The 257408-nt window shown below is 38.3% G+C and overlaps 2 protein-coding genes across 3 annotated transcripts; one reads left to right on the top strand and one right to left on the bottom strand.

Moving 5' to 3' along the window:
* Positions 1-28516: 28516 nt before the first annotated feature.
* Positions 28517-183926, bottom strand: MEGF10 (multiple EGF like domains 10; the record flags this gene model as incomplete). Of its 2 annotated transcripts, none has more annotated exons than XM_084252922.1 (25): positions 28517-28704; positions 30521-30727; positions 31505-31549; positions 36472-36613; positions 37960-38087; positions 39683-39919; positions 42144-42272; positions 45042-45170; positions 48241-48369; positions 49717-49845; positions 50344-50478; positions 51661-51807; positions 62550-62652; positions 65223-65386; positions 66168-66288; positions 67581-67755; positions 75529-75741; positions 82314-82450; positions 84780-84900; positions 86395-86641; positions 104959-105051; positions 134284-134384; positions 136051-136152; positions 143803-143940; positions 183836-183926. In XM_084252922.1, 24 exons carry the CDS (start codon positions 143916-143918, stop codon positions 28517-28519), a joined length of 3438 nt encoding a protein of 1145 aa, XP_084109048.1. The 2 variants fall into 2 exon arrangements, with proteins under 2 accessions (XP_084109048.1, XP_084109047.1); XM_084252921.1 differs by lacking the exon at positions 183836-183926 and adding an exon at positions 144079-144206 and having other exon boundaries at positions 36490-36613; positions 143803-143928.
* Positions 160082-167012, top strand: LOC311182888 (ATP synthase subunit epsilon, mitochondrial-like; the record flags this gene model as incomplete). The annotated part of the gene is made up of 3 exons (XM_084252010.1): positions 160082-160101; positions 162513-162595; positions 166831-167012. 3 exons carry the CDS (start codon positions 160082-160084, stop codon positions 167010-167012), a joined length of 285 nt encoding a protein of 94 aa, XP_084108136.1.
* Positions 183927-257408: the final 73482 nt, after the last annotated feature.

Below are 257408 nucleotides of genomic sequence, written 5' to 3'. Positions count from 1 at the left end.
TCCCAAGTACTTACAAGGTGCTCAACCAACATTTGTTAAATGGATATGTAAAGAAATTAATGCACTGAGGGTCATAAAACAGATGCAAGCGAAAGAACACTCATTCACTGTTGGTAGGAATGTAAGCTGGTTCATGCTCTCTGGAAAATGGTATGGAGATATATCAAAAAAAAAAAAAAGAAAGAAAATAACATGATCCTGCAATCCCACTGCTAGGTATTTACCCATAGAATATGAAACAATCTAATAGGAAAAGACCTATGTACTCTTACATTCATAGCAGCATTATCCACAGCAGCCAAGTTGTGGAACCTTCCTCAGGGCCCAATGACTGGATAAAGAAACTATGGAATGTATTCTTAATGGAATAGCTATTTTGAAAAAGGCTGAAATAAAACCTTTTGGGACAAAATGGGTAGATCTTGAGGTCATCATGCTAAGTGAAATAAGTCAAAGTGAAAGACAATTCCAGATGGTTCCACTTATTTGTGAAATATGAAGTAGCAAAGAAAACTGCAAAGCACAGCAGAAACAATTCTTAGACTCTGCAAGGCATATTGACTATCAAAGTAGGGGGGAAGGCAGGGGGAGAGGTGAGGGAAGTGATAGGACATCAGCAGAGTTTTGATGAAGGGTGACTGAGGCCAGCACATGTGGAGGTTATGAAGATGGGCCCAAGAGTACATGGCTAAGTATACTCACAAATTAATAAAATTTGAGAATATTTAAAAGAAGATTTCCGGTCCCACTTGTACATTCTCTACATAGAGAAAAAAGAATCTACCCTTAGAGGCTCTTAGAAAGCCTCAATTCTGTAATCTTTCTCCAAAACTTTAGTTTCAGTTTAACTCCTAGAAAGCACACCGTCTTCTCATATTCATTCAGGTAAGAAACAAATTCATCATTATTCAGGTTTTTCGTTTTCAATTTCATCAATACTATAATTTTCTTTCTTTCTTTTTTTAAAGATTTCTTTATTTATACAAGCACTGGTACAGTCAGAAGCGCGGGAGGGTGAGAGAATTCACCAGAGCCAAAGAGGGGAACAGAACAGGCAGACTGGCGAAATACACTGCTGAGGGGAGCAGCGGGCACGGCAGGAGAGGTCTGCACGCCATGTGGGACTCTCTCCAGTGGCCAGGGATCGAACTAGCGCTGCAGAGGCTGTGGGCAGTTTCTCAGTCCAGTGCTCAACCGCTGTGCCACCAGAAGAGGCCCTATACTATCATTTTCATTCAATAATCATTCCGTGCTATGTGTTGTAAATTCTACGATTGATTGAAGTTCTTCATTTGAAAATACCTTTGTGTCATTTTTGTCAATATCCAGTAGGGGGCGGAGACTGTCTCTTGGTAGTGTGGATGAAAAGGATAGGCTAGCCCAAGAGCAACATTTGGGTACATGTTGACTCTTCACCACCATGGATGCTCCACTTATAGTGAAGCAGCAATTTGAATACTTCCAAGAATTTTTAAACATCTTTACTTGAGACTTAGTACCTAATTCAAATTGTCTTATTGTTTCTGGGAATTTTCTCTTTGAGCCAGTAGAGGGCGCGCAAAGCTTATTTTTTTCTTTGCTTTCAACATGGCCATTGCTGACTCCTGATTTTCCTAGGTTTTTTGAAAAGACCAATTAAGCACGCAGGAAATTTGCCCTCATATACCTGGTAGGAAAAAACACATTCATTTTAAAGAACTACTTATTGCAGTAATGTGAAAATAAATCAGTATCACAGTATTTAGAGAATAATTTGTTTCCTTTTAACTATGTGAAGTGTAAGTTACTTTACAGATCCTCAAAAATTAAAATTAGGGCCTCCCTGGTGGCACAGGTGGTTGAGCACCGCACTGTGAAGCTGTCTGCAGCCTCTGCAATGCTGGTTCAATCCCGGCTGGCCTGCAAGTGTCCCACATGGCACAGCAGACCTCTCCTGTCTTGCCCACTGCTCTCCTCAGCTGTGTATTTCGTCAGTCTGTCTGTTCTGCTCCCCACTCTGTCTCTGGTGAATCCTCTCACCCTCCTGCACATCTGGCCTGTACCCAGGTTCTTGTATAAAAATAAATAAATCTTTAAAAAAAATTAAAAATAAGAATGAATTTTTCTCAAAAAAAGGAGCAAGGGGTATACATGACCCAATACAATAAAATATATAAGCAACATCCTACTGGCATTCAGTAAACAGTAAAACCCTTACTTTATACTGGGTCATTTTTTCCATGTCTGTACATGTAAATTTACCCTTTTTCATCTTAGAGGCAGAAGTTTTGATATGTGGTAATTTTCTTTGCAATTGTTTTCTAGTTATTTTCTAATTTCATTATTCTTTGACTTCCGACTCAGACAGTTTCCATTTTTCCAGTAGATGAAGATTTTATCTTTTTATCGATTCTAACTTTTGGTGTGTTAAGAATCAAGAATGTGGACTGTATCTTGTAGCATGTCAGTTAGTTGATAAATATTGAGACTTAGATTGCATTTTATTTAAGGGTTTAACTTGTGGATGCAGTGTGTGTGTGTGTGTGTGTGTGTGTAACAACTTTGTCATCTCTGTGTTTCAGCACATGTCATGTAGTTTGTCTATACATCTTTGCTGGGTATTCTAAGAGAATGTGAGATGGGTTTTATATTCCTCCTGTTATCACTCACTTGAAAATTGCGGGAGACCAGGCTAAAGGACAGGTTGTGCTCTGACAAAGAGATCAGAAAGGAAATATGCCTGTGGAGAGAATTGGAGACCCTGGCATTTCTCCTCTCTGTCAAGCTGTGGTGTTAATGCTACTCTCATTTTCGAAAGAAGAACTCAGAGGCATAGACAAGCACTATCTAGAATTTGGGGACACAGTAATTGGTCACTGATCATGAATAAATATCCTAAAGGTAATAATCTAGCTACAGTGGTCTGTCTGGATGGAATCAAGCTGCACTTTCAGAGTCTGTTAGGACGAAGCCATAGTTCTTTCAAGATTTTATGAATGCTTTGGAGGAAGACACCCCCAAGAGCATGACTTGGGAGAGCTAGGGATTTACAAGTGGCCAATAATAACGATTCAACTATCTTTTCCTCTCCCCAGCTCCTTCCTTTGATAACTACCTTATTTTTTCACAGAATCTGAGTAATTTTTGTTGTGTTTTGCCAGTTTGCTTTCTTTGGTTATTTATATTCCACAAATGAATGAAATCATCCAGTAACTGCCTTCACTTTCTGGATAATTTTGCTTAGCATAATCACCTCAAGATCCATTCATATTGTCACAAAAGGCAAGCTTTCATCTTACTTAATCGCTGTTTTGATATAAACATAATTATTTTGTTTTCTCCTTCAGATTGCTTTATCATCTCAAATTCTCAGAGGTGTTACTTTTCTGTTTGTTTGCTGATTTTCACCTATGGAGGATCATTTCCTCATATGTTTTACAGTGTTTGTTGTGAGCTCATCTTTAGTAAGAATTATTTTATCTTTATAGTCCTCTGTGGCCTGGGTTGTGGAAGTGACACTCAAAATAGTATTGATTTTACAATTTCTGGTATGCTAGGGCTATCATTAGCCTTTAAGTTATCTTTATGTCAGATTTTCATCTTGATGATTGTTTTACCAAGTGAATTACATACATTTTCTTGTCTGGGCATTCTTTTCCTACATATCATTCTCTGCATTTGTTACCATCCTTGTCCTAAAAATGTAGTTTTTCTAGTTGTCTTTCATGAAGTGCGCAGTCTTTTCTATCTTTCTGCTCAACTCCAGCTTATATTTTCTTGGGAGACAAAAGCTTTGACTCCTGTTTCTATTTGGGCAGTAAGTCTCAACATCTGGGCTATGAGACTTCACTGTGCATCTGATTGCTCTGACACCAGCAATATTAGTGTCAACTTCTCCTCTGGCTTAAGGAGCAGGTGGTATGTCCTACTGCACCTCCTTTTTTTTCCTTCTCTCTTGAAAATCAGTCACAAGAGGATTGTCAGGAATTTGTAACAGCAAAGGCCCTATAAACTAATTCTACCTCAGTGAAGATCCAAATAAGCAGTAGATTATTCCTTCTACCTGAAATAGATTTATACACCTTTTTTTATAAGCCCAAATTCCACTCAACCTTCAAGACCCATCTTGGAAGATGTTGCTCATGCTTCTCACATCCTATACTTTGAACCTAAAATAATCACTCCCTTTGCCACTTTGTTTAATACCTGCCTTAGGGCATGGCAGGGTTCCAATTCCTAACAGCAAGTGGATTGCTTAAAATTCTGAGGAAAAAAGATGTGTAGGCCACTGCCAAACACAGTGTTATCGATAAAGACACAATACAGTGGGGAAAAATACACTGCATGAAGTGTTACACACCTTAGTACCTTGACTTCTTTTCACTTTATTTAGCTATAAAATGAATTATCATGCCCATTCTATTCACTTTGCAGAATTGTAGGAGACTAAACTACAAACTGTTTAGGGAAGAGTTTCATTAATCAGTGAGTTATACTTAATCTGTTTCTAGGCCATATTCCATCAAACTATGTTGAATCAAAAAAAGATTTGACAGTATAGTCTTCTATGATTTCATAGAAGTACAGTAAAAGAACACTTGAAGAGAATGTGACATGCATGTTTGAATGAATCTTTCATTTAAAGGGAAATAAACTTAATGACCAAAATAGCAAAGATCAATTGCACATGATCTTCTAGGAGAACTTACAAACAGTCGTTCAAACATACATCAAAATAAAACATTGTCTTGGTGTTTAATTTAAATGGCAATGAAAAATTAGAAGATGGGTGAGATCTCACTAAGTTTTCAGATGTCCCTAGGCAAACAAGTTTCCTCTTTCCTTTTTGGAGTTTTGGTCATTGTATCTGTGAAAGTGCAGTTAGTTCTGTGAAATTAACAGTGCTGGAGTATGGATAGCTTCCTGGTTATGAACACAGGATCTGGAAACAGACTGGTTGGTTGGATTTAAAAGCTGACTCCTCCACTTTCTAGCCATATGACCTTGGACAACAACCTCTGTTTTGTTATTTGTAAAATAGCATTAATAATACAATTAAGGGCCTCCCTGGTGGTGCAAGGGGTTAAGCATGACACTATGAAGCAATCCACAGCCTCTGTAGCATGAGTTCGAACTCCGGCTGGCCAGGGAGCAACCCACATAGCAAAGCAGACCTTTCCTGTCTCGCCTGCAGCATCCCTCAGCAGTGTACTTTAGTCAGTCTGCCTGTTCTGTTCCCCACTCTGTCTCTGGTGAATCCTCTCACCCCCCCCCCCAGCATCTCTGGCCTGTACCCCAGCTCTTGTATGCATAAATAAATAAAATTTAAAAAAATAAAATAAAATTGTATACTGTTTAATAAATAATAATAATACAATCAATACTTACTCCTTGTTGTGAATATTAAGCAAGTTAATACATGTAGAGCTTGTAACAATCTCAGGCATATATGTAGGCAGCTAAGAAGAGAAATAACTGCTGCCGGCCAGGCACTGGGTTAAGTACTGGAAAGATAAAGCGGAACAGGGTTCTTAAAATAGGAAACTGATTTTGAACCCATTTGTCAGGGAAAATAGAATAATGGTTGGGTTAGGAACGGAATGCAAAGAAATTTGGCAAGAATCTTGATGTCAGTCATCAAATTAACTTTGATGCATTTTGGGGAAAGTACATTTAGCTCTTATTACTTGCAGTAATGTCCAGAGCACTGGTGCTAATAATTGGAAACAGAAGGTGATCTAAATTCATTTCCAAAAGGGTGGATCAACATGGTGGCGAGGAGACGCTACGAGTAAGATCTCCCATTAAAAAAAAGTTAATAGGGAGGAAAAGCAGCAGGTCCCAGTGAGAACTGGGACAGGGAAGATAAAGAAAGTTGCCATAAAAGAGGACTAGAAGGGAGGAAAGCTCAGAACCCTGCTAACCTCCCCCACCCACAAAGTCGGCACTTTCTGACCAACAGAAAGGAGGAAAAAACAAAACTAAAACATCCAACAAGAACAGACTACGCATCAAGTGGGACTGTGAGTGGAAAGGAACTATTTCAGCCACCACACCCCGTGAACTGGAACTGTGGAGAACCCTGCAGGATTCACTGCGGAGGTGAGCAACTGGCTCCAGGTGCCATTAGAGAAAAATAAAGACTCCCAGGAGACCTATGAACAGCCCAAGGCCAGCCGGTAAGCTTGTGCGGAAAAGTGGAGCGCTTGAAAAGCATATGCGGATTGGGGCTGCCCAGGTCCCCACGCCTGCGACCTAGGCTTGCGGGGAGACACACGGGGCCCTCACTGAGGTGAATGTCTCTCACTGAGTAATCAGAAACCAGGCGCCCGGACACAGGAGTGGGGTGCAAAAGGCGCCATTTCTGCAGACACAGAACTGGGCTACAGTCCGTGTCCTAGACCTGAGGGCTTTGGAACTGAGACCTGGGGCACAAAATTCGGGGTGTGGGATCCCCACGACAGTGGGGCACAAGGCAGACACAGCACCCCAAAGCCATTGAGGCTTTCCCCACCACTCCCACTCTGTTCCCATGTCCCACGGGGTAAAAAAAAAAACAGCTACCCAAGGATACTAGGAGAGATCTCTGGCACCACCTAGCGACCAGAAAAAAAAATCACCAACACCTCATAGAATAGGGACCTTTCTTCAGTAAAGACTGCTTGAAACCAGGAAATATAGGCGAAACACTACGTGATATTCACATCAAAGACATCTTTACAGACACATCACCCAAAGCAGTGATAGTGAAGGCAAAGATAAACAGCTGGGACTACATCAAATTAAGGAGCTTCTGCACAGCAAAAGAGACAATAACCAAAACAAAGAGAAACCTCACCAACTGGGAGAACATTTTTGCACACAACACTAATGATAAAGGACTGATCACAAAAATCTGCAAAGAGCTGATGAGACTCAACAACAACAAAGAAAATAATCCAGTCAAAAAATGGGCAGAAGAGCTAAAAAGAAACTTCTCTGAAGAGGAAATGCAAATGGCCAACAGGCATATGAAAAAATGTTCAACATCACTTGTAATCAGGGAAATGCAAATCAAAACTACCATGAGATACCATCTTACACCAGTGAGAATGGCACATATGAAAAAAAACTAGCAACAACAAATGTTGGCGAGGGTGTGGAGAAAAAGGAACTCCTCTGCACTGTTGGTGGGAGTGCAAACTGGTCCAACCACTATGGAGAGCTGTGTGGAGATTTCTTTACCTACTAAACATAGAGCTTCCATATGATCCAGCAATTCCACTCCTAGGTATTTACCCAAAGGACACAGAAACATCAATTCCAAAGAGCACCTGCACCCCTGTTTATAGCAGCACTATTTACAATAGCTAAGCTTTGGAAACAACCCAAATGCCCCAAAATAGATGACTGGATCAAGAAGATGTGGTACATATACACCATGGAATATTACTCAGCATTCAAAAAAGATAAACACATGCAATTTGCAGCAACATGGATGGAGCTGGAAGGGATCATGCTCAGTGAAATAAGCCAGAAAGAAAAAGAAAAAATACCGGATGGTCTCACTCATAGCAGGAATCTAGAAAACCTAAATAAGGGACCAGGAAAAAAGAATAACTATAAGAAAGAAAAAATCAAAAATCAACAAACAACTATGAACCAGAGACAATCTATGGGGTGTGGGGGGCGGGGAAAGGAGGGATTGGGGTCAAAATAAAGGGGTTGTAATTATATGGGGAATATAATAATAAAATTTAAATTAAAAAAAATTCATTTCCATTTGGCCTGAGAAAACATGATGTTATCATTTGGGGCCCAGTTTGTTTTAATGAGTCTTACTGAAGTTAGTTTTTCATTTTATGAATACAACAGTTCATCACAGAAGGAATCAGCACATAGCATGGCTAAGCCAATCAAAATCATGAATCAAGTGCAGAGAAATCAAAGCAGGCAACATGTGAAACAGTATATAGCAAGTGAAACAGTAATTCCACATCCATGCAAAAGCATTTTTATAGAGGGTGGGGCTAAAATTTAAGGGCTTGCTCTATTGTATTAAACTAAATTTTAAATGAAGTTAAAATGAATGTATCTTTATGTAACATGGTTTAGGTTACTTTCTTTGTACTACTGAAATAAACAATGTTATATTATAACATAATTATAATTAACATTATAACATAATAACATTATAATATTATAACATAACACCACACAACTTGGTTTTTTGAACAGGGAACTACATGCTATGGAATACAGAAAGAGTTATAGTTTCATCTTGAAATGGAAGTTTTCTAATATCATGGTAGCATAAAAGATAAACAACAGACTAATGTGTAGAATAAGGATAATTCTAAGTTGTGTTTAATGATCATTTTTGAGCTACATTTTAAATTAAAATTCTTTTTGGAAATGTAGACTGTAATTTTAATCTTCATTCAAAAAACTTTAAATCCTTATTTGCTTTATTTCCTTTGTCCTTAGGCTTCCATTGCAAAATGACTGTTTAATAATAGCAAAAGAGCATTTGAATTGCTTTCTAGGGATATTTCCTACATTCACCAACTAGAAAACTTAAAAGGATCACAGGAGAACTCATCTAAATATTTGAATATGGTTGGATTTTTTTTCTATTCATTTTCTCTATATTAGCATCTGGCATTATTTTTCCTAATAATAATTCAAATGAAATCTCAACATAAAACTAAATTTATTTGCCAATATATTTCTGTGATGCTAAATTATAAACTACAGGGGGAAAAGAGCAAAGAGACTGGTAGAGACACAAAAACCAACCAAGCATCATTTTTTGACACTGCAAAAATGCAATGACATCAGAGCTATATACGTGTTAGAATTAATGGCACCAAAGCACATCACGAGATCTCTGAAATTTTCAAGAAATATCTGACAACTTGGGAGGAAGCCTAAAAAGTTCTTTCTTCCTAACAAGCTATTATGTTTCACACATTTTTTTTAATGTTTTACACATTTAAACACTGCATTTTTTTTTTTGCCACAACCATGGAATTCTGAGCTCTTGGAGAAAGTGGAAGAGAAACTCAAAGGTGGACTTATTTCTAAAGGGTATTGTTGCCAGTGCTTCCCAAGAGTTTTTAATGGTGAGAAAGTTAACTCCTTTCAGCTTCTCAGTATTTTACTGCTTTTATCCACATCACGGTGACGTGGCCCCTTGTTTCTAACAATATATCACATCATCAACGCCCCTGTAAGTGCACAATTCAAGGAGGCATGTCATACCATGCAAATGTCACAAGTCAGCAGAGACAGTGCCACAGGATAGAGAGACATCCAGCCAGGCCTGGCCTTGATGGGCAAATTCACTAAATATGCAAACATAATTCATGACTAAACTCCTGGGACATTCTTTCCTTATTGACAGTAGCAAACTATGAACATGATTCTCAACCCTGCCAAAATGATGACTAAAAAAAACACAAGGACAGAGTGAGGCAAAACCAACAGAGAACATGGCATGAAAGAATGATTCTTTCCCACAAAGAGCATGGTGTATTCTATTTAGAAACAATAGCTCGGAGAGTTTTTTTGCCTTTGCTTCCTTTGTTCATGAGTGCCTGCCAGTCTTAGACACAAAAGAAGGTCACTATAGAATATATGGTCTGTGAAATTATTATAAAGAGTATTATCTCTTAAGGGGGAAAAAAATAAAGAAATCCTAAGAGGGAACAAAAAGTATGAGCAGGCATACCCATCAAAAAGGTCTGTGAGAGCCTGAGAATCCATAACAGTTGGGATTTCTTTCCTAAAGTTGGTCTGTAAAAACTGAAAGAAGTAATAGCCACTTCAAATGTGAGGATAACAACACAAGACCTCAGGGGATGTGAAAAATCAAGGAGATACAATACCTTCAAAGGAACACAGTGATTTCTGATAACTAACGACAAAGATAAGGCAAGTTGCCTGATTAAAAAAAAAACAAACTTAAAATAGTTGTTTTAGGAAAGCTGAGTGAGATACTCCCTGGTGGCACAGGGGTTAAGTCTTAGCACCATGAAGCTATCCTCAGCCACTGCAGCACTTCAATCCCTGGCCAGGAAGCTAACCCACATGGTGCGGCAGACCTCTCCTGTCTCACCAGCTGCTCCCCTCAGCAGTGTATTTCAGTCAATCCATCTGTTCTGTTCCCCACTCGGTCTCTGGTGAATCCTCTCAGCCCCTGCACCTCTGGCCTGTACCCCAGTTCTTGTATGCATAAATAAATAAATCTTAAAAAAAAAAAAGAAAGCTCAGTGAGCTATAAGAAAAAATAGACAATTCAGCACACTATACATCTGACAAGGGACTAACGCTTCTCCAAAGAAGACATAGAGAGGTCAAATAGGCACATGAAAAACTGTCATCATCTCTTATCACCAGAAAAATGCAAAATAAGACTACAATGAACTACCATCACACAATTTTGAGAATGCCCCCTATCAAAAAAAGAAGAGAAATGACAAGTGCTGATGAGAATGTGGAGAAAAGGAAGCCCTTCTATATATATATATATATATATATATATATGTTTAGTAATACAGGTTGACCTAGCCCTTATGGAAATCAGTATGGAGGTGTCAAAAGATTAAAAATGAATCTGCCATAATACCCAGTAACTCTACTTCCAGGCATCTACTCAAAAATTTCAAAAATAATATTTTTAAGAGACTTGCTTATTGCAGTGTTATTAACAATAGCCAAATCATGGAAATAAACCTAAATGCCCAAAAGCAGAAGAGTGGATCCAGAGATGTGGTATACATACGTAATGGAATATTACTTAGTGATCAAAAAAGATAAATTCATACCATTTGCAGCAACATGGATGGAGATGGAAGGGATAAAAATTAGTGGAAATAGGAGGAGAAATATAAATGCCTGATTGTTTCACAAATATGTGGCTTGTGGAGATACCAAACTAAGGATCAGATAAAGACAAGCTTAAAAACTAACCCTTGACAGCTGATTATATCAATAGAACTGAAGCATCCAGAGGGGAGAATGAGAACCAAGGAAAGCACAATGGACTATGCTGGTGAACTATGGTTGATTTGGTGGTAGGTGCACTAAGGTGGTAAGAGGGGCAGGGAGAATCCTGATGTTACCTCAAGTTAAAAAAAAAGTAATATTTTTAAAGAGTCAATAAAAAGAAAAAATAGACAATTTACTAAAATCAGGAAAACAATACATGAAAAAAACTTTACAGAGACATAATCTCTGGTAAAAAAAACAAAGTCATAAAAAAAAAGCAAATGGTTTTTCCATTTATTTAGCTCCCTAACTTTTTAACAATGTTTTGTAGCTTTAAGTGCATAAGTTTTACACTTTTTAAAAAATTATTCATTCTTTTTGAGGCTTTGCAAATGTAATTATCAATTTCATTTCGAATTGTCATTGCTGTATTTAAAAATATAATTGATTTTTGTGTAATAAAAAAAGAATTCCATATTTCAATTTGGTAAATGTGGCCTATTTTCAAAAAATGTGGCATTCTTATAGTCTAAGAAGCCATTACGAGACTTTTCCCCAATAGCTTTTATTTTTTAATATTTATTTATTTATTTATACAAGCACTGGGTACAGTCAGAAGCACGGGAGGGTGAGAGAATTCACCAGAGCCAGAGCAGGGAGCAGAGCAGGCAGAAGGACCGAAGTACACTGCTGAGGGGAGCAGCCATGTCAAGAGAGGTCTGTGGTGCCATGTGGGCCCCTCGCCTGCGGCCAGGGATCTAACCGGTGCTGCAGAGGCTGCAGGCAGCTCACAGCCCAGCGCTCAACTGCTGCGCCCCCAGGGGAGGTCCTCCCCAATAGATTTTATCACGTTTAACTGTGATCAAATAGAGAAATCAAAAGTAAGGAAGCAAGCTCCTTCTAAGCTGCTGTGTACAAGCAAAGGGTTTGTATGAGATCTTGCCTTATGTATCTGTCTTTCTAATGGAAGTTTTGCTCGTTTTGAGAAATAAGTGGGGAGAGAGACTGGAGCTTTGGTATAGTGTACTGTCTACGGTTTGACATCTCTCAACATATATCAAATATCTAAATTCTACTAAGTCAATTATTAACCTCTGAAATTTTTAAATAAGAAAGCTGGCCATTTACTCATTTACAGAATGAGAATCTACTAGCCACCTAAAAAAATTAAAAAATATGTGTGTATTGATAATAAACCCTCCCAGAGCATAATGGGACAGCAAACATCTGATGTTTCAGACTCCAAACTTACACTTTTCAACATTTTCCTTCAAATTAATGATATGGCTCAAGGGATATGTTACAGTGCTATACTAGAATACTAAAAAGTTAGGAATTAAATTATTTGGTGAATAGAAGAGACGAATGCTCAATGAAAAAGATTTCAAAAGAGTACATACAGGATGACTCTGTGCATTGTTTGGTTAAGGAGATCAAGATGTTATTAGTGGCTGCCTCTGGAGGGTGACTATTTTTTTTTTCCTTGGATTAAAGCAATTCACACTGAGCTAGTACAGAATTTGTAAATAAAACTAAAAGAACTATAAAGTCAGAAATAATTAACAAATAACAGGAAAGAGTTTGGGTTTATAACATATCCTGAGTCCAAAGTAATAATTTCCCTTGAATTTTTTTTTTAGTCATTTTATCATCTCCAAAAAATGTTTACATGTCTTACAATAAGTGATCTGAGGGTGTATATGCTAAGTGTTAACTTCTGTGAGACATCCTCAGTCATAATACTATGGGAATACAAAATCAGCTTCACACTAGCTTTTGGGGGTTATTAGCTCTCTTTCAATGAACTTAGGACTCCCTTTTCATTCTTGACCCTATGATTGCCTCCCTGAGAATTGAATTAAATTCTTTGTCAAGTCCATGAAAAGAGATTTTTCTGAAACCCTTTCAGAGAATCTCCATTCAGGCTTACTGAGTTATTTCCCTCATGATGAAAAAATATAAGTGAGTTTAAACATGAACCCTCAACTCCTTTCCCCCAACAATCTCCATTTATCTATTTATTCTCCTCCCCTACCATCCCTACGCGATTTTGACCATTTCTCTCTCCCCCTCTTAGTCTCAGAAGACTCCATTTATTCATGTCTGCTAGTTTTTATATGTATTTTGCTTTGTCAAATTGTCTGGTATATAAATATGCAATATCTCTCTTTGCCATTCTGATTTGTTTTACTGTATAAAATTTCCTCAAACTCCTCAAAAATGTTGCTGTAAATGACATTTCCACTTTCCTTATGGCTAAATAATATTCTAATGTGTGGGGTATCTACATCAAATAATGCTGCAATAAATATTACAAAGCATATAATTTTTTGAGTTGATGGTTTCATATTCTTTGAATAGATGCCCAAGAGTGGGATTGCTGGGTCATATGTTATTTCCATTTTTTAGTTTTATAAGGTAAATCCAGATAGATTTCCAAATAACTTTACCAGTTTACATCTCAGCAACAGGATAATAGCATTCCTCATTCTCCATAACCTCTGTAGCACTTCTTGCTGGGGTGCTTTTTAATATGTGCTATTCTGATGCGTGTGATATGATATCCCATTGCGGTTTTGACCTGCATCTCCCTTATTAAATGTAATAATAAACATTTTTCCATACATCTGTTGTCCTTCTGAATATACTCTTTGATGAATGATCTGTCCAGATCTGTTGCCTGTTTATTAATTGGGTTCTTTTATTTGTTAAATGGAGTATATTTTTTAATATCTCATGAATGTTAACCCACTGTCAGATGGGTCATATCTTGAATACTAACCCCTTGCTATTGTGATATTGTCTCTCATTCAGTAGGATGTCTTTTTAGTCTACTTATATTTCCTTTCACTGTATAAAAAGTTTTTATTTTGGGGCACTCCCACGATTGTTTATTTTTGCTTTATTTCCCTTGCCATAGGAGTGGAGTCTCCAAAATCATCTTTATCATGGCTGTCCTAAAGATGAACGTTAACTTCTATTCTAAAACAATTGGACAGTTGCAACAAAACTCCAACTCCAACTTTGCGTCTATCAAGTGAGTATTAGAAACTTTCAAACCAACTTCTCTTTATTAAAAACGTGTAAGTATCATAAACCAGACATCTCCAAAACTCTTCAGATCCAAGCACATCTTTATAATCCAGTCCAGTTAAACCTACATGATCATAGCTAAGGCAGAAATGAACTCAATTTAGGTTCAAGTCAAACTGTTCCTGATCTCCCTAAGGCTGTCTGGGCCTAAACACCCCCATGCAGGAATATCTGAGGGCTTAAAACACTCTTCGACTCTCCTGGGATACCTTTGCAAACTGGATTATTAATCACTGCTAAATTTCTCCTCTGCTTGGATACAGATTTTTAAGGTTATGGCAGGAGCTTAGGGTCTTCTTTCAAAACTTGGAAGGATTTCTTTCTGAGTTTTTACTGAAGCAAAATTCTACTTCTTGCATAACTCATTTGGTTTTTAACTGAAGTTTTGATCTAGCAGAATCTAAAGTCCTACAGTGGGAACTGCCAATTTATCATGAATTTGAATTTTCTGCATTTAATATTGATTGCCTCCCAGAAACTTCATTATGCTAGGAAAATACAAAGAGCAAAGCCACAAGGTGTTATATCTGTATGGACATGATAATGCATTGCATTCCTATGTAAGTTTTGAGCTCGAGCTCAGACTAGTCATGAAAAACCCTAGTCCCCTCTCATTGATGTGCTGAAGGACTGTGAATAAATTTTTAGCTTTCAAAGGTGATAAATGATCATACTGCACTGCATTTTCATTTAAGCAATGAAAATGCTCCTAAAAAAAAAAAAAAAAAACTTAGGTCACATAGGATGCTGAATATGGGCAAGACATGCACTAATAGCAAAAGCAGAGATAACAGCAAGTATTGAGAAGTAAGTATTTGAAAATAACAGCAAATAAAAAAAAAGGTTAACAGCAGCATCCAATTCCTATTTTTCTTGGGTTTGACTTACAAATTCATGCAACTATTTGGGTGCCTTGATCGGAGATAAATGAAATCACTCATTGCTTAAAAATGGAAGGTGATTTATTGCCCAGAGGTGTCTTGAGAGGAAAGGGTTCAGCCATTATTCCATACATGTTTGGATGAAAAAACAGAAGGGAAATAAAGTGTAGAATTGGGCAGTTTGAAAAAATTTTGCATTCTTTGAAGTGAATAAGGAGCAGTCTGACTTGAGCAAAGAAAGAATTTCTGCCTACATTTATTTTAATGACTGGTTAAATAAATACTGTGAACTGTATTCTTGGAATGCATAGTCGAACTTCACTATTTTAGAACTTTCAATGGACTCTGAAACTAACTAGGTATTGAGTAAAGGCCTGAATACTTTTTCTCCGGCTTTTACCATCCTACATCCAAAAGAATGAACACTGAATAAAGGGAAAAGAATTCAATTTCAGCTAGAAGTTGCAAAGAGTAAGGATAATTTTTTAAACATACACGATTCCACACTGCACCCCATGGAAAAGTAGTACATGAAATGAAAAGAAACAAGTTTCAAAATGCACACTTCGTCTATTTTTTAAAAGATGGATACAATTAAAATGTTAATTACTGAATATTTCCAGTAATACAAATGATGTCCTATGTGTGGTAATGAATCAAGGGTCTTCTGCATATTTAGGAAGAAAGAATAAAGCACTTTTTTTCTGCAACACAGTTTCACACTCACAATTTTAGCAAGTCATTGTTTATTTAACATGAAATTGTTATTTCAGACCTCCAGTTTCCAGACCTGCATGTGAATTGCTTAGAAGTCACTGCTCAGTCCTACCAACCAATAAAAAGCTGAACAAACTGAAAAAGTCAACAAATGTTCTTAAATCTGCCAGAGAAGTGACAACAAAGAGCAAACCACTACTCCTCAAGTTAAAGAAACAGGACAGGTGGATGAAAAGAATCATCACTTACCAGAGCAGAAGCCTCTGTGGGGGCCAGAACCCAGGTAGGAAAACCTGAACTGCCATTAACCATTTGCTGGACTCAGCATGGAGAAGGCTGGGTCCAAGGCAACTGTAGCAGCAGGATGGCACTGTGCAGGATCTTTTATGATTGGAGCAGACAGGTGAAGGAGAAGAGTCCTGGAGCCCTTGGTGGCTTTTCAGGCTTTTATTGCGTTTACCAGGTACACGGCAAGCGGGGTACCTGGGGGCCTAGGAGGCTGGCAGGCCTCCTAGGCCCCGGCCATTCTTCACTCTTCTGGGCTCTCTGGCATTATCTCGTGGTCTTGTTCTTGTTCTCTCACTGGTTTTCTTACTGCTGGTCTTGTTCTCCTGCTCCACTCCCTCTGACGCCACCCTTATAAGTCCAGTCTCAGCCCAGGTGTACTCACCTACGTAGGCCCACGCCCCACTCCAGGTGCCCGTCATCAGGCATGCATGCAGGAGCGCAGGGATCCATCATCAACGCTAATGGTGGGAGGGCAGAAAAGCCTGACAATCATTTACCCTACAATCTGTGACTTAAGTTATATTTGTGAAGGGTGTAAGATCTTTGTCTAGATTCATTTTTTTTTATGTGAGTCTCTAGATGTTCCATCACCATTTGTTGAAAAGATGATCTTTGCTCATACCCCTTTGTCCAAGATCAAGTAACTATATTTCCGTTTGTCCATTATTTTACCAACTTTTTTCATTTCACCTGTGATTTAGCTTTGCCGTTAATTTTGGGGAAATTCTCAGTCATTATTGCCAAGTATTTTCTTTTTCTCTCTTTTCTTTCCACTCTTCTCATCATGTATACACTACATCTTTTGTAACTGTTCCACAGTTCTCATATATTCAGCTTTTTCTGTCCTCTTTGCTTTTCAGTTGTAGAAGTTTGCTTTTCAGTTGTAGACGTTTTTATTGTCATATCATCAGGCTCAGAGTCTTCCTCAGTTTTGTCCTGTCCAGGAGCTTATCAGTTGCATTTTTCTTTGTTACATTGTTATTGATCTCCAGCATTTCCTTTAAATTCTTTCTTGGATTACATAACTCACTGTTGACTACTTTTCTAGTAAGTCCCTTAGCATAATAATCATAATCTTTTAAAATTCTTGGTTTGATAATTGTAACATTTGTGCTATATCTGACTCTGGTTGTGATGTTAGCTCTGTCTCATCAAACTGTGATTTTACCTTTGATAGTGACTTATATTTTTGTTGAAAGATGGACACGATGTTAGGTAAAATGAATTGTGGCAAAGAGACCTTCAGTATTGTAGTGGCAAGGTATCGGGGAGAAGGAAATGTTCTACAGTCCTGAGATTAGTCCTTTTGTGAACCTATGTCTCTGGGCTGTGAATGTCACATGTGCTTCTTCTTTCATCCCTCTTCTTTTTAGATGATGTTGTGCAATCACCCCAGGACAGGTAGGCTCAGCATTGGTTCTAACAGTTTAAAAGAAAATTTTGGAGCCCTTGTGTAGGGTAAATAATTGTCAGGCTTTTCTGCCCTCCTGCCATTAGTGTTGATGATGGAGCCCTGTGGTCCTGAATGCATGCCTGATGGTGGGCACTTGGAATGGGGTGTAAACATATGTAGGTGGGTACACCTGGGCTGAGACTGGGCCTATAAGGGTGGTATGATGGAGTTGCCAGAAGGAGAACAAGAGAGCAGAATGGAATCAGAAAAAGAACGAGACCACGAGAGAATGCCAGAGAGCCCAGGAAGAATGAAGATGCATTGGGGGCTAGGAGGCCTGCCAGCCTCCTAGACCCCCGGTATCCCTGTCTGCCATGTACCTGGAAAACTCAGTAAAATCCTGAAAAAGCCACCACGGGCTCCAGGACTACTCCTTCACCTGTCTGCTGGGATCATAGATATCCTGCTCTGGGTCATCCTGCTGCTACACAGATATAACTGTAAAAAGAAAAACTATAAATTACAATATAACCAGAAAAAACCTCAACAATCTTAGAGATGATGACTTTTTAGATAGATCAAGGTTCAGTCTGTGAAGGAAATAATTGATAAGCTTGATTTTCATTAAAAGGGAAAAACAGTTTTATTTTTTTAAAACATATATATATATTTTTAAAGATTTTTTTTTTATTTATACAATAGCTGGGGTACAGGCCAGAGGTGTGGGAGGGTGAGAGGATTCATCAGAGACAGAGTGGGGAACAGAACAGGCAGACAGACCGAAAGCACTGCTGAGGAGAGCAGCGGGCGAGACAGGAGAGGTCTGCAGCGCCATGTGGGAATCTCCCTGGCTGGCTGAGAATTGAACCTGCGCTGCACAGGCTGCAGAGAGCTTCACAGCACTGCGCTCAACCTGCTGCACCGCCGGGAGGCCCTTGATTTTCATTAAATAGAAAACTTCTGCTTTGCAAAAGACAGTGTCAAGAAGAAATGGAAAGTCGTGGAAAAGACACCTCCTGAAAAGACATGGAAGAACCTGAAATGCATATTACCAAGCCAAAGAAGTCAATCTAAAAGGTTACAAACCATATGATTCCAACTATTGACATTCTGAAAAGACAAAACTAAGGAGGAGCTAAAAACTTCAGTGGTTACCAGAAGTTAGTAGCGAGGGAAAGTATACAAAAGTAGAGCACAGAGGATCTGGGGGGCAGTGAAGCTATTCCGTAACATCCTACAATGATGGGAACATGTCACACATTCGACAGAACCCATGCCATGTTCAAAACCAAAGTGTACGCTGATATAAACTGTGGACTTTGGGTCATACATGTGTATCAGTGTATCAATGTAGGTTCATCGACTATAATAAAGGTACCACTTTGGTTGAGGGTGTAGATACTGGAGATGCTGCACATGTGGGGAGCAGGGAGTATATGGGAATTCTCCATACTTTCTGTTCCATTTTGTTATTGATCTAAAACTGTTCTAGAAAATAATGTTCATTAATTTATTAAAATATTGTATTTTATTTACATGAAATAATGCCTATATTAAAAATAATATAGGCAACTTTTATAGCATTATACAAAAAAGGTTAGGACTTCTCCAGTGGCAGTTTAATGCCACTTTGCTAATTCTAGAAAGTTGCATTTATGTTTCTTCCTTCTTAATCCTTCTGCTATGATAATTTTGGCCAAATATTTCAGTAACAAAGTTATATTATTTTCTAGTGGGTAGCACATTCATTTGGGGTTTCCAAATATCACACACTTTACAAATTATGCCAATTCTATGAGGAAGAACAGTGTCACTATCTTTTCTTTTCAAGTGAATAGAGTTGAGTGAAATGAATTACCTTGATTGAGATCATACAAGGTTTCAAAACTGGAAAGCTGCACCACTCTTTCCAACTCCAAATCCCCTCTTGTTTCTATCATTATCAAACAATTTCCATTCAGTGTATACTCCACTCAATCCTAGAACACATTGAAGTAGTCACAATAAAGGCCACTTCCACAGCACTGTAAAAATAGACAATGAGGATAGTAATTTCTTAAATATAATAGCAAAATCTGCTTTGAACTGCAAAACAATGTTATTTGGAAGAGAGAGTGTGGTTTGTCATTGGTGGAATGGGAGAAAGTGGGGAAGGAGTTCAAGGAAGGGTGAGATGATCCTCCACAGACTATTAGAGAGAAATGAAATCAACATTTTCAGTTCCTCTTTGGAATGCTACAGGCTTTTATTCTATTCAACAAAGTAATGGCTATCTATAAGCAACAGTCTCCATTTTTGCATGCTTTAAGTAACAAGATGCTGAGAACAGCTGCAAGTAAAAATTTCAAGAACACCATGACCAGGGGATTTGGGTGCTGGATGATCACACCCCTAAGAGCTGAGTTCACCAGCGAGCTCTGTCATTGGGCAAAGGGCCATTCCATTCAACGCCTACAATGTCTCGCAGAGCAGTTGCTGGTTTTCTCAGATTCTTCTGAGTTTTCCTTGGAGAATTTGTTTTCCCTGAGCCTCTGAACCAATTTCTAAAAATGTAAGGGTTCTGACTATGAAAAGGAGAGCATGGTCTTGAAAAAAATGAATATTTCAGAATAACATGCAAGCAATTGTTTTTCTTCAAGTCGTTACCTTGGATGGTGATATGATTATTCTGAGACATGCTTTCTTGGTTTGAGTAACTTTTTAGAATTGATAATAGTAAAAAATAGAAATTTGTAAAATATTATGTAATAAATACAGTTGAGTGACAATGTTTAAAAGATTATGCTTTGTCTTTACATTTTTGTTTAATGGTACTATAACTTCTTACTATTCATGCTAATATTGACTTTGCTCTAAAAGCATCCAAAGTATTTAATGTAGTACAGATGTTCTAATATTGTTCATTCAAATAAAATAATCTAATGGAAACCTATTTTATGCTTACAGATATACACATGTAGATGGCGCTCTTCTTTTAATAACACAAAAGCATTTTTCATTTTCATTTTTTCAAAATATGCTCATTACCCAATAATGATAATAATTATAAAATACTTTGTACACAAGCATTTTTTAGTAATTAATTTGTAGACATGTTTTGTCAATCCAGGTTGAAAGGTATTCACTGCAACCACCTTGTGCATTTCTCTACCAGGAAAAATAGCAATATTTTGAGCCTCGGCATCTTTTTTTCCTAGCTTTTTCACATCCTTTCCTTGACTTTTTAAAAATAATATATTCTTTCTGGGGATCAACATTTCAGGTGAGCCTATCAACTTTCTCTTTCAACATTCAGGCAGGTAAGAAAAATCGTTCCTTTTCATTCTGGTGTTTGAAAATTACCTTTGTTAAGTGATTCAATTTCAGTTTATTTTCTGCAAATACCAAAATCTACTTCCAATACAAATAAATAGTCTATGCTTTTTTTTTTTTACTTAATAAGCTTACAACCACAATTCAAACAAAAAGGATAGCAATGGATATTTATAAGTGCCCAGCTATTTATTGAGAAGAAATATTAGTCTTTTGAAAGCTAGTACATTATGAAGAAAACAGTCAATGTAATCCTTATGACATTAGTCATTCATTTTTAATGGTCTCTGCTAATTGGGCATCAGTTCTGGAAAAAGCCTCAAGTGGGTCCTTTGCAAAGTTAAGGAATTCAGAACACAATAGTTTTAAACAATGGTATGATTCAACAATGCAGAAGTATATATTTTTTCTGAATGGCAATTCATAAATAAAACCTTATGCTAAACATTTATATATTAGATAAAGTCTAGGATATTTGTAAAGTGACATTTCAATCAATTGCTTCACAGGAAACTCACTCATAAGGAAGGTCCCTTCATGGCTAAATTACTGAGGCTCTATTAAGAAAGAAAGAATAAACAAAAAAGAAGAGTGGTAGTATCATACTCCCAAACTTCATGGTAGCTGGCAAATTTATAGTAATCAAAGTAGTTTGGTACTGGAACAAAAACAGACACACAGACCAATGGAACAGAACTGAGAGTCCAGAAATTAACCCTCACTTCTAAAGACAATCTATAACAAAGTTGCATAAACTGGCAAAAGGAGAGTTTCTTCAACAAATGGTGCTGGAAAAACTTTACAGCCACATGCAAAAGAACGGAACTAGATCACCACCTCACATCTTGGATAAAATTAACTCAAAATGGATTAAAGACATGGATATAAGACCGAAAACTGTAAAATACATTGAAGTAAAAAAATAGACAAAACATTCCAAGACTTTGGCTTCAGTGATGTCATTGGGGATTTGTTTCCAATGACAAGTGAAGTAATAGCAAATATAAATGAATGGGATTATATCAAACTAAAAAGCTTCTGCATATCAAACACACACACACACACACACACACACAGAGAGAGAGACACACACACAAACCCTATCATGTTTCTTTTAAACAAAAAGACATCTTACTAAATGGGAGAAAATATTTGCATATCATACATCTGATAAAGGCTGACATCCAAAATATTTAAAGAACTCATGCAACTCAAAAAAAAAAAAAAACCAAAAACAGTAAACCCAATCATAAAGTGCACAGAAGAGCTAAATAGACACTTTTTCTAAGAAGACATAGAGATGGCCAATAAGCACATGAAAAAGAAATGTTTATCACAGACAAAACCAAACCAATAACAAAAAATTGACATCTGACTGCAAAACTGAGGTAACCAGGGGGAAGGGTGGCTGAGTAAGATTGGGGAAGAGAGAGAAGGCAATGGAGCATGGTGGAAGATTATTGAGGTTTGGGTGGTGAGTATGGTGTGAAAACATACATTTGTCACATTTGAACCTAAAATCCCTAAAATAAATACAGTAATGTAAACTACTTCCCTCAATAAATATAATTAGAGGGAAAACAACAGAGGGTATCTAGTGCCCATCATCTTTTCTGTAAATAAGTGCTTACTTAAATGTATACACTTTCTGAAGCTCAGTTTTTCTAGATATAAAATGAAAAGGGTAGCAGAAAAAATGCAGAGATCCCTTCCAGCTCCTACATCACATTGAGTCCATGTCAATGTTTTGGGTGGTGATCACAGGCCCCACCTCACCTTGAGCAATTAGAAATAAGGGTTGTGGTAACCTAACAACATGCTGAAGCAGTTCATTCAAGCTTGAGATAGCCAATTATTAAATTTTCAGGAATTTTGTGAGCCAGTTGTTAAGCACAGGCATTATTAAAATTAAAAATGTAAACTTATTAAATAAATTATATTTTCAAGAGTAATAAGTAGTCAAAACATCCATTTAAATTATTTTATGACCTTTTACCATTGGTTATAGCCTTGAGGTCATTTACATTTATTGTCCCTGCATTGCAGAAACACTGATGATGGCAGGCTAGTGAGCATCTCTTCTTAACTCTTTATTGAGTGATGTCATGCTGGTAATTGACCATGGTGGGAGTATTTATGTCATGGAGTGACTTTTAAGTAAGACCTGGTTGTTAAACACTCACACAACACTTAGATCACCAGGCCAAGACCAAAAAAAAAGGAGGCATAGATTTATGTAGAGAATCAGAGTGCCACCATAAAACAGACCACACAGATGTTCCATAGAGTAGATTCCACAAAGCATATTTTTACCTAGATGCACTTGGGTTAGATAGTCTCTTTAGCTTGATAAAAGTATGATCCCATGAGGAAGAGAAAACAGGAAGTATCTTCCACTGTTAGCACCATTCTATGAAAGTTTAGGTTAGGCCAATGGGAATCTTTGAACCAAAGCCACCTGTCAAAAGAATCTCATTTCACAGAAAAAGGCCTTTCTTGTCCCCACAACCCTCACACTTCTCTCATTCCTTCTCCATCATGGAAACTGCCACACACACAAACACCCTCTGATAAGCCATTATCTAGGGATAGTACACCTCTCTCAAAGCTGCATAATGCAAACAGCATAAGCTTTCTTTCCTTACTTTGTCTTAATCTATCCCCAGGTCAACTGGCTCGCCCCAAGCAACATCTCCAAAGTCCTCAGCTAACAACTCCCATTTACTTTTTGTCTTTCCCACTCTCCCAGCCCCATCTGCATCTTCTTTTAAGGGTCTCATGCCTCAAGGGCTTGAAGTATTACTGTATGTGAAACCTCTTCGGGCTGCCAAATTCAGTTCCTGATTTTTTTCTGGATGGCTATACTGGGGAATGTGAGACTAGACCACCTTCTTCCCAGGAATCTATATGCAAGCATTCTATACAAAAGCATTCTCAATTGTTACTAAGATAATCTACTGGAAGATGAAATCATATTGTTGTTGCTTTCCTAAATTGCTACTGTAGAAATAAAATATGTATGGAATTTTGTGATAGTACAAAAATCAGGATAGAGATCAGGATATGCTGACACTAACATATAGCTTTTATAATATTTATTAAATGCTCACTTCTGATTTACCAGCCTCATCATTCATCTGATTATTGCAAACTGGCTTGTGTTACTAGCTAATTTTTCATAATAATAATAATGATAGCTAACATTTGATGGTCATCTTCTGTGTGCTATATACTGAAGTGTTTTGTATATAGAAAGTTATTAAATTCCCACAAAACATTATGAAATAGGTACCATTATTTCCAACACATTATAATATAGAGACCAAGGTTCTGAGAAATTAAGTGACTTACAAAGTCAAACAGAGACTTTACTTCCCTACCTAAATAACCTCCTACTTCAAAATAGCTCCTGCCTTATATTTTTTTGTATTCCCTACTGTGCTTGGCACTGAGCCCTCAGTAAATAAGCAGTTATTAAAAGAAGAAGCAATGTTTTATTCATATTTGATCCCTAGAATACAGTGCTATAAAGTGAATACTTCAAAATGTTTTAATTATATAAGAAAGCTTTAATAGACTACTGAGATTTAAAAAGCAAATCACATAAGATATCCTAAAACTTTTTCCAGAGGACCTGACTCTGAGTTACTAACCTGGGTTCTGGGATCCAAATATGGAAAAATGTTGCCTCTATCCTTCGGAACAAGTAGTCTGAAGGGAAAGCAGACACATGTGCTATTACGTATAATAAAATATAATCTTTTTAAATGTATATATAAAGTGCTATGGGGCCACATATGAAAAAATACTGTTTTTCCAGTAGGATTATGTTTTTTTTCTTGTTAATTAACAATAGAAAGAGATATAGAAATAAACACTAAAGTATTTTATTATAAAGTTTATTGCATTAATCATTAGATTTGTTTGGTGATATAAATGACAATGTAGGTTAATACTAATGAAATTTCATCATCTTTGGAAAATAGATATTTTAGTGCTGAAAGCATTTTTCTTTGCTACAATCAGCAATGTTTTATCTTTTTGTTTGCTACTTTGAGCCTTTAAAAAATATATATATTGCAATTTGTTCATATCAAAATGAAGCCTATATTAAATATTGAACTAGATAAGCATACCCAGGGTTAGGATAACAATATTAAGAACACACTAAAGAGCAGTTTCCTGTACATTTTTACTTAATAAATGAACATCCATTCTTGAATCACCATGTGATTCACCCTTACTTATCTATATACATTTTCATAACAAAAAACCTCTAAAACCAAAATATCTCTTGAGTACTTAGTTTGAGCAATGAAGACATGTTAGCCACAGACAGAATATTTGTTATTTAGAAAAATGTAAACTTAATTCTCACTTTTCATGATTTCATCTTAAGTGTTAAGTGGACTTCTAATATTAACAAGAATTCTAAATAATATAGTGATATTCTTGTGTAACTTTTGCAATATTTATTATTTAAAAATCTTGATAATTAATAACTGCTATTGTGGCTATTTGGAGTCAAAATAACCACCTTTCATTTCTCAAAATTCATAGTACTTGTGCTAATGGATTTGGCTGTGACAGGTTACAATGGTCCAATTATAAACCTCTACATTACATTAGCGAATATAATTTTCCATGGAGATAATGCTAAATTAAACACAGTAAACTCTATTTAACACAACCATGTTAGCATAGAAGGGGAATTTATGTCATGTTCTGTAAGTAATTGTACATACTACTTATATAATTAACTACAAATAGCATTTTCTGTATTAAAGCAAGTGTATGACCTATATTTTGGGCCAATTTTAATTTATTTCTATATAACTACAACTAGAAGATTTTCTAATATAATAGGTAAAGAACAGTAGTTTTGATGATATTCTCACCTGAATGTCTTTTGCTAGGTTTTCATGAACTTTGACCACTACGGGATATAGGGAAGAAATAATTTTTAGGGGACAAATATTAATATAGGCTCAAAGGTCATGCAAATAGATCCACATGTATAAAGAGTGATATCAGAGCCTCCCCTGGTGGTGCAGGCAGCTGAGCGTAGCACCGTGGGGCTGTCCGCAGCGTCTGCAGCAAGGGTTCCATCCCAACCTGCCAAAGAGCTGCCCACATGGTGCAGTAGACCTCTTCTGACTCATCCGCTGCTCCCCTCAGCAGTGTATTTTAATCACTCTGCCTATTCTGTTCCCTGCTCTGTCTCTGGTGAATCCTCTCACCCTCTCGAACATCTGGCTTGTGCCCCAGTTCTTGTATGCATGAATAAATAAATCTTTAAAAAAAAAAAGTGATATCACCATCAAATTAAATTGGACATATCTGGAAAATTTCCACCTGAAAAATACCTCTTCCTTAATTTTCATTTGACAAAAGTATTTCTCTCTTTACCCAAGTCTGTATCCAAATACCAAGAAAATTTTAACTTCTCGATGACTCCTCCACAAATACATGTAGTTCTAACAATACCCAAGATAATATGTGTGTCCCAATGTTTAAAACGTCCTGAGTGAATACTGATTAAGTTAGAGTCACCTCAGATACAAATGTTTCAGGACTACAGTTAGTCTGAGCAATGCTTTTGTCAGAAAGAATTCACAGGAAGAAGAGCACTGTTCTTGGGATTTCAATCTGTTGCGTGGGTGTTTTGCTAAAAGTTGTGTTGCCTCGACATGAGGCTTTCTTTTTTAAAATAGTGAAATTAGAAAAGAAGCAGTCTTTCTGTTTGTTTGTTTGTTTTTTTTTTTTTAATCTCCAGGAAGTAAAGAGAAAACGCAAACTTACCACAGAGCTCTGCAGAGATAATCCTTAGAAAAGGAGGAAATGTCTTATTTTTTTCTTACCGAAAAAGGACTCATTGTGGTTACTGACCCACTGGTGCCTCAATTAGATCCTATGTCCTAGAGTCAAGGGTCAGGCAGTGGATAATTGTTGAAATAAATCAATTGTTGCTAACTTGTGTTCCAGGCACTCCATATTTCCTTGAATTAATTTGGGGTTCCCTAAAAGAAACAGCCATGGAAGGAGTGAATGCTCTAAGTTGTATCATCTACGTGACAAAACCACCACCCCAGGCCCAGGTGTGTGACACAAGATCACTGTATATCCCAACGTAATAAGAGGCTGGGTCAATACCTTATATGTATATTGCATGCTCCCTCATTCAGTCATTGCTAAGGTGGGTCCAAGGAGTAGAAACTGGCTTTCTTGCATCCTATCAGCCTTCTTATGAGACAACTATCTTGGAGTAAAAATGTTAATGTGTGAGTACACACAAGATGACCATCTGTTCTTGTTTGCTGGAAACCACAGCAGATAAATTATTAACAAAGCCCTCATTTACATTCAAACATACCCCAATTTGAATAGTCAATTACATGAGCACCCTAATGAAGGTCTTCAGTAAGATTAATCTGTGGTACTTGTATGGTAACAGTTGCTCTCAACACGCCTTTGCTCTGATTTAACACAGGCTCAGGGAACCCACAGATCAAAAGGAACCCCACTTTGGAATATTAAAAAGCTTCTCCATTTCAACTTTAAGTTATCATCTAGAGTTATTGTACTATTTTAGTAATAACCAATTTCAGTTGATTTGAATGATATATTTTTCATCTCCTTGCAAAAGAAAAAAGAACAATGCATTTTTATCAAGCAAAAAGTGTCAATGATACAAGAAACAATGAACATATATTTTTTCATTAACAATTCAAGCACTACAAAACATAGGATATACAACTTAAAAATGGAAATACAAATTAATGAAAAATGGGGTACATGTCATATTAGCAATGCAAAAGACCAGCTTAAGCATAGTTTCTCTAAACCAACAATTAATAAAAGGAAAGTGCCCTCTTCTCAAATATGCACAAAAATATTTCAGTTACTTCTAGAAAAAAATTAATCAAAACTTCTGCTAATTCTATATTACAGCATGTATTACTAAAGGCTTACAAAACTTAAGCATTTTCTTACACTTAAAATTTACATTTTCCTATCATTATACACTCATTCAATCCAGTCTGTCAAAAATAAAATTATCCATTTTTCTACTGATGAAATAAAAATTGATATGTTATGGATCTCAAGTGGAGAATGTATATGATGGAGACAGTGATCAGAATGATGGCATAGATCTAAAGTGGGCCTAGGGTCAAACAGAGAGAAGAATCACCTCTGCTTGGCACATCTGTATACTCACTCCTATAATAATTCTAGTATTCCTAAAGTAATTCTAATTATACATTTCTTTATTTAAAAAAAATCTAAAGTTTTCATATTTAAATTTGCTACCACTTCTAGATTTTATTCAAAGTCTGTCCAACTGTGCCACTTGGCAGAATGTTTCCTCCTGGTTTTGTATTATCCCTATACTTTTGAGTCTAGCTGAAAAAAAAATGAAAGGACTAATGTTCTCCTTTCCTTCTACGTGTTTAGTGATTCACACTGTCACGAAGTAGATTTTATGGTAAACTGCACAATCCTAGGTACAGCTCTGCAAAGCAAATGAGCAAGAAAATATTTGAATTTTAATTTTTCAAGCAATAACACCAATATCAACCACAACCCGTTTCTCCGAAGGAGTTCTGCAAGGTCATGCTTTTAGTCAAGATTTTACAATAAGTCATGCTTCACGGGTACAGTTCTAAAACTATCAGGAATGAGAAATCACATTGATATCTCCTTCCATACCAACTGCACAAATAGGACCTACAGTCAGTGAGCTTTGAGCCTTCTGGTTCACATCCAACAACTGCCTACCAAGTAGATTAACATTCGTGTAAGGTGGCAAACTTGAGGATGGAAAAGAACTGAAGTGCAGTTCTAAAAGGGGTTCCAGTGGCTACCCAGTGGTCCTTTGGTGTCATTCACTGCTGCTGCTACTGGTACTGCTGCCACCACCATCCTCTTGCTTGGGGGAGGATGAACTGTCTCGAACTGGCAGCAGGTCATAATGGCAAGGGATGTGACTGTTCTTTGGGAGGTCATATGGATCCTGGGTGAGATGTCCATTATTGCTGAATATTCCTTGGACAACACTGACTGTAGGTTCTGTGACAACCAGGGACACAATGCATTAGCAATGGAAATGTCTTAAAAATAGAATATAGCATTTTTTTGCAAATACCAAACACACAGAAGAACTTTTTTTTTTTCAAGATTTATTTATTTATTTATACAAGCACTGGGTACAGTCAGAAGCACCGGAGGGTGAGAGAATTCACCAGAGCCAGAGCAGGGAGCAGAACAGGCAGACTGACAAAGTACACTGCTGAGGGAGCAGCCAGCGGCAGGAGAGGTCTGCGCGCCATGTGGGACCCTTGCCTGGCGGCCGGGGACAGAACCGGAGCTGCAGAGTCTATGGGCAGCTTCGCAACCCAGGGCTCAACCACTGCGCCACCGGGGAGGCCCCAGAAGAACTTTTATATAAATGTAAGGAAGAATTATTTTTCAAAACAAATGCTCTCTTGGGCTTCCCTTGTGGCTCAGGGGTTAAGTCTCGGCGCTATCAAGCTATTGCCAGGCACTGAGGCATGAATTCGATCCCCGGCCAGGGAGCTAACCCACATGGTGCAGCAGAACTCTCCTGTCTCGCCCACTGCTCCCCTCAGCAGTATATTCCAGCAGCTCTGCCTGTTCTGCTCCCCACTCTGTCTCTGGTAAATCCTCTCATCACCCCGTAGCTCTGGCCTACATCCAGTTCTTGCATGCATAAATAAATAAAACAAATTTGAAACACACAAGAATAAATAAATATAAAGTATATAAATATATATTTATAAATACAAAGTATATAAATATAAAATACAAGTATAAAATAAATCTTTAAAAACACAGACACAAATGATCTCTATTTAGTAACATAAAAGTTACTAACACACACAAATGGTGGTCAAAATGAATGTCTGTGTGGTTGGGATGAAGACATCAAGGGGCATTCAGAAACCCCGATGTAAATTATTATCTGAAAAATCCTTGCAGATAATCAACCCCTTACTCTAAAGGTGAAGAGACTGAGGTTCTCTCAGGTTAATGCAACTCATGGAAACATGTAACATGTCGTGAAACTTTAGGACTCAGGATGTAGGCTCTCAGATGTGTTTCCATCTTGGGATTATAGGATCACTCAAAGGGGAATCGTTAACAACTTTTCAAAACCTGTCTTAATATTTTAAAAATCATTATAGATTTCTCTTTCCAGTTATATTGCTATGGCATACAAAGAATTACTAATAACCAGTTACTTCATTTATAAGTCTTACAGAATTTTTTAGTTTAAATTATGACTAATGAAATAGACAAAATGATTAAAATATGTAGCTCTAATATCTAGCCAATGACAGCTCTGATATGTTTTAACTTCCCCAAATGATAGCTGCAAATATCATTTGCTACAAAGTAACTTTACTTTTAAATTAAATTATCATTAATTTATGTATGTTAATTTGTATCAGGCTCACATCTGAGGACATCACTAATATGTGAGATAAATTTAAAAGTAAACTGCTTTAATCCTGCTAAAAGCAGCTGTTTAATCCACTTGAGCCATTTATTTTGACTAACTTGACACATTAGCTAATAGGACATATATGCAATTCCACAGGCACGCCAAAATACTACAGTTACAAACAAAAGATGATTGGGTGGGAGATAAGGAAAATTACTTTAAATTTTCTAAATGTCATTTTCCCTGAAAAATTCATTTGACATCAATTAATATGATCACTAAAAAGATGGGTTTCATTTAAAAATTGGCCACAATTTTTAATAAGGTTTATATGAACTGCTATTGTATTCTCAAAGACATTAAAATTGTTTTTAAAAAATTCCTATCTATTAGGTTCTTTTGTGCATCAGGAGAACTCACCAACTTCATAAACATTTTTGTTGGCTGAAGTTGAGTTGTTGATCTCTGCATATGGGGAATCTCTCCGTGCTGGCGACTTCATTTCCACATAGCCACACTCTGAGTTTTTGGGGATGAGTACAGGTGGGTCTTTAATTGTGGCATAGGGGTTTTCAGAACTGCTTAGGGAGCAGTTACTTGAGTTATATTCAGAATTCTTTCCCAGGTCTGTGAAGAGAGATGAACAACATAATTTTTTTCTTGGCGATAATTTATCTGGGAAGATTGCTTCTTTTTCTTTGCAGCTAGTTATAATTATATGTACTGAAAATAACACTAAACATTTTCCACTCATTTTGAAGAGAATTTGCTATAAAATTGTTCCTCTCTAAAATAATTTTAGATCCTCTCTAAGGTAAGTGATTATGAACTTGAATTTCATTTTGAGTATCATATCCAAATACAATTAATTCCATTCTATTTTTACTGTTCACTTTTAAATTTTCAAAGGCTTCAGTCAAGAAACCAGCTGTTGCTAGAAGCACAAAAAGACTGATTATCAAGGTAAGGAAGGTACTTGTGCTGTGAGGTTTTCTTGTAAAACCTCAGTACCAGCATGTGAGGTTATTACTCAAATTCCTCCTAAGAGCAGGCCTCAGTTAACAGGTAACATTGCTGATATCTTCCTATTTCCTCTGCTATTTTTTTTTTCATATCTCTCTCTTCATATCAGCCATACTTCTTTCAAAGAAAATATGATTGCTTCCCCAGTAAACTAAAGTTTTGTTCTCCAAGACTTAGGCTTTAACAACATTCACTACAGTCACTCTCTTGATGTCAGTCGAACCAGTTTGTGCATTTGTTGAAATAATTTACTATTTTAACAATTGTGTATTTTCTTGCAGTGCCACTCTTGTTCATTTAACAAATTATTTCTGTTTTTGGAATAAATTTTTAAAGTTGTAATTCTGATAAATGTATTTCTTTGTTGAATTTATGCCATACCTTTCAAGGATTTTCCCATGTAACTTCTGTCAAGTCCAAAAGCACCTGTGATAAAGGAAGAAAAAAAGGTGCCCAGTGAGAACGGACAGCAAGAGAAAATTCATCAAATATCCCAAGGTTAAGGACTAAGATGGTTTGAGTATCTACTATCTCCCCATTGAAAGAAGTACTCAAGGAACTAATTTTCAAGCCTTTACAGTACCAGGTCCATTGTGCCAGATGTCCCCAGTGCTTAGAATTAAAAAATCCATCTATATTATTCTGATCATTCTCCTACTCATTTATAGTGACTGAGAAAAGTGATCAGTTCTGTATAGAAACTGAGACACACATGAATTAGTACACTTGATTCAAGGTTGCTCAGTGGAAGGGACCCATTCAGGATCAGAACTTAAATAAAAGAAGTAAATTTCAAAGCATATTAGCCATATAACTTTGGGCAAGATAGTTGATTTTCTGAATTCTAAAATGAGAAAAACAAAACCTGCCTTTCAAGGCTTCACAGTGGTTAAGTTAACTATATATAGTAAACTATGTAAGTTAATAGTTTATATAGTTTGTAAACTCCAAAGTGCCAAAGATTTGAAAGATGTCCCAATGACTGCAACACTTAAGGTATTATGGTATCTTCAGCTTTAGTCTATCATCTGTAAGCATTCTAAGGCATTTTCAGTGATATTTTAAAGGAATATTATGGACTTAGGTAAAAAAAAAAAAGTAATGACTGATGATGAACATTCAAGTAATATGATAATGGCAAGGGCGTGAACTCCCTGAAACTCTGTATTTTTCTTTGTGATGTTAAATTCAATTTCCGATGGTGATATCCCATCGAGACACACTTTTATGGAGAAAAGAGGGAGAATACCCTAAAGGGAGCAGGCGTGTCTAATTTCAATCATTGTGGGGACAGGAAATAGGAACATTTTCCTTTGTTAGGCACCAGCTTGCGGGCCTGGGTTGTCAAGCTTAGCCAAGATCCCAGCTGATGAGAAAGGCAGAGAGTTTCGCAGGCAGGCAGACTAAAAGGGTGTGTGGTAAAGAATTACTTTGCCAAAGCAAGACCCTTTGTTCCTGGGAGGCGATGCCTAAGTCCTGGGAATGTCCTGCCTGATCAGAGTGTTTTTATTTTCCAGGGAAGCCTAGGACTAACAAAGTGATATAAGGGAGGGAGTTTGGTCAGTTGGTATCAATTCCATCTCCAGACAGGCTGGAGAGTAACAGTCAATCACATAGGCGATCAACTACATCCATGTAACCAAGTCTGAGGTGAGTTTCCCTGGTTGGCAGTATTCTATATTTTTGTTACCATTTTTTGCCAGAAAAAGTTAGCACTTCCCATGATTACTCTGGAAAGGACAACTAGAAGTTTTGTTTTTGAATTTTCCTGGACTCTGCCCCTGTGTGTCTTCTCCTGACTGGTTGTAATGTGAACCCCTTTGTTGAGATAAATTGTTACCATGATTTTAACAGTTTTTCAGTGAGTTCTGTATATTTGTCTAGCAAATTATTAATCCTGAACATCATCTTTGTGATCTTAACTTGTAGATAGTATCCGAACCAAGGGTCTTCTTGGGGATTTTCCCACTCTTAAAGGGACCCGTAAAAGTGGACAGGGCCTCTAGCCTCTGAGAGCTGCCTTACTAAAGAACTCTATGTTATTGTTTGTCAAAGTCCACTGAATATCTCCATATTATAGCAATCTTTTGTTAAAAACCCAATGTGGGGTCTCCCTGGTGGCACAGGTGGTTGAGCATAGCACTGTGAAGCTGTCTGCAGCCTCTGCAGTGCAGGTTCCATCCCAGCTGGCCATGGAGATACCACATGGTGTGGCAGACCTCTCCTGTCTCACCTGCTACTCCCCTCAGCAGTGTATTTCAGTCTGCCTGTTCCCCCTCCATCTCTGGTGAATCCTCTCACTCTCCCACACATCTAGCCTGTACCCCGGTTCTCCTGTGCATGAATAAATAAAATCTTAAAAAAAAAAAAACAATAAGAAAAACCCAATGTGGTTTTAGCTATGTTAAGCCAAAGCCTTATAGAAAAGAAAAGCATGGGGTGGATAGTACATTAGGGACCAAGAGTTGGGACTATGAGACCAGCCACCTTGCAAATTCTCTTTTTATTGCCTTGGAGGATCAGAGCTCTGTTTTAAAAAGGGTGTGTACAGGTAGGTTTCCTCATTAACATCCATATGTCCTAAATCCCTGGACAGGTGTTTTTAAGTGCTCGGTTTAATCTAATTTACACAATGAGCCAGAAGAGAATCATTTTCCCTATTTTACAAATGAACAAATCAGGGCTCACAGGGAAATGATTGGCCCAGAGTCATGTAACAGAAGCAGGAATTGATCTCAGGCCTTTTGTATCAAGTTCAGAGTTCTTTCTGCCAACATCACAACAATTTTTCCATCATTTAAGAGCCCTACACACCTCATCATCCATAATGGGCTTCACTCTGCTCTTTGTAAGGAAGGACTTTTTCTGGGCAACAATTTTAAAGGCTCATTAAATTCAGAATTTCTTTTGAATGGGAATTAACCAAGGAGATCCAGAATTTCCAGCCAAGATTCTATATTCCCCTGGGTATAATTGAGGCAGAAAATAGAGGAGTTCATGTGACCACTGTGGGGAGCTATGTGTTCTGGAGTTCGAACAAATTACAGGAGATGAAGGTTGAATGAGAAACTTTTCCTGTATTTATGCCAAGTAGTAGTGTACAGAGTATCATTCATGTACTTTTAGAACTAAATTATTAATGTAATTTGGTCTTTAAAAGATTTCCCAATGTTAAATGGCTTTATTAAGATTATGATGAATCTGATATAGTGATACACAATTTTACTATGTTTAGATATACACATCCTATGGATAGATTAATGTAGATAAGTTAAGAATTTGTACCCATTTTCTTACTTAGACATTTGCATTTCTATAGTAAGAGGGGCTGCCAGAGCCTACAAGGATTGGTTCCTATATCTAATTCAGGTGAATTGACATATAAGGTGTTCACAGAAGGATCAGAGGGTAACAGTCAAAAGACAACCTTTGAGACCTGGCTTTACTCTCTTCCTTGCATAACTCTTAGACAAGAAAGCTCACCTCTCTGTGTTTCCCAGTTTACTCCTATATAAAACAAGATTCATGGAAAAGTCTGCCCAGCAGGATGACCAGATTTAACAAATGAAAACACAGGAAGACCAGTTAAATTTGAATTTCAGATAAACTACAATTTTTAATTTAAATTATGGTTCAGGTAGTAAAAAAAAAATTGTTTGCTTATCCAAATATCAACTTTTGAGCTTCCTGGCAATTTCCCTCCATCCAAATAAATACGTATGAAAGGGTTTGATGCCCCAAGGCATCTCACACCTTGCTTATCTCCAAGCTCCTGCCTGAAAATAAGGTGCGCATGCTTACAGATGGGGTTCACAGCAGTACTTTAACTGAGGTGTAGGAATCCCCATCAACTTCACACAAGGGCCAAGAGACCAAAACTATTCTCATAGTAACACAACAATATTGTCTTCGTCTTTCACTTTCATTGTCTTTCAAGTGTTTTCCAGGAGCTCTACCAAGCGTGACTCATTACTGAATGAATGTAGAAGCAGATATGACAATTCACTATGCTCTATTAAGCCAGATGTTACAGAGATTTTATAAACTTTTTTTTTAAAGATTTATTTATTTGTTTATACAAGCACTGGGTACAGTCAGAAGCACGGGAGGATGAGAGAATTCACCAGAGCCAGAGGGGAGAGCAGAACAGGCAGACTGACGAAATACACTGCTGAGGGGAGCAGCGGGCAGCAGGAGAAGTCTGCGCGCCATGTGGGACCCTAGCCCAGTGGCCGGGGATCGAACCAGCGCTGTAGAGGCTGCGGGCAGCTTTGCAACCCTGTGCTCAACCGCTGCGCCACCAGGGAGGCCCTATTTTATAAATGTATAAGACATGACTACTCTTCTTATGATTTATTTGTGAAGAAAATGTACTTGTTTTTCATAAAAATGCATTTTATGTTCTCATGAAATGAGATTTTTGTTATGATAAATACATTTTTGTTATTATAAGTACATTTAAAACAATGATTTTAAATGCTCTTAGTTTTAATTTGTAATATGGTAAAGATCCATAGGTATAATTCATAAGGCTCTCTGGGACCCTTGATAACTTTAAAGAATGTGAAAGGGGTCCTGATTCCAAAACCTCTGTGAGACACTGACCTGTTATATTGCTGTTGATCTCTCACTTCCTCACCTAAAATAGGAAATGGGCCTCAAATGCAAGTACCTCATATTAAAAGAGAACCAAAGATGAGTGCAAGATAACTAGGCCCAAATCCCAGCTCTACCACTTGGTAGAGCTGGAGACCTTGCCAAAGTGACAACTCTTTTTATGATTTAGTCTCTCAAGTGTAACATGGAGATGATGATAATGATGATGATGATAATGATGATGATGATGATGGTGATAGATTTAGGTCATTATATGTAGAGTTAGAAAATAAGTTAGGGCCTCCCTGGTGGCGCAAGGGGTTAAGATGTAACCTATGAAGCTGTCTGCAGCCTCTGCAGCACGAGTTCAATCCCCCAGCTGGCCGGGAGCTACCAACATGGCGCAGCAGACCTCTCCTGACTTGCCCACTGCTCCTCTCAGCAGTGTATTTCAGTAGATCTGCCTGTTCTGCTCCCCACTCTGTCTCTGGTGAATCCTCTCACCCCCCCACATAAACCTTAAAAAAAAAAAGAAAATAAGTTACAAGCAGGCAGAGATTCCTGTCACTTTTTATCCATTCCTGACACATACTAAGATCTCAATAAGTGTTTGTTGAGTAAATTAAACTTTAGAAATGTAATCAGCCTTATATAGGTATTAAGTATAATTCTCTTGTTTTAGTTTTGATGCATATTTTCCTTAGATTGCTTTGGCACAGACAAATCTAGGATAGCAGTGCCCTGTTGATGACAGAGAACGAAGAACTTGCCGAGCTCGTTGAGGTAGCCGCCATGTTTCCAGTCTGCGGGCAGAGTACCCGTGCAGTCCACCAGAGGACCCCTCTTTCCTGGATTCACATTTTTCAGATTCACAAATAGTTGATTGTTTTTTGACTGTTAAATAATATAAATAATAAAAGATTAAAAAGGAGAACATAATATGGAGGAGCGCAGTGTAACTGATCTGGGGAAAGCAAGTTCATGGCATGCGTCTAGGGCTGGTCCTTACGGGAAAGTGAGTCCAGTTAAGGGGCAAGGGTGACAGTTTCTGACTTGGTGGAATGAGGAGGCAGCAGGAGTACTTGTCAAACACAGTCTGATTTGTATGAGTCACTAGCAACTTTGTGCAGTTTCTTAACTGCAAAATGAGATAAGATGATCTACTTTGCTTCCCGCCCTGAATGTGTATGAGAACAAATGCAATGATGAATATGACAGTCTCCTGAGGATGTGAAGTGCTATTTAACTATGAGGCACTATAATTAAAATCCAGCTGCATTAATTTAATTGCAACTGCATTGATTTAATTAGCTTGGTTTTCTTCTAATTGAGAGCTAGAATTAGACAATAGGGATTGGACATATAACTTGGGGTGCAATTGAAAAGGAGAAATGTTTGGGATGTCAGAGCATGGGATGAGTTGGGGTTATGGCAGGAGTAGCCCCAGATCCAAACAGCCCTGGATCTCCAACCTCTTCAAGATAATGATTACTCTTGATTCACAGGACTGCTGTGGGTTTATATTTGTAAAATAATTACAATTGCTGGGCATACAGTATCCATTTGATTATTTTTGACCTACAAAATTCAACTGCAAGTGGTTCAACCTAAACAAATGCATGTTACTGTTGTTGCTATGAAACAAGGGCCAGGAAAGAGCACTAGAAGACAGGTACCTAGAAAAGATAAACTTGGCAAGTTTACCCAGGACTGGATCTTCTATAGGTCAACTATGAGACATTATTTTAAAACTTCATGCAATGTTAAAAACATTTTCCTAAAGAGGTATAATGGAAATAGTCCTAGGTAAAGCAATGGGGAGACTGACTCACGTTGCAGCTGCCTCACTCACTAGCTGCCTGGCTGTGTTTAGAAAAGACTTAAACTCCCCATTACTCAGGGTGTGTTTTGTTTTTGTCAGTAAGCTTGAGATGCTAATATACAAGACTGTGTAGAATAAATGAGATGACATATATAGAGAACAACTAGGACAAGAATGATGATGCCTGCAATGGCCCCGATCTGGTAGGAATCAGCAGGCAGAGCCGTACTGGTTCGGCTTAAGCTGTTCAGATTTCCAACTATTATTACACCAGCTAGAAAAAGGAGAAAAAGGGATGTGAATAAGGATGACAGTGTAGAGTACCAAGAGCAGCATCTGGCACACAGCAGCCCTCAAAACATGCTTGTTTCTTCCTCTGCCCCTACCAACCTTCAAAGACTTGAGCATTTTCTCTCACCTTTGCAATGGTGATCCTGTCCCTGTTGTTGACATGTGGGGAAGTGGCACACTGGGTGAGTGTGTGGTAACTGGGATTAGTGAAGTAATGGCTGTTAGCATTTCCACCATTGCTGTGAGGCAGGGTTTCTGCAAGATGAGAGGCAATGGTTAAGATGGTAGGCTCCCCTAATAGGTGTGGAAAAAGGGAAGCAAAACAGTAAGAACAAATGTTTGGACGAGTTCCATATCACAAGCTGGGCAGAATGCCTGCTGCCTGGAATACTCAGCAAAGCATCTAGAAGCAGCAGGCATCTGCTTTCCCACTTGCCTCCTTGAAAAGTATGATAATATCCACAAATAACTGCTCTTTGCTTTGGGGCTTGTACAAGCTGGGAAGACATGGTTTCAAAGCAACTTCTACTATAAATTTCCTTTCATTTTAAAAAACACTTGTGTTCTTGATGCGATATTCTGTAGTAAAAATGTAAATGCTAGTAAAAACTAAGTAAATCAGCTACTATACATTTTTCCCCAGAATCACTTTTCATCAACATGTAGCCCACCTGAACACCTTCAATATTATCCCCAAATTAGTTTTTTAAGTTTCCAAATTCCCCAGCTTAGGTGGTTACTTCTGATAATTGAGTGTGTTACTTATAAAATTTACTTTTACAGGGACTTGTATCAGAAAGGCTCAGGGGCCTCCCCGGTGGTGCAGTGGTGGAGCGCTGGGCTGCGAAGCCTCTGCAGCGCCAGTCGATCCCTGGCCACCGGGTGAGGGTCCCACATGGCGCGCAGACCTCTCCTGCTGCCCCCTGCTCCCCTCAGCAGTGTGCTTCATCACTCTGCCTGCTCTGCTCTCCGCTCTGGCTCTGGTGAATTCTCTCACCCTCCCGCGCTCTGACTGTACCCAGAGCTTGTATAAATAAATAATAAATAAATCTTAAAAAAAAAAAAAAAAAAGGAAGACTCAGAAGAAGAGTTTTCTTTAAAAAACTGCTTCTGTTTAGGTTTTCTAAACTATAATAAAGAAAAAATCAAAATCAACAAGGAACTATAAACCAGAGACACACTGCAGGGGGTGGGGAGAGGTGGGGAGAGGAGGGATTGGGGTCAAAATTAAGGGGGTGCAATTGTATGGGGACTATAACCAAGATGAAAATGCATACATTGTGCAAAAATGAAGAATGATGTAAGAAATATATAAAAAATTAAAAAAAAAAACCAACCAAACAAAAAACTGCCTTTGTTCTTGTTAAGACCAAAAAGCCGTTTCTAATAATCTTTGGTTGCTATTTAGTTAATAACTCATGTGGGCCCAGGGAACTGCTGGAAGGCACTATGGAAAGAACCCAAGGGCAGAGACAGAAGACCAGGTCCTGGTCTCTCATCTGCTCCATAACTTTGGTAAAGTGATCACCACTGTCTCCCCTCTCCACTGCCCCCCATGTATGACAAAGGCTTGGGACTGGGTGCCCAGCAAAGCTTCTTCCTGGTTAAAACCCACAAAGTCCAAAGCAACCACCCAATGTAAGCAGTTTTAAAAGCCTCACAGAATCCAACAGTAATGAGTTTTATTACTGTGAGCATAGGAAAGACATCTTTAAAAACACTTTTTCAAAGAACATTTTCTTAAGGCTAATTGACAGTAACAGCAGCAGCACAGGCAAACACCTGGTTTCAAAGAACCAGGAAACCTTACTTTTCAAGGAGTGAAATATCTCTAATGACTCTAGTCTCACCTGAAATGGCATAGTCTGCATTCATGACCCTCATAGCAGGGGTATAGGTAACTGCTGGCATGCTCGATTCCTTTCCCTTCTGCTTGTGTCTATAAATAATGAACAACGCCAGGAGGAAGAGAACAACTAGGACAAGAATGATGATGCCTGCAATGGCCCCGATCTGGTAGGAATCAGCAGGCAGAGCCGTACTGGTTCGGCTTAAGCTGTTCAGATTTCCAACTATTATTACACCAGCTAGAAAAAGGAGAAAAAGGGATGTGAATAAGGATGACAATGTACTGGATAAATGTTTGATCTCTATTTACAAGAATCTCCTACTGTGCTAATGCCTGGATATTTTCAGTTCATGAAATGTTAACTTTTGGAAATAGCAGGAAGGGAAAAAAAAATCCTCATTTTCAGATGTTGACTTGTTTGTACCCAGAAAAAGTCGGTTCTAAACCTCAAAAAAGAGATAAGATTTTCTGAATCCAGAGGTAGCAGGGTTTGGGTGCTTCTGATATATTTCAGATTAAACACTTAGATGAGAAATTAATTGAGGGTAATAATTTACCTAACTTTTGTTGTAACCTATTTATTATCCACTATTAAGCCCATCAAGGGCTAACTCCTAAATATCTCAACTGCCTAACTTAATTAATGTCTATCTTTAGCATTTCTAATAATAATTTTCCTTTCAAGCAAAAATAACCCCATTATATATCTAGCCCAAGATCAAGATCTACACTACACTAATTTCAACAGGTGTTTTACCTCAGAAGATATTGTTATATACCTGATAACATCATCCTAAAACTATACCCATTAAATTAAAAATTCAGCTTTATATAGTTCTTCCTCATGTTCCCTTCAGTGAGAAAGCTAAAGATATGGATTGAGTTAAGAAACCTGACATCAAAAAAAAAAAAAAAAAAACCCAAACAAAAAACAAACCTGATACAGGTATTTGAACTTTCTCTTAAGTTCTTAGGCTACAGTTTCACTATCTATAAATGAGGAAACTGACCTCAAAGAAGGTAATTCAGTTCAAATGTCCCTATGACTTTGTGATTCTGAATGCTAGACCTGAAAAGTGGAACACTGTGAGTGTAATGCCATTTCAAAGCATTTGTAATAGTGACGTGATTGTGGAATTTATCCTAGTGTTATGACAGCCAAATATTAATTGTGAGCATATAAAAGTTTTGTTACAAAAGAAAATAAGAATGCCTACGTGGCCTACAGTTTAACTCGCCTAGAACACTATAAATTTTCTAAAGCTCTTTGTCCATATGCTTTTTACCAATGAAAAGCATCGCATACAGTAGTAGCTCTCTGAGGCCATGTTTCAGAACCACTTGAATAACTTTCTCAAACGGTCCAGTGACCCCAGAATCAGACTCGGCGAAGTGGACACACACTTTAGTTAAAAACCACAGGCACAATGGGCCTCCCCTGGTGGCACAAAAAACACAGGCACAAGCTTATTAAGAAGGTAAACATATCCCTTCTCTATGACCCCATTATTTACTCCTATGAATTGACCCTACAGAAATAAAAGCATATGCCTAATAAAAAACTTGATACGCTATGGTTCATAGCAGTTTTATCTTCAATACCCCAAACAGGAAACAATCCAAATGTCCATCACCAGGTGAATGGGTAAATGAATGTGATATATTCACACAGTGGATTACTCTGCAGCAACAAACAGAACAGGACAACTGATATATACAACATGGTTCAATCTCAAAATAATTATGGTGAGCAAACAAAATTAGACAAGAGTACAGTATGATTCCATTTATTTGAAATTTAAAAAATGCATACTAATTTATAGTGACAGAAAGTAGAACAGTGATGGTCTGGGGCTTAAAGGGCAATAATGGCAAACAGTAAACTTTTGGGGGTGATGAATGTATTTATTATCTTTATCGTGGTGATGACTTCATGTCATAAACATATGTCAGATTTTATCAAATTGTATACTTTGTGTTGTATATATGTGCTATGTATATTTTATTATATACATATGTTTACACATAACTGCATAGTACATAATATATAACAGTATAATTAGAGCATATAATTATATTTAAAGAATAATAATTTATACATATAAATCATATAAATCATATAAATTTATATACATATAAATCATTATTTTTTATCCCAATAAAGTTGTAGTCACATTGGAAAGCTCATGCATTTTGGAACCAGAAAAGCTTGGCATCAAAACCCAGACATATTCTGCATATTAGCTATATGACTTTGGGAAAAGTACTCAGCCTCTCTGAACTTGAATTTCCTCTTCATCTGTAAGATGGCAACAATAAGGCAGTCATCTGACAACTAAATAAATAAGCAGCTACACTTTGCAAAGTCATGATGAGGATTATATGTCATGACGGCAGAGAACATAATGTTGAGAGGTAGGCAGTCACACAACACAAGGAAATTCTATTTACTAGGCCCTTACCTTGATCACATCGTGCCCCCTTCCATCCTGGGCTGCAATAACAGGTCCCAGTGATGTGGTCACAAGTAGAGTTGTTCAGACAGTCACATATCTGGCGACAGCCATAGCCATATGTACCTGCAGGGCACTCTGAGAGGAGAGGAGAGTTCAATAGGGCTCTCCAGTTTTGGAAATGTGGGGCCAGGTTGTCTCTTTCAGTATGTGCTGTATCTGGAGGGGTTTAGTCCTGTTCAGGCAGATTTGTACCACCCAGCATTTCCTGAACCAAGATGGGACTCAGAGGTCAGGTATCACAGGCTCGAAGACTAAGCTCTTCATTATGGCTTCTGACACTTTTGGATTTTGGAATTTTGCACACCCTCCCTGATGGGTGTACCCAGTCAGGGAGTACCCACAGGTTTATCCTGTGGGATCCTAAAACAACTGATGATGGGGAATTTGAGATGACTCCACCAGACAGAACTGTGGAATGGGAGGGGAGTAGAACAAAAAGTACAAGCTAGAAATGTTTCCTTAAGAACATGTATATTGGGCCTCCCTGGTGGCGCAGGAGGTTGAGCACAGTGCTGGGAAGTTGTCCACAGCCTCTGCAGCATGGATTCGATTCTGGCCAGGGAGATATCCACATGACGCGGCAGACCTCAGCAATGTATTTCAGCCAGTCTGCCTGTTCTGTTCCCTGCTCTGTCTCTGGTGAATCCTCTCAACTTCCCACACATCTGGCCTGTACCTGGTTCTTGTATGCATGAATAAATAAATCTTAAAAATAAAAGAACATGTATATCTTACTGTTGGCCCAGAAATCCTTCCACAGGGACATTTTGACCCGCATTAGCTAGGGATAGGAGAAAAGGGAGGGGAGCATGTTTTGGAATTTCTAGATCAGAACTTCAATTACAACAGAACGGTTCATAATTTAGATTTGCAGGTTGTAGGTGGAGAGAAAATAGTGGAACTTTAATGAGGTCATCTTAGTAAAAGTTGGGCATGAATTTTAAATAGTTCAGGCATGTTGAGCCTAAAATCAAGAAAAAATACAGATGTTTTTTGAAAAGTGAGCAGCAGGGGGCGATGTGCCATTATTAGAATTCTCTGTCAAACCCAGAGTTTCTGTTTACAAAGGAGCATTGGAAGAATTCTCCAATAATCGGGACACTTTAAATTTGATGTTCAGAGTAGTGATGGAAGCACTTTTATTTGGGGGAGGGGTAAGAACACAGAGGGGAGGAAGCATAATGGTCTATGATGGTGGAATATGGGGGAATTGGTGGTAGGCACACTATGATGGTAATACCTGATGGGGGTATCTCAATATTACCTCAATTTAAAATTAAGCAAATAGGGGTCTTCCTGGTGGTGCAAGAGGTTAAGCGTCAGCACTATCAAGCTAACGGCAGCCACTGCAGCAGGAGTTTGATCCCTGGCCAGGGAGGTGACTCACATGGCACAGCAGACCTCTCCTGACTTGCCTGCTGTTCCCCTCAGCAGTGTATTTCAGTCAATCCGCCTGTTCTGTTCCCCATTCTGACTCTGGTGAATCCTCTCACCCCCCTGCACCTCTGGCCTGTACCCCAGTTCTTGTATGCATGAATTAATAAATCTTTAAAAAATAAATAAAATTAAGCAAATGAATGAATGAATAAATGAATGAATGAGTCTATTACTTAATAAGACCATAACTAGCTGACATTTAAGCTAAAAACAGCTTACAGCCTATTCTGGTTTCTATGTATACACACATACTTTTTAGACATTTTACCCACCTACACACATATTATTTACACAAAGAGACAATGTACAAATGGGCAGATGTGTGACTTGGTATATGTTTCAAGATTAAGTGAACTTGCAGTGCGGATCTAAAATTGGGCTGTCTCTGTCCAAGCTGGTTGTCACTCTTGGTTATATTTGTTAGACAGGAGGATATAAAAATATTTTAATGTTTAACTTTCAAGAGTGGGACAACCTGGCTGTCCAGGGGTGATGTGAAGGTGCCTGTGCGTGAAGGGAGTGTGATGCTTTATTACTAGTGTACTGGAGGCTGATCAACCTTGCTCTTCCAGCCATGCGTCCTTCCCCACAGTGCAGCCTCTGGTGAGTGGGAAATGTCCTGCACACTTTCTTGCCATTTACAATAAGAAGTGAGTACCTCATAGAGCTCTAAGACCTTGCTTATTCACCTTAAATACTGACTGAAAAGTTGTAGAGGAAAAGGACAATGAACCAATTTGAAATACTCAGTCTAGGACTAATGTTCTTATAGCCCTTTTCTTATAGCTAATAGGGTAGAAATGGAAAAACAGGATGGGTCATTTTCCAAGAGTGGAATTTTTACAAAGCAAAGTTTTAAAGCAATATGCTGTCTTGAAAGTTGGTAAAACTAAAATAGGAGTTGTTAGTGGAAACGGTATAAACATATTCTGTAGTGTAGCCTGTTGAAAGTCTACGTGGATTTGTTTCCTCACCTACAGTGGGGCAGGTCCTGGGTTCGGAGCCCTCTCCCCACCACTGAGACCCTGGAGGCCTCTGCCCAGGAAGAGAGTTTGGCTGGTTCCTTTAAAACCCTGAGCAAACCTTGTTCCAAAAATAAGAAAGAGGAAGAATGAGCCAGGATGAACAGATGGAAAACTTGAATTCTGTCTTCATCCTTATAGCCATGCCCCCTCCACCCAGAGCTCTGAGTAATTACTCAGAAGAATTTCGAGGGTAAAACCGCCAGCAAGGATCCCCAAGCGGCCAGGTCTCTGGGAGGGAAAGTCAACAGAGCTGACGAGTGATTAGCCATCAACTCAAACAACTTAAAAGTTGTGGGTTCTGCCATCGTGTGTTCAGGTATCTAGGAAAATTGATTCTAGGTGAACATGTAGTGTTCTAGAGATAGCATGTCTTCATACTTACTCTGCTCACAGTGCTTCCCCATGAACCCGGTGCGGCAAGTACACTGTCCGGAGATGTGGTCACAGTCAGCTCCGTTTTGGCACTGGCATATCAAGGCACAGTCCTTCCCATAAAACCCCAGAGGACATCCTGTGTGAGGAGAAAGGACAGCAGGAGTCAAGAGGCTGCTGAGGAGAGACAGCTCGTGTCTCCGACACATTTGTCTTTAAACTTGAAGGACTGTTAGAAAGTGACCAAGACAAGAGTACATGGCTTAGCTCAAGTCACAAATATTTCTCAGATCCCAAGACAGGCTTCTTGCAAGGAGGTTGTGATTCATAAGCAGGAGGCAGAACAGTTGCATACCTTCCAGTTGAACTATGACTGTAATAGTAACTCTGTAGCCCTGGAAACAAGACTAAAGTCTTCTAACAAAGCATCCCTTCAAATCCTCAGAGTATGAGGTACTTCCTTTCATTCTTTCCCTCAACTCTTAGAATCCAGGATTCAGATTCCATGGATTGAAAACAGTGAGTTATGTTAAAATTACCTTGATGTTCTTACTCAGTACAGAAAGTCTGCTGTATCCATTACTTACTAAGCTAATATTATCTCCTTCACCAAAGGTGTGTGGTAGAATGCTGAATTTCAAAAAACCCTGCACTTTACAGGTGCTTTAAAAATAAAATTAACAAGTCTTACAAAAATTAACAAGTCTTACAAAAAAAAATTAACAAGTCTTGCAATAGCTAAGCTTTGGAAACAACCCAAATGCCCAAAACTAGATGACTGGATCAAGAAGATGTGGTCCATATACACCATGGAATATTACTCAGCATTCAAAAAAGATAAACACATGCAATTTGCAGCAACATGGATGGAGCTGGAAGGGATCATGCTCAGCAAAATATGCCAGAAAGAAAAAGAAAAACACTGGATGGTCTCATTCATAGCAGGAATCTAGAAAACTTAAATAAGGGAAAAGAATAACTATAAGAAAGAAAATGTCAAAATCAACAAACAACTATGAACCAGAGACACTCTATGGGGGGTGGGGGGCGGGGAAAGGAGGGGTTGGGGTCAAAATAAGGGGGTTGTAATTTTATGGGGAATATAAAAATAAAATTTAAATAAATAAATAAAAATTAAAAAAATTAACAAGTCTTCTCACTGCTGCACAATTTTCAAGACCCAGATGCCTGGATCCTTGGACCAAAGATGTTTACAAGCTCTATTGGTTTTCTTGGGCCAGCAGCTGCCCTACAAGGGTATTCAGGGCTCATTGGCATTATGAAAGTTTCAATAGTTGGGGACTGTTCCCCAGAATCACAGGTGTCTTTTATTTTTCCTTTTTATAGTGAGGTTTGAAGGAATGCTCAAGTTTCAATAAACAGAGGCTTAACAAAGACACCAGCCCCCAAACACCCACCATTGTCATATGTTTATTTAGTACCTCCTCTATGCCAGGTTCTTTTCATACATACTCTGATTGACTCTTTACAGTAGCCTGGAAATGCAGGGAGAATATTCTTGTCCTCTAGATGGGAAGTGAGCCCTGAGTGCTCTAAGTCACACACTTGCAAATGGCAGTGGCAGGGCCACTATGCAAATGCAGGGAGGTCTGGTTCCAGTACCCAGGTGTTTCTTCCCACTGTATATATTATGCTACTTCTACTGAAAATGTTCCCCTGTTTAAAACAGGCCCTAATTTGGGATTTTTTAAAGATTTATTTATTTATGCATACAAGAACTGGGGTACAGGCCAGAGATGTGGGGGGTGGGGATTCACCAGAGACAGAGTGGAGAACAGAACAGGCAGACTGAAATACACTGCTGAGGGGAGCAGTGGGAGAGACAGGAGAGGTCTGCTGCGCCATGTGGGTAGCTCCCTGGTTGGCTGGGGATTGAACTCGTGCTGCAGAGGCTGCGGCTAGCTGCACAGTACTGTGCTTAACCTCTTGCACCCCCAGGGAGGCCCTAATTTTGGAATTTAAGGAGTTTAGAAACTCCTCTATATACAGGCATACCTTGTTTTATTATGCTTTGCTATATTGGGCTTTGCAAATTTTGGGGGGTTTTTTTGTATAAAAGTGAAACTACACTTTGAAGGTTTCTGGCAATATGTCTATTTTTTAAAAGAAATAATGTTATTTCACACTTAATAAACTACATTATAATGTAAATATAAATTTTAATGCTCCCAGATACCAAAAACTTGTCTCGCTTTTTTGTGATGTTTTCTTGTGTATAATCTCTGCAGAATATGGTTAGAAAAAAACCTCTTTCCTTGCCAATTTCCACCTTTATGCCACAGTTTAGGGTATATACTGCCTTCTAGAAATTCTAAAAGATTGGTTCAGGCTTTTCCCTAATTACATTTTCTAATTAGTATGAAACACGATTACCTAATTTCTGACCTTATCTTTCTTCTTCAGCTCATTTCTTTGATTTAAAAGTATATATTATTAATAAGGATAACCAGAATACATGTTTTCCTGTCTTATCTCCTCTATCCAGTCAAAGGCAAGAGGGCAGAGAACAATCCTTTTTTCCAATGGTGCTGAGCTGTGGAGTACTTTGCAATTTATAGCCTATGATGTTCAAAACCTCATGGAAAAAAAAGCTGTTAGGAAATTGTGGGGGAAGAAAGGAAAACAAGCAGTAGTTCTTAAAACACAGTCCTATACTGGCATCAGCATGCACAAAGTTGTCAGAAATGTGAATTCTCAAACCCTAGCCCCAGTTCTATGAAATCAGACACTGCGGGAGTGGGTCCAGCAGTTTTTCAAGCCCTCCAGGTGACTTCAAAATTCTCTAAAGTTTGAGAACCACTGAATTCTGTTCTCCAAGATCATATACTAAGTTAGACTGTAAAGCGTCACCCCCTTCTAACTGCTGTCACTTATCCTAACCTTTGTGTTGTTAAAATAAATGAGGGCATTTGATCCATATAAATAGGGTCTGGTGAAAGGAGAGAGGAGAAAGAACAGTGCACCCCCACCTATAGAGCATTGCTCCACCTCAGTGTCCTGACATCATGCAGAGACAGAAACCTTGGAGTGTGGAAGCTGTTAGCCACCTGGATGCCTACAGGTCTCTGGGAAGATGCAACATTAATGTCAGGGACCCTTGGTGAGCTCATCTCTTGCGTGAAAAACATGAGGTTGTTTCTTCTTGGGGTGTGCCCCCCTGGGGGAGCCTCAGCAGGCCAGTAGCTTACTCTGTGTGCAGTAGAGACCTGTCCAGCCAGGAGTGCATTTACATTCCCCGTCATAGGCACTGCAGAAGGCTCCATTGTGGCAGTTGCACGTGTGGATGCAGTTCGGGCCCCAGTGGGCAGGTGGACAAGCTGAAAGCACAACACGAATGGAGAGGTCCGTCAGACTCTGAGAGCAGCACCCAGCAGAGAGAATTCCAACCACCCTTCTCGTCTCTTTTTCGTGAGAAGTTAGTGGTGTGTGCATGAGGACAAGGAAAGCACAGTTCTCCAAACCCAACTAAAATCCAAATGGCAATGCTAACTACACTACCAAGCAGCCTTACTGATTATTCACTCACACTGACGCAAGTTGAACAAAAATCACCTCAAAGTTACAGGTTTAGTTATTTGACAAATGCCGGTTCAGCACCTATGTGCCTAGCACTGTTAAAGGGGCAGTGGAGAAGCAGGGAACAAAATGAAGCCCATACAATCCTCTGTAAGCTTATATTTCAGCAGGGGAGGCAGGCGCACCAACCAACCAAACAAACAACCAATGAAACTATCAACCAAAACTCCGATGGCAATAAATACTATGAAAAAAAAAATTTTTTAAATAAAATATATAACAGGATAAAGGGAACACAATGGAAGATCTCTCTGAAAAGACATTTGCGCAGAGATCTGATGGGCAAAGTGATGTGACTCAAGAGAGAAGGGATCTTCACATTCATGTCTATAATCTCTAGCGCCTAGACTCTGCTCTGGCATTGTTACGACGGTTTGTTTTAAAGCTTGTTGTATATAAGAATTGGTTCACTTATAAAAATTCTTAATTGGAAGAAGCAGAAAATAATAAAATGAAATCATTAGAGGTTACTGCCCATTGAAGAGCAATCAGAACTTTAGATAAGGTATTTGGGAAATAATGTAAGATTATGGGTAAAATGATTTGATTTACCAAAAGAAATACTTTTTATTTATACTAATGCTTCAAGAGCATAATTGCTTAAAAGCAGGACCACTTATAATTTCTATATGGTTGCCAAGTAGGGAGTATAACCTAATAAAGACAAATCAATGTGATATAAATTTTTAAATGAAAAAATTCTCTTTTATAATCGTGTGAACCATTTTTGTCCAAGAGCAAAGGAATAATAAATAGCTGACATGATGTCTGACGTGAAGCAGAGAATGAATTTTCTAAGTACAATACTATCATTTTAAGGATGAAGAATCCTTGAAAAGTGAATAAGCAAAATGCCACCTGTTTAGGTTCTTTAAAATCATTATTTGGAATTCAATTTAAATCCAGATTTATTATTTGGATTTGCATAGAGCTCTTAATGTGGGGAAAAGCCATTTAAAAATTAAAATAAGTTGTCTTACAATTATTCACATATTATTTTTGGATTACATAAACTCTAATATTTCAATCCTAAAGAATCTGAAATAAATAAGTAAAAATATTTGATCTTGTTCTAAAAAAAGACTTACGCTGAGAGCAGTCACTGCCGATCCAACCAGGGTAACATTGACAAGATCTGTCAATGGGGTTACAAGTTCCGTTGTTGGTACAGGTACAAATTCCTGCACAATTTTTCCCAAATCTGCCACTGGGACACACTGTGAATAAGTTATAAGTCAGTAACACAATTGCATCTCATATCACAGAACACTAGACGAGAAATGATTTTAAATAGCTGCCCATTTGAGTAGCTGTCTCTCCTCTCCAGCACCTCTCCTCTTGTGTAGGCCTGTTTTTACAAAGACATGAAGCCAGAAGTCCTCAGGAAGGCATCACAAATCAGTAGCCATCATCATTTCTAGAAATCTGACTTCCTGACTTCTCATTCAGGGAGTCAAAATCCTTCCTCATACTGACTTTTCATGGGAGGCTGTTTCCAATTAAAACTGAATTGCAGCATAGCTCAGAGAATAAAGAGATTTTGCTGGGGGTGACAAGCCAGTTTTCCCAAAGCTCAGAGTCATGTTTAGAGAAGTGTAAACACAGCATACGGGAAGCCTGGTAACTGAAAATCTGTCCTTTGAGAAGCCTGAGGACAGGTTCCATGTGGCTTGTTCATCATCACGTATCTCTCCAAAAATTCAGGTGACCCTTACCTTCATTGCAGAGGGCGCCTGTGAAGCCAGGCAAGCAGTCACACAGGCCAGTGATGTGGTGGCAGGGCCCGCTGCTGTGCACACATTGTGGACAGGTCTGGCTGCAGCGATGTCCATAAAAACCAGGCGAGCAGACTGAAAATAGAATGGAAATGAACAGTTATCTTTCTGAGATAATTATCTCTCATATTCAACATCAGAATCTAGTTTAAGTTCTGGGTGACAAACATTTTTTTAATGATACTGAGAATTTTCCAAGTGTAAAATAACAATGAAAGCAACAAGGGCACTCTTTAATAATGAAAACTCTGATATGCTTGCGGGCAGGCACATGTTTTAGCTCTCTTAATTTTCCCATTTATGGTCCCAATTAACTTGAGGTTTGGCATAGAACAGAGGCTTGAAGAATTTTCATTGAAGAAATAAATGAAGTAAATAAAATCACAAATGCTAACAAGCCCCAAATAAATACTCTCAAACCATGTGTTGATCCTTTATTCTTTAGGAGTCATTACTGCAAGAAATAGATCTATAGTCAGAGTTAAAACACTGTTCCTCCTCGAAGTGGCCTTGCTAAATGATTGTGATTAAAAAGTGAAGAAGTAAAGTGCAATATAATTAGGTTCTTCCTGAGACATTATTTGGATTTAAATATAGAATGATTGCATAGAGCTCTTAATGAAAAAAAAAAGCAATTTAAAAATTAGAATGATGTATTTTATAATTAGTCATATGTTCCTTTCTTGATTACCTTTACTAAAAGATTGAGTAAAACCTCATAGATCATTTCCTAATTCAAATATTCTATTGACTAATGTCAACCACCCCACTTTTAATTCTGCAGCTCTGTTTCCCCTTAGCACCAACTTTAAGACTACTAGCAAGAGGTATGATTTGCCTGAAGGTCTGGCTAATGTTGACTTCTGGTAATTGAGGTAAGGCTAAAGCCAAAATTGCTAAATAAAATATTTACAGGTCAATGGATTTCTGGAACACCATTTGCAAGATTTAAGGCAGGATCAAAAAACATATTTTGGTAATGATGCCAATGAGGCAATGAAATCATTACTGAGGAGAAATGGCAAAATCCCCATCTGTTAGGTGAGGCCTGAAGGGTGGAAAGAATAAATCTTTTGGGGAAGTGCTATTGAGGACAGTCCTGCAAAGGACAGAGTGACACACGAAGTAAAACACATCTCTCAGCCTGGACTATGACAGAATATCACTACAAACTGAGGGTTGTGGCAGAAAATAATTCTGTACCAGTGGCCCTGAGAAGAGCAGATTGGAAACTGCCACCTAATGAAAAACACTTACTTCTCTGACAAGTGGTGCCGCGGAACCCTGGTGCACACTCACAGATGCCATCATCAGGGGAGCACGAAGCTCCATTTTTACAGTAGCAGGGCAAGGAGCAGTTGGGACCCCAGCGTCCCTCAGCACACACGCTGTCACAGTGGACACCTGAAACAATGCACAGGGGTAAGCGGGATGAGGACTAAGGTCACAGTATCACAACAGTGAACAGGGGTGAATGAGGGGTAAAATTCACTTATCGTTTACATCATCATATCACATATGATCATATGTCATAACATTAAAATAATTGCAGAAATATTTCTGGAAAAAATATTCCAGGGTAAAGGAGGAACAAATATCTTTGTTATACTTTCATATGCTGATTTTTCTCCTTTGGGAGGAAGAAGCAAAGGAAAAGCCCAACGACTTTATTTAAAATTTATCAACAAAGCATGGCAGAAAGAAATCAAAGACTTAAAAAAATGGAGAATTATCGTGTGTTAAGAATAAAATAAAATAAAATTTATCAAAATAAAAATGTATTTCTTAGTCCTCAGCAATTCCCTACCTCCTTCTTTTCTTTGATTTTACACAGAAATGAGCAAAGTGTAAAGATAAGGTGAACCAAAAAGTAGTAAAATTGTTTTACAAAAACAAAATCTTCCTCCTGAGCAGGGAAACAAACACAGTCTAATGATATTTTATTGATACACTGTGCAGGACAGAATGGATAAACAGATAAATGAAGGCAGAATATCACAATGGATGCTATATATAGCCGTGGTCCAAGCTATTGATTGTCATGAAATTATACGTAGGTGTTTAACTCTCACTCTAGAAAAAGAGAAACTTTAGAGTCAGCCATGTGTGAACAAATGCTTAAGGGAAATATAAAGATAACCCAAAATTGCAAAAAATAAAAATATAATCAGTTTTCATTTGAGATAAGTGGAAGTTTCTTATGCAAGCTCGTATGTGAAATACAACAGGGGCCTCTTTCTTTTAAGTCAGAATTCTTCACATCTCAAAGAAATGCTCTTTGCATTGAGAAGCAATAAGAGTGAATTATAATTAGTAATGAACTAGCAACTGCTGGCCTCAGACCAACTGAAAACATGGTAAGAACAAGAGCACACACACTCAAGGATTCCAGAACATTAACACCACCCAGCACTGAGGAGAGGCTGAGAAGGCTGAGTTTTGTATTACAGTTTAATTATAAATTGATTAGGAGAAAAGTTACCATGGCCTGAACTTTAAGATATAAGGACCCCCCAAACTATAATGTGAACATTGCTAATTGGCATGCAGTCGTTTCTGCCAAACCATAATTCCACTTTTCGACTGTTCTGTTTTTTTCCTTCTGAAAGTCTCCCACATGGTAAAGGCTGCTAAGCAGGCATGAAAGCGCACAGACCTCATTGTGTCTAGCTTGAATCCACAATAGGGTATTATTTTAGCTTGGCTGCTTGGCTGAAGGAGGGAGATTAGTCCTGTTATAAAGCTGATTGGAGTTTAAGTGTTCTACATAGTATTAAGCAGGGAATTTGGATCCATTATGATTTTCTTATTCATGAGTTCACAAATCTATGATTTTTTTTTCCGATAACTTTTGAAATACAGAGATGGAATTGCAAACTCTGTAAATCTCCAAGTGTGATGTACCATCCAGATTCTTATCTGGTGTTTTTACTCACACCTATACAGATGGTTTCCACTACAGTGGTTTGACTTAAGGACTTTTTTGACTCTATGATGGTGTGAAAGTGAAACACATTCATTAGAAATTATACTTTGAATTAGGAATTGGGACATTCCATTCTCAATTGCAGTATAATATTCAATAAATGAAATGAGTTATTCAACACTTTATTATAAAATATGCTTTGTGTTAGATGATTTTGCCCAACTGTAGGTTAATGTAAGTGAGCGCATTTAAGGTAGGTTAGGCTAGCTGTGATGTTCACAAAGTAGGGTATGTTTGAATACATTATGATAATTTCAATTTATGATGGATTTATTAAGATGTAACCCATTGTAAGTTGAGGGAGAGCTGCATTAGGCAGAAGGAATGAACTGCTTTGGAAGGAGGCTGCAATCGTGAACATTGTTTTGTAGTTTCGGAAGAAGTATCAACAAGCTAATCTACCACAGGTTTTACTCTCTCTATAAATTAAGGGTGATGAAAATGGAAACAGTCTGCTACATAAAGATTCTGACACTACTGGTCATTTTGGCCTGAAGCCATTCAGGCAAATCCCACTTAGGACTTTAGAGAAGTTGAGTTATTATTTTGTTGATCTGAAAATCACACTGGAATCTAATGCTGATTTTGACACCTTTTTGTGGAGTGGGAGTCATTTTTGATGATTTTTTTTTTATGAGCCACTTGCCAAATCTCTACTGCACATTACACTTAATAAAATGTAGTTAAGATGAATGGCGTACACTTTAGGCCAAAAAGTATATAATGCTTTTTAACATTACAGGTTATCGTGATGTATGAATGACTTAGCACACTGTCGGTGAGAGTATGTTCAGCAAATGACCGCAGGCCAGACTGGCAAATGTGGATAAAGTGATCTTTTATTTCATATGGGTTTCCTAATAGGTTTGCCCAGCTGGTTAGTACACCTATCAGTCATAATCAATTTTGTCCAGGTAATTTTCATAGAAGTAACAAGGGCCACGACATAGCAAGGAAATCTATTGCAACATAAGCTTGTTTCACATGATTTACCTATCATTTCATTTCCAGAGACTCACAGGAATTCTAAAGATCATCCATCAAACTTAGTCTCCAATCACATAAGCATGTTTCAACAGAACAAATTCAGTTTTAAGTAACTTTTAAGATTGCAGAGATGTCTTTTCTTGGGAAGTAAATTATAACAATTCTATTATAACTCTTGCCACAAAATGAGCCCTCTTTTATATTCTCTATCATCAATAAAAATGAGTCATTTTGAAGATATTACTGTCTAATCCATTTGAAGACAAAGTATGTCTCAGTCAGGGAGATTCCAGGGAAAAGCGTGAAGCTCTTTTTTCTTCCGGCTAAACCATTTTCTCCCATTTTTCTCTTTTCCTTCAGACCTCTGTATCTTCTTATTATCATTAGAAGATCTTATTATCATCCCCTTTATCTTATGATCAGGAAAGAATAAGATAAATTTATTATTACAGACGTGTTACTTTCCTTAGAGAATATTTCAATTTTAAGAGAATATTCATGTTGAGTCTAAGCGGGCCTCCCTGGTGGTGCAGGGGTTAAGGCAATGCACTATGAAGCAATCTGCAGCCTCTGCAGCGCAAGTTTGATCCCCGGCTGGCCATGAAGGAATCCACATGGTGTAGCAGACCTCTCCTGTCTCGCCTGCTGCTCCCCTCAGCAGTGTATTTCACTCAGTCTGCCTGTTCTGTTCCCCACTCTGTCTCTGGTGAATCCTCTCACCCCCCACATTTCTGGCCTGTACCCCAGCTCTTGTATGCATAAATAAGTAAATCTTTTTAAAAAAGAGTCTAAAAAATAAATCTCTAATTGTGTAACTTCAAACAGTAAGACTCATGGAGGGGGAGTCTGGGTAAATGCCCCTCAAGATCACACTAGCTATATGGCTTCTGATCACACTAGCTATATGGCTTCTTTATGCAAGGCCAATATGGCAGTGCAACTAAGTTTGCCTTAACCATTTTTGGTAGGGGGTGGGGGGCTATATGTTTTTGTATATGTGTGTGATATTCCTCAATTATTTTCATTGATCTCATTCTGCTATTTGTCAACTTTGCAAGAGTCCATAACACATATTTTTATTTATTGCTTTGCTAAAGACAGAAAAGAGAATGCAACTAAATAAATGTTCAAAGGTCTATCAATTGCTGGCTGGTGGGTGAGAAGTTCTCTAAGAAAAACCTTGAACAACAGAGTGACAATGGCCCCAGAATAGGCACATCAAACTGTGTCTGGGGGTCATGGTCAGGACAGGAGGTAGCTTGAGAAGTTGGTGGGGGATTCTGGACCAATGAATGATGAGTGCAAGGCTCAGAGACTCAAAGAGGTATTGATCCTTCAGGAATTTGAAGTATTGGAGGCAGCTGAAATTGGGACTGAAAAGAGTGGGAAAGGTATCTGGGTAGCCAAGCAGTAGACATGTAAAGAAGATCCAGGATGCTCAGGCTATGGAGTGTGAGCGTCTTTCTGGTGTTAAAGGGATCAAATATACAATGAAGAGAGGCATCATTAAATTTGTTTGCAGGAGGCTGGGAGGTGATTTGAAGAGCCTGGAAAAAAGAAAACCTGTTAGTGATGTTTTGGATTACCCTGGGAAAAAATGATCAAAATGGCAAGTTCTTGAACTAAATCACTTGCAGTTGGGATGCAGGGGAAGATGAATTCCAGAGAGAAATAGGAAAGAACACAGATGGTAGATATGTCACCCATACTACACCCAGGCAACTCCACGAGGATACGACGGTGCCTGATTTTCCTCTACAGCATCAGGTACATGGAGGATGTCAAAAAAATTAGTTGTTGAATAAATCAATAAGCACAGGCCTTCTTTCCTACATGATATTTGGGACCATTTTCCAACTGGATGGATCAACCTTGCCATTTTTTATTTCCCTGATGAAGTGACAAGAAGTGCCCTCAAACCAGGAATCACAACATATATGTTATGCACCTACCATGGTAATCCTTCTCAGCTATGGGGATGGAGATGTCTGTCTGGCTTATTTTGCAGAAATAGGCTTTCACGAGTTTAGGTCTGCTTTTTTAATATGCTGTCCCAGATTACCGAGCAATGGAAGAATTACAAGACATCTTGGGGAAATTCTTTTGGCACGTTTATCAAAGAGTAGACCAAAGCTTTAATATGAGTTACTTCAGGAAACAACTTCCTCAAAGGGGATATCTTTAATTTTGCAGGAATCCTCTGCTTCAATGGAAGCATTTTTTCCCTGATAAATGTTCTAAGGCTGATAAGGAGATCTGTGAGGGGCTGTTTTTGCCAGGACTGAGGACAAAGGGCTCTTTGATAGCCTCTACAAGTTGCTAGGCAATGGCTGAATGATCGTGATAAACTTCAGCTAAGCAGCTCTAAAGAAATGTTCATGCATTTAATGCCTGATGCATTATGCCAGTGGCCTCAATGTGAAATCAGCATTCACTGGGCATTTGTGATTGCATGAATGTGGTAACTAACTCATCTGGTGTGTCATTACTCCCCTTCTCAGAGATATGACCCAAACTCCTTATTGTGCTTAATTGTTTATATCTCTTATGCCAGTATTGCAGTACTTGGGGTATTAGTGAATGAAAGAAATGGTTTTGATTCCATGTCTTGTTCCTTAGTGACAAGTTATTAAATATGTATTGAGACAAAGAGAGAGATTTGTTAATAATAATTGGGCTTGGAGATTGTAGGTGAGAAGAACCACAGTATTAAATCATAATACTTCTTTAAATCTCTGGCTAAGGAAGTGGTTAGTGGTTTTCTGTTCATAAGGAGGTTATCACTGATGGATCTATCTCTGTGCCTGTCCCGAGAGAACCTGAGTTTCTGAAGGCCGAGAGTTGGTGCCACTTCATCTTCATGTTTTCAGCACCCAAGCACTATGGCTGCAAAACAACTTGGAGACACTCAACAAGTTGTTGTTAAATCCTATTTTGATTTTTAAAGGCCAATTAAAAAGAATCCTTTTCCAAATTATATTTATTTGCCCATAATTTACAGGCGCCTCACTCACCCTCCATCAGTGCTCTAGGGGCAATGCCCAATCATTTCTCCTTCCCCATCCCTGGCTCCCTTCCCCCCATTCCCTCTGGTAACCAATATATTTTTCATACTCTAAGAATTATTTTTATTCTATGTGCCAGTTTGTTTTATCTGATTATTTATATCCTGCAAATGAATGAAACCAAGGATCTTGACTTTATATAAATAACTAAGTTGAAGAAAAACATTTTGCTACATCAGAAGAATCAGAGATATTTGCATTTGTAGCTGCAAGACAAACACACAAGACAGCATGGTCTGCCTTAGTCCCGATCAGATAAAAGCAAACAGAACAGACTGCTAGGCAGATTGGGAGATCTGGGAAATTTGGCTTTTTCTGCAGCCCTTCTTTTGGGAAAAGGAGGCCCTCTCTCCACCCACACTGCAGGGATCCCACATTCTGCTTTTAATGAGTCCCTCCCCCAAGACTACACACACACACAGACATACACACGCGCAAACACCCTCTCCACCCCTTAATTCTCTAAAGGGTCAGAGAGCAAGCACTTGTATTTGTGAGAGTTTGGGAGCCTACACATTAATGAAAACTCATTTGCACTTGAATTTGCACTCATTTGTTGCTAGACAAAAAAAAAGGTAGGCATCCCCTTTTGTATGAACTCTGGCATCACTAAGTTGCATGAGAGATAACTTAGAGACAGATCAGTATGTGAAGTAGTAGTTCACTTACTCAGCTGGTCAGTGTTGGTGTGTTTGGGGAAATTCAGGAAGGGAGGCTGTACTGGAGATGGCTAGGTCACCCAGAGCCATAGAAGCCTCTTTCTGCTTGCTGAGAAGAGCAGATAGGTCCGGCTTCTTTCACAAACTCGTCTATTTTCCTCCTCCTCATGCCCCTTCCTGGATGGACTTAGATGAGCACCTCAGCTTTCATCCCAACCTCCTGATCCTCCTTACCATAATAACAGGCCTGACTAGTCCTTCTTTCCCAAGACTCTTCGATGTTGATTTGGCATCCTCATTGCTTTTCTATCAGTCCAGCACATAAATTTTTAATACCGGTATCAAAGCATCTTTAGGTGTCCTCTGGTCTTTTGCCACTGGTTGTGAGGGTTCAGTTACAGAAATGCTCCCCTGGACTCCCCCACCTCTTCAACCACAAGAGTAGGAAGGCATAGTGCAGCCGGTTTACAGACTGCTAACTGCCACTGCATATGCCACAGGGTCACTAAGTAAGGTTGCGCAGGTCGTACACTATACAAGAGTCTCTATACAAGGCTAAGTGGGGGCAGAAATCCAGCTCATACTCCATCTGCCCAGAAGTACACCCTAAGGGATTTCTAAATGTTTTCCAGATTTGTAAAAAGAAAAAAAAAAAACCACAAAACTTGCTTTATGAGCTGGCATTATCTTCATTCTCCTCCTAGCCTACCTTCCACATTGTTAAATCAGTAAATGTGAGGTGGGGGACTGGGTATAAGAGCCTTAAAATAATTCTCATGTGACAGTGATCTTAGCCAGCTTTAAGAACCAGGATGGGGACTGCACATGTTCCCAGATGGCTGGAATGAAATCTTGATTGGCCGTGATACTCAGTGAAAAGGGGGGAAGTCAGCATCTTTCTACTTTTGTTTTTTTTTGTGTTTTTTTTTTAAATACTTTACAAAGCATATCACTCCACTACTATGGAAATACACACACACACACACACACACACACACCCCTGGTTATACTTCATTCACAACTGGAACTACATAATAATAATTTTGAAAGGCACTTTCATTATATAATTGTGTGTGTATGTGTGCGTGTGTGTTTGCATGTGTTGTAGCAGAGGCATGAGAGAAGCAGCCCAGGACACAACCTATATTCTAGGTGCTGTTTCATTTTCTCACCCCCCCCTTTTTTTTTCACTGCAATCTGTCTTTTGTTGATAAATTTGTCTGCAGTTTTAAAATATCAATAAATTAATATTTTAAATAACCACATACAATGAAAGCATATACCTTTCCTTTTGAAAAACAGTATATTTCTTTTGAAAATAATATCTAGGAAGCAAAGTAAAATGCAACATTTGTTTTGGTTAATCTGTACGGTATATTTTAAAGATTTATTTTTGACTAGGTAAAATGGGACTACCAATTAGAGTAGAAATAACAGAGTTTACCTTCTTGTTAGTGAAGACAGTTAAACACTAGAAAAGAGAGGAAGTTGTCAGGAGTGGCACATGAATGACATGAAAGAAAGCAAGTCGATTTCCTGGTATTATCAGGTTAGCATATGACTTCCTCAATTTCGATGTGTGTCGATTTCTACGTAAAGATTGATAAAGCTCTCTGGATCTTTATCTCAGGCTCCAAACCAGAGGCTTACTCTGCCTCTTCCCATAATAGGTCCTCAGTGACCAGACCTTGGTGCTGCTCTGTATCTTCCTGCTGATTTGGTTAAAGGAAGATCCCAGGACTTTGTGTTATAGTCCATGAATTTCTCAGAAAAACCTCAGTGTTACCTGCAAATGACTACTCTATCCAGCAACACTTAACACAATTTCAGAAATCTCAGCAACAGGGAGGAAAAGACAAGAATAACTTGGTACCCAGGGCTTATATTATTTATTTGCCCCCAAATCTACTAGTAAATGAAAAGCAAAAATTCCCTCACATTGAGAAAGGCCCTTATGAGGTACTTACTCAAAACAAGCTTTCCTTTTAGAAAAACAGACCAATTCTTCATCCAATTATAGGGTGTTCTTTGGGACTTTAGTAACTTTCTTTTCCTCTACGTATGTTTTCTTATACCAAGTGTGTTCTGTGGGAGATGACTGCTCTAAAAAAACAGTTCACAGCAGCCTCAGATGCCTACAGACCATCAGCTCACACAGAAGACCCAGAGAAATAAGATGCTGGAGTCATGAAGCAAAGACATGAGGGCAACAAGCTACAGAGCAACATGAAGTAGCAAAACTCCTTCCCCTTTGTAGAACCACAGATGGACAGAGGATTACAAGATATGTTGTGTGACAAAGCCATTGCATTCCCACAAGAGCTCCATAGGTCCAAGGCCAGATGGGATAATTTGTCTTTACCCCATGACCCAGACTGTGGAATGCAACTAACACATTTTCTAGCTGGCTCCAGGCCAAATCATATCTCCTGCTTTTCTTATGTATACTAGACTGTGTTTTCAAGGGCTGGTTCTAAATCATCCAAGCAGGTGGATGCTTGAACAATGACTGGTATACTCAGGAACACCTCACATTTCCTCGATATTCATAAGACAAAATGATTTGGTGGAATATGGTTCAAACAAATGTGGCTTCTCTTACTAGGAAAGGGCTAAATTTTCCAGGGAGTTGAAAATGCTATTTCACTTCACTGTGGTCTCTGAGTACGTAGTATTGGTCACTCCATTTGAGACCTTCAAAAACCCTAGAGAAGTAACTAAGAGTCAAAGAGAAACATGGAAACGTTAATATATTGTGAAGTGAGTGATCCCAACTTTTGCAAGTCAAAGAAGGAACTAGACTCCAAGGGGGTCCTTGGAGTCTGTGGAAAAGTTTTTGTTTTGAAAAAAAAATAGTTTTTGTTATGAGCAAGTACCTCATATGGATCTTTCTCAATATGAAGGAATTTTTGCTTTTCATTTACTACTGGATTTGGGGGCAAATAAATAACATAAGCCCCTTGAAAAAAATAGTTTTTTATACTAGTCTTGACCTGTTTTTTAAGATAGTTCCTAGATACTATAAATCAAGTACATGACAGTTTGAGCTCACCAAAGAAGCTCTCAAATTAAAAACAAAACAAACCTTATAGTCACTACCAAAGAATTTATTCATGACATTTTATGTTCAAGGATCTAAAAACTTACTATTCTAAATAGGCAAAATTCCACACATTGATCTACAGATTTCATACTCATTTCTTTACGAGAATTGACAAGCAGATCATAAAAGTCCAGAAATAAATGCTCTCAAATTTATTTTTAATTGACTTTGATAAAGCTGTTAAAAAACAACAATGGAGGAAAGAATGGTGTTCTCAAAAAATGGTGGTAGGACAATTGGATATTGACCAGCAAAAGAATGAAGTTGGACACTTACTTCAGGGCCTATATAAAAAACAAACTTCAAAGGGACCACAGACATAAATGTAAAAGCCAAAACTATAAAAATTCTTCAAAGAATACAGAGGCAGAAATCTTTGTGAACTTGGGTTAGAAAATGGTTTCCTAGATTTGACACTAACAGCACCAGCAACAAATGAAAAAAATAACACAAACAGAACTTCATCAAAATAAAATCATTTTGCAATTAAGGACACCATGAAGAAAATGAAAAACTGATTCACAGAATGAGAGAAGTTATTTGCAAATCATATATCTGATAAGGGTCACATAATCTAGAAAACATAAAAAACTTATAACTCAATAATAAAAAATGATCCAATTAAAAATAAGCACAGTATCTGATAGACATTTCTATAAAGAAGATACACAGATAGCCAATAAATACATGAAAAGATGCTCAACATCATTATTTACTAAGGAAATGGAAATAAAAACACAAAGCAATAACATTTCTTCTTCTAAGAAATGTTAGTTTGATAAAATCCCTAGCTGACGCCATGAAACCCTATCAATAAGGAGAAACTTCCAGCTGTGGTTAGAAAATTGGTAATCATATTATGAATTTTTATGAACACTATTATGAGAAAAAGGAAGTTTAAAAACCTTTATGATGAGTAATAAAAATTTTAATGTGTATATTAACCATATTAACATTTAATATTTGCCTCACTATAGTAAACATAGTTATATTCATAAAGGTTTATTTCAATAACTTTTCAATCCCTCAGAAGTACCACAGAGGTCTAGCTAATTTTTCACAGCAATTTACATTTTTGCCCTCTTGTCTATCTGAATTCTGACAGGTGGGCCTTACACAAAGGTTCAAGAAAACTACCAAGCAAATCAACAAAAAAGTTACCCTTGGATCACAAATTCAGTAGGTCTAGCAGTACTACTTATTGGGTAAAAATGAGCCATCTTACTGGAGACTTTACTGTTATTTTCATTTTTTTTCTGCCAGTTGACCTGTTGCATGTTTCTCTGAAATAGCAAGGAATAGTACTGGGTGTGTTTTCCATTTCATTGTTGGTCCTAGGCTCTCACCTGACCATCCGGGGAGACAGCGACAATGGCCTGTGGTGGGGTGGCAGCCATCTGCATGGCTGCAGTCACAGCGCTCGGCACAGCTGAGTCCATATGTACCATCCTGCATGGAAGACAACAATGAGTGGGAAATCCTGGGATGGGAGACAAAGAGCCACAGCTAGCCATTTCAGACACAGTTGCTTCCTATAAACACTGCTCAGAAATTCATGTGCTATAATCACTTCTGTCTGTGTCTGCTTGGGCCCCCCCAGTGTAGGTTCCAGGAGGTCAGTGTTTTAAAATTGCTCAAAACTTAGTAATGTCTAACACAATGGTCAGCACATGTAAATGGTGAGGCCAATATGCTGATATGCTTATATGCAAATATATGTAAAAAGGCCCATTAGTGAAAAGAATCTTTTTCTTATTGTAAGCCACAACTCATAAAAAATTACTTTGTTGGATCTTGGGGCCATCTCTCCATTTTTTTGCAGCCATCACCACTCTCTAAATGCCAGCGCTTCTCCAGCCAATGGAGAAGAGAGGTGAGAGATCTCTGTAACATGCGTTGTGCAAAACGGACATACTGCAAATCCACTGGTGGTAATGACTGAGGAAGCAGCTGGCTACAAAGCTACTCACTAGAGTGTGCCCTCTACTGGAAGGGTAAAGAAACCTTATTTGTATAAGCCCTGTACTTTGGCACTCAGTGAAATTACTTTATCAGAACTCCACTGAACTTCTGATTCACAAACTTCCCTTCCAGTTCAGGACTTCAAAACAGATCTGCGCTTTCTGAGCACAGCTATTGGTGCTTTGCAGGAAGCAAGGAGCCCTATCTGACTGTCCTTTTTGAAGACACCAACCTGTGTGCTAGCCATGTCAAATGTCTAATAATTATGCCTAATATGGTGTAATTAACCTGCCACATGTGTGGAGAATGTGCTTAAGAATCTACTATGATGATGGGCCTCCCCTGGTGGCGCAGCGGTTGAATGCTGGGCTGCGAGGCTGCCCGCAGCCTCTGCAGCACCGGTTCGATCCCCCACCACCAGTTTGAGTCCCACATGGCACGCAGACCTCTCCTGCTGTGCCCGCTGCTCCCCTCAGCAATGTATTTCGTCTGTTTGCCTGTTCTGTTCCCTGCTCTAGCTCTGGTGAATTCTCTCACCCTTCCGTGCTTCTGACTGTACCCAGTGCTTATATAAATAAATAAATAAATAAATCTTTAAAAAAAAAAAAAGAATCTACTATGATGGAAAATATTTTATTCTCAAAAAAAAAGCCTTTATCTCTACTTCCTGTGACTGGTAATTCTTAATGTTAGTTTTTTGTCCCATTGGAAAAATAAGGGACAGCAATCAGGTATTGGTAGTTTCCATCTGCATTTCATACCACCCAACCACGAACAACATGTCAATCATCAGAGGGACGGACCTGAGGACTACAATAAAACAGGTAGTGGATGTTTGATGGCATTGTCATTTGTCTAGGACTTTTTAGAATTAAAAACAATGTTTTAGGCCCCATTGATTTTTGGCAGGGCTGCATGGAATTACTTTGCCACAATATGAGCCACTAAACCACCAACTTTTATTATGGCTTTTAATATATAAAACAGGACCAGATTGCACCAGGGGCTTTGCTTTGTCCACAATCAGATTGGGAGTGAAAGGTGACCTTTAAGCCCCTCTCAGAGCTCTGATAATTTGTTCACTGGGGCATGAGGAGCAGCATAGCTAACTTAACTTTGTTCTGCGGGGTTGGAAAGTGACCCAGGGTAGGAGCTTCTCTGTGTTGGGAAATGGGTTGTACTTAATAAAAAGAAAACCCAGGAACAAAATGTCTCCATGGGGGGTTGTTCTTAAGGGGTCCAGGTCAGGGGTCAGTCAGACTGTATCACCCCGTTGAATGGTCTCCCTGAGGCAGAGAAGGCACACCACTGAGACAATGCTTAATGGCTCAGGAGAAAGGATGGTGATAAGAAGAAAGAGTGATGGGAAAGAGGGAAAGAAATAGGCCAGTTGCTTCAGGTAGATTACTACAGAATGCACCTCCCAACTTGCCCTCTATCAGCGTGTGGTGGACACAGGCTGGGATTTCTAATGCTGTGTATCTTCCAAGCAGTTCAAGGAAGCGGAGTCAGCACTGAACTAGGGAAATGTTTGGAGATTCTTGTGACCTCAGAGATATTTATGTTAAAAGATGGCTGCTTCCAGACCTTACTTCACCACCTCCATCAGCATTCTGTGACACCAGTCACACCCCCTTTCAATTCCTGCCACTTTCCACCCTAAAGCCTGAGGGATTTCCATTATAATGGAAACACAATACCTAGAGAGTTGACAGGCTTATTTATACAGGATGTTTGACAAATGCTGTTGACTGGCTGCCACGAATAGATGGGTGTGTAAGAACAGAGAAAATAGAGGGGAGCTGTGGGGAAACGAAATAGAGATGGAAGAAAAGAAGAAAGTCTTTCTCACAAAGCTGCCTAACCAATTTCCATGTTTGTCCCTTTTTGAAACCTATATCCAATCTGAGTTTAAACACCTCAATTCTTTGAATAGTCACTACGGTTTGGTTCATACCAAGTCAAGAAAAGTTCTTTAAGTCAAGAAAAGTGCAAAAGTAAGCTAAGCCTTGGACACCAGCTTCTCCCAGACCTTCCCAGCTGGGGCACTGGCGTACCTGGCAGGGAAGTTCACATTTCTCCCCACGCCATCCAGGTGCACATGTGCAGGTCCCATCCAGGGTGTTGCAGGCTCCCCCGTTGAGGCACTGGCAGGTTAAGTTACAGCTGAAGCCCCAGGTGCCACTGGGACAGCTGATGGAGCAGTCCACCCCGTGCCAGCCTGCAGTGACAAGAACGCCAGAGCACATGAGGAAACAGAGAGCAGGGAGTTTGCCCAGCCTTTCCAAACCACATTTCCCTTTGGAAACATCCTGGAGATGCACAGCAGTGCCCCAAGCCCCAGCACAGAGAGCGCTGGTTCTGCCATGTAAATAAAGCCTCCATCAGAAGTGAACAAAAGCCCCTAGTAGCCATGTGTGCTGTGTGATCTTTCAAGAACAGAGAGAAGCACTTCTAGGCTACTGGGGGGGAGAGAGATGTAGTGGGAGCACCTCTGATACAAAGTGACATGCACCATGGAATGCTGACTTTAGTTCAGGTCAGAAAAGTGGAACATTCTATGGGAGGGAGAGAAGGTTTATATTGAAAGAGGAACCCTGTCTTGACAGCATGATCCCCTTAACCATGAACAGTGAGTATTCAAGATTCTAGCTGTGGCACCAACTATTGACAGACACATGAAATCAGTGCTTGGCTATATTTCTTGTCACTATTTCGGGTTAGTCAATTTAGGAGCCTGGACACATGTCATCTTGCCTATTCTGCCCCAAAGAGACTTATAGACTTTAGACCTGGGGACAATGCCACAGACTAGAGCAGCCTATGTGATCTTCTTCCCATGACTTATGAAATCAAGAGAGCCCACCCTGGAGAAGGGGCTGGCTGAGTTCAGGCCCCCAAGTTTGGTGCAGCTGGAGCTACAACCCTGGAAAATTTTTCTTTCCTCTGCCTTTAGAAAACACAGGTCAAGGGGTAGATAGAAGACTCATTCACCCACTTACCTGCCTTGCAAGTACAAGACCCATCCACAGGAGAACAGAGAGCATCGTTTTTGCAGCCACAGAGAGAGGAACAGTTTATCCCATAGCTTCCCAGAGGGCATGGGGTAGAGCAATCAATTCCCTAGACAGGCACAAATAGAAAAATGCATGCAATTTTACCAATTGAAACAAGGTCAATGCAAATAAACAAAAATATATCTTGGAGATGCTAATTTTATTCCCTTTCTAATTTTAACACATTGTATTTTTTGAAAGTAGCTATACCGTCACCACTACACAATTTTTTGAGATTTAAGTGTAACGCTAGCTGGCCTATGGTTAGGATAAAAGATTAAATGGGATCCAAAAAAAATTCTGCTGCCTTCATTAGTTTTCTTTCCTAGCAAAAACAAAATTTGTCCTTGCTCAGACAACTAGATATATAACAATAAACTGTAGCTGTAAAATTACTGTCAATAAATAAAGATAAATATGAACTATATATTACATTGTAATGCATTCCAGACAACCTGGTATAATATGTAATATGATTAGTGGGTAAAGCAATACAACAGAATACACACACTCAATCAGTAGCCTGATTCAATTTATTATCTGACAGTGAGCGTTAAACTTAGAAGTAGGTTACCAACGGTGGCTGGAAACGTCCAGTCATGGATGGAGGGCATCTTTAAAAAACAGAAAAGTCTCCTAAGACAAGGTGAATTCAAGAGCTCAACCAAAGAATTGTGACATGGATTAGAAAACCCTATAGAGTTCTGAGACTCAATAATCCACTTGTTCCACACTATTCTATCTGGAATAATCACCAGTATTCTTCATGGTTTAGTGTTTTCTTCTATAAAATGGGAGAAATCAATTCAAGAACCACCCATTTTCCTTTAAAACAAAGATTCCTACCTAGGAAATGCTACAAACTGGGCAAAATTCTGCTCTACTAGTTTATAGACATATTTGTGAGGTCCAGATTCTCAAGGAAACCAAAAACTTTTCAAAACTATTAACCATTGAATAGAAATGTATAATGTATGCTAACTTGATATATGTCATCAAGTTGCATGAGACTGAAACAAAAGTTGTTTACGATAATACATATCCAACTTGGAAAGCAATGTATTTGTTGGCTATAAAACACAGCAGAACAATCATGAAAGGAATAATTGAAATACCTCATACTTCATGATATATATTAATTGGATAACTAAATATTAGTGCCACACTTGTAGTTTTACCAGCTTTCCCAGTCATTCTAAGGTTTAACTTATATGTTCCATGGCTACTTTTTTCTTATTGTTTTTCTTATTAATGATGTGAGTGATTTTAGCACACTCCTTGTACTTCAAAAAAGGTCCTATAAATCATGGTATCAATATGCTCCACAGTGTACCCCTTGTCTCCTTCCAGGTCACTCACTTTGAATCCTGGGGCACAGGTGCACTTTCCAGTCCCACTGTCACAATCAGCCCCATTCTGGCAGCTGCATATCTGTTGGCAAGCTTCCCCGTAGAATCCAGGAGAACATGTCTCATTACAGTAGAGTCCCGACCAGCCCGGTCTGCAGGCACACTCTCCAGACATGGGGTGACAGCTGAGAGACATGGATGAAAGAAACAAATCACTCTTGGGTAAACATGACACCCAAGGCCCGTACAAATGTTTATTTAGCCATGATCACTGAATGTGCGATAATTCCATGCACAATAATTTAAACTTCATTTCCAGGGTTGGTATGATTTAATTAATGGAATGAAACTTGACTGGTACTACAGGAGTGTTGCATGTAATCAGCATCCTCTAACAGGATGACTATCACAACCTTGTGCTTTTGTCCAAAAGTACATTTTTTTTGTAAATCAAAAGTATTAATTCAATAATTAGTCAACTTAATGAAAAGGTCTAAAGAATGTCATCCAATGAACAATACAAATCAGTTAATCAGGGCCTCCCCTGGTGGCACAGGTGGTTAAGCGCAGTGCTGAGAAGCTGTCCGCAGCCTCTACAGCGCCGGTTCGATTCCCAGCCACCGGCAAGGGTCCCACATGGCAAGACAGACCTCTCCTGCCTCACCCGCTGCTCCCTTCAGCAGTGTATTTCGTCAGTCTGACTGTTCCGTTCCCTGCTCTGTCATGGTGAATCCTCTCACCATCCCGCATCTGGCCTGTACCCCGATTCTTGTATGCATAAATAAATCTTAAAAAAAAAATCACTTAATCAGGGATGTCTAAGGAACTCTAAATGCAGAGACCTTGCTTCTTCTCTTGGCCTCATGTACCTGGCAGAGGAACAGCTGCCTCTACCTGAAAGAGCTGCCACCTTGGCAGGTCAAGCAGCCAGCTGTCACTCCACAGCAAATGGACATATCAGCTGTGCGAAGATGCATGTGTTAGTGAGGCTGACACAATAGGACACCCTGTGGCACTCAAAACACATGTGCTCCTCACTACAGAGAAAATCAACAATCAAACTAATTCTGCACACAATTGGAAGACTGTTTAATCTTCCCCACTGATGGAGATAAATCCTCCCTTAAACAAGGACCAAGAACAAAATCACTGTTGCAACTAGGTATTTGCTAAGTGATGTCTCAGTGGACTGTTCATAAATTTATCACTCTTGGAAATGGTTATATATTGGGAAGGATGAAGACTGAGGATGAAATTCTAGTTTTTCTGCTACCTGGGTAATCTTAGCAAAAGCACATAATTTTCTTGGACCTAACATTCTAGTCTGCACAGTGATGCCTTCAACCCATACCCTAAAATCCCATTTCCTATCTTTTTTTTTTTTTGCAGAAAAAACAACCTATGAGTTGGACAGTTTTCTTTCTTATTTTCAGAAATTTATTTAAATACACTCTGAGGTCCCTGCAGCAACTAAGTGCTCACAAAGGGTAGGCATCTGTCACAAGCATTGCTCAGAAAACATGGTATGAAGAGATATACTAATAGAAGTCTACATTTAAAATAATTTCTTGCACTGAGAATCTGTCTGGATTCAGAAAAGGGAATCTTGAATCTCACATCTACTTGAATCTGTTCAGATCTACCTATTTTTAGGTGAATCACTTATGCTTAAACAAACATCTGGCATCTCTGTGCTATCTATGTTTTGATGTATCACAAACAGAGCCATACCCTTTCTTCACTCCTCATTCACTGTCTGCTCCCAATTGTCTCAAATGGTACCACCATTTACTTGGTTGTTCAAACTGGAAATCAAATAGTTATTCCTCCTCTCTCATCTCCTATATGCATTCAATCACTTAGGACTTAACCAGTCTAAGTCCACAACATTTCTTGAATCCATCCACATCTCTTCATTGTCACTGGTAACATTCTAGTCTGAGCCAAACTCCTGAACAGACTTCAACTTTTCTCCCTGCATATACTCATGCTTCATCAACTAAAAAGTCATATCATTCTCTGTAAAAGGTCATATCATATCATTCTCTGTAAAACTCTTCAAAGGCTTCCACCTGCATTTAGAATAAAATCCATACTACTTAATATAGTTACTGATTATAGAATTGTCTAAACCAGTACATTTTTAAGAATGAAGGGAGAGTTACTAATAACTATATTATTAAGACAAAGGCCTAAACCAGATGCTTTTTGAGGACACCAGAAATATGACCACCCTATATATATATATATATATATATATATATATATATATATATATATATATGATCCACAGGCCTTCATTATCTGGCTACTGCCTACTGTCCAATCTCTTTTTTCATCATTATTATCTCTTTATTATTATTCTCAACACATTGAATTTCTTTCAGTTTCTACAAGTATTGAGTTTTTTTAAAGATTTATTTATTCTTTCATACAAGAACCAGGGTACAGGCCAGATGTGTGGAAGGGTGAGAGGATTCACCAGAGACAGAACAGGGAACAGAACAGGCAGACTGACTGAAAGACACTGCTGAGGGGGGCAGCGGGGGAGACAGGATATGTCTGCCCTGCCATATGGGTATCTCCCCGGCTGGCTGGGATCAAATCCATGCTGCAGAGGTTGCAGACAGGTTCACAGTGCAGCATTCAACCACCTGTGCCACCAGGGAGGCCCCCAAGTATTGAGATTTTTCAACCTAAAGACTTCTGATGCTTTTCCCACATAACTAGAATGCTATTGCCCATTCTGCCTACCTCTCCATCTTATCCTTTCAGTTCAGTTAAATAGCTCTTTCTTAGAGGATTTTTCACATTACTTATTTTTACATTAGGTTGATAATTTTTTAAGATTTATTTTATTTATAAAAGAACCGGGGTACAGGCCAGATGCGTGGGAGGGTGAGAGGATTCACCAGAGACAGAGCGGGGATCAGAACAGGCAGAATGACTGAAATACACTGCTGAGGAAGCAGCGGGTGAGACAGGAGAGGTCTGCTGTGCCATGTGGGTTGCTCCAGAGTTGGCTGGGATCAAACTGTCACTGCAGAGGCTGCGGACAGCTTCACAGCACTGTGCTCAACAGCCTGTGCCATCTGGGAAACCCCATTAGGCCTATTTTCTTATTCTTTTTCTTAACACCCTGCTCTTTTCCCTCATCCCACTTATCACTATCTATAAGCTTTCATTTATTTTTACAGTCATTTAATGTCTCCATTCCCTTCTGTACTTCAAGTTTCATAAGGGCAAGAATTAAGTCTGTTTTATTACCTGTCCCTGGCACACTACAGGCCTATAGTTAATACCAGTTGAGTGAATAGTAAAATGTCACATTTGGTTGACCAGGGATCTTGCTTTCGTACATTAATCTACTCCCACCCCCCCAATATCTCAGCAAGCAATATTAAATTACAATCTGTATATCTGCAACACAAAGGCGAAGGCAAGATCTCCCTTAAAATTAGTTCTTAAAATGTCAAAGTCATAGCTTAAAGGGGACTCACAATTATGTATGGAACACTTACTTATGTGATGTTTATGATAATATTGTAAGTGGCACTGAATGTGTGCCAACACCATGCTAAGCAATCCACGTGCTTTATTTCACTTAATCCTCACAACCATTCGAGGTGTTAGGTATGATCCCATTTTATTTTTTTATTTATTTTTTTTTTATAGAGGCATGCTTTTATTTATTTGTTTGCTGGTTTGTTTGTTTGTTTTGTTTATACAAGCACTGGGTACAGTCAGAAGCGCGGGAGGGTGAGAGAATTCACCAGAGCCAGAGCGGGGAGCAGAGCAGGCAGAAGGACCGAAGTACACTGCTGAGGGGAGCAGCGGGCGGCAGGAGAGGTCTGCACGCCATGTGGGACCCTCCTCTGGTGGCCGGGGGGCAGCCGGGGATCGAACCGGCGCCGCAGAGGCCGCGCGCAGTTTCGCAACCCAGCGCTCAACCGCTGCGCCACCGGGGAGGCCCTATGATCCCATTTTATAAATGAGGGAACACAGTCTAGAAAGAGCAAGTAATTTATTCAGAATCTGACACAGACAGTGGCAGACTCAAATTTGAATCCAGATTTATTTGTTTTTACACCAAAGAAAAAAGAAACGTTACAGTAGCCTTTGAGGAGGGCTAGATATGAAACAGAATTGCTAAAATTTGGGATGAGTACAAATAAAAAGGGTCAACTGGACCAATAAAAGCCTGTATTGTGCAAAAACAGAACAAATTAAAATTTATTTCAGTAAGTTGCTACATTTGAAAAAAGGAAAAGAAATATTTCAAGTGATGAATTGGTTAAATTAGTGTACCTAACTTACTACAAAAAGGGACAGTAGAAAATACTACTTTTTAAAGATTTATTTATTTATGCATACAAGAACTAGGGTACAGGCCAGAGGTGTGGGGGTTGAGAGGATTCACCAGAGACAGAGTAGGGAACTGACCAGGCAGACCGAACTATACTGCCGAGGGGAGCAGCGGATGAGTCAGGAGAGGTCTGCTCCACCATGTGGGTACCTCCCTGGGTGGGGATCAAACTCATGTTGCAATGGCTGCAGATTGCTTCATAGGTTGCGTCTTAACCCCTTGCGCCACCAGTGAGGCCCAGAAAATATTATTTTATATTAAAAAGCAGAAGGTAGTATTTTTGGTTTAGACATAAATGTTAAACAAAGTAGACAGTTTGGGGATGGAGAATTGAACTAAGCAAGAGGCAGATAGAGAAATTGATATTCAAGGCCCCCCAGTGAGTATTAGTGCAGCACACTGCTTCTCAGATTGATTGACACCAAAATTAGTATTCTGCAATTTGTAATTAGATGTAGGAAGCCAGAGCACTTTGGAGGCATTTGATGGGTTCTCAGGCAGGCAGCTTAATTGGTAATGAGATTTACGTGTTGATGTTAGAGCAGCAGATTCAAAGTTGAAGGGTGATATACTCCTACCTGTTCTCTTTCTAAAGAACAGACTACTTTGTGTATATGAAAATAGGATTAGACACATTAGGAGTATCTCTCGCTCTATACACACATATAACTAGATACAAATATTCTAGTAAATTTTTTAAGAGTTAAATTAGTATAGAGTTCAATACAATATTGATTAAAATAGAATGAGTCATTGAATTCCCTTTTATGTATTTCCTTAGCTGTTATTAATACTCAAACGCAATGACAATTAGGTGGCATTTGCAAATAGGCATACCCTACTTGCTGACAGCTATTAATTGTCCTTGTTAACAAGATCTAATATATTTATCTCATGCAAAATCTTACTAAATCCCAAATTTCATTTTCCTGCTCAAAATAATTTTTAGCATAAAAATTCACTTACAGTTGAAAATTCCAGGTCACAGTGAATGTCTTTAGGTGCTGTAACTGTGCAATTTTGATTTAAAATAATAACATTACTTATAAATATAATTAAATTCCTCTCAATCTTATGAGAGATGGAAAAATAAGAATAGCTACAAATTCTTTGCAACTCCTCCTATCAGGAGGTGGAGTATATTGAATCTGGACTTGGTTGGTTGACCTGCTTTGCTAAAAGAACATTAGTGAACATCAAATAGCCAAAGATTTAAAAAGCATTTGCATGATGGGGCCTACCCTGTCCCTTGCTACTTTTGGTAGTCAGTGACCGTATAAAGAAGCTCAAGCTAACCTACTGGACAAATATGTTTCAGCCACTCCCATCATACAGCCAAATGCTAGATGTGTGAGTGAGGAATTCCAGGATCCATCAGCCTCTGAGAACTGAATACAGGGACATCAGTGGCAGAACTACCAAGCAGAGCTGAGCCCAAATAGTCAAGTAAAAAAATAATTAGTTAATAACTAATTATGTGTTTTTTAATAACACCTAGTTTTGGAATAGATTTTTTTTTTTTAATGCAGCAAAAGCTAACAAATATATACTCCTGCTCAAATGTATATATGTATATATACACACACACACACACACACACACATAGCTGCATTGTATGTCACAGAACTAATGTATGTCCACAGAACTAATGGTTTGCATTGTTTTTGTTATCTCAGTTATAATGAAAAGGTTTTAGGATAATGTTCATTGCGAATGATGTAATAACAAGCTCCATTTGCATGATTAAATGGCAAAGTGAACAAGATACACTTTCAATTAATATAAAGATTCTATACCTTTTAGTTCAAAGGAATTTTTTTTCAGGAATTTTACACAGTAGTAAAAGACATAAAAATCAGATATATAGTTCACTGTGAATTCAATAAGACAGTCATAAAATCAAGATTCTTCTGGTTTTAATAAAATTTTTAAAAGCTAATTTTAAAAATTAGCTTTCATTATTTAGGGAAGCATTTAATAGGCTGTTTTATAATCTGATTATTTGATACATCTTCATGAAATGTATCAATTTCATGAAAAGTATCAGATTTTTAAATTCTTTCCATTTATGTGATTGTCACATACATGTTAATTCCATGTACCCTTTGGTTAAAACATACTTAGGTACATGTGACCTATGTCAAAACTATTACAGTGTTCATGTCAATAAAATAACTGTCTGCTTTCACCTCAGACAGTTCACAGTCCACCACCAACACATTACCCAGTTCTAACAAAATCAACATATTCTCTACTTCTCCAATTACTCTCAGCACACAAATCTCTTGTAAAGGTTTATCAATCTATTTGATTTCAGCCTGCATCTACCTACAGTGAAACAGCATGCTGGGATTAAAAAGTTTATAGCTATCACTACATGAGGTTTACCATTCTGCTGTGACAAGCCTTATACAATAGGAAAGGCCCCCAAACACATGACTTGTCCATAATCTTGCTAGAGAATTGAAAGGCAAAATCCTGCAGAGATTAGTCATCTTTTACCCAAATGTTTATCTAACCTTGTCACTTAAAGAATGGCAATATATTCCAATGAAGGAAACTGAAAGTTGCCTAAAGTAGCTTACAAAGTTGCATGTGACATATTAAGAATGCATTTCTTTGAAATGTTCCATTAAAAAGTCTTCTAGCATATGCACAGTCACAGTGCAAAGTTGTTTTTTTTTTTTGTTATTGTTGTTGTTCATTTTTTGCTTCAACAATAGTTTAAAGAGACCAACCACAGGCTTTTGTTTACATTTAACTTTTGTGAATTTAAGATTTGATGTGGTTATAAGTTATCTTTCAGAAGCATAAATGAACTAACAGCTGTGCTGAATGAAAATAAAAGCAATTCTGCTAATACCGAACTGCTATATAATGCGCGACATTTTTGTCAAACTCAACTTTTCCAGCAGTTTACAAATGAGGCCCAGAATTCTAAGTGATATGTATCTGGTCCTTAGGGGACAGAGAGGAAGAAAGGGGGTGGAAAGATATTTTTGGGGGCAGACAAGGTATAGTAGGGTGGGTGGGATCATGGTTTCCTGTTCTGAAATTCTTTGAGAAATTTCTAAGCTAAAAGACCCCTGTGAGTTCCATGTCAGAATAATCAATTCTGAAAACATACTTCACATGTGACAGCCACATGTGAAACACTTTCACAAACTCCCCCCATACACTTCCTCTCCACACAGATGTGCTGTTAAGTAAAAGACATTGCAGGGAGAATCATTGTGCATTTTATGTACTAAGCTGGGCTTAACCCATTTTTCTCATTGCATCCTTGCTACCAAGGGAATTATCACAGAATCCCTCTCTTAGGAAAAGTTCTACTAACCTCAGCAAATTTTGTTTTTGGGAGTGGCCATTCATAACGAACAGAATTTAACATCCATCCACAATCAGTTAACAATTTGAGCACTTCTGACGTGGCCCATCACTCACTAAGTAACTGGCGGTTCCTGCCCAGGATGACCCAGAGGCAGGAAGCATCTCAGGGTGGGAATCTTTCTCCCAACTCTTCCTTCCAATGGTAGACAATGAGGGTAAAAATTTAATAAGGTACATCCTTCTAGGGGCAACTGAACCTCACCTAAGAGTGTTGTCCAGGTGGCAGGGGCACCGCTTGTCACACTTGATGCCATAGAGTCCTTCAGGACACAGACGGGCCTCACAGTGCTCGCCAGCAAAGCCTGCTTCACAGAGGCATGAGCCGCTCACATGGTAGCACTTCCCTCCATTGACACACCGGCAGGTCTCAGCACAGTGAACTCCATACATGCCAACGGGACACTGGTCCTGGCATCTGTAACAGGAAGCAGAAATGAAGATAGATCAGTTTGTGCCAAGTGTAAAGAAACCATTCAGATAGGCTTTGCTGTGTATAAATGGAAATGGCATTTTGGATTTTATATTTATTTAGCAATTGTCCCTTTACAAAAAAAGCATTATGATGAATTACTCTGGCAACAGACAGTAGTAACAGCAGGCTGACCTGGTCAAAGTAGGAACAAGACCAAAAAATTTATGAGTTTGGGACATATTTTACACCTTGAACTTACTAAAGGACGGCATAACAATTTAGTAAGTGCCAGGAAAGGGAGAAAATAATTTGCCCAAATGTTAGTGTCAGCCCATAATTAGGAAATATGAAATTTTTCATTTCCTACCCATTGCAAAGGGAAATTTTTGTAGTGAAATTGAAACTAATTTAAAATTCTCTCAGCTTGGGCCTCCCCGGTGGCGCAGCGGGTTGAGCACAGCGCTGTGAAGCTGTCTGCAGCCTCTGCAGCTCGGGTTCTATTCCCGGCAGGCCAGGGAGATAGCAACATGGTGCGACAGACCACTCCTGTCTTGCCCGCTGCTCCCCTCAGCAGTGTATTTTGTCAGTCTGCCTGTTCTGTTCCCCGCTCTGTCTCTGGTGAATCCTCTCACCCTCCTGCACCTCTGGCCTGTACCCCAGCTCTTGTATAAATAAATAAAATCTTAAAAAAAAGAGAAAGTTTCAATGTTTAAAAACAAAATAAAACTCTCTCAGCTTTAGTGTTGACAATTTTCAATCTCAGTAATATGTCTGCTCTTTTCAAAGCTGAATGGTAATCATTGGTCCCTTATTTAGAAAATTATGTAACTAATATAGTCTCCCTTAGAATTGGAGAAGTCTGAGCTATTGAAATCTAGTGTCCCTGGTTCCAAACTGAGGAGTTCTTGATAGGATGTTTTGGGGAAGGCTTGTATTTCTCTAAAGTAAAAATTTTGTGAAGTGTGGTAATGTCCTCTGTTGGGAAGTAGGAGTGCTAAATACAAGAAAAAAATCGGAGCTCAAAATTTAACTTACTATTTAAAAGAAATGATATTATTCCCAGAGCAAGGATATGTTCTAGATAAGTTGGAACAGGTGGGAAGCCAGGTTGCTGGAGGGAATCATAATAGAAAAAAATTATCATCACTCCATGGAAAACATGGAAAAAGCTCCATGGAAAGTTTTCAGGCCAGCCTAGTTTCGCTTTAACTAGGAAAGGTGGCTGGATGGGGCGCTCTGCGGCAGGAGTGCTTTCCCCAAGGGAGGGGCAGACAGAATCTCATCTGGTCAAGTATTTGGCACAAGTAGGGTGTCCTTTGTGAATCTCAGCAGCCACTTCCCGAGTGACTATCAAGTCATGCCACACCCAGAGTCAGTGATGTAGACCAACACTGCACTTTTCATATCAGAATAATGCAAAGAGCAAGGGCATGACAACTTAGCCAAGCCTGCTTCAAAGCAACAGCAAAGAGGCTGAAAAGCAAACATTTTCCACAAGGCTTTGCTTATTTTTAATGACAGGGTATGATCACCAACAATACCAGGCTTAGGCCGGATTCTATTTAAGCGTAGAGGATAAATCTTGAGAAGTCTTTGATATTTTTCTGGTTCACTCTGGCTCTAGCATACATATAATATAACAAAGACAAGGAAAGGGATCTCCTGCATATTTAGTTTCTTAGACTCTAGACATCTTTAGGAGTGGTTGTCAATAGGTAATGTCTTCAAATCAGCTGCTCAACAAACCATTAGAAAAATTCTGGAGTAACTGAACTAATATGTAGCTTGAAATCAGATGTGTGCTTTAAAGTTACCTATTGAGTACACCTATTTTAGGCTATAGTAGTTTTATTTTTTTTAAGATTTATTCATTTATTTATTTACTTATATATGCATACAAGAATTGGAGTGCAGGCCAGAGGTGTGAAAGGTGAAAGGATTCACTAGAGACAGAGTGGGGAGCAGAACAGACAGATCAACTGAAATACACTGTTGAGGGGAGCAGTGGGCGAAACAGGAGAGGTCTGCTGTGCCATGTGGGTTAGCTCTCAGGCCGTGGATTGAACTCATGTTGCAGTGGCTGCTGATAGCTTCATAGTGCTAAGACTTAACCCCTTGCACCACCAGAGGTCCCCTATAGTGGTTTAAAAGGTACTCTATTTTTCACTTGTAAGCAAATTTCATAAGCCAAGTCACTTAGTCTATCTCTTAAAGGTGTAAACTTTAGAGAAACAAATGCTAAGGTACAAAATTGGGTCTTATTGTGGGCTCTGCTGAAGGCTGGCAAGACAGCTTTGCAAGCTGTTCATATTATCTTGCACATCAGTGCCAAAAAGAAAAAGATAAATAAGGTAAAATAATAGTGCTTTCTTTCTCTTACATGGACTTGAAAACAAACCCAAATGCTAAGTTTTGGATACCATGATTTCAATTTAGTGAGTGAGCAGGGTAGAGATCGAAGGCCTGGGAAACTGTCTGTCACCAAATGACAGGGAACCGTGGTGTATATTTTGTTTTATCTTGGCTGAGACTCCCCTTTCTCTGGGAAAACAAAATCCATAATAGCTGGTCCTGACCCATATTTACCTTTCCAGCTTATAATTAAACATAGTACTAGTTTGTAGCATAAATGGCAAAAAGCCATTTGTCTTTTTCTTTACTAAAGTAGCTATTATACAAAGCATGGTTAATGCTCCCACTGTTCTTGGTCTGTGTTGCACTTGTAAGAGAATCCTATTAATAAGTATATCTGTCTCCATCTACTAAATCCAAATGGTAGGACATTTTCCTAGAAGTACATATTTTCCTTCTCAAAAATAAATACAATCATAGAGTAACCTGAACCTTTTTTGATGCATTTAATTAAAAGCCTTTGTCAAGTAGGCTTATTTCTCTTTTTGGCCCCTTAATTGAAAAAAAAAATCATCATTTCCCAGTGAATTAACATAGCTTTTATTATACCAACTAAGAGAAGAAAAACTATCTTAGGAACCAGTAAAGGAGGAAATCTATTTTCTCAGGCAGAGTGCAGAAAGGTTGATAAAGATACAGCAGTAACCACAGCAGAAATGTGAGAATTTGGAGGTTTTTTTTTCCAGATTTCATATCATGCTCTGGAATTGGAAAATGTGGATAAACATAAATAAAAATAAACTCAAAAAACATGACACTAATTCCCAAACCAGTGAGGAGCACAGGCTTGTTTTAATACCATTTTTTAAAAAATATTTATTTTTTTAAATCCTGTACAAAAACTGGGGTATAGGCCAGAGGCGTGAGAGGGTGAGAAGATTCACCAGAGACAATGGGGAGCAGAACAGGCAGACAGACCAAAGACACTGCTGAGGGTAGCAGCGGGTGAGGCAGGAGAGGTCTGCCGCACCATGTGGGTATCTCCCTGGCTGGCCGGGAATTGAACCCACACTGCAGAGGCTGTGGACAGCTTCACAGCACTGCACTCAACCTGCTGCACCACCAGGGAGGCCCTGTTTTAATACCATTTGAGTTATCATCTTGTCTCTCATTTCAAACTTAAAAAAAAAAGGAAGCAAGTCGCATATATGGGGTGGCAGCTACCTCTTTCTCCCTTGTCCTTTTGAGCATGTCCTTCCCTAGAGTGACCGGAATAACTGGCTAAAACATGACTCAGTGTGAAAAAAAATCACATTCCTCATTAAAGTTGGATCAATGGATCACTTGCCTGCCTTCCTAACATCTGGATTGCTGCTCTGGAGGAAATATAAAAAGAGCTGGGAAAAAGTCAACTTTTCCACAGACGTGGATGCAGGAAAAGTGTTCCTCATTTGAAGAACAAGCTGCATCTTATGAATTCCTGTCTATAATTTTGAACCTACCTCCTTTAAACCACATTCTTCTTCAGTTTCAGGGTAATATGGAACACAGGCAGGGAAGGACAGTCTTGGGTTAACAGAGTCCATAATTAATCAATAGATCTCTCCATCTAGCTAACAGTTAAGGAAAACCAATTAGGTGCATGGACCCACGCTAGGCCATCAAAGGCCCCAAAGAGGTTCCTTGACAACCCATTAGCATTAAGAACACCCTGTTTTTCACAGAGTCTAAATACCCTGGTTACCAGAGGGAACAGAGGGGAGAGAAGAGAGAAGGAAGAGGAAGAGAGAAGGGAAAGGAAAGGAAAAGAATAGGGCATTGGATGGGCGGTTTGGTGGAGGACGCATAAGGCATATGCACACATGGAGGAGTAAATATTTAATGCCAAAGATATATGGATATGGAAAGTACTTACAAATAAATAAAGAAAATGAAATATCAAAAAAGAGAGAACATTCTGTTAACCCCTTCAGAAGACTTTTTGTGAGGATTGTAAACTTGACTATGTTAAATTACATTTCCTCCCACAATGTCCTCTCAATCTTTCCACAAACCCTAAAGCCTATTATTTGGACATCCCATTGCTGCTTTGTCTGCCTACAAGGTGCCTGTTTTGTTTTTTCTGTTGGCTCTCTGGCTGGGAAGGCAGTCGCCACATCCTGTGGATGCTTTCCTGGCAGCTGCCTGCGGTGGTACCTGCGCCTACAGGCAGCAGCCTACTGGCCTAAGCTGTCTGATCAAATTACACTGACTTCTTTCTCAAAACAGGGCAAGTGACAAATGAAGACCCCTCCCTCACACTGCCTTCCCTACACCTCCCACCACAAATTACCCCATAACCATTCTTTATATTTCTTTTCATAGTGACAAATGTCCTGTGTGTGTGTGTGTGTGTGTGTCTACTCTAGAATCCAGATGGGGTTAGCATAATTGAAAACAGGAATCAAGTCATCAGTTCATCATAAAAACAATAGTTATAAGAACAACTAAAGAAGCAAGTTCACCTTCAATGTCCTTCTCTTTAGCTTTCTGCCCTATCCTTATTTAATACGACTGCATAACTGAATAACTTTAGTGTGTGCTGAAAGGAATGCTATAACTAACTAATAAGTCACAAAATTAGACCAGAATTTTAGAAAGGTAAAAGTTAGAGAAGAAGGTTTAAAGAATTCCCTAGTTCAGAGGTATTACCCAAAAATAATGATAGCTGATATTGTAGTTTCTCAACATGACCTAAATTGCTAAGCACTAATATTTATACAGTTCATATCAGTCACTTAACTACAGTAATAGATAATAGTTGTGTGTTTCAGCATTGTTCTAAATGCTTTAATGTACTAATTTATTTAATTCTTGTAACAACCCTGGAGGAAAGTACTATTATTTGAGCATTATAGATGAGGCTATTTCTAAGTACACAGGATCCAAAAACTTTATTTTGGACAGTTTATTTTCTGCCTTCAAGTCTCTTTCCTCTAACATTATACCCACATCTAGTGAGCTTCATTATCTAGTCTTCCACAGCATAACACATTAAAGAGCAAATTAGAAGATTAGGGTGAACAAAGTTCTTTCTGGTAACACTTCACCATTCTAATAATAAAACAAAAAGTCAAGCGGTGGATGTAAGAAGCACACGAGCACAACCATTTGCTCTTATTTCATATAAAAACAAAGAACCTTATAAGTTCCACAGGAAATTTCTCCATCACTACCACACAATAAAAAGACTGATATTTTTAACAGAATACTGAAGATTTTTTTTAAAGATTTATTTATTTATGCATACAAGAACTGGAGTACAGGCCAGAAGTGTGGGGGGTGAGAGGATTCACCAGAGACAGAGTGGGGAGCAGAACAGGCAGACTGACTGAAATACACTGCTGAGGGGAGCAGCGGGTGAGTCAGGAGAGGTCTGCTGCACCATGTGGGTAGCTCCCTGGCTTGGGATAGAACTCATGCTGCAGTGGCTTCAGATAGCTTCATAGGTTGTGTCTTAACTCCTGTGACACCAGGGAGGCCCTTTAAAGTTATTTTAAGAAGCTAACTTTAGCTATCGTTATACCCAACATATTTTTAAAAGATACCTAAATATACATCCCATTTTAAGTTAAATCTACAATTTTTTTAAAAGATTTATTTATTTATGTATATAAGGAATGGGTGAAGGCTGGAGATATAGGGGTGGTGGGTGAGAGGACTCACCAGAGACAGAGTAGGGAGCAGAACAGGCAGATCTCCTGAAATGCACTGCTAAGGGGAGCAGTGGGCAAAACAGGAGAGGTCTACTGCACCATGTGGGTGAGCTCCCTGGCCAGCAGGGGATCAAAGTCATGCTGCAGTGGCTGGCCATAGTTTGATAGCACTGTGTCTTTAACCCCTGTGCCACCAGGCCCTATCCACAAATGCTTAAAATATAACTGTTCTAGACACTCAACTGTTTAGAATGATATCATCCTGGGTTCTGAATGTTATTATTATTATTATTATTATTATTATTACTATTTTAATGTTTTTTTCCTAGTATCTTCAATTCATTATATCTATGATTCAGATTCTATGCACTGAGTAGGGCTAGAATCTGTCAAATACATTTATAACTTACAGATGTTTCTGGAATATTATAGTCACAGACACATGACATCCCAGGTGCCCCATGGAAAATCCCAGCTTTCCTTTCATGCCATTACAAATGGTCAAAGAAATACCAGACTGTCTCTTACCGTTCTCCTATGTATCCTGGACCGCAGTGACATTGGCCTGTGATGGCATCACATGTCCCTCCATTATGGCACTGACATTCTTGAGAACAGTTCTTTCCAAAGCGACCCTCAGGGCAAGGCTGACCACACACTGTGCCCTGCATTGAAAAAGACTTGGAAAATTAGATGGGCCTCCAGCCAGGGAAGGGCTGAAGGACAGAAGACAAAAAGTGAGGAAACGGAAAAGTAGGGAAGAGGATATGGGAACAGGGCTGCAAGAAAATTAAATGAAGGGGATTTTAGAACACACAAGCTCTGCTCACCATCTTTAAAAATTTAGAAATTTTAAATTGATTTACTTATTTGATAAGCCTAAAACTCAAAAGAGACATTCAAATATGGCAGCATAGTAATCTTAAGAAATAGCCATATTAAAAAACTGAAGCTTAAGATAAAATTGCATCCAATTATTATGGTAACCTAAGGAATTTATAAATCCTCCTAAGTATTCTTCCTTGTGTCTTACACGTACAATAAGTCAACAAAACTTATTGAGCATCCGCTACATAAACAGCAACATCTGGTGCAAATGGAATATCCAAATGCTTTACCATATGTTCCTTAGAAAATACACATTACATTGGCTTTGCTTCTTATATTCAATAAGATTGAAATTCTGTGTACCCGAATTAACACCAACATTGCCTAAGAAATACTTCTATAGGAATGAACCTAGACAGTTTATTTTAGAAGAAAAACACTTTTATTTTCAGCAAAGTGAACAAATATTGTTGAGCCAAGATAAATAAATAGGAAAGCTTATTTCCTGGGAAGAAAAATCAAAAAACAACTTAGACATCTCTCTTCACCCTGGGGGCTGTACATCTTGTCAGGAACCATTATTATATTTATTCCAAGCCTATGTGGATACAAATGAGACACTATACCAATAAGTCAATGAAATACTCTACTATTTTCTACTTCACTTGACTCCATTAACTCAGGCTAGTAGCTTCTGCACTATTTATTCAAGTTATTGTTAGGCAAACAATATACCCAAATAACAGGGATTTCTTAACATCTTTTTTAGTTGGAAGCAGTTGCTTTGTCCTCCTTGCTAAAAAAAAATGCAGACTGTGGGCACTCTGAAATTGGAGGCTAGCAAATACCAGATGGTTTTGTAAATGTTTATTCTGGATAGCATAAGAAAATACATTTCCTCTAACTCCTGGCTACCCACAAAAGGCAGTTGGTGTGCTAATTAAGTCTCCTCTGGTGGCTTCTAGCAATCTATAAACCGGGAATGTTCTTCCACAGACTCTTGGAACTGAAAAAGCCTTTGAGAGATGATACAAATCAACATTGAATGGAGAATCATCTATATGCCAGGCCCAGTGCTAAGTGCTGAGAATCAAAAGTAAGGTCACAACCCTCAATTAGCTCACAAAGTGGTTAGGGGGACATATGTTCTAGCACAACTCCTAGACCACCTGACACTTAACAATCCAGCTTGAGCATAGTCCAGAGAGACAATGCCTTTGTAATTTATAAGTAATTTAGATTGGGCTGTCCAACAGGATATTGACAAATATCTGACACATGTGAGGTACGGTCAAGTTTTGGGGAAAATCAGGGATGGTAGTTAAAGGCATGGGTCTGTAGGGGATTACCAGAGATGATTTATAGGGCGGAAAGAGAAAGACAAGACTGAAACCTAGGAATACTGTAATAAAGTGGGAGGAAGACGAGAGCGCTATCAGAGTAGCAGAGGGCAAAGAGATTTAGGAAGGAAGGTGGATGAGCAACAGTGTCAAAAGCTTTGGAGAAGTGAAGTAGCATGAAAACAGAGAAGTAATTACTGGATTTGGCAATTAAGAAGTAAGTCACTTATAAGCCTCAAAAGCAACTTCAGTACAGCTCAGAGATGGAACGTGATCATGATGCAAATCCTTTAGTTTCTAATGAAAGAGACACTGATCATTCACCATTCACTCTCTGTCCCTAAGCAGACTTATACACAAACCAACCCCAAAAGATAAAAAGCATTATTTTTTACTAATTTCAGAGAAATTAGTAACACATAACACAGTCTGTGAATACTACATAGTAAAGTCTGTCATGGTCAAAATTTGGGAAGAGTAATAAGTTAGAGTTTTCTCTCGGATTACCATATTAAAGGCGCTGAGAAGTTCTGCACTGCTTTGAAACCTTGCTTTGCCTCAATGTGTCTCTGGATTTATATGATCAGGTAACTTTTTCACATAACACATATCCTTAGCATACTTCAAGTTCAAGGTTTAAATGCCTTCTGATTTCTCTGGACTAAAGAGGTTCACTTGTGAAACAGTTCAATAATTTCAATTTGGGGTCTTTAACCACCAACATAATTTCTAGTGGATGCTAGAGTCTTCCATATACATTTTCACTTGAGTTTCCTAGAACAGGATGACTGTTTAAGTGACTTTGGGAGGCAGAATGGGAGCTTACCAGCCAGCCAGAAGGACAGGAGCATTCTCCAGTGACATGATGACATACTCCTCCATTTTGGCAGGGGCATCTCTGCTCACACTGTGGACCATGTTTGCCAGGGGGACAAAGATCCTCACAGCTAAGGGATTAAGGTCACAAAGGACATTGTTATTTACCCAACCACATGAATCTCAGATTCACAGACACAATAGCACCCAGGGCCCTAAAACAGACAAGCTTTCTCTGTCCAATATTGTTGATTTCATCAATATCATGAGCATTAACCAAATTGTGTGGAATAGTCTCTGAGGGTCACCTAGCTCTTCCCTTTGTTTGTGGGGGGGGTGGTGGTATTTTCTAATGGAACAGTTTTAGGTCGAGGAGAAACTGTCTAATCTGAGAGTACCAAGAGCAAATCTCATTGGAGAAACACTCCTTGGTGACAGGAACTTTCTATGCAATTTTAATAAAGTCCATGTGTGTTGTATTTTACATTCTACTTCTGTTTGTGGATTTGTTCTAACTTCAAAAGAGACTGAACATTTGCATATTACCTGTCTGTGCACATATACTACATCAATTTTCAGCATTCTCCTGATTGAATAGTCTCCATTCTTTTAACTCCTGACCGCCCTTACGGCATGAAACTTTTCTAAGTCCTTAATTATCTTTTTTGCTCTTCTGTGAAATCTCTCCACGTTTCCTAGCCCATTCAATGGTGGCCTTGACATACCCCATAAAAGCAATATTAACAACTAAATAGTTTGAGATGATCATTCTTCTGAAAATTCAGGGCTTTCTAGGCTAATGAGATTTTCTTCTTTAGCTGTACTTTATAGCAGTTAACACTGTCGGCAGGAAGTATTTACCTAATCAACTACATTTTTTCAAGTTTTAGTTCTGTGATTTACAAATGTAATTTTCTCAGTAAAGGAAAAAGATTTTTCTATCCCTTAATTTTTTTTTTATTTTATAAATTCCACCTCTTATTCTGCTTGCAAACACAAACAAATGGAAGAACATCCTTAACAAAAGATAAAGCACTGGTGTTGTTTCAAGTTCTCCAGAAAAAAATTAAACTGTGTGCACATATCTACACAGATGTGACATGTATACTTTTATATCCACAAAGCAACAAACACATCCATAAGCACTAAATAACCCAGTTAGTCTTTTATCATGGAACATTGTGCCCCTTTCCTCTCTTCTAGGGCACTGAACTACCAACATCACCCAGCGAACTTGTTGCTTCACAGAGCAGAGCAACATGGACCATCAACAGCCAGCGCTGTAAAATGAATGCAGTTTTGGAAGAATCAAAGGGAAACCTCAAATCTATCCCAAAGGTCCCAAACACTGCCATTCAATACAACATGCTGACCCTCTCTGTCATTGCCCTGCGGAAAGGAAACATGGAAGTTGGTCTTTAGACTTCCTGGGGAGTGATGTTTAGGGTTCAAGCAGGAGCACCCAGTGGTCACCCCTGCTGATCTCTGTCTCTGCACCTGGAGACCCAGCCCATCAGTAACTCTTCAGCAGTGATGGGAACAGACACAGTAATACAGAGGCAGTGGCAGCATGAATGGACAGTGCGGGTGGGCTCTGCCACACTGCAATGCAGCAGGTTACTTACAAGGCTCCGGTGTATCCTGGTGGGCAGCGGCACTCCCCCGTGACATGGTCGCAGGTGGCTCCATTCTGGCATTGGCATCTCTGATGACAGTCGTTACCGTAGGTGCCCTGCTCACAGCGATCCTCACAACGCCAACCCCGGAAGCCTGCAGCACAGTGGCAAGCTCCCGTAATGGGGTTGCACAGAGCCCTGTTTTTGCACTGGCATCGGCTGCTGCAGTGAGGCCCCCAGTGATCACCGTCACAGGCTGAGGTGGGGAAAGAAACAGGGGAGGGCATCAGCATGTGGGTGTGGGTAGCGGCAATCTCCTCAGAGCCAACTGTTCTCTCTCTTTGGAAAGAATGACTTGATGACACCCTTCATGGCCATTCTTGACCTGGGCATTGGGGCTCCAGCAACAACTTGTCACAATGCTTCACAAACTGGTGGTGTTCAGCACTAATGGGTCACTTCTTATCACTCTGTTGCTTAAGCATTACTCCATTTTTCAACTCCATGCATTAGCTCAACCTGTTCTCTGCACCTCAGTTTCAAGTGCTAAGAGTACCTGGCTAGGGGATGGTGAGAACAGTTGTAGGGGAAGAGACTGCAACTTAGGTGGTTGGTCATGTCATGGATGGGTTTTTATGCACACTAAGGACTTTGGATTTTATCTTGTGGACAAGGGATTAATAGTAAAGGGTTTTTAACAATTGAAACAATATAGATTTGCCTCCTGGTAGGTTAGCTGGCTACAGTGTAAGGAGACAGAAAAGAAGGAGGCCACAAAAGAGCAGGAGTAGATAAGAAGTTCAGTGACACAGGCAGAGATCACAAAAACAAAGACAGAGAGGAAGCCCACAGCAGAGCTACTGAGGAGTGGACTAACCCCGCTTCAAGTCTGAGCTAGGACACTCTAAAACGAAACTGAAGATCTGCTTTCAAGATTTTAGTTAAAATATGTGTAACTGGTAGGAAATCAGAAAAAGCAGGAAAAATTAACAAACATGTTTAGATTCATGGACTTTAAGAAATAAGACAAACATAAGACTGAAAATTAACAGCAAATAAAAAGATAAGGCACATGAAACCTGGTAAGACAAAGACAGAAAACAGCATTTGAAAGAATTTGAAGTGCAGTTTCAAGGAAAGGAAGAGGATCTGCAATTCAAATCGATGAGTAGGAAAAGGAGAGCAGTGGAAAAGGAAAAATACCTCAAAGCAAATACTCTCAAAATTATAAAGGATGACAATAAGCAAAAACTCCTCTCAATATGCATTGCCTACCCAGCCATGCACTTATTTATTAATTAGATGCTATAAAAATCACTGGGGAAGATGCACCCTGCCTAGAGCTCTTTAGGATAAATTGCTTTTATGATAAAAAAAGTTTCATTTCATAAAATTTTCTAACTTCAACAGATCTGAAATAAACCATTAAAATAAGTACACAGCAAACGCCTTATTAGAAGTGCAGGATTCATCTTCCAATACCAGAAGTTACCTTTTATTTGATAATATCAAAAGGTTTAAATGAATAATTCTGGTTTTAATCAGTATGACTTGGGTCTCATTAGTACTTTAATAAACATGCTTTAACACAATTAAAAACAATGAGAGAGAATTATTGAACCAAAAGCAGACCAAGAAAGCAATTACTTAAGAACTTACAATCTTCTTTCACAAAATAAGATTCGGTGGCATTTCCAAGAGGAGATTGAAGCCTAATTGCTATTCATGTGAGTTGTTTCTTTTATTGCCTATGTATATGGGCAACGATTTTTTTTTCAATTATAACTCTTTCAATATAGGATCTATTCTTAAAAGCAAATGATGTGGTGTGTGTCTTTAAATCCTCTCAGCTATCTATTCCAGGTAGAGATGACTGTTCTGCTCTTAGAATCCACCAAAGTAAATTAAACAGTCTTTTGTAACTTCTTCCCTAGTTTATCAACTTACATAAGCCAACTCTATTATTTTATAATTTGACCTTTTTTTCCCTCATATTCTTCTTATAGTATAGTCAATCCAATTCATCACTGTTCTCTAATTATAGATTATTTTATTCCTGAACCAGGAGTACAGCCTTGATTCTGCTCTTTGCTAGACAAAATATTACAACCCCAATACTTTTACTTATTTTTTAAAACCTTATTCAATTTTGCTCATCTTTTTTTGCTGAAACCTCTCCAAAGTTTCCATATTCCTCTCAACTTCTGGGAATTCAGATATTAGGTTAAATCGGGTTTTTTATTTTCCCTTATGTATAGTGGAGGATTTAATTGAGTCACACAAAAAGCTATTTTAGTTAATAGTTACCTTGATAAAGACATCAACATTATGTCAAAAGCATTTTTTTAAAAATTCATCATGGGTTGGAGTTCTTTTTCCCCAGAGTGACACTATGGGCCCCAAAGTATATGCTCTACAGATTATGTTTATAACATCAGGAGAGTGGTAGGAAGTACAAAGTAGGCAGGACTGGTCGTTCTTCCCCAGTCATGACCCATTTCCATCCTATTCTAAAACTTCTCTCCCAGCATAACAGTTAGCAGAGCACAGTTCTATTTTCTTGAGATCAGACAAATAAAACCAACCCCCCCCAAAAAAAAGACACTAAAGATTTCTTCTCATGACAGAAAAAAATTTATAGCAGAAATCAATAACTATTAGCATCAAAGGCAAGGCTTTAGGCTGTTAAAGATATATTGTCATGTGGACATGGTTAATTTCCCGGCTGTAGTTGAGCATTGTGGCATGCTTTGAAGTGACAGCTTCCCTCTTTGGGGCTGTATTTTCCTAAAAGACCACTGATACAGGGGCCTCACAATGTGAATACTGAGTACCCACATGGACTATGCTGAGGGAAAAGCCACATACAGAAGCTCACAGACAAAGAGTCAGGAAGCAGAACAAGTATGTCACAGAAGCTGAGCTTGAATTTAGACATCATTGTGACTTCCTTTCCTTTCTTCATATGTTATATTTAACTCCTTCAACACATTCATTAGATGAGTCCCAGTGAGTTACACACTTTATTGCACAAAAGCCACTTTCTTTCCTGGTTACTACAAATGCAAGGGTGTGTTGACTGTCTAGTAACAGGCAACTATAAACCAGTGTGTCACACTACAGAGGGGAAGAAAGAAGTAGGATCAAAACAAGGGTGGTGGGAATTTTATGGGGACTGTAAACAATGCATATATTGTACAAAAATGGAAAATGCATATATTGTACAAAAATGGAAAATGATATAAAAAGTATAAAAATTAAAAATTAAAAAATAGATAAGAGACAACCTTCATTTCTTATGTTTAGTGCCAAGTTTGGACAATTATCCTGAACACCAGTGCTGGATTTGGAGACATGGTTTGGAGACAGTCTAAATGCAAATCATCTGATGATTTTACTTGTTGCTTCACTCAAATCTCAAGTGGCAAGTGTTTTACCCCTCATGAAAAAGTGCCCAGGTTGGTTATTCCAACCGACAATTTCTTCTAAAATATAGTTAACATGGAAATAGATAAAGCACAAAATTTGGCTCCAAGTTAAATTGAAAAGAACCCAAAGGCTAGTGAGAGAGTGAAGACTCATATTCAGTTTCTGGTTTCAGCTCTTACTGTACTAACAGCTAGAAATGGGTCATCAGATGCAACATGCCCAGTTTCATGCAGATGCTTCAGGAAACAAGACTAAAGAGAGTATCAGAATGGCATGGAGAGCTTGCTCTAAGAAGCCCTAATAATCAGTTGGAAATAAAAGGAATTTCAACCTACTGTGTATAATATCAGAAGTATACAACTCATACTCGACCCTTAGTGACAACTGGATCTTCTTATGAGAAGGGACTCAGCCCTGGAGCCTTTGTGGCAATAACTTCCAATGACTTCAGTAACCATAAGCTATATTCAACTGGGTACTTTAATTCACTCAATTGATAGCTCTCGGTATTGGCCATGTACCAGCCATGGTGCTAGGCCAAGAGTTCAAAGGAGAACAATAGGATGCACACTCTAGAAGCTCACAGTTTAAGTGCAGAGGCATCAGGTTATTAGACAATAAAATATCCTACTAAGGTAAGGAAATGCACTAGGTATAGTGAAAACACAGGGATGATATTTAATCAGGATTGATGAGTCTGGAAAAGCTTCTCTGCTAAAATGTCTAAATTGAGACTCAAAGGAAGAGCATGCCATATAAAGGGCCCATTACCATATTGGGCCCATTTTACCATTTTCATTCAAGAACTCCATTAGCCCAGGGGGTGGGGGGAGCGAAAGGGAGGAAAAGATGAAATAATTTTTCCCTAAGAGAAAGGAATGATGTTTACCATTAAGTTCACCTTGTTACAAAATTCATCAATCACTGCCTGATGCAAGAAGAGGGTATAAAGATTTAGAATTAGAGCTGAATTCTTGCTGGGCCACAGTCATGTCACAGCTGTGGTGCTGAGCAAGTCCCCAACCCTTGTTAAATGTAATTTTATTTATGTAAAATGGGAATGGTGGAATGTACCAATTATTAAAAAAAAGCACTTGTTACATGTGATAAAGCACAAATCTAATAGCAGCAGAAATTTTATTCTATCGTTAACGCAAGAATATCCTACCCCAAGAGAAAGAACACTCTAGAAAAATATCCTCCAGTTGTACATGAAGCTGGAATAACATCCATTGACTTGCATTTTTTGTTTGTCTTTCATGAAATAATTACGTCAAAAAGGACAACTTGATTCTCACAATGTGAATTTAAAAAAAACAAATTGCCCATAACTCTTCAAAAACAAATAAAAAGAGCTCTGGTATCACACCTTTCATCCACTTTTATAAAGCCAATTGGAAAAAGTTCAGACTTGCAGTGAAACCCAGTGTTACCTTACAAGCTAGTCTTAATTCCCAATTAAAAACTGGGTTTAGAAACATCGTACTTGCTGAAGATTTATGTATCTAGACACATAGACTCATACATGAAGTCCAGAAGTGTAGAAAGAGTAACTTAGAAGCAAACACATGAACTTTTTAGTAATCTTAGCATAAAGAAATAGATGATTATAAATAAAACCTGAGGAATCTTGCCTTACTAGTGCCTTACTATTTATCTATACCTACTGAAGTTACAGAAGCAGCTTTGAAGTATAAGATGCTTTCTTTATGGATGCTCTGGTGGTGAGCATGTATGAAAATATACATGTGAAGAAGTGTGAACCCAAACCTCTAAATCTTATACAGTGTTGTAAACCAACATGACCTAATTAAAAAATATAATTTAAAAAAATAATAAAGCAACTGGTCTGAATTGAGCACAACAAAAGAATACAGTTCTGTATATTGTGTTAGTTCCATACAAATCCTAAATGAACTGATCAGCCAGGTTTTTGATCTTGTATTTTTGTTTTTGTTTATTATCTTGATTTAACATCTCTGGGAAACTAAGAAGTCAACTTGTACAGCTATGTGTAGTTCAAGAATCTTATGGATGCATCACTATCCGACACGTATAACAAGAAAGCACACTGTAATCTTGGAACTCAAGTTTATCATGGGGAAATTGTGTCAATTTATAATGCATAACTACCCTTGCCAGGGTTGCTGTTTGAAGTACTAAGACTATAAGCGCCCTTATTATAAGCATCAATTCTCTCTTAGGATACATTCTTGAGTATATTAACTTGAAAATATATTTCTATATGGAGTTTTGCTGTAAAGTTCTCCATTGACTTCAAATATAGGAAAATATAAAAGAAATTAACAGAGAAGAAAATTCAGCCCTTCATATTCTAATGTAAAGGCAAAGCACAAATAAGTGACTTTCAGGGAAATCTTTCTACAAAGTGTCTTTTAGAAGTGACCAAAATAATTTTCCACTATCTCAAAGGATGGAAAAACATGGTTCTTCCCAAAACATATACCCTTTCTTCTTCAGCCTTGGTTCCCTCAGCACCTTTCAACTCCCTGTGATTTCATTCCTTCTGCTTCAGGCTAACAAGGCTATGGTGTGTCATTCCTTTTGTTAATGGAGAAGAAAAGATGCTCATTGAAAACATCAAGTACTTTAAAAATAAAACAACTTTGTAAAGCTTCTCCATCCATGAAGAAGAACAATAAAAATGTATTTTCCAGATCCTCTGAAAGCACTAAAACCCCATGTCCTTCACATGTCAAAAAACCTGCTGGAGAGCTGACAAAGTGCCAGCAATCACTGTGGACAACCGCCCAGTGCTGTTCATATTCATTTTATTCATTGGCTGAGAGAGAACCTTCATTCTTATTAAAAATATGTTTGTTAACGGAATTTTCAAAGCATGAACTGTCATTTTATAATTTCAGTGTATGCTTATCTCAAATGAAGAGCCAGAAAATGGGTGTGAAATGTTTATTCTTAAAGTGTCTAAATATAAATATTGATGTCTCTCTATGATAGCATGTTGATGACCCTATTCACAGTGCAAGAAAAATCTCAAGGATATCAACTGTAGGCTAGGATTAAGTGAGGGATTTGGGAGGATTACATTTCTTCACTGAAGTCAAAAGACGAATAACCTCGGGAGCCATTATAGGATATCCTGCTTTATAAAATCTTGCCATATTGTTGGGGTGTTTTGATCATTTGTTCTTTTATTTAAAATGTATTAAGCATCAGGCCTCCCCTGGCACAGTGGTTGAGTGCTGGGCTGCGATGCTGCCTGCAGCCTCTGCAGCGCCGGTTCGATCCCTGGCCACCGGCGAGGGTCCCACATGGCACGCAGACCTCTCCTGCTGTGCCCGCTGCTCCCCTCAGCAGTGTACTTCGGTCCTTCTGCCTGCTCTGCTCCCCGCTCTGGCTCTGGTGAATTCTCTTACCCTCCTGCGCTTCTGACTGTACCGAGTGCTTGTATAAATAAATAAATAAATCTTAAAAAAAATGTATTAAGCATCTTCTATGGCTATTACATTCTATTTATTGAGCATTTACTACTTGTTTTGGCCTAAGATAAGTTCTATAGCTAAGATAATAAGATTTCTTTATCTATTGGAGGAGACAGGCCCACACTAATATTTATCACAGCAGAATGTGCTAAGTATTGCACAGGATGCTTGAGTAACACAGAGGACCTATGTCCACCATACCTGTGGGTACAAGATAAAATGGGAGGTGGGGCAGAAGGGTTCAGAAGACATGGAACCTGAAGTAAGCTCTGAGAGATAAGTACTTAGGACCACCACTGTGTAAATACAATTATCTTATTCTGGGTGTGAGAGGCCAAAGGGCAGAGGATTTAAAGGATTTGCTTAAAAGCCCACGTAAGGAAACCAGGCCTAGACCCCTCCATGCTAACCAGATGGTTTGAAAGCTTTAATATAGCATTCCTGAGGGGAAATTTTTTAACTACAAAAGACTATAAAATCTACTATAAGAAAGGTCCATCTACCCATAATCTAGAATTAACTGTCTCCTTCACTTCATAATTTAATGTAAGAAACAGAACATTACAGACAAAGTATAACTTCCCTTAGACTCCTCTGTCCTGGGTTCCCAGTTTATTCCCCACCTGTATCCCAGAAAGAAGCACTGTCATGAGTTAAATGTCTGTCCTGCTTGTGTGCGTGTGACCAGAAATGACACATCATATTATTTTATGTATTTATTAGTTTTATATAGAATGTATGTATCACTGTATATCTTGCTTTTTTCACCCCATATTATGACTAATATTGATAGATGTGCTAATATAGTAGAATACAGCAGTTTATAGGAGTGAACATCTATATCACACAGTCTCAAATAAATTTGTCTTTTTCCATATTCATGCTCATTTTTTGTTTCCAAGTTTTCACTGTTACAAACTTGCAAAGAAAGTATCTCCTAGTACATGCAGGCAAGGGTTTTTCAAGGCATCTAGATGAATTATAAAGTAGAAATAAAATGGCTGATCATATACATACACAAATTAAAATTTTACTCTAGAGACCACCAAATTTCTCTCGAGTTACTCTGACAATTTGCCACCAGGAGGAAAGTGTATAGAAGTTTTCTTCCACAAACATACATTGAACAATATTGTGTGCCCAGCACTGTGCAAGACATAGGATAAATAAATCAGACAAAAGTGAATAAAACAAAACAAAGCCCATGGTTTTATGGATTTCCTTAAAGGGGAAGACCAGAAACAAGCAAACAAGGTTTTTTTTAGTGACATTAAAAAAAAGTTACAGGGCCTCCCCTGGTGGCGCAGCGGTTGAGCACTGGGCTGTGAAGCTGCCCGCAGCCTCTGCAGCGCTGGTTTGATCCCTGGCCGCCGCCGGGGAGGGTCCCACATGGCGCGCAGACCTCTCCTGCCGCCTGCTGCTCCCCTCAGCAGTGTATTTCGTCAGTCTGCCTGTTCTGTTCTCCGCTCTGGCTCTGGTAAATTCTCTCACCCTCCCGCACTTCTGACTGTACCCAGTGCTTGTATAAATAAATAAATAAATCTTCCAAAAAAAAAAATCTTTAAAAAAAAATAATAAAAAAGTTACAAAGGAGATGAGAGAGAAATGGGGAAATACTCTTTGTATATGGAGGTCAGGCAAAGCCTTTCATGGTGGTGGCGGCACTTAGACTGAAAGTTAATTTGCCTAAAGAAGAAAGACAGGTAAAGACAGGGAGAAGAATATTCAAAGCAGAGGAAATATCAAGTGCAAAGGAAAAAATTGCAACTAATGTGTTCCAAGAAAGGGAGGCAGTGTTTGAGAAGTCCAACACCCCAAGCCGAAGTGGAACAAGAAGGGGTCAGGGAGATAGGGGGATAGATCATACTGGGCTTTGTGGATCATGGTCAGAGTTTTGGAATTTGAGAAGAGGAACAGTTTTTTCTCAAGTACAGTTTTAGAAGATCACTCTGCTCTCAATATAGAGAACAGAGCCTAGTGGGGTCTCAGTCATGCAGTAACAAGGGGATTACTGTGATCACCGATTCAAAGAGGATGGTGGCTTGGATTTGAGTGACAGCAGAGTAGAGATAGTAAGAAAAGGTTAGATTTTATTATATTTTGAAGTTGAACCAAGATTTTCTGATAAATGGATGTGGAGGGATATTATACCAAATAAGAAAGACAGAAAATCAATACGTGATATGGAGTAGAGTTTAATAACGTGATAGCACAGCCTTGTCTTTACAACCCCCGCATGTGAGCTGACTAGCATGAGTAACATAGCCGTACAGTATTGTCACTGTGCCAGAAGCAATACAAACCAGACATAAATTCATCTGGTAAATACATCTATGCTCAGAGGTTGGAAATAATGTGAATGTACTAGGGCTTTGCCTGAGAAGCTTCTTGGCAAACAACTATGGCCAGAGAGGTTCCTGCTAAATAGAAGGTCAAGGCCCCAGGACCAAATGAAGGCCCATGTGGAGTCACTCCATTCACATCCTGTTCAAAGCCTGGACTGATGCAAAGAAGTGATGTTGGTCACCCAAGGAATTGCAAGTACCACTTATTGGGCCAGTATTACACTGCCAGGAATGGTGCTGAGCACTTAACAGGTACTGTGTCATTTAATCCTCACAAGAGTATGAAGTAGATACTCTTATCCTTATTTTAAGCATGAGGAAAGTGAAGCACATTAACAGCACAGAAAAGAGAACAGCTATTGCAATTCAATTCCAACATAGGGAGTGGATCAGAGGGGTGGGTCTCTAGAGGTTCTCGGCCCCTCCAAATAGTAACCAAGAAAAACCCAGATTTCAGACTGTCAAAAAAGCAAAATCAGCAGTTTCTGTGTGTGACTATCAAAATATTTGGACAGTTCATCAGGGAAATTGCCTTCAAGGCAGTTCCAATGAACCATTCTGAGCTCATTTGTCCCTACCTATTATCAGCGTCCTGCCCCCATGCCAGTGAACCCAAATGACTGACACTCTTGCTGCTCCATCAAGCTGATTTCTAAAGTAATTCTGACAGTGTGCTGGGTATGTTAATGACTTGCCATGAGGACTAGGCTCCAAGGGTCTTCTCTCCCCAGACAACATCGATCTGACTATTGTGTCCAGTCAATAGACGTTTACAGCAGGCCTTGCTGGGGAATAAGTCAGCTTTTTCTTTCTTATGATTTCTGGCTTGTAATACCTTTCAAATGGATTCCCTCAATTGTATATCCTGCAGGCAAAGTCTCATTACTGACTTCCTTCTGTACAGTATACCTGCTTCATATAAAAGGTTATCAGTGTTCCTTACGTTGTACCTAAAATGAGCTAATCTTGCCTTCTAGGCATATTGTCATTACTTCCAAGTACATTTATCCAAAAATGCTATTGCTGACTAAATAAAAATCCAGTTTGGATTTTCTAGACCAAAATTAATTTCCATTTTTGCCTCTATTTGGTACTCATGTCAAAAGCAAAGAGCCTTAGGAACAAGCATTTAAAAAACTATTTGCTGGCTGCTGGCTGATTTAGGACTCTCCTGTGTGTTTTGGATGTGCCTGAAAGCCAGAGGAGAAATAAATTTCTCTACAGACATTTAGAAAATCATAAAAAGGATTATATAAGTTAAGAGAACAAATATATTATTGCTATTCATATAAAAGGTTTAAAGGGTTTCCGACACAAAAAATTGTGGGATTGCACATATGTATTTATGAAATTAAGTCACACATGGAATCACAGACTTAAAAGGGATCACAACTATAATCTAGATCAATGTTCTTAATATACAAGTGAGGAGATTATATTTTATAAATGAATCCAACCAAATTGGTTGGATTTTTATTGGTTGTCATTTTATTTATTTATTTATTTTCAAAGATTTATTTATTTATTTATTTGTTTGTTTGTTTGTTTGTTTGTAAAAGCACTGGGTACAGTCAGAAGCACTGGAGGGTGAGAGAATTCACCAGAGCCAGAGCGGGGACCAGAATAGACAGACCGATGAAATACACTGCTGAGGGGAGCAGTGGGCAGCAGGAGAGGTCTGCGCGCCATGTGGGACCCTCGCCGGTGGCTGGGGATCGAACGGGCGCTGCAGAGGCTGCAGGCAGCTTCGCAGCCTAGCGCTCAACCGCTGCTCCACCAGGGGAGGCCCAAATTGGTGTCATTTTAAATTCAGTACCTCTAATGTCAATGTGCTCTCAACATTGCTCAGGAATTTTAATATTTGTCTGTTATTGCCAGGCCCTGCCTCCCGCTCTCCATCCCCTCAGTGTCTCCCACCCTTCTCTTCACTAACCCTCCTTTCCAACTTTAGGAGGCACCAAATCCTGTGGTTAAAATCACTGGCTCTGCATAAGATGAAAATCTGGCTCCACTATCTTCTATCTGTATAAACTTGGGTAAGTCATTTAATTTTTCTGCACCTCCATTGCCTCATCTATAAAATAGGAACAAGCATTGTAACCATCTTATTAGTGAGAGCAGGAAATGAAGTGATTCCTGTAACATTCTTACAATGAAGCTTGACTCATAAGTGCTCCATAAAAGAGAAATACTGCCCTCATCATCATTCGTGTAACAGAACTTCTACTTCCCCTACTATTGGCAGGTTAAGTCACCTCCCATTTTACCAAAAGAAGAAAGTCATCAGATATAAATTCTCTCATATTCACTTCCTCTTGCCCCCTAGAACCCTAGATGCTCATAAACATGTCACTATCCCTGCCAGTCACTCTTTCTTCCTCGTGCTGTTGGAAATGAGAAGGACTTTCTGCTATTCCCTCCATGGGTGCCAGGGATCTACTCCCATTCCCCAGTGTCTCCTCAGGAACCTCATTCTCTCAATTAAACAATCCCCTCTCTCAGATGAGTTTCCAACCTCTCCTTTTCCCTCCCTGTCTCAGTCTCTAAGTCTTTGCCACCTTAAACCACAAACAAAAGCAAATAAAACAACACAGGATTTACTCTTGAGGCTAAATTTGCCTTCTACAAACTTTCTCTTTTCTCTTTCTCCAGCTATGTTTCTGGAAGAAAGAGTTTCATCTTTATAGCCCCCATTACACAGCAATCTGCTTGCTGCTTCCAGCATTATATTAAGCCCTTCCTGCCCTAGTCCACCCAGAAAACCTTTCACTCCCTTACACAACTCCATTTTTAGCTTCCTTAATTCACCTCTTCTGCTGAGATTGTTCTCTTCCTCAGGATGAGGCATTTACACTTCTGTCTGCTTTTCTTTTCTTTTTTTAAAGATTTCTTTATTTATGCATACAAGAACTGGGGTAGAGGCCAGAGGTGTTGGGGGTAAGAGGATTCACCAGAGACAGAGTGGGGAACAGAACAGGCAGACTGAAATACACTGTTGAGGGGAGCAGGGTGAGACCTGAGAGGTCTGCCGTGCCATGTGGATCACCTCCCTGGCTAGGGATCGAACTCTGCTGCAGTGGCTATGGATTGCTTCATAGTGCTGCATTTTAACCCCTTGTGCCACCAGGGAGCCCCACTGCCTGCTTTTCTTGAAGCTGTAAATTGTGAGACCGGCAACCATTCCTCATTCAATACAGCTCTTTGTATACAGTAATCACTCGTGAATGTTTGCATCTCGAAAACACCAATGATCTTCCCAGACTCATACAGAATCATAGTTCCTTCAATCTAATTAAATGGAACAAACATTTATTGTGCTCCAACCATAGCCCAGGCCCAGTGGAGGCTCAAGAGATTAAAAAAAAACACAGCTCCTGCCCTCCAGGAGTTGTTTATCATGCAGTGAGAGAGGAAGAGAAATTGAGAGGACTGATGAACGAACAGAGAGATTGATGTGGGGGAGGGACAGAAAGAGCAGGAAAGAGAGGAGGGAAGAGAAAGTTGTAAGGATAGATTAATGTCCTATAGGCTAGGGTATACATTAGGATGCCAATAAAAGTAAAATATGTGTGCTTTCTAAAAAAAAATAATTTAATCAAATTTAAAAAAAAGCAATAAGTCTGAGTCTAGTCAAATAAATCATGATTTCACTCCAGGGGAACAAACTTCGTATAGTTCTCCAACACACCTGCTCTTTTATACAGAGAACAAAGACATTAAGATCCAGAAACACTCACATGCAGAATCCATCCCTCCCCTCTCAAAGTAAACAGCCACATTCAATCTCTAAGGGAAGTCTTGTAAACCTGCTCATGGGGGGCCTCCCTGGTGGTGCAAGGGCTTAAGCACCGCACTATGAAACAGTCCGTGGGCTCTGCAGCATGAGTTCGATCTCCGGCCAGCCAGGGCACAACCCACATGGTGCAGCAGACCTATCCTGTCTCGCCTGCTGCTCCCCTCAGCAGTGTAGTTCAGTCAGTCTGCTGTTCTGTTCCCCACTCTATCTCTGGTGAATCCTCTCACCCCCCTGCATCTCTAGCCTATACCCCAGCTCTTGTATGCATAAATAAATCTTAAAAAAAAAATCCACCTGCTCAGGGGAAGTTATCTCCTATGTATATTAGGAAGGATACAAATAGAGAGCGGTGGGTGTTGCTTTTTAAATTATTATTAGGGCCTCCTTGGTGGCACAAGGAGTTAAGCACAGCTCTATGAAGCTGTCTGCAGCCTCTGTAGCATGAGTTCAATCCCCGGCCAGCCAGGGAGCTACCCACATAGTGCAGCAGACCTCTCCTGTCTCACCTGTTGCTTCTCTCAGCAGTGTGTTTTGGTCAGTCTGCCTGTTCTGTTCCCCACTCTGTCTCTGGTGAGTCCTCTTGCATCCCCTCTGACCTGTACCCCCAGTTCCTGTATGCATAAATAAATAAATCTTTAAAAAAAATAAATTATCGTTATCTGGTTATTTTAGGCTCCTAACATAAACAAAGGTTCCAGAGAGACTGATCCTGATTGTCAAGAGGAAACTGGGTTGCTGCTACGCAGTAGGAAAAAGGAAAGCAGAGATTCTAGGGGCACCACTTAGTACTTTCATGTGCAGTGGTAAAGCTAAATACAAACTGCCAACAGGCAAAAAAAGACAGGAACTGAGAAATGAGACCCTTCAGGAATTAAAATTTAAATAAATCCACTAGGTTAGGAACCACAAACAGATGGGGTTTGGGCTGAGGAGGGGGAGAAATAAAAACTGGGGAAGGGGAAGAAGGAAGTCATATGTACAGTTACAGCCTTATGACTACTTATGGAAAAGAGATCTATAGCAGTTTTCAATATTTTCTATTCGCTTGTTACACGCACACACACACACACACACATATTACTTTATGGGTGCTATTTTTCTCCCTTCTCTTTTTCCATTTTTATTTTCTTTTATATACAAGTTGTTGGAAGTTAACCTTAGTGTCTAACTAACAGACTAGTCAGCGGAACTGTGACTAAATTTAAATTTGAGGAAAAGCTAATATAACCAGCAGTGGATACAATGACTGTTAGGACTTGCATTTCTTCATTTCAGGAACAGAGTGAAAACGTTTTTATTTGCCAGATAAATGGCTGGATCTTATCAGGCAGAAATATAAAGCTGTTTTGCTGATAAACAAGATTTCAAATTTATGTAGAAAGTTACCAACAGGAACAAAATGAGTGCCTGCAACAGTGATTACGTTATTGCCTTTCAGCACTGAATTTATCTCCTTCATTGTCTACAAAAATGAATGTGGGTCCCTTAGATATTTTTCTTTTGCAAGGTGGTAAAAAGTTAAGCATTTACTACAATGGACACTGGAGAAATAGTGCAAGAGGACAGAGTTTTCCAACCTGGTTCTGCTGGGCTAGCTCAACTGACTCTCCAGTGTACTGGCCTGTCTTGTACTAGCTCTTGCCAAGTCGACACATAGGTACAGTGGGAGTGGCTTCTCCAGGTTCCTATAGCATGTACAGCTCCTCTAGCACACAGCTTCTGCACTGCACTGTGGCTAGCAGCCTCCATCAGTCAGAACTTCCCCTAGCACCCATCTGGGGCTTTTTGTAGCAATGTGTTTCTCTGAGACACTTCTCCATGAACAGTTTTCCCAAGCATCCTATTAAGGCAGATTTCTAGGAAGTTCCAAAATGCAGATTTCTAGCAAATTCTGCTAGCATAGTACTACAGCAGCCTCTCTGCCACTCAGTGAGCTGTGACTAAGCCCTCTCAAAAGGATCTGGATCAAACCGCCAATGGGCTGCCTCTTTAGCATTCTAGTACAGCCCAAAGGGATGGCTGCCTCTTGTATATGCTAGTGCTATATGCTGTTCAGTACTATCTACTTATTGCTAACCAATTCCTCACTACTGACTGTTAGTTAATAATTCTTTTCAGTAAATTTTCCTTGTTCAAATTACTGTGTGTCCAAGTAGCAATGTGCATATCTTTCATGCAGATCTAGGTTTCTAAATGCTGGTCTCCAGGGGGTCATTCCAGGACTGAAGCAGGAAAAAAACACAAAATGAGTTTAGACTATAGAAAGTAAGCAAGTGAACAAAGAAAAAAAACAAAAACAAAAAACCAGAAGCGTGAGGGCATGTCAAAAAGAGACAGGAACTCCTTAAAACCCCCAATCACCAAAGGTGAAACAATTTGAACAAAATAATGTTATTGGCTTATAACCCAAAATGTCACATAAATATACAGGAGTACATAAAATTATAAACGAATGATTGAAAATATAGGGGAGAAGAAATACATCTTCCTTACAGAAAAGTTTCAGTAACATATATACATACTTCTCCCACAAATACATGGAGCTTAATTCCTAGCCTTTACTCTTGAGGGAAGGGTAGACTTAAAGACTCACTTCCAAACGGTAGAGCAGGGAAAGAAAAAAATAGTAACTTAATGTGGAGGAACCTGGCAGGCACTACACATCATCAACTGATAAAGGTTAACCAAATGATGACATCATCACTGATGTCATGTAACTATCAGGATGTCTCTGATATGATGTGCTGAGAAGGGTACTTCAATTCAATGGTACTCTTTTGAAAACCCACAACTCTACTCTAATCATGAGAAAAGCACCAGACAACTACAGACTGGGGGCAGTTTACAGGAGATTGTCCAGCACTCCTCCAGACTGTTAAAGTTGTGAAAGACAAAGAAAGACTGGAAACACAGACCAGAGGAGCCTGGGGAGGCTTGACAATGAAATGCACTGTGTTTTGTTGCCCTGGATTAGACCTTGGAACAGAAAGAAGAGATTAATGGAAAAAAAAATGTACAAAAACCAAATAAATTGCAGTGTTTGTTTAATGTTAATGTACTAGTATTAGTGTCTCAGTTTTCAGAAACTGAAAGTAATTGGACATGTTACAAGGGGAAAGACAAGATGGTGGCACCTGATAACTGTTGGCTCTCTTAGCAATTTTTCTGTAAATCTAAATTTGTTCCAAAAAGATAAAGGTTTACTCAAAAAAAATTAGTGTGGTTTATGTCTCCTATTGGGGCCCTGATTAATAAAAGAAACTAATCTAACCACCAAACTTACATTTCCAAGCCTATGTATAACAATAACCAGAGAGGAGGGGACACAGAAATAAAACACTTGGAAATCAGACCATTGTTACTCTGCCACTGAGTAGATTACCAGAGCATGCATTTTGTTTCAAGAGTTATCTGCCCAAGAGTAATTAAATTATATGTCACCTAATGGGTAAAAGGGAAACGTCTACAGATAAAAACTAGTGCTCCAGCTCAGAATCACATTTTCTTAAGTACTTAAAAAAAGTGTCAAATGTTTTTCTCAGATATCTTGAAAAATTTTAGATATTTGTCCACATTTATTTATGCTTTTGTTCATTATAAAACATGAATTGTAGAGATCAAACTAAAAATGTCTCAATATCTATCTCCCAGGACTGAAAGAACATGGGTTCTCAGAATTCTAGAAGCTTCATTCAAAAATCAGAACTTATTAGATTTTTTTTTAAAAAGCAAGTTACAGAGTACCATGCATAACAGAAATATCTTTAAAAATAAAACAAAAAATTCTACACATGAAAAAAAAAATCAGAAAACTCCAAAATGAAGCAACAGTTTATTTTCTAGGTCTAAATCAGTTCTAGAGATAGAGAACTTGAATCTGAAGCCCCTGTAGGAATCTGTTTTCTTTACACAAACACCCTTCAGTCTGCTCTCTTAGCTTAAGGTAGACTGCAGCTTATATGAGAAAATGTGTGAATACAACTTGAAGTTATTTCATAGTATTCTTGCCTGGGATTAGCAACAAATCTCATTTTTTAAATGAAGAATACATTCACTCTTTTCTATTCCACTAGTTTATATAATAATGTTATTTTTCTTCAAAATGTGTAGGCACAATTGATTTTTGAGCCGGAAAAGTTAATGAAAGCAACATCGTATTTGAGGTCAGTAGGCCAGAAAAATGGACATGAGCCAAATCCCACATCCCAAACATTCTGCCTCAACAGCATGTGAACAAAAATGCCCACTCTCCTCCTGAACTCCAACAGAAACAAAACAAAACCCTGCAAGACAGCCATCCATTGGAATTAGAAGCCTGTCAGAGGCAGAAAGACACACACACACACACACACACACACACACTTGCTGTTTAAGATACAATAAAAAGGCTCTTTCACACAGAATGTTCTGTCCACAGACAGCACAAGACTCCCCCTGGAGATGCTGTTTCAGGGAGAGCCAAGAGATCACAAGTCTGAAACAAGAAGTTCTAAGAATATAAAGAGTAATCTGCCCAATTTAAAATGTGAGCAAGTGGAAATTCTTAAAATCATGTTTTCTGGACAACTTAAAGTGCTTTCAGACCAGTTTCAAAAAACTATTTGGTAGCAATGAGGACTAATTTGTGCTGTCATAGCAGCCTGCTATTTTTTTTAAACTATTATTTGCTTTCTCTAAATATAATCCTTTATGCATTATAATTTAGTTGCACTCCAGTTCCCTTTAACATTTTTCAAAGCAAAAAGAAGTATAAAGGAACAGGAAGTGCACACAATTACATGCCCAACAACATCTTAGCCAGAAAACTGAAGTTTTAACTGTGAAATTTCAAAAAGCAACTGTATTACATGACATTCCATCATTTAATCCTCCTTAGAATGGATAAGGTATTTAAAGTACAACATGCTTGTAGTCCAAGATGTTATCATTTTAGAATTACGATTCTAACATAATAGACACAAATTACATATTATTATTTTATTTAATACCAAAATGTTTGTGATTTTCATTTATTACCAATATGTCTGCCTAAAGCTATTTGAACAAGTACTCATTATTTACATTTCAGAATTCAGTGATAAATAAAAATGTTAAATATCCAAATTATCTATTTTACTTCTGAGTTGATACTAACAGGTGGTAAATTTTAATGGGCAGAAAAGTATCTTAGATAAATTGATAAATAAAACAGAAGTTACAATACAATAGCTATGTTACGAACACAACTGCCTTTCTGAAGAAAGAAATTTAAATTCTGGAGACTACTTTGGAAAAGACATCAATAGGCACAGAAGAATCAGCATCAAATTCTTGAAATCTTCCTTCCTAGTAAGTACCTTTCTTTACACACAGTTAACAACAGGACTGCATAGTGTGTCAATAGTTTTAAAAGAAATTTTATTCATGTGTTGGATTTGGAATCTTCATCGTGTTCTGCATAGAAATGAAGAAGGAAACCCATGGCTCAGGGAAAACTGCAGACAAGGAGGCCCATAGAGCAAACACATCCAGAGACAGACAACAGCAGGTGGAAACTTACCACTGGAGCAGTTGGTCCCACCCCAGCCAGGCTCACACTGACAGGTGTTTGGAGCAATGCAGCGACCATGGACACATTTATCAGCACAGTGGGCTGTCAGAGAGAAAATCAATCAAATAAGGAAAGTTGGCACGAGGAAAAAAAAACACCCAACAACACAGCTGTTTCACATCCCAGTCTCAAGTATCACTTAAAAACAACATGCATGCTTGATAATTTTCTTCAATCCATTCCTCAGCCCTCTTACAGTCTGCTGTGTAACCAAACAATTCCTCTTCTTACTTTTCTATCTCCAAATACATTTATTCATTTCTACTATTTAATTCTACTTCACGCTAAATTAGAAGTTTCAAGGAAAATTGCCTAATTCACCTTTTTAAAAAAATTATCTATGACTAACAAATAGATCCTCTTTGGATGTGGATGTAGAAACCAACCACAGTGCAAGCTAGCAGGACTCCAGAGCAATGGAGCAGACAGAGAGGTACTCCCTTTACATAATATCTTTGCTAGAAAAACTAAGTTTCTTTGTGAATGTGCTATTCACACCCGTGACATGGCAGAATTGCACATCTTTTTCTTCTGAAAAGAATGTAAAAGAACAATGTCACTTAGGCCTGGAAAGTGCTAAATCTCAACTTTTCTTTCAGCAGTGAGTATCTTAGGTGGAAAGAACTATCTCTGTAGGGGCCTCCCTGGTGGTGTGGGGTTAAGTCTCAGCACTATCACCACAGCCTGAGTTCCATCCTAGGCCAGGATGCTAACCCACATATGGTGCTGCAGACCTCTCTGCTCTCCTTAGCAGTTTATTTCAGTAAATCTGCCTGTTCTGTGCCTACTCTGTCTCTGGTAATTCCTCTCATCCCTCCTGCACTTCTGGCCTACACCCCAGTTCTTCTACTAAATAAATAAATAAATAAACAAATAAATAATTCTTAAAAAAAAAAAGAAATATCGCTGTAAATATGACTAGATGGGTAGTCTGATGATCTCCAAAACAAAGTTCAGAGGTCTGACAGAAGTTGACATCAAAAACATGCTGAGTTGATCATTAGGTTTACCTTCAATCTCAGTGCCACTCACATTGGTTAAATACTCTTTAAAATACCTAGATAGGGCCTCCCTGGTGGCACAGTGGGTTGAGCGCAGCACTGTGAAGCTTTCCGCAGCCTCTGCAGCATGGGTTCGATTCCCAGCTGGCCAGGGAGCTACCCACATGGCGTGGCAGACCTCTCCTGTCTCTCCCGCTGCTCCCCTCAGCAGTGTATTTCGGTCTGTCTGCCTGTTCTGTTCCCCACTCTGTCTCTGGTGAATCCTCTCACCCTCCCACACCTCTGACCTATACCCCAGTTCTTGTATAAACATAAATAAATCTTTAAAAAATAATAAATAAATAAAATAAAATACCCAGATATTAGTGGTAATTGTAAAAACAACTTGGATAAGTTTTAGGTTCAGATATTCCAGGTTTTTTTTAAAGGATGGGATAAAGTATCCTACAATTTAAAGATAAGCTTTATTAACTCATGTCTTATTACAAAAGTTAAGCAGGTACACTATACATGCATAAATGCCAGTAAGCAAAAATCTCAGTTCCTTCAAACAGTACATTTTTGAGTATGAACATTTCAGGAATTTTTTCTATGTTCTATATATTTTTCTCTTGAAGGAAAAAAAATCCCAGAATCATAATATTTTCCAATTTGCCTTTCCACTTGACATAAAGGGAAAAAAATCTGTCCATGTCATTAAATACCCTCTTATGTGATTTATATATTGTTGTGTGCTCATTATATGGTATACATTGTGTACATATTGTATGTATTTTGTATATATTGTTTGAGATATATATGATGTGTATACATACATATACACACATACATACACACATCAAAAATTATGACTTCTGAGATCTTTATCATAAAGATTTTGATAAGAAGAGTTATTAAGGAGAGATATTTTAAATTTTAAACATTGGGTACACTGTTTGGATCAATAGTTTAGGAAAGAACCAAACCAAGGCATTAGGACTTTATTCTGAGAACAAGTTGGGAGTATTCTAGTGAAACACATAAATTTGTTACAAGAAACCGTCAGACAGAGGACCTCACAAAAATGAAAATCACCATCAATTTCAGGAAATGCAAGTTCAATTCCTAGCCCCGGAATAATTCCTTAGCACCCAGGCAATTTGATGAGGGATGCCAGGCCAGGTGAAATTGGGACCTTGGTCCAGGAGATTTTGACACTAGAATTCTAAAGAAATGCTTATCACCCCAAATATTTGATTCAGACATATTTAAAGTAACTAAATGCAAAATCTGACCATAACAGAAGAATAGACTGTCCCTACAACATGTTCACTGATGTTGCCAAGTTAAGTTTTTAGGTGCTGACCTCAGGGTTCAATGTCTCCTGCTATCCTACACATGTAGGAAAAGGCAGAGGCAGCATTCATTTGTGAAAACATAGTTCTGTGTTCTTTAAATTTTAGGTATACACTTACAAGCCAAAAAACTACCATAACTGGAATATGGAAATTTAAGTTCAATGCCAGAGAAGGCTCAGGTAAACCATGCAGGGCCTGTTCTGGGCACTGAATCACATTGTTGTATATGGCAACAGGTACACACGAAGCATTCCCATCTTAGAGTGCAGACAGCCACTGTGAGTGTGTAAAATATGAGAGTGCTCTGTCTCACTTGTCTTAATACTGATGACATCTATGTTTGCAATATATTCTGATGATCAGTCTTCAGGCTCAAATTTACCAATTTCTCCACTTTGAGATATTAAAACTATTTAAAATTCTATTTGTATAGCTCAAGAAGTTTTAAAAAATCAGACACTACTTGCCTCTAATGTGAAACAAGGCTCTTCAGAAAATGCACAATGAAAATAAGGAAATTGGATGTGGTGGTTGATGAAAAGAAGTCTCATCTATATCTTTGAATTTCAAATTTTCGTGTTTATTTAAAGTAGCCTTGTTTTCACCAATTAATTTTATACTAAAGAAATGGTGTAATGTATCTTACAAGGCAAATTTGTATTGGAAAAATACTACAGTCTTTGTTTTTATATCTTGGGCATCTTGTTTTTATATCTTGATAAAGGAATCAACTTCAATATTTAAAAATATGAAAATCTCTGGGTTCCCAGGAAACTGGATTGGATCAGAACAACCTGGGGTTTCATATTTACCTGGGAGTGGGTGGATGGCCATGAGAGAATACCTGTGTGCAGGTGCCTGTTTGCTCTGTGTGCAGGTCTTAGCCTGCTGCTGTTTTTTTCTTTTCTCTGCTTTCATTCCTTACCTTTTTTTTTTTTAAAGATTTATTCATTTATACAAGAGCTGGTGGTACAGGCCAGAGGCACGGGAGAGTGAGAGGATTCACAAGAGACAGAACAGGCAGATTGACTGAAATACACTGCTGAGGGGAGCAGCAGGCAAGATAGGAGAGGTCTGCCGTGCTATGTCAGTATCTCCCTGGTCGGCTGGGAATCGAACCCGCATGGCAGAGTCTGCAAACAGCTTCGCAGCATGGCGCTCAAACCCGTGCACCACCAGGGAGGCCTTCTTACCTTCTTTTTAACTTTGCTTTACCACTCATCTTTCTCTCCCCACAAACTGATTCTTAGACATGCCTACTAGTGACCATAAAGGCTGCAGTTAAAGTTTGGTTTTATTGTAGTTGTGTAGGTTCTTAACTCCAGGGTGACCTGAAATGATATCCATGTGTCCACATGAATCAATCAGGAAGAAAGGTAAGACTGACAAAGCTAGATTCATCACACTTCCTGATTTCACTCATATCTTTTTCTTTTTATTTAAAGATTTATTTAGGGCCTCCCTGGTAGCGCAAGGTGTTAAGATGCAACCTATGAAGCTGTCTGCAGCCTCTGCAGCACGAATTCAATCCCCTGGCCAGCCAGAGAGCAACCCACATGGTGCAGCAGACCTCTCCTGACTCACCCGCTGCTCCCCTCAGCAATGTACTTCGGTCCGTCTGCCTGTTCTGTTCCCCCACTCCGTCTCTGGTGAATCTTCTAACCCCCACACCTCTGGCCTGTACCCCAGCTTTTGTATGCATAAATAAATAAATCTTTAACAAAAGGATTTATTTATACAAGAACTGCGGTACAGGTCAGAGACATGGGAGGGTGAGAGAATTCACCAGAGACAGAGCAGGAAATAGAACAGCAGACGGACCGAAAACACTGCTGAGGGGAACAGCGGGCAAGACAGGAGAGGTCTGCCGCACCATGTGAGTATCTCCCCAGCCGGCCGGGAATCGAACCATGCTGCAAAGGCTGCGGACAGCTTCACAGTGCTGTGCTCAACCTGCTGTACCACCGGGGAGGCCCTTTAACTCTATCTTTTGACTGGGGGGTTATATTTCCTCTGATAGCAAGACAATCTTTATTAAAACAGATAAAGAAATACTGAATAGGGCCTCCCCTTGTGGTGCAGGCAGTTGAGCACAGTGCTGCGAAGCTGTCTGCAGCCTTTGCAGAGCTGGTTCACTTCCCGGCAGGCGAGAGAGAGTCCCACATAGCATGGCAGACCTCTCCTATCTTGCCCACTGCTCCCCTCAGCAGTGTATTTTGGTCAATCTGCCTGTTCTGTTTCCGCTCTGTCTCTGGTGAATCCTCTCACCCTCCAACACATCTGGCCTGTACCCCGGTTCTTGAATGCATGAATAAATAAATATTTTTTTTTTAAAAAAAGAATGGTTGCTCTTAAAAAAATACTGAATAAATAAAATATGTGTTCCAGAGGGTTAAGAATCAGAATTACACTGGCTTGGATACCAACAGATTGGAGGTTTTGTTGCTTTTGTTTTGCTAATCCCCCAAAAAAGGATAATAAGTGAATTTCTATGCAGAATGTCAAATATCTTCTTCAGCTGAATAATCATATAAATGCTCTCACATTTGATTACTGATGGTACAAACTTTGTGTTTTAAGAAATGAATGTTAAGGGTCCAGTCAATTATAATAGATGAAAGAAAATCCTATGATGTCAATTAAAAATCTAGATTCTTTTCATGAACACCTTGAGCTAACATTTGACCAAAATCTGAAGCAAAACATGAGTGGATCATGAGCAGAAAACACATTTGCCTGCAAGTGAATTAGGAATTGCAAAGGGAAATCTGCTTTCCTAATGATTTTTTTCTTAATTAAAGCTAAAACCATTAGCATCACCTCTAAGCACTAGAGCCAGAAGTCCAATACTGACATAAATAATGGAAACTATTGTTGGGATGGTTCTAAAAGAAGGGACACAAATTTTGGCTGCCACAGTACAAGATTGTCACACAGCACTGGACTCTGTGCTATCTCTTCTCCATGCCCGACCCCACCCGCTCTGGATATCTAACAACAGCCACATCTAACAATAGCCTTCATAGGCTACCAGCAACAACAACAGGAAAGGGGGCTGGCAAAGAACAGAGTAATCCAGAGACTGTTTGCTAACTCACCAAGTTGCAGGAACACTAACTATGGCATATGCGGTGGCAAACACAGTTGCTCCTTCTAGGAGATGATTTCAGCAAGACCTAGAACCCCAGGCTTATCTTTCCTCTTTCACCTTTGGCTGCCACCTACCCAGATGCCCAGCATCCACATTTAACATAGGCCACATGAGAAACCAAAGTTAGTTTAAGACATGAATTTTTCATCTAGAAAATCCCAGTGTGACCTAGAAAAGAAGAAAAGGAATAGAGGTTCCCTCTGAGCAAATGTTCAATAGCTTGGATTTCAGGAACAGGTATAGAAGACCAATTCTAAGTGTGTAACCCATCTCTCATCAGTGGAAAAGATCATCATTTTATTTTGTGTTCAGGTCCTTTTTTCTTATTTTTAATAGGGGAAGTAATACAAGGAAAAGGCTAATAAAGACAATCTAACTGATATGATTTTTTATTTACATCTCTCATTAAAAAATCATTAACTATCATACTCAGCATTTTTTTAGTACTCTTTTTTTTTAGAGACCAAATGCAAGCCAAATCTTCGGACCCACATTCAGCTCTCTGCTACAGATACATCAAGTTGCGAGGGACAGTTAAGGCATCTGCTCCCTCAAGAACAGGGAGGCAAAAGACATGAATGAGAAGTACATGCCATGACTTTGAAGTAAAACTGTGGATAGCCTGTCGGTCTGATGGACAGGTGAGGGCTGACATGATGACCCTGAAATCTTCTTTAATTAGGCTTCTGTTTCAACCTTAGTTCCTAAATCCATTTAAATCCCATTATCAGTGCTACAGCCCTCATTCTTTTCACTTACAAATACTTGGCTTTAATACCAAGAGCTACTCAATATGCCAAGTAGTTTTCTCTTCTGCAACATATATTTCCTTTTGGGTTTACACCTAGGGTATAGCAAAAAGGTGACAGTAAGAGTGAGTAGACTTTACGACTTTTATAAACCAGTTATAGCTCTGACCACAGATGCAACTGTAGCTCTAAAGAATAAGGTATGATTAATTTATTTAAATTAACTTGAAAAGTGTTTCCAGGGTCAAAGAATCTTTTGAAAATAATTGACCAATAGAAACACAAACCCTCCAGCTACTCCATCTCTCCTCAGAAGTTTCTTTAATTCTGCTGAAGAAAAAGAAAAAGCATAAGTCACAAATCTTGTGCTTGCTCAGGGAGGAGTTTAAAGTGCCTTTAAGTTAAAAGTCTACTGAGCATCAGTCTGCATTTATTAGACAAGGAAATTTAGGAAAATGGAATGATTTCCCCAATATTTGTAGCTGATGTTAGAAGTTAAGCAGTCAAAAGCAAAGTGTCTGACTCCCTATGGACCAAAACTTATGCAGGATTTTAACCAGAGGGTGGGAGGAGGTAAAAAGGATGGTAAAGATTATGCTGCGGAGGAGTTAGAACTTAGATGATTCAAATGAGAGAGAGAGAAAAAGAGAGAGAGAGAGAGAATATTTTGTCATATTTTTATCTAAGTCAATTATGTGAGAAGTCTTTACAACATTCAATTGCTATTACAATGTCTGATACAGACATTGTATGTTTTCATATTTCATATGTTTTCATATTTCTAAGCATTGCATTGCAGTCTACCTTGCTGTGTTTGTTTATAAAAGGGAAGGGAATTGTCTTCTTCAATTTAGTATTTACTGAGGTAGTGAACACATAGCTAGGCACCACTACGTATACAAAGATGGCAGACGAGGAACTCTGAGTCTACAGAAGTCAAAACCAATAAACAGAGAGCAGAATGCATATGTATGCGCACAAACACTGTGACAGCATATTCAATGACTGCATTGTATGAAACGTCCAAGCAAGCAAATCTATAAAGACACAAATTATACTAGTATTTGTCTGGGTCTGGGGTGGGTGGAGCTAGAAATGAATGTGGGATGATGACTATGGAGACAAGGCGTTTTTTTATAGGTGACAAAAATGCTTGAATATTATGTAATGGTTGTGTTACTTTTTTTTAATCTTTATTTTTTTTCAAAGATTTATTTATTTTTATACAAGGGCTGGGATAAAGGTCAGAGGCACAGGAGGGTGAGAGGATTTACCAGAGACAGAGCAGGGAGCAAAACAGGCAGACAACCAAAAACACTGCTGATGGGGAGCAGCGGGCAACACAGGAGAGGTCTGTCATGCTATGTGGGACTCTTCCTGGCTGGCCGGGAATTGAACCGGCGCTGCAAAGGTAGCAGACAGCTTCACAGTGCTACACTCAACCCACTGCGCCACCAGGGAGGCTCCGGTTGTGTTACTTTGTAAAGATACTAACAACCATTAAACTAGACACTTTAAATAACTGAATTATATAGCACATGAATTATAGCTCAATAAAGTTGTCATAAAGAATACTGAGAAAAGAAACAGTTAATTCCAGGTGAGATCAAGTGGGTCTTACCATAGAGAGAATATCTGAACATAGGAAGTGAATACCTCTGAGATACAGTCTCAGGAAAGTGTGGCCAACAACAGTTTGCCTCACACTCCATTCTCCTTCCATCCCATCCCTAAAGTGACATGACTCACTGCTTGGGGTCAAGGGTCTTGCCTCACAGTCACTATTGGTCCATATATGTAATTTGCATAGATGACTGATCAGTCGTGGAGTCCCGAAGAACACCGGGTGTCTAGAAATTCGCATTTAATAATGTTATAAAAAAAATCCATAACTAAAATTCCTTTCTCTTATTTCTGAGGGCCTTTTGGGCTTTTAGGGATAAATAAAAAAAGTCATTACAAATAATGCAATGTCTTTGTAGACACTATTACTTGCATATATACCTCATGTTTATTCTTCTGCCCACCTTCACTAATAGAGCCCCAAAGTTGTATATCCATATGCAAACAAATATATATGAATATATAATCTCATACCAGTACAAAAATTAACTCAAAATGAATCACAGACCTAAAGGTAAAATCTAAAAGTATAAAACTTCCAGAAGAAAATCGTTGTGACCTTGAGTTGTGCAAAGTGTTCTCAGAGAAAGCAGCAAAATTGATCCACAAAAGAAAAAATTATTTTTTCATCAAAACTTAATAACTTCTACTTCCCCAACAGTACTATTAATAGAATGAGAAAATAAGTTACAGAATGGAAGAAATATTTTCCAAAAAAATTATCTGATAAAGAACTTGATTACATAAAATTTAGAATTGACTATATTATATTTGTCTGAGGGCAATTATGTGAGACCAACTTATATAAATTTAAATTTGTATAAAATTCTTAATGCAAAGAATCCTCAATAAGAAAATAAACAATTCAGTTACAAATAAAAAGAAAAATGGGCAAAATATTTGAACACTTCACCAAAGAATATTGTACTAATGGCAAACAAACTCAGGAAAAGATGCTCAGTATCATTAGAATAGAGCAAATTAGTCACTACAACTATCAGTTACTAGAATAAAGCAAATTAAAACTACATGCTATTCAAATGAAATTAAATAGACTGTCTCTAAAGTTTTGGCAAAGGTATAGAGGAATTGGAACGCTCATACACTGCTAGAGGGAATGTAAAACTCACAATCACTTTGAAAGTTTGGCAGTTTCTTAAAATGTTTGAGTACATTTGGATCATTTCCAGTCTTTTGACTACCACAAATAAAGCAGTTCTAAACATTTGTGTACAAGTAGCAAATGTTTCAGCCATTTTACTCCTAAGCATTATCCAAGAGAAATAAAAGCAGATGTCCATTTAAGACTTGTACATCAGTTCACATGGCAGTTTTATTTGTAATGGCCCAAAACTGGAAACAATCCAAATAACCTTTACACATGAAAGGATAAATATATCTTTATCCATAGAATACAATACTACTCAGCAATAAAAAGGCATGAACTAATGATACACACTATCATACGGATGAATCCCAAAATAACAATGCTGAATAAAAGAGACCAGACATAAAAGAAAACATTCTGACTGATTCTATTCATATAAATTTGTAGCTAACACTAATCTAGAGTGAAAGAAAAGCAAACAGTGGTTATCTGCGGCAGTGGGGTGGGGGAGGGAGTAGGTAGGAGTGAATGGGAGGAATTACAAAAGGTATGAGGATAAGTTTGTAAGCAATGAATAGGTTCATCACCATAACTGTTGGTGATTACATGTTACATATGTATGTCAATAACTAACAAAATGTACATTTAAAATTGTGCAGCTGCTTTACATTATTTTTTTCTTTAATCAGGCTGCTTAAAAAAAAAAAACACAAACACTAGCGTATTTGGAGAACTTCCCGGGAGGGGCAAAGAGACATCTCTCTACACAAAAGAAAGCAAACAAACAAACAAATATATGAGCTAACACTAAAACATGGTATGCACTGTAATTTCAGTAAGAGTCTGTGGTCATTGGTGGATTGGGCCTCCAAAAGTTTATGAAAGTATTACCTTCAGATCCTCCCAGGAAATATTTACTTTAGGAAATGCTAATACAATGCAATGTTCTACTAAGTTTTTCCTCTACAAAGTAAATGACTTACACAGAAGGGAAAAAAATATTGTGTTGAAATATGCTATTGTAATGGATCCCACACAAGGGACTGAAATACCATCTGTGGAGCACATAATCCTATTCATTTATTTGAAAATGGAAAGAGTTTTTAGCTTAATTCCACACATCCATAGGCATTATCTATTTTGGCCACAACTCTGGCTTTGTGTCTCTTTAGGATAAATCAGATTTCAGTAAAATAAGTAACATGATAATAAACGACCATAGTCTCAAAAAGTTAACAAGCACTGGAATAAACTAATTTTCTTAAATACAAAATATCTAACAGCTCAACATACAACTGGTCCAATGATATAATTGCAAACTGACTTAATTTGAGAAAGATTTCAAAATTGTCAACATACAGTTTAGAGAAGAAACCAGAAGGAAGGTACCTGCATTTGGTATAAATTATTTCTCTCCTGGTTCTGTCATGTTTATGTCTGCAAGCAAAGCATGATGATTCTACAGGAAGTGTCACACCAGGCTCTTCTGTTTTTAGAATGACATTCCTCTTGGTTTGACCACTCTCTATGGAGCCATGGAATTCTTTCACAAATATTCTTTCCCACAGCATAGCATGTTTTCCACCACATGGCATTTCCCTCTGTCTGCCCTATTTCATCGTGTTGACACTCATTTCTAGACACTTTGCTTCCCATTATCCAATACATTTGAATCCTATGTTAACAATAAAGGCCAGCCCAAGAGAAAGTAAAGAGGGCAAAGGCAGTCAGAATTAATGCTACCACTTCTCCTTTTGGTGTCCGAGCTCTTCCTCCCTATTTAGTGGTGGCTTCTGGACCTTTCCTTTTGGACTCTGGTGACCTCAGTTCTTTCTACTCTCCTTCCATGAAAACACTAACTAGAGAATAAACAGAATCTTCTTTCCCAAGGGTCAATGACTAATAATAACAGTTAAGGTAATGTCCCTTGTCATTAAGGGTTTCCACAGCAAACCCTTAAGCAAATGCATAAATTAAATGGTAGAATTTCTTCAATAAGGAAAAGATCAGGAACATAAGCAAAAGCTGGCAGCAGGGCCATTGCTACTAGAAAGCCCTGCAAAAACCAGGGAACACAAATTCAAAAGCTTCCAGGAGCCAGGTGGAACAACCATGGGAGTAAGCAGGTCAGGTGAATCCTGGGAAAAATCAGAGGTAATTTTTTTATCACCAAGTGGCCGCTCCCCAGTACTATCTTCTGTCGACTGTCACCTAAGAATGTCCAGGCAAGGTCAAGTCAGTTGTCTGGTTTTTCCCAAAGAAGAGCTAAGTTTTATGATTTCTGTTACATATTTTTAATGTAAATTACTGTGTAGACCAAACGAAACATGATTATGCGTAGACCATGCAACCGAGTACTTTACCACCTCTGACATAAACTGTTGACCTGCTTTATGAAAACATCAGTGAAAGTACTAAAAATTTCAGAATAAAGAGCTTTAAAGTTTTTTTTTTTAAGATATGTTTTATTTATGCATGCATACAAGAACTGGGGTGTAGGCAAGAGGTGTATGGGGGGTAAGAGGATTCACCAAAGACAGAGTGGGGAGCAATATGGGGGTATTGACTGAAATATACTGCTGAGGGAAGCAGCAGGTGAGACAGGAGAGATGTGCTTGGCCATGTGGGTTAGCTCCCTGGCTAGGATCAAACTCATGCCACAGTGGCTAGTGATAACTTGATAGTACTGAGACTTAACCCCTGTGCCACCAGGGAGGCCCCTTTAAAGTTTTTTTTTGAACAGATTGCATCTTAAACTTAACACTACTTTCTTCTTCTTTCTTTCTCAAAACTTTTATTGAATGTTGCATTATAACACTATAAAGGTCTCATTATTATAAATCAACATCTGTATACACTATACTGTATTCACCTCCAATAGTTCATTCCCATACTTCACTAAACAACTGACCCCTTTTATGGGAATTTTTCACTCTCCTTGCCTCTGCCCTTCTGGTAACCACTAATTTGGTCTTGGAGTATAGAAGTTTATTTTTGTTTTATTTAGTTCATTCACTTGTTTTGTTCTGTATGTACTGTAGATTAATGAAATCATAATGTGTTTGTTTTCCTCTGCCAGACTTATTTCAATAACCATAATATGTTTCCGGGTCCTATACCTTTTTCTTAATTATAGTTTCTGCTCCTGTATCAACTGCAAATCTACTATTTATACAGCTGTTTTGAATTTAATATTAAGGTCTGCTTTATGTGCATACTCACTGTCAACTGCACTTTTGGTGAAGAACTGTTCACCGTGAAAGACCCCTATTGAAGATAGTTCAAAACTTGGGGGAGAGATCCAGTCAATGTTGTCCTCATTGGTGAAGGGAGTAAAGTAGGTACAACGTTTATGTCATGGTGAAAGGAAGTGTCTGCTATATTCTGTAAGACTTAACTAAAAATTGCTCTTTCTTGAGCTGTGAAATTAAAGAGGAGTGTCATCAGCAACAAGACTGAAAAAAGATAACCCTCATAATATCTCTCCTCTCAATAACAATTTGGCATCCATCTACAGATAAAAGGGATCCAGAACCATACCTCCAAAGCACCTTATTACACATGCATGAGGTAATAGGCAGACAGACCTCAGTCCTAGCTATAGACCCTAGAGTGACCCATGAACCAACTATAGCACCTCTTGGCCATAGTCTGGTACCCTGTGAGAAACAATGTCTTAGACAATTACCCAAGAATGAGAGAAACTTTGTACCAGTCCAGGTTTTCAATGAAGAAAGTCTAAGACATTGGAAGCAAAAAATACAAGTTTGGATACATTGGGGAGGGTAGGAGAAACAGTTGGATTTTGCTCATGTCACCCCTCTCCCAAGGTGGCACAGCTTAGTACCAAAAGAGTCTTTATAAGACTGTGATCGCTCATGGCCAGAGAAAGTGAGGTGTGAGTGCAAGTCTTCCCCAGGAATGTAGGATATTGCCAAAGATGCCCATTTCTCTCCTGCCACAGCCAGAGTAAGGACATGTTAGCTAATGCCTGGCAAGAAAGAAGAGGCTGGGAAGGCAACAGAAAGCACTCTCAGAGGGCATTAAAGTAATGTGGATTCTACAATCTGTGTCACACACTTCACCAAGAAACCCACCCACAAACAATTACAGATGGCTAGCCTGTGATAGCCCCAGCTAGCCCACGATCACTTTCAGTCCTCCCATAGATTTTCACTGTGCCCAGCTCTCTGTGGCTACTCCCAGGGGTAGTGAAAGTGAGTTTTGGCAGATGGCTAGTGAGCAGGCACAGAGAGCTGGACTATATCTGTGGGCTGCAATAGACCACAAACTTGAGCTTTAGCTTCATCCTTGGAAGTCAAAGAGGAGACACCTGACCTGCAGTTGACCTGGCACTCACAGATAGAAAGAAGGCAAGAAGCCACATCTTCTTGATCCAGTCATATAGTTTTGGGCACTTGGGTTGTTTCCAAAAAAGATAAACTCATGCCATTTGCAGTAACATGGATGGAACTAGAAGGAATTATGCTCAGTGAAATAAGCCAGCAGGAAAAAGAAAAATATCAGATGGTTTCACTTACAGCAGGAATATAGGGGAACCAAATAAGACATCAGTGTAAAAAACTAATAACAGTACAAAACACAACAAAGCAAAAATGGACAATTATAAATCAGAGACATACTGCAGGGGGGAGGAGGGAGAGGGATCAGAAGGAGGGAGGGAGGAGCACAGGGGACTGAGGTGATGGTGCACAGATGCATTGGTGAAGGAAATTCTGTGGGGACTACACCTGAGTGGGTAGGGGGAAAACATTTAAAAATGAACAATGGTGTAAAAATTTTAAAAAAGAATATAAAAAAAATATACAAAGCTAATTTATGGTAAAAATAAAATAGAATAGAAATGTATTTCTCAGTCAGTTAGTAAAGACTAGAAGAGATAACTAGTACTGAAAATGTAAAGACAACAACATAACACTTCAAGAAAAACTGAAAATCAAGGAAATATGACACCATCAAAGGACCACACTAATCTTCCAGTAACCAATCTCAAAGTCATAAGTAATTCAAAATAGCTCTTTTAAGGAAACTCAATGAGCCACAAAAAACAACACAGAAAGACTAACAAAATCAGGAAAAGAATATACAAACAAAATTGGAGTTTCACAGATATGAATCATTCAAATACAAATTATGAATCAGAAAAATACAATAAATGAAATGAAAATGCAGTAAAGAATATCAACAGAATAAACAAACAAGCAGGAAAAAGGATCTACGCGGTAGAAAACATATTTTGATATTATCCAGTCAAAAGAAAACAGGGTAAAATAAACCTACATAATCTATAGGAGACCATTAACAGAAGCAATCTCTGAACGACTGGAACCACAGATGAAAAGAGGAGATGACAGAAATCTTATTTAAAACATATTTTAATATTTAAAACATATTAAAAATCTTATAGAAAACATATTTTGATATTATCCAGTCAAAAGAAAACAGGGTAAAATAAACCTATATAATCTACAGGAGACCATTAACAGAAGCAATCTCTGAACGACTGGAACCACAGATGAAAAGAGGAGATGACAGAAATCTTATTTAAAGAAATAACTGATGAGAACTTCCAAATATGGAGAGAGAGTTGACACCCTTGTTCACGAAGAACATAAAAAGATAAAGAAAATCACCACAGAAAACATCAATTTACAAAACAGGGCAGCAACAGAGAAAGAAAGAAAAAAAGAACTACAAAACAGCAGGAAAACAATCAGATGGCATTATTAAGTCCTCACCTATTAATATTTACTGACTGAATTCTATAATCAAAAGGTATCGAGAGACTGGATAGACACGAAAAATAAGACCCAGCTACAGGCTGCCTAAGAGACTCACTTTAGCTTTAAGGATATACACGGTTCCAAATGAAGGAACCCAAGTGGAAAACAAAAAAGCAGGGAAAGCTAAACTTAGATCAGGCAAAACTGACTTTAAGCTAAACGGCAGCAAGAGACAAAGAGGGTCACCATAAAATGAAAAAGGGGTAAATTCATCACAAGATATAAGAATTGTAAATATACATATGTATCCAACAGTGGGCTACCAAATATAGTAAACAAATATTAACATATCTGATGGGAGAAATAGACAATAATAAAATAAGAGTAGATGACTTCAACACCCCATCTCAACAAAGGACAGACCATCCAGACAGACAATCAAAAAGGAAACACTGGAATGAAACTATACTTCAGACCAAATGGACCTAACAGACATATACAGAATAATTCCTCCAACAGCAGCACAATACATGTTCTTTTCAAGTGCATGCAAAACATTCTCCAGGACTCATCATATGATAAGTCACCAAACAGGTCTCGGAAAATTTAAGAAGATTAAAAACATACTTAGTATCTTTCCTGAATAGAATGGTACAAAACTAGAAGTGAATAAATGAGGAAAACTGGAAAATTCAAAAACACGTGGAAATTTAGCAACACTCTTGAACAATAAGTAAGTCAAAGAAGATATCAAAAAGGAAATAAAAATACTTGACTTGTTTGTAGTTTGACATAAAAATGGAAACAAAATATACCAAAATTTATGGAATATAACAAAAACCTGTCTATGAGGAAAGCTTATAGTGATGAATGCCTACATTAATAAAGAGAAAGATCTCAAACAATCTTACTCCAAAGGAAAGAAGAACATAATAAGTCAACAGTTAGGTGAAGGAAGGAAATGAGAAATGTCAGAGTATAAATAGATAAAATAGAAACAAGAAAAATAATAGTAACATAAATGAAGCTAAAAACTGGTTTTGTGAAAATATTCACAAAACTGACAAACCTTCAGCTAGACTAACATAAAAAAAGAGCAGACTCACATAAATAAAAATTGATATGAAAGAAGAGACATTACAATTGATACCACAAAAATACCAAAAGGTCAGAAGAAACTACTATGAACACTTCCATGCCAACAAATTGGACAATCTAAAAGAGAAGGATAAAATCCATTCCATATAACTCTGCCAGAATAAATCAAGAAGAACAGACCAATAATAAGTAAAGAAATAAAAAAGTTCCTACTAAAGAAAAGTCCAGCAACAGATGATTTCCTTAGTGAATTTACTAAATATTTAAAAACAATTCATGTCAATCTTTCTCAACTTTCCAAGAAATTGAAGACAACAATCCAAAACTCATTTTATGAGGCCAGCATTATCCTAACAAAGACAGTTAAAGACACTACAAGAAAGTACATTATAAAATCAGTTTCTCTGATAAATACATAAAAATCTCAGCAAAATTTTTACAAATTTAATTTAGTAGCATATCCAAAAGATTACATACACTATGAGCAAGTGGGAATTACCCCTTGGATAGAAGGGTGATTCAACATACACAAATTAATAATTATGATACACCATATTAATAAAATGTAAGATTAAAAAAATCTATGATCAAAAAAAATATATGATCAATTCAATAGATACAAAAGATTGTTTTAAACATAAAGTATCCATTCATGACAAAAATATCCTCTCAAATAGGAGGAATGTACCTCAATATAATAAAGACCAGATTGGATAATTCCACAAATAATTTCAGAGTCATTGGTGAAAGGTTAAAACATTTCTTTTAAGATCAGAGACAAGACAAAGATGCCCATTTTCACCATTGCTAGTCAATATTGGAGGTCCTAACCACAGCAGTGGGCAAGAAAAAGAAATAAAAGCCATCAAAATTGGAAAGAAAGAAGTAAACTAACTCTTTTTTAAGATGATGTAAGTTTTTATATATAGGAAATATTAAAGAATACACCAAAAGTTGCAGGCTACAAAATCAATAGAGAAATCGGTTGCATTTCTCTATACTAAAAACAAATATTTGAAAACCAAATAAAACGATTCCATCCATAATAGCATCAAAAATAGTAAAATACTTAGAAATAAATTTAACCAAGGAGGCAAAAGATAAATACCAAGAGCATTATAAAATTTTGGTGAAAGAAAATGATAAAGATACAAATAAATGGACACTACTATAGTCATTAATTTCCCACATTAATATTATAAAAATGTCCATACTGTTCAAAGCAATCTACAGATTCAATGCAATCCCTATCAAAATTCCAATTTTTTTCCACAGAAATAAAACAAATAATCCTAAAATTTGTACATAATCACAAAAAAACCTTATAGGTAGAGGATTCCTGACTGCCATATCTTTACTCTTGCTTTGCTTCTTCAATGTGTCCTGCTCTCAGAGAGCCAGAGGCACCTTTATAGCATGCTGCTTTTTGTGACCTAACAGAAAATATTGATTTTCTATGTGGTGGTTCTCTTGGAGCAATACTTTATTTCTCTCCAACATTTTTTAGAATTATTTGTCATGAAAAATAATATATTTGGTGGGCCTCCCCGGTGGTGCAGTGGGTTAAGCACAGCACTGTGAAGCTGTCCGCAGCCTCTGCAGTGCCAGTTCAATTCCCAGCCGGCCCAGGAGATACCCACATGGCGCAGCAGACCTCTCCTGTCTCACCCGCTGCTTCCCTCAGCAGTGTCTTCAGTCTGTCTGCCTGTTCTAATCCCCGCTCTGTCTCTGGTGAATCCTTTCACCCTCCTGAGCCTCTGGCCTGTATCCCAGTTCTTGTATAAATAAAAATAAATCTTAAAAAATAATAATACATTTGGAACTTGGAATATGAGTGCAGCTCAAGGAAAAAAGAGTGTCAATGTAACATCACTTTTATCAGTGCATAGTCTCCCTCTCCCCTCAGCATCTCTGTGTGTGGCCCAGAGGGATGTACTAGGTTACCACTGGATTGTCTGTAAAAGTGCTGACAGTCACTATCCCAGACTCAAAAATATGCAAGTTCTGTCACCACCTGGTCATGTCAATGTTTTGTGGTTGGTCACTTAGATCAAAATGTGTTTTTCCCATTACTTTTAAATCACTTTGTTCTAAAGATTTGAATCAAATCAAATAAAAATTACTTCTCAGTTCTGAGCTTTTATATTAGTTACTATCTGTCCCTGTAAGAAGAATGCATAAATTATTAGACCTATAAAAATTCTGCCTGTCCTGCAAAGACTGCAATTGCAGGAATTCATTTTCTAGAGATAAGGCAAGGATTTTTCACTGTTTCCCTTTGCCGTGTCTCCATGGGATTCTTAAGGCAGACAGCAGACATGATTTCCATCTGTTCAGACTGAGGCCATCTTGAATTCATAGTGGGTTTTTTAATTATCAAAATAATAGTTTCTATTTATAAAATCTTAAGTAGTAAACAGGTATTGACAATCATTAAGGTTTCCTGCATTGTTAATCAAATTTCCTATCTTCACTACTACCAGAATCTAATGATCAAACCTGGAAAACAGATGTTTGAAAAAGGTGTGTGGGAAAATTGGAATTTCTGCTGGTGCAGTATGTGGACAAAAGACTTTCCCCAGTATTTACTAGTAGGTTCCTCTGAACCAAGTCGGGCTCCATAGCAACAGAATACAGGGTCCCTATGGAAACAGGAAAAAATCCACTGCCAGTGGAAGAAAGGGCATCATGGGTAGGTAGACTTAGGAACATGTACCATCTGATTGCTGTCAGTTCGGGGTTTCTTTGGCTAGCCTGACAGGATTGTCTTACTTTTATCTGTACTGAAAGTAATCTGCTTAAGAGTCTACACACTAAGTGTGTTTGAAAATATTTGACAAGATCACAACTTTATTATTAAACAAACCTGTGAGAGTCAAACAAATCCAGACCAAAAGCTTTGACTGCCTATAACTTCACAGTTCAGCAACTCCTCCCCTAAGCTCTCACTGAGCTCCCCTAAATACCCCAGAGAAGTCTAGTTTGTCCATAAACAGCTCTCCATTAAAGGCTGGATTTTCTTAATAGCCCAAAATAAGGCATCTTGCCCTGCACTCCAGCTCTTCTTAACCTGAAAAATCCAAGCCTACAACATTTCAGCAGCACAAGACCAAAATGCAATGAAACCTAGATTAAAATAAATGTGGGGCCTCCCCCGGTGGCGCAGGTGGTTGAGCGCCACGCTGTGAACCCGTCCGCAGCCTCTGCAGCGCCAGTTCGATCCCAGCCGGCTGGGGAGGGTCCCACCTGGTGCAGCAGACCTCTCCTGTCTCACCCGGTGCAGGGTCCCACATGGCGAGCAGACCTCTCCTGTCTCGCCTGCTGCTCCCCTCAGCAGTGTATTTCAGTCAATCTGCCTGTTCTGTTCCCCGCTCTGTCTCTGGTGAATCCTCTCACCCGCCGGCGCATCTGGCCTATACCACGGTTCTTATATAAATAAATAATCTTTAAAAAATAATAAAATAAAATAAATGTATCCTTCCATAATCACGTGGTAGGAGGAATGAGCATGTTCATGCAACTCTTCCCAAAAGTCTTGCCCGTTTGGTCAATTTGCACCCTTCCATCAGACCCTCCAATGATTTGAAACATTTCAATAACAAAAGGTGGCCATTGGAAATTTTTTCCCAGCCCTTACACAAAATTACTGGCTATATAATCCGGAGTTAGGTTGGTCAACATTCCAGTTGACAAAGTGGAAGCTCACTTTCCCTGGGGACAACAGTAGAAACATATGACTGCTCAGTTAAATGGGGACAGCAGGTATAACAGTAGTCTATGACCAGGTGCATGACTCAGGAAACTCAACTGATAGCTATATGACTTCAGAAGTACAAAATGCCACAGGATGCCAGAGAGAGTCTAACATAGGAATGGCAGATGTGGGGCAGTCGGCTACCCAACAAGCAAAGCAGAATCACTAATGAATCACTCTGCTCTCTCAGTACCGATATGCCCTCAGAATCCTTTAAACACAAAATTACAGGTAATTGCTTCCAAGAGATGGTATCCTTCTCTCTCCCAAAAGGGAAGCTTTTGTTAGTTTCAGTCTAATTTAACATTCTAATACAAAAGGAAATTAGTGAGAAGAGATGTATAGGTGATATGACAAATAGCCTAATGTAGCCCCCGAAAGTGTTACCTGTGTGGCACATTTGTCTCCTGAAAGGAAAAGTGTCCTGGGTAAGTGAGCTGTAAATATCTTTAAGCCCTTAACCCAAACTTTGAGTTTTAAACTCAGTGCTAACTGAAGAATGACATTCAAACAAGAGTAAATTTCATCTGCAGGAATTATTTTTTCTTTTTAAAGATTTATTTATTTTTATACAAGAGCTGGATTACAGGCCAGAGACACAGGAGGGTGAGAGAATTCACCAGAGACAGAGCGGGGAGCAGAACAGGCAGAGAGACGGAACACTGCTGAGGGGAGCAGCAGGCAAGACAGGAGAGGTCTGCTGCACCATGTGGGAATCTCCCTGGCTGGCTGGGAATCGAACCCGCGCTGCAGAGGCTGCAGACAGTTTCACAGTGCTGCGCTGAACCCTCTGTGCCACTGGGGAGGTCCTGAGGGAATTATTTTTTAATATAAACGCCAACCACAGTTCTAGCTCCTTATTTGTCTATGGTCAGCTCAGTTTTACATAAAACAGGCCAAGTTCAAAATCAGCTGTGAATATTCATTCACTGCTATGGTAATCAATTGTCACACTTCCCTCTGCTAATAACAGGAAATCAGATGCAGCTCATTGTAGGGGAGTTAAGTCTTCTTACTGATGATTCCAAAGCTCTCTAATAAATGCCAAAGATAGGCAGGGCACATCCATGGGAACTGATTTTTTACCATCAGAGCTGGCCTACAAGACATAGAGCAAGGGACTCAGTGCCCAAATTTCTTCCTAGTATCCTTTGCAGGGCAAACTGAGTGCATTGCCCCCATATAGCTTTAATTGGGAGCTAGTGGGCCTCCCTGGTGAAATAGGGTTTAAGTCTCAACGCTATCACCACTAGCCAGAGTTCAATCCCTGGCTAGGGAGCTAACGTATATGGCATAGCAGACCTTGCCTGTTGTGCCTGCTGCTTCCCTTAGCAGTCTATTTCAGTGGATCCATCTGTTCCGCTCCCCACTCTGTCTCTGGTGAATTTTCTCACCCCCTGCACCTCTGGCCTATACCCCAGTTCTTCTCTGTGTAAATAAATAAATCTTTAAAAATAAATAAATGAATCTTTAAAAATAAATATTTGGAGCAAGCATTTGAACTCCTCCATCCAAAAAAAAAAAAAAAAAAAAAAGATAACACAGTTACCTCTATCACAAAGGTAACATTCATTAAGATCATCCCTTCCTTGCAGTAGCCTCCAGAAGAAGAACTGGGGCAAAAGAATAGAAGCCCATGGAGAAGGGAACTCCAGGCCACCCCCTTTGCCCATTCATGATTCTGCTACAAGTATCCTTGTTTTACAATGGTTTGCTTTCTCTACCTTCACCCAACATGAAACCAAAGACACTGGAATGAGAAAGTATGGCTTGTCTTGTCTTTGGAACAACCAGTCTTTGCCACAAAGGAAGAATGACCAACTTTCCACTCTGTTGCTTCTTTTCCTGTGAGTTTTTGCTGCCCCCATGAAATGAAATCTACAGGCAGTCTCCATTCAAAAAGGGTTCCAAAGATGTGCTTGCAAGTCAGCTGTGTGTACCTCCAAATATCTCCCTGGAGCTCTAAAGTTGTAAGTAATGGTTAGGTGGTTAGGGCATCCTCAAAAGACATTGACTCTAAAGCTATGGGACTGTGGTGATCATGAATCTGGACCTCAACATTCTTTTACACATCAGCACAGTCACACTTCAGTATGGGTTACCAACCGCTGGCCTCACTGCCATAGGGTGAGAAATTATACCTCTCTCCATGATGCTCACAATGGTGGGCTCCGACTCCAAACCATTCCTAGAGCTGCAAACAATTAAAGGCTTTGGAGAGGGAAGACCTATGGAACTTTGGGATTCAAAGAGAATGGATGTTGATGAGGGCCAGAGATTCTGAAGGCCCTGGGCATTCTGCTGATTTGACCAGGCTTTGCTTTCAAGTCTCAGGTCCAACTGTCTCCTTTACTAACCACAAAATCAGCCACCTGTTGTTTCTAATCAGCATGTCTGTGGCTCTCTGAAAAACAACGCAGTTTCACTTTATCCCCCAGCCTGTTCCTGTCCTTGAAACCCAAACACAAATGGCTAATAAACATATATTTGTGAAGAGAACATCATTACTACTAATGAAGGAAATGCAAAGTAAAACAAGGGATCATTTTTTAAGCAAACAGGTTGAAAGCAATAGCCATATATAGCATAGGTGAGGAAGTAGGCACATTCATGTGCTATAGGAGGACATGAAAGTTATTATGACCTGCCTGGATAGGAATTTTGCAATTTGTATCCATAAGCCTTAAAATGTTGTTCAGATTATTTCTGTCTCCCAATATCCATTATCCTCTATATTTTTACTGGGCCTCTTGAAGCTTGGTGAGACCATGAGACTAAGTTCTGGCCAAAGGAAATAAGTAGAAATAGAATGTGCTCACTTCTGGAAACTATACTTAAAGACAGCTGGCATTGTCATTTGCCTCTGTCTCCTGCCTCTTCCATCCACTGCTTGAGCCCTACCCTGATCTGTAGAGATTAATAATGGTACATGAAGATGAAGGTGATACCCTAGAAATGGAAGTCTGTAATAATCAAAAGAATGTAGCCTATTAAAAGAAGGCAGTCTCTAGTTTCATTTAAATATGTGGTAGAGGGCCTCCCTGGCGGCACAAGGGGTTAAGCACCACACTATGAAGAAATCCACATCCTCTGCAGCATGAGTTCGATCCTCGGCCAGCCAGGGAGAAACCCACATGGCACAGCAGACCTCTCCTGTCTCACCCACTGCTCCCCTCGGCAGTGTATTTCAGTCAATCTGCCTGTTCTGTTCCCCACTCTGTCTCTGGTGGATCCTCTCACACCCCCAACCCCCGCATCTCCGGCCTGTACCCGAGCTCTTGTATGCATAAATAAGGCTTTAAAAATATATAAAAAAATAAATATGTGGTAGAATAATTGACTTAAATGCTAATTAAAGTTAAAATCTTACAATATTAGAACACTTAAGTATGAAGTGAACACTATTAATAAGATGAACTTATTAGATTGACAAAAATTATTTAAGCGTGTGAGGTGGTATGCCAGCCTGAGAGTTGGATTAGCCATAATGGAAATAAAAATAAACATACAAATTGCCTTTTATAAACTTTATAGTTTTAACTTTATAAAACACTAGTCAAAGGACCTTTGCTGTACTTGTTAAAATTTGTTAGATTGACAAGTGAAACATCTATAAACTGGATATAGTTTAAGAGATAAGGGCCTCCCCTGGTGGTGCAGGCAGTTGAGCGCCATGCTGTGAAGCTGTCCGCAGCCTCTGCAGCACCGGTTCAATCCCGGCTGGCCTGTGAGGGTCCCACATGGTGTGACAGACCTTTCCTGTCTCACCCGCTGCTCCCCTCAGCAGTGTATGTCATCAATCTGCCTGTTCCGTTCCCCGTTCTGTATCTGGTGAATCCTCTCACCCTCCTGCGCCTCTGGCCTGTACCCTGATTCCAGTATAAATACATAAATAAATAAATAAATAAATAAATAAATAAATAAATAAATAAGCACTTTAAAACTACTATTAGGGCCTCTCTGGTGGTGCAAGGGGTTAAGACGCAACCTATAAAGCTGACTGCAGCCTCTGCAGCACAAGTTTGATCCCCAGCATGCCAGGGAGTAAACCCCATGGCGTAGTAGACCTCTCCTGACAAGTCCGCTGCTCCCCTCAGCAGTGTACTTCGATCAATCTGCTTGTTTTGTTCCCCACTCTGTCTCTGGTGAATCCTCTCACCCCCCACACCTCTGGCCTGTACCCCCACACCCCACAGCTCTTGAATGCATAAATAAATAAATCTTTAAAAAAAAAAAACACTATTAAAGCTATTTTATTCCTCTGGGCATTTCTTCATTAATATTTATTTTCTCTAAATCAAAAATATGAAACAAAATTGGGCAAGAATAGTAACCCTGAAAGAAGAACAAACTTAAAAGTTAAATTAATTTTATGAACAAGTTAAAACTTCATCAAGGAGAACTCTTGCTAGAACTCTTGCTTTGTGACATGGGAAACTAGAGGGGATAATGCCAAAGGAAGTCCAAAGGAAAATGACAAATACTAGATGGTTTCACTTGTATGTGGAATATAGGGATAAAAAAAAAAAAAACAACTAAGGATAAGATAAAACCAAACCAATAACAAACCACAGGAAACTGACTGTGGAGTTGAGCTACAAGAAGGGGGAAATTAAAGGGGATGGGCCACAGTGGGTTACAGTGGAAGACTACGGGTACCTTGGTGGTGAGTATGGTGTGAGAACATGCACCTGAGGCAGTATGACCCTGTGCTTCTAAATCACATACAATGTAAACCAATGTTACTACAATTAAAAAAAAAACATAAAAATAACTTCATCAAGGAATCAGAGACATCTTCCTATCCTAGTAATAATTTCTATATGATAAATTTTCCAATCCATTTCTTTTTGTTTCCAACCAGATTCTTAAGAAAGGATTCTAACTCCCTTATTCCCTATATTCTTCATTATCGTTCTTCCTGCCAGATGATACACATCTGTCTTTTGGTCACAGGATCTTTTTACTCAAAGTATGCTCTGTGGACCAGTAGCTTCTGCATAACTTGAGAGTTTAGTAGAAATGCCTACTTTTCACAGGATGAAGCAGGGATAGGGAGGGATGGGAGGCCGGGCTTGCTCTCCAGAAAGAAAGCTATCTAAAATAAAATTGCTCCGGTGATTGGCATACAACCTTCCATTTTTGCTTTCTTAGGTGAAATGACTACCAAAAATTTTAAATTGTGACTGATTCTGATAGTCAATTCCTTTTAGTAACTGGAAACAGTTAAACGGTTAAACAATAGTTTGTGCCTAGGAGTATAACCTCATTCAAGAAGAGATTATGAAAGCAGAGCCAAGAATCATGTGTTCTCTCTTCCTCCTGTATCCACAAGGGTGCCTCACTAGTGCCAGCTGTCGAGAGCACAGAACATTTTCTTGAGGCAGTCCCAAGAACAAGGAAGTAAGGAGAGTGTGATTGTCCTCTGGGGCTAAGCTATGAAATCAAGACATCAGAGTGGAAAGATACAAAATACTCTTAAAGAGACCCAACAGCTTCAGGACCATGATACTAGACAGTAAGCTGATAAAATATATTAAAATATCTAAAAGAAAAATATTTTTGTCTCCAGGGGTGACTAAAGTCAAGGAGGCTTACACAAGGAGGATTTTAGGGCCAAATGCTAGGGGTGTCCATCCAAGTGGCCCAGGCAACACCTTGGATCTGTCTGTTGTGAGATAAAAGAAAGTCTATTTTTATGATTGTAGCTCTCAGTCATAAAAGTGCTAATAAAATTGTCCAGCTTTCTGAGGGGGGCTGTGCTACTGAATAAAATGACAAAAGGATTGGATTAAGGAAGGAAGGCTGGGGCCACAGAATTCTCTAAGTGACCTCGTTTGGATCCATGTTCTCCACATCAGCTTGCCAGTAAAATCTACCTTCCCACATTCCAGTCCTTCAAGGAGATGTAACAGGGTAATCCCCAGAAAAGGGGAGATTCCAGGTTCTCTGTTTCACCCAAGGAAGGGTAGAACTGAACAAAGAAGGAAAAGATTGGGAGAAGGAAGGAAGGAGATCAGGAAGAAGACCTGGAGGAGGCACATGGGCAGAGAGACACGTGAAGAAGCTGTGCTTGCTTCTCGGCCTTGGACTTGTACCAGGGACTTGGGGGACAAGGAAGGAGACGCTTGAAACAGACATGATGAGAGACCCGAGGGAAGGGTGACAGTGGCAGACTTTATCTTGACTCTTTTCATTACAGACTGCCTGGCCCTTTCTGGCCCTTTCTTAGGGGTCTCCACCAGAGGGTGCCTTAGATTTGTGGCAGCTTTTGGACCTCAGTGGCCCTGATTTGGGCCAATCCTGTTTGTCTGGGCATTTACCCATGGAGAGATGGGTAACTTTGAGTGTTTATTTAAGAAAGGAAACTCTATTTTTTCTCTTTCTCTTCTCTTTTCTTTATCGCACAATAATTGTATTAAAGCTATTTTTTATTGAAAGTCTTATACACTAGAGTATGTTTTATCTTGATGTGGCAGATGGCAGAACCCATTAAGAGCCAGCAGGTTTGGGGGTTCCAGGGTGCCCTTCACACTTCCTATAACATTGGGATGGCTCTCACCCTGCCCTGTAATAGAGAGGAGGCACCTTCTCCTAGCTCTGTATAAATTAGTGAATTGGCATCTTTTGCTTTATTTAATTTCTATGATTTAATTTAACAGGAATGAATCTTAGGAGATAGAACTATTATCTCAGTGTAATAAAAATTGTTTGATCAGGTTGACTCTTGGCAAGATCACTAAAATAAAGTCACCCAGAAGCCTCTGGGAGGGGGCCAGGAGGGCCAACTACGCTTACCCACTCTTCACTCTATATGTATTCAGTGCTTTCTTTTGAAAATTTCCCACCAACCTGAGCTAGTTCATGATTGTTCTCTAAGATGTTTGAATATAAACATGTAATTTTTCTTATTCAGAATCATTATTAATCAAGGACATGCAAATTATAAAAAATTAGCAAAGGGGAAAATAGGCATAGGGTCTAACAGAAAAGGCAGTCTCCATAGTGATGGTGAGGTATAATAAACTAGAAACACCGAATGTCTTGCAGGTACATGTGTATTTCTGAACCAGCAATTCTACTTCTAAGAATTTATCCTTGCCTATAAATAAAGGATATGAATAAAGATTTAACTATACTGTTATCTTCTGAGCAGCTCACAATAGATAAAACTTGGAATCATGTAAATATTCAGGGGATGAGATTGATCAAATAAATATCTATACTGACATTTGCAATATGTTACATAAATGCATTTACTGGCCAGGAAATATATAAACAGTGTATTTTTATTTTCTTCTTTTCACTGGGTTGCATTTTCTAATTTTTCTTTGAGATTTATTTATTTATTTTTGCATAGATAAACTGGGGTGTAGGCCAGAGGTGTGGGGATGGAGGTGAGAAGATTCACCAGAGACAGAATGGGGAGTAGCGCAGGTGGATTTACTGAAATACACTGATGAGGGGAGCAGGAGAGGTCTGCTGTGCCTTATATGGGTTAGTTCCCTGGCCAGGGATCAAATTCGGGCCGTAGTTGTGATAGCCTAAGATTTAACCCCTAGGCCACCAGGGAGGCCCCTTCTAATTATTTTTCATTTTTTTCCATTTTTTTTTTTTAAGACTTATTTATTTATACAAGCACTGGGTACAGTCAGAAGAGCAGGAGGGTGAGAGAATTTACCAGAGCCAGAGCGGGGAGCAGAACAGGCAGAAGGACCAAAGTACACTGCTGAGGGGAGCAGCAGGCATGGCAGGAGAGGTCTTCGTGCCATGTGGGACCCTCGCTGGTGGCTGGGGATCAAACCGACGCTGCAGAGGCTGCAGGCAGCTTCGTAGCCCAGCGCTCAACCGCTGCGCCACCAGGGGAGGCCCATTTTTTTCCATTTTTTAAATTTTTTAAGATTTATTTATTTATGGATATAAGAACTGGGGTGTAAGTCAGAGGTGCAAGGGATGAAAGGATTCACCAGAGAGAACGGGGAGCAGAACAGGCAGATCCACTGAAATATACTGCTGAGGGGAGCAGTGGGCGAGACAGGAGAGGTTTGCTGAGCAATGTAGGTAGTTTCCTGGCCCGCCAGGGATCGAACTCATGCTGTAGTGGCTGGTGATAGTTTGATAGTGCTGTCTTTAACCCCTGTGCCACCAGGGAGGCCCTGTAATAATTTTTAATGAACATTTATTACCATACATATAGCCGTAGTTCTGACTCAAAGTTGAGGAGTTGACTCTGTCTCAATAAAGAACAGAATCCAGGGAATGGATTGAAGATGACTCCTATACAAAGCCCTCTCAGCAAATGAAAGGCAAAAAGGTACCAATGGCTTATGTACATTTATCCAGATGAGTAGGCTATTGCCCCACTTTGAAGAGACTAAGCCAAGAAGTGACCAATCATTCCTCTATGCTGCTTAATGCAACTGTTTCAGTTAAGAAAACAAAGGTGCCTCTCTAGCTGTGTTGACCCAAGGTATTTTAATAAATTTGTTTTTAACAATCTCTTTGTTAAGTGTCCTATATACAGTAGTAAGAAATTCCAATCACAAAGTGCAACCCACTGCTATTCTAAGATTTTCTGAGGTGTATAATATAATATTACACTTCTTTCAAGATACCTCAGACTGGGCCTCCCTGGTGGCCTAATGGTTAAGTATCAGGCTATCACCACTACCGCATGGGTTCAGTCCCTTGTCAGAGACTACCCACATGGCCCAGAAGACCTCTCCTGTCTTTCCCACTGCTCCCCTGAGCAGTGTATTTCAGTCAATCCGCCTGTTCTATTCCCTACTCTGTCTCTGGTGCATCCTCTCACCACTTGCATTTCTGGCCTACGCCCCAATTCCTCTATGCAAAAATAAATAAATAAAATCTTTAAAAAAAAAAAAGATACTTCTGGGCCTCCCCTGGTGGCGCAGGCGGTTGAGCGCCACGCTGTGCAGCTGTCAGCAGTCTCTGCAGCGCTGGTTCGATCCCCGCCTGCCAACAGGAATCCCACATGGCTTGATAGACCTCTCCTGTCTCTCCCGCTACTCCCCTCAGAAGCATATTTCATCAGTCTGCCTGTTCTGTTCCCCACTCTGTCTCTGGTGAATCCCCTTCCCTCCCGCACATCTGGTCTGTACTCCGGTTCTATAAATAAATAAATAAATAAATAAATAAATAAATAAATAAATAAATAAATCTTTAAAAAAAAGATACTTCAGAATGAATTGATGAACTGAAGAAGAGAAGAAAGAGAATATGATAATGCAAAAAGGTCTACTTTGTGACCCAGACTGTCATTTCTTATTGTGAAACCTCCTGTGCTTCGAACAAGCCTCATCAGTCTGTGCACCAGAGAACAAGCTGGCCTCTCAGAAGTTGACTAGGGACACTGGTCAGCTGCTGCAGGAGAGTTATGTCTCTGTTCTCTTTCGTGACCTAATAATGACTCCATGCCCAATTTCCAAAGAGGCATTAATTGAAGAGAAGTAATTGACATTGCTACATCCGGCCTTGAATCATCTTTCTGTAACATCTGTGTTTTCTCAAGTGACATGCATTTGGAGATTTTCTATAGGACAGAGGTATAAATTTATGTTTCCGGGCCTGAAAGGGAACCATCCAGGAAGCCCCATCTTCCCAGGCCTCCATGTCGGTTACCGTTAACAGATGCAAACCAGCACTGGGTAAAGTAAGTGAACCGCAAAGGGATAAAAGTCTTACTTACGGACACACATTTCTCTGCTTTCATAAAATCCAGGACAACATTGGGATTTGCGCCTGTACATAGTTTTTTCTCCATGTCGATAGGCAGTCCGATAACTGATTCTATATAGAGGAGAAAATCATAGTTACTTTTTTTCACCCCCAAATTGATTAGAAATCAGGCTTTATGTTTTAATACACAAGAATTATTAAATATAGTAAAAATACAAAAAACAAAGAACTCCAAAATAAATAAGAATAAACACAGAATATATGTTTTGACCACAGAATATATGTTTTGACCACTATAATGTTCTTATCAATTTGCTAAGAATTGATTTATTTAATTATTAAGAATATACTGACTGCCCATTTAAACCCAGATATACTTCATTTCAAGAGGGATCAGAATTTTCATTACCTCATTACTTAATTTATCTTAAGATAACTTAAAAAGTAGAGCTCAACTTCATATATGATACTTACCTAGTCATCTTTCACTTAGAGGTTTTAAAAGAAAAATTCAGGGAATCTGTTTAAAAATTGATGTCAATGCAGTATCACCCCACTATAAAAGAGAAGGTTAATAGACAAAAGACCTTTGCATTTAACTAAAGTTTCATTCACTCACCAATTCATTTATATAATACACATCCACTGAGGATTTACTATATTCCAGGCACTATTCTAGGCACTGGGGAAAAGAGCTCACAGTGAGCAAAAAAATAAAGAGCCCTTGTCTGCAAGGAACTTACATTTTACTGAGGAAGACTTTCTTCCTGGCATAATTAAGACACATTAAACAAATGTACATTATATTTAATATTATTTAACATATAATAAATATATATGGATATATTTGTTTGGTATATATGTTTATTTATTAATGAATGATTAAATGCTGTGAGGAAAAACAAAACTTGAGCGAAGGAACAGAGTATGACAGAGAGGGAACCTACAATAGTTTACATGGTGTGGTCAAGGAAAGCTTGTCTTAAAAATATGACATTATGCTTAATATCATTGAATGCAGTCCTAACTGACACTTTACCCATGACTCATACTACTATTCTATGAAAAAAAATTAAGGTATCAAGGTTTCCTTCCCTATTATCAATATTTAATAAGTTGTCTTTATTTTCTGTTTTCACATTTTTTAAAAAGATTTTATGTATTTTTGTGTAGACGAACTGGGGTGTAGGGTAGAGGTACAGGGAGCAGAAGAGGCAAATCTACTGACATACACTGCTGAAGGGAGCAGCAAAACAGGAGTGGTCTGCTGCGCCATATGTGGGTTAGCTCCCTGCCCAGGGATCGAACTCAGGCCACTGTAGTGGGCTGTGCAGTGGTAGCACTAAGCCTTAACCCCTAGGCCAGCAGGGAGGCCCCTGTTTTCTGTTTTCACATTTATAGTAAAAATATGTGGCTTATTTTATTTCAGTTGAGATCAAATTTCAGTTAGACTAAGTTGAGTCAGGTGTTTGACTATAAACTTACGCAAAGACGTGAGTTTTTTATCATATGATGATGCCAAAATTTAAGAATGTCCCCCTCCAAAATTGTGTACAATACAAAAGTTGCATAATTTTTAGTAGATAGTAATTTGTAGATATTTCTCTGCAAACTCCTTAAAGGCATAGACAATCTTTTTGCTGTGATTTGGAACAAGGCTGGGCCAACTGCAAGCAGTAACTATTCACTAGATAAATACATACACCTTCTCAAGTATTTCATATCTCTAACAGAATCCATTTCTGGTTATCAAAACTCATATGTGAGATTCCATTACCTGTGCCGCGTGCATTTAAACCAGTTCAAAATGTCAGTACAGCTTGTGTAGTAAATTTGATCAAAGGGATGTGGGTATGATTCTTGCACAGTCACTGAGTAGCTGCAAAGAAGAGGAAAGATAAGGTATCAGTATTTCTTACAATATTAGAAGAAATATAATCTACAAAAAATAATTGTAGGCTAAATTATCTCTATTTACAACTCCATAATGACTTTTTACAGAGAACCTCCATGGTTTTACAGATTTTGATTTGAGCTAAAAACTACAATAGGAGCAATGTTAATAATTTTTTAAAACACAAGAGATCATGCAATCCATTTTTTTGAAGTTCTCTTTTTTACTGTTCACTATAAACTCTGATAGTCATAAATTTAAAAACATATCACCATATGTTTTCCTGTATTTAATTTCCTTCCCTCACCCCAACGGTACCAGAATAACTAAGACCTTTAACAAGATGTTTTCAAGGCAGATCATAAAATTAATGAGTAGGGACAATTTGAGTATTCATAGCAGTGCATTTTGCAGCTGATTCTAGAAATTCAGAAAGCGCCTATTTCTCTATTTGGAACTTGGAATTACTTTCTTTCATGTTTCCGTCCTACTTCTAGGGCAGTAGAAGAATACACTCAACCTCTAAATAAAAGCTACAAAGAAGTCTTCTCACCTGATTCTATACATGTGGCTCAGACAATTAGACTGAAATAATCATATCAACAGCTGCTCCTTAGACTGTTTTCCAACACATTTTCACTAACAGTTTCTTGTTAAAGTAAAAGCATGAAACCCTAAAGGTCTAAAAGCATCCATGAAATATAAAGATCATTCAATGTTCAATCCTACACATCTTCCTTTCTAAGACAGTCTACTATGTGCTCAAGAGCTTAGCGTTACTACCTACAGAAAAATCTGGAGAATCTTCTCACAACCAAAATGCTGAGGGAAGACCCCCTGTAACCAGAATAATTATGAAAATGAACTCAAAATGATGGACCTCAAATTAAGTAGGCAGGTGGCTGGCTGTGCCAGGACCTGAGACTCAGCTCATATCCAGCATTCTCAGAATGTTGCCAAACCCCTGCAGGTGCCTGCTCAGAATCTGCAAAGTCCTCAACTACCTACATGGTAGGAACCAGTGGGCACAATATTGTGGTTTGGACTCAAATATCAACCAATTTGGGGTTGTTTTCATATCTGTGACTTTTATCACTAATTCTGTGGTTTTTGCATTTATAAACCTTCAACTTGCCCACACTAGGGGAGCATTTTCAACTTTTACCTGAAAACCGTGTTCCCCATTTTGCAAACCGCTTGCAGTAAAGGCTACATGTTTCTTCCAAAAATGGTTTTTGGTTGACACTCTTTTCCAAGAAACTTATTCTATTTTCCTTACCAATCTCTTAAAGATTTCCACCAAAATATTTAATTCACACTAACAAAGTAATAAGTCATCATCAGACACACTTGCTGCAAATTAATAGCCTGACCATTAATAGGAACTATCAACTGGAGACGATATGGAAGAAGAGAGGTCGAAATAGGAGAAAAGTTTTTTATTTGAAAATTATGTATTGTCAGTCTCGCAAAGGGGGGTTTCTCTCTCCAGCTGATCTCTCTTAGCCATGTCATTAGATTTCAACAGGACATCTATGAAATAATCATACCACCCACACTTGTGTTTACATCTTTGGGACACTACAAATTGGTTTTCAGGTAAATTTTATTCACCATGGGCCCTACGTGATAAGATCACTGAGTTTGAAAGAAAGCTGGGTTATAATCTCGATTTGACCCTGAGAAACTGGATGATCTTCAGTAGAAAACCCCGATTTCTTGGGTTTTGATGATCACATCTTAAAACCAGGAGTCAGGGATGGTATTGACCATCCTTTCCCATTTGACATTCTGAATATCTCTCACATACATTTTATTTATCTATTTTTCCTAAAGAAAAACTGACATATAACATTATATTAGATTCAGGTATACCTGATGTATATGATTCAATATTTGTATATACTGTGAAATGATCACCACAAAAAGTCTAATTAACATTTATCACCACACATAGACACACATTTTTTTTCTTGTGATGAGAACTTTTAACATCTACTCTCTTAGCAATTCAAAAATGCAAAACAAGGGCCTCCCTGGTGGCTCAGGTGGTTGAGTGGAGCTCTGTGAAGCTGTCCGCAGCCTCTGCAGTGCTGGTTCGATCCCTGCCGGCTGCGGAGATACCCACATGGTACAGCAGACCTCTCCTGTCTCACCAGCTGCTCCCCTCAGCACTGTATTTCAGTTAGTCTGCCTGTTCTGTTCCCCACCCTGTCTCTGGTGAATCCTCTCACCCTCCTGCACATCTGGCCTGTACCCCAGTTCTTATATAAATAAATCTTTAAAAAAATTCAAAACAAGATTATTAACGATAATCTCCATGCTATATATTACATCCTTCTAACATACATTTTAGAGAACTATTTCCTTCTATTCTGACAGATGATAATTTGCTATTATCAGGACAGGTTTGGATGAAGGTAGAGTGTGTAAACACCCATATGCAAAGATATAACTCTTTTTCAGTAAAACAAAAAACCATTGTTAAAATATGTGTTGCTGTATGAAATATCTCATTAAGCTATTAGTATTTTCTTCAGAGCCCAAGCAGTGCCCTGAGGTTCAGGTTGATGCATCCAAGACTTCCTTGCCATTCTCTGTCCTTCTGATCTTACTTATATTAGTGAATTTTGAGGGCTGACGCATTATTTCTCCATTCAATTTCTAGTGGACAGAAAAGTGAATGAATCATCTTTTGGATAGGGAATTGCTATACAGGCACAATGCTGCATGTGCAAAACAGAGCAACTTTCCACATAGGAGATGCTAGATGAATGAAAAAGAAACTACTCTAAGTTAATGCTGATTGGGCAAAAAATAATCTATTCAACCAGGTTATACAGTACTCATTTACCTGGTGCAGAATTTCCATAAAATTCCAAAGGTCATGTTATTATGTTAAGGTATGTATAACTTGGAAAGCAAAAGTGATCATCAAGAACCAGATCCTGGGGCCTCCCTGGTGGCGCAGGCAGTTGAGCGCAGCGCTGTGAAGCTGTCCACGGCCTCTGCAGTGCCTGTTGGATCCCCGCCAGCCTCGGAGCAACCCACATGGTGAGTAGACCTCTCTGTCTCACCTGCTGCTCCCCTCAGCAGTATATTTCCTCAGTCTGCCTGTTCTATTCCCTGCTTTGTCTCTGGTGAATTCTCTCACCATCCCGTGCATCTGGCCTGTACCCCGGTTCTTGTATAAATAAAAAATAAATCTTAAAAAAAAAAAAAAGAACCAGATCCTGGCCAAACACATTCTATTTGATGTAGATGGGAGAACTGATTCCACAAGAAAACATGAAAAATGTTTTCATTTACTTCTAACTGCCTAGAAGATTCTTAAATAAAGGGAAATGTTAAAAGTACATGAATTTCCTCTTCTTTAGATTTGTTGTTTATCCATAGCAGACAGTTGCAGGATTCTTCTCTGACTCTGGGATATAAAAATGTTCTTCTCTAGAAAGGGGCAATCAAAAAACTTAGAATTCCAATTCATATTTAGAGGCTCAAGCTCAATACAGAATGGACTGAATATAAGTTACTTTTCACAATTATGAGAAACTGAGGCTTCCACATAAGTTTGCAAGAAAAGGACTGTAAATCTTTCACCCCAAATTTCCTTTCTATTCTTTCTTTATGCATTCTTTTTCTTTTCTATACAATTATTTTTTTTCCATTTTAAATTGTATTATAAAAGAGCTACAAAATTTGGAAAACAATTTTTAAAAAAGAGAAAATCCATAATTCTGACATAACCACCAATGCCATTTAGCTAAAATAAACTTCTTCATAGACTGTAGGGGGTTTTAGTTTTAGTTTATTTTTGTTGTTGTTGGTTTTAAAATCATTATAATCATACAATACACATAATTTTGAAACTTACTTTTTTAACCTGAGTATATCATAAGTATGTTTCCACATTAGTAAACAGTCTTCAAATTATGACTGCCGAATATTCCAGAAATGACTACACCTAATTTGTTCAATATTCACCTCTTATCATTAAATAAGTTGTCGCTTTCCAAACACACCTTCTGAAAGCTGTGTGTTTGCATCATTAAGGGAGAGGTTTTCAAGAAGGAACCAGGCTTCAGTAGTTCTTTATTATGGTTTCTGGTAGACTGCTATTTAAACTTAGTGTATATGTTAGAAGTTTATGGCTCCACATTCATCAGCATAAAATCACAAGTTGGAAAGGAAACTTCTCAATTATCTAGTCCAGCCCTTTTTAACACAAAAGAGCAACACGGAGCTCCTAGTGGTCAGTCTAGAGGCAGCGCCAACACTAGGACCCCCAATACCTTTCTGCCCCTTTGTCCTTCTCATATGTCACTGGAACATTCACAAGCTTCTAAAGCAGAAAGCAAGTTGCAAACTGGTATAAAAGGAATTGGATCCCAATTTTACACTCTTTTAGCATTGCAATGCAAAACTCACTCTTGCTTGTTTGTTTATTCTTCTCAAACACACTGAAAAATGTCATCACTGTGATTTTAATATGTTAAGTATTATCCAGGGAGAAACTCCAACAAGATTTATTTTAAGGTCAAAGGGAGGGGAGAGGGGGAAGGAGGAGGAGGCATCACTTGGGCATATTCCAAAGTGGTTAATTACATTTTATCTGCCTAAATAATCTTGTTACTTTAATCAGATATGTTAAGAAACATCTTTTTTTTTTTTTTAATCTCTGCTCACTTTAGGACTGTTGCTTCAATTACTACCACTTCTGTGGTCCACCCTCAAGGGGTTGGACAGAGAATTACTTCTCTTCATGTACCCCTTCTTTAGAAGAAACCCCCACTAGATGGACCTACTTGTACTGACAGAATAAGGAGAAGGGATGGGAGAAGAAACAGATCATTCATGGAATTATTCATTTTCCAAAAGGATGCTGCACAGAATTTCTTTGATAAGAAGCACCTCTTGTGTATTTTAAATAACTTCATTTTCCTTAATTTCATTTTATGTATAATTTGTAAGAATCACAATTGTGCATAAAAATGGGGCATACTTTCATTTGAAAATAAAAAATTTCATGTAGCTCCACTACCCACCTTCTGAGAAACAAGGCTCCAGGTGATCCTGTGGCTCAGGCCTCTGTCCACATGGGTTTCAGCATAAGGAAAGCCTACAATGAACCTTACTCAACCCAAACTACCAGTTTTGTCCTTGAAGCTAACCTTTCTCTCCCAGTTTCAATTTAAGCCCATTTCAATTTTTGAAGGTACAGGAGAACCTGTTGCCTGTACCTTTATTTGAATCATTTTAATTTAAACTCCTTTCTCCATTTTGTCAAAACAAGTCCATTCTTTTACTTATCTTCCGAGAACCATTATCAAGCCTCATGCAGGAAATTTATCAATAAAAAGATCATAGCTGTCAATCTTTCTTTCTGGCAGTTCATAGAAAAATTATAGTCAGAAAAAAACCTCCATCATTTCTCTGTGTTTTCATGCTCAATTTCCCTCCCCATTACTGAATATTTTAGAGGTTATTATAATCACTTGTGCAACAATGGAATCATATTAGAGATTAATGTGTCCCTTGTCTGTCTCTCTCTTCCTCCACTGCAGCCTCCCCACTGATGTCCACATTTAGTCATTTCATTTCCTATCAGAAGATGAGCTTATTCATGCAACAATTATTTATTGAGCATATACCATATGCAAGGCAGTGTTTTAGATACTGGGAATTATAAATGGTGACTATAACAATGCAATTATGTGCAGGGAAGTCTAGGCAAATACTGAATAAGGAATCAGGACAAAACATGCACATATGAGTGGATGCTAGATTTTTTGAATTCTTTGATTCTTCTCTCTCTACAGCCCTTCCCTTATAGTATTCATCTTTTCATACTTCATCATGCTAGGGACTCCCAAGCCCATTTTCCTAAACATTCAAATACATTTTATAAACAATATGGAGAAACTACACTAATTTTTTCATTCTCAAATCCTTTTCCTTTCATTTTTCTCTATGTGCAACATCATCTTTGCTTCTTTAGACAGCAGCTTCTAACCCTTAGCCTTTTGTTGCCTCTTTCACATTCCACCTTCCATGCATCACCAAGATCTGTCAACTCTCATTTCATAAAAGCTTACAAATTTGATTTTTCCTCCCATTCCAAAGCTATCATCCTCCAAGAAATTCAACCACCAATAGCCAGTACTTTTTAAAATTTAATATGCATCCACTAATGTATTCATTGATTCATTTATTACTTTAATAAATATTTATTATTTAATTTGATGGTGTAATGTTTTATGGGAGGTGCCATGAAGAATATAAATAGGAGGGCCTTCCTATTTAAATTCAGTATATTTAATAACAAAAATGTAGAGAACTTTATTACATACACATACATCATCTACAGTTTAAAGTTTCACAATGATATATATTCCATTGATTGATCAGGGAAACATGTTTTTGTCACCCTGATCATAATATTGTCCGTGGAGATGGGGATGAGGCATCATTGAAAAATACTACAGTGTGGGAGGTAACAGTGTTCCCCTAAGATAATATAGTTCCTGTGCTTGAAAGACTGAGTTTTCTTTTTTTCTTTTTACCATTGGGTGACAACAGTGATTAAAATGTATATTCTGATGTGCTAGTTGTGATTCTGAGGGTGACAGGAAAAAATACCAAGAGTTTGATATAACTGCACTTACAGCTAATAAAAATACATATTACTCTCCAGTACTTGACACCTTCCATTTGTTTGAAAAACTTGCATTTGCAATGTTATTTTTGAAATAAAGATACTTTCTGAGGAATGCAAGTTGCATATTAAAGAAGTAGACTTTATTTGATTTTATTTTAGATTTTACTTGCACATTAAAGCAGCAGACTGCATTTGATTATACTGCAATATTACTGCAAGGTTTGCACTATTTTGGGTTACAGGAGGTAATATAACACCCGTGAGATGGACCTATTATATTGTGCTTCATCTGTATTTCCCATACAAATTGCCCAAATCTGGACATTTCATTTTCTGCTTGCATAGAATCTAGTCAAACCTGCCCTCCTCCAATACTGTACTGACTCTAGTCTTGTTGAGCACAGCCTTCGTGGTCCCTATGGCACTGGTGTTCTGTTGCCTTCTATTCCTAGAACCTTTCCCAATCCACTGTCATCCACTCATACTATTCAGTTCTTTGAGAACACCTCAGGTGATACTACCTCCACATAGTCATTCTAGTTCCTCCCAGAAATGATGTCTCCGTTTTCAGGCCATCAACAGGACATTATTTTTAAGCCACACATCTCAACACTTTAGTACATTATTCCATTCTGTCTTCCACTTTTCACCCACTGGTTCCCTTGCAAGTCCAACTGATTATTACAAATCAATTTAGAGCAAAGAGAAGGCATTTTTCTGAATCACTTTAGTTCAGCTATTAATGTTTTCTCTGAACCTTACAATGTTAGAATCAACATATCATTTTTTCATATAATATTCTGTAAGATCAAGGTGAATAATAACTACCCAATTTATTACATAAAACTAATGATTTTAACATAAAGATAATTTCAAAATTTCCTCTCAAATTCTAATTTTATATATCAGACCAATAGTGATAGTATATTAAGGAATTTATCAGATATTATCTCTCAGATTACTTTGAAAATGATTACCTTTCCCAGTGGCTACACACATTAGGGTCTTCAAGATTCAAGGGTGATATTGTCCTGATCCAGTGGCAAAGCAGTAAACAGATAAAGCCGAGGCATGAGTTCAAAGAAATAACCATTTTTTTTTTCCTGAAGAGCAACCTACAAGGGGAGGAAAGAAATCCATGTTAAAGATGCATTAAAATGACCCAGACAGAATTCTATTCAATCCAGCAACCATTTGGTACCAGTTGTCACTAGGGCTGAAACATGCATAACAAGTCATGTATTTAAATAGATGTGGCACCAGATTTCATGGTCCAGGAGAGAGAGGTATTTCTTATGTTGTACAGGGTGGCCACCGTTTTGTAAATTACTAAAATGTGCAAATCATCGTTAATTGCCACCACAACAAAAGCCCTTCTCATTCACGCCAGCCAACATTAAAGGAATCTACCCGAACAACTCAGAGCAATACAGGCTTCCAGATTCTCTCACCAGGCATATTTCCCTTCTGGAAGAAGAGGGCTCACAGAGGAATTTGGCCTCATTTGTCTGAGAGGATAAATGATGAAACAGAGGCTCCATTGACTCAAGCAAGAGGCACCTCAGGTTCAAACTGAGATTCATTCAATAATTCATTCAACGTTCACTGAATGCCCACTCTATCCTGGGCACCATGCAAAAATTGGAAAAAAATACCAAACTAGTTCCTGTCCCTGCCCATTAAGATGCTTATAATTTAGCAATAATGACATAGTCCTAATATTTAGTGCTTGTTTCTCTCATCTACTGAATAGAAATGAAACCAGCTAATTTTACTGAGGTTTCTGCACAGGTATATAGAAAAAAGTATAAAGCTGTTGGGAGGTTAGGGTTAGAGGAAATGAACCTGGTATTATTGAGAAGAAGAAAAACCATAATGGAAAAATGAGTAATGGCATATTCAGAAGCCTGGAAAACAAGTGAGTGAGGAAAGGAGACAGGAGACAGAAGAGGCAGAGGGAACCAGAAGTGAGGGAGGGTCAGGCACATTTAGGGAGCTCAAATTAATTCAGTTGGAAAAAGAGGTAGGGGGCATATCATAATGGGTTTTATAAGCCATTGCAAAATATGTGAACTTCATCCAAAGACAATGGAGATGTAATAAAGGGTACATAGTGACAGTAGAAAGATTTCTATGGCTGCAGAGAGTTTCTTGCAGGGGGAGGTGGTTAGAGAAATGTCAGATAAGCCATGACTGTGGGGGAACTAAGGAAATGGTAACATTGAGCCTGCAGGGACCTGAGTGAATCTGGGAGATATTTAGGAGATGGAATAGGGAGCAGTGATTGATGTGGGAGTAAGAGAAATAAGAGACTTCTGGTGGATGGTGAGCTCCTCATTGAGATGTGAAGCACAGAAGTCCTCCTCATCTGGGGGAAGAAGCCTTAGTTTAGTTTTAGATATGTTAAATTTGAAGTTTCAGGGCCTCCCAGGTGGCACAGCAGTTGAGCACTAGGTTGCGAAGCTGCCCGCGACCTCTGCGGCGCCGGTTCAATCCCCGCCTGCTCCCTGGCCACCAGAGGAGGGTCCCACATGGCGCGCAGACCTCTCCTGCCGCCCACTGCTCCCCTCAGTAGTGTACTTCAGTCCTTCTGCCTGTTCTGCTCCCCGCTCTGGCTCTGGTGAATTCTCTCACCCTCCCGCGCTTCTGACTGTACCCAGTGCTTGTATAAATAAATCTTTAAAAAAAAAAAAAAAAGATCTCTAAAAAAAAAAAAAAAATTGAAGTTTCAGTGGGATATTCAAATACAGTCACTTCCTGTGGGCATTTACTGAACACCTACTATGTGCCAAGCACTGGTCAGGTTGAGTGTCCAACAGCTATAACAGCGTGTGCCTAGAAATCACATCCATCTCCAGGAAGTGAGCACTTAGTGAACAGGGAAAGGTTAATTATCACACTATATTAAATGATTCTATATAGTCATTATAAAAATGGACATAAATTTAAAATAGCTGATCCATTTGCTAATTAAAAATATGAAAACCATTAATCTGACTGTTGGTAAACTAGTGACGCTAATAACAATAGGCCAGATTATGTGACCAAAGTAGTTTCCAGAGGAGAACTCGTATTTTGAGAAGTTATACTAACTCCCCACATCATGAGGTTACCAGTTTTTAGTATCTAGGAAGCAAATGAATTGAATAACCTTGTGGTTTAAAAAATTAAATTTATCTTACATTAATAAATAATAACAACAGCAAAACTTAACCTTAGGAAATGGTTTATCTTCAAATTTAAGAGAATAGATTAAATGAAGTATGAAACCCTTCAAAATCAAGACTGTTTTATAAGAACATGTATATGAAGAATAGGCCTCCCCAGAATGCTCAGCAGCCATTTGGAGCTAAGGTCAATGGAGGCTTTGAGGGCTTCAAGAGAAGCTGTTTTCATTACCTTGCAGAATGAAGATTACCCAGATTTAGGAACATCTCCAAAAATAACCTTTCTATTGAACAATTATCTCAAAGCATCTGATCTTGTCAAATATCACCCTTTTCTTCTCATGTGAATCCCCATCATCACTCATAGACATCTCAGGTACCTGTCTTCTAGCTCAAGAATACAAACCCTAGTCAGCTTCTTTTATTCTAGAATTAGTTATGCAAATTGTCCTTACACAAGTAATTGACTTTGTTCTCTTTCTCCTACTAATCGCTCTGGTGTTAGTTTGTTTACCATACCAATTCAACAAAAACCCAGAGGAATGGGGGGTGGTATTTCCCTCCCCACATGTTCCCACACATATTAAGTATATTATCACAAGTCACCTATCCCTAACTCTACAAAGATTAAAACAAAAATCTTTGATTTGGAACAAGGAAAAATATGAATTTGTAAGACAATTAAAAGGTAGTACAAGCCACTCTGAGAGATTATGAAATCTTTAAAAAGGGATTTCAGTCATTAGGGAATCAACATGTAAAGCATAAGTGGGTAGCCAAAATATAGCATGTGGATTAATTCAAGTTATTGAGTCTCTTATCATCAAATCGTAAAATCAGAAGCTTCACATTATATAACTAAAACAGCCATTCCACTTAAATAAATAAAAATAAACAATGCTCTAATAAACAATAACAGCTAACATTTCTGTACTGATTACAGTGTGCAGCACAGAGCTGAAACTTTTAGGGGAATTACCTATCTAATCCTCAGAATAACTTGCCTAAAAAGTAGGTATTTTTCATTTTCCCCGTCTCACAATTGAAGGCATAATATACTACTTGTTGTATTTTCCTCATTCATCAAAAAAGAGACAATCTTTAATATAGTTCACTGTAATAAATAGGCATGGCAGGGGCCTCCCCGATGGCGCAGTGGTTGAGCGCTGGGCTGTGAAGCTGCCTGCAAGCCTCTGCAGCGCCGGTTCGATCCCTGGCCACCGGCAAGGGTCCCACATGGCACGCAGACCTCTCCTGCCGCCCACCACTCCCCTCAGCAGTGTATCGTCAGCTGCCTGTTCTGTTTCCCACTCTGGCTCTGGTGAATTCTCTCACCCTCAAGTGCTTCTGACTGTACCCAGTGCTCGTATAGATAAATAAATAAAAATCTTAAAAAAAAAAAATAGGCATGGCAAATATCTTTCTGTGTCATTGTTTTGCCTACCAGAATAAATACTGCATTTCAATGAATTGTGAAATATGTTATATTAACTTTCATTCTATGGGTCAATAGGAGGTTGCCACCTACTCACGATTACCCCTAATCAGAAAGTTTATATCCTGAGTCACCACTTCAGATTCAAACCATCTATTTCCCAATTAGAAATATTTAGTTTGCAAAGTTAGACGTTGCTATAAGCAATGAATCAAACTGCCAAGAAACAGAAAGAGGTTGTGTATTCTCTTTTAATATAAAATTTTTTGTTAAGTATACTAATAGTTTATTCCTGAGTAGTATACCACTTTTGTTCATCCATTCACCTGTAGAGTTGTTTACAGTTATACCCTATATATAATGCTGCTAGGAACATTTGGACATATATATATAAATACATACTTTTGTTTCTTAACAGAAGATGCTTAATTATGGAATGACTAAATTGTATGATGGGAAGACATTTAACTTTTCAGAAACTGTCAAACTGTTTTCTAAAGTGTTTGTGTAATTTTATTCCCACCAGCCATGGCTGGTGTGTGAGGAGGAAAGCTTAGGGTCAAAATAAGGGAGGTGGTGGGAATTGTATGGGGAATATAACCAAGATGAAAATGCATACATTGTGCAAAAATGAAAAATGATGTAAAACTATATAAAATAAAATAAAAAATTAATATAAATGATTTAATACTAATCTTCTGGTATCCCTTCTTGTTTTGTACTTGATGCTTTGCCCTGTTAAGACTTTTAACCTCTCCATGGGCACAGTGGGGGAAAAACTTAAAAAAAAAACTGGAATGCTGTTATTTTCTTATTGCTTTTGAAATCTGGTGTGGAGAAAAATCAAACTGCATTGAGAGATTGCTGTGGTGTTGGTGTTATATATGGTAAGGGGAGAAAATATTTTACAAATATATCATGAGTTGTAAGAAACTATAGAAAAGCAACATTTTATTATATTCAGAAACATACATTGTCCTTCCTTTTGTTCCATCTTATTTCATAAAGGCACTGATAGGCAATTCAAATAAGTACCTAGGACACAACTTGTATGCTTTCCCTATTTTATTTGTTTTTTCTGTAGGTTTTCATGAGTAGATGTTGATACCTTTTTTTCCCTTTTTCCACCCAGAGGGAAAAAAACTCAATATATTTTTCTTCTTGATTTCTCTGCTTTAAATTGTGTCATCTTGTCTTATACTATAATCTTCCACTTTAGAGTGCAAATGAAAACAAAATGCAATTTTTTAAAAATAGCATTATTTCAATTGAAAAAAAAATTACACAGTGGTGATTTGCCACATTAAAATTGACATTTTGAATATATTCAAATCTCTAAATTGGGGGTTAAACTACCCCCACCCAACCAGTATTCCTCTTCAAATAATTTTCCTTAAGGTTCCATTTAACAAAATTTTAAATGTAAAAAAACAGTCATTTGCATGAACCCCCTAGTGCCAAACTTGATTGCATTCCATATCATTCACTTAATTATTATGGAAAAATCAAAACAGAAAATCAGTACAACTGATTAGCATTGCTAAAGTGCTCCATTAGAAAGAGGAAACACAGCAGTCAGAGTTAACTCTTGCTGCTTATGTGTTTTGCAGCTCCACGAAAAAGGTAGACTAAAAACCTCTGTAAATAATCATGTTGAATAAAATCCTTGCAATGGATAAGTCTGGATTCTATGATAGGAAGCAGATACTTTATCAGTGTGTTAGAAGAAATAAATAATGGGATGTTGACTAAATTAGCAATTTATTTTTCCAACAACAGAGGAATAACAATCTATCAATAAAATCTATTCCCTTCTTAGAATCATTAAGTACACACATAGACAAAACTTGAGTGCCCTCACCCAGTTTTTTCCCAAGCTCATTCTTACTCCTAAAATCCTTTCACAGCCCCTTAAATGAAAATTATCTTCCATATTAAGAATAGCCATATTTCAGAACACACATACACTGTTGGTACACCCACTATGGAAAATATTATAAAGATTCCTCAAAATATTAAAAATAAAACATCCTTATAATATGATCCAATTTTAGGTATTTGTCTGAAGGAAATGAGAATGCTAACTCAAAAAGGTAACTGCACCTCCATTTCCACTGCAGTATTATTTATAATAGCCAAGATATGGAAACACGTAAGTATCTTTGGATGAGTGGATAAAGAAAATGTGGAATATATCACATGCCGTGGAATATTATTCAGTCATAAAAATGGAGGAAATAGGAAATTTGCAGCAACATAGATAGACCTTGAGGGCATTATGCTCAGTGAATAAGAGAAAGACAAATAAATGATCTCAATTATGTGCAAGACAAATAAATGATCTTCATTATATGTAAAGACAAATAAGTGATTTTAATTATATGAAAGAATATTTTTTAAGTCATACACATAGAGAATAGATTGGTGGTTGCCAGAGGTGAGGGTATGGGGGGAGGGTACAATGGATAAAGGTTGTCATAAGGTACATACTTCTAGTTACAAAATAAGAAAACCCTGGGGTACAATGTACAATACCGTGACGGAAGTTATTAACACTATATTGTACACTTCAAAGTTGCTATGAGAGTAGATTTTAAATGTTCTTATCACAAGAAAAAAATGTAACTATTGTGATGGATATCAAATAGTTATTGCAAAGATCATTTTATGACATATACTATGAAAAGTAATGATAACTAATAACACAACTGGAGCCATATTTAAATAGCGTAGGAAAAAGTCACTGAAGAAAATAAACACTTTACTGTGTCTTTAAACTGTATCTGACCCTCGATCAAGCCAATAACATTCCAAGAACCAACAAGGACAGAATACCATGTTTGAAAGAACTGATAAAAAAGTTGTGACTCCTTCACCTGACCATTACCTCATCCATTACCTCACCATTCATTACCTCATTCTTCTTTTTCCCTCTCTAAGAACCCCCAACCTTGGTCCCTCCTTGGGACATGTTTTAAGCTTCTGCCTAAATCTGTGTACCCAAAATTGCATTTCTTTACTATTCCTAAATAGATATATTTAAACTTGCCTGCTAACCTTACTGTTCTTTTATTGAAGGTTAACAATATCTATGTTTTATACCTGAAACTAATATAATGTTATATGTTAATTATTCCATTAATAATAATTCTACCCCCCAAAAAAGAATATCAGCATTTTCACAATTTTTCCCCTTTAGGTACCAAGAGTTACCTATTTCACTTTATAAAACTATCATATTATCTAAAAAGGATGTACTGGGCTTTCCCTTGACCTACACAAAAGGCCAACCAGGTGGAGCAGAAAGAAATGTACCATGTTCTTCTTGGAGCTTGGAGCCTGTGAATACCTTATCAAGCCTCAGCTTTAGATATTAAAAATGTTGAAATAGTAATGCTTGCTGGTTGCTCTGAGAACATCAGTTGAGCACTTACATGGAAATACTACTTTGCAAATAAAAGGAATCATTGAAACAATGTCATAATTTCTATTTCCATTGTCCAAATCTAGTCATAAGTATATTACTTTACCCAGGGAAAAATGTGCATTTAAAATAGTAAAAGTGCCATGTACATTTTTTGTCTGGGGTACTCGTGTCATTTTGCCTTTGTCAAATACCATAATAAAGGCATTGTCTTAGTCATATTAAACAGCAGTCACATAGTATTCCTTGGAACGTCTAACAATATAAGTTAAATGAGTATGTCCACTAAAAGAAAAAGTATGTCCATAAAAGAAAAAACACTACTTTCAAATTCTATTTTCATAAACTTATAATGGTTTTATAAACATCCAAGAAAAAAGTCCCTAAACATTAGCCTTAATTGAGTGTTTAGAAATGCTTCTGCATTCATGGGGCACTTCACATCAAGAAAAACTGGGCAAAGACCTGAGGATACACCAAGCTACCTTGAAAAAGTTTCCTGCCCCATACAGAGTACAGCCACAAATGGGCCATTTCAATACTGTGTGATGTTGCCATGCTTAAGTCCAGAATTGGCTGTGGGAACACAGAACTATAGCCTCACCTACTTAACTAGTCACCCCCCACCATGTTAGATGGAATCACAAGGTTTAGGGGAGACCATGGTCACCAGTTTGTCATCAACTTTGGTACTACCATTTTACTAACTATTAAACGCAAAGACCAATGACTTGTAAAACACAATATTCTCCACAACTACATAAGGATATAAGTGCATGTAGTTGTGGAGAATATTGTGATTTACAAGTCATGGTCTTTGCGTTTAATAGTGTAAAATCTAGTACAGGAAAACTATAAATAAAACATGATTATTTACCAAATGAGTCATTGCAGAAATAAATTACTAGAGTTTTAAAAGGATGGGGATATCAATGTTAGCAGCAAAGGAGGTCAAACCTGAAAATTAAAAAAAAAAAGAACTAGAAGTCACTGAGTTTAATCTCATTGACAGCTATAAACTATTTTGCCTGAAATCAGACAACTTAGAGAGTAGAGATTTGAACAAATTTTGTTGATGATGACAACATCTATAACCTGTCTTCAGAGTCACATCTGAAGAAAAAGAAGCCCCTAAGAAAATGAAAACCATAAGAGGCACCATGAGGCAAAGAGCCAGTACTCGATGAGGGTGGTGAGCAGGAAGTTTGGAGGTTTGGGAAGGATTGTGAGAAACAGTGCTGCAAAGATATGTTGAGCGCATAGTAAAGAGTCTTGAGCATCAGGCTAAGTACAAATGATTTTATCCTGTCTGAGGTAGGATACAGTTGAAGCCTTTGAGCAGGGTAGATTATTTGATGAAAGAGATGTTTTAGAGATTAACAGAAAGAATCCATGTAAATTGTAACCAAAGGAGCAGAGACTGGAGGCAAAGAAAATGGGCAGAGTTAGTGATTCAGGTATGGGATGAATTATGAAGAACGAGAAAAGTAAATGCAAGAAAGAATTGGCAGTACAGGGAGAAATAATATAAAATAGTGTTGAAACCAGGAATAGCTATTTGGAGTTTAAAATAGCATTCTGAATCTATTACATTTTCCCAGTTCCATCTGTGTATCACTAATAAAAAACCAATTCATTTTTTTTTTTCAGAAAAAGAAACTTCAAACACTATTCCTCATTCCATAATTTGGTGAATATTACCATGTTTATTATCCTAATATTCTCATGATTTAATATACCTCCATATCTTCTCCACTTGTTCTACTCAACCTGAAGAGTCCTAATTTTCTTGGTCTAACCACTAAAAACATAATAATAAAACCCCTCATCTTTTTGGAGAAAGGATAGAGTGTATAAAAATGAAGAATAATGTAAAATACATATAGAACAAAATAAATTTTAAAAAAAGAAAGAAAATGATGGGGAATGATAGAAGAGTTTAAATCACAGGACACTATGATCAGAATATAATTATTAGCATTCAATGACTTCAATAGACTGAAGTCCTATCTATCATCTGCAGTGCTGAAGATCTATGTAAGTTGTCCTTAATAAACTTTAATTGTGACTGAAAAAAATTATTTTCTCTTTTCAACAGCTCTGCTTTTGCATGACTGATTATGCCCTATTGTTATAATCAGTCTCCAGTGATCCCTGTTTTGTATAAGCCCTTCCCACAATGAGTACAATTGTATAATTGCAGAAATGAGAGTATAACTTCCAAATATAGATTGTCAAAGTCACTGTAGTTTCCATCTTGCCTCTTGGATCACCATTCAGTAGGAAGCCAGGTACCCAATCATCAGGACATTCAAGCAAACCACTAGAAATCAACTTAGGGAGGAACTGGGGGCCCCTGCTAACACCCATATGAGTGATTCATCTGGGTAGTGGGTCTCCCAGGCTCTGTCAAGCTTATGATGATTTCAGCTCCTGCTTACGTACTAACTACAATCTCTTGAGAGCCAGAGTCTCAACTACCAGCTAATACCACTCCATTGGCTGCCACCATTAGGTAGTAGAGAATGATTGTATTAAGCTACAGATTTTTTTCTAAAGATTTATTTATTTATGGGGCCTCCCCGGTGGAGCAGCAGTTGAGCGCCGGGCTGCAAAGCTGCCCGCAGTCTCTGCAGCACTGGTTCAATCCCTGGCCGCCAGCGAGGGTTCCACATGGCACGCAGACCTCTCCTGTTGCGCCTGCTGCTCTCCTCAGTGGTGTTCTTCATCAGTCTTCCTGTTCTGCTCCCCGCTCTGGCTCTGGTGAATTCTCTCACCCTCCCATGCTTGTATAAATAAATAAATAAACAAACAAACAAATAAATAAATAAATCTTCAATGGGCGATGTATGAAAAAAAAAGATTTATTTATTTATGCATATAAGAACTGGGGTGTAAGCCAGAGGTAAGGGAGGTGAGAGGATTCACCAGGCAGAGGGGAACAGAACAGGCAGATGTACTGAAATACACTGCTGAGGGGAGCAGCAGGCAAGACAGGAGAGGTCTGCTGTGCCATGTGGGTTGCTCACTGCCCGGCTGGGGATTGAACTTGTGCTGTAGTGGCTGACAGTAGCTTGATAGTGCTGTCTTTAACCCCTGCACCACCAGGGAAGCCCCTAAACTACAGATTTTTGAGATAATCTACTACATAGCAATAGGTAACCATTATGCCTGTACCTCAATATGCCTATACCAAAAATATTTTGTTTTACGTCCAATAATGCCCACTATTTTGTTGGAATCTTCATGAGAAGTAGCACATAGAAAAAACCACCTGCAGTGATTCTGAAAACTTTTCTTACATTATTAAAGCTCCTGGCAAGAGTTCATCATCTTCAAATTACAATTTCAATTATATTGTTCCTAGAGATAGGACCTCAAAATGCCTTGGGTTCTCAGAGGCATTTGCTGCTTTTCCACAGAAAGCACTGTCCCAGGTTATTTTGCATTTATTTCTAACTACTTAGCATTTGACTATCCAGAAGAATTGACCTGCCTAAAAATAACTTGGGGAGTTCATCACTACGCTATGTGCTACAGGTCATTTAAAAAATATTAACTGAATGGGTTCTAGACCCTTCTCTGGTTGACTTTTTTATCTACAAATAAATGTTCTTTTTATTTTCCTGCATTTGAACTAGTTTTCTATGATTAACTCTCAAAATAAAAAAGTTTAATTTTAAAACTTTTTCATTTTAAATAATTTTGAACTTACTTGAAAATTACAAAAACAGAACAAAGAAAGCCTTTGATCCAAACCAGTACTAACATTGTGCCACATTTACTTTATCACTCTGTATCTAGATACAAATACACAAGATACACATATTTTTTAAACCATTTGGGGGTAATTTCATACACATCAACTTCTTTGCCTCCAAACACTTCAATGTACATTTCCCAAGAATAAAGAAATTCACCCACATCATACAAATGCAACTAAATAATGAAACAAAGAGATTTTACATTGATATACTACTGACATCTAATCTATAGACCACACAGAAATTTCATCAAATCTCCAAATAAGGAAATTATTTTTAACAATCTTTCACATAAAAAATTGTCAAAGCCTTTGCTAAAGAACAAGTATTTGTTTTTTCGCTCAGCAAGTACTCATTAAGGTCATGTTTCCCCTCAGAGTTTATAATCTAGGGCCTCCCTGGTGATGCAGGGGCTAAAGTCTCAGTGCTATCAAGATATTGCCAGCCACTGCAACCTGGACCTGAGTTTGGTCCTTGCCAGGGAGCCGGCCCACATGACACAACAGACCTCTCCTGTCTCACCCACTGCTCCCCTCAGCAGTGTATTTCAGCAGATCCGCCTGTTCTGCTCCCCACTCTGTCTCTGGTGAATCATTTCAACCCCTTCACCTCTGGCCTATACCCCAATTCTTCTATGCATAAATAAATCAAAATAAATCTTTTTAAAAAAGAGCTTATAGCTCTTTTGCCCATTTTTTGACTGGGTCATTTACTTTGTTTTTGTTGAGTATTGTCAACTCTTTGTAGATTTTTGTGATCAGTCCTTTATCATTAGTGTTGTGTGCAAAAATTTTCTCCCAATCTGTGGGGTGTCTCCTTGTTTTGGCTACTGTCTCTTTTGCTGTACAGAAGCTCTTTAATTTGATGTATTCCCAGCTGTTTATCTTTGCCTTCACTATCACTACTTTGAGTGATGTGTCTTTAAAGTGTATGTCATGTACTCTTTTGCCTATATTTCCTTCTGTATATTTTATAGTTTCAGGTCTTATGTCTAGTTCTTTAATCCATTTTGAGTTGGTTTTTGTGCATAGTGTGAGGTAGTAGTCAAGCTTTATTCTTTTGCATGTAGCAACCCAGTTTTCCCAGCACCATTTATTGAACAAACTTTCTTTACTCCATTGCATATTCTTTGCTCCTTTGTCAGAGATTAGTTGACCATAAATCTGTGGGTTTAGTTCTGGATTTTCTATTGAGTTCCATTGGTCTGTGTGTCTGTTCTTGTTCCAATACCATGCAGTTTTGATGATTATGACTTTGCAGTAAATCAAAATCAACAAGCAACTATAAACCAGAGACACACTATGGCGGGGTGGGGGGTGGAGGAAGAAGGAGTATGATCAAAACAAGGGGGGTGGGAATTGTATGGGGACTATAACCAAGATGAAAATGCATACATTGTGAAAAATGAAAAAGATCTAAAAATTATATAATTTTTTTTAAAAAGCTTATAATCTAAATGAAAGTGGCATCATGTGGAAGATAGTGAAAAGGCAATGTGAAATGTGATTACAGTCAAAAGAGGGTTACAGAATAAGTATGGAAGTTTACAACACATTCCCACCTGGTGAGTGAGGATTAAGAGATAGCATTATTGAAGACTTTTCTGGGTAGATGGAGCAGGGGAGGTGGTAGAGAGGATCCAAAAGGAGTGAGAGCAATTCACGAGAGGGAAAGGCGAATGGTCAAGATTACTGTGAGCATGAAGTGGAAAAGCAAGAATGGGAAAGGAATTTTAGAGGCAGAACAAGAATGGCTTTGAAGATCATGGCTTAATATTTAGTCAAATTAAGTATCCGAATACCTATGAGACCTCAGGCAATCCAATAATGAATGCATTTGACAAAAATGAACTGGAGAATGGAACTTATCAACCCAGAAAGAAAAAAAGACTTGCTGCTTTCTTTTTTTTTTCTTTCTGATGATAACTATGTGAAGAAGCTGAAACATTCTAAGTTTGACTAATCTCCTGATACAATATGGGCAATAAAAAAAATAGTATCTAATTGCAACAGAATAAATGACAAAAGAAGATAATTTCCTTATAAAGGCAAAGTCAAATTATAATAAAGAAAAAGAGGAGAAAATATAATTTCCTGATGTAAATCAGAATCTTAGGTCGGTCCTTAAACATGGGGGGAGGGGAGCACAGGAGCAATAATGAGAAGCCTGGGCATCCCTGGTCGCACAGGTGGTTGAGTGCAGCGCTGTGAAGCTGTCCATAGCCTCTGCAGTGCTGGTTCGATCCCTGCTGGCCAGCAAAATACCCATATGGCGCAGCAGACCTCTCCTGTCTCACTAGCTGCTCCCCTCAGCAGTGTATTTCAGTCAGTCTGCCTGTTCTGTTCCCAGCTCTGTCTCTGGTGAGTCCTCTCACCCTCCCACACCTCTGGCCTGTACCCCAGTTCTTGTATGCATGAATAAAAATATCTTAAAAAATAATAGTGAGAACCCTAAGAAATTCCATGTTCTCTCTCTGGGAAGGTCCTTTTCAATGGTACATATTGCTATAGTGGGAAGAATCACATTTTATTCTGTCACTGACATGGCACGGGGCACCTATGTGTTACCTGCTTTCCTAGTTCTGGGTCATTAAACTAACCTTCAGTTACTGATATCTTCACTACTAGGGCACAGCTGAACACTCTAAGTCAAACCTTCTTTTGCTCAAAAGTCATTTCTCAGGAAACAAAATCCCCAAAAGAAACAAAGACCTTGTAAAGAAAAGAATTTCTACGGAGCCAAGATTTTACAAATTTTTCCAGTCAGTCAACTGCATCTATCCAGATTTTGTAAGGCAAACACACACGCACGCACGCGCACACAACACACACACACACACACACACACACACGGGGCGGGGGGAGGAGTTGAGACTGATACTTTTGAATACGTCATTTACTTTTGAATACTTCATAAAAGACCATATAATTTTGTTTTTACATTCATTTGGCTCCCAAAATCTTCCAAAGCACTACACATATCTGGGTTCCATGGAGCTTTGTGCTAAGAAATAGGAGAACAAAATGGTACTATTGAAGGTTGTATGGCCCAATCAAAATGTTTTCTTTTTATGGATGAAATATTTGAAACCCCAAGTTAAGATGACTTGAACATCATCACCCAGCTAGTTTGTAGGTGGTTCAATACTACAGCCCCAAACTCGTCTCATAACTCCAATCAAAGCACCTCTCAAACAGGTAAAATAGTCAATCTTTCAAAATAACACTCCAACTGTGTATTGCAACAATAAATGCTTTCTGCAATGCGAATTTATTAAAAGTTACATTCTTCAAGTAACTGAGCTACTTCCTAGTCAACACTAAGAATCTGAATTAGAAAGTACACAGGGAATTTTTACATTTATACTCTACAGATGTTTCAAATAATCAGTGACATTGGGACTGAGACTCAACTGCCGTTCTTCCCAAGGTTACTCAGTTCCGAACCACTAACCCAAACCAGGATGCAGAGTGACCACAGACATCTCTTGCAGTAGGCATTACCACAAGAGTCTGAATATTTTCATCCTTATGTGGGTTTTAAGTCCACATGGTCTGGATCTTTGATGAGTTGAGACAAAATGTGAGGAAATTGCTGAGGAAGTATAAGTAGGCAGAAGAATGTAATTATTCAAAGTTGCATTTGGCCAGGATATTAAGGAAAATGTGCCTGGATAGCCTTCCCTCCCACCTCCACTTCCTCACCAACAGTATATATGTGCAAATATAAGAAGCCACAACCCAACCCCCCACTTTATGACTCCTAAAATAAGCCTTTGTTTTAGTAGATAAAGTGCCACATGCTGAATTAGCAACACCACTTCCTGTGGAATTGAGACAGATCTTTTATTCAAAACATGACCTTGTCTGACCCTGAATAATAGGTCGAGAACAATCTCATATTGACAAGAAAATTAGGAGCCTTTCTCCATACTACTTCCTTCATTCACATTATCCATAACTCTTTCTTCTGATTTCCTCACATTTCCTGACTCATCCTTCTCTGCCATTTTTAGAGAAATCCCAGATCTGGATGCCTTGGGGACAGGACGGTAGAGTGACTTAGGTAAATTCTAATCTGGTGGGGTGTCAACCTTTGTTCACTGATTGATTACTCATTCTCTCTCTGCTTTATTTTCCTTTTAGAAACATCAGCCAGGAAAGCAGCTTTAATGGCAAGCATTATATGAAAGTCATTTCTGCCCTTTACCAGTCTTATAAACCTCAAAAATGACTTAGATTCATTATCTCTTGGGTGAACATAGCATTTAGCAAGAAGCTGGTCCAATACTCTAATTGTGTAGATGATGATGATGCCATGGTCCAGAAAAATTAAGTAGTTGCTCCAAGTCACAAAGTTATTTCACAAATAAATTTACCTTTGGCCAACATTGGGTCAACACTCAAGATCTCATTTTGTCTTACACAGTATTATGAATTGCTACCTACAGAGATAATAAAGACATGATTCTATTTTTGTCCTGTGGCCTCTCCCATTCTTAATAGAATATAAATATGCAGATTATAGGCCCTAGGGTGCTTATAAAAGTTTAATTCTAAAATATTGATGAGATGATCAGAGACTTTAATAAGACAACTTGTGAATGCTGCTTTCCATACCAAGGATAAGGTATTTGCAGTAAGTTATGTCTATCTGTATATCAAAGGAACAAATTAGACACTGGCCTCATTCAAGTTTTACTAATATGACAAAGCAGTTGATGAAAAGCAAACGAATGTCTCCAAATTTCCTCAGTGCAGTGCTGCCTTTTTGAGTCTCTGTGATATCCCTGATACCTAGGACAGTACCAGGTAAAGAGGAGGGAAAATGAACAACAAAAAAAAAGAATTTAAAGAACAAAAAGTATAGAGAAGAATTCAAACATGTGCATATAAGCAAAGGCTTTAAGAAAAGAAAAAAACAATTTAAAGAATAAAAACATGTGGATCTAATACTTCTCTATCAAGATTGGACAAACAAAAATCTGTTGAAAATAAGTACATTTCAAATCACAGGTATTTCAGAAATTAATTTGTATGTGTCACAAATCAATTGTGCTTGTCTTATATATCTTAAAATATATGTTTTTAATATTTTTATAACTTCTGTGGGAAAGTAAGTCTTCCTTCACATTCTTAGCCAATTATTCTTCATCTACTTCTTGGAAATGGTCTTGTTAACTTATTTTTTATTATTTTGGAGGCTTAAGTAACTCTACCAGTGGCAAAATTGTTGCAAGAGAGCTCATCTCTTACCTCTGTACATCAAAGGAACAGATTAGACACTGGCCTCATTCAAGTTTTACTAATGCGACAAAGCAGTTGATGAAAAGCAAACCAATGTCTCCAAATTCGTGTACTCATAGCTTAGTGTAACCTAGGATGACTTAACAACCTTTAAAAAAACAAATCATTTGGCAATCTTATCTGCTTTCCAAAATACTTTTAAATTTATTTCCAGCCGGTGATGCCGGTTGTACCTAGTTGGTATGGTTCCACATTTGAAACTGTTGATCACTTTTATATTTTAATAAAAATTTCTATCAGGAATGAGAAATGGTCAATTTTTTTGGTTGGCTATTTCAGAAAAAGTCATTACAGTTTTAAATTTTATTTTAACATTGGGATATGAAATACAGAATTGAGAAATATCTGCCTCTATTGTTTATCATTAATTCAGTTTTATTCCTCATTCTAACTCAATAATCACCAGTTAAGTAGAATTGGCCCTTTGGTTTGACTTTTTACTATAAAGATTTTACTGCTAGCAAGGTTTAAAACTATTGCCTAGCTTTGTCTAGCTTCTCAGTTTCATAAATTTGTCCTTTTTGGCCAATCAACTTCCAATTCAACCTTCACACGGACACCAATTCTTCCAAAATGCAAATCAAAATATTGTAATTTTTTTTTTATTTAAAAGGTTTGGAGAGTTTGCAATTGTAGTAAATTCTGGCCAGGCACTCACTCACTTAAGATGATTTGACTGCAACCTCACCACCCAGCAGGTTCTCACATCATATCACTTGAGCAATCCTCCCTACTGACATTTTCCAAAATACACATGTCTCATTCCACTATCTTCACCCATACTGTTCCTTCTTTTTGGACTGCCTTTAAAATTATCTGGTCAATCTAATTCTCACTCATTCTTTAATAGTCAAAGGTTACTTCCTCCTTAAAGAGCTCCTAGGCCAATCTACACATCATTTGCTCCTGTAACTCATGGAGCATCCCAAGAGTAGGTGATGTAAGCTTTGTCACAGTAATAACACATACTGTTTATTCACCATTTTCTTACTCATCTTTTCACTAGCTGTTTAACTCCTAATGTCCAAACAACACACTGTTTTGTTCATCTCCACATATTCTTGGCACAAATAGAGGGCTCAATAATATTGGCAACTGATTGAATGATTGAATGAATAAATGACCCATAGGAAAAATGAAACCTAGAATACATAAATCATTTATTCTGGATCTTGAAAAATCATCCGAATAAAAAAGGAAGAAATGGAAGGTCAAGAATACTCCCATTTCATTGCTAAACTACACAACTACAGAGGGAAATCTTAGAGTTGAAACAAAATGATACTGTTAATGATTATATAGAAAAGCAAAGAGAGTTTTGCTAGAGGATTATTTGTTTTAATAAGAAAAAAGTTACATAATTTCTTTTTTTTTAAAGTTACACAATTTCTAAAGAGAACCTATAGGCACTTTCAATGGCTTAATTTATAGTTATTCTGCAAATCATTTAAAAACTTAAGGTTTTGTTTTCATTGGTATTTCTTTTTCTCACTGACTGGCCCTGCTTGATCATTATTCTGGTAGACCTAGTATTAGTCTCATTGTGGGCAAAGTGAGATAGCCATGCGTATACATTTGAAAGCAGCGAAGAGACCATCCAGGGTAGCTAGGATTCATGCAATAGAGGTAATAAGGAATTATAGAAATTAGGAACAAAAGAGGGATGGCAGTTTTTTGTTGTGCTAAGAAGTCTTTTGAAGCACTGAGTCCCCACGACTAAAAAGCCTGATTCTTAGGGTCTGCCTGTATGGGTTGGTAAAGGGACCCCCCTCAACAAACTGCATCAGAAAAGTTCTGAACTCTGTAGGGCTATAGTCTTTGCAATTATGACATTGTACTCATCTTTTGCCTTCTTCCATTCTGTCCTTTTAAAATTTATTTACATTTTACCTTTATTACACATTTTTCTTGACTCTTTTAAAAACTTTCAATAAATTTAATAACAATATCTTAACTTCATTATAAATATTGGAAACTACAGGTACCAGAAAGCATTCATGATTAAGGTGACCACAATAAAACTGAATACATTAAAATCTTTCTTTCTTAGAAGTTTTTATAAACTATGTTACTGTCAATTGTTCAAGGGTTTAAAGTTTCTAGTTACATAACTTAAAAAGGAAAAATACAAGCTAATGGATAAACTATACATGAAGACTATGTTAATTGAAGAATCTCTATTCGATAGAGGTTGAAAATAGTTTCTTTCATGATTATACTTTTTCAATCCTGCTAATTTTAAAAAATCTGATTTACTTCAATGATTCCCTTGAATCAACATGTAAAACTGCTTAATTGTTTGAAATTCAAACTGTTGTATAAACTTCCTGTCAACTTATATCTCCTTTTGCAATAATTAATTCTCTCATTCCATATCGAGTTAATGATGCATTCAGAACATCAGTAAAAACTGCTTGGACATCTGATGGAACCAATTCTCCACATATTCATCTGATACCTATAGATATGTTAGGCTGCTGGTCATCTTTGCACATAACCAGTCCTACCTCTCCATCTAGACTATAAGCTCCTGGAAAAAGAACCCATGTCTTTCTCTTGCCTTCCCTGATTTTAATTTCTTTCTCCAACAGCAAGAATATAACAGATGGGACAGAAGAAAAGATGACATCAGAGGAGGTTGCCTGCTTTGCTCCCAGAAGGATAATTGAAGATGGTATAGATAGGCACTGGACTCAGAGATCCTGTGACTTAGGTCAAAACCAGAGCACCTGGTGGACATTGAGGACCAATACTGACTGCAACAGGACACTGAGGAAATACAATTCTCTGCAACAATAGGTGGGTGGTCAGAGGTACCTGGAAACTGCAGTAGGGTGGGAACCTGCGTGTCTGGGTTTGGCTGTTGTCCCTGGGAAGGGAAGTGCTGATTGGCCTGGAGGCACACACATGACTGTGCAGAGATAGATGCTGAGGTGCTGGCAGACAGGGTTCCCAGTGAAGAAGATAGTGTGAAGTGTAACTGTCTTCCTTCCACCTACTACTGTGAAGTGCCACTGAAATCCTGAACTGCAGACTGTGGAGACATGTGTTCGTAAACCCAGAGAGAAGGCCTATCAGTGGTGCTACAAATGTAAGCCCGCCCTACACAACACTTTCACCAATGATTGATGGCTTCACTACCTTTGAAGATGAACTAATACATATTTTTCTTAAACTCTTCTAAACCATTGAGAAGAAAACTTTCAAACATATTTCATGAGGCCAACCTGACCCTGATACCAAAAACAGACAACGATACCACAATAAAAGAAAATTGTAGGCCAATTTCCCTAATGAACATTGATGTGAAAGTCCTCAAAAAAATTTTGCATACCAAATTCAACAATGCATTAAAAGGATCGCAGACCATGATAAGTAAGATTTATTCCAAGGACATGAGGATGGTTCAATATCAAGAATCAATGAATGTAATTCGCCACATCAACAAAAGGAGATATAAAAATCATATGATCACATCAACAGATGCTGAGAAAGCATTTGATAAGAGCCAACATCCATTTATGATAAAGACCCTTAAAAAAGTGGGGATGGGACATATCTCAACATATTAATGGCCATATATAACAAGCCCACAGCTAATATCATTCTCAATGGTAAATAACTGAAAACTTTTCCACTAAGATTTGGTACAAGACAAGAACATCCACTTTCACCACTACTATTCAATATAATTTTGGAAGTCCTAGCTAAAGCAATTAGGTATGAGAAGGATATAAAATGGATCCAAATTGGGAAAGAAGTAAAACTATCAGTATTTGCAGATGACATGATAATATACGTAGAAAACCTGGGCCTCCCCGGTGGTGCAGCGGTTGAGCACTGGGCTACAAAGCTGCCTGCAGCCTCTGCAGCACCAGTTTGATCCCTGGCCACCGGCGAGGGTCCCACATGGTGTGCAGACCTCTCCTGCCGTGCCCACTGCTCCCCTCAGCAGTGTACTTCATCGGTCTACCTGCTCTGCTCCCCACTTTGGCTCTAGTGAATTCTCTCACCCTCCCACACTTCTGACTGAACCCAGTGCTTGTATAAATAAATAAAAAAATAAATCTTAAAAAAAATACATAGAAAACCTTAAGCAAAGTAGTAGGCTACAAAATATATTCAAAAATTAGTTGCATTCCTTGATGCAAACATGAACTAGAAGAGGAAGAAACTAAGAAAACAATCTCATTTACAATCATATCAAAGTTTACTAAGAAAAAACTTAAGAAAGGAGGTGAAGGACCTATACAATGAAAAAAATAAGACATTGTTAAAAGAAATAGAATACAACAAAGAAAAGATATCCCTAAGTCATGGATTGGAAAAACTAACATTGTTAAAATGACTCCATGTTACCCAAAGCAGTATCCAAATTCAATGCAATCCTCATTAAAGTTCAATGACATTCAACAAAGAAATAGAACAAACATTACTGAAATTCATCTGAATAGCCAAAGCAATCCTGAAAATAAAGAAGAATGTTGGTATCACACGTCCAGACTTCAAGCTATATTATAAAACTATAATAATGAAAACAGTATGGTACTGGAGCAAAAAAAGACACACAGACCAATGGAACAGAATCTAGCATCCAGAAATAAACTTACAAGAAATAAACTCTTGTCTTGCCACACCTATATGGACAATTAATCTATAATATAGGAGCTAAGAGTATATACCGGAGAAAGAAAAGTCACTTCAATAAATGGTGTGGGAAATATCATTTGCAAAAGAATGAAACTATACACTATCTCACATAACACATATAAATTAACTCAAAATGGATGAAAGACTTGGCTGTAAGACCTGAAATCATAAAATACATAGGGGAAAACATAAGCAAAATACTTCACAACATAGGCTTGTGGATTCATCTCTATATGTGGCTTCATCTCCAACAGCAAGAAAAACAAAAAAGAATACTCTACCTCAAACTAAAAAGCTTCAGTACAATGAAAAACTATCACCAAAACAAAAAAAGACACTCTATTGAGTGGGAGAACATATTTGCACACCATACATCTAACAAGAGACTGATACCCAAGATCTACAAAGAAATCATACAATTAATGAAAAGAGAACAAATAATCCAATCAAAAAATGGGCAGAAGAGCAAAATAGGCTCTTCTCCAAGACATACAGATGGCCAACAGGCATATGAAAAAATGTTCAACATCACTTATTATCAGGATAATGTAAATCAAAATGTCAATGAGATACCACCTCATACCCATGAGAATGGCCCTTTTTGAAAAGACCAGAGAAAACAAGTGCTGACAAGGATGTGGAGGAAAAAAAACACTCACACACTATTGGTGGAAATGTAGACCGGTCCATTCCTTATGGAAAACAATATGGAGATTTCTCAAAATATTAAAAATAGATCTACCATATGTCCCAGCAATTCCATTCCTAGGCATCTACCTAAAGAATGTAAAACTACTAATATGAAGGGATTTTTGCACTCCTGTGTTCATTGCAGCACTGTTTACAATAGCCACACTATGGAAACAACCTAAGTGCCCAAAGACAGATGAGTAAATCAGGAAGATGTGTTATATATACACAATGGAATACTATTCAGCTACCAAAAAAAAAAAAGGATAAACTCTTGATTTTTGTGACGATGTGAATGGAACTGGAGGGTATTATGCTAAGTGAAATAAGTCAGAAGGAGAAAGACAAATACCAGATGGTGTCACTATATGTGGAATATAGAGAAACAACACAAGGCATCAGATAAACCCAAACCAGCAACAAACCCTACAAATCTGACTGTAGAATTAAGTTTACCATAGGGAGAGTAAGAAGAAGGAAAGTAAAGCAGGGAGGGGCACAATAGACAATGGTGAAATCCCATAGTGCCCTGGTAATATATGTGGTAACACATCTGAAGGTTATGATCCTATACCACTAAATCATATACATTAAAAGAATTTTTAAGTTTTTGAAGACATCAAAAACCTTTATTTAGACTTTATTTGCCATATTCAAAAATAAACCTGACACAGATAGTTTGGTGGAGGGTGAGTAGAACAAATGCACATACAGAAAAAACAAAAATGTAATCCCCAATTTAAAATTTACAAAGATATAAATAAAAGTGAGAAAATGTACATATATACATATATGTGCACATGTATGTATGTATGCATATATATTATATACATATTCAGATGCTCAATACCGACATGTTACTTAATGAGGGATACAGGAATGTTTTCAGAGAAATGCATCATTAGGTGATTCTGTTATGCAAATATCACCGAGTGTGCTTACACAAACCTCAATGGTACAGACACCTACACCCTCAGGCTATATATAGTGAGCACAGTTGTATAAGCCATTGGTTGTTGGCTGAGATGCCATTATGCAGAGTATGAATGTTAACTGAACGAAATAAAATCTTAGGGCTATAGGATGTGCAACATTAACATTGCACTGATCAGTGATCTGAGAGGCTGAAAAGGGCAGTCAGGGTATCGCATCCTACAAATGACAGACAGTTGATATGAGTCTGGAGGTATGAATGGGATCCATGCCTGGGAAAAACAAATGCTCAGCTGGGAGCCAGCGCCACGTGGAGAAACACTTTCGATGAAGGCAACACTGGATAGGCCAAGTTTTCTTTTCATCTTAAAGGCATCTTCATGAATTGATAGATTTACCTAACACGGAGCTATAATTAAAGCACAGCTGTATCGTTGCAGAATATCTTGCTATTTTTAGAAAAAAATATAAGAAAGTTATTATGAATCTTGTTGAAAGAAAAGCTTTGCTTTTTCAGCTACTGAATAATCCTGAGGACAATGTCTATGTTTAACCAAGGGTCTTTTCTACTGTATCTAGGTTTCACTTTTTGACACATAATGTATATAAAGACAGCTTCTTAAAACAAATTTTAAGCCCAACACGCCGACTCCCGCGACAGCATAGTGGCCTACTGGCGACAGGCTGGGCTCAGCTACATCCGATACTCCCAGATCTGCGCAAAAGCAGTGAGAGATGCTCTGAAGTCAGAGTTCAAAGCCAGCGCCAAGAAGACTTCTGGCAGCAGGGTAAAAATTGTGAAAGTGAAAAAGGAGTAATGTACCCTGACTAAAGCTTGTGATGCTCCATTTTCGAGGTGAAGATGTGTGGGCGCACGTTATGGCGGAAAAATACCTGTCTTGCTGGTAGATTGACTATGTCAATAAATTGAATTCTGCTTCCAAAAAAAAAAAAAAAAACAAATTTTAATGTGGTAAAATAATCTTGAGTATACATATATCTACTTTCATGATTAGAAAGAAACATGTCAAACATCAATTTCTATTGTTATCTAAATAGATAAAGGTGGTAAAAGTGAATTATAAAATTAGGTGTCAGATCAGCAAACAAATGTGAGGTACCACTATTAAGGCTTATACTGCCTGAACATGTTATGTGTGCATATCCACATTTATAAATGCTAGATTCACATAAATTACTTGTTCAGAGCTAATCAGATGAGGAGGTCAAGTTTATGTTTATTAATACAAGAACTGAAATCAAATTAAATCTTGATTAAGTGCTATGAATCATCTGCTTTAAGGGATCAGGTTAAGAAAGTTAAATGTAAGCATATAGTCAACTAGCAGTTCTGTTGGAAACTCTGAAAAAACTCAAAATTATGCACAGCAGACAGGGAATCAATTGATAATTTTACAAAATGGAATCCAAGACCTTTCCAAAATATTTAAAATAACATTTGTCCAAATCTCTATTCTTATGACTGCATTAGATTATACAGAAGCAAAAAAAAAATCATTTCCACAGTATAAATGCAGCTTCTAAGTCTTTGCTATCCAAAAGGACCATGTAGAGACATGTCAGAAATGAGCAGAGCCCTTGGAGGTCTTTCCCAAGAGCCCCACAGTCACAGAGAACCTCTTCTGAACAACCCAGGAAGAGCCCCAGAGACTTTTGAGCCATACCCTCAAATTGCTGAGGACACATACTTTTTCTACCTGTCCCAAGTCATTACATTTTTAGATTCTTTTTCTTTAATGATGAGCCAGACTCATGTTCATCATTAAAAAAGAAAGAAGAAAAAACAACCTTAATGAAGACATTTGCCTTAGAAACTGCCATAATCAAAGACAGACCTTTTCAGATGTAATTACATTTTTCCAAGATAATTTATCCTATTAAAATATGGTAATTTACCATGGATTCAGGTTATCTGAAACCTTTCTAAGATTGAAAGCTAAAGTTAATTTCTTTCTATAAGCAGTATAATTTGAACTATGAGAATTAAGGACAATTTTATAGTCTAATACACATATAAATGTTAAAACCTTATATGCAATGTACTTAAGGAATCTGACTGTACCCCAGGAATGTGCATGTGGTTTGGTATGAGAATGAAAAGGGGAGCTCAGAAGGAACACAACTACCCTCACCAAAACTGATCCACCCTTTCCATGGCAATGGGAAGAAAGTCCTTGCAGAAATGTCACTTTTGACGACATCAGTATGCCCAATTCAAAAATCAGTGTGATTGGAGGTTTAATGAGGCACTTTGTTATTCCCTGCAATAAAAACGGAAAAATAGAGACACAGTTCTTCAGGCTTAATTACCACATCTGTTATTAGGCACTTTACGGTGATTGACTGGAGTGTATGTCGGACACGTTGCCAAAAATGCCTCCCCATAAAAGCAGCTTCCTGCTCACTGCCTGAATGGCATGGGTCTCTGTTACAACCAGGATTTCCATGGCAAAAGAGCAAAACTTGGCGGACACAAGCCCCTGTGCCAGCTGAAGGCACTTTTTCCCTGGTGCCAGGGAAGCTGGGAGCAGGGCCTGGGCGGCCTGCTCTGGCTTCTGCTTCTCTCCTGCCTTGGGCTCCACCACACTTCCCTGAACTCATGCTAAAGAAGCACAGTGTGAGAGGAAGAAGTAGGCAAGAGAAGGAGGGACTGGGTTGTGGTCTGTTGTGATGACTACTTGCAGACATTGAAATTAGAGTTATGAAGGGATGCTGCAGATGAAAAGTATTTTCTAGCTTCATGTAATTATGACTTTAAAAAGTGCAAGTAACCTACAACATCAAGAAGCCAGCTTCCTAGGATACAGAGTTCCTTGAATGCCTTGGATATTAAGAACACAGATGATTATGTGTGAAAATCAACCACCAAATTGGATTTTAGGAATTTAGTGTCTCACTCTATAATATACATATTAGAGAAACTTATTGCCATCTTTCCTAGTGTCCAATGAAGCTGCTCATTAATCACTTCATGTCTTTTTATGCAGGCAAGTGGGGGGATCTATTAATGAAATGCCACTTCATTTGAAAAGTATCCCATCACTCAACTTTTAAAACTCCACAAATCCAGACAATACAGTTGTGTGTATCCCTAAATCAAGTTAGTCTACAGGTACACAAAACTACTCTTCGGACCAGATGTATGAACACCTGGATTGTTTGCAGCAAACAATCTCATATCTGAACACATGCCAGTAGGAAACACACAAATACTCACCTAACCCTGGTTGTTTAAAGTAAACAAAAACCTGATGGCTCAGAAATTGTGACATATGGATGCAACATGAGTAATGGGAAAAGACTTAGACATACACGCCTTATAAATACACTCTTCTGGAATAATCAAGCATAAAGACGTGGCCTTTCTGCTATTTTCTCTCTCTGTATTTCATTTGCTCTTCTAGGGTGAAAATGTATACATTTATAGGTAAGATTGTGTATGTTTATTATGTACTCCCCAGTAGCATTTTTATATATACCAAGTAATGCTTATGGTGTTTTGGATGTGTGGTACTGTTAATGGTGATTTGTGTACAAAATATATTCCAGAAATAATGAGTGAAGAATGAGATACTGGCAAGCAGGAAGAGAATTTTCTAAGTTATCTTTCTGTCTTTGGGATAGAGACTGAGCATCAGTTTCCTAGAGGTTCATCCCTAGAACCTACCCACTTTTCAACAATCTTTCTACCCTGAATATAAAAAGGGACTTTAGAAAATAGATCTCAGCCTTCTCAGACAAATGCCAGTCAGCTTGGCTTCATACACATCCTGCAAGTCATGATTGCGAGAGTCCTCTCCATTCCCCAGGCTTGTGAAATTTGACTTTTCTCTCCTGAGACCCTATAATATAAATGGTTGGAGGCCCTTTCAAACTAATCCTTTTCTTCTTTATCTACAATGAGTCTTTGTGATCCCCTGAGAAAAGGGATGGTAGAGCATGGTAAAAGTGAAATCCAACAATTCTGAGATTATATAAAGGCCACTCTCCAAACAAGTAAAAAAAGAGCTGAGCCATTTCAAAGCAAAATTCCTTTAAATGATAAACTTCCCCAAGTAATAGTTTTTGTGGTTTCACAAAGAAAGGTTATGCACATTAATATTTAAAAAGTAATTTGGGAATGGGTTCTTGGATAAGACACCAAAAGCACAGCAGTAAAAGAAAAGAGATACATTGGGCTTCACAAAAATTGAAAGATTTTGTGCATCAAAGGGACACTATCAAGAGAATGAAAAAGCAACCCATCCATACAATGGGGGAAAGTATTTGCAAATCATATATTTAGTTAGAGGCAAATGTCCAGAATATATATATATATGTGTGTGTGTGTGTGTGTGTGTGTCTATATATAGACACACACACACACACACATATACAGGTATATACAGATTAAAAAATGGCAAAGGGCATGAATAAACTAAAGAATATATATACCAATGTCCAAAATCCACCCAAAAAAGAAACTCAATGTCATTAATTGTTAGGACGTTGAAAATCAAAACCACAATAGTAGTCCTGCTATTATCAGAACACAAAACACACAAAATGAAAACCAGAAAATAACAAGTGTTAGTGAGGGTGTGGAGAAATTGGAACCTTGTATGTTGCTGGTGGGAGTGTAAAAATGCTGTGGAAAACATAGTGTCTCCTCAAACCTTCAACATGAATTACCACATAACAGACCAATTTCACTCTGATTATAGACTCAAAAAGAATTGAAAGCAGGTTCTCAAACACATTTGTACACTGACAAATACATGGCAGCATCATTCCCAACATCCAGATGGCAAGCAACACAACTGTCTATAAAGGGATAAACAAAATGTGCCTTATACATACACTACAATATTATCTAGCCTTAAAAAGGAAGGAGATTCTGACCCTTGCTAAAACACAGATGAATTTTGAAGACATTATGCTCAGTGAAATAGCCAAAGGACAAAAATTGCATGGTTCCACTTTTTAATGTTATATTTATTTTATCACAATTAAAAAATAAAAGAAATACGTAGAGGTAAGTCAAGATCTAAGGATGTAATTAACAGCTATCTACCCAAGAGGCAGGGACTTCTTTCTTTTGTTCCCCATATGTATGATTAAAACATCCACACATTTGTCCATGGATCACCCGTGGATTTGTAAAATCTAGTTTAGCACTAAAGTTGGAAAGAAAGAAATATCAGCAGATGTAATAACAGCGAGAGTCTGTGTCAGTCACCACAGCCTCCTCTGCAGAACGACTGGCGGGAATGTTACCTCTCCGCTCTCCTAGAGAGCTCTAAAACAGATGACAATTCCTCCAGAATCCAGACACAGAAACCGAAATAGAGCAATTTAACTACCTCTCAATTATAAGGAAATGGAAACCAAAAGGCATCAAACATTTGGGAGCCACTGAGCAATGCCAGAATTCCAGCTCACCACTACCGTCTGCCTGGATCCAAAACTTTGATGCAATTGTTTAACTTGGAATGAACAGACTAAGGGATCTGGGCTTGTGTGTGCCCCTTACTTTCTCAGAGAAATTCTAAGGAATTTGAGATTTTAAAGAAACTTGTCTTCCTCGATTTCCATTCTAAACTCAATTTGGATTTTCTGAGTCATAATGAAGTAGCTTTGCTTTAGGGTTTTATTCTTCTTCTTGCTCCCCTGCCCCCCCATAATTACTAATAAAGTTAAGATTATACAAAACAATACTGTTTTGAATATAGAATGCAGATCTCAATCCCTTCTGGCAGGTACTCCTACAGAGCAGTTGTTATTTATAATACCTATAGGGAGCGAAGAGATTAAAGGATCAAATCACCCTGCACTTCCCAACAAAGCAGACCACAGCTGTACCATGACTTCTGAGCAACTGCTCGGTGAGGAGACAGCAAGACTTCTGTTGTCCTGCAGGGTCTGCTCAGGTCACCGCATGTGGCAGGGATTAGAGAGTCCACGTTCTCTATTACCCAATGGGGCAGGACTGGGGTCTACACACCACACTCCTAGACCAAGGCTCTGTGCCATCACCTGACACCCTCTTGCAGGATCTCTTGGGAAATAGAAGCAGACATCAGACATCATAACTTTTCAAAGCTAACTTTTTTAATGCATATGTAAGAAAGAAAGAACAATTCATTTTTTAACACTTCTTCCCAAAGATCCGTTACAGTGGGGGAGGGGGGGAGAAAATGTACCCATTTTGGAACTTGGTCTGAAGTTAGCTAAATCTTGACACCAGCTAAAGCTATGCTTTAAGAGGAAAGGGTACCATGTGTGGGGGCTAGGCTGTGCCCTAACAGTGAGCCAACACAGAAGAGCCCCCAGGAGCAGCTGTCCCAAAACTCATACTCAACCTCCCCAGGGGATAGAAGGGAGGAGAAAGAGCAAGCTCTTTAAGTCACACAGTTGTGCTTCTTCCATTTGGTGTCTAGCTCTGTAGCTGTACCAGATGGCTGGCCAGGACAAAGCTGGGGCTCCTCTCACTGCCAGCATTGAGTCTTTGCCTGCCCTAACTTACCAGCCCACTCACTTGCACCCCTACAATCCAGATACTGCCCAGAGGCTTTCTAGTCAAGTTCATGAGGTTGGATCTTTTTGATCTCTTCATCCCATAAATAAAGAAATAGGCACTAAAGAGCTTTTTCAGGTGCCTAAGATTAAACCATGGCACAGGTAGACTCAAAACAAGATTTTTGGCTTCAGATGCAGTACTCATTCCACTATTCTGGTTGCCAAATATAGCTCTAGAACAAAAAGCATGCTCTTTTGCTATAAAAGCACTTATTTGTTTCATTCAGTTGTGTCAATTATATATATATATATATAAATAAATAAATAAATATATATATATATATATATATCTCCTTATCTGGACTTCTTTCCTTCAAACATGGGTTCCCTACAGGGCTTCAACAATGATTCTGAAGCCAAATACTGACTACCCATAAGTATGTTCACTCTCCCTAAGCTGTTCAGTGGCCAACAACCCCTGGACCAGAAAAAGCAGATAGGATGGCCAGTGCGCACAGCTGGATACAATGACCTGAGCCAGGAAGTACCTCAGTCATCCCCTCATCCCCTCACGTCTTGAGGAGCACACTGTGGAGGACATTGCATACATATTGAAGAGGGCTGGTTCTGCCTGGGCTCTTATGGGTGATGGATCCAATTCCTAGATAAAGACTGGAAAGCTGCTTTTGTTTTAAAGAACAGGCCTTAGAACTCAGTGACAAAATTCATCTGGCTTCCACAGCCCTTTCTTTACCCTCTAACGCTGTTCTAAAAATCTGCCCATCAGGACTTGGTTGCTATCCCACTCAGCAGTGGAGTCTGCCACATTCACCATCAAAGGAAATACAGACGGCATGTCAGTCACTAACCTATAAAAAACACTGTGGTCTCCTTTACATGCCAGGGAATGAATCCACACACCACTGGGCCCTAATTATGTGCCCTCATTTTCACAAATATTATAATCTGGCCAAGAAATGAAAAATGCTCTTGCAAATTCTCAACTAGAAAGGAGTTTCCTTAGGCCAAACATAAGAAATCATTCTGAGATGGACAGAGTTAGCGTCTCTGTCTGCCACACCTGAACTCTAGACAAATTCAGAAAGATCAGAGTTTTATCCTTTAGAGAGAACTACATACAAGCACATGCTTTAAATTTTAACAGAAAATTTAGGTGATCACTTTCAGAAGATCTCTGGACTTCATAACAATATAATACCTTCAACCAAAGACAACTGTACAGGAAGGTGACAACTATATTTAGTGGATTATGATCCTAAAACATAAACTCTACAGAGTGCTCTGAACAGTCCTCTGTGGCTGCATAAACAAAATTACAAAGCATCGTTTACAGACCACCTTGAAAGAAAAGCCAGGATCCTAATTGGCAGAAATCCACATCATAAGCTTTTTTGCTTTTGTTTTTGTTTATGAATCGCAGAAGAAAAGTGTTTTTGCTCCAGGTTGCTTTTCACCAAAATAAAAGTCAACCATCTGGCCCCACCTGAATATTGGGCAGGGTTCAGATGATCACCAACGTTCCTGAAGGAAGATCTCTTCTAGGTGCCAGGAATCACCTTACTTCTCCAGGTTGAGGAGAAATGCTGCCTTGCTGCCTGGCCTCTATTACTTATCCTCTCCTCACACAATCACCCCCGTTGATCCTGCTGCATCCTAAGAAAAGATAGCTAGGAGGTCAACTGTTCAAAACCTGTAAGTTATAGGGCCTCCCCTGGTGGTACAGTGGTTGAGCACTGGGCTGCAAAGCTGGCTGCAGCCTCTGCAGCGCTGGTTTGATCCCTGGCCTCTGGAGAGGGTCCCACATGGTGCGCAGACCTCTCCTGCCGTGCCCGCTGCTCCCCTCAGCAGTGTATTTCATCAGTCTGCCTGTTCTGTTCCCTGTTCTGGCTCTGGTGAGTTCTCTCACCCTCCTGCACTTCTGACTGGACCCCGTACTTATATAAATAAATAAATAAATCTTAAAAAAAAAAAAACCCTGTAAGTTATAAATATAAATTGTGAAGGTTCTTCCCTTACCTCCAGCCCTCCCTACGAAAGTTCTCAATTGCTATTGGCTGTTTCACCACTCATCAGCACTTTGACCAGAGGAAAGATAGGTATTGGGGAAGTTTTAATCAAGCCTTGTAGCCTCCCTGGTGTGTGCTAGGAGACAAGGTCAAGATTATCCATTTAAATGCACATTAGGATTGTGGGTCAGATTCAGTTTTTCATGTTATTCTTAGGTCCCCATAGTTTTGAATAATCATGAAATTAGCTAAGTTCACAAATATTTAAGTTCATAGTAGATGAAAAAAGAGAAAGAAGGAAGGGAGGCAGAGAGGGAGGGAAGGAGGGAGGAAAGAAAGTAGGGTCTGTATGTCTTGTCCCAGAAGCCATAATAGAATATGACAGACTATGTGACTGAAACAACAGAAATTTATTTCTCACAATTCTGGAGGCTGAGAAATACAAGATCAAAGTGCCAGTGTATTCAGTTACTGGTGAGAACTCTTTTCCTAACTTGCAGATATCGTAGAGGAATAAAGGAAGAGATCTGGTCTCCTTCCTTTTCTTAGAAGAGGACCAGTTCTATTGGATTAGGGCCCCAAATTATGAGCCCATTTAACCTTTATCATCTCCTAATGCAGTCACCTTGAAGGAGCAGGGTTTCAACATTTATATTTCGAGGGGAACACAATTCAGTCTACGACACATGTTCCAGCATTTGGCAGCAGAAAGGAAAATAAGATAGATTCCCATGTGCTCAAGGAACTTAAATTCTAGAATCAATTTAGACTAGAGATAGAAAGGCTCTCAAAGTTTATACACTTTCTTCCCACAAGCTTCCTTCTAGACATACTCCAAGAATGTACCCCCTAGTGAGATGGTGGGCTATCTAACCTCAATTCACAGGAAAGAACACGAAGTCACAGAGAACTTGAGTAGCCAGTGGCACCTGTTATGAGGTAGCAAAAGAAGGGAGAGTGGATGCACTAAGGTCTGAGGTATCAACCACATTCCTAACCACCAGACTCTTAATATGATGGGACAATATATCTCAGCCCAAGATGTTTACAAAGCCCTCTGAATGTAGGGGCATCATCTGGAAGCTTCTGCCCAAGACAAAATTGAGAGAGAAACAATGCTGTTTTCCTGAATTATGAAGGTGGCGTTTCTATGCTGATTCACTGTCTAACATTCTGCAACAGACTCACTGAAAATTAAAAACAGAAGTGAGCTACATATATCTCTGGGTACAATCAAATTAATCAGATAGAGACAAATAAAACATATTGAGCATACATACCAGATAGTGTCCTGAGTCCTTTTCATTTATTATCTCAACTAATCCTCATAAAGACTGTATGGGAGGGACTCCCTTGGTGGCGAAAGCGGTTGAGCACAGTGCTGTGAAGCTGTCCACAGCCTCGGCAGCATGGGTTTGATCCCGGCCAGCCGGCAAGAATCCCACATGGCGCAGCAGACCTCTCCTGTCTTGCCCGCTGCTCCCCTCAACAGTGTATTTCGTCAGTCTGCCTGTTCTGTTCCCTGCTCTGTCTCTGGTGAATCCTCTCACCCTCCTGTGCATCTGACCTGTACCCAGATTCTTGTATGCATGAATAAATAAAAAATCTTTAAAAAAAAAAAGACTGTATGGGAGAGCTATCATTATTATCCCTATTCATTGATGAGGAAATCAAAGTTTGGAATAACTAATTCAGTGTAAACAATTAAGCAGACCAAGATTGAAATCTAAAAACTGTAGTTTCAGAATCTACATTCTAAACCACCACATTATAGAGCATACTTGTACCTTAACTTTTAAATTACATTTGTCCACTGGACATATCCATTAATGCTTAAAATACATACTTGAATATAAATCTAAGAAGGCAGGGACCCTGTTTATCTTCATGCCTTAGCATTACCACAGAAATATAACATAGAATCTAATAGCTGCTCAAATATTTATTGAATGAATAAAAGATCATGCTAAATTTAGTTAAAATTACTGCAAGTCTCTTTATTTTCCTCCCTATTTTTATTTCATTTCAACTTTTATCATAGAATGATAAACCTATGTTATTCATGGCTTGATAAATTTAAGCAGTTATTCTAACTTAAGAATATTCCAATTTGGCCAATCTACACTTCCAAGAAGTTTTAAAAAATCTCTTAATTTTAATCTGTATTTAGTGTATATTTCTTGATATTCAATTACACAAAACCACACTCTGGCCATCTGAGCTTGCTCCTGCCCTCACCTCTCGTCTCGCCCCCCTCCCCCTTTGTCTCTGATCTCATGAAGCTCACTTTACTATTAAAGTCCCATCTATTCTAAGAGTTATTCCCTCATCAAATTCACAGTGATCTCTTCCTACTGTAAGATGGTTAGCCTGGAACATATCACCTGCTCTCGCATCCTTTCCTGTCTTCACAAATATTCTAGCAATGTGCTGAGGGAAGGGGCTGTGCCTTGTCATTTTGGGTGTTCTCCCCAAGATGCAGTAAAGGCTTAACAGCATTTCATGAACAGAATCAACTGACACGGCTACAGATCATCTAAATATAAAATATCTGCTGATGTGATATTTTGTAAATAAAGGTGAAAAAAATTTTACTTGAGGTAAAATTCATCTAACATTAAATTTATCATTTTAATCAACATTGTACAAACACCACCAATATCTAGACCCAGAACAGTTTTACCTTTTCAAAAGGATATTTGCCATGACATGGTCACTCTCCATTTGCCCTTCCCCCTTGCAACCACTAATCTACTCTCTAGCTTTATGGATTTGGCTATTCTGGACATGACATAAATAAAATCATACAACAGTGGCCTTTCATGTCTGGTTTCTTTTACACTGTTCAAAGTTCATCCATGTTGTAGCATGTATCAGCAGACTTCATTTGTTTTTATGGATGAATAATATTCCACTGTCTGGATATATGGCATTTTGTTTATCCATTCTCCAGTGATCAGGGAAATCTCCATTGGATTGTTTTTAATCTTTTTTGTCAACGTCAATAACAATGATATGAATATTTGTATGCACATTTTTGTTTGAACATTTGTTTTCTATTCCACTGACACCTTACTAAGGAAGAACAAATTCTTTACTTAGAAGCCTCATCTTTATTCTACAATAGAGACAAATGATTTTCCTTTCAGTGAAATACTATCTTCATTCATGCCCATGAGCATATTTTCTGGTTTCTGTGTCATTCCACCATCAACAACTATTTATTAAAATAAATATTATTAAGTCACAAGATCTGTGCTACCTTCTAGGCATATAAAAGTGAAAATTAACACAATCTTTGCTATGTAGAACTTAGAGTCTAGCGGGTAAACAAGATAATCAAAGACATGTAACCCATGCAAAACTTAGCTACCCCATAGCACAGCTATGTTAAGGTGGTACTTCCAAGAATCCAAGAAATCTAAGGTCCAAGAAACTCCAGGAGAAATTTAATTGTATTTATATTCCAGAATATTCTAAATTTATTAGAGTTTATATTTTATACCAGAGACTACACTTTCTAACTTCTATAATTAATAGGATCTCACTTAAACACCTGGGTGATTCTTTCATGAAATTCATAAGCATACTTTATTCCTACATATGTCAATCTGATCTATTTTAACATTACTTGGTAGTAAATAATGATTACTGAGAGCTTATTATATATCTACCAGCAAGTTATCGTGACACTCTTTAAATTATAAGATATTATCATTTCACAAGTGATAAAAGAGGAGGTTTGAAGAGCTTACATATTCTCACCTTGAGTCTGGCGCCTTAGACCACTCGGCCATCCTGACACACTGAAGAGCTTACATATTCTGCCCATGGTTATGAAGCTTTAAGGGTAGAGATGGGATCATGACCCACGTTTACCCATGTTTAGGGGTAGAGATGGGAAGCTCAAAAGCTCAAGTCTCCCACTGATATGCTATAGCAATTTCACAGCCAAGGACCCCAAATTCTCTCCTTACAAAAACAGCACACACACATACACACACACACACACACAGGTTCCTATTTTCTATTTGAGTCTGTCAGATCCATATAACAGTAAGCAAGGACGTTCTAAAGATACAATGATCCAGGCCTCCCTGGTGGCGCAACAGGTTGAGCACAGCGCTGTGAAGCTGTCTGTAGCCTCTGCAGTGCTGGTTTGATTTCTGGCCAGCCAAGGAGATACCCACATGGCATGGCAGACCTCTCCTGTCTTGCCCGTTGCTCCCCTCAGCAGTGTTTTCGGTTGTCCAACTGTTCTCCTCCCCGTTCTGTCTCTGGTGAATTCTCTAACCCTCCCGTGCCTCTAGCCTATACCACAGTTCTTGTATAAATAAATAAACCTTTTTTTAAAAAAAGATACAGTGATCCACACTAATGATAACAGATACCCTTTAGACCAAAAAGGGACTAAGGACTACTCATGTGCCAAAAGCACAGGGTTGTACCCCTTCATGCTCCTGGAGCTCATTGTGGATCCTTGGAAGTGATGGTTGAAATAAGTGAAAGAGATGAACAGAGATAAGCCAAACATCCCACACCTCATATCACTTTATCAGACTTAAAATATGTGAGAAAAACAAATAAAAACATTCCAATATCAGACTTCAGAGGAGAAGTCATCCAAAAATTCAGAGAAACATCCATAATGCATAGTCTTTTTCTAATTTCTCTTGACAGATTACAATGAACAGGAGGAGCATAGTGCATAGGAATGAAAAGATTTGCTAGAAACCCAATTTGGAGGGGTGCTTTTGTTTTAAATTCTAAGGACTGGGACTTTGCTAACAGTGTTGACCTCTTAGGCAGTGGATTTGCTACCTAGAAAACTAAAACAATCAAAAATTATGGTGCTGGTCTATTGCTTTCTGACACACAGCTCTTCTGGCAAGGGAGGTAAAAGTGAAATAATGGATATTTATATCTCCAGTCACACCTAGATCAAAATTACATGTTCGTTGGAGTACCCAGAGTTTGTTTTCTATCACTACTACAACTTTAATTCTACAGTAAACAATGCTTTTTAAAAACCTGTTGAACTTTTTATTGGTATAAAAGATATATTTAAAAAGACACAAATCAAAACTGAAGAGTTTAATATATTTTCATGATCTGAACATACCCACACAAATATTTTTAACCACACAAATATTTTTAAATAGAGCAATGTTAACATCTCAGAAGCCCTCCTTGAGAAGAGCTTTAATTATGACACAAAACCAAGTCCCAGCAAGCTTTCTATGCCTTATTAAAGCATTTAATGTGAATCATGCTATTTGGGACATGAACAACAATAAAGGACAACATATCACTTTCCTATTTTTTTCAACAAAAGTTGCATCTATACAGAACTTCAAGTAGAGCACAGTACTCATCCTTAACAGAACTGAGGGAAGAGCCTCTTTAAATAACAGGAATGAAACCAAATGAACAGGCCTAATGACTATGAATTGAAATTAATTAACTAATCAGGAGAATATTTAACACAATCCTTTTTGCCACCTGTGAAGAACAGGCTTCATCCCCTTCTCCACTTCAAAGGCATCTATATCATTGGTAAACCAAATAGTCACTTATAAGGCATAAACAAACTACAAGGAGGAGGGGTAGTAGAAGCATAATGAAGAAAATAAAGCCACTTGCTTCTCCACAATCCATTTGCTTCTCCTACTTTAATGGATTTACAATGATAGTCTATAATCAAGGTGTAATGACAGACTTAATTACAAGGAGGCTCTAAGTGACCTCAGGCAAATCATATATTGCCCTCTCCAGGGTACAAACCTCATTAAGCCTAATTCTCCCAGTCAGAAAACCTCTTATATTGAGACAAAAGGATTCCTACTGGCCAAAGAGCACCAGCTGCCTGAACACTCTGTGTAAATGGGCTCTCCACAACCTACTACATTCAGAAAAGGCTTTTCCCATTCTACCATACTTAAGGCTATATTCTGTGCCTCACTGGAAAAAAAAAAAAAAAAGTCACCTACAGGAACTAGACTAAGTATCCTTTGAAAGAAGCCAAGCCGAGTGAATGACATACTTTTTCATAAAGGGAATAATTAGGCTAAAAGAACAATCCTGTGTGAAAAGTCTGTGACCTTAGCTGAGGTTATGACCTTGAATTTGAATCTTCTTCTGACACAAAGAATGTAGTCAATTATTGAGCTCCAAATTAGCTCTCTACAGGAAGTTTGCAGCCTTTTCCATTCCAGGCCTAGAATCCAGTTTGAGAGTTGGGGATAAAGGGTGGTATCTAAAAGACATCTGGGGAGTCTCCCAACCTCATAAATGTCCAAACTTAGTGATAACTTTCAAATAGACTGAATTATATTTCAGGCTGAAAAAAAAATTCTTGTCTTCAAAACTGCTAACTGAATCTAGATTTGGAAAGAAAATTATCTATACATCATATATATGCTGACCACACCCCGGAACAAAATAGCATTTCCTGAGGTCAGTCAACTTGATTTAGGAGGGCTCTCAGATTAGACACCTGTTTGTATAAATTTGGGCAAAAGAGACTAGAATGAGGCCTTTTCCTGTCATAGCAGAGGGAAATCTTTTATTTTTAAAATCATAAATAATAAAAATCCTGCTCTAAGATAAGTCATAGTGGGAAGAGTAGTATGTGACGATGTGTGAAATAATCCTTGGTCAAAGATCAACTGGAAGTTCTAATAGACTTGTATCCCCCTAAAGCCAAAATCAGCAATTAATGGTGCTTCTACAGAATTACTTTTTCCTTCCCCAATCCTACTCCTGACACATTGCTGCAAGTACTTTAACTGTGAAAGGCCTTGACCTCCTTTCTTTGTCTCTCTGATTCAAGTGTGTCTGTTTCCTTGGGGCTACCAAGCTCAGCTGGATGGCTGGCCAGAGGGGAATGGAGCATCAGCCAACCCTGAACAATGGCCCCTTTCTCTGGCTGTCACATGAACCGCGTTGTATTACAGCCATTGTCCCTCCAAGCAGAGACAGAGAGGCACAGGTTCTCAAAGACCAGTTATTCTCTCTGACCCCTCTAACCAAGTCTCTAAAATATTAGAAAGAAAAAAAAAAGAAAGAAAGAGAGGTCATGCCTTCAGAATGGAGCAGTATTAGGATTCCAGGCTCCTAGATGATAGGGTATCCATGGACCATCTGCAATACCATATCATACCAAAAATATACCCCGCCTCCTTGGTTCGACAACACACCTACGGAATCCAAAACATTAGAGGGGGAACTAGTAGATACTGGCTCAGTCAGTAATCTGCATGCCCCTAAAGTTTGAAAATATGGGCTAAACAGAAGTCTGAAGCATTTCTAGCCTCACTGATGCTCAATTTTGCACATTTATCCATTCAAGGGACATACAGGAAATGGGGAGAATATTAAAGGGGCAAGCACTTTAGTCAGAAGTTGTCAAATCTTAGTACAGAAGGGAAACATCTAGGGAGAAAATAGAAGAAAAGGAAAAGGGGACTGAAGACTGTGAAGAATGGAACAGAAAAAAAAATTTAAGTAATAGTTCTTCAGAAGGTATTAGGAATTTAGGGGCAGGTCAGCAATGAACAAGAAAAGGACAGTGCAGAGAGAAAAGGAAGAAGGTGCCAGAGCAAGCTGGCAGAGGCTGTAATCTTCAGAAAATAATGGGTAGTGAGAAAATTCCACTGGTAGGATGGACAAATGAATGTTTGGTGATATTTTATGAGGTGAAGGAATCAGAGGTTGCCATGGTTGCCTGGATGACATCATGCTAAAAGAGATCATGCAATAGCATGGCAAGATTTTCTCTACAAACTTATTAAGGAAAAGTATGAATTTAGATCCAGATGACACTAGAAAAAACATGAGCCTGTCCTCACCCCACCCTCAAGAAGTCCATGGTGATTGAAGGAAATAACAATTGTCTTATTTCATACTCTCTCACGGCATGGGAGTTCAACTTTAACTTGAATCTCAATAGGGTACCCTAAACTACATCTCATCTGGTTTAAATGATAAAACAATGGCAGTGTAAATGAGGGGCTCCTTTAATAAACATACTGTGATGAGAACAGGCAGAATCTAGTCCAATAATTCCCTGAGTATTATCATAAAATAATTCTCGCCCACCACTCCTATTGAATTAGTCACTACTGCTTGAAGTTATCTTGCAAATTCCTGCAACCCTATGTTTGTTGAGCTCATTCCCCTATCTAAAATGTCCTACCCACACAAAATTCTCCCTTCTTCAAGGCCTCAGGCAGCCAAGAAACCTCTGATGAGGATATAGAGAACTTTCTCTAGAATGGACTCTAAGACCTGTTTACCTGGTCCTTATTATATCCAGTCACACCTAGTTAGTTGTGATTTTTCTAATTATTTTTTTAAGGCAAGTACCTTGGCAATTGTATGTATTACTAATCCCTAACCCATATAGACCTAATAAATATCTGATGGGGCAAAAATAAAACTCAAACCAAGTATCTTTTTAATATATTTTTTTAAAGATTTATTTATTTATACAAGAACTGGGGTACAGGCCAGAGGTGTGGGAGGGTGAGAGATTTACCAGAGACAGCAGGTAGAAGAACAGGCAGATGTACCGAAAACACTGAGGGGAGCAGCAGGCAAGACAGGAGAGATCTGCCCGCCATGTGGGTAGCTCACTGGCTGGCTGGGAATCGAACCCATGCTGCAGAGGCTGAGGACAGCTTTATAGCTCTGCGCTCAACCCACTGCACCACCGGGGAGGCCCTCAAACCAATTACTTTTTAAAGAACAAAAGCCACATCTTTTCATTGATTCCTTGTCCAAAAAAAAAATCAAAGTGTCTTTCTCAAGATATCAATGGATGTAGACAAGATAAATTTCTGTGCTTTGAGTTTGAATTCACCACCAAAAATTATTTTTCTAAAAAAGACAAACATGATCCTTTACCAGAGGTAAAGGGATCCATCATGGAAATGATCACCTATGGTGAGGTTTTACAAGTAGCCAAATCAGTGCAGCTCAGCCAGGTCAGCCAGGATGTTAAGAACAAGGCACTAAGTCGCCTTCTAGAATGAGGCCTCCTTGCTCCCAGAGATAAGATGTTCTTAACAGATGTTAATATCCTGCATGTGTACCTATCAAGATGAGACCTTCCATACTGAAATACTGTTTTCTTTGTCTAAGAAGGGGGGAAGGGTACAATATATTGCCCTCCAAGTAGGAAATTGAGGTGGTTAAAATGTTTTACATAGTTCCTTTATCTAGGAGTATAAATCACTGAAATGAAACAAGAGGAAATCAGTAGAAAATGAACACCGATAATAACAGGATATATGAGCACATTCACACTTTCCAGACTGGCTAATGGCACAAAGTATGCATTATCAAATAACATCCACATGGTGACCTACAGTTTTGCAAATAAAATTATATATAAAGTAAAATAACATTGGCTTTTATCTTTTTTCTCCTCATATGAGAAACCCTCTTATTAAGTACTATAAATCAATTCTCTGCACTATCCATTTTTAAAAAGAGAATGATCACAGAAAAATACAATCTTAAGTTGTGAAGGAGAGAGACAAGCGATAAGTGCAAAGTCTTGGGAAATAAGAAAAAGAAATGAGTGGATAAATGAATGAAAACACTAGGACACTAGTAAAGAGATTTACAAAACTGCAGAGCATTATAACTTAACTAAGGAAGAAAAAGTTCATTTTAGAAATAAAGTTTGAAAGGAAGACAAATCAACAGAACTAATTGAAACTTATGTTTATTTTTAAAGTTAATTTTTAGAACAAAATACTGGGTACGCACCTTGTGTAATTTAGCAGACAGTTCTTAACTGTACTTCCTTTATCTGGACATTTGTACCTCATATATTGATGCTGCTACTTTCCAACCATATATCACTGAAACTTTCTCATACATGAGGCTATCAATGAACATTTTTGTTGTTTATTTTATGGCAGAGCTTCCTAAGGGCTAAAAGTTCAAATTTTGTAGCATCCCCATCTTTGTCATTACTTTGTCATTCATTTGTTCTAATGTTATTGCATATTTCTATTATTATAATGAATAGGAAATGGAAAAATTGGAAGATAAATAGTAATTACAAGTTTTTGTCTCATAGTATAAATGAGACTAAGATAGAATTTTTGCCAAAAGTGACAAATCTTTAGTCTGAATCAGACATTTATCTTTGAACAAGTCAACTGCTATTCAAGTGAAGAGGAAAAGACCGAAATTATAGGAAGTTTAAAGAAAGAAAAATTTTTAAAAGGAGTATATGGTATATAGTATATCTAAAAGGCAGGACATGATTAGAAAACTTACAATGGATTTGGTTCTCTAGGGCCAGCATCCTTCTACTATGTAGGACTTTGCACTATCATTCTTTGGATATATTTTTAGGAATGCAGACTATTAATATAAGCAAAACAGTATTGAACTAGTCACCATGTTTCTGAACGAATACAAAAATAAATGCAGGTCCTCCCCGGTGGCACAGGGGTTGAGCGCTGGGTTGAGAAGCTGCCCGCAGCCTCTGCAGTGCCGGTTCGATCCCCTGCCACAGGGCGAGGGTCCCACATGGCACGCAGACCTCTCCTGCTGCCCGGTGCTCCCGTCAGCAGTGTGTTTCGTCAGTCTGCCTGTACTGTTCCCTGCTTTGGCTCTGGTGAATTCTCTCACCCTCCCGCGCTTCTGACTGTACCCAGTGCGTGTATAAATAAATACATAAATTTTTCTAAAAAAAGAGAAGAAAAGTGATCTCTCAAAATAAATAAATAAATAAACAGATAGATAGATAGATAGACAGATAGATAGATAGATAAATAAATGCAAAAGCATTTTATAAACTGAAAGCACAAGACAAAGGTTAGTTCTTCTTTTGGCATTGGCACTTCCATTTTAGTGCCCTAACACTGTTGTTCACAACCAAAACTATCTCAAAGGTATGATAAACTCAAGTATTGTATCATAGTGTTGTCATAGTGTTGGACATGAAATGTTAATTCAGTGACAATTGGTTTTCCAATCTTAGGGACTTTCTATGTAACTATTGGGAGTGAAGATTTAGAATAAGGAGTGATGATCTCACCAATCAATTGGGAAACTATTCAGATAACAAACACAGGTGATACAATATGGTGGATGGCATGTTAAAGTTACCAAAGGTAGACTGGAATCACTTACGACATCACTAAGCTTATGTGAGAGAATTAGGAAAAACTTCAGAGGAGAGGTCTTATTTGAACTGTATTCTAATGAAAGAATGGGTAGTAAGTAGTTGATTAGACAGAAAAGAGGAGCAAACATATTTCCGGGATAGGGAACAACATAACCATCTAGGTCAGGGAGGAGTGAAAGCAGACAGTGCATTCCCCAAGAAATAGCAACAATCTTATAGGACCAGAGGTCTGGGAAACATAAAATAAATCCAGACATGCAACTGCAGGCTTACTAGATCATTAGTTAGAGTTCAGGCTTAATGGTATACCAGATTCACTTAGGGATCTGCTCAAATGCAGATTTTTGGCTCTTATGTCTAGGGTTGGGTCCTAGAATCAGTTTCAATAAGCATCCAGGAGAAATTGATGTTCACCATCTGGAGAGTCACTACAGATTTTTAAAGAAGGGAATGACATGATCAGAATTGTATTTTAGATATATGCTATTAGACACAGCAGACAGGTACAAGGAGAGTAAATCTATGCTACTAAATGAGCATGTAACTTGGGTTTGCATTAGAATCACCAGGACAACTTCTAAAAGCACAGACTATTCATACCTCACTCAGACTCACTATATTTGAGTCAGAGTGGAGGGATTAAGATTTACAATAGGTTGAACTATATAAGATCATCATTTTAAGTATGTTAAAAATGGTAGAAATTTTAATATGTTTCTGATGTACACCAAAATCTGAGAATAAGTGATGAAATACATGCAGAGTTAAATGCTTTTCCTTTTTATTAATTATTGGTGTCATCCCTCACTTTGTTTAACATGCATAATGGAAGAGACACAATTTATGTACCTAAAACAGTGTTAAAAGTAAAAAATCGGTTTCAAAACAATCACCAAGGAGGCAGGGCAATTAATTCAGGATTTTAGAGAAGAAGGAACACGAGATTATCCTGCTCCGGCCCTACTTCCCAACACAAGTCTACACATGATGAAGTAGATGGAAGAAATAACCTGTTAGATGTTACTGATTATTATGTACAATTCCTCAAGAATATTTACATTTCATTTCAACAGGTATTGAAATCATTATAGCTAAAAAGCATTTGGGATTTAATTTATAGAGTGTTAGTGTCACATGAAATCCTACAATGCTTAAAATGGTGGGAAGGAGAAAACGTAAAGCAAATCATGCATATCTTTTCTTAAAAGAACTCAATGAACTTAAATAATAAAGTAAAACAGTACCTGACATGTAATCCATGCCAAATGAATATTTATGGAACAAATGATCAACCCTTAAAAAATAACTTAAAGAAGTATATTATTGAAAGAAGCTTCTGAGACAGTGTACTAGTTGTAAACTGAGTTTAGTTGTCCCACCTGCTAGTTCACCCAACAATGAACCCTCTTCTACACACCCCAGCCCTGTCACATGCATCTATTTTCCCTCTGAAAGAGCACCAGCAGAGTACCCAGAGCACCAGCAGAAAGCAATACAAAGATCAAATCTGAGCTACCTTTGAAAATAACATCACATCCCTGGTGGGAGTGAAGCCACTGAGTGCAACTTTCAAAGACCATCCAAGTAGGAATAATAGCTAACACCTACTGATAGCTAATAAAAGTTATCTTATAGCCATCAATAATAGTTAACAATATTAGTTTAATAATAGTATTAATAATGACAACAATAGCTAATATTTATGTGCTTCCTATCTGCCAGGCTGGTTAGCATTCCACACATATTAACTCTTTAAATCCTTTACAACCCTCCCATGTAAACATTGTTATTATCATTCTGATTTTAAAGATGAAGAGAGAGAAACTGTGCCAAGCACATGAGTTGAGTCAAGTCCACCAGGTCCCACAGCTTTCCCCCTACTGGGTTCTTTGATCGAAGAGCAGCAAACAGAAATTCCCCTAAGCTAACATCTTGGACCAATCACAGCAAAAGATAGCATTTTTTGGGTAAAATGATCAGATCCCAGTCCTTTCATCCATAAAGAATGAAGTATCTTCAGTTGGGAAGACGATACACAAAGTAAGAACCAGACTATAAAGGAAAAAGGAAAGGAAAACCAAAAAGGTACATCATTACCCTGCACCTTGGGATGGCTTCTGCAGCCTAAGACCTTCTGGGCTAATAAAATCCCAAACTTCAACTTTCCCTAAAGAATTTGGGTCCCTATGTGAGGATCTTTTCTAAGGAAACATCAAAGATAGCACTATACTTCTTTTACTCAGTGGTATCACTCTTACTTATCTTAGAAAGAAAAATAAGGACAAGGTATTTTTCTAAGCCAGGGGTAAAGCTCCTAGATTTAAGGAATTTACGAGAAAAATACCAATAGGAGCTAGATCTTTCTATGGTAACTATGGCTCGAAGCCTGTCCCTTTCACCAGTCCCTGAGGAGCCAGCATTTCAACCAGGAAGAGACCGCTCTGGTCTAAGTAACCAGCCTCAGACATCTCCTAAAAGACGCTGAGAACACAGGAAAGAGACAGCATTCTCAGGTTGTGTGATGAGCTATCTGCACAATCTGAATACCAAGTACAGGAGAGGGAAAAAAAAAAAAAGTTTAGAAAACAAATCTAAATCCCAAGCAGAGAAGTAAAGATAATGTGGAAGGAAGAACCTAGTGAAACAGGTTTTCAGCCCCAGTCTCATTCCCCACCCCACTCCCAAACCTACAGCCAGATATGACCCCCATCAACATAAAACAAACCCAGACGAAACAATACATGAAAGGAGGTGAAGCAAAATAAAATGCCTAATGGGAATGTCTTCCCTATGAAAACTACTCCAAGAAGCTCCCACACGTAGGCCCAAAAAAGACCAAATGCAAACAAACTGTAACAACAAAAAAATCCTTAAAAACATATAAACAACCCAGACAGTGTCTGTCTCTGTCCACCTCACACTGGACAGGGGTATGCCAATACTTCCCACCCATAAGAAAACATCCAGGGTCCGGACAGGGTCCAGTGGCTGCCAGAACTGAATTTGTTCAACTCTTACCCAGGTCCAGAGATCCTGAGATTCAGAAAAGCGGAAATTTTCTGAATTTCCACCAAAGTCAGCTGAGAAACGAGTTCTGTTCCAAACAGCGCCTTTAGCTTCCAAACAGGGTCCCAGAAGTGAGATACTTAGCAGTGTCCCTTCAAGCTCAGAGGCGGAGACGCGGGAGGGGAGGCGAGTCTCAACGCGTTTCCAGACCCCCAGTTTTAAGTACCGAGAAAGTATTTGCAGCAAACTCGAACAAGGTTTTACGCGTCTGTCCCGGGATGCTGGAGGAGGGAAGTAACCCGAGCCGGGGCCGGGATTCGAGCAGTTGCGGCTGCAGCAGCTGCTGCCACCGGGCCAGTGACCGCAGGGGAAGAGGGGGGTTCCCTTGGCGCCGCGCGCAGTCCCTGCTACGTCTGGTAGGATCCTCCCCTGAAGATTACTGCACCCCGATGGCAGGTCGCCTGTGAACGGAGCGGCTCCCAGCGCCCAGGAGTGACCCTGGCAACAGTTTGGCCTCGAAGTTGGCAAATCGTAGGAATACCGAAGGGGTGGCAGAAAGAGTGCCCGTGAGCGCCCGGGAGGGCGTCGAAGTCCGCGGGAGCCGTTCTAGACTCTCTCTGAGGACTTGGGGGGCTGGGAAAAGCATCAGAGGGGGGCCATCTGGGAGGACGCAAGTCCCCAGCGGTGCCAGGGACGGGGCGCTAATGTGGGACGCAGAAGGGCTGTAGGTGAGCTGGCCGTGCTAGATCACCGTGCGGTGCAGCCACGAAGTGGTTGAGAAGGTGTGGCGAAGAGCTGGGGTGGAGGAAACATTGAGGGGGCCTGTTTTACAGAGGTGGGGAGGAGAGAGAAACTCCCTGGACCCACCAGAAAATCCTCCCCCTCGCTCCCCACCCTTCTCCCACCCCCAAATCTGCGAGGCCCGCCAGAGATTTCTTGGGGAATGGCTCCCTCTGCCGACTTGCCAAGGAGGCCTCGGGAGACTTAATGACAGCAGGTTTGAATGATGAAAAGACCTTTCTCTAGTTGTGGGCTGGGCTGTCGGTGAAACATGGAATTTACTTCTCTGACTGTCTACCTTCTGCTTCCTTAGTAAAGAATATACAGAACGAACTAAGATCGCTCTAATGACCTCTAACGACGGAAAATTATTGTCTTCGGTGTAATTCTACCTTCCCTACTCCTCGCATCCCCCCAAAAAGATGCCATATACAAACCAGATAATTCTTTTTTTAAAGTAAATTTTCTTTAAAAAAAAAATATTTATTTATACAAGCACCGGGTACAGTCAGAAGCGCACGAGGGTGAGAGAATTCACCAGATCCAGAGCTGGGAACAGAACAGGCAGACTGACGAAATACACTGCTGAGGGAAGCAGCGGGCGGCAGGAGAGGTCGGGGATTGACCCGGCGCTGCAGGCAGCCTCGCAACCCAGCGCTCAACCGTTGCGCCACCAGGGGAGGCCCCCAGATAATCCTCTTTTGAAGTTTCTCTTCCTTACATTAATATGAACTATCATTTGAGAGAGAACTCAAAATATGTATATGAGATCCCAGTCAGTAACAGCACCTGGCAAATCATCCATAATCAAAATTATGTTTGTATAAAAGGATAATTAGAATGAATGAACATTTATATTTGAAGTCCATCACAACCTTCCTTGGTCACCTCCGGAAACACAAAGGGGAAGACTGTTTATGTGTGTTGTTTGTTTACGTTGTTTGTTTTTTTGTTTTACCAAGAATCACTGGTGAACAGTATCCCCATCTTTCTCGTGGAATCAGCCCTGCCACATGTCAGTGCCATATGAATGGGAAGTCAGTCAGGATGGTCCAGCTTTTTCCTATTCAGGAATGGGCACCTGACCTAAGCTGTTCTCCTTACCTTCTCTGTTAGGAATTTGAACTTTGATCAGAGCATAAGATTACATAATTTGACAAGGGTAAATTAATTTATATTTGATTGATCTACATGACAGTGTTTTAGAGACTATCAGTTTATTTATCTTAGTCCCCCCAAACCACCCTGTTTTATGCATTATAAAACCTGGTTCCTCCACTTCCTTTGATTTTTTTAATCAACTTTATCGAGATATAATTTACATTGAATGTATTGCATTCATATTGTGTATAGTTTTCTCTTTTTGTATTTCTTTTCCATCTTTGATCTTTTTAAGTATACAGTTTGATGTAAAGTTTTAACAATGCATATGCCCATGTAGCCACTACCACAATCAAGACAGTGGACAACTCCAGCACCACAGAAACTTCCCTGGCAGCACTTTGAAGTTAATTCCCAACCCCACCCCATACCTGGTCCACTGAGTTGCTTCCTGTAGCTATAGATTTATCTTTTCTAGAGTTTCTAGAATGGAATCACACATTCTACATACCTTTGTGTCTGGCTTCCTTTACTCACATCATGCTTTTGAGAGTCATAGATTTGTTTGTAGAGGCATTTTTTTATTGATGAGTATTATCCATTGTTTGAAGATATTACAATTTTCTATTCACCAAATGTTGATGGACCTTTGGGTTGTTTATAATTTAGTCTCAATATGAATAAAACTCAATATGAACATGTGTGAAGTACTTTTGTGGATACATATTATTATATGATTACTTCACAGGAGTGGAATTTACTGGTTTATAAAATGTTTGAGTGGTTTATACCTGAACTTTGAGTAATTTAAGCAAAAAGAGGATTTATTGAGGAGTTATTTAGCACTCAGTGAAATGCTAGGAAGACTGGACTACTAGGTTGGGAAAGTGTGGAGGGACAGTGAAGTCCTATACCCAGAGCTATAAAATCACTCCTTGGTTTGGACCAGAAAAGTCCTGCCTCATCACTGGAGACCAGATGCTGAACTTGTCATTAAAATATCTCCAGCTCTGGACACTGACTAAGGCAGCCATTGCTTCTAGGGAATGAGATGTTACTGCCTGCTCTGAGCTATAAGAAAAAGAAAAAAATTCTGTTGTCTGTTCCCAGTTCAAAGTCAAGGGCTGATGCACCTGATTGGCTGACCCTAAATCATACGTCCGATGACCAGTTGCAAAGGAATCTGAAGAAGTATTTGTTCTTTGTACTTCTATCCTGCAAGGAAGGTTCTTCCTTTCAGCAAGTCTCAAAAGCTGATTGCTAGTAACCTATATGGTGCTTTATGTAAATGAGGCAAATGCAATCCTTTAGTTGACAAAATTAAATTAAAAAGTCTTTCCTTTCTTGAGTGATTACTCAGAGGGAAGAGCAATCCTGGATTTCAGCCCCGTATGCCCTCTCTGCCAGTTGCTTTTGTGTATTGCACAAACTGCACGATAGCTATGCAGATTCCCTGATCATAAGGTGAATGTTTCGTAAGTACAGAAAGGGGGTGCAACTGAGATGACAGATATATACTAGAGGAAGATACACAGGTTAGGGAGAAATATAGTTAATATATAATGAGAACATAGTTTGATTAAGGGCAGTGGAGAAATGCTGTCAAGAAACAGACAAGTGAACAAAAATGAGGCAAAAATTGGCCTCACCTGAGTAATCACTTAATGTGAAGCTGAACTACCATCACAAAGTTGTGACAAGGAACCTCTTTTTATACCATGTGTGTAATTTCATCTCTGATGAATGGACACACTAAGAGGTACTGACACAGGATAGGCACATCTGAATCATCACGCAGAATTACTTGGGCCAGTGAAAATTTAAAGCTGTGAACTATGTTAATCACATTAATTCCCCTCCTGACTCTTAAAATAATTTCTCATACCTAAAACAAAAGAAAGTATTTATTAATTTTTTCTATGTATTCATATTACAGTGAATAATCATTTGTTCTCAGTTGCCACAATTACTTAGTCAATTATTTGTGAAAGAAAAGTAGCATATTGTTTTAAGGTTGCATAGTAATCTTATATAAATTCTTTTATCTAAATATGCATTATGATATTAAAAGTAAAAACTAGTAAATTATTCCCATTTTTATTATGAAAATAGTAGAAATAGTGAAAACAAGCCTTTGACTAAGCAGAGGGGAAAAGCAGATATGGTTCAACGAAATTATTTGTCGATAGCACCCTCCTGAATCAGATCAATTCTATTGTGCAGGTATTACATAGTCAGTCAGCCCTTACATTCTTTCTTACACAGATCAATGCCTTTACCCCCTTTTTGTTTCATTTTACTCACTTGTCAAAACTCCAACAGTGGTTCAATCGAACTCTCCTTGTACTCCTTGGTGTTGTTGGTATAAATGAATAAGCTTGAGAAAAATAAAAATACAAGCATTAGTGGATATTGCCCTAAATTCATGACCACTAACCAACAGAACCTTGGTAGTGCCCAGCAAACCAACACTATCTCATTAGCTCATTTACACTTCCATCCTTTCAGATGGTGACCTCTCTTCTAAAATATCCAATATCTCATCTCTCATTCTACTTCTCATTTTGCTATTTCAGTGAGAAATTGAAATAGTTTGGGGAGAATCTCCAAAGCTTCTGCAACTACCTCTAGACACCTACCTTCATTTTTGGTCAGTTGCTTTGCCTTGTTTCCTGAAACTGTAAATGACCTGGTCGTACTCTCACCTAAGGAAAAGTTCTTCCTTTATGAACTAAATATACCCCTTTGGGTTTCCAAAATGACTATCTTTCCCCTCTCCTTCCTGCATCATTTATCCCCGCCTCTCAACAATATTATTGCTTTCATTATTCAAAAGTATTGTTTCTCCCACTTAAAAATAAGTAAAAACCAGGGGGAAAAAAATAACACATTATGAAAGGAGAGAAAATTGAATCATCTAAAATGCTCCATTAAAACCACAAGAAATATAAAAAAGAGTGGAAGACAAAAGAAAGAACAAAAAAGGACAATAAAAAACAGTAATGAATATGGTAAATATCAATCTGATGACATCAATAATTACTCTGAATGTGAATGATCTAAATGCACTAATTAAAAGACAGAATGTCACAGTTGATCAAAATACATGGCCCTGCTACATGTTGTCTACAAGAAACTGACTTTAAATATAATGACAGCAGAGATTAAAAGTAAATGGGTAGGGGCTTGTTTCAAGACAGCAGTGTAGGATAACCTTAATCACCTCCTCTTAAAGACACAATAAGTCTACCACTACATATAGTATAATTTACAAGGAAGATGACCTAAAAAACAGACTAACAGAGACCCCACAGTAAAGGATAAAAGGACAGCACCGATAAGGTAAGAAAGAAAGATGTAAGATCTTGCTTAGAAAGACATCGCCCCCACTGGGTCTACACAGTCTTAGTTGGGAAGAATTCCAAAATGTGGAACTTTTCCCCCAGAGAGTAGGGGAGGGTGATGCCTCACATTAGGCACCCCAACCTTTTGATTTAGCACAGCAGAGACAACGATCTAAAGTACTCACATGAAGGACTACCAGAAAAACACCCAGGAGAGTTGAAGAACTACAAAGAATGGAAAACCCATCCTTAAGGAAATTCACACATTCTCACTCACCCAGTAACCCAGTAGAGTAATACAAGTCTGAAAAATGCTTGAAAATAAGGGAAGGAAAAACATAAACCATTCTATGGCATCTGCCTCAGAGGTAGGAAGCTTTGAGGACAATTCCAAAATTGGAAATGCATCTTGGCAACTTCATGCAACATTGCTAATTTCAGCACCATGAGTACCTTCTTAGTACCTTCTCTACAGGTTATCAAAGACTGTGGGTAAGTCCTGCTGAGAGCTCTACCCACACAATGATGTAATTGAGAGTCACTGCCTGGAATCTGGAACTACTATGTCTCACAGCCTGGAACAACAAAAGCAGCAGGCTACAGCCTAGCACCCCAAAGTACCGCAGGTCATTCCCACATCCCGCAGGCCATGAACGGGTGGCTGAGCCATATTACAGCTCCACTTATCTACTGCACAATCGCAGCATACTGCAACTGGCATGGGCCATTCACTACAATTGCATGACTCCACTGCACATGGCCAGGTCTGGCCAATAACCACATATATTGTGTCACACTGACATAGAGGGGATGCACCTGCAGTACCTAGCTCAGGTGGCTATGGAGGACTGTGTTCCTCGATGTCACAGCATAGCACCTGTATAAGGCCATACCTACAAGACCAGAAGAGGTAGTAGAGTTGGCTAATATACAGGAACAAGCAGAGAGATCCAGACAAAATGGGGAAACAGGAAATGCCCCAAATGAAAGAACAAAACTAAACTAAACTAAAAAAGTCTGTAAATAAATATAGGGACCTCCCTGGTGGTGCAAGCAGTTGAGCACAGCGTTGTGAGGCTGTCTGCAGCCTCTGCAGTGTGGATTCGATCCCAGCTGGGTGGGGAGATACCCACATGGCGAGGCAGACCTCTCCTGTCTTGCCCGCTGCTCCCCTCAGCAGTGTATTTCAGTCAGTCTGCCTGTTCTGTTCCCCACTCTGTCTCTGGTGAATCCTCTCACCCTCCCGTGCATCTGGCCTGTACCCCAGTTCTTGTATGCATGAATAAATAAATCTAAAAAAAATTCTTTAAAAAAAAAAAAAAAGAAATAGGGCCTTCCTGTTGGCACAACGGGTTGAGTGCAGCACTGTGGAGCTGTCCGCAGCCACGGCAGCACAGGTTCGATTCCCAGACAACCAGGGAGATTCCCACGTGGCTTGGCGGGCCTCTCCTGTCGCGCTCTCTGCTCCCCTCAGCAATGTGTTTCATCAGTCTGCCTGTTCTGCTCCTCGCTCTGTCTCTGGGGAATTCTCTCACTCTCCTGAGCCTCTGGCCTGTACCCCAGCTCTTGTATAAAAATAAATAAATCTTAAAAAAAAAAGGAAGAAATATAAGCAAGCTATCTGAAAATTAAAAGTAATTACTATGAATTAGCTCAGTGGAAATGAATGGATGAACTAGGAAATTTAAGAAAGATCCAAATAGAACTTATGAAGCTGAAAAATGTAATGATAAAACTGAAGAACACAATATAGGGGTCCAACAGCAGACAGAATGAAGGAGAGGAGCAGATAAGTGAGCTGGTAGATAAAATAATAGAACTCACTCAGACAGAACAACACAATGAAAAGTGAATTTAAGAAAGTACAGATACTTTAGGGAGCTCTAGAACAACACTAAGAGGAATAGTATCCACATTATTTAGGAGTTCTAGAAGGAGAAAAGGGGCCAGAAAAATTATTTGAGGAAATAATGTTGGAAAACTTCCCTAATATGAAGGAGAGAGAAGTCCAGTTACATGAGCCCAGAGACCTAAATAAGAGGAACTCAAAGAGATCCACTTCAAGGCACATTATAATTAAAATGGAAAAGTTAAAGATCAAATCTTCAAAGCAACAGAAGGAAAGCAGCTTCTCATACACAAGGCAAAACTCCATACAGCTATCAGCAGATTTTTTTTAAAGATTTACTTATTTATACAAGAACTAGGGTATAGGCCAGAGGTGCAGTATTCACCAGAGACAGAGTGGGGAGTAGAACAGGCAGATGGACCGAAGACACTGCTGAGGGGAGCAGCAGGCGAGATAAGAGAGGTCTGCCGCGCCATGTGGGATTCTCCCTGCCCGGCCCGGAATTGAACCCACACTGCAGAGGCTGCGGACAGCTTCACAGTGCTGCGCTCAACCGCCTGTGCCACCAGGGAGGCCCTATCAGCAGATTTTTCAAGAGAAACTTCAGAGGTCAGAAAGAATGGCAAGACATATTTGATATGCTTTTCGCCTTCTAATATCAAATATAATTTACTTATGCATTATGTTTATTGGTTGATATCCCTTTCCCCATCAGAATAAAAGCTTCTTTTTAAAAAAAGATTCATTTACTTATTTATTTTTAAAAAAGATTTATTTACTTATACAAAAGCTGGGGTACAGGCCAGAGATGCGGGGGGTGAGAGGACTCACCAGAGACAGAGTGGGGAACAGAACAGGCAGAATGACTGAAATACACTGCTGAGGGGAGCAGCGGGCGAGACAGGAGAGGTCTGCTTCGCCATGTGGGTTGCTCCCTGGCCAGCTGGGGATGGAACTCGTCCTGCAGAATTGCCTCATAGGCTGTGGATTGCTTCATAGTGTGGTGCTTAATCCCTTGTGCCACTAGGGAGGCCCCAGAATAAAAGCTTCTTAAGGACAGGATCTTTGTCTGATTTACTGATATATATGAAGCACCAAGAAGTATCCTCATGCATAGTAATTTCTCAATAACAGTGAATATATTTTAAGTAGAACTTTTATAACATAGAGGTTTTAATTTTCTACTTGGAAATTATCTTTTCTAAGTAGAAAATTGTTTTAAGATCAGGCTTCTGAACATGAATATCTTTAAGCTATTGGCCCAAACCACAGAGTTGCATAAATACAGCTCTCAGTAGATTCAGTCTTATCTCTCAGATTATAATAATTATCTTACTCTCAGTACAAAAGTAAAGAAAGGGAGAAGGAGATGCAGATAAAGAATTAATTAATCAAGCCTTTAACTTTTCTGAAAACTGAGGGAATTATTATCAGCTTGCTTTATTATTTACCTAACTTTGCTCTCTGGAATATTAATATTATATCCCAGAGATAAGCCCATAATGTGTTCATACAAGTAAAGGACAAGTACCCTGAAAGAGTCTTTCCTTATACTTTTGTGCATTAATTCATTTTGGATCTTTCACATTCAGAATATAGTTCACACTAAAATAAAATATTGTTTTACCGAAAGACAGTGTTTGGGGAGCTTTTTTCATACTATATTAAGGAGAAGACAGGTTTATATAATATTCCTGCATAAACAAGGGATTTGGACCAGTTGGCAAGGACTCTGGCTCTAGACCTGCTTGGCCACCCATAGGGCAGCTCACCTACCATTTGGGAAGTGCTACTAAATTAAATGACATATGAAGTCTCTCCATTACCGAAACACTCTTTTTAGGAAAGAGACATAGCAACTCCACATGTCGATGAAAGTCATATGATAAATACACAAGTTTTAACATTCATTTTATGGTTACAAGTATGTTAATAATCTCTAAACTTTTCCCTTACCTATTTAATAGTATGCAATGGCTAGTGTAGGGCTTGTCTCAATAAACCCCTATAATTAAAATTAAATTTCCTTAAATTTTTCTATTAAATTACCAACAAGGACGATGGTTTCTGTCCCAGTTATTTTATAGCCAATAGTAAATTAAAGAAAATCACGCTTATAATGTTGTTTCTGTACTACCCAAAATACATGATTATAACATAAAAAGTATGTGGATCCCAAATGAAAACGAGGGACTTTTTCTAGGGAAAAAAAAAAAAAGAGAATGAACGTAGACAAGCAAACAGTAAACATTACCATCCAACTACCAAAAAAAAAAAAAAAAGTAATCATTATCTTATATATTACCTCAAAACAAATTTCAAATATGTAAAATTGTGTTAAAAGAAATGACCCATTAAGATATTAGAAGATAATCTCAGGGACTATTTTTAAGACTCTTGTTTAAGAAAACATTTTCTGGGCCTCCCCTGATGGCGCAGGTGGTTGAGCGCAGCGCTGTGAAGCTGTGTGTAGTGCTGTGAAGCTGTCCACAGCCTCTGCAGCGCAGATTAGATCCCTGCAGGCCAACGAGAATCCCATATGGCTTGATAGACCTCTCCTGTCTTGCCCACTGCTCCCCTCAGCAGTGTATTTCAGTCAGTCTGCCTGTTCTGTTCCCCGCTCTGTCTCTGGTGAATCCTCTCACCCTCCTGCACATCTGGCCTGTACCCCCATTCTTGTATGCATAAATAAATCTTTTTAAAAAAAGAAACAAAACATTTTCTAAGTGTGACACCAAAGCAAAAACCTTTTTACAAAAGGTAGATTTTTCAATTATTTTCATTTTAGAAGTCTTAATCAAAATATATCAAAATTAGAAACACTAATTAGTATACGTTGCCCAGATTGAACAATTATTTATGTTGTACCGTAGTTGCTTCATCTCTCTCTGTGTTGTTAACCATATTGATTCCACAATAAATGAAACACATGGAGATAGTTCACTTCTAAATTTTCAACACTGATTTCCAGAAAGTTGGAATATACTCTTACAAAGCCAAATTAGCTTTATCACACTTAACAAAATTGACAATAATTCAGTAATATCATCTAAATCTAGACATTCAGTGCTGTCCAGTTGAACTTTCTGCAATGGTGAAAATGTTCACGTATATGCCATTTGTTATAGTGACCACTAGTCACATGGCTAGTCAGCACTTGAACAGCTACTATTTTAATTTAATTAAGTTTATAATTTAAATAGCTACATGTAGCAAATGAACAATTTGTGGAACATAAAAGTGTATATAAAATGCCTACATTTTCCCTGTGCATAACAGGTAATTAATAAATGTTGGCCTTGCTCTCTTTCAAATATATATATATATATATATATACACATATATTTGAGATTTATTTATTGTATACATACAAGAACAGGGGTACAGGCCAGATGTGCGGGAGGGTGAGAGGATTCACCAGAGACAGAGTGGGGAGCAAAATAGGCAGATGGACTGAAAACACTGCTGAGGGAAGCAGCAGGCAAGATAGGAAAGGTCTGCCGTGCCATGTGGGTATCTCCCTGGCCTGCTGGCATCAAACCCGCACTGCAGAGGCTGTGGACAGCTTCACAGCACTGCACTCAACTGCCTGTGCCACAAGGGAGGCCCTCGAATATGTTTTTAAACCATTATGTACAATATATAAACAAACAGCTTCAAAAGAAGGTGTATGTTTGACCTTATAGAGTGCTTAAGACTTACTTAATGACAGAGAAGTAAAGGCCATAGATTTACATGAAGAATATTCCTGATCAAAAAAATTATAATAAATTAAAAAACAAAATTAACAGGCAACTATTAATCAGAGACACTCTGTAGGGGAGAAGGAGGGAGAGGGATCAAAACAGAGGGGGGAAGAACACAAGGGACTATGGTGATGGTGCATGGGGAAACTGGTGGTGGGAATTTTACAGGAACTACACCTGATAGGAGAAAGCATGCATTATACAAAAAGGAAGAATGATGCAAAATATATATATAAAAAATAAATTTAAAAATAATGTTCCTGATCAGAACCAATTATTATCTGATTATATCCATAATTCATATGCAAAAATAATTCAAAAGAGTGCAATTATTCTGAACTATTCTAAAGTTGATATCTGCATCTTTTACATATATACTCAAGGAGTTAGAACACTCATTTGTTGAAATAGCTGGTCTTACATGTTCACATTTCTTTCAAATTACCTATAGTGTATGATTAAGATTACATAGACCAAACCAAGATAATGATATTCAATATTGGAACTTATAGTTCAGCTTAGAAAGAGGATCTCTTTTTCATAGGACTGAAGCTATAAGGATTGAAGCTGGTGCTCCAGAGAGCTGCTTAATACTGAGAACAAAAGAGAGAAAAGTAGAACTGAGAAATGCAGAGAAAGAATTTCATTTGTCCTGGATCCAACCATGCCTGCCACAGATGATACTGACTGAGGAGGATCATGTCTACACTTTTCAGTTTATGAGCCAATAAATTCCTTGTTTTCTCTATGATTATTTAAATTGTGTTCCTTCCTTTCAAAATATAACAACCAAGAGAGCATGGAATTTGTAAGGAGACAAACCAGATTCTGTTACATCTCTCATTCAGTTTCCACATGTAGAGATAATAACACCTTCTTGTTAGACATGTCATGAGAACTAAATGAGATAGTATATCCTGCAAGTGAAAGACACTCTGAATAGACTAGTTCCCTTTTTTAATTTCCCCTGAGAGTTATTCTAATAGCACACCCTTGAGTTCTCTCACACTGTTTTTCTTTTCTATTGCTCATTAAAAAGGTCTCCATTTATATCCATATGTAATGCTAGGTCATCTGGAAAGTAAAAATGGAGAGGAGCATTTCACACAATTGGTGATGCATAGCTTCATAAGTGAACCTCTAGTTTCATAAGAGTTTAGAGAACAATATTTGTCTTTGGGTTATGTGGACCCAAAGTGATAACTTTGAGTTTGTATTGTTACAATTCTCACAATCTGTTCTTTTTTGGTTTCTGTCATCAGTGTAATGGGGATTTAATATCTTTTGCCTTCTGAAATGTAACCACGTGTAGACCCTCCTCTATTGACACTGAAGATTTATTTACCTTTTATGATCATACTGGATTTAAGTCAAGTCACTTGATAATCAGAAGGATGTAATTAGCTAATCTTTTACAGGATTATCCAGGCTAAAATTTGACACAGTAAAATGCAGGAAGTATGTTTATGCTCATCTAAATCCTGGCATTAATAAAGGTAATCATATTATATAATTCATATTCATTTTCAAGAAAATATTCCTGGCACAGAGGATTAGAAATATGTTTACACTAAAGTTAGAATTCGAGAAAAGCAATCCTGCAGCTTACTTTCCATTATTGTTTTTCCTTTAACTAAGCTCTTAAGCAGAAATGTTAAAGTCTCCCAGATATTTAAACAGTTCAGTCTATACATATTGGTGTGCTATGGTTTATTATAAAATATAATTGTCAAATCATTGCCAAGTTATCTCAATATCTTCACAGTCATATTTGGAAATCTCTAACAAAGGCACCTGAGCTTAAATATTCATTTTAGCTCCTTATCTGTGATTATTCATCTCCCCCTTGAGATTCTGACTTAAGAATTGAGGGTGATAAAATGATTCTAGACAGGTTTAGGATCTTTGAATAAAGGTAGATTTCTGCCTGCTTCTAAACACCAAAGAGGTAGCACCTTACCCCAGTCCCTCCTGAAGGCTAATATTTTGTTTGCTGGATACTACAGGTTATTTCCCACTTTTTTTTAAGGGCTCCCTTATATCACAGGGACTAGATATCTAGAAACTACATTTCCCAATTTCCTTCTTGGTCATCAGGTTTCAGTTTAGTATATCACTACTGGAAAGCACTTAGACAAGATTAAATGCTTGGATAACTGGAAAGTCACTTTTAAAAGAATAAAATTGGACTCTACCACACACCACATACAAAAGTTAACTCACAAATGGCTCTAGGTCTCAACTCTATGAACTAAAGCTATCAAATTTTCAGAATAAAATATATTGATAAATTTTCATGATGTGGGATTTTGTACAGAATTCCATATATTACAGCTTCTCAACTTCACCTCATGTTTAATCATCTTGCCTTCATAGCAGGTCATAATCAGCTTTGTTTAATCTTCCTTTGCTGCCTATTCTCCTCTGGAATTGTTCAGAGTTCAAGACCAGATCGCCATATGAATGGAATTTATATAGCATTGAGCACTTTGGTGCAGTCCTAATCGGAGAGCTTACTCTAGAACTGTGGCCTTTCAGACACTCTCCCAATGACCTTCACCACCATTATCTTCTTGATCCAAAAATGAACATATAATTAGATTAGACAAACTCTGAAAAATGGCCATAAATTTTGCCCTACAACCCTATGCATTCTTCCTCATATGTCATTTAAAGTCATATTATCCAAAACTGAAGCAAAGAATAAATGTTAAATAATTATGGGTTAGTAATGTTCAACTCAAAGTTGGTCTAACTTGGGCTATGAAAGTACTTAAAAGTTTTCTCTGATTAATTTTCCAGAATTTATATGGCACAGTACTTGGAAACAACATTTATCATCATGTAATTTCTTATTTCTTCACTTTCTTCCTCTTTTGTGTCCCAACTCCTTAAAATCAATCTCATTTCCTCAAGATCACCTTTCCCCCCAAGGTGAGACAAATGATGCTTACACATGCACTTGATCAGTATTCTGAGATTAAGAAATTTTTTCCATTTTAATTCCAGAAGGAAAGGAATTTCCTATGCAAAGCAGTAGTACTGACATAATGGAAAAGTAAAGTGAAATATTAAACTGATGGATCTGATTTCTATTATTACCTTTGTATTTAAAAAAAATTTCAACCCATGAACTTGCAGAAAATATTTCCTTCTTTATATTTCTTTATATTATTTTATATATTTATATATTATATTTCTTTATATTATTTGATAGAAAATGTAACTGAAGTAATAGAAACAGATCTTAATTTTTCAATAAATTAAGTATTTTGACTCCTTGTGAGCACTTCCAAATTTTTACAATATTTTTATTGCAATAACGTTACATTATAACATTATATATAATTCAGGTGTGCATCATTATAAATCAACATCTGCATATATTATGTTAAATTCACCCACTAGAAGTCATATTCTATCTTTCACAATACAGTTTACTTGACTCACCTACCCTCTTTCCCATTTCCTTCTGGTAACCATTAATTTTAGTCTTATAACTTAAATGTTCATTTTTTTTTAATTTTTATTTTTATATTCCCCATACAATTGCCACTCCTTTTTACCCCATCCCTCCTTTCTCCACCCTCCCCATAGTGTGTCTCTGGTTCATAGTTGTTTGTTGATTTTGATTTTTTTTTTTAAGATTAGTTTATTTATTTATACAAGCACTGGGTACAGTCAGATGCCAGGAGGGTGAGAGAATTCACCAGAGCCAGAGCAGGGAGCAGAGCAGGCAGAAGGACCGAAGTACACTGCTGAGGGGAGCAGCGGGTGGCAGGAGAGGTCTGTGCGCCATGTGGGACCCTCCTCCGGTGGCCAGGGAGCAGCTGGGGATCGAACCAGTGCTGCAGAGGCTGCGGGTAGCATCGCAACCCAGCGCTCAACCGCTGCGCCATCGGGAAGGCCCTGATTTTGATTTTTTCTTTCTTACAGTTATTCTTTTTCCTGGTCCCTTATTTAGGTTTTCTAGATTCCTGTTATGAGTGAGACCATCCGGTATTTATCTTTTTCTTTCTGGCTTATTTTGCTGAGCATGATCCCTTCCAGCTCCATCCATGTTACTGTAAATTGCATGAGTTTATCTTTTTTTTTTTTTAGATTTATTTATTTATTTATACAAGCACTGGGGTACAGTCAGAAGCGCCAGAGGGTGAGAGAATTCACCAGCGTCAGAGCAGAAAGCAGGACAGGCAGACTGACAAAATACACTGCTGAGGGGAGCAGTGGGCGGCAGGAGAGGTCTGCGTGCCATGTGGGACCCTCACCGGTGGCCGGGGATCGAACCGGGGCTGCAGAGGCTGTGGGCAGCTTCACAGCCCAGCGCTCAACCGCTGTGCCACTGGGGAGGCCCCATGAGTTTATCTTTTTTGATTGCTGAGTAATATTCCATTGTGTATATGTACCACATCTTCTTGATCCTGTCATCTATTTTTGGGCATTTGGGTTGTTTCCAAACCTTAGCTATTGTAAATAGTGCTGCTATAAATACAGGGGTGCAGATGCTCTTTGGAATTAATGTTTGTGTCCTTTGGGTAAATACCTATGAGTGGAATTGCTGGATCATATGGAAGCTCTATCTTTAGTAGGTTGAGGAATCTCCACACAGCTTTCCATAGAGGTTGGACCAGTTTGCACTCCCACCAGCAGTGCAGGAGAGTTCCTTTTTCTCCACATCCTCGCCAACATTTGTTGTTGCTAGTTTTTTTAATATGTGCCATTCTCACTTGTGTAAGATGGTATCTCATTGTAGTTTTGATTTGCATTTCCCTGATTACAAGTGATGTTGAAAATGTTCATTTTTTTTTACTTAGTTTACTCATTTGTTTGGTTTCTCTATAAATCACATATGACTAAAATCATACGGTATTTTTCTTTTTCCATCTGACTTCTTTGACCAAGCATAATACCGTCTAGATTCATCCATGTTGCAAATGGCAGGATTTAATCTTCTTTTCTATAGCTTAGTAGTGTATATTTTCAAGAAAAACCAGAATTCTTAGAAAAACTCAAATTCTTGAGAGTTCCACTGAATTGAGGTTCTTTCTTTCATGTTTTTTCTTCTGTCTTTGTTAATTGTTCCCTTCTCTCTTTCTTGTTCACTCACTCACTCACCCACTCACTCACAGGCATGGGGATTCTGTCATCTTCTCAATAACAAAGCAAACTGAAACACAGACAAGTGTTAAGCAAAATGTATATGAAAGGAAACTGTAGAATACTGAGACTGTACTGTGAATGGCATTTAATACTAATTTTAATAATGTATACTGTTAGCAGGAAAATTATTGTTAAGGTGAAGAGGTGATAAGTGTGCACATTTATTTGGTGTGCATTTGCTTTGGAGGTAGAAGGTGATTGGAATAGGGTCAGAAAGCTAAATCTTACCTTTGATTGTAAGAAATGAATTGAAAATCTCTAAAATTAAGAAAAATAAAACTTAAGTAGCAAGAAAAAACCCTTTTGTTTGAAATTATGGATGCAAACAAGTAAAAACTACTAAAATTATTGACTTTGGGAATTATTGACTTTGAAAGTGGGAATCAGAAGCTGGAAAGAGTAAGCTGATTGCTGTGTAAGGTAACAGAACCCATCATATTTATAGTGTATGTATCTAACTGACAAAAATAAAGATGTAAATTTTAAACAAGAATATTTCTAAGTCCCCCCAAATTACACTATTTTCATTAGAATTGCATTAAGTTTAATAGATAAATAATTTAGAGAAAATTGACACCTTTATGTACCTGCGTATTTCTCTCTAGAAATACGATTAAGACTTTCCAGGGCCTCCCCTGGTGGCGCAGCAGTTGAGCGCTGGGCTGCGAAGCTGCCCGCAGCCTCTACAGCACCGATTCGATCCCTGGCTGCCGGCAAAGGTCCCACATGGCGCGCAGACCTCTACTGCTGCGCCCGCTGCTCCCCTCAGCTGTGTATTTCGTCAGTCTGCCTGTTCTGTTCCCCACTCTGGCTCTGGTGAATTCTCTCACCCTCCTGTGCTTCTGACTGTACCCAGTGGTTGTATAAATAAATAAATAAATCTTTAAAAAAAAAAAAAAGAAATATGATTAAGACTTTCCATCACCAAATAATGTGTTACCATTTTCTTATTGTAGTTCCTAGGCATTTTTGTTGTTTGTTGCAAGGCATATTATTTTTCATAAATATAATGACATCTTTTTCCATTATATATTATAACTGATAGTGCTAATATTAATATTTGTAATACTGCTAAGCCACTTTTGCATTTAGGGAATAATTACTTCACTGAGGTGTAGTAATTGAATTCCTGAGTATTTTATTTTAAATGTTTGCATCTGTGCTCATGAGTATGAACTGTAGCTTTGTTATGTGCTAACTATGTCAGGTTTGGCTTCGGGATTTTGTTTGCCATGTTATAAGAATTTACACATTTCATGTACTTGCTTTGTAGCAGTTTTAAAGTCATGTGAATTAGTTGCTAAGTAAAGGGCATATGCCAACAAAATAATCTGCCTCTGGGTGCTTTTCAGCTTTCTTCAGTAACATTTTTCTGTTCTGTCTCATTGCTCTATAGTATGCAAAGATATGTGTGAGCAAGTTTTCATTGTAAAAAGTTAAAACTACACCTAAGTATAAAGGTTAAAAATGTGAAGTTCTATCTCCCATACCTCATTCTGAGCTAAACAGAGTTAACAGTTTAGTACTTCTGCTTCAGTATTTTTCCTTTGCCTTTCATATTATATGTACACACATGCATGTGTATGAAACTTTTCACTTTCCTTGGAAATTTTTCATGTATTTATTATAAAAATATGAAATACATGTACTTTATTTTTTAACAATTGTGTGGTATTAATCATTTTATGGTTTGCCATAATTTATTTAACTGTCCCTTCTAATGATCAGTATTTGGCTATTTCACATTTTTCACTATTATAAATAAACCTGTATAAATAAACCTGCTGTTGTTATTCTCATCTATAGATCTTTAGTTCCATGTGCCTGTGAAATATTCTTTAGAATAAATTCTTAAATGTAGAACTGCTAAATCAACAAAAATGAGCCATATTTTTGTTGATCTGAGTAAAAATTGACAAAAAGTGTATCACATTAAATTACAATTCTCTGTCAAGGAGGCTGACAGTTTTTGTAGAGTTTACTGAATATTTGCATTTTTTTCTATAATCTGATTTTTTTCCATTGGTCATTTTTCTAATGGAGTGTTTAAGTCTTTTTCCTACTAATTCATAATGATATTAATCCTTTGCTAACATAACACAAATACATTCCCAGGCTATAAGACTGCCAATGTTTATTGTGTCTTTAGCATACAGAAAATTCCTTTTGTTTTTAATATAAACATGTGATTATTTCCTTTTATGACTTTAATGTTTTATATCTTATATATTATTTTTTACCCCAAGCTTATGAATATGTTTTGTATATTTTCATGTATTATTTTTATGTTTATTTCTTTGGTGTAAGGTATATCTCTAATAATATTTCAAATGGATAACTAATCAACCCAATTGTTTTTCTTTCCAAATGAATGACTAAACTTCACTCTAGTTTAAGAAGCAATTCATCATCTTCCTTCTGATTCGCTTGGCATCTTCATTATTAAAAACAGCCATTATTTGCATGGTTATGACCTTACTCTAAGCACTCTATGTGCTTTATATGTATTAACTCATTTAATCTTCACAATAACTATAAGATAAAAGGGATATAATGGTTCCTATTGTACATTTAAGAAACTAAGGCATGAAGAGTTCCACTAACTTGTCCTAGAATACAGCTGATATGTGAACTGGCTAAAATGCAATGTTCTTAACTGCTATGCTGGACCCCAGCATAGGTATTCCTGTTTCTAAATTCTATCCATCAGTATCTCTGACTATACCTGCATCAACCTTATACTTTTACAATTACATTTTCAAGTTTTTTTAAATTTCTGAAAGAGAAATTTCTCCCATTTTTTTTCTTAGAATTTTCCGGCTATTGCTTGCTATTTGGACTATAGAATCAACTACTTAAATTTCATAAATAAGGACCAGCATTGTATTACATTTCTAGATTAACTTGGGAGGACTGATTTCTCAAAAATATTGTTCTACTATTTAAGAAGGACCTATGCATCTGCATTTATTAACTCTTATCTTTTCCCTATAGTTATCAACACATGAATCTTGAATGTTTGTTAAATATTTTATAGCCTTTTTGGTCTCCCCAGTGGTGCAGCGGGTTGAGCGCAGCACTGTGAAGCTGTCCGCAGCCTCTGCAGTGCAGGTTCAATTCCCGGCCAGCCAGAAAGATACCTACATGGCATGGCAGACCTCTCCTGTTGTGCCCGCTGCCCCCCTCAGCAGTGTTTTCAATACGTCTGCCTGTTCTGCTCCCCGCTCTGTCTCTGGTGAATCCTCTCACCCTCCCGGGCCTCTGGCCTGTACCCCAGTTCTTGTATAAATAAATAAATCTTTAAAAAAAATTTATAGCTTTTATTCTTACTAAGAATGGATTTATTTTCTGTTTCATTCTTTAACATATTGTTGACAAGATAAAAGAAAGCACTGATTTTTTTTTCTCTGTGGTAATTTTACATCTCATGTTCATACTGAACTATTTACTGATTCTAATAATTTTGTTCTTGAATTTTAAAGGCAGTCTTTTGTTCGCAAATAATTATACCTGTCTTCCTTTATAGTATTAATATATTATTCTTTTTGTCTTACTGCACTGGTTAGAATTAGACACTTTGTTACAAGGTTAAATAGCACCTATGCTAGAATCAAATATCTCTTATTTGTAATTTTAGGAATACTATTCATGCTAATGTTTTACATCAGCTATGACATTTCCTCTTATTTTATGTTAATCTTTATCATCTTCAGGAAGTTTCCTTCTATTGGTACCTTGCCAAAACTTAATGTTTACTTTTTTGAACCAATAATGATTATTGAATTTTAGCAAATGCATTTTTGCCCATATAAGTGTCATGAGTTTTTCCTCCTTTGATCTATTTATGTAGTGAACTAAATTAACGAGTTTCCCTGTGTTGTTTCATCTTTACAATAATAATAGTACCAGGAATGTACCAGGAACTATGCTAGACATAATTATTAGATAAATATACACTTAAAATTACATCTTATTGATGAACTAACCCTTATTATTTTTATTAAAAATAAAAATGGAATTTATTTTAAATTGGAATATTTATTACATTTACACTAAATATAATTGTTCATATGATTAGACCTAATTTTACCATTTTTCAATTTGTTTTTAATTTGTCCTACCTCTTGTTTACTTTTTATTTGTTCTTTTCTGCCTCCTTGGGCCAATATATATTTGTTATTACCACTGTTGCTTGCGCACGCGTTCTCTCTCTCTCTCTCTCTCTCTCTCTCTCTCTCTCTCTCTCTCTCTTTCTCTCTCTTTCTCTCGGTGTGAATTGGTGGGATTTTGATTGCTCTAGGAATTACAGTAAATATATACTTATCACAACTTACTTCTAACTAATATATATGTATAATATAAGAATCTTCCAGGAGTAGGATTCTTAATGCTATTGTTGTATTTTACCATTCCACATGTTAGAAATACCCGAGACACTGTTATTATTTTGTTCTTGAAACTATCAAATAAGTTGAAGAAAATTTAAAGATAAGAAAATAAAATTCATTTATATTTACCTATGTATATACTATTTCCAATCATCTTCATTCCTTCCAATGATTTGAAGTTTTATTTTGAACTTATTGATTTTCTTCAGTATTTCTTTTAGTGTAATGTCTACCAAGAACAATTTTTTTCAGTTCTAGAAATATTTTTTACCCTCCATTCTATATGGAAACATATTGCTTGGGTTTATGAGTTTCTTATATCTGCAGATTAGTATTTTTCACCTAGTTCTGACCCATTGTTTTCTTCTGAGATTTAAATTACATATGATATCACTCCATAAGATACTGAGGCTCTGTTCATTTTTTCAAATCTATTTTTTCCTTGTTTTGATATTTTCTATTGATTTGTCTTCAAGTTCTCTGAATTTTTATTATGCAGTGTCCAGTCTCCTCTTAAGCCATTAAGGGAAATTGTCTCTTTTTTTTTTTGTATTTTTAATTAATATTGTTTTATGGTATGTATTTCTCATCTGCTCATTCATTTTTCTTTAAAATTCTTAAACATGTTCATAATCACCATTGTTAAAATTATGTCCTCACTCCAAAATCTGAGTCATGTCAGAATCTATTCCCATTACCTGCTTTTTTATCTTGATTATGTAACCCATTTTCCTGCTTCTTTGCATATGTAGTAATTTTTTATTGTATGGTACATGTTATAGATGATACATTATAGAGCAGCTAGATTATGTTGTCTCCTTTTCAAAGGTAAAGCATTTGGTTCTAGCCAACGGCTACATAAGTGCCTCATTCTCTTCATCCTACAGACTTCCTTTTATTCTGTGTTTAGGCAAGTCTATGTTGGTTTTGACCTTGATTCTAGGATATGATCTTATTCCTTATTATAAAGAGTAGCCTTCGGGGGTCTCAGTAGAACAACTGGTGTGCTCAGTGAAGTCTTCCCACCATGGTGGGAACCAAAATTCTAGTATCTTTTTGTACTGCATGGCCTCTGATATAGCCATTCATTTATTAGTTCCACAGCAACTGCTATCTTGCATAACGCTGGGGTTTTGCTGAATCTTAAACTGAACATACAAATCACAGACAAGGTCTTAGTCAAAGATCTGAAAAAATCTTTATATAGATTTTTGGAACCTCCCTCTGGATAACTCACTAGTCTCTGAATTTCTACCTTGCAAATTCCAGCTGCCTTTATAGCTCTTCTGTTTCCATCTGTCTCCTCAGCCCAGTAGGACTGATGTTTTCCATTTGTGCTCCACCTCTCTGTTGCCACCTCCAGGTTACTGCACCCCAGACATAAAATCAGTTTGAATATAATACTCACCTCATGAATTTCCTGTCTTTAGTCTCTACTCCACACTCCCAGTGCCTAAAACGAGCCACCACACGTATTTCGTTCATTTTTATAAGGGTAGATCTAACAGCAGTTTCTCCATCTTCACCTGGAAGTTGTAATAGAGGGACTTTATTGATATCTTTCTTATAATCCCTCTGTCTCATTTCATGGATTCTTTTAATATTTTCTTGTCACATCCCCCCCTTACCTCTTTACACATACACATACCCTTTGGGAAAATAATGGTTTCTATAATTTTTAATCCTTTCATTTATAATGCTCTTGTTTTAAATTGATTTCCTATTTTAAATTGGTTTTGCTTAAATGTTTTTTTACCATGTTTTAATTTACTGTCCATCAAGAATTAGGTTTCTCTATTTAAGAATGCTTTTTACAAATAAGGACCTTCCTTGTTCAACTTAAAATCTATATCACACTTTACTTATGCTTTCTCCCCCTTTCTTCTTTACTAACATCTTTAGCGAGCTTTTTAAAAAATAACAAATTTTCTTTTATAATACTTTTGTTATAAATTGTACTTAGTTCACAATCACATTATAAGTCTTGAGTTTTGAATCTAAGTTTTTCTAGTTCACTTATATTTTTCTAAAATATGTCTTTGTGAAATTACTTACTTTGATTAGTTTTGCTTGCAGGTGTATTTGGAGTTATATTTTTCAAAAGCACGCAAGATTTATGGAATTTCTGAATTCTTACAAACCTGAACCAGATTTTTTCATTTGCCCTTGCATTTAGATAATAGCTTGGCTTTTTCTTCAGAAATATATGTCATTCAACTTTTCTTGTTTTGGTTTGTTTTTCTGAACTTTCTCCCTCTACTTGGTAGTTTCTAGTATTCATTCTTTATCCAGGACATGAAATATCACCTGAGTATCATTCCTTTTCATTTATACCGTCCCAGTCTTTAGTAAACCTTCTCCCTATAAACACTGAATCATTCACCTCAAAGGAATTATTTTCTATCGTGTATTTGATCACTGCTTTTTATCCATTCATACTATTTCCTCCTTGTGACACTCCTATAATAACAATAATGCTTCTCCTGCTTTAATCTCTTTTGCCTCTTGATTTTTCCTCTCGATTTCCCAAATCTTGAAGTTTATGTTCTGGATTCTGGGAAAATGCCCCATAGTTACTTTTCTTTTATTTCCAAGATTTTTGCTTCTTGACTTTTACTTTTCTGTGGAAGTCTTCAGTTAAAAAAAAAATTAACATAGGCGCCTGATTAAATCTGATTAAAAATATTAACTACCCCCCCAAACTACTAAAACAGCAAGTCTGTTTTAGTAGACATTATTTAATCTGAACACTTACATTTGAACTTCTTCATTTGACAGAGCAAAGACATCCTGTGCATTATATATGCATCCTGTTATATGGCAAATTTTTTCTTATCTTTATAGAGAATGAATCCTTTTTTTTTTTTTTCCAGAATAAGCAGGCAAAATGTGAATAGTGGTTCATAAGTGCTCCTTCATTCACTCCCACATATAACTTTTTCAGCTAAAACTCCTTATCTTCATGGTATGGGTGAGAAGTTTCTGATAGTGATGCAAAAACAATCTTTTTGTATTCCTCTTACATCCTTAGATTGCATCTTTCTGAAACAGGAAAAAGGAATGAATCAGAGATAGGATTAGGATACCACCTCTGTTACAGAAATTTCCATTTGTTTTTCCTAGCCTTTAGCAAAAGGAATTTTAAAACAGTTTCTCATTTAAGAATTTTTTTTTTAAATTTAAAGAACAAAAATGGATACACTCAAATTCATACCTTATGGAAAAGGAGGAAAGCTATTGTGATTCCAACATTGTTATGAAAAAGAAATCTTTTGGGGTTGGAAGTGGAATGAATCTTACTTTCTTACTATTAAAAACATTTTGAATTACTTTCCTTGAAACCATATTTTACAATCTTTAATTTACTGGAAACTTCTGTGTCCAAATGCCCAAAAGGGACAGGCAAATATGCCCAGGAAACTTAACCTCTGCTGAATACAACCATGAGGAGAAAAAACACTGAGAGCATCTGCATTTTATCCTGCCAATATGTTCTCTCTTATTCTGGAAGCACGGGATGTCTTTACTCTGTCAGCTGCAAAAATATTATCTCTCTGCAGGAATGAAACAAGTGTGGAATATATATTATGCTACCACATTACATGCATACCTAAGCAGAAAACAAAGAAAATAGCCGTTTAATATATAACTCAATTTTGCCTCCAGGGACAGATAAAAAATTTTTTATTATAATACCCAAATGGTACAGTACATAAATATACATGGGAAATGTGATAGGACTAAGTCATGCTCTCTTGGCTAGGTGCTGGTGGCTAAAAATTTATCATCTGACCCCTCTCCTAATCTTTCCTTCCCGTAGATATGAAGTAGACTGTATTTTTATGGGGGCCAGGGAATTTGGAGTGAGGGAGACAAAAACCCATCACCATTTTTCAGCCAGATCATTAATTTCTAAATGTCTGTGGAAAATAACTATTGGCTGATGTTTCAGTTTCATTTCAAACATTACACCTTACCTAGTTTACTTAATAAACAACCAAGAGTGTAAAAAAAATAATAACAGTAACTAAATTGGTAATTTAATAACTGCAGATGATTCTGGCAGCTTAGTGTTGTTTACCCTTTTAAAAATCAATAGCTTTTCATTTGGAATCTTAAATCCACTTTAATGAGCATTCTGCTGCAGCAGTTTTATTTAGGATCTGTGCTTGTACAAACACAAGTAAGAGGCTTTTACCTAGATAACAATTTACAGTTAACTTTTGCAGACCACATGACCCATCTGAATGTATAAATCCCTGCAATCCTATTATATATGCTTCTTAAAATTTTTAAATGCTTTTAGCCAGAAAACAGTAGTATAGGAAGAATATTCTCAGTGTGAGGAATTTTGATGCTGCTCAGTTTTTTGCAGCATGTCTGGAAACAGTTCTTCTAATACTGGTTCAACCTTTGCAAGTTCATACAGAGCAATCACATGACTGCCTCTAGGCAATAAATGAAAAACATACTGTAATAATGCCACTGGATTTATACAAAAGTTGCATATTTTACTGAATTATCTAATTGAATTATTTTTCAACACATAAACCCCTACTTCTTCATATTTTACATCCACTTAAACTGATATAGCTCTGAAAATGTCTTGTGCATTGTTTCCTTCACCCAAAGGAACGTTTTAGGGTCATGTAATCTCTCCACATAAAACTATTAGAAACACCCTCCACAAAACAACAGGCTAAATCTAGTGTTGCCATAATCCACATTTGTCTGCCTTTCTGCCCAGAGAACCAAGCAACTGGAAGTGTCTAGAGAGTGTTCAGAAATGAAGCCATAGGTTTCAGGCTCATCATTGCTTCTCTGCGAGATGCTCTCCTGTTTTGTTGATCCTGCAGCATTTCAGTTATCACACCCATAATACACCATAACTGGGCTACATTCCCAATATAATTTATGAAATTCTTCATAAAAATGATTTCAAGTTGATTATTATAACTGTTATTTCCACAAGGGCTCAAAAAAATAGTTCTTGGAGTATGTAGGAGACAACACTAAATGATGCCTACCAACTTGCCCCTCTCCTAAGGGTATTATAACAAAACCTCTGCTTAAGCCAAAAATTAAAAAAGCCAAACACCCAAGTAGACTCCAAATCCCAGTCAGTTTAGACTCAGCTGAAGGCCATACTCTATATCAATGAATAATCTACTGTGTTGTTTCATGAACATTCCCTTGCCTCATATAAGGAAAGAAATTACCTGAGAATGAAGCCAGCACAGAGGGAAGCAAGCCAGAAGATAAGAGAGGCCCCTATCAACATCACCTGAATGCCAGAAACCACCTTTGGTTCCCCTGTATGTGCTCCAATAAATTCTGTTTTCTGCTTAAGTCAGTTTGAATTTGGTTTTATGTCACTTGCAACTGAAAAATCTTGACTAATATAATAATAATTATAAAATTTTATTGGGTTGTGCAAATATCATTGTTCTGGGAACTGGAAACACAAATTCCAGAGATTTCTGATTGTGAAATCTACAGCCTGATGAGTGATTTAATTACATGTGTACTATAGATCACCCTTCAAGCCACATAAATAGAAATGAGGAGAACAAATTTGAAGAAGGAAGAAAAATTTTTGCATTTTGAAAGACTGTATTAAGGAAAAGACATCTGCCCAATGTCTAGGCCTGAGAAGATAAATGATTCCATTTTGTGTTGTTATTAAATTGTATTACTCTTCATTAAAGTTAAATGCATTTAGAGGAATTAAGCTTATCACAAACTTGGCAGTGTAATATAAGTGATGATTCTTTGTTTATTTGACGACATTCTCCTGTGAGTTGATTCACAATTTTAATTTTGGAAAACAATATTTCCTTGATGGGGATTGACAGAATGATGTGAACTGCGGCATCATTTTGCATGAAGTCATATCGATTGTGAAAGGAAACAGAAGCCAAGTGACTTAACCAATATTTCAAGGAGTATTGTAACAATAAGGTTTCTATATTGTCAGAGGGGATCACATCAACCTACAAACTGAAATGTTGCTCCAGGAGACAATCACCTATCCTTCTTATGATAAATACAATAGAACTCTATAAAGACAAAAATTCTAAATACTTAGGTGAAAAATACTATTTTTAAAAATACGTATTAAAATGATGTTTCATTAGTAAGCCTCTATTTTGGATACAGTGGCAAGCAAAATAAATAAGTGAAAGTGCTTGCTACCTAACGAGAAAAGAAAGCATTAATCTAACCATAGAGAATTACAATTCCAGATGGGATAAATGTTACCAGAGAAAGGTACCTCCACAGAAGCCCCACAGAAAGGGTTTTACACTGAGAAGATAGACCAGAGAAGAATTATGTGAAAAAGTGATGTTTGAATTGCTCTTTGCAGAAAGAATAAGCACTAAGTAGCTAAAGAAGGAAAAGAGCATTTACCGAGATGAAAGAGCTCTTCCATAGGTGTAGGGAAGGATGGGGTAAGAATCAGAGAACTTAATCCATGTGAGTTATGAACCCAAGAAGCATAGGCTGGGGCAGAGGTGAATTTCTTCCTAAAACAATGGACAGAGACCTAAAAGGTTTTTAAGTAGGACCTGAGGTCAGTTTTTCATAACAAACAAACAAAACATTGGCTTTAGGCTAGATATAAATCTTGGGTGGAGAGAACACCAGGTAAGAAAAAAGTGGTAGCTGGGGCCGGGTAGGAATGGGGGTGAGGGCAAGATACAGAAAGGTAGAGAGAGATGTTAAGCCTTGTCATTTATTAAGAATCAGTACCATGAAATTTCACCGAATCTTTACTAATTTAAACTTTTTTACTAGCTCTAGATGCATAGATATATTTATTAGATAGAACAAAAAATAGAGAGAATATAATGAGATGTCTGTATACTTAACACCCAGCTTCAAACACATCCAATTTTGGCCTGATCTTGTAATCCCACATGTTTCCCTACTCCCATATACATTTCTTTAATTATGAACATATCATCTTCAAAAAGTTATGACAAGTACAATAATCACCTGATTGTCCTTCACCTACATTCACAAATTATTAACATGTTGTCAACTTGATTTACATATATGCATGTGTACTAATATATGTAAGTATCACATATACATCTACATGTAAGCATTTCGTACTTTTATACAATCATTATATAATTGTTACACTAAGGAGATTTAGTATTATCTAATATACAATCCATATTCAAAATTTTCTGTTTGTCCCATTAATGCCCTCTGTAACTGTTTTTCCCCTGATCCAGAATCTAAACAAGGATCATGCTTTGCATTTCACTATCCTGTCCCTGTAGTCTCCATTAGTCTTAAAGAGCTTCTCCCCCTTTTTGTCTTTCATGACACTGATGCCTTTGAAAAGCCCAGGTTAGTCACTTTGCACAATATCCTCTTAATGTATGTTTTTCTGATTATTACCTCATGATTAGATTCAGGTGAAACATTCTGGCAGTGCTACAACAGGGGATGTTGTGTCCTTCTCAATATGTCACATCAGGAGCCATATGATGTCAGTTGTATCATTATTAATGATAATTCTTTCACTTTTTACCCAGTTGAATCCACATTCTGTAGACATAATCCATTACTGAGGAAACCAGACAAGAACTGCAAATACAATTTCTATTTCCCCACAAGCCATCTTAATGCCAAGAAACATTAACATAGGTCATTCATACAGACAAAGCTTTATCAGTTTTATTCACAAAAGGTGGCTTTAGTTGAAAAATAGATACCAACAGAGAATGAATATCTTTCAATGATTAGAAGAAATCAGCACACTTGAAATCAGAATCCTGAAGAAGTTCGGAGGCTTCAGGACTCAGTCAGGGATGTCATGCTGACCCTGCAGCTCACCAAGTGTGGATTTTGGGCAAGTCACCTTGCCCTTTACCCTTTCTGCACCTGCTTTCACATCTGTAACACAGGTAATCACAGAATTCAACCTATGTGGTTGGTGCAATCACTGAGTTTCTACACTTGCAATGTCGGGCACACAACAAGCTCTCAACAGTGCGATGATGGTGATGACTCCAGTGAAGGCCCACTAAACTTCATGTGTTCACTAAAGGAAGAACCCCAGGTTTTCTTTAAGAAAAATATTGTCGCAGGGTCTCCCCTGGTAGCGCACGCGGTTTGAGCTCCGTGCTGTGAAGCTGTCTGCAGCCTTTGCAGTGCCGGTTCAATCCCAGACGCCGGCAAGGGTCCCACATGGTGAGGCAGACCTCTCCTGTCTCGCACACTGCTCCCCTCAGCAGTGTATTTCGTCAGTCTGCCTGTTCTGTTTCCTGCTCTGTTTCTGGTGAATCCTCTCACCCTCCCGCACATCTGGCCTGTACCCAAGTTCTTGTATAAAATAAATATATCTTTTAAAAAAAATTTTAAAAAATACATTGTCTCAAGTTTGGACTCTATTAGAAAGATAATATGGTAAAATGTCACATTTCTCACATTTTACCACACATGGTAAAAAACACATTTGCATAAAGTCACTAATATCCTCATCTAATGAGAACAATTTAAGGCTGAAAAGTATGATTTAAACAATCAGATGACAAGTGTTAACATTTCCCAAATAATAAACAGTAAATTTAACAATGAAATGTGTCCAATGTCATTTTCTAGTGAGGATTCTATAATAAGGGTGGAACAGCATCCATAGAGAGAAGAGGGGACTGTGTAGAACGGAGGACAGGATATTATTACTACTGTTAGTAAGTGAGCTATACATAACCTGTGTCTGGTTTGTACATGTAAGTGTAATACTGACACTCCCACAAAGATCTAAATCACAAGTGGAAAAAGGCCTTCCCAGAGATCCAGTAAAGGTCTAGTCTAATCTTAGGATCTCTCTTTAAACTTTACCATCACACTGGTTTTAAAATTACAAAGATACTTTTCTGATGAGGACACTCACCTTCAATCTTTACACCCACTGTGTTGTACATATATATTTGTGTGTGTGGTGGTAGTGATGGGGCTTTAGAAGTTGTTCCTGGTTTTATGCTATTGCCCTTTTTTAAGAATCATCAGTTTCTTTTTCCAAAAGGATTTTCAGTGAGAGTCATTCATGGCTTAATAAAATTACGTAATTTTTAATATATTCTTGTTTCTTTTAAGGTTATAATTATGTTATCACGTAAAGAACAAAAGAGTAATCATTAATTTTATATTTTTGTGATTTGAGTTCTTCCTAAAATATATAATCATAGCAGAAATCATTTTTTTTTTACTTGCAAGTGATTATGAATAAATCCCTGGAACAGATGAAGACAAAAGTGGATGAGTGAATTGTATGAACTTCTTATTTCTCTTCTGTCTCAAATTTTGAGTTTTAAAGACTTGCTGATAAATCTCCTTTATGGTGTTTTTCTCTTTTTATTACTTTTGGACTGTTTTATGTTTGCTCATTTTTTTTATTGCAGCCTTTATTGAGTCGACTTTTTGATAATCTGCAAGCTGAATTATTTGTACTGCCAAAGTATTAATAAACTAGAACTGAGAAAAAAGTTAAAATTTCTGGAACTTAAGAATGATTTAAAAATGTCATTATTTTCTTTTCACTTTAAAAAAGAGGATCTACTGACCTACAACAAAACTTTAGAATATGAGAAGGAAAAGAAAATCTAAATAATTAATAAAATATTTTCTTTGGTATCATGCTATGGTTTGATCAGAAGAGAAGGCAAGGTAAAAGCAGCTAGAGAAAGGGAGCAGGGCCAAGCAAGGAGAGATAAGGAAATGAGGGGGAGGGAACATACAATACCATTGGTCCCAGAGTGCCCAAACCCCACTCTGCCTAAGGTTCTGTTACAGGGCAGGAGAGGGGCAGTCCAAACCCCACAAATCTGCCTATTCTAAATGGGTTCTGCCATCTGCTGCATCAACACAAAACATGTGAGACTTTAATGGGAAGGAACTTTAATACAATTAGGAAACAATACAGAAAAGGCAAAGAATATAGTTTCTAAATCAAGCACCCAATGTTACCCATCTCCTCGTGGGTAAAAGTCCACCCAAGCAGGATTGGCCCAGAGCAAGCCCCAAAGCCTGCCATAATTCTTAAGCATCTTCCAGTGAGGACCCACATAAAAGGATCAGAAATAACCAGACAAGTCTGGAAGGAAAGGAGCAAAATCAAGACAAAAACCACCATTGTCACCTCCCCAAGGGTCTCTCACCCACATCCGTGTCAACCAGTCCATGACCCAAAGGCAAGTGTAGTTTCTTTATGTGTCTCTCGGCTCATGTGCCTCCTCCAGGTCTCCTTCTGGCTCTCCATCCTGCTTCCTTCCTTCCTCAGTCTCCTCTGCAGCTTCCTCTCTCCTCAGCTCAGCTCCACCCTCCATTTGGGTGGGGCAGGGAACCCAGAACCTCCCCCTTTCCTGGGGGCCACCGTGTTACAGTTCGAGGTTACTGCTCCTCCCCACCCTTCCCACCACTGGTAGGTTGGCTTCCTTTGGCCCCAAATTCAGGCTTTCGTGATGATACCTCCTCCAACTCAGGTTACCTACCCAGACCTCAAACATACACAATATGGTCACTTCTCTTTAGTCCCTTGTTTTTCAACTAATTCTTCCATTTTTCAAAGTTAAATGATTTCTGTAACAGTCACAAAACCCAGATGTGCTGACAGGGAACTGCTGAGCAAATAAAATCTTTCCCGTTTCCTGCTAAAGAGTCATAGGCCTGGTGCAGTAAATAATGCAAAGTAAGTGTAAATAACAAATTTGCTTCCTTAATAAACATATCTAAACAGGTCAGACAGCCCTGCCAAGCAGATTAATCCCCCACTCCATCCTAGATTGACCCCCCAGGCCATCCTGGAATGTCTGCATCTTTCCCCCTTTTGTCAGGAATTTTTATGCTAACTGCCTGTTGTTATCAATGTAAGATGGTTGTCTCTAGACAGGTGCTCAGATCTTATAGGGGCTGCCCAGGTCTGAGACTTCGTGCACGAGTAATAAAGCTTCTCCTGACCTCACCATTCCTGAAGTACCGCTTGTTCTTCCCTTGCCTGGGTAAAAGGCTAGAATTTATTTCTGCAACAGTGCAAACATTGAATTCCTTTATTTCTTCAAAACTGACTGGTTCACAAGCCCCCATTTCCACAGATGGAACAATACTTAACGTCAATTAAAGGGAAACTTAGGCCTATCTGGGACTTTTTTCCTTTGGGTAAATATGAAGTCAATATAAAATCCACACTTTTTCTTATTTCTTTCTGTTCTTTCCATCAATCCCCAAACTTGGGGGTAGGAGGTAATAATAACAAGGGATGGGGGAGCATAACAAGAGAAGAGGGAGCTCTGGAGACCAGAACAGAAGACAATGAAATAGTCAAATAAATGCCCAATCACAATACACACGAGTTTTCGGAAAGTTCTGTGGTGGCTTCTGGTGCTGGAACTGCAGGAAACATAAAGTAAAGAAGGAGCAAACAGAAGCATAAACTCAGCCACAAGGGGTCAGATAGAGCTGCTGAGAGAAAGGAATTTTTAAGTGTTATCCTCAAGGTGAGTAGAAGTTAGTTATATTAAGAAATAGGAAAGGAAGTCTCAGGAAACATTTGCTAAATGGCTTGCTAAATGGCTTCCCTGCAAAACTGTGGTCACTAAATCTCCAAATTCTAGCATCCTTCACCATGTTTTTCTATCTGTTTTGACTTTTTGCCTCCATTCTTAACCTAATGGAAGAAAAAAAATTGTGAAGACTATTATTTACTAACTTTCAGTGGCTTCTCAATGAAGTATACATAGAATAATATTGAACTATTAATCTGTGCTTGGTGATGTCAGTGTTTTCCTCCCTATTCCAAGCAAGTAGCCAGATTAATTGTTGCATTACTTCAGGGAAGTTGGGAAGAAAACTCCCTAGTAATCCTGCTTGGTTGAGTTTTGAAGAGCTTGAATCCCTAAAATGGATTATGCAGGAGGGGGGGGGGGGCAGAAGCAGGCATAGCAAAAGAAAGAATGCAGATTTTCTTACACTAGGAAGGCTCTGATGTTTCCACAAACCACAGGGGCCTGTGTGCTTCTGACAGTATCTGGGGGAGAAGACAGGGCCATTAAAGGGCTCGACTTCATGGTGAACATAAGAAGTTTGGTGATGTGAAGGAAAACTCCTATAGCCCAAAAAGAGCACAGAACAGAATCGCTGCCACTTAAGGGTTCGTAACAGCTTTGACAATAGTACTACCATGATGAGCCAAAACTCAGGGGCTGTTTCAATGATTTTAAAGGAACCACAAAAGTCTCTGAGATATTCAGGCCTGGAGAGAGAAAACCCAGTGAAAGGATGAATTTATATCCAGCAAGATGGGGAGAAGGCTCAGAAGAATATCTCGTACATTCATTTGTGATTTGTGTATTTCTCACTGCCAATAACTGATTCTTTCTAATGGAGCCTGATCACATTATCAGGGCTCCTCAGCCTGGTGCTCCAGACACTGGCTTCTCCTACATGAATCCTATGTTCACTAGGCTTTCCTGCTTGTTTCTCAGCCCAACATTTTATAAACTAGTAAAATGTATTTACTCATTCAATAAACCCATTTTTCTTATCCTCATCCTTCTTGTATAAAATCTCTGTGATCCTGAAATTTTAAGTTATAATTTCCTCCTCTACATCTCTAAATGACTGGTCTACATGTTTCTTGGGACACTGCCATATACTATTATGTGCCACAATCTCTTTTGTTCTCCTACTATACACACCTTTTAAGATTTTATTGAACATCTACTCTGTAATCTGACTGTTTGTTTTCCAAGTACCTAGCATAGTATAGTACTTGTATTCATTTACCAGCAAATATTTTGTGAGGCCCACTGTGTCCTCACACCTAGGACTTAAAGTGAACAGAACAGGAAGCTTGCCCTCAAGTATCTTGAGGTATGTGTATTATATTTGTATCAGGATAGTCCCAGGAAAAGGAGAGGCTCCTGGTTCCCTGCCCTAATCAAGGGAGGGTAGAGCTGAGGAGGGAGAAGAAGAAGTAGAAGAGAAGACTAGAGTAAGAAGGAAGCAGGATAGAGAGCCAGAAGGAGACCTGAAGGAGGCAGGAGGAACAGAGAGACGTGAGAAGAAACTGTGCTTGTTCCTTGATCCTGGACTGGCTGAAACAGATGTGAGTGAAAGACCCATGGGGAGGTTAACAATGGCAGCTTATATCTTGATTTTGATTTTGCTCTTTTCCTCCCAGACTGATTTGACTGTTTCTGACCCTTTTCTATGGGTCCCCACAGGAAGATGCTTTAGACTTGTGGCAGGCTTTCGGGCCTTGCTTTGGGCCAATCCTATTTGGGTGGACTTTTGCCCATGAGGGGATAGGTAACCCTGGGTGCTTGATTTGGAAACTATATTCTTTGTCTTTTCTGTATTGCACACTAATTGTATTAAAGTTCCTTTGCATTAAAAGATCTTATACGTTTGTCTTGATGCAGCAGATGGTAGAATGTATTTAGAGCAGGCAGGTTTGGGGGTTCTGGGATGCCCCTCTCCTTGTCCTGTAACATGTTCAAGTCTTATAGGTTTGACCATAGGAAATTCACAGTTGATATTCATTACTAATATTCTTAAAACTGTACTAAATTTGGGCCTCCCCTGGTGGCGCAATGGTTGAGCGCTGGGTTGCAAAGCTGCCCGCAGCCTCTGCAGCTCCGGTTGAATCCCTGGCCACCGGGTGAGGGTCCCACATGGCATACAGACCTCTCCTGCCACGCCTGCTGCTCCCCTCAGCAGTGTACTTCGTTCCTTCTGCCTGTTCTGTTCCCTCTCTGGCTCTGGTGAATTCTCTCACCCTCCCGCGCTTCTGAATGTACCCAGTGCTTGTATAAATAAATAAATCTTTAAAAAAAAAAAACTGTACTAAATTACTTACAATATTTGGGACAAATATGTCCCAAATTTAAGCAAAATTGGAAAGACAACTTTGTTGGAAATGCTTGTGGTATCATTACTAAATTTAAAAATTAAGCTCCCACTCTGCCTAGCAAGCAAGTTTGGGAGGCTTGAATGGATAAAGGAAGTCGATGGGACTGCCATGGGAAACAGAACATTAAGCTGATGATTCTCTGAGTTGATGATCCATTATGCTAATTCAGATCATCAATCAGGACACACTCAAGACTCATCACCCTAACCAATCAATGGTGCTAGGATATAAATAGAGCCTCAGGATCCTCATTGTCTGTAGAGCAGACCCTTCCTGTCTTGCCTGCTGCTTCTGTTAACAGTGCATTTCAATAAACCCACCTTTTCTGTACTCAAATTTGGCTTGTGAATTCTTTCATCCTGGCACCTCTAGCCTATAACCTCATTCTTCCCCACAATAGGAAATGAGCTTCCTGAAACATCAGAATATGTCACCTAGACTGGGGTGTTGCCATTGCACCTACTAGAAATATAAAATAGCAAGAAAGACCTGAGATGATGAAACTCTTGTCCAAAAGTGAATTTCTCTTCTAGGAGGCCTGCTTATTTGGCTTTTCATTTTTTTCTGCTGTCACTGCTGCTTTAAGCTTTGTTGTCAAATGTAATTACATTCCATCACAAACCCTATGGTACAGGCTAGAGTCAAGACTCAGTCCCAATAGGTCCTTTTCTACCTTCCTCATCCTGTATTCAGGTTTCCTCTTTTCTCCTCAGTTCTCCATTCTTCTGACTCTACTAGCCATTGGGGGCAAACTTTCTGTTTTCAATCTCCTAAGTATGCCCCAAATGTTATGTCTTAGTTTAGTGTAAGAAGGACTACAAACCCAGCTGTTTATCTTTGCCTTCACTATCACTGCTTTGGGTGATGTGTCTGTAAAGATGTCTTTGATGTGCAAATCCCGTAGTGTTTCGCCTATATTTCCTTCTATATATTTTATGGTTTCAGGTCTTATGTCTAGTTCTTTAATCCATTTTGAGTTGATTTTTGTGTATGGTGTGAGGTAGTGGTCAAGCTTCATTCTTTTGCATGTAGCGACCCAGTTTTCCCAGCACCATTTATTGAACAAACTTTCTTTGCTCCAATGCATAGTCTTTGCTCCTTTGTCAAAGATTAGTTGACCATAAATCTGTGGGTTTATTTCTGGATTTTCTATTCGATTCCATTGGTCTGTATGTCTGTTCTTGTTCCAATACAATGCAGTTTTGATGATTATGGCTTTGTAGTATAGTTTGAAGTCTGGGAGTGTGATGCCTCCATTCCCTTCTTTTTTTTTCAGGAGAGCTTTGGCTACATCAAATTAAAGAGCTTCTGCACAGCAAAAGAGACAATAACAAAAACAAAGAGAAACCCCACCAACTGGGAGAACATTTTTGCACACAACACTAATGATAAAGGACTGATCACAAAAATCTGCAAAGAGCTGATGAGACTCAACAACAACAAAGAAAACAATCCAGTCAAAAAATGGGCAGAAGAGCTAAAAAGAAACTTCTCTGAAGAGGAAATGCAAATGGCCAACAGGCATATGAAAAAATGTTCAACATCACTTGTCATCAGGGAAATGTAAATCAAAACTACCATGAGATACCATCTTACACCAGTGAGAATGGCACATATTAAAAAAACTAGCAACAACAAATGTTGGCGAGGGTGTGGAGAAAAAGGAACTCTTCTGCACTGTTGGTGGGAGTGCAAACTGGTCCAACCACTATGGAGAGCTGTGTGGAGATTTCTGGACCTACTAAACATAGAGCTTCCATATGATCCAGCAATTCCACTCCTAGGTATTTACCCAAAGGACACAGAAACATCAATTCCAAAGAGCACCTGCACCCCTATGTTTATAGCAGCACTGTTTACAATAGCTAAGCTTTGGAAACAACCCAAATGCCCCAAAATAGATGACTGGATCAAGCAGATGTGGTACATATATACCATGGAATATTACTCAGCATTCAAAAAAGATAAACACATGCAATTTGCAGCAACATGGATGGCGCTGGAAGGGATCATGCTCAGCGAAATAAGCCAAAAAGAAAAAGAAAAATACCGGATGGTCTCACTCATAGCAGGAATCTAGAAAACTTAAATAAGGGACCAGGAAAATGAATATAAGAAAGTGAAAATCAAAATCAACAAAAAACTATGAACCAGAGACACTTTTTGGGGGGTGGTTGGCGGGAGGGGAAGGATTGGGGTCAGAATGGGGCGTTTGCAATTGTATGGGGGAATATAAAAATAAAATTTATTATTTAAAAAAATAAATAAATATAAAATAAATAAATAAATAAATAAAAATAAAAATAAAATTTATTATTTAAAAAAAAAGAAGGACTACAAACCTACAATTATGAAAACTAAGCTTATTTAGCTACTGACTCAATAACCAAATATTTTAAAGTATTTACCAATGTCTAAACTTGGGAAACAGTAAAAAGAAAATTAAGACCTTATCTTCAAGAAACATTTTAATGGAGCAAAATAATAAAGAGGGTCACAGATAACCAAGAAGATTATAGATAGTGACAAAGGCTACAAAAGAAAGCAATGGGATAATGTTTTAGATAATAACTATAGAGGGGTAGCTGGAGTACATCTGTCAGTAAAGACTTTTCTGATATTTAAGTGGATACTTGATGGAGGGGCAAGGTGCTAGCTAGAGTCCAAGGAAGAGTATTCCAAACATCTTATCCTGAGATGACAAATAGCTTAATCCATCCAAGGCACAAAACGGAGGCCTGTGTGACAAGAGGTAGTGAGCAAGATGGAGAGGGATCCTATGTGAGGTTGGTAGAAAGGAATGAACTCACAGAGAGCCTCATAGCCACAGTGAGTTAAGGTTTTAATCTAAGAGTATGTCTGCGTTTGAAGCAGAGGAGTAAGAGATTCTGTTTCTTTAAAGACCATCATGGTTAATAGGTAGAGAGTGGAATTAGAAATATGAATTGGGAAACTAGTGGATAAATCCAGAAGAAAGGAGGAGAAGGACTCAATACTTTGGAGTTGGAAGTTATAGATCTTACAGGTAGATCCCATGTGTAGGGTAAGAGAGAGTCACCAAGATGGCACCCAGATTTTGGGCTAAAATACTTGAGTGGATGGTAGTGCCCTTTATTGATATAAGAAATTATTCCAAGTCTGCTTTATCTGATACTGGGCAATTTGGTCTGCTCAACTTTGAAATGAGGATATTGAAAGCAATGAAAATAGTGTCCTCAGGTACTTCTTCAGCACTAAAATACTATCATTCTATTAGTAATTAGGACGAGCTATGTTACTCTTCCTTCCCATCAGGAAAATAACACAAGCTTTGCAATAGAGGCTAAGACTGAAATCAAAGCCCCACAAAGTCACGTATCTTTGGCAGATAGGCTCTCTGTACCTCAGTCTCCTCAAGTAAAATGTGATCATAAAACCGACAAGCTTCACTGGGTTGCTGGGAGGGATCAGTAATACAATTATGTAAGACACATGGCATGTAACCAAGCTCAGTTAATCATACAGTCTCCTTTCCTGACAGACTCAACACTTGCTCCTTCTCTTCTTTCATTTACTTCACTTTTGAGTCAATGATTTCTCTTTTTCAGAGGGTGAACTAAGACCAAAATCATGCATTCCCAGAGAGAATTTCCCTGTCTTCTCTGTGATAGTTACTTAGCCCTACACTCCTCTGCCCTCTCACCTGGAAGTCGAATATTGAAGGAACATTGAAGCTGAACAAAGAAGGCAGAATGCCCTCTTTCAAGCCTATGGATACCAAGTTATCAGCACTAGGGTTTCAACTTTTGAGTTAAACTTTTTGAAGAGCAAGAAATGGGCCTGAGAAGAAAGGGGGTGGAGAGCTTTGGTTGCTGGTGAAAGAAATCTCATGGTCCAACACCACCCCCCTGAACCCACCCCTGAAGAATAAGTCTTTTTTTTTTTTTAAGATTTATTTATTTATTTATTTTTACAAGCACTGGGTACAGTCAGAAGCACAGGAGGGTGAGAGAATTCACCAGAGCCAGAGCGGGGAACAGAACAGGCAGACTGACCAAATACACTGCTGAGGGGAGCAGCGGGCCTGGCATGAGAGGTCTGTCCCGCCATGTGTGACCCTCCCCGGCGGCCGGAGATCAAACCTGCGCTGCAGAGACTGCGGGCAGCCTCACAGCCCAGCGCTCAAACGCTACAACACCAGAGGAGGCCCAGAGTACGTCTTTTTGCTGCTGCTGACAATCTTACTTGATACTTGGAGAATGAGATGAGCATATTACTAGAGGGATGTTATGGCCTTCTCTGTGCCCATACTGTTTTCAATTACCAAAAATGAAAACGTTAACCATCATAAAAACTCACTGATACATTATCTGCTTTGAGTTTTCATTGATGGCCTGTTTTTCTTTTTTCATTTACTTCATTCTCCCACTTTTTTTCTCTTAGGAAAAAACAAATAATGGAATTTCCCAAGTATGGTGCAAAAAGACATGTTTTTTGAATGTTTCTTCTGACCACACAGAAACCCAGGTTACCGCTGTAGTTTCTGCTTTGGCAGCTAGAGGGCAGTGCAATTCTCTCACTACCCTGCCCTGGCCTGGTCTGTCTTTACATCCCCCTCCCAGCTTAGGGCAGAGGGAAGACACAATGGAGGGAAATAGATACAGGTACCACAGGCGACATGAAGTTCACAGATCCCCTATCCTGGTTTCTGGTTTTCTCCTCGCTCCCACAGCACTGGCTGCTTTCATACCCAATCTCACGTGCCTCACCTTTCCTAAGCCTGTTCTACATCTCCTCCCTGACACACAATTCTTTAAATTCTTAAAATGTGAGCTCATCTCAGTCTCACCCTTATGTGCCCACACACTCAGCACCTCCCTGAATATGCTGACAGACCTCTTTCTGCCTCTCCAGCTGAGCCCTGAGGCCCTGTGACCCTGACTGGGAGAGGTGACTGTGCTCTTAGGAGGCCTGGTTGTGCCACATGTAGGTCCAGCCTAATTCCAGAGAGGCTGGCTGCTGGAGCGCTGCCCAGCCCCACAGGCAGGGAGGGTGTAACTAGCAAGTGACCTGAGTGACTGCTGGCAGACACTCACTGATAGAGCCAAATGTATGTGTGGCCGAGGTGCCACCACTGGTCACAGAAGAAACAGGAGCAGCTGGTTTTTGTGGGCAGAGCCAACATGGAACTAGAGCAGGGGTGAGGAAAGCCACAGTGACACTATTTTACCTTTGCAGAAAGCACTATCCTTTCTAAATATCAGGCACAAATACCCTAGTACATCTGTTAATGCATGTAAGGAGGGTATGAATTATGGTTTCCTCTTTACAGGTAAGAAAACAGCCTGTGTGAAGAAAGTTAAGTGACCTGTTTAATCATGCAGTTGTTTATGACAGAACTGGGCTGGATTCCACTGCTAGGATTAGAGTTTTATCCAAACATCACTGATCTACATAAAATCGTGTATCAGGAGCAAACATATAGAGCTTAGCAAAGAGAAAGTCAGATTACTCACATCTCAAATCCCTTAGACCTCTACTATGACCTTTTGTGTACAAGTACTTCACAGGATGGACAAGGACTTAAAATGCAGCTACAGCCTAAAAGGAAAAAAAAAGTGAGGTTGTCAAATGTGAGGGCTTTATTCCCTCCCCTATACAGGACCCCTGAGAAACAACTTCTCAGGTACTGACCTCACTCTCTTCCTTTCCCTCCTTGTGAAATGGAGAGTTCTTATTGCCAGAAAGTATGACTTTAAGAGCTCTCTCAGAGGGAGAAGATAGCAGCCCATCCACTAAATATTTTTGCCTTCAGGAAGCTTCTTTCTTTGCAATTCAAAACCAGATCATTTGAATAGCCTCCCCTCCTCCTTTAATAACTTCCTTCTTTAGCCCTAGAATTTTAAGGAAGAAATAGAAATGACCAAATACGAAAACTATCATAGTGGCAATCTATGGTGTAGAATGAGCAATGGGTGTTTTGATCTAGTTTTGGTTTTTAATTGACTCTCCTTTTTTTTCTAATAGCATTTCTTTCAAAAAAAAAAAAATAGTGGGAGTCTAGCCTAGCATTGCACACTCTGCATTTTCATATCCCCTCGAGTAGATTTTAATATATTTGACTCCCTTTTGAATTTCTCTTAGACCTAGATCAAGCTGCCCTGTTTCAGGTTCCACAATGGTAAAAATTAAACCGAAGCTGCCATCACAACTATGTTACATGAGTTGATACAGCAACCTACTATAAGACTATATTTACAGAATGGCTAAAACAAAACTAGATGTTTCTAAGTTACAAATATCTGGGATACTTCCTGAAACTACCTGTGAGCATCTTTCATTGAGGACTTCATTTTATTTTCCTTAAAAATAGATAAATAAATACTTGAAGACAGAGAGCCAAAGTACATGCTAATGGTGGTGTGAGTCATGAAGCTCATTTACAGATAAAGCTCACATTTCTTCTTTTCCCTGAGAAAATGTTTCATGTGAGAAGACAATCAAGTAATCTATTTGCTGACCTCTTGGATATCTATAGATTCCTATGAATTGGTCCTTGAAGACTTACACTTCAGCCTGGCACACAAAGCACACACATATTTATTTCCACTCCCTTGTAAAAATGTGGCATTTACAGTAAAGAAACACAGCAGGGATAAAGTCATGCCACCATTGTGACTAGGAGGAAGTCTATCAGGGAGAAATATATTTTAACAAATTACTTTTGTTAACAAGAAAGAGGAGAGGACCATATCACTGGATAAAACACAGTGAAGGAAGCTGAAGTCAAGAATATACACAGAAGGCTACAGCAGAATTGTAGCCATTTAGTGTGGAAGAAACTTAAGAGACTATAGATAGATGAAGAACATAAAAAGAAATAAGATGGTGGCCTCCCTGGTGGTGCAGGCGATTGAGCACAGCACTGTGAAGCTGTCTGCTGCCTCTGCAGTGCCAAATAAATCCCAGCCGGCTGTGGAGCAACACACATGGCGCAGCAGACCTCTCCTGTTACGCCCGCTGCTCCCCTCGGCAGTGTATTTCAGCCGTTCTGCCTGTTCTGTTCCCCGCTCTGTCGCTGGTGAATCCTCTCACCCTCCTGCAAATCTGGCCTATGCCCCGGTTCTTGTATAAATAAAATAAAAATAAATCTTAAAAAAAAAATAAGATGCAAGGCAGTAATCAGTGTAATTAAAGGACTATGTATGAATTATCTGGTCCAGGTAGTCCCACCCACACCATTCCTATCCTCTTGCATCAAGCAATTAAAGATCAGAATTTGAGCTAGAGAACTTCTGCCTTCCTACTCCACACCCACATGCCCTAAAGGAGAATGTGTCCCACCCCTCCTACCCACAGATCCCATAGTCAGACCCCTAGCTCTGATGGTCACTAGAGGAGCTTATAAGAGAATGAGACCCTTACAACAGTATGAAGACCCATGACAATAACCTATAGTATTGATCCTTAACACTCAAAGAAATACAAATCCATGATGAGAATTTTGAGAAGGAACCCAGGGGATCATTCTCAGCTAATGAAACTATTTTCTGTCTTGATTGTGGTTGTGCTAACATGACTATATACACTTATCAAATTCATCAAAGTAAACATCATTAGAGGATGAGTTTTACTGTACACAAATATACCCCAATAAATCTGTACTTTAAAAAGAAACAAGAAACCAAACCATGAAAGGAAAAAGATTAAAGTTATTGAGAGCTACCTGGTCTACAGCAGTCCTGAAGTGTATGCTCATTTATCTAACAGCATAGAGGAATGACAAATGCAAAGGCTGGCTCCATCTTAGCAGAGATATTAAGCTAACTGACAAGCAGAAGGGACAGAAAGTCCTATTCCACAAACTGAGTACACATAAGATACCAGATATTGCAAGGGGTCTTATTTTACTTAATTCACAAAACAATGGCTGGGGCTATGAGGAGATGTCCCTCTTCTCCCTAAATAGGACTGCTTGGGGATATCTAATATTAACCTACAACACCTAGATAAGTGCTCAAAAAATTAAGCTAAAGATCATATAAAGAAAAAGTGAAATTAAACAAAGAGGCTTCTTAATTTCTTAAAAAGAAACTATCAGAAAACAATTGTTCCTGGAAATCATAAATGTGGTTGCAAAAAAATGTTTTACATGTAGTATAAGAGCTGAAGAAGGAAATTTGCTAAAATATTGAACAAAAAGAAAGAAAAATTAAAGCAAAGTTAAAATCATAGAGAATTATAAGAAATCCTATTCCCACGTAATAGAAGTACCAAAGGAAAGAAATGGAAAAGAAAACTGCACAGGATAAAATAATTAAAGAAACAATAGTTGATGAACAAATAAACAAAATATGGTTTGCAAAAAGACACTCTAGAATGGGAGAAAAATTTTGCACATCATACATCTGACAAGGAGCTAATATCCAAAATCTACAAAGAACTCATACAACTCAACAAAAAGAAGACAAATAACCCAATCAAAATATCAGCAGAACTAAATAGCTGCTTCTACAAAGAAGACATACATATGGCCAACAGACCCATGAAAACATGTTCATCATTACTTATTTCGGGGAAATGCAAATCAAAACCACAATGAGATATCACCTCACACCTGTGAGAATGGCCCATATCATAAGACAAAAAAAAAAAAGTATGGCAAGGGTATGGGGAAAAAAAGGAACCTTTGTATACTATTGGTAGGAATGTAACTTCTATGGAAAACAGTACGGAGTTTTCACGAAACATTAAAAATAGATCTACCATGTGATCCCACAATCCCTCTCCAAGCTTTCTACCCACAGTATGCAAAAGCTAATTCAAAAGGATATATGCACCCCTTTGTTCACTGCAGCACTATTTATAATACCAAGCTGTGAAAAAACCTAAGCGTCCAACGACATATGAGTAGATTAAGAGGATGTAGTATACATGCACAATGGAATGCTACTCGGCTATTTAAAAAAAAAAAAATGAAATCTTGCCCTCTGCCACATGGATGGAACTAGAAGGTATTAAACTAAGTGAAATAAGTCAAAAGGAGAACGACAAATACTGGATGATTCTACTCATATGTGGAGTATAAAAAAACAAAGTAAAGGAACAGGCAATAACAAACCAAAAAAACATTAGAAAGTCTGGGCAGTACTGAGACTACCAGAAGGGCCTGGGGTGGGATGGAGTAGCCAAGAGGCAAGGGGCCTTAATGGACTATGGTGAAGGGATTATTGGTGCTTCTGTGGTGGGTGTGATGTGAAATAGTATATTGTAGAGATGCCAATCTACACCCTTAAAAAATATACATTGTGTTGCAAAACAATATTACCTCAATAAACATAATATAAAAACAAAAAATGTGGTTTGTTTATAGAAATATTATCCATATCCAGACAAAATAAAGGAATGGAGTACTTATACATACCATAACAGATGAATCTAAAAATACTACAGTGAGGGCCTCCCCGGTGGCGCAACGGTTGAGCGCTGGGTTGCGAAGCTGCCCGCAGCCTCTGCAGCTCCGGTTCGATCCCCGGCTGCTCCCCGGCCACCTGAGGAGGGTCCCGCATGGCGCGCAGACCTCTCCTGCCGCCCGCTGCTCCCCTCAGCAGTGTACTTCAGTCCTTCTGCCTGTTCTGCTCCCCGCTCTGGCTCTAGTGAATTCTCTCGCCCTCCCGCGCTTCTGACTGTACCCAGTGCTTGTATAAATAAATAAATATTTAAAATAAAAAAAAATAAATAAATAAAATTAAAAAAATAAAATAAAATAAAAATACTATGGTGAGAAAAACCAGTCACAAAAGGTCATATGTTGTATACTTCCAATTACATGAAATGTCCAGAGTAGACAAAGCTATAGAAACAGAAGTAGATTACTGGTTGCCAAGGGTTAGGAAAAGAGAGGAGTGGAGAATGACTAATAATAGGTATGGGTTTCCTTTGGGGATCATGCAAAAGTTCTGAAACTCAAACTGTACAACTTGGTGAGAATACAAAAAAAATTAATTATACACTTTAAAAGGGTGAATTTTATGGTGTGTAAATTAGATGCTAACTTTTTAAAGCAATAATTAAGAGAAGAAAATTTCTCAGAACTAAAATAAAAATCCTTAAGATTTAACATTAAATATTAAGTGGAATAAATATACAAAAGTTTATTCCCAAACCCATCTTTATGGAATGCCAAAGAAAAAGGTGGGGAGGGGGGTGTGTTAAAAAAAGTCTAGGAAAAAGTCACAGAAAAGTGAAATAAAACTGGCATCAAAACTCATCACCAATACTGCTTAAGACATGGAACAAAACCTTTTCAAAATTCTGCAGGAATATGTGTTGACTAAATTAGAACAGGAAGTCAAGACACCCTTGGGAATAATATCTTCTAAGAAAGTGAATTCTATTCAACAAATAATATGACCAAGAAGTTGGTATCTTTCTAGAGCCGAATGTCCAAGGCAGTGTCATTTACAATAGCCAAGGAAACAACCTAAGTGTCCACTGATGGATGAACAGATAAGAATCAGGGGCCTCCCCGGTGGCGCAGCGGTTGAGTGCTGGGTTGCGAAGCTGCCCGCGGCCTCTGCGGCGCCGGTTCGATCCCCAGCCACCGGAGAAGGGTCCCACATGGCGCACAGACCTCTCCTGCCGCCCGCTGCTCCCCTCAGCAGTGTACTTCGGTCCTTCTGCCTGCTCTGCTCCCCGCTCTGGCTCTGGTGAATTCTCTCACCCTCCCCCGCTTCTGACTGTACCCAGTGCATGTATAAACAAACAAACAAACAAATAAATAAATAAATAAATAAAAACATGCCTCTATAAAAAAAAAATTAAAAAAAATAAAAGAATCGGTGATACACAACACACACACACACACACACACACATTATTCAGCCATTCAAAATAAGGAAATTCTGTCATTTTCGTGACAACATGGATGGACCTTAAGGGCATGCTACTAAGTAAAATAAGACAGAGAAAGAAAGACCGCTAATTTTACTTATATGTGCAATCTAAAAATAAATAAATAAACACAAACTCACAGAAAAAGAGATCAGATTTGTGGTTGTGGGAGGGTGGGAGCTGCAGTGGGGGGAACTGAGCGAAGGTGGCAAAAAGGTACAATCTCCCAATCATACGATAAATAAGTACTGGGTATGCAATGTACAACATGGTTGTAGTTAACAATGCTGTATGGTATATTTCAAAATCATTAAAAGAGTAAATCCTGAGTTTTCATCACAAGGGAAACAAATTTTTTTGGCATTGGTCTGAGATGATGAACATTAACTAAACTTAAGATAATCATTTCACAATGTATTAAGTCATGCAATTAGATTCTATACCTTAAATGCATATAGTGATGTATGTCATTATATCTCAACAAAACTGGGGGTAAAGGAAGTTGATGTCTTTATGATATAAAGAATATTTGTGTTTCCAGTCTCAACAAGAAAAAATGAGATAACTGGCAATCTAACATGGAAAAAAAATGTTGTTTAAGAAGCTAATATACAAATATGAACAACTAAAATGAGGTGTGCTTTTGAAGAACTTGAGTAAAAAGAAATAGAATCCAATGTGTAGAATATGCTCCTTTGTACAGTTAGTGATGTAAAACTGCATTTCCTTTTCTAGGGTGATATTTATTGATTTAAACCTACAGGTGCAACTGATGGAGGAAATGCACAAAATATGGAAAAGGAGCAGAAGTTGAAGGAGATAACTCCCTCATCTTTCAGAGTGGTGAGGCAATACTTACTATCTCAGTAACACATTAAGAATAGAAGTCTAGGCCCATTCCTTTAAATTATGGTCCTATCTATCAAGGACTAAAAACAGAAGCAATTAAAAGTGATTTCTGGACCTGAGAATCCTGCTTTTCTTGGTGGGCACTGGCAGAGGGAAAGAGTCCCGTCGCCCTCAGGGACATGTCTTCAGTGCCAGTGGCTTCCAGTCCACTGGTTCGCTACTCAAGCCTCAGGACACCATACTCCCAGGAAGAAGCCTAGCATCCCTGAGCTCTGCGGGCTTCTAAGCTTCTCTCTCGGTGCTAGTGCATCACCTTTGATTTCAGGCCTTTGAAACCTCCCTGGGAGCCAGAGCTATTGTACCTCATCCCCTCCACTTCCTGTTGCCATGAATATAGGCCATTGGTTCCAGAAGAAAGAATTTTTAATTAAATAAATAAAAGTGATTTCCTCAGAGGAGGGTAGTGGGAGTTGGAGGATAACAGGCGTGTTCATTTGTTATTTAATGTCATTATATATTGCTCAACATTTTGTTTTACTGCACACAATTATGACTTTTGTAAATTGAATATATGAGGAACAATTCCTAAGCTTGCAAACTTAACAGACTGTAATTTGCTGGAATGCTTCCAGCAGGAATATACAGAAAACTTGACTAATAGTGGCTTAATCATGATATTTGTTATTTGTTTAAAAAGAGATCCTGAAGTAAGTAGAGTGGTTTGGTGGCTTGATGACTTCAGGAAGAATACAGGTGTTTCCCACCCAAAATACAGGCTGTGGACTCCGCTCATGACCCCAACATGGCTGCTGAGCTCTAGGCTCTGGTTTTCTCACAACAACATCCAAAATCAGGAAGGAAATTAGCAGAGGCACAGAGGACTAACCTGATGATCTATTATTTCTTCTCCGGAAGCCACTAACCCTTGCTCCTCCAACCGATTCAAACCCCACTTCTCTTACATTTCATTGACCAGAATTAAGTCACCTCCTCACCCCTAAAACACTCACATGCAGAGGTGATTTAGATAATTGTCTTAGATCATCAAGTCCCAACACCAAGGATTGAGTACAATTCTCCTTAAAGAAAATCAATGTTCGTTAAGAAGGAAAAAGAGAGGATTGACTTTTGAACAGGCAATAACAGGGTCTACCAGGTTGACTGACCAACTAACTAACCAAATACCATCCCTCATGAGGAGACAACTGCAAACATGTCTTTCAGAATCACAAAGCCCAGATTTGCTCATGACAAAAGCCTATATAATCATATACCCTAGGCTGGTTTGAGGTATATTAATCTTTTAAGATAAAACCATTAGTCATGTGTTGGCATCTGCAAATTAACACTGACTTCTGAGGAGAAACTCTTCAGGGAAAAGAAATCACATCACTGTATTTTTCAAAGGTTCAACATCAAAAATTTATCAAGTGTAAAATTCCAGTCTGTTTGATACTATTAAAATGATTAATTTTACAAATAGCTACTAGAAACAAGGTATATACGACAACCTGAAGAATCAGAAGAGGGAGCAAACATTTTCCTTTCTGAACAAAGAAAAGTTAGCCCTGTCATTTGCATTTTCCCTTCCCTGTATCATTTTAGTGTCTTTGGCACATTTCTTAAGCAGACTTTCTCGAGGATTTCATATATCAGACAGTTATTGGCTTGCTTTTCAGCAACTCTATCGTGTTTGATTTACTGATATATCCTATAGACTTTCTGTGAAATCTATACAGTGCAAGCCCATAGTGCCTCATAATTCCCACCTATTTTAAGTGAAGGACTTAATGCAGAGATGGGATCTGACATATGAATGTTGCTCCCCACTTCATTGTCAGAGCAAGTCTGAATAATTAGCACCAGCAGCTCTTCTTTCCAGATATTAATACCTTATATCATAAATGTCAAGCATAGCACAAAGATGCAACTGGAAAACCTCCGAAAGGAAAGGAGCCCATAAATCATGGTGGTTTCACTCTATTTTCCTTCCATTTTACTATCAGAAAATAAACCCACGGTGGTGAGATTTAAAGTCCTGACCTCCTCTTATTTATTACACATCACTGTGCCTTCCCTGAAGCTACACCCTGGGGGGAGGGCTGCTCAGCTAGGGAGGAATAATGATGTGTTCAGGGGGTAAAAGGGATCAGAGCAAAAAGAAAACCTCACAGCAGTACTCCAGAATAGTTCTGCACCCTTTAACATGACACTGTGCTGTGTACATATGAGAATGCAGCCCTAGGAATAGGAGAGGTTTCTATCCAAAATATCTCAGCTCTTGCCATACCAGTGGAGTGAAAAAAAAATTCCTTTTATGGTTAGAAAATAAGCATGAGAATGAACATTGTAATAATTTTAATGCAACTGCTGAGGACAAGTCCTAAATAAACACCCTATTCAAACTAAGCACTAAATCAACAGTCAGGAAGTGCACATCTGACCCCACCTTTTGTAACAGGTATGACTCCTCCAACTGCAATCATCAGATCTCTCATTTAGAGATGAGGAAGTACCTCCTTCCAAAAAGAAAACAATCTCTATTTTTAGAGAACTTTGACGCTGAAGAAATTCCCATTATATTGAACTGAGGTTGGTTTTCCTGAAATTCCTGTCAGTTCATGCTATTTCCATTCCCTGGAGTCCCACTGGGCAGCTCTATCTCCTTTTTCTTCTAAAAGCCTTTTGCATATTTCAAAAGTGCTATTTCAAACCTCTTGTGTACCAAGTCAAACAGCCCCTGGCTCTTTGCCCATTACTCACATGACACAGTTTCAGTCACTCATATTAATAATGTGCAGTCTGCTTGTCCCTCTTAAAGTGAGTTTCCCAAACAATGAGTAAAACACAGTTGTGACAACTTCAATAATAATAGTAATTATTTCTTGAACACTTACTAGACATATACCAGGTACTACTATGCATCATCTTTATATTCATTATCTTATCCCACAATTGCAAAATACCATGCAATAACTGGTTTTATAATCCTTAATTTATAATTAAGAAGCTGAAACATAGAAACGTAAGTCACTACCCTTGGGCTCATACAACCTGCACGAGCAGAAGTAGCATGGACCAGAGCCAGAGCTCTTAGCTCCTGTACCATCTTCTACTCTAGAGGCAGAAGTATCACTTCTCTTATTCTAGGCTCCCTACTTATATGAATATAGTCAAAGACTGAATTTACTACTTGTGCTTGCTTATTGCATTTACTCCCAAATCTGTACATTAATCCAAACATTTCTCTTGGAGCTAGATTTGTAGCCAACTGCCTTCCCTGCTGGACATAACCACTTGGACAACTGATCACTTCAAACTCAATATGTCCAAAAATATATCACCTTCACCCTCATATGCTCCTCTCCTCTGTTTCCCCAAACCAGGAAATGGTTGCACTATCCACTTAGTTGTGCCCAGGACAGAAGTTCTATATTACCTTTGAATCCTCTGTTGCCCCTACATGCAAAACATCACTAAGTCCTTGATTCCCCATCTGTGCATTTTCCCACCCTGTCACTAGTGGAGGCCAGCAGCACCTCTCACCACAATGGCAGCATCAGCCTCCTGGCAGGTCACCACTTACTGGTGTTCCCTCCTGCCTTGTCCCTCCTCTACATAGAAGCAAGTGAGGACTTTCTAATATGAAAATCTTACCAAGTTATTTTTTACTTTTTTCCAGTTTCCCATCCCACAAAAAAAAAAAACCCAACACAAAAATTCAAGCACTTTAAAGTGACTTGTAGAATTCTTCCAGATCTACCCCAATTCTCCCTCTCATCATATCCTCCACCCTGTATATTACAGTCTTTTTTTTATTTAAATATTTTATTTTATATAATTCTTACATCTTTTTTCTTCTTTGCACAATGTATGCATTTTCATTTTGGCTATATTCCCCATACAATTGCACCCCCCCCCTTATTTTGACTCTAGTCTTTCCTTTCCCCTCCCCTCCTACACCCCCCCTTTCCCCTGGTAGTGTGTCTCTGGTTTATAGCTGCTTGTTGATTTTGATTTTTACTTTGTATTAATTAGTCTTTTTCCTGGTCTCTTATTTAGGTTTTCTAAATTCCTGCTATGAGTGAGACCATCCGGTATTTTTCTTTTTCTTTCTGGCTTATTTCGCTGAGCATGATCCCTTCTAGCTCCATCAATGTTGCTGCAAACTGCATGTATTTATCCAGCAATCCCACTCCTAGGTATTTACCCAAATGACACAGAAACAGTAATTACAAAGGGCACCTGCACCCCTATGTTTATAGCAGCACTATTTACAATAGCTAAGCTATGGAAGCAACCCAAATGCCCAAAAATAGATGACTGGATCAAGAAGATGTGGTTGGTACATATACACAATGGAATATTACTCAGCAATCAAAAAAGATATATTACAGTCTTAATGAACCTCCTCCCATGCCTTCAATGTTTTATGTCATTTTTAATTTTATATATTTTTTAAATCATTTTTCATTTTTGCACAATATATGCATTTTCATCTTGGTTATAGTCCCCATACAATTCCCACCCCCTTGTTTTGATCCTACTCCTTTCTCTTCACCACCACCCCCAGCCCCGTAGTGAGTCTCTGGTTTATAGTTGCTTGTTGATTTTGATTTTTACTTTATTATAATTAATCTTTTCCTGGTCTCTTATTTAGGTTTTCTAAATTCCTGCCATGAGTGAGACCATCCGGTATTTTAATGTCATTTTAACTTCCAAGCCATTATACATGCTGATCCCTCTTACTGAAGCATTCTTTCTCTTCCTGTTGCCTGGTAAGTCAACTCCTTCTCATCCTGTAGATTTTAGCTTTAATGCATCTTTCTTAAGATGAACCTCCCTGAATGCTAAAATTATATATTTCCTAGGGTACTGTTTTTATTCTATCATTGTGTGGGTCAGCCTTTATTTTCATTTCTTATTTAATTGTTCCTATGAGGAAAGAAATTAAATCTTATCTGCTCATCATGAAATCCCAAGCATTGAGCAAAGAAGTAAAAATAAGGAGTTTAAAAAATAATTTTTAAGCAATTGAATGAAGGAATGTTAAAGTTCTGCTCAAATATGGAAGACCTAGCACATCCCTTTTCATATGTATATATGAGGCTGGCAGATTAGATTGAGACAGAATAGCACACTTATTCCTCAGCAACCTTCATATTATTAAGTCTAGCTCATCATTTCAGATTAATGAGATGTTTTTTGGATCCTGGTATTATTGCCAATTTGAAGTTACCTGAAATCTTGATCAGGATGCCTTCTGTATCTTCATTTTATAAACACAGAGCCTAGTAACACCCATTAGACTCTCATTTTTGTTAATCAGTACCCACTGGGCATGCTAATTTGATCAGGTTCAAATATACTAGAACTTATTTCCTCTGTCTCGAGAACATCATGAGTAAACTGGTCTCCTGAGGCTCTTGCTTTGATGAGTCCAAATGAAGATGACTATAATTCTCTAATTTCACAATTCTCATTTTTGGCCTGACACACTGACAGATAATATTCAGATAATATCCCCCAGGCATACTCAAAATTTTGTGCAATTCCAAGAAACACAACTAAAACTCTACTTCTTTCTTTCCCATTAAAGAATTGATACAGGAGAGTAACTAGGTGAAGGAAGTGTAAGACCTTGCTGGTCTGGAGCTCGGCTCAGATCTGTGCCTAGCAGCTAGCCACAGGAGTGGTCACACCCACCACCATGTGCAGTCATGTATGGGCAACCAACACAACATTACAGATCTCTTCTTTCTGGTCCTGACCACACTTTTCTATATGGTACTTTATTTCTCCCTGATTCAGCCCCACTGCTGGTTTCCAAATATACTGGGATGAAAAAAGCTATGTGCTTAGACTAATTCAATTAAAATCAGTGGTGACTAAACAGTACAGAGATTTTTACCTAGGAAACTAGCTACTTCATGGAAACAATTGTACTATGGAACAATGCATCACTCCACTACCTTAGCAGGCAGCCTCTATAATCCTAGAATTGCATGAGATGATAAATACCAGCATGTATTATATCCATGAATGAGGCAGATATCAGTAAGACAGACATCATCCATAGTACAGCCAACTGGTTGGAGGGAGAGTCAAAACAAGTGAAGTATTTAAAAAAATGTGTTTTTTCTGCAGTAATTTTTGGATCTTAGGTATGATCCTAAAGGAAATCCAGAATTTGAATTCCCTTAGAGAATGGGTAAAATAAAGGTGTTGGGATATTGTAACATCCCATTTCTAATATACTAGGCCTTGTAGACCAAGATTCTACATATATACTTGCAGTCAAATCAGCATCAAATAGTAAGTTGGGAAAAACACAGAAAAAAACAGCCCATGCATACGGATGCTGATGTCCAGGTATTGAAGGGAGGTAAATGTGAGAATGGAATGAGAGGCCAATGCCTAATCCTCATAAGGTTGAGCTTTTAATCCCATTAATTCAGAAATAAAAAATTAAAAGGCATTTTAATCCCTAAGCTCATAAGACAGGAGGATATGACAGTTACCTACTGTGGCAGAAACTGCTAGTTGCCTCCCCAAATCTATTCACCCCATTTCCTTCTAAAAGAAACCTGAATTTTTTAAAAGCAGGATGCATGACTATCCAACTAAAAGATTACTTCCCAGCTTCTCTTTCAGTCAGGTTATGACATAACTAGTTTTGACCAGTGAGCTGAATGAAAAGGGAAATCACATAAAGGATGAGGTACATGTTTTCCCATCCTGCTGCTTGGAATGGGGATATAGTGACTAGACCCAAGCAGCCATCTTGGATTGTGAGAAGACATCATACATGATTTCCAAATGTTGTCATTGCCACACTAGCCCTGGATTGCCTTATCTCCAGATTTCTTTTATATGAGAGACATATCAACTATTTTGTTTATGATATTACTTTTAAACACACTATTACTTGCAGTCAAGCCTCCAAATCATCACTATGCCTTCTTATAAGTGTTCACAAATGACCTGGGCTTGACCTCACTATATAGTTGTCTGAACCCATCACAGGCCAATTACTCAGTACTCACTCTTACAAGGAACCCAAAATGCAGAATTTTAACCATTTCTCCAAAGGATATTCTATATAGAGTCTTTGTGGGGCTTCTGATACTAAAAGCACTGATTTGTCAGATGTAACCAAAATGTGCCAGATGTTTGACCTCTGTTTTGACAGATTCTCACTTTTTAATAAACCAGGAACCTTAAATAAAGAGAATTAACTCAGACTCCAAGGGTAACTTTGCTTGCTGCCATTGGCCTCCTACATACAGTGCTCCTGTTTTGAAACTTTTATACTCACTCATTTCCTCCAACTGTGTGCAGAACAAGAGCAGAGAGATATAACATTACATTACTAGGGAAATTTCATCATCTAACACTTATGTTTGAGGAAAGGGGTGGGGGACAGAATTGTAATGCAGCCCCTATTCTATGCAGGTGAACAGGGGGTAGGTGAGGTGGGCCCCAGAACCTCTGGCTTAGTTAAGGAAAATAGGATAAAGTCACATGAAAAGGGAGCTGGACCCCAGCCTTAGGCATCACTCAAATCATCCTTAACTCCATCAGCCCTTGTTGAAATACTTCTGGTATAACAATACCCATAGTCACAACATTGTGGGAATAGGAAGCAGGATCATGCTCAAGTACTATGCTCTGGAGGGCATCTTCTCTGTGCAAAGAGGACCCAGAGAAACTATAGTCTATCTACCATGTATGGGGTCATTGTGGACCATGAGGCAAATCCCTCTTCCAATCCCCAGGTCTATGTAACTCAATAACTGCAGGGTCACCATCAGTCAATATCAGAACCTACATTTTGGAGTCTTTAGCATGTTGGCCTCCTATGGGATGAATATTCCCAGCCTTTTTCAGCAGAGCATTTTTCTCCATTTTTCTCTTTTATAAGTCACCAATTTGTGATTAGGTCCCTTTGTAAAGAACATCTGGGATGCATATATCTGAATTCACTGTAAACATAAAATTTTTACTGTATATAGATATCTGGTATCACATGTACAGCCATTTCTAATAAAACATTTTTAAGTCAATTGTGGTTAATTCACAGAAGTACCCATGTGGCATCTGCATTTTCATTTGGAATATTAAAAAAATCCTCGGGCTTGATTCTTTCTCAAAAATAAAAGATTAAAGAAATTCAACAATGAGAAGTAACCAAATTAAAGGATGGGCCAAAAACTTCAACAGACACCTCACTAAAGATAACCCAATAGCAGGGCCTTCCTGGTGGCGCAGGCAGTTGAGCGCCACACTGTGAAGCTGTCTGCAGCTTCTGCAGCAGGGGTTTGATCCCTGCCAGCAGAGGAGAATCCCAGGGCAGACCTGGGATTAGCAGGGCAGACCTCTCCTGTCTTGCCCGCTGCTCCCCTCAGCAGTGTATTTCATCAGTCTGCCTGTTCTGTTTCCCGCTCTGTCTCTGGTGAATCTTCTAACCCTCCCGCACATCTGGCCTGTACCGCAGTTCTTGTATAAATAAATAAATCTTTAAAAAAAAAAAAAAGTTATCCCAATAGCAAATAAGCACATGAAATTATGTCCTATCTTTTCATCAGGGAAATACAAATTAAAACAATGAGATACTGCTATTCATCTATTAAAATGATCAAATTCCAGAACACTGACAACACCAAATGCTGGTGAGGATGTAAAGCAACAGTAACTCTGATTCATTGCTGACAAGAATGCAAAATGGTACACACAGTGACTTTGGAAGACAGGTTGGTGATCTTCCAAATTAAACATACTCTTTTCATATTATCTAGCAATCATGCTCTTCAGTACTGACTGAAGAGTTCAAAACTTGTGTCTACATAAAAACCTGCACAAGGATGTTTACAGTCACTTTCTTCATAATTGCAAAAACCTTGAAGGAATCAATATGTCCTTCAGTAGGTGAATGCGTAAAAAAAAAAAAAAAAAAAAAAAAAAAAAAAAACCTGTGGTCCATTTAGACAATGGAATGTTATTCAGTGCTAAAAAGAGATGAGCTACCAAACAATGAAGAAACATAGAGGAAACTTAAAGGCATATTACTAAATGAAAATAGCCAATCTGTGAGGCTGTGATTCCAAGTATACGACATTTTGACAAAGGGAAAACTATGAAGACAGTGGTTGCCAGGGATTGGGGGAGGGAGGAGATGAATAGGCAGAGCACAGAGGATTTTTTAGGGCAGTAAAACTGCCCTGTAGAATACCATAATAATGGATATATGTGATGTGTTATCATACATTTTTCAAACCCATAGAACATTAAATTAAGAGTGAATCCTAGAAGAAACTGGACTTTGGATGATTATGATGTGTCAATGTAGGTTTATTAATTATAATTAATCCACCACTCTGGTGGAAGATATAGATAATAGGGGAGACTATGCAGGAGGTATATGGGAAAATTCTGTACCTCCCTCTCAATTTTGCTGTAAATCTAAATGCTTTTTTAGAAAGTCCTTTTTAGGGCCTCCCTGATAGCCCAGGGGTTAAGTCTCAGCACTAGCCCCACCACGGTCTGAGTGGCCTGAGTTCAATCCCTGCTTGGGAGCTAAACCACATATGGAACAGCAGACATCTCCTGTCTTGCCTGCTGCTCCCCTCAGCCGCGTATTTCAGTGACTCTGCCTGTTATGCTCCCCACTCTGTCTCTGGTGAATCCTCTCAACCCCTGCATCTCTGGCCTGCACCCCAGTTCTTCTACACACAATTTTTTTTTTTAATTTTAAAAAGTCCTTTTGAAAAAATCAAACAGCAAATAGACAAAACAACAGCCAAAAAGTGATTGAAATAGATTAGTCTAAGAGATCAGGAAAAGGACACATACAGACTGTCTGAATATTCTAGTTCCTCCAGTGTGCCTCTGCTCTGCATCCACTGGCAAGAATCCATTTGGTAAAATCCTGCTGGTTTTCAGTCTTTGCTTTGTCTTTTATGAGCATAGCCCACACGCTACGGCCCACAAGATGAGTGATTAGGGAGGTGTCAAGTGGAGAGACGCTGCCAAGCCTTGCAAATGAGTTTGTAGTTAATGCTGATGCCGGTTACTTTCCAGATGCTTTCAAATATATGAAGGACACTCCTTGAATAACGAGCTTTTAACCTTGCAGCTGGTCATTTATTTTTCTGATTAGGACATGCCACTGTCTCAACTTCCAGGTGGCTGTTCACTGTAGGCAATAATGGCCTCTTGTTTACTAAGCTCCAAACAGTGCCGTGTTGCCGGCTCATTATTATCATGATCCTGCCTCTGAGTGCCAAACATTAGCAAATATTCACTTTTGATCCTTCTCCCTTTGTGTATGAGAGAAAACCATAGAACATTTTTTAAAAAAAATACTAGCCTTTACTGAAGGAAACAAAAATTGTGTTTTAAGAGTCCAAACTTGAAATCAGGGAGTTCCAAAACAAAAAGCAAAAACATTCGACTAAATGTACTTTCCAAAGAAAATAAGGAATGATGAAGCTCCAGGTATAAACTATTCCTCAGAAACATTATGTTAGCCAAGAGAGCCCTAAGGGCCACATACTCCTTTTTTATAGCATTTCATTTACCGTATTTATAATTTACTTAACATCCTTCCATACTACCTCTACATGTGAGCTTTAATAAAATCAGTGAGTTTAGTAAAATCCAGTGATGAGTAGTTTTAGAAATGGGCAAAATTCCTTTATTATTTCAGACTCTGAAATGAGAGAAAGCCATGACTGCTAAACCTACAGAGGTACATAATATGATAAATCCACTTAATGATGTATGAATAAAACTATAGCAGGAAAAAAAAAAAGGTTTGTTTCACTGGATTCAAAGGAAGAGAGAAAAAACAATTCTGGGTGCTTCAGGAAGACTAAAAAAATCTATACCACAGAGTTCTAGGATTTTTCCTTTTCTTCAAAGCTTTAAACAACATCAGAAAACTAAAGTGTCTTGGACAAAAGGCAAGCTCATGAATAACCCACTGGGAGTGAGATCTCTGCTTGGTTTTATATTTACACATTATATCCAGAAGTTAAAAATGTAAAAACCACCAAAGAACTAACCTTGGTTTGAAGGGGTGGAGGGAAAGCATTCTTGTTCCATAACAACATGAACTCCCAGTGTTCACTCCAGTTGTCATAACAACTGTAGTCAAATAAAATTTGTATTATTCATCAAATATTGGCATCCAAAACACAAGGCCTCCTGAAAATTATTACAATCTCCATAAAACTGGTTTATGTGGCTAAAGAATATAGGAGATGGAATTCTATTTTATGGCAGAGAATTCTCAGTTAAGGGAAAAAGGTTTCCAAAAATGCCCACTGTCCCAACATGCTCCTCTAATTTACCATTTTCACAAACCATCTCCCACCTGGTCCAGAAAATAGATGGGAGAGAGTAGAGATGTTATAGCCACCAAGAAAATAGTTTGATCTCTTGTATACTAAATGGGAAACCCCAGTAGCTACATGTAATCTCTCTCTCTCTCTCTCTCTCTCTCTCTCAAAGGCTATTTTATGAAAGTCTAAGTTTTTTAAATTATACTTCTTGAGATGGAAAAAAAGTCTGTACAGTGACCTTTAGCCCCTTTCTCACCCCCAGTACCTTTCAAAACTCACCTTAGTACTAGGTTTTACGCATATGCAGACACATGTTATGTACTTTTTTTCATGTGTACTTTTTTTATTTTCATTCAAATATTTAGACTAGCACACAAATGGTTCTGTACCTGGTTCTTTTCATATTTCTTTCACATTCCATATCAGTTCTATGTTGAAGAGTTGCTTCAATCTTCATGACTGCACAGCTCCATGCAAGTTTATTGCTATTTAGATGGTTGCGTGCATTTTGTCCCTCTAAATAGTGCTGAAACAAATATCCTTGCATCTTGTCTTTTCCACCTAGCTTTCTAGGGTCCCATGTTTGTATATTAATCCTCTAATTCTCTATATTCCTACTTGAATGATCTATCCTCTTAGCATAATCGATCTTGTCACACCCTGTTTTAACCTATCGAGTTTTCCCACCACCCACAGAATGCATCCAAATTTGTCAACACATAGAAATTCTTCATGAATTTGTCTACATTTTTAGTCTCACCTTCTACCATTCCAAACATGACTCTTACGCTGAAATAAAAGTTCCTAAATTTTCTAGCTTGACCATGCTTCCATGACCATGTGATCATGTATCTTTAATCCTTTTAGGGACCTATTGAATAGGCTGGGAGTATTGTTAGGATCAACCTTTAATTCTGAACTTGGACCCTCAGGGTAGCTATATGTTTTTTTAAAAGATGTATTTGTTTATGCATACAAGAGCTGGGGTACAGGCCAGAGATGCAGGGGGTGAGAGGACCCACCAGAGATAGAGTGGGGAGCTGAACAGGTAGATCTACAGAAATACACTGCTGAGGGGAGCAGTAGGCAAGACAGGAGAGATCTGCCCCACCATGTGGGTCAATTCCCTGGCTGGGGATCAAACTGCAGTGGCTGCAGACAGCCTCACAGTGCTGCATCTTAACCATTTGCTCCACGAGGGAGGCCCCAGGGAAGCTATATTTAACCCCTTGCTTCCACAGATTTCTACCTGCTGGTCCCAGATGAGAGTCAACCCAGAAATTTATATTACACACACCAACAGCTTTTTGCACGAGGTGAGAATTATCTTGTTGCTAACTTTAAAAAAAAAAAAAAAGATTTTATTTATTTATGCATACAAGAACTGGGGTACAGGCCAGAGGTGTGGGGGGTGAGAGGATTCACCAGAGACAGAGTGGGGAGCAGAACAGGCAGATCTACTGATATACACTGCTGAGGGGAGCAGCGGGCGAGTTAGGAGAGGTCTGCTGCACCATGGGTTACTCCCTGGCCGGCCGGGAATTGAATTCGTGCTGCAGTGACTGTGACTAGCTTCATACGTTGTGTCTTAACCCCTGGTGGTGCAAACCACCAGGAAAGCCCTTGTTGCTAACTTTTGCGTCTTAACCTCTGCAACTCATGAGATGCAATAAACAAACTTCCTGGCATATAAAGGAATACACAGATAGAAGTTCTTCTCCATGGGCATTCCAATTCTTACCCCACTTCCCTGCTCTGAGTAAAGATAAAGCTCATTCCCTGGTTCTTAGAAGTTAAGCCTTTAGCCTACTTTCAATCTGACAATATCTGGCATTTCCAATCTTACCAGTCAGTCAATTTCGTTCTTCCACTCACCCTCCCTGTATTATTTTACCCAAATTAAAAATCATTTTCCTCAATTCAAAAATATTATGATGCTACCCAGCTAGTGAATGAAATATTTTCCACCCTACAAAGACAATGGCACAGGAAAAATATAGTTCATCAAGGAATGTTTAGACAAACACAGTAAGAGAACTATATTAATAATGGCATGTCTCCTTGTCCCTTTTCCAGTATCTAACATTATTGTGTGTACAGATAATTAAATAGAAGAATACATACTTTAAAATGCAATTGTGGTTAGCTGGTAGACCAGTCATGCAATTATGTTCAAGGGTGTCGTTGACATTGATATAATGTGTCACAGATAAATAAGGAGACCTTTCATCAATGTCATTTAAAATGAATACTGAGTCAGTCCTACTGATTGAATCAGTCCTACTTATTGAGGTAGAAGAGCTAAGTTTCTCTTTAGAATGGAGTCACTCTTATAGGCAAATGGACAGACAGACTATATGTCATAATAAAAATAAATGAGTGAACTCTGTTTGAAAACATTTCCCCTGGGAACAATTGTTAGATTTATTTCCTTGCATTGAGGCACTGTCTACAGAAAGGCAATATTAAAATACAAATATCTCTCTTGGCAGGGGCAGCAATCCATTAATGCAAGAAGAAAAGAATCTCTATACATTTGTATTTAACAATTGCTACTCTGTTTAAGACTACTGTAACCTAGATGCTTAAGAAGGAAGACATAAGACAAAACATGTCTTCAAGAAATAGACTATTGAAGAAAAAAAATTAATCAGATATTACTATGTGAAAAAATCAGATTATAAATGAGTATTATAATACAATCTCATTTTTATTAATAAAAAATATGCAAATGCCAGGCCCTCCTTCCCAAAAGATCTGAAAGAATAGGCCTTTTCTCAATGTTAACAGTGCTAATGTCTGAGTGGTACAATAAATAACGGGTTTTTTAATTTTTTTTAAATTTTTATGAACATACATTTGCATAGTAAAATATACAAAGTAATAATTATATGTACATATTTGTGTGATTGTGTGTATGAATCTTTTTGGGAGTTGGGATTTTCCATTTCCAGGTGTTTATACATTTAATTAAAGTACACTCTCAGTGGAGATGAGCATTTAATGTGAAGGAGAATGGATAAATGGAATTTTAAAGGGAGAAGGATGAATTGTACAGACACTTCTCTCCTGATAGCTGAACCATGTGGCTTAAGGGAAATTTTTTTTTCTTTGCCAAATGAGATTCACAGAAGGCAGAGTGAGTGGGGAAAACCCTGGGGATATAGGGTACATAGGCACAATTTGCCTTCTCTTTTTTTTTAAGATTTTATTTATTTATACAAGAACTGGGGTACAGGTCAGAGGCGTGGGAGGGTGAGAGAATTCACCAGAGAGAGCAGGGAGCAGAACAGGCAGACAGACCAAAGACACTGTTGAGGTGAGCAGCGGGTGAGGCAGGAGAGGTCTGCCGCGCCATGTGGGTTTCTCCCTGGCCGGCCAGGAATCAAACCCGCGCTGCAGAGTCTGTGGACAGCTTCACAGCGTGGCACTCAACCCACTGTACCACCAGGAAGGTCCACAACTTGCCTTCTGCCTAAGGATTTCCATGAAGGTAATAAAGTAGGAGATACCTTCATACCTTGTATTTACGTGATACAGTAACTACCCTCCATGCTTTTGGCTTCTCACTATCAAATGTCCTACCAGATACAGTATCTAATGCTCACCAATTCCAGGAAAAGTGGAGCCAATTGGGTCTGTGCAGACCTTTCCTAAAACATAATTCGCTGTCTCTTATGCGTAAAAGAAAATGAGTATTCTAGAAAGAGGTGAGTAATAAATAATAATTCATGAAGTTTGAGCTATCACAAATATATAAGCATGTATTAGTAGAGACCCACTCATTGAAGCCATAAGTATTAACAGGTAAATTCCTAAGGGAATCAAGTTCTGATTAAGAAGAACTTATAGCTTCCAGCAACCAGTTCTGTGGTCTTTGCCTAATTTCTTAACCTTCTGAACCTAAATTTCCTTCCAAGTAGTAGGAGTAAAAATATCCTCTTTGTAGTTTTTATTTTAAAGAGCTATATGATATGGTAACATAAAATACTTAACACACTGCAAGGCACAAAACAGATTCTCAGTAAAGAGTCATTTTTATTAATAACCTGGTATACTTTTACTATTAAAATTATAAAAGAAGTAGATGCTCCCCTCCCCCCCATAAGGGTAATCCAGCAGGATGAACTGCTCAACTGTGGAAAGCAGAAAACCATTAAAAGATTTGAAAATGGGCCTCCCCAGTGGCGTAGCAGGTTGAGTGTAGTGCTGTGAAGCTGTCCACAGCCTCTGCAGTGTGGGTTTGATGACCAGACGACCAGGGAGATACCTGCATGGCACGGCAGACTGCTCCTGTCTCACCTGCTGCTCCCCTCAGCAGCGTATTTCAGTCAGTCTGCCTGTTCTAATCCCCGCTCTGTCTCTGGTGAATCCTCTCTGCACCCTCCCCATGCCTCTAGCCTGTAACTCAGTTCTTGTATAAATAAAAATAAATCTTTAAAAAAAAAAAGAAAAGAGGGGCCTCCCCGGTGGCACAAGGGGTTGAGATGCAGCCTATGAGGCTGTCCACAGCCTCTGCAGCAAAAGTTTGATTCCCCGGCTGGCCAGGGAGCAATCCATATGGCACAACAGACCTCTCCTGACTCACCTGCTGCTCCCCTCAGCAGTGTACGTCGGTCAATCTGCCTGTTCTGTTCCCCGGTCTGTCTCTGGTGAGTCCTTTCACCCCCTGCACCTCTGGCCTATACCCCAGTGCTTGTATGCATAATTAAATAAATCTTTAAGAAAAAAGAAAAAGTTGAAAATGGGGTGGGCTGCAAGTCACAGAGAGCAAGTAGTAAGGCATTAAAAAGGAATATTTTGAGATTCACCATTTTTCCTGAGAACATTACTGCCAAAGAATCTTCTTTTGGCTTTGGGGATTAGGCTGGGTGACCATCCATCTCAGTCTAATCTGTACTGAGGTGTTTTCAAGAACTCAAGACTTGCACTGTTAAAATTGGGAAAGGCCTGGGCAATCCTGGATGAATTGGTCATCTTTCCAGTCAGCCACACTGCTGCATTCCTGGGAAGTGAGAGCTCCACAGTCAGGAAGGAGAATTATCAGGAAAGGCATCTGAATGTTGCTTCCTCATTAGGCAGACCAATGGCTGTCACTCTACAGTGTTTCAAGAGAAGCAGTGTCCAGAGTGCTAGGAATTTTTGAGAAATTAAAACTTGCCACAATCGGTTCCCCTCCTCCATTTAGTCCTTAAATGATTAGCAGAAAGTAATCTAAAATCATTTTTAACAGCCTCATATTTCAATTAGCAAGTGCTAAATTAAAATGGAATGCAAACACTAAAATTTAACACACTGCTAAAAATGAACATGTCTAAAATATTAATAGCAACTCTAAATGATTTATAATGCCCTCTTGGGCATATTTTATGATTTATTGATGTCATTTTAGCTGCTCCATGGGTGACATCACTGCGCTGTGTGTGTGTGCTCTGGTGGGTCTCTAGGCTAGTTACTCAAATAAACTATACACTCAGACCTGCGCCACTTGCATGTTAGAGAATTGGTGAAGTAGAAAATATGAAAATGTTGATTTTTTTCCAAAATCAGAGTCATAGGGCTAAAAGGGCTTTAAAATTGGTTATTTCTTCTTTTCTCATCTTTATACAGGGCCTTCAATAGATGTGAATTTCACAACCTCATGTGTTAGTTTGTAATGTCAATGTTTGTTGATGAAAAATTACACGTTAGATCTAACCTATGACTGCCTGCATCAAGCAAAGTTAATTTTCTGTAGGATAGCTCATGATTTCTTTAGTAGTTAACTTCGCTTCTCTCACCAAATAACGCATTTTTAAGAATTTTTCTGTCCATCCCACAGAGGTTACAGCCCAGCTTTCTACTTTATGATTAATTGTTAGTTTCTCTACAGGTTTTCTAGGACTCTCTTAGGTTATGGTACTTAAAGTCTGCTCTAATCAAAATTGGATTTGCCTTTTACTATTTTCCCCTGACATCATCTCCATCTCTCAGTTGTTTCCCCTTCTCCAGAGACAAAAAGACCTCCTTCTGTCCTCTGGACACTCATATCTTCTTTTCATCACCTCTTCACTGATAACAACATACATCTAAACAGCTGAATAGGCCTGTGCTTCAAGAGAATGGCCCATGCTCAAAAATTACCAACTTCTCTTTCACCCACCCCCTTTAAAATTCTAAATCTGTCAACATAAGAAGGTATGGGGATGGGGATGGGGATGGGGGCTGGAGAAGGGACTTTCTGAGAGCCTGCCAAATTAAATCATGTTGACAAATCCCTATTTGAAATTAAAACCTTGACCCGGATTCCGCGTAGTATTAATAAATTAGCAACCAAATAAAAAAATAAAAATACCCTCAAAGTCCTTGCGTCTATTTATTTTTCTGTATCCAATTTGTGACTTACTTTTTTTTGAACTTCAGTAAAAGGTTGCTCACTCATGGCCCCTGTATTTTTTCACCATACACATTAGCTGTGTAGCTAATCACTTCTTTCTTTTTTTTTTTTTTTTAAAGATTTATTTATTTATTTATACAAGCACTGGGTACAGTCAGAAGCATGGGAGGGTGAGAGAATTCACCAGAGCCAGAGCAGGGAACAGAACAGGCAGAGTGACGAAATACACTGCTGAGGGGAGCAGCGGGCGCAGCAGGAGAGGTCTGCACACCATGTGGGACCATCGCCCTGAGGTCAGAGATTGAACCAGAGCTGCTGAGGCTGGGGGCAGCTTCACAGCCCAGTGCTCAACTGCTGCGTCACCAGGGGAGCCCCTAATCACTTCTTTCATTTTGGTGATATTTATTTTTCTCACTGTGGCACAGCACTTTAATTACATAAGCAGTACCCAGTGATCCTAAAATGTAGTATATAATTGCTTAAATTTAAATTTAGTAAAACAATTCAGCATGGGATGCAATGGTTAAATAGGTGCCTAGAAATCTGCCACATTTCTTTTTCATTTCAGATATTTAGAAGAGATAATTATGCTTATGGAGATAAAAATACAAGATAGTTACTAACTATGCATCTGTTTATTGAATGATTAGCACCTGCCTGGTCACAGATGTCTAGGAAGTGCCAAGCAAAGCCTAGCCAGGAACTAGTTGAGAGTCAGAAATTTGAATTAGGCTGAATGAGAGGTGTTGGTCAGGACTTCTAAGAAATAGATGCTGAGATAAAGTTAGGAGTGCGAAAGGTTTGCTGCACTAGGGGGTAATACTTGTGAAAAGAAAAGGAAGAAGCAGGATTTGGCATGGGAATTTGTCAGACATTGATGCCAACCTCTGAGCAAAGAGGTCAGAATGAATGGAAACGGCCATGCCTGGGAGAAAAAGATCTACCCCGGGCTCCAAAATTGAATCAGACATGAAGGAGTCAACTCCTTGAATTTGGGCAACGATGACTTTCCTCAAAGGGGGCCTGACCCATGATCCCTCTCTGCCACACAGACTAAAACAGAACAGGTATAGGAAAACTAAGGATTCAAATCAAGAGTATGGAGCCAAGAACTTTAAGCTGTTGAAAGAGGTTTAAACCAAATAAGGTGAGGATTATAAAAGATGGGGATGAGTGTAATAGGCTTAGGAATGACCTGAATATTAGGTTTAATATCAGGTGAAATTTAAGACTTACTTTTATGGATAGAGAGGGCAAAGGAACAGTAAGGTTATTCCAGCTGAAAGGGTCAGGGATGTGATATACAGTGAAACATGGAGAGATTAAATATATACAACATTCTGCTTTAAGTATGTAAAATATATACAACATCTGCTTTAGGTAAATACATGACTTCAAAACTTTGGGGAACATGTGATGTTTACTTTGTTTCCTGCTTAGCATGAAAAGTCAAAAAGCGTAGACACCACTGTTATATACACATGAATGAAATCAAGTATGGTTGTTAAAGAGGCAGACTCTGGAATGAATCCATTAGTCCAAGCCCCAGTGCTACCATTGCAAGTTCTGTGACCTTAAGAGAGTTAATTATCCTCACAATTTTAGTTTATTATATGTAACATATGGATAAAAACTAGTACCCATCAAATACGGTTGTTGTTCAGTTTAAACCCACATCACTCAAAGTGTGATTCCCAGGCCAGGTATGCCACCATTACCTTGAACTTGTTTAAAATGTAGGATCAGAAGTCCCTCCCTGCCTTACAGATTCAGAATCTACATTTTGACAAGACTCCCCAGATGATCTTGTGTAAATGTTCAGAAATGTTTAAAAAGCACTAATTTAATGGTATAACATACATCAAACATCTCAGGCAGTATTTGCCATGTAGTAAGCATACAATAGATATTGTTTATTAATGTTTTTGGATTACAAGTGTTGTTACTTTCATCCTGAATCATTTGAGGCAGGCACATCAACCAAAGAATCTGTTTTCTAATCTATAAACACAGGGCCCATAATAATAGTCAACTGCCTACAAACTCTTAGAGACCCTCGTGACTTAATTATGATCATATAATGTTAATGATTAATATTTTACCAGCATTTACACTCAGTGCTGTTCTCAGTGCTCTTTATATTCCATCTTATTTAATCATCCAAAAATTCTAGGAGGTAGGTACTGTTTTTGATGCCCATTTTACTGAAGAATAAACTGATAGGTGAAAATATTAAATAACTTGCTTAATAAAAGACATAGCTGGATAGAGTCAGGATTTGAACTTTGAAAGTCTGAAATGCCAACTGGTACTCTTAACCATATCACACCTCTGTCCCTCTGGTCAGGCCATGAAAGAGAGTTAGGCAAAACTATACTAACTCCAACGCAATCCACAAAAGCATTTGACACATCATGGTTCCAACAAGCAACATTCAGGCTATGGGTTCTTAAACCCAGCTGCATATTAAAGTACTTTTTTGAAGAGTGTGTTAGTGTGTAACAGACAGGTATCCAGAGACCCCAAGACTTGCATGTTCTAAAGGGGTCTGACCATTCATGCGCACAAAGGCAAAGTGAACTCTCAGTGTAAAAGAACTTTAATAGAATTAATGTGCATAGAGAGAGAAGAGAAGAAAGGCTAGTCCTAGTAAGTTTCCCAATGAAATCTCCCAAATCGCCCATCCCCATATGGGTAAATGCCCAGCCCAAACAGGGTCAGCCCAAAGCAGAGCCATGGAGACCTGAAATCTTGCCACAAGTCGAAGACACCTTCTGGTGGGTAACTATATGGAGGGGGTTCTGAAGCAGGTCCCTTGGATCCTGGTCTATCCATCTCCTGAATAATGTGGATAATCCTAGCCTGTAACCCAGGTAAGCTGTGAGCTGGATGAGCTTGGAGGAATCATCCTTTGGGAAATTGTTCACCTCCTGTGATGTCCACGTCTATGCTTCAGAGGCAAGAAGCCCAGGGGACCCATGTCTGGGAGCAGAGAACTTCCTGTGAAACACAGCTCCATCAAAAGTCATCAGTTGAGCAAAATTGGAGGTGTTTTTAAATATTACTTCTTAAGTCTCATCCCCAGAGATTCTGTTTCAGTAGTTTAGAAGTGGAGTCCAAGCTTCTTTTTAATTTTTTTTTTTAAAGCTATCAGAGGTGAATCTCATGCAGAGCCAATATTGAGAATATGGGTTTAAAAGCCACCACTTCTATGTGCAGTATGTGGTTAAGTCAAGCATTTTTTCCAAAGTAATGGGATGGAATGAAGGGAGGGGGAAAGGAAATAAAGGAGGAAAAGAGGGAGGGAGGGCAGGAGGGAGGGAGGTTGGAAGGAAGGAAGGAAAAGAGAGAGGGATGAGAAAGTTTGGTTAGTTATTCCCACAACACACATCGTTGCGTCTAAATGGCTTCTTTGCACCGTCGATGAGAATCATATGTCTTGCTTGGGAAATGTTCAAAGGCCTTGAGTAGGAAATATGTTGGTATCACTCAGTGGAGGAATCCATTTTTACCTCATCTCTACTAAGGAGGCACTCTTTCAGCTGAAAAATAGGTGAACAGAACCCTCCATATCACCCAAGACAACAGAGCAAGGACCACAGCTGGAAGAGAGAACGTGGGCACAGACCAATCCTTACATGAGAAGGAGAGAATGTAGGGACTAGCACAGAACCTATAACTGCTTTCAGGTAATCAGGTAGACTAGGATATCAGCACTTTCTAGAGCGTTCAACACAAGCAGGTCTACAGAAATATTTCATAAACTCTGCCTTGAAGCAAACTTTAGCCATGATAGTCTTAGAGCCAATGAACAATAAATATGGGCCATCACAGCACAGATATCCAAAACACTGAAGAACAAAGATTGTTGATGAGGAAAGGAGGAAACCAGGAAAATAGCTATTCTAACAGAAAACATTCCCTGAGCTACTCGTGCAGAGGCGGGTAGCCTAGAAAAAGACCAAACTTCACCTTACGATAGCTTGCAGCTTATTGTTAACGCTAGAATTGACAGCCAATTTTAATTTCAGGGTTTGGGTTCAATCATTCTCAAAATATATATATATTTCATTATCTATTATATAAGTCTCTCAGTTAAAAAGACCCACAAAAAAGATGATACAGATAGCTAGGCCACATAGACCCAAGCTGAACATTACATTATGATTTTGACACTCAGTTTGAAAACACAGAAACACGTAGAAAACACTGTCTCAAGATTGATTTCACTCCCTTAACACCTTACACAGCCATTCCTTGGAGGCAACGGAAAGACAACAGTTAGCAAACAACGTGGAAAAATCACTCTGTGAACAGGGTATTTTGAATTGAAAAAGGTGGCATTATTGTACTAAACTACAACACACATAGTAAGAACTCTAGATTTGAATGGAGTGGAATCAATAGCTGAAATTGAGGAAGAATTTAGATTAAAAACAAGCAGGTGATCTTCACTAAATAAACCTTTAATTACCATTTATTCTTAAATAAAATATTAACAAATTTTATTTTCATTGTTATTTAACAGTCCAGAATTCCTCAGGGATACATAGACTACAAGGGACTAACCATAGCATTGAATAATTCATGCAGAATATAGAGCCATAGATAAAAAGAGAAGAGCAGTTGATTGGTTTTTTTCCAAGAAATTGTTAATGTTACATTACATTTTATTGAACCGGCCTCAAAAAAATAACAGAGACTGAACATTCTTATTGCCGTTATTACCTTTCCTTTCCAAGTGCCATATCTTGTTCTCTATTGAGTTGATAT

This window comes from Talpa europaea (genome assembly GCF_964194135.1).
Source record: "Talpa europaea genome assembly, chromosome: 13".
Taxonomy (NCBI): Eukaryota; Metazoa; Chordata; class Mammalia; order Eulipotyphla; family Talpidae; genus Talpa; species Talpa europaea.
This window is presented reverse-complemented; position numbering and strand designations above follow the sequence as displayed.